This window comes from Hesperophylax consimilis, chromosome 1 (genome assembly GCF_061612785.1).
Source record: "Hesperophylax consimilis isolate HC1 chromosome 1, BYU_Hcon_1.0, whole genome shotgun sequence".
Taxonomy (NCBI): Eukaryota; Metazoa; Arthropoda; class Insecta; order Trichoptera; family Limnephilidae; genus Hesperophylax; species Hesperophylax consimilis.
Window position 1 is genome coordinate 33637216 of NC_142836.1, and position 230288 is coordinate 33867503.

At 34.6% G+C, this 230288-nt stretch overlaps 5 protein-coding genes, 1 long non-coding RNA gene and 1 other non-coding gene across 10 annotated transcripts; 3 read left to right on the forward strand and 4 right to left on the reverse strand.

The window, feature by feature from the left end:
* Positions 1-5063: 5063 nt before the first annotated feature.
* SmydA-1 (SET and MYND domain containing, arthropod-specific, member 1) lies at positions 5064-9855 on the reverse strand. The gene is made up of 11 exons (XM_089632932.1): positions 9699-9855; positions 9086-9232; positions 8773-8877; positions 8219-8374; positions 7729-7983; positions 7428-7547; positions 7142-7332; positions 6546-7037; positions 6273-6460; positions 5758-5876; positions 5064-5448 (listed from the first exon to the last, which is right to left on the reverse strand). Exons 2-11 carry the CDS (start codon positions 9218-9220, stop codon positions 5296-5298), a joined length of 1914 nt encoding a protein of 637 aa, XP_089489058.1. The 5' UTR covers positions 9221-9232; positions 9699-9855; the 3' UTR covers positions 5064-5295.
* Positions 9856-12863: 3008 nt separating this feature from the next.
* Positions 12864-13159, forward strand: LOC149426701 (signal recognition particle RNA). Its single transcript, XR_016303261.1, has one exon.
* Positions 13160-17035: 3876 nt separating this feature from the next.
* Positions 17036-65606, reverse strand: SmydA-4 (SET and MYND domain containing, arthropod-specific, member 4). 2 transcript variants are annotated; one of them, XM_089632951.1, is made up of 12 exons: positions 65523-65606; positions 63747-63895; positions 50740-50972; positions 47959-48096; positions 39641-39796; positions 37163-37358; positions 32039-32230; positions 28542-28855; positions 24056-24197; positions 21915-22032; positions 20810-20913; positions 17036-17292 (listed from the first exon to the last, which is right to left on the reverse strand). In XM_089632951.1, exons 2-12 carry the CDS (start codon positions 63768-63770, stop codon positions 17152-17154), a joined length of 1758 nt encoding a protein of 585 aa, XP_089489077.1. In that variant the 5' UTR covers positions 63771-63895; positions 65523-65606; the 3' UTR covers positions 17036-17151. The 2 variants fall into 2 exon arrangements, with proteins under 2 accessions (XP_089489077.1, XP_089489069.1); XM_089632943.1 differs by lacking the exons at positions 63747-63895; positions 65523-65606 and having other exon boundaries at positions 50740-51253.
* Positions 65607-90769: 25163 nt separating this feature from the next.
* Mkp3 (Mitogen-activated protein kinase phosphatase 3) lies at positions 90770-161433 on the forward strand. 2 transcript variants are annotated; one of them, XM_089633003.1, is made up of 6 exons: positions 90770-91316; positions 140724-140817; positions 154813-155035; positions 155911-156049; positions 156500-156735; positions 159302-161433. In XM_089633003.1, the coding sequence occupies exons 1-6, from the start codon at positions 90944-90946 to the stop codon at positions 159536-159538; spliced, it is 1302 nt and encodes a 433-aa protein (XP_089489129.1). In that variant the 5' UTR covers positions 90770-90943; the 3' UTR covers positions 159539-161433. The 2 variants fall into 2 exon arrangements, with proteins under 2 accessions (XP_089489129.1, XP_089489132.1); XM_089633006.1 differs by having other exon boundaries at positions 156500-156739; positions 159302-159416.
* LOC149426704 (uncharacterized) lies at positions 94860-97328 on the forward strand. Its single transcript, XM_089635117.1, has 5 exons — positions 94860-94997; positions 95123-95303; positions 95471-95629; positions 95826-95890; positions 96426-97328. The coding sequence occupies exons 1-5, from the start codon at positions 94860-94862 to the stop codon at positions 96684-96686; spliced, it is 804 nt and encodes a 267-aa protein (XP_089491243.1). The 3' UTR covers positions 96687-97328.
* On the reverse strand, positions 97838-99602 carry LOC149426705 (uncharacterized). The gene is made up of 3 exons (XR_016302315.1): positions 99414-99602; positions 98660-99223; positions 97838-98453 (listed from the first exon to the last, which is right to left on the reverse strand). It is a non-coding gene; the product is annotated as an uncharacterized LOC149426705 (long non-coding RNA).
* Positions 161434-167411: 5978 nt separating the features above from the next.
* Positions 167412-227904, reverse strand: Keap1 (kelch like ECH associated protein 1). 2 transcript variants are annotated; one of them, XM_089632976.1, is made up of 13 exons: positions 227774-227904; positions 195343-195505; positions 193269-193382; positions 191843-192007; positions 189468-189617; positions 188101-188217; positions 187488-187649; positions 187024-187215; positions 182195-182326; positions 182019-182098; positions 177153-177358; positions 176003-176179; positions 167412-173862 (listed from the first exon to the last, which is right to left on the reverse strand). In XM_089632976.1, exons 2-13 carry the CDS (start codon positions 195481-195483, stop codon positions 173405-173407), a joined length of 2094 nt encoding a protein of 697 aa, XP_089489102.1. In that variant the 5' UTR covers positions 195484-195505; positions 227774-227904; the 3' UTR covers positions 167412-173404. The 2 variants fall into 2 exon arrangements, with proteins under 2 accessions (XP_089489102.1, XP_089489112.1); XM_089632986.1 differs by lacking the exon at positions 227774-227904 and having other exon boundaries at positions 195343-195515.
* Between the last annotated feature and the right edge of the window lie 2384 nt (positions 227905-230288).

Sequence of the window (230288 nt, forward strand, 5' to 3'; positions counted from 1 at the left end):
TGAAGAAAAATAATAATAAAAATATGAAAAATCAACTTTGCTTTTAGCTATGTGTCATGTTATTTTAAAGCCCTTTAGTAATACGCATCAATATTATATATTTTTTGTTTATTTTTTAAAAACTGGAAAATAAGATCGACTTATCTGCATTTTCAAATACAATATCTTATTATCTTGTTGATGTTGTTGAAATAATTGCAAAAAGTACTTTCTATTTATGTTGTCCATTTTTTTTTTTTTTTACTTTTCCGCTGAGGAATACGATAATTGTGTGGAATTGCGAAAAACACACAGCATTATTTTAAACTTTCTCCCTAGCTCTTTGGAAAATTTTTTAGGGTATAGGGTAATATCACAAAATGTGGGAAAATTGTGAAATTTTGAAAGATTTTATAGTCGAAATTCTCTAGCCAATTGGGATTTTTCTTTTTCTTTTTTGAGTGGTGGGATGGGTACCGTCGCCCCGAGAATAATTCATTGGATAACCAACACCTCTGGCATAAATCAACCCAAGAGGTCCGTTACGTTTGGTGTCATGACTGGTGAGCAGGGGTACCAATGTTCAAGGAGTGAGGTTTGTCAAGGTTTGGCGACGAGTGCGACCGCTCACTAATTGCGTGGCGGATTGAATCGGGAAACACTTTGACCTTTCCTGCCGGACTCTCTCGACCCATCGCCTTGCACCACAGTGGGAGGTAATCCTGGACACACTGACCCCCCAGATTCCTACCTACCTCTAAAGATGAAATAGTCCCCGAGGGAAATTATATTCCTCCAGGCCTTCTGTATGAAGTTAATGTAAAAAAGAGTAATAAATAAAGTTGACTTAATTTAAAACATCTGTCATTAGAATCAAAATTAATTCAGTTTTAATCTAGATTAGAACTGAATGCATCGATCGGTTAGTCTCGTCCCCTGGCCATCAAATTTCTCCTGACAATCAATTTTTACGATCGGTGATTACAGCTTTAATCCGAAATTAGCCCGCGGTTTCCCGTTCTGCTCCGTGCTAATCAGATCAGTGTCAAATGGTATTTAGATACCTGATAATAACAATACTATAATAATAAGAAGTACGTTATTATACAGTTTTTATAACTTGTGTCGTATATTATTTTCAATATTACGACGAAACTAAGCACCCAGTTAGACACAGATATTTCGCGCTCATGCTGTGAAATTCAGATGGGTTAACTTAACTACTACTTAACTTAATTACTAAATTGTAAACGTTTAAGAAAATTAAAACTAAGGAAAACAAAGTATTTATTCACACTATTTTATCAAATCTGAGATTATTTGGACGATATATTGTATAAATCGCAAAAAATTCGAAAAGTCAGCTGTGCTAACCTAATACGAGGTGACACAAAAGTGCTTACTCGATTTCCAAACCCAGTAATTTTGTTTGCAATTGAAGAGAATTAGTTATGTTTCCTTATTTCGCATTCTTGAGGAGTATAACAGCGACCCATGGTTTGTCAAAGTGTATTCTGCTTCTGTTCACTTCGATGACATAATACGCTCTTTGGAAAAATGAGTACTTTTGTGCCTCCTTTTATAAATATGTTTTTCCATCGATTTGAACAATCTTTTCATTTTCCCAACCAGGAAGCCTCCCGATGATCAGTCATGTTCAGCTCTTGGCTATTATTGCTTCCCATACTCCAAAGGAAAATAGGAAAACAAACCGTCACATGTTGAAAGAATATAATAAAATTCACCACAAGGGCGCTCTGAATAACAAACGTTGCCCTCTGACAAAAATCTAAGGGCCTAGGGTGAAAGAAAGTTGCGGAGATGTGTGCCAGCGGTCGCGGTCTCTTTGTCCGGCCATCGGCAGTGGGAGTGGCAGTGGCAGTAGCAGTGACAGTGGCAATGGCAGTGGCAGTGCCAGTGACAGTGGCAGTAAAAAGTAATTAGTATTTATTACCAAGCAGTGTAGGTACCGGCAGTAGCGATAGAGGCAGCGTTTAACGCAACTATTTACATAACGCGCGGCGCAGGTGGAGTGTGGAGAGGCTCTCCAGCCCGATGATTACTTTCACTGCGGCCCACTTCGCCTGACCCAACAACATAGACATCGTGTACCCATATATTATAATATTATGTATATGTTTACCTACCGTGCAGACACTCTACACTACACTCTGTCATCTGTGACCCTTTCGCAGTTGAAGATAAAAAATAAAATATATCTTTTGTTTTGCATAGTAATTGTGACATTTGTAAACAGGGCCAGGAAAATTTCTTCCTATTTCTGTTTTAACTGTGGGCATCGATGCATAAATGAGGTGACTACCCATTGCCTGTCGCCAATGAAAAACTTTTAAAAATATTTAATAAAATAAAATAAAATACTTTTTGTTTTAAAACCACGAGTTTTTAATATTTTTTATTACCGACCGGTTTCGCTTTACTCAAGCATCTTCAGGGTACAAATTATTACTAGTAATTTGTAATTATTACTAGTAATTGGTACCCTGAAGATGCTTGAGTAAAGCGAAACCAGTCGGTTTTAAAAATTATTAAAAACTCGTGGTTTTAAAACAAAAAGTATTTTATTTTATTTTATTAAATATGTCAAACCACAAAGTGATTGCTTTCTACAATAATATTTAAAAAATATATTTATGTACAAAGCTTGACTGTGATTCTTGTGTATTTATTTATTTTGCATAATTATTTGCTTTGCAGCATTATTTTATTTCATCCCGCCCTCCAGGGTAAGGGAGGATAAAACATGCCGGCGAATCCAACGTGGATTTACTGGTAACTCACCACATTTGCCTTGATTTTATCGTAGTTTGAACCTTAAAAAATACTCCAAGCACACTAAAATATACTTTAATTCGCTTTATAAGGAAACAATGTTTATTAATATAATAATTGCTTTACGTTTCGTCACTTGCAGATATATTTATTTTATCTGTGAAAAAACGCGTCGCCAAATTTTGTGTCAAATATTGACAATTTATTTATTTATTTATTAAACGCCATAAAAGGCTTTTACAATAATGTGATACATGAGATTATAAGTACACAGTGGTACATAGGCGAATATTAGTATTACATTTAAGAACACAACAATATGTATACAAAACGACATTGAATGTGATACAGCTGAAATTTTCTTAAGGCATAGAATGCTACAATAATAGAAAGCACTTCATTTAAACAGGATAAAATATAGAGAAAAGGTGACTTGCCAACATATATAATCTAGCAAAATATTATAATAGCGCAAATAGTAGTGAGTTTATTGTTACAATCAAATTTATCTCCACTTGGCCACTATGGCCGGCGGGTATGGCAAAGTAGCTTCAACAATTCAGGGCTGTCAGAGACTTGACAATTAAAAATAACATTTTTCATTAAAATAATACATCCGTTAGCCAACACTATAAGACATCTGAAGCAAGCAGTTTATATAGATGCTATACATATACATTTCACATATAATATGTGGAATGTATATGTATAAACACCATACATATGCAAACACAATGTTATAATTCCAATTTTCAAAAGTCTACTATATTCATTTACGGGAAAGCCTCAGATGACTTTAATACGTTAAGAGCCTGCAGTCCCGTTTTTAACCGGTTTACGAATAATTTGAAGAGATTCTTAATAAATTAAAAATATTTTATATCAGTAAGTTTTTTCCGTGTAGGTACCTAAATCGTGTAAGTGCTTCTTTTCGTCGCTTGCAACGTCTGTTAGTTACTATTTTGGCTACTTGGCTGTTGCTTGATCGAAAGATCTCGCTTCCAAAGGGTTAAGAGAATGGTTCTCAATATCCAGGAGTGACAATGCGAACATTGAACAGAAGTGAATGCGCCGTAATGAGAGGCGCTGGCTTCAGCATTTATTACAAGCCTTCGCAATAGATATGATAATGATTATAATGAATAACAATGATCACTGACTGCAAATGTCTACATATTTGTGAAAACTTTCGGCAGGTACATCACCACTCACTAGTTTGCCTTCAAAGTCTTTTTCGAAGGGGAATTTCTTTTTAAATATTCATTAGTGAAATTACTTATTTTCAGTTGTGGATTCAGATTGATGTAGGCATTTGGCATCGTTGGTTGTATTCTTGTAAACACGAGGAGAAATGAAGAGGACCGGTTTGATTATATTTAAATGGGCAATATTTGATTTTAATTCCTTATATGATGTTTATTTTAATTTTGTCCATAGTCATTATATTATATTATATAACTATTTATATATAAAGACCATGAAATAAAGAATAACACCCTTTTTCTATGGTAGACAGACATTAATATAATATGTTATTATTAAAATATTAATAGCAAATATGTATTACCTGGGTAACTTGGGGTAGTTATTATTTGTTTTTTTTAAATCTGAAAACCGCCCAAGAGTCCCAATTACTCACAACTGCCTGGAGCCTGTGAGACTATAACATAATCGGCTAATGTTGTGAGGCTGAAGGTAGTGGGGAGGGGAAGAAGATGGGGAAAATTAAAAACAAATATAAGTCTGAGAAATGAGAGATTTCTTACAATCAAATTGATTGCTCAGTTTTGTAAGATTTGTGTGAAATAAAATATGTACATTTAAAAAAAACTAAATAAACGTACTTAAAAATGAGAAGGTGGGGGAGTGCCTGGCTATTCGGATCTGGTCACCAAACACGACTTAAGCCATTTCAAGCAACGTTTCAATTCTTAGTGAGATCATTATTAATTCATACTGAGATCATTCTGGAACGTGACGCAAGTATATTTTATATTATTTTAAATGAATAAATTGTGAAATAACACAAATTGATCAAAGAAAATTTACTTGTTCACGCCAGGATTTGAACCCGCAACCTTCGGATTGCTAGTCGGAAGCCTTACCCCTCGACTTAGTACATACTTATTGCAGAACGTAACCAATTGACCACCCGCCTAGCTACAGAACATACAACATTATTATTTGAAGTAAAGTTTCTGAAAATACAAGAAAACAAATAAATCACTTTCGTTTAGGGAATCCACGGGAGAAAATAAAAATTTGCACTTTAAAAGTAAAAATTACAGTGTAATTATGTATTAGTCTCCATATTGTATTAATATTTTAAAAAGTAAAACTAGAGACAAACACGAATCAGACCAATTGATGTAAATGCAATCTTTTTAGAACCTGAATAAATAAATAAAAACACATTATTTATTTACTTACAATATTTAATTGATATTGTCTTTTCTAAACACCTTTAGACGCTAAATGATATAGTTTTGATTTATAAAAGGTGGGTAAAAGGAGTGTTGTGAATTACATAGGACTATCGAGTGCGAAAAGGTTTTGTATCATTGAATCCATGTCTACAAGGTTGATCTTGGCTTGTTTGCAGATTTTCCCTTCAGGTAGGTCTTCCGGCTCGTGTTCCAGAAATTTGATAGACTTTTCCAACATGTCCTTCGATTCCTGAAAAAAACAACAATCAATTCTAAAAAAACAAAAAGATACATGCATTAAAAGAGATCTTCTGATTAAACATAAATATAGCATTAAATAATGATGAGATATAAAAGTATCAAAAACCGGAAGATAAAACTAAAAGATACAAAAAAAGAAAGTTGTTAGCGGTGGTCTACCCAGAATCAATCATAGTAATTTTAGGTTAATTTGAATTCTAGATCGAATCCCTAGCTGACGGTTAAGTAGAAAGCGCCTATGCTAGAATCTTTTCCAGCAGTCCTTTAAGAACACAATAATAATCATGATAATATGTACCAGCAAGTATTTAATCATTGCTGGAGGACCCGCTCCAGTGCGAGCTGCCTCTCTCCTTCCGAATTCAGCTACTGCTGCGTGCAATTCAAACATGACTGCTCCTCGGGCTCTCAGCTCCGCTATAACAGAAACATAATAAAATTGAAAATATATACCTTAATCTTTACTCCGGTCTTGGTATTTTAACTTGAAGAAAAACTTTCATTTTAGAAACTATTCGTCTTTCGGACAGCAGGATTCCGTTTTATATAATATTTTACGAAACTTTAATTAGATGGACAGGTATGTGTGATATCAAAATATCGACATCGTCTAACTGGCTAACAATTTTGTCACTATATTTTTGTTCAGCAATATGTACTTTCCTAATCCCTGATACCAAGAAATACCATTGATAACTCCGCTGTAATCTCTCTACCTCGTAGCCAAAACATTTATGAGAAGACGTTACAGTGGAACTCTAAATGATAAGAATAAAAATCAGTTTTCAATTTTAAATACAGCTCTGTTTTTACCTGGGACAAGCTTTTCCAGCAATTCTGACATCTCTCTGCAGGTTTTGATTTTGAGTTGCAGTCTCTCGTCTGTCACAGTCTGCAAGGAGGTCCCCAGCTGTTGTCCAATCAACTGGGCGAGCGCCAGAGTTACGTCAACCATGTAGTAGTGATTTGGGTGTAAATACTTCCCGTAATGCTCCAAGAATCTGGACAGAAAATTTTAGGGATAATACCTTCCGTAATCAAGAGCAGTGCTGTTTACATACGCAAGTTGTCATCGAAAATATATACCTGAAACACGAATCAACGTTTCCCTTCTCCATTGCTTCAAGATCATTGCCAATGTGATCCATTAGTTTATAAACATGAACTTCATTAACAGTCCCTCCGCATTTGTCACAATGCCAATCAACTCGTTCTCTTTCCTTTAGTTCTTTTCCAGCATCGATTCCATTGGAATCACCATTGGAACTACCAGCATTTCCATTGGTCAACGAATTTCCACCTTCATCCACACTCGAGGGCTTATCGGCATTTACTATTAAGTTATTGTCTTTATTTTTGGCATCTTCGTTGTCATCAACCTTGTTTTTATCATTTTTGGCATTCTTTCCCTTCTTACCGGATTTAATAGTGCTATCTATGGTTTCCTCCTTTTTATTGGAATCTTCAATATCAACATTCTTTAATTGCATCTGAATATCTTCTAATGCTGCACTTTTTTGGTTTTCCGTTTCAATACGAGTAATAAATGTTTTGGGTAACACATATCCACTGCAGTTACTATAAAAAAATATATGACAAGTATTAGACATTTGAAAAATATTATTGAAGATGATGGGTGGATGGGATATTATCGTGGATGGGTAAAAACATTTGCCACAAACCTTTTTTGACAACGTACTGCACTGAGCATTGTTCCAAGATCAGTGACGTCGCAGCACCTAGTGCAAGAGCATTCGAAGAACTTGGTTTCGAGGAGATGATGTCGTCTATTAGCTGTGCCCCATAGGGGATCTGTATAGCAAATGGTTATGTTCTCTCCAGCTGCAATGTCTGTCGCCGCTACGACTAAAACCTGGAGGACCGAAAAATATTCGTAAAAGTTATGAAATACTTTAATGTATATGAATATTTTAAAAAAAAAACAAGAAAGTTCATACGGAATCTTACCTCACCACGACTGCTGAAGCTTTTGTTGCAATTGGCCCTGCAGTTGTGTTCTGCCATTGAAGTAACATCATAAACTGCAACAAATGGTGGCTCAGTCAGAGGAACTTCATGTCCATTTACCTGAAAGACAAAACATATTAAAAATATTATATTTATGTCAAATCCAATACAGGCCCTGAGTAAAACCTCATGGCCCATGTCATCTTTGGGTATGTTGCATCGACCTTCATAATCTTTCGATCGGGTTGTATGGTTTGTAAGGCGTTTAGGCTAAACATGTAAATTAAAAGACTAGGTATACCTGAACTATGCCGCACACTTTCATGATCTCTTCTTCCGTAAATTCTGTATCCAGCTTGAAAAATCTGGTGATGAATTGAGCTATCTGAATTTTGTCCGTCTTCCACTTGTTAGTTCCTTTCCTGTGGTCATCGTGGGACTCTAGGGCCATGAGCTTGTCCCATATAATCGGGTTAGCATTTTTCTGGTAAAGACACCTCAGCACTGTTATGGATTGGTAATTGGGATGAGGAATCCCAAAGGTCTGAATGTTAACCTGAACAAAAGATAAGGTATCATAATTATTAATGAAAACGGTGGTTACAATATTAAGTATCTGCCGGGATTTTTGTTTTTCCCCGAGGAAAGGTATTCACTTCCTTTGAATATTCAATTGGTATGGTTCCATAATTGTTTCTACGTGCTTTTTCTCGTGTTGACATTTGAATTATTTCATCACCTCAAGAGGAGAAACCCCTGAGATCAGTACGACATTTCTTGACTTTTCTCACCTTGCTCCCCCTCCCCGCGGTGAGGTCACACTCCGGCCTGTGATGAGGCGACTTCTGGCAGAAGTCGCTGCAGACGGGCCAACCGCACCGGTCACAAGGTTTAGAGGTGGTCTCAGTTAGCACCTTGCAGCACCCCATGCACACGGGAACTGTTATCTAAAACATCAATTTAAACAATGCTGTACCTACAGGTGACCACATCGGACAATTCCTAATATATGTCATGTGATACTCGCCGAACCTCAAACAATTATTAAAATTAAGTTTTATTGTGCTGTCTGGTGTTGGAAATAACACGCAGAAGTTCCTTTGAATGGATTCTCACACGGAATGGCGATTAATTCGTGTTATTGAAACAATTGGTATTATCATCTTTAATAATTCAAAAATAATATTTTATCTAGGGCACTCGCTAGATTTGTCTCATTGGGGTGTCGAGTGTCGCGATAGGCGTATATATATTTATATACAATATTTAACGAAAACAATAGACATAATACGTTAATAGGAATGGGTTATAAATTAAAATGGAAAACAAGCTTCAGTTTATTTACCTGTGACGGGCCAACAACGAGTGGCTTCTCTTTGAACACAATTTGACCTTCTTTTAAACTCCTCGAGGCGATCAAATGGCGGCCCAGCAACTTGTCTTCTTTCACCTAAATCAAAAGAAATCTCTAATTTCATTATATATTAAGCAATGCGGACAATTTACTATACTCGCTATAGAAACATTCAAACATATATATCCAAACTAAATGAATAATATCGCAGAGAGTTATTTCTGCATCGAATGTAATGATTGAAATAATGGTCGTGTTGATATCATATGTACTAAAAGCAAGAGAATATAAGCAGATAACTTACAATGACGGGCATACAGGTATGCTTGTGAATCTTCCAATGATCTTTCTGGTGGTCCTTGGAACAGTAATACGCCAAGTGGCATTTGGAGCATTTGTTGGTGGCTGTTTTGTTACACACAGAACATTTGCCTTCCATGGTGTATCTTATCTACAAAATATTAACAAATTCATTTTATGAACAATTTCCGTACATTAAGAACAACAACAATTTAATTTAATCTCGTAACAACAATTATTGTTTTTATTTATTATTTTCCCGTTTGCTGAAGACGATTCTAGACGCAAAAATATGCCAGATAAATGGCCATACCTACTTATATTTTTACCCTGGCCAATGTTCAAACAAAAAAGCGATCTGCATTGGAACGCCCTTCTTCGTTGTAGATATAAACACTTAGAGGAAAGGTCTAGACTAGTCTAGAGAATGATAATGCCATGTATAAAAAATGTACCACAAAAAGACATCGATAAAAAGACGGGGTTTGAATGAAAGATAATACCTCTGTGTACAATAATAGTCCCGGCTTTAGACATCTGCGGAACGCATGCGAAGTTCATCCGGCTAAATAAAGTCTTAAAGGTCAAGAAAATATCATACAAAATAATAAACTCACTTTTTTCTGCCTTCAGTAGAGTACACTTCGATATATTTATCCAATCCACCGAGAATGCAGTACTGAGTGATGATTAGTTATTAAGAAATCCGTGCAATGTGGATTGCGACTGATCAATCTTTCGTAGTAAGTCCCATGCGGGAGCTGAATTAGTACTGGACTAAAATAGACCAGTGCTTTCCGAGTTTCCCGCTCTGGTGCTGTTCTGTTCGGTCATCCACAGCTGATGCGGGGATATGCAATACTTCACACAGTAGTTTGACACAAAGGCCAGACATTCCTCAATCTATGATTATGATAATCTTTACCTCGGAACCTTTCTTGTATTTCACTATTTGTCTGAACAATCTCTCAATGCAGGAGTCCCGCAAGGCTCTCTTTTAGCTCCGGTATTCTTCAATACAAGTTATGTGAAGGATTTTTTTAATGAAGGGAAAGTTTGAACCTGGGTTTTGAAGACACCCGTGTTGTAGGAGGGAGCTCCTAACCATTATACATGTCACGAGTTGAACAAATTCCTATGCAAAACCAATTAACATGTTAGGTAGCTTGAAAATAGCGAAATATATAATATAACTAGTGGGCCCGGGCAGACGTTCTCCTGCCACAGACCGCCTTCTATGTAGACCGCATTTTATATAGACCGATTTTATATAGTCCGATTTGGTGAACAATATTTAATAAACATAAAGCTTACATAACTTAAAAATGAAATACAAACCTTTTTCCCATAAAAACTCCTTAATATAGCATTTAAAAATATTGAGTGGGAGGGGGGGGGGTGTTGAGAAGCTAAAATATGTGGTTGTGTGTATTTTTGAAATTCGTCAAAAAATAAAATAAAATAATTTAGATCTTTAAAATAATCTAAATTTCATAAAATTCGGTTGGGCGGTTTCGGAGATTAGCGTGTACGAACGCAGAGACACCTGATTTTTATATATTAAGATATTCATCACTTTTCATAACTTTATAGCACTTTTTAAAGGTGTGTTAAATTGTCATTTTGAGGAGTTATTTGCAACCGTTGTAAACGCAGATCTTCGGAAAATTGCTTAGATTAGAGCATAATTCTTGTTTTTCAATATTTAAATGGAAAAAAAAGTGTGGGTACCGCACGGCAATGTCTTTTGTTTTATAAAACGTCAGAATAGCTTAAAATAAACTGCTATTGATACACAAAATATTACTGTTGTCCCATAATGTTCCTAAGACAGATAGCGCTATTTTAAAAAAGCATGCGTTTTACCTGTCACAGGTGACATCTATGCAGAGATGTGCTTTATTTCAAATAAATCCATTTCAAATGGAAATGCAAAATGGGTATTTTCCATTTTGCATTTTAAATGCTTTTCTCAATGCATTTTCCATTTTAAATGCTTTTTTGCAACATTCTTCCTACCATCTCCACTCATCTTTTTTTATAAGCCCCAAATATCAGTCGGTCCTCAACCTCGCTATGAGAGATAATTTACATTTGTCAAGTTGCTCCCTGGTAGGAGCCCTGGCAATTGAGTGATACCATTACAAAAAATACTGATTCAAATACTGAACATAGGGCCCCGGCCATGACGCTATAATATTAAATGTTAGATAGCAGTTTCTATGTTTTTACGTTGGCAACATTAGTCCCGCGCAAATTTTTGTGGTTTCATAATCTGTAGTCGTGGTGTTTTTGGATTTACCATCATGTAATATGTTTGTTCTACATTAATGTCCATTATTAAATGACAACATTGTTTAAAAATTCTATAATTATTTTGATTGTTTAACCTGAGAAACCATTTTGCATTTTCAATGCATTTAAAATAGGTATTTTGCATTTGAAATGCTTTTCTAATAACCATTTTGCATTTTCAAATGGAAAAGTTTTGACCCATTTCCATTTTGCATTTCAAATGGTTTTGGGTACCCATTTTGCACATCTCTGCATCTATGTAATATAGGTATACAACAACACACGTGTATTCGAATGCAACTCTCGAGTTGTGTCAACATTTCAAAGCAACGATGAAGAACTCTCGAAGATTTTGAACAAACGAACATTTACATTTTTATTTAGATAGAAGATAGATATTTCGCTTTCTAACTAAATACATATTTCGAAGCTATATAATAAATTAATGATTTTGTGAATACGTGTAATAAATACCTTATAATATTGTTATTAGTTTAGTGCAGTTGTGTAGTTTCTGTATCGGTCTGTGTTTGGTTGGTAGTGTTAGTAAAAAAAAATCTGATATTTTGTATCCAGTATTTTATCCGGTATTTTTAGTACCATATCACAAGAATCTTTTTTGATCAATTATTGTGTTCGTATTGCTTGTGCATATTATGTTTTTGATCCCGTATTTCTAATACGCGCGTTTGTTGTTATTTGTTGCGTTATTATCAAAGCTCTTTGAAAAAACTTTAGTCAATGAACTAATTGAACTAAAATTAATTATTGGTCGACAGTAATAATTTTGTTTGACACGTGGCTAGTTACCTGGAATGAGGTAATAATGTGATCTTCATCAAGTCATTCCGGTATCTGGATGTAGTTTCACTGGTTTAGCGCGCTACTCAAACTTTTTACTTTTGACAAAAATCTGACTAAAAATCTTACCAAATATCTATGTTTTTTAGTAAACAGCACCTACTTATTTATTTAAATTAATACAATATTTTACAAATTAAATATCCAAACGTGACGCAAAATGAGTGATGCCTAAATTTAATGAATATTTGTTTCTCCGGAAGTATTCTGAAATTCCCTCACTACCTATAACAAATTATTGATAAGATAGTTCTATTTAGAACAACTATTCTGAGGTGCACTGGTCTGGGGTCTAGGTCCACTGAATGATCAATAAAAATTGTTTTTCTCTTGCCCCTTTTGCAAAGCTTACATAAACAATCCCCAGGTGGGTTTAAAGTCAATGTTTATTTCGGGTACAACGCATAGATGGCGGTAGTTTGGGTGAAATATTTTCATCATTAAAAATCAATAAATAATCAAACCAAAGAACTAGAAGGGATTTTAAATAATCTATTTGATTAGATAACAATTTTAATATGTTATTCTTAATTGAAAAAAATACTCCGATAAAATAAAAAGCATGGCCGCTCTGGGATTCGATGGTTGTTCTCGCTACATATACGCGCTATCTTTCAATGTTTCTAATTGGGAGCGTGGCGTCTCTTGTAATCCGGCTTCTCGGAGGTTGGGATCGGCGGATGGTTTGAGGCCGGGGCTCCTGCTAGCGAGTGGCCCATGTTGACCGGACGTCCGCACTAAGCCTGCCATCAATATGGCTGCCCGGGAGGAGTCCTGGGCAGCCAGGTTGGCTAAGGAGGGGCGAACCGGGCCAGGGGGGAAACCCAGCAGCCAAAAGTCCCCGTGGGGGGCAGTAGTGGGACAGCGTCCGGGAGTGTGCGCTCTCTAGCAGCCCGACCAACAGAATCAGACCCGATCCTTTTGCCATTTTTTACCAGAATACTTTATAAAACCAGATAATATTACATTGATTGAATACTAATGTAATAACAGAGGGGTAAAAGTTGGTGGAAGTGTTTAATCAGTTTTATTTTTATTTTAGTAAATTATGTTACCTCGTATTTTGTTCGATAAACCACGGTAGGTGGCTGTCTCTTCCGTTAATTTATTATTTTAGGTAAAACAATTCAATCATCAAAGTGAAAACTTTGACAATTCAACACACAGTCCTAACCTAAACTAAACCTAACCTTTGTAAACTATTTAACCTAGCTTTGTTTCATTACTTTATATCACTTTAAAGGCGTTTTAAATTATCATTTTGATAAGTTATTTGATCACCAAATATTGCATTTATATTTTTATGATAGATTTGAATAATTTAGTCTACGGTTTTCTGGAAGAAACCTTTCCTTTTTTAACTCCTTTTTCAGTAGTATTCAGGGGGGTAGAAGTATTTTTTTTTAAATAGGTACCCAATTCATATTCGATTATTAATGTTACATCATTAATTTAAAGTGGATGTTGTTAATGATTAAGTTATTTTTTTCCAGTAGGCGGTAGAATAAAGTTGTTTCCGTGCTTAGATGAATTGAATAGGTGAAGATTTCAACTTTTTCCGAGTTCACACGAGGACAATATAGAAGACAATGGGTCTAGACGTCTAGAGTACTCTAGAGCAGTGTTCCGCAAACTTTTTATGTTCACGGTACACCTAACTAATCAATAAATTTTAACGGTACACCAAAGAAAAAAAAAACAAGGTAAATTTTGGATAGGATTGGCTAGGCTTATTACGAATAACGGCGAACATAGAGGTTAAACTACGAAAGCTGCATGTCATCATAATTTAAAAAAACATCCCAGGTTTTGAATGGTTTGTTTGGCAAAGCAGGGTTTGTCTAGCCGGGTTTGTGTAATTATGATTGATATTTATCACATAACAGTGACAGAATGACCGCGAACTGTCACCGAATCGGTTCGAGAAGTGAATTTTAATTTTACGCAATTGATAATTAAAATGCTTCTTTTTCCGCCGCCACCAAGCCAAAAAGTTTCCTTTTATAGTAATTACGGCATATCTAAAGTTTTTTTCTAAAAATTATTCGTAATAAGCGTGGCCACTCCGAACCAAAATTTACCAAAAACAATATTTTATTAATATTTATTATTAAAATCAATATAACATGAAAAGATGTTTAATGCGAAATGTGGGCCTGTTTAACTGAACACAGACGATCAAAATTTGGAACAATCGTTGATAACGCTGCTCGCATCTCTTCGTCGATCGTCCTCAGGCGTTCTCTTTTTTTGACTTTATCGTTGTGAGAGTTGAAAACCCCAATTCGCATAAATAGGTCGTAGCAAATGGTAATAGAATTGCAATAGCTCGCTTTGGCAGGAGTGGATACTCATTTTTTACGTGGAGCCAAAAATATGCTAACTCTGTTTCAGAAAATTTGAATTTTAGTGTCCGATCAGTTTTAAGCTCCATGAATCTGATTTATTCCTGCTCGTTTATTGGTAAATGTCCAAGGGAAATGCTTTCCGAAAATGGATTTCTTACCCAGTCCATAGGTTGCAGGTCACACTTAGGAAAATATGAGTTCATTTTTTCTGCTAACAGCTCCAAGTGTTTCACTATCAAAGCCACCTCCGGCCGCCGCGCCGCACAGAAAAGTAAAGACCGATTTACAGAGCACTTAGTGAGAAGTGACGCGGGACTCGCGGCACACTTACAAATGGCCACGGCACACCAGTGTGCCGCGGAGCACACTTTGCGGAACACTGCTCTAGAGGCATAACTAACCATCACCCTTTTTAATATTTATTTATTGATCAACCCTCGGAATGTCAAAACATTCACATTTTCAATTTTTAAATAAATTTAGTCAATTATAAATGGTCCAAAAATACAGACTACATAAGTGGGGAATCAAATGAGATCCTGAGCAACCTCAGCTAGTGGCGCATCCAGGGAGATGCGAGGGGATTTCCAAGAAGAAGTGTGACATTTTATGCGGGTGTAATTCTTGCGGTGGTTTTTAATTACTTCAAATTGTGGGAGTTATTGTGTAATTTATTAATTCACCAACAATCTTTTCAAAGAATTATTACGAACTGCACCTCGCCACACGGAAATTTCTGAAATGGACTGCACCTTGCGCAAGTATCAAATTTTTTTATCAATGCTTATACACATCACCGAGCATTCTAGCTATTAATTGATTTATTAAAAATCTGGTTCGCTATCGTTTTCCTTTTAAAAACGGGACTGCAGGCTTTTTACAAATTAATTGGAGATAATCTGGCGTGTAAATAGCACAGACCATCAGGGAATATTTTAAATCCCTATGAAAAAAAGGATTGATCAATGAATTCACTCTGCAGGAGAACACAACTTATAACCCAGCCACCAAAATACATATGAACAGAAAGACTCACCAGAGAATCCCACTTGCAATGAGTTTTGCTCCTTGATCTTCAATCAGCACAAAATATATTTGAGTTCTCACTAGGAGATTATAATGTGTCACCAGTTCTCAAGAGAGTAGAATTATTAATGAAGAATCAGCACATTGCAATAATACGCACTGCCATGATTTGTGACAAAAAAATATATTTCAATCATTTCTGTCTTAAATAGACATCTTTTGACAAATGACACAATCCGGATGAATCCAACTGATCAATGCAAAAGGTGACTGTAGTCGGTTATAATTCACCTGCAGAGCAAAATCCATCCAAAAATGACCAGAGATGTCTCTTTTGTCCATTATATATATTAAAAATTAATTAATTCATATATTATGTTTGTATTTTAAAAATTAATTCACATTAATTTTAAATTTTAAATCGACTGCTTCTCCATTAATTGACAGAGTTCCTAACAAAGTATCAGTCAAAAGCGAATGTTTTATGAAGACGGCGGAACACGTGTTCATTCAAATGTTGATATTGATATTGATATACTCATATTGTCGCATTCTGTCATGATATTTGGCCGACATTCGGCTATCTTGTTCACACTGGAGTACCCGGAAGACTCCATGTGTTCACCAGTGCTGAACAAATCCACGAGTTCGGTGACACTCACTGACCACCGCCTTGACCACTCCATCGCAGTCATCGCCGCCTACACCTGGTGTCATCGTCATCGGTCCGGACTCATCTCCCAACTGCGCAATTCTACTGAATCAAAATAACCCTATTACACAACACAACAACTATCATCTTTCACTGTCTCCTTACCAGATTCCCAAACCTACATTAATTTTATACTCGTTTCGGACGCGTAACACTCATAATCGAAATCTTTCAATAAATGGGGCGTCTCCTGCGGCAAAATGTTTTCAAAATATCCGAAAACAAAACATTGGGATAGGGCCATATTGTTTTTGTTTTCCATCGGCCACGGAAAACAATGTGGCCCCGACCCAATGTTTTTGTCGGATGTTCTGAAAACATTTTGTCGCTGGACACCTGACTTTATATTTAGACTTATATATAAGATTTTATGTATTCACTCATATGACATTAAACCAAAGATATTAGAAGAACGAGATGTGCTATGAGAAGTCCATACTGTGTGGAATTGTTTTGCCCAGTGTCGCCGATTTTGTTCACCAATACTACTGCACACCTTCGCTTACGCTAAGGTATCCGCACTAATACAGAGAACAGATTTCTGTGCGTACACGTCCCGATAGTATTCAAAGTACCCTAATTAGGTAGTACTCCGCCTACGGTCCAGCGGCCAACATAGCATATCTCGTTCTTCTAATATCTTTGCATTAAACATACAGACCGCCGATACGTTTTCAGAAGAGGGGTTCTATAAGCTACCAATAAAAAAATATTTAATTTATGAAGTCTTATATATTCTTATTAAAAACGGTTAATAATATTATATAGTTTTAAAGTTAATTATTAATCAACACAAACGTAACACTAGAAGTAATTATAGTAATTGGTTTACAATATTTTTCCAATTATCTTCTCCCAGTCTTTTATTTGCTTTAGGGCGTCCCTTGCAGCGGTGGCCATTATACCCTCCGAGGAGTCGGGAGGTTCCACATTTAGGATCTTGGCCGATTCGTCCAAGCATTTCGCCACCTGAACAAACAACACAAACACAATGGTCAGTAAACCATTAAAATACATATCTGTTTCCTAACGAAATTATTTACTGATTCTGGGTCATTGTATAATTTTATGAATAATGTCATAGTATGCAATATGTGCACTGAACAAAAAATCCCTATTGGGAAAGTGCAATCAATATCTATTTATTTATTTATTCAAACGCCATAAAATGGATCTCACATTACAGCGAAAATCGAATTACAAGTGTACAGCGAAAAACAGGATAATAATAGCAATAAATTAAAGAACAATTAATGTGTACACAAAAACACTATTGCAAGTGATGCATTTATTAATATAAGTGCAGTAAGACAATGCATAATTCAAAATAAATATATACCAGTGTAACAACGGTTGAACCACAGACATAGGAATTAATCTGACAGTAAATAGGCATCTCGCATTATAATATCACCATTTACTTCTTAAAAGTAAAATCTGCTTTTGAATGAATACACATTTTTACATGGGAGCGCAAATTACTCGCCACGTTATGAAGAAATTTGCGAAGTCCAAATTCGGCAAAAAAATTCGGTTCTATTTTCAGAGTCGAATATTTCGTTTAAGTATTTAGTTAAGACACTTTTATAAATGTTCATAATTTACTTCCCAGCAACCAACCAGCTTTGTGTTTCGCGTCCAGACGTTTCTCGATGTGATAGTAACAACTGATTCATATTATACGATGTGAATATGCTTAAAATAAAGTAAAATAATGCTTATATATGGAATGTAATACGACAATTGGGTTTATTCTCTTTTTCACATCTATTTTTACAAGTTTTCATAGTACAAGTCAACATTTTGCCGTGTTATTTCGTAAAATGAACCGATGATGCCTCGACCATAGTTCGCACAAGAATGATGACGTCACGTTTTCAAATTTCACTTGAGGCCATACGCGAGCAGAGCCGGCTCCAATGGAACCGGAATGTGGAGTGGGGATAATACGCTTTTAATCACTTAGGGCAGGTCTACTAATATTCATATGTCTATGGGTTGAACTAATTTATCTTAGGCTTATATAAGACCTGTCATAAGTCGAAGTATGAGGTGTCTATGATAATAGTCAGTAGTGAGTTTATTGTTACCCACTAAATTAATTGTACTTGGAATAGCTGAGTAGGCATCACAACTTGGCATTAAGGCGATGCACTACGTCGTGTAATATTTTAAATTGAGCCGCTATCAATAACAACCCTTACGTAGATGGCGATAAGGTTTAAATTCCCGTTTAACACCATCCGCCTGTTTTGATTTATGCAAGAAAAAAACATGTCCAAAAAGTGCCTTTTATTTTATTTTGTGTATGTTCAGGCATAAATATTTAATTTTTTTTCGATCATTTTATAAATAACTTAATTTGCCACATTATACAATAAAATCATTACCGAAAATGGGTTCGTAAGTAGGAGATTTTTTACTTTAAAGCAGTTTTCATATGCCTATACATTATTTTTCTGGGTTTATAAAAAGACTTATATAAAAAATATTCGATTATTTCAACGGCCAAGATGTATTCTACTCGCAGTATTTAATTAAAGCATCTGAAACATTTCTAGGCGATCAAATTTTCAAACAAAAAACACGTGATTTTGCATTACTACGTCTGGCATCGCCTTAAAAATTCAGGGCTGTCAGCGATTCAATGATACTTATGGACAAGAAATAATATTTTTTATTTAAATAATACATATTATGTTAGCTAAATAAAATAAAATAAGATATCTGAAGTAAATAGTTTAGATGTAGTAAAATATGATATAGGAGCCATGCAGAAGAATATTATCATTCCTGACTTTGATTATTGTGTTTGAGGTATGTTATAATATCCTCCTTATGACTATATTCCGTGCAGTTAAACACATCTAATACTTCTGAGAAAACATTGCCAACTGTATGCAATCTAGGTATAAGCGGTTATCTAAAGTCCTGATATTTTTGTTGCAATTAAAAAGAATTTTGGATTTGATATAAAATTGATTTTCACCTCCTGGGCCTCAGATAGGTCAATGGGCGCTTTTATAATTCCCAACATACGGAGACACGGCAGACAGGCCTAACGACACGAAGACGGCAACGGTACACGGCGTTTCATTTCGAGATGATGTGTGATAAAGTTTACATTTCTCCTTTCTTTGAGGAAAGTAGACACACGTACGTCGTTTGTCTCATGTTCAACAGCTGCAGTCACGCCCAAAATACACTTCTGTCAGTTTATCCGTGCAGTGTGTTTTTTTATTTTATTTTTTTATTTATTTTTTATTTAACAAAATAGGTAGACCAACAAAGCTGTCACAAGCCAGCTTGTCTGCAGGATCCACCGAATCAAAATATCTTAAGTCTATATCTATAACATTGTATGATTATGTGTACATGAGTAAGTCTTATTTCTAAGTAGGTACATTTCACAGATTTTATTTTATTGCAGACATTCGCAAAATATATTTCTAACGAGTAATTGTAAATACATAATATATCTAATGCACCTCACTAAAAACAAAGAGTTTGGGAATTTACATAAAGGTGTTCAAAGGTACATGGATTGGTCATTTATTAACCACAGCTTTATGATTTTAGGGCAGGGTCTCTCATTATTCACAATTTGTAAGTTTTTATTTAGTTTGTTGAAGATCACAGGTACCAAGTATTCAAGAGTACGGCCTCCATACTTATCTAAAATTCGAGGAGTTTTTATCCCGTTTCCTTCTGTAAATCTTGTGTTGTGCCCGTGTACCAGTGGTTTTTTGTACAAGCTTTCTCCCGCATTGTCCATAATAGTATAATTCAAATTCAAACAAATAACATAACTTATTAAGCATTAATATCTCCTTATCAATAAAAACTAAATTACATATTAATTTCCTTAATGTGCAGTAATTTTAAAAAGGACACGTTTGAATGTAAGTATTTGTGCTAACCAATATACGAAAAGTATCAAAAAAAGTTTTTGACGTAGTTTAGAACACCTGCCTGCAGTCCCCTCTTACTCCAAAAATGCCCAAAGAAACTGGCTGCGTACCGACGTTTATTAATCCCGTTTAAATTTAGACTCGCGATTCAATTTGATAATGTTATTTTATGCTTAATTTGTTTCATTCTTCAGCTTCCTAACAAAAACATAATTTTTATGTAATTATTTATTATTAGGTATGTATTAATTATTTTGTATTCATCCAGTACACCACTACACAAGCAATGATCTCTATACAATGATTTACCTGCTATACTTATAGATAACCAAGCGAAACACCTAATTACCTATCGTTTATATCTAAATAGATAACAATTTATAAGAATTACTAACTTGTGTATCTTTGAGTGAGACCTCCATAATTAATTGTGTAATTTTTGAAAACAATCATTTGTTTTCGGAACATAATTATTGAACTTGAACACCCTATGAATAATAAAAAATACTTACCTCACGACATAATGAGAATAGGTTTTAAATTATTGTAATTATGTAGTTAATTATAATGTTTACCTCGATCAGCCGCGTTCGAAGTTCTGCTTTCGTAATTTCTCTCTTTTCAAACTCTCGCGTTGTCAGCACCATTAATGGGGCATGCAGCTCGTAAAGAGTTGTCCCTGGAAATAAATGTATCGAGTAATTTATTCAATTATTTGTAAACGCTTGTGGAAGATGTTTTTTTTGTTAAAAGTGCTGATAAACGATCGAGATAAATCGCCTATTATGCTCCTTGCCAAACAATTTGTTTAAACAACAAGCCATTAAATTAATTGACTAATCGGCGTTTTACGAAAAAATATTTATATAATTATCTAATTTCCCGATTCTTGGAACAACTACATTAGGTACTTAATTAAATTAAACATTCGGACGATTAAATTGCGTATTGCCAAACAATATTGTCTTGGCTGTCAATAGTTTTGCTGGGCATATCGTGTCCCGCCAAGATTGACGTAATGTTTAACAAATTCACAACAACAAAAAATAATTTCTTTATTTTATACAAATTTTGTGAAGTCATTTCAGGACATCGTTTTGTTGTGTTGTGAATTTGACTTATATATTACAACAATCTAGACGGGACATGACAATATTGCCGGCCAATACCCTGCCCTGCAAGACCTAACTACCAGTAACTAAGATTTAACTACAATGGATCAACATTTAAAAAAATAATAATTTCCATTTTTGACAGTAATATTAGTATCGATACCCGTAGGTACAACAATGCAATACAATATATTATTTTGATTTTAAGATTTAACTTTAAATTATTATTATAGATCAACATTTATTTTTCTTCAAATACTATCTATTTTCGACAGTAATATTGGTATCGATGCCCGTGGGTACGTTACTAGCTAAACATCCTATACTCCATCATGGCAGTGCTCGCCATTTTTTCCGTTCCCAACATTTATAATCCGTGCAATAAATAAAAAAAAACGAGTACCATCAACCCTTCGGATGGTGAAAAATTGTGCGCTATGGTGTACTTTGTTTTTCATGTCATCGATGTCTTCCGTAGAATCTCTCCCGTAGAATATTTGATGGAAACGCACAACGCCTTAAAAAAACTCTAGCGAGAAGCAATACAACTAACATCCGGGTAACAAACCTCTTAGCCTGGAGAAGCCCGGTTCGAGGACATTAAACACTTTGAGAATATCCCGGCAGATGTCTCTCTTTCTCCTCAGCTGCGGAGGAGTCATCTGATGGATTAAGTGGGAATCCACCTGGAAACGTTAAGTTTATTAATAACAAGTTTAATATGTAGAACTCCATTTAAATTTGTTTTATAATATTATTATTTAATTTACTAAAAACAGTTTATTTATAAACAATATTCGTAGAAATTAGCATATGGATATAGAATAAAAAAGAAAACTGTGACAGGTTTGACAAATTGAACAGGGATCCAGCTTTAAATTGTATAGAGCTTTCACTTTCAGGGGAGGAACAATGAAGTAGTCAGATTTAAATAGAAATAGAATATCCATATTTCTAGTACATACACGTATAAAGCATACAGACATACTTTTTTTTTTAAATTGTGTTAGCTGTGAAAAGCTGGTGAAAGGGTAGATTAGACACCAAAGCACATAATAATTCCCCCACATTTATCAAAATATCGTTTTTTCGCAAATAATCACCAATAAAATACAAATCAGAGAAATTATGGAAAAAAAAACATAAGTAATATTTAATAAATAATTTAGCGCGTTACTCTGTCAATGGGTAAGAAAGTCAAAAAAGGTTGGAAACCGGTGATTTAATCACCCCATGGGCTGTGATGGCATTATATGTTCTGATATTGTAATAACGCCTCAATTTAGAAAAAAATGTTTCTCAACAAAGTGTATTCGAGTTCAACAAAGTCGAAAGTCAATATTTATTGTAGACTCGTGTTTACCTAAATAAACACTAAGAAAAGCAAAGATATTAGAATACAAGTAATACTATCTTTGAAGGAAAGCCAGTCGTGTTACAAATAAAAAAAATCTAGTGCGGACTAACACCTTGACACATCATGTTTACATATCAATTGCGGAGTAACACCCTGACACATCATGTTTACATATCAAGTGCGGATTAACACCCTCACACATCATGTTTACATATCAAGTGCGGACTAACACCCTGACACATCATGTTTACATATCAAGTGCGGATTAACACCCTCACACATCATGTTTACATATCAAGTGCGGACTAACACCCTGACACATCATGTTTACATATCAAGTGCGGATTAAAACCCTCACACATCATGTTTACATATCAAGTGCGGACTAACACCCTGACACATCATGTTTACAGATCAGAGATTTTTCAGCATTCTGAACACTTTTCATAGATAAATTACTTTCCATCGCCCAAAAAGAGTTCTCTCTGTAGTCAGTAATCGGTTGATCAGCAAAGAAGCCACACTTTAGATCAGGGCTTTTTATAAATTCACATTTTATTGATACTCATTAATCGTATATTCCGGCAGTCCAGCACTCTTACTTCCTTACAAAATAGCAGATTGGTAATTTTGGCGCCAGTTATAAAAAGTTTTTCTTTTATTTTTTCCCTCCCCCTGGATAGAGGTGTTAATACACCTACCGAGTGCTCGGCTAATGTGATCAGTGCAGTGAGAAATCGGCCTAGTAGCGAGGGATTCAGATGGGACAGTGGAAAGAAGCAAGGCTCAATGACTAGGTCGAGTAAATACACCCTCCGCCCACCCTCCACAAGTATACGAAACTCGGTGCTTCACTCGCTTTCAACATAATCAGTGCGATCAACCAACTCAGTCAGTGAAAGAAAAAATAATTCAAAATTTAGGAATGTGTGTCGTTTGTTGTTGTAATTCTACATGTGATCACCTCTACTCTCTAATAAGTTGCCTGGCTGAGTAATAAAGCTAGTGCCTCGGCTGAGGCTCAGCAGGTGTAATTCGGTTTTCGTTCTAATTTAGACATTCTATTATCTTTGAATTTAGAAAATAAATAATGAGGAAAATTGGTAAAAGTTCTGAAAATTTATCATAGTAATAATTGAGAAATCTTGATATGAATGTAATAGACAATTAAAGGGTTATTATAATGATTGAGTTTTGAAAACCTACCTTGTAGTAGTAGTAGGTACCTAGTCAAACTAATCTGTGAGAAATAGTTAGTGCAGGCGAATTCTCCAATTTATGTTTTTTTACTGTCTTGTTTTACTGGCTTAATTAAAGCAGTTCCATATTAAAGCGTTGAATTATGTATTTACCTTCCCGTAGAGCTGGCTGAGCGATAGCTTGGCAGACAGACACAGGCAGTGGTTGGGGTGCAGCACGTTGCGGTAGCGGCGTAGGAATGTCTCGAAACGATCCAGATCGTTGCAATCTATTAAATCATACTCGTCACTTATTCTGAAATCAACAGAGAACAAAACATTACAAACGAAAAATTGTCACATTTGCTCTTATTTTTTTTTTCATCGTTTCCAATGACTTTATATCACTTTTTAAACGTGTGTTGAATTGTAACTGTGTTGAGTTATCATGGAACCGTTTCAAACATATCAAAATTAATAATAATAAACAAAAGATATGCAGCTTCGGTTGGTGGAAAAATAAAGTGAACAGAGTGTTTATCATTCAGTCATTTATATTATTTCAGTGTATAGTACTGCGATTTTGAAAGAATGGAAAAATGCTGTTTGTCAGTAATGTTTCGCAAGGACTTCCCTGTCAGAAGTGAACACAAACACACCAATTCACGCAAGTGTATTGTTTGGTTCTTTACTTCTTTGATTCTGGTCTTACTAATTTGTACCTACATTACATAACGAACATTTTGATTTTTGTATACCTTAAGCCTTAAATGACCGGTTTTTCGCAAACAAAAAAAAATTGTTGGTAACTAACTAACCATCACGCCATTTCCCCTACCCCCCAGGCAGAGCCGGCCCCAAGAGGGCCCAATTGAAGTAGTCTTTCCAAGGCATCAAGGCTCTGATAATACCTAACACTTAGAGGTCCTAACACATCGCCCTTGAGATTTTTTTCATCAAAAAGGAGCTACACAAAAATACAAATCATCCGAATATTATTGATTACAGAAATCACCTTCCTAGGAGTCTATTGGTTTTGACAAGGGGCGCCAAAATTTTACTCGCGCCGTTTGGCTCAGGGCCGGCCCTTTTCACAGGGGTAGGCAGAGAAGACAGACCGCCAACAACAATAACACGGTCTTGGAACACAATCCTTGCCTCACTGATACTCATGTACAGTCTCATACATACTCTTCTAACTTGAGCGTGGCATGTTCACATTCGCGTCATAGATTCTCCTTACACTCCTCTCTTCGTTCATTCGCTCTACATGCCCAAACAATTTAAGCATATTCTTATACAAAATCTTGTTAATTCATCGACTTATTTAGAACACACTAGAAATCCAAATATGCGCTAAAATCTTTAATAGGACTGTATCTGTGTATCTGTAAAACTCACAATGCCTCTAAAGATGTACACATTTTCAACTGTTACTTGAAAACATATTAAATGCAGCTTACTAAACTGATAACTTAATTTTTTATTTTGTGAAATAATACAATCATCGTAGTTTATTTTATTGTTTTTAGTATAATAATGCGAAAACTGTATTACTACTAACTGTCTTTACTTGTTTTATAACATTTTGTAATTCCTTATAATGTTTTTTTTATTTTTAGATTTCTTTGTCATTCATAAAAATATTGTGTAGGTACAAATACTAAATCAATAACTAAACTTAATGGAACTTTATTGGTCCAGAACATATGAATAATTACTGTTTATGCTTAAATGTACGACTGTTTGTTTCCTAGTGCACTACGTCGTGTAATATTTTAAATTGAGCCGCTATCAATAACAACCCTTACGTAGATGGCGATAAGGTTTAAATTCCCGCTTAACACCATCCGACTGTTTTGATTTATGCAAGAAAAAAACATGGCCAAAAAGTGCCTTTTATTTTATTTTGTGGATGTTCAGGCATAAATATTTAATTTTTTTCGATCATTTTATAGATGACTTAATTTGCCACATTATACAATAAAATTATAACCGAAAATGGGTTCTTAAGTAGGAGATTTTGAACTTTAAAGCAGTTTTCATAGGCCTTATACATTATTTTTTTCTGGGCTTATAAAAAGATTTATTTAAAAAATACTCGATTATTTTAAAGGCCAAGATGCATTCTACTCGCAGTATTTAATTAAAGCATCTGAAACATTTTTAGGCGACCAAATTTTCAAACTAAAAACACATGATTTTTCATTACTACGTATGGCATCGCCTTAATCTTTCTTACTAGGCTTACATCAGACTGGCAAGTCCCAAATCAATAGTAGAAAATGTATTTGAAAAGAAAATGGAAGACAGGTAATTATTTAAATTTCCGCAAGTTTCTCCAGGCAAGAAAACCGATGACACAACGCATTAATATGTCTGCATTGTTTATTATCATGGTCGTCATGTTCGCTCTAAGACTGTAACGAATGTAATAAACACATAGTTAACGAAAATCAATAGGCACTTAAAACCACGAGAAATTCCACATAAAATATTCTTTTAGCGGTGGTTAACTAGCAATAACAATTCAAATAAACAGATAATATATTAAGGAAAGTGAACACAAATTAAGACCGGATTAACTGTTGCCATCTGGTCTTATAATTCAGATCAAAATTGTCTGTTTCCATCCTCAGCACGTGTCATAAATGATCACTATCCAATTCAATCAACATTTTCCAATTTTCATTTTTTTTTAATAATTCAACATTGTTATAACTTGAATACATTATGCCCGGGTAAAGTATAGTGCCCAACTTCGGGAGGTGATTCTACAGCATAGTAGGTAGGTACAAGTAAAAAAGATAATTAACTTTTATAGAATGTCTATTTTCCCTTCCCTACTAAAAATATATATAGTGAAGGTCTACTGTAAAAAGCTACTTGATAAAAAAAAAACACGCCAGGAGTGAATGAAGCAATGTCGCACATAATGGGCCTTAGTTTATACATTTGTTTTAAATTTCAGTATTTCACACTACTGATAAAACCATTTGTGGATGGAAAACGGTTATTTATCGGTTATATGAAATTTTAAACACGTTTATTAGTAAGGCCCAATATCTCTATTTGATTTGAATCCATAGAAACAGCAAACAAACAATAACAAAAAACGACATTTTTACCTAAAAATTACATGACGATCACCTCGTACCATGAATGAAATAAAAAAATGTACCATGTTTATTAATAATGGGAATGCGTAAACATTGTAATTTCGAACGAAGTTATTATACTTGTATGCCTGATTACCTTTATAATTTGTTACAATTACCTCCCAAAAGTTACTGGACTTCACCACGTAACACTTTTATACTAGTAGTTCTGCAAACGGTAGACTTGGCGTAATTTATTTATTTATTTAGAATGTCTTTCACGCACATGATGACAGTCATGGGACGGTATAGAAAGAAGAGAGAAAACAAAATATAAGATTATATTAAGTCAACAAAACAAAAGAAAATAATATACATTAGTACAAAGTTAATGAGGGCAATGAAGAAGAAATATTATGTAGTGACCTCTTCAAAATATGCATTGTTAAAGTGTTACATATACAGTATGTTAATAAGTACAGATCCGCAACATTAGCATAAGCGCAATGGTGTGTAATTTATTTGTAACAAAATTGTATAGCATGAATCCGTAGTATAATTATTGTCACCATTATGCTACGTACCGAACTGAACCTCAACTTATGGGAAAGGAACGAAACCGCAAATGGCGCGAAACGCCGCTTGCAGTTGCTTCGCTCCTTTCCCCTATTTCGTGGCTCGGTTAGCGTTTTAGTTCGCAAATGTATACGTAACATAATATACATGAAAGTGAATCAACATTAATATATGTCAGGACTGTCCCACTGATAATTTACAATTTTACATAAAAATTAATAACAAAAAAAAATCTTCTGTCACTTAATTTCAATGAATGTGATAAAAAAATAAAAAAATTGATTCTTAACCCTTAAATGCATGATTTATTTATTTTTCTGGAAAAAATATATTTGGTAGATATTTACATGCATATGCAAGTAAAAATAAAGAAAAAAATTGTTATTTTTTAATGATATTTGATTAAAAAAAAACAATTGAACAAGATTTACAACACCATGTATTTAACAGAAACTAATATGAGTAATTTACTTGAAAAAAAAAACTAAAACAAATTCTCAAAACTAATAAGTGTACCGGAAAAAATACGAGTTATTACATATAAGTATTATATTATTGTATCTACTTTCCTAAGAAAATCAAAATAATAAAAACAAAACTGTAATTCTAACCTCCAAGCAATTTTCGAGAATCTTCACTTTGTTAAAGAAAAAGTTACATTTGACATTCGCGAAAGAAAAAAAAGGTGATGCCACTCGATAAAATATATTACCGTGAACTTGATAATTCTAAAACGGCATGCATTAAGTATACACCAAAGAGTTAAAGGTGGTTTGAACGGTATGTTGCAGTTTTGCAACAATATGCATTTAAGGGCTAAGTTAATACACTATTAATAATTAGAAGAATAAAAAGGTACCACCAAATACTGCTACCATCTTTACAGGATTGAACGGATACGGAACACACAAACATATTTACAGACAGACGAACTGCAAAGTTTAGTGATCGAGCCAAACAAACTACGCTCAGTCGAAAAGGCTTACCTTTGAATTAAAGCGTTGACTAAGTTGGCGCTCAAGGTGTAGTTAGAGCAGGAATTACATTTCCACGAAGCATTTTGGTCCAGGGGTTTCAAAGGAAGAACAATACCGACTATTTCACGGTCGCTACTGTCCTCATCGCTGGTGGTGTCGTTGCTCTTGGTCGTGACTCCAACGTGTTTGGTGTTGCCGTTAGTGCAGCGCGGGCACAGTAGGGCCCCGGCGTAGGTCCCCAGCTCGAGGGGGTCGGTGCAGCGCTCACAAGTGCAGTCGAAGAACTTGCTCTCGAGTAGGTGCTGTCTCCGTTTGTGGGTGCTCTGGAAAGTGAAAAAAATTACAAATGACAATGAATATAAAGTTTACCAAGTGAAAACCCAAGGGGATATTATATAAAAACGTAATATAGGTGAAGATGGAAAAGACGCCGTTAGATTCTGGGGGCTAGCACGGTCAACCGATAAAGCACGGAGAGAAATCGATATTTGTTTTCATGGTAAATTAAAAGGCCTTATTAATAAAAAAATAAATTTTAGAATGTGTTACCGATTTGCTTTGATAATATATTATGATGATTTATAGGAACACGTGCTCCGACATCATGATAATATATTCGTAATTTATTATAAGATCAACATTAAACCTGTTAATTCATTTTTAGGCCTGCAATCTCGTTTTTAACTGGAAATACCAATAATGTGAAGGATTTCCATTAAATTAGCAAAGAGGTTTTATCGATAACTTGTTATCGTTCGTAACGAACAAACAACACTTCACAACAACTAAGTGTTCTTAATTTATTCGACGTGAATTACTGTTTGTACGTTAGCGATCTGCAGTCGTACTCAGGAACTATTTATTACAAGGTACCAACATTATTCATAAAACTTTTATCGATCGATCGTGCTAGCCCCTCTGGAACTACTGCACGCCTTTTTCGTACACAACTTAATTTCGGATTTGAGGACAAAATATAATATGCATCTATATTAAAATGTACATATTTGTAAAATATACGAAATAAATACATTATATTTTTTTATTTTAAAATCAAAAGATATAGCAAATATCTAGTGCGGATGTAAGCCATTTAATCGATTTGTGTTTTAAATTATAAAAATATATAATAAAAATTATAAAGAATTCGATTTTCCTGATTTTATAACTTTGGCAATAATTTGTAAGTTAATTATTAAAAAAATTATGTTGCCCTACTTACTAAGAAAATAAATTGAATTAAAATAAAGGTTAAAACTCATTTAAATTTAAAATTAAATTACAGATGACTGCAATGCAAAATTCTATTTTGGCATAAACACTAAGCAATATGTTATTATGCGAGTAGTGTGTGATAGTATAGTGCGCGACTTATTTTTTTCCCTAAACATGTACACATATATAATATACGCAACATAATCTTATTATGTGTAGTTTTGTAGTTCGTTTTTCGCTGCAATACAACATACTGTTTTTTAGCGTAAACACTAACCAAACTGTTATTATTACGAGTGTGCGAATTACTCTTTTCCCTATAAACATAGAAACAAGCAAGTATTTTACCTAGAAACTGGTATACAGAACGGTTCACAGGGATGAAGAATGACCCTTGTCCCTCCTCCCCTTGCTGGGAAATATGCTTTCATTTTACAAATAATTAACTAAAAGTCGTATCGTATTTCATCGAACACCGTTTAGATAATATGATATATAAGAAGAGATCCCGTCATCATCCATCCTAAATTTATTTCAGAGCATTGTAGGATTCCAGAGTAGGTACCGGAAACGTGTAGAAATATTTAATCAATCTCGAAGTGTGGGTTGATACTACGTCCATTTCACTTATTCATAAAAAAACTTTGCAAGACGAAAGATGTCGGGACGTCGCGTCGCGGCGTGTCGCGCGCAATGCTCGTCATAGCTCACAGGCCATGCGGTGGGTGACGGGTTGTGGGTAGTGAATGTCGTAGTTTCATTACACATCGCTTTAAACTTTTGGAATTAGATGGAATGGAAAAAGAGTAGTGGGTGTTGATCTCTATTCCTCTGAACTTCTGGATTTCAGAAATAATACATTGTTAAGAGCAGTTGCGGCTGGCATTTTATGTTTATGGGTTTCAGGAATCTGCGACGTTCCAAATGTCTGAAAACATCTTTTCTACATACCAAAAATAGACTTTTTGTTGGTTGTCACCTCCAGTTTAAAAAAATGAACCCCTTTTTTCAATCTCAGCTCTCTAGCACAAATCACCGGTCTTCGCAAGTTAGGTTAGGTCAGGTAGGTATCGTATTGAAAAGACTAGGAATTTAGTTTAATTGGCTTTGTATGAAAATATTTAATACTGAATACCCCAATTAGCCCAGATACCCAAAAAGCTATAGAGCGACCTCTGTGGCCGAGCGGTTAAGATCCTTGATTCCGGATCCAGAGGAAACGGGTTCGAAATCCTTTGTGTGTATATAACACAATTTAACTTATTTTTATTTAATTATTTCACGTAAAATTAAATAAATCATATATTTAGTGCATTTGCGGCACGTTACATAGTGCTTTCTCTTTTCAACCTCAAAACATACCCACATTTGGGATGCCATAGTCCCCAAATCCCAATGCCTCCGGGCAGTTGGCACTCTTCTGTACAATTCAATGTCGATGGCTTAGAGTTAAAATATTTTATCTACAATTTCGGGCAAAAATTATTTCAGTATCTACTGAAATGTATTAAAATTAGTTCAGTATCTACTGAAATGTATCAAGGATATCCTACATATTATTATTTTTGGGTTTAAATATTGGATCTCCCAAACCTGAATCCTCGAGGCAGCGGCTAATAAGTATTCTCGTGGGAGAGATTCCATGGACTTCTGTCTATCAGAAGGCGCCAATCAACGCATTGACCATCGATATTTTTAACGTCACTTACCGACAGTTCAGCGACTATATTTTGACGTATGTCACAAAATAGTAAAACTGCCCTATGACCTTTTATACTTACATTTACCTCAAAATTGTAATCTTCTACGTAATATATTGGTACATACACATTTTATGGAGAACATGTTTGAATAAAAAATTACATAAATTATCTGGTACACCAGAAAAGCATTTTTTTCTAGATTCTTATTTTCCATGAAGTGGTGAATCATTTAAAGTTACTGTTCTTTATACAAATAGAACGGCGTCATTGAGCTTCACAATGTTTACCTCATATGGGTGTTTTAAATGTTACCTGGCTATTATAGACTTAGAGGCCTTGTTTTTACCTAAAAACCCTATTAAATTGCAGGTTTTGGAGCATCTTGTTCAGCTTCAGCATCACCAGCAGCCAACTCCGGCTATATACTTCATACATGTCTGTTTTAGAGGAATTCCTCCGCATTCGCATGTTGAAATATGGGAAATCGCAGAAAACCTTATTCAGGTGGAAACGGCCGTCTGTCCACTTGAAACAGAGGCGGCCTTCATCGGTATATGATTTCCTGCATTCACCTGAAATGCAACCAACCTGCAGGGTGTAAGCGTAGCTCAGCGTGATGGCCTGTCCGCGCAGGATGGGGCGCGCCGCGCGCACGGTGAGTCGGCGCCGCGCGTCATCCGTGTGTGTCGTGTTGGGCGTGCAGTCGTGCGCGAGCAGGTAGGCGCGCGGGTACAGCGCGCGCAGACTGGCGCCCAGCGGCCCCACTTCGAATGCGTTCACCTGATGGACAAATAATTCGAGTATTAATCACACTAAGATTAAGTATTAATTCATTCGGAGAGTGTGTTACTCAAAAGTGAATGGTAGAGAAAATTGGGAACGTCAGAGAAAGCCAATTTAATTATTTATTTTGTAAAAACAGTATGATAAATAGATACAGAAAAGTGGGACACAGTTAATAGGCACAATGCACTTTTAAAACATTTATCAGTTAGATAACAAAGAGAAAGAATTATTTCAGTAGTCGAAATGGAAAATAATGTATTTTACGTAGTAACTATTCCGTTAAAAAGGGGATAGCTTGTTTTACTAGTTTTGACATGATGATATTAACAAAGCATTTAGCTATGTTTTTTAAATAAACCCACACCAAAAACCTATTTTAGTGTCTTGGGTTCCTAGATTAGGTTAAATAAGAGAAAAAACATACCATAAAACTTTTACATCAATAACAATGGCCGCTAAGTGAACAATCAATTTTAATTTACCGAAATAACTATTAAAATGGTGTTGTGCAGCTGTCGTATTGCAATCTGTGTAAATTTATATTCCCGGATGTTCTAGACCTTACACTTCGCGTCCAAGACAGTTCTTCTTCTTCAAAAAAGTCTTACAACCGGTAGGACCTTAAATATATCAAAAAGTTCACTGGTTGGAAAATCACTTGCTTTTTAAAGAATAACTCGTAAGTCACATAAATGATCGAATACCTAGTTTATAAATGCTTTCCCAAGCAATTACATCAACTACTTGAACTACTCGAACTACCTACTTGAACTTCAGATGCTGATATTCAGTTTCTTAATGCCTGCTTCATAGCATTAAGACTATAAACTCTTGGTGAAACGTCTGTGTCTCAACGGAAAACGATCTTGACTTTTTCTGATGCCAGGAGACCAAATGCTACCTCTTTTCGCTCGCATTGCGCAGTAGATCCTTAGATTATTATTGGTTGAGTCAGAGGCGGATTTGCCCTTAGGCCTATGTAGGCCCGGGCCTAGGGCGGCCAGATATTAGGGGCGGCCAATCGTGACAAAAAAGTCACAGATGATAACAAGAAATTACTTCCTAAGTACCTAAATATTCTACGTACGAAATAGCGATATGCAAGAGCGTGTTCACACACAGCACACAGCGCGCCCCCACGCCCCGCAGCCGCCCTCGCCACACCTATCATGCTCCGTCGCGCGCCCGCTCGCGTATTTCCAATCCATTCAGTTGCGCTAGTGACTGAACCGCGTTAGGTATTGTTATGCATTATAGCGTGTTCACACACAGAGCTATAATATGCGTGGGATGGCGTATTTCAGCATATCGCTCGCCATACTTTCCAATTTGGAATGTACGGCGAGCGATATGCCGAAATTTGCCATCCCACGCATATTATAGCCCTGTGTGAACACGCTCTTAATCACCTTACAAAAGCTATAATAAATAAATAAATCAGAGATTATAAAATAATACAATAATAAGATGTTATTTATGCCAATTATGAACTTTCCACTGATGATAGTGAATAATAAAGTGTGACATTATAAAGGCCATTTATCCAAACGTGGATATTGCTCTTCGAATGTGTGTGTGTACTCCTGCCAGTAACTGTTCTGGAGAACGATTTTCTTGTTTACGACGTGTAAAAAATTATTTACGCATGACAATGGCGGAGCAAAGGCTGAACAATCTTGCTTTGCTTAACATAGAAGCAGATTTTTTAAGGAAATTGGATTGCGAAGATCTAATTAATGATTTTGCTGCACTTAAGTGCAGACGAGAATTGTAACTGCCAGATTTTTGTTTTGTGTTCAGTTTTTTTTATGTTAGATAATGCTTTACGTAAATTTTTTTACCAACGTTTTAATTTGTATTTTAAGTTTAGTTATTATATTCGAATATGTACCTTAAGTTGATTTTTATTTAAAAGAGGTGCTGATTTCTTTTATTTGATTGGAGACTTAATAATAACTTTTTATCCAGCCCGTATCTGGCAACCCTAATTGTAACTGTGAAACACTTATATATTATTGTATGAGAATAAACCTGAAACTAGTTAAATAAATTAAACCTAAAACTGTTTTAAATGTTTTATTCAAATCCTTGAAACCTTAGAAAGTATTACAAACTAGCAGTTATTATAGTTAACTAAATTTCTGAATCGATTTCGATAAAAGTTGTCAATAAAGTAAATTCATTATGTAGTCTATAGTCTATATCAGGGGTCTCCAAACAACGGCCCGCCAATGTCATCAATCCGGCCTGCGACAATCGACAATTATACAGTAATTGAACTAGCGAATTTAGCAAGCGTATTAATTACATTAATTCCACACAGGAGGCTTTGAGGAAAATATTTTCCCTCACGACCTATGTCATCTTAGGTGATGCTGTGTGGAGGGTCTTTTTAAGGAAGGGAAGGATAGGAAGTTCTGAAAAGGAAAATGTATGAGGGGTGGGTAGGAATCTGGGGATTAGTGTGTCCAGGAGTGACATACGTATGAATACATCCCTTCAACTGCGGTGCAAGGCGATGGGTCGAGATAGTCCGGCTGGAAAGGTCATAAGGCCTCCCTCGCCCAGTCTCTCTCGATCCGGCCCGCCACGCAGCAGGTGGGCAGACGTATCCGCCGCCAAGACCTGGACAAGTCTCACCCCATGAACCATGAATGATAATGGCAGGAAAATTAAAACGGTTTTGACCCTAGGAACTTACTGAAAAGTTTGGATACTCCAGGTCAGTATGATGGGTACTGAGAAAGGGGCGGCTACATGGTCTGGGGCCTAGGGCGGCCAAGACTGCAAATCCGCCTCTGGGTTGAGTAGTGACTGAGTTAACCCGTTACCAGCACTTACTTTCTTTCAACCTACCTGTATAAAATCGACTGGACTCGCGCTTTCGCACTAGACGCACGGACATTATTACGTCTTCAGTTGCATTGAATATTGTGGCATTAAACATAAAAAACTCATATATTCTTGAAACAAGAAAATAATTACATCTTTCAACCTAAAACATGAAATCTTTTTTAACTTTAATCAAAGTAAATGAACGTCGGAAAATAAACAGAAAATAGCCCAAAATTGTTGACGACATTTACATTCGCAAACAACTGAACAATTATAGTGTACCAGCAATGTATTGTTTCAGAAGTAGAAATAAATAATTTCTTTATAAAATATGTATAAACGATTTGTGTGTAGATACTAATTACGTAAACTTCCTACCCTCGATTAGGGTGCGTGTTATTTTAATATACCAGGCCAAAACCCACCAAAAGTGTTAAGATGTTTTCAAAATAATTAAGTTTACACACTCAATATACTAAGAAATTATACAATGATATACTTAAATTACATAAATAAATCAATAAATACGCAACCTAAGAACCTTTGTATTCCATATAACCCGTTGAGTTTTTCATCACTTTAGCTAGATTTTATTCAATCACTTTAGCTGTAACATATGAATACATGAGGCAAAGAAGTTTATTTCAAAATTAACATTTCAAATCTGTAACCTTCTTAGAAAGATTTTTAGTCCGCAATGGTACCTACTGGTGTAGTATACAGGGTGTATCGGCACCAGAGATGTGCAAAATGGGTAGGTACCCAAAACCATTTGAAATGCAAAATGGAAATGGGTCAAAACTTTTCCATTTGAAAATGCAAAATGCAAAATGGTTTTTAGAAAAGCATTTCAAATGCAAAATGCAAAATACCTATTTTCAAAATGCATTGAAAATGCAAAATGGTTTCTCAGGTCAAACAATTAAAATAATTATAGATTTTTTAAACAATTTTGTTATTAATATTGGACATCAATGTAGAACAAACATATTACATGATGGTAAATCCAATCACGACTACAGATTATGAAACCACAAAAAATTGCGCAGGACTAATGTTGCCAACGTAAAAACATAGAAACTGCTATCTTAAATTTAATATTACAGGGTCATGGCCCCATGTTCAGTATTTGAATCAGTGTTTTTTGTAATGGTATCACTCAATTGTCAGGGCTCCTACCAGGGAGCAACTTGACAAATGTAAATTATCTCTCATAGCGAGGTTGAGGACCGACTGATATGTGGGGCTTATGAAAAAAAGATGAGTGGAGATAGTAGGAAGAATGTTGCAGAAAAGCTTTTAAAATGGAAAATGCATTGAGAAAAGCATTTAAAATGCAAAATGCAAAATGGTTTTTAGAAAAGCATTTAAAATGCAAAATGGAAAATACTTCAAAATACCCATTTTGCATTTTGCATTTCCATTTGAAATGGATTTATTTGAAATAAAGCACATCTCTGATCGGCACGTACCCGACAAACTTTAACCAGCTATTCCTTAGCACATTTGGAGTAAAAAATGTTATGGGCACTTTGCTGTCCGGTAACATTTTTTTTAATAAAAAAATTACTATTCATATTTTCACCACATGTCACCAATGTTTTATCCTTTGTCAAAGTTTGAAAACCCGTCTGGCAATATTTTGTTCGAGTTTCGTTGAATAATGTACGTACGTACCTACGTTGGCGCGCTTTTACAATCACAATGAAATGGCACGGCACCATTCGTCTCATTTTTAACTATTATTATTTAGTGTGTACGAAAGAGCGAGGACACTTTTTGACACATTTGCTAATAACAGCTGTTGAACACGAGAAACAATGCAAATGACAGTGACGGAGTGTGGATTTTTATTTATTTTTTGTTTTTAATGGAAAAAAATGTTACCGGACAGCAAAGCGCCCATAGCATTTTTTAATCCAAATGTGCTGAGGAATAGCTGGTTAAAGTTTGTCGGGTACTTGCCGATACACCCTGTATTTTAGAGATAACCTCTAGGCGTACGTTCTAACAAAACATACACGATTGCTTTATAATAACACAGTTCACTTTCCAACATCGCGATAAATCTTTATGTATCTTTTTACATACCTCTAATATTCCACAGATTGTGTGGATTTCATCTTCCGAGTATTGTGGCATTTCCCAACACTTCCGGATCCTATCCACCACCATCAGCTGATTGAACTTCCATAGATCTTGTTTTTTCTTCCTTACGTCATTGTGAGCGACCATTGTGTTGATTGCCGCCCATTTTGCAGGGTCTGAAGCTTTATAGATAAGGCACCTGAAATACACACAATCCTAAACTTACGTACATATATAATCTACGTAATAAAAAATGAATATTTTTTTTAAATTTTTCAAAACGCATATTTTCTTATCAGCGTAAATTAAAAAAATATATATTTCCACCTTTTCCAGGGAAACAAAATGTACAACTCAATGATTCAGGTTTAACACATCGTATGACTAGTTATAAATACTAATAGGTACAGAAGATGTATAGGTACAAAATGGTACTTTTACTAGTATCTTTGAAATTCATAATGTAAATTACGAGAGCCAATTATTTAACCACCATAATACGGGCATGTGCTCAGTTTCGCCGTCGTAAAATCCTCAGATAATCTGTGCTAGATTGTACATTTAAAGTTATTAAAAAAATATATACCTATTCGGGGCCGGACTGAACCAACTTGAAACTTCCCAGTGGACAATTAATTAGATGAACTTAGACCAAATTGAAAAAAAATTAAATTCAGGTGAACTTAATCGATTTTCCAAGCAAACTCTTCATACATGACAACAAAAAGTTAATATGGTTAAAAATTTAGAACCTCGAAATATGTAGGGTAAGATTTCCTATTTCATTAATTTCCCGTTCGATTGCCTACATAGGTTCAACTTGTACCCAGTTATAAAAAAGTAAGTATTAAATAAATCAAATTCAAATTGGGATGCTGGATGATATGGATGCAAACCTAAGTTATAAGAAACTGGAGGGAAACATCAAGATAAACCTGAAGGACGACTGATAGTCCGGAGGTCTAACATTTGAGTGGCTGGATTATATGGATGCAAACCTAAGTTATAAGAAACTGGAGGGAAACATCAAAATAAACCTGAAGGACGACTGATAGTCCGGAGGTCTAACATTTGAGTGGCTGGATGATATGGATGCAATCCTAAGTTATAAGAAACTGGAGGGAAACATCAAGATAAACCTGAAGGACGACTGATAGTCCGGAGGTCTAACATTTGAGTGGCTGGATGATATGGATGCAAACCTAAGTTATAAGAAACTGGAGGGAAACATCAAGATAAACCTGAAGGACGACTGATAGTCCGGAGGTCTAACATTTGAGTGGCTGGATTATATGGATGCAAACCTAAGTTATAAGAAACTGGAGGGAAACATCAAGATAAACCTGAAGGACGACTGATATTCCGGAGGTCTAACATTTGAGTGGCTGGATTATATGGATGCAAACCTAAGTTATAAGAAACTGGAGGGAAACATCAAGATAAACCTGAAGGACGACTGATAGTCCGGAGGTCTAACATTTGAGTGGCTGGATTATATGGATGCAAACCTAAGTTATAAGAAACTGGAGGGAAACATCAAGATAGACCTGAAGGACGACTGATAGTCCGGAGGTCTAACATTTGAGTGGCTGGATGATATGGATGCAATCCTAAGTTATAAGAAACTGGAGGGAAACATCAAGATAAACCTGAAGGACGACTGATAGTCCGGAGGTCTAACATTTGAGTGGCTGGATGATATGGATGCAATCCTAAGTTATAAGAAACTGGAGGGAAACATCAAGATAAACCTCAAGGACGACTGATAGTCCGGAGGTCTAACATTTGAGTGGCTGGATGATATGGATGCAAACCTAAGTTATAAGAAACTAGAGGAAAACATCAAGATAAACCTCAAGGACGACTGATAGTCCGGAGGTCTAACATTTGAGTGGCTGGATTATATGGATGCAAACCTAAGTTATAAGTAACTGGGAGGAATCAATAAGTTTTTTTTTTTTTTTTAGTGAATACCTCACAAGAGTCCCAACTGCTCCCGTCTGGAGCCAGTGAGACTATGGCATCCCCAATTGGGGGATGTTGTGAGGCTGAAGGTAAGTGGGTAAGGGAAAGAGGAAGGTGGGGAAGTACCTGGCTATTCAGATCTAGTCACTAAACCCGGCTAAAGCCATTTGGAGCAACGTTTCAATTCTGAATTGTGGTCTTACACCAGGGCGATACTGGTAGTATCTTCCACTTTGGAACGTGCCGCAAATATACTATATATTATTTTAATTAATTAATTGTGAAATAACACAAATTAATCAAATAAAATTTATTTGCGCACGCCGGGTTCGAACCCGCGACCTTCGGAATGGCAGTCCAATGCGTTACCACTGGACTATGCCGGCCGTCAAAGTTACATTCATAGAGACGAAAAAAGACGATTCCTAAAGACGGCCAGAACTATCCAAGGTTTTTAGGGCCGATCCGTTGATGCACGTACAATGTACATAAATTTGTGTTGTTTAATTGGCATACCTAAGAGGCACTATGGCGTGGTACATATCCTTGATGTCCCCCTGGTCGGGGCAGCTGTGCTCTTCCAGGATGGTGCACTCCTGGACAGAGTGTCCCAAAGACTGGTGCAGGCCAGAACAGGCTGGTCCGCAGAGGGGCCATTTACACCGAGTACACCTGAAAAACGCTCTTCTGTAATTTTTTGTTTTTTGTTTTTATTTTTATTCTCGGGTTACTATCCAATAAAATGCGAATAACACGAAATGATAATAAATGAAAATTACAGAAATAACATAATATTTAAGAATGAAGCAAAGTCAAAAGTAGGAAGTAAAAGTATTCAAATCAAAGGCTGGACAAAGTTTTGGTATAGTCCATGATTTAGATATTTTTGAACAGTTAGTAAACCTTGCGTCCAAAAAAGCATATTCCCAATTTTGTCTTATTAAATAATAATAAATAGTATAAAATAAAGTCGCTATCCGCGTCGGTCTGTTTCTGCGCTTAGTTCTTCTAAACTACGCAACGGATATTGATGAGTTATTCACTATCACTTAGAGAATTTCTTCCGAAAGGCTTACATATATAATACATGCACATTGTATTTATAGAAAGTAGAGAAAAGTTGATGTATAATCAAGTCGTAAAAACATTTTTTCGAGCACTACATTGCTAACGCTGGCTAAACCTAATGATATACATAAAAATAATGTACTACGGAATTGTATATCTTAAAAGGGCCTGCAAAAAATTAAGCGGTGGTTTATGTCTTTCTCGTAAGTATAACCCACAGCAACTCCGGGTACACGCCAGCTAGTATTAAATAAATCTAAATTTCCTCTCGAATCATAAGATTTGTAAGTACTTATTTTGTAAGTAGGTAGGTACCTACTTAATTATAAAGCATTTATATAACATTTGTTTTAATTTTCAAATAGGGAATTCTCGTGCATTTTGTAAATAATTTATTTCAATAAAGATAATTATTTTATTTTGATTCCTCTTTTTTTTCTTTTTTTTTTTTAAATGCATTTTCAATTTTTAGTAGCTGTTTCAAAAATTGCGTGCTATTTCGGCTCTGAAAACGGTCATGCGCCATTTTGACCGCTACGTCACAAGTGCTACGTCACACCTTTGCCGCTGCCGCCGCCATCGGTTTGCAGGATCTACTCGGGCCGGTCAACAGTGACGTCATCGTTCGCGCTTGAACGCTTGATCAATCACCGGGCGTTTTTAGCTGCATTGAAATATTTCGTTCGCGCCTGTTTTTAAAGTCATTATAACTTTAATAAATGATTTTTGAAAATTATAAAAACTATGTATTTTTTCTGTCTGAAGTGTTTCTACGTGTGAATAATTAATAATAAGTGATTTTTTGGTGTGAAGAGAATTCCCTATTAAAGGAATTTTATAATGGTTCGAGGAAACGTAACGATCTCAATTCCAATTCTTTTTTCAAACTTTCTTCAGGTACAAAAAAAAGAAAAATTGCGAATTAGAAATTTCGAATAAACACGATAATTTTACATTATAATCAATATCATTCTACTTGCAGATCTCCTAAAGCTTTTAAAGATTATAAAATGTTTAAATAATGCACTTTTTCATCACCAAAATATAGATAGCTGGTGTGAAATAAATAAATAATCTATAATCTAAACATATAAAAATTGTCTATGGGTGTGTTTTTATCGTTAACGGAAACGAACATCTGCCTATATCTTATTTTTAAAAATAACTAAATTGTATTAGTATCAACAAATCATCAATGTTTGGCTCACTGTGTCGGGTGTATTTTCAGTTTTGAAATTGCAATAATTATTATGAATGCACGTGGGATAGAAAATACAGTGTAAGTGCAATACAAAATATATACAAAGAAAATTGCAGTGTATGTGTTATACAAAATATACACAAAGGAAATACAGTGTCTGTGTAATACAAAATATATACAAAGATGGACATTTGAAATGATTTAACTGAAATTTACGTAAAAGTGAACAAATTATTAATTAAATTACTCAAATTTATTTAGTGTGTTTTAAACCACGGAAATATTATTCTGTTATTGTAATTAATTAATTTAATTACATAAATTTAATTTTACAAAAATGTCAACCCCTCCAGCGTTTTAGGGTCATATAAGACCGGGCGTCATTATTTTATTCAAGTATTTTTAATTTTTTTTCTACCATGGGGAAAAATTTTGACGTTAGAAAGAGAAATAATATATTGGAATCCATTAATAAAATCCTAAAAATCCATTATCCAAAATTAATAATTCACATTTCGCGCCGTAATCGTAACAATCGGTTTAACTTTAAAAATTGTGTCTTATTTTTTATTATATGAGCGAGATAAACGTGAAGGAACACTTTTCTTACAAATTCCCTAAACAAAACGAATGTGTTTTCGAAATATTGGGTTCTCTCAATATTTCTACAGTTGGAGTAAAAAAATAAGTAAAAATGTGGTTAAAGTTTTTTATAACATTTTTCACGTTTGATACTAAAATTTTATTATTTAGAAGTAGTAATGTTTATTTTAAATACAAACACCCGAAAATTTTATCTTGTTTCTAAAACAGTACCTATTTGTTTTTACTAAAAAAATATGATGTAGGTATATTATGGCGCATTTGAAATACACAGAAAACATTGCAAACTGAACAAACGTGATGAAAGTACGAATGGTAAAATATATTCATATAATTTAGGTGCTTACGTACCTTTATAACGAACTAACTTTGATCCATTGATGATTGTATACTTCTATAACAGCCGTTTGATTTTGACATTTTAAGCACATCACAAACAGAATACCTAAAAATACTTTTAATGTGTGTAGAGTGACGTTAATCCTGAAACAGAAGAACGTCTTCGAAAATGATGAGCTTTTAGTAAAGCTGCTTGGGCTTAACTATCTATTAGTTTATCAACCACTTTAGATCTTTATTCGTACAACGTTGTATGATTTTTAGCCGAAGCTCATACGATAAAATAATATATTCTGGTCTTTAACTATCTTACAGTATCCATCGCGGTGCATGTAAATTTAATACTAGTGTTGGAAAGTTCGGAAAAGAGGAAAGTATGAATTAAAATATTTCTCATGGATAATTATTCCCAACAGAGGTCGTTAAGATTCTATGAATATACGCCAGTGTTCAATAAAAAAAATATATCCCACAATTTGGTATAATTATTTGTAATAATTGAAATGTTATAAATATTTACATTAACCCCGACATCATTTGTACATAAATATAAAACATATGTTTCGTCATCGGGTTTCATAGTATACAGATGGTATTTGGAAATCTGTAATGGTTTCTATGAACAGATTTCTTATGCCGAGAAGTGCGAACGTTAGGGTGGGCCGTCAAAGATTTTCGAATTTGGTAAAGTCAGGTGCCGCACAAGTTAAGGATTCGAACACGGAAAACATTAAAAAATTTCAAACGATTTAGGCCCCAAAATAAAAAGAAGTAAACATAATAATTTTGTTTTCTTTGCCTACCCCAATTTCAACAGTCGAGTACGGACAAAATAACATTCTTTATTCAAATATATAACATCTTACACAACCAGCTCGATATTTGAATTTTTGTCTTTTGAGTAGGTACCTACATTTCAATAGTCGAGTATGGACAAAACTACATTCTTCTTTCAGATAAATAACATCCTTCAGTTCATAACCAGCTCAATATTTGAATTATTTTTCTTTTTGAGTAGGTACCTAAATTTCAACAGTCGTGTACGGACAAAACTACATTCTTTCTTCAAATATATAACATCCTTCATAACCAGTTCAATATTTGAATTTTTTGTCTTTTTGAGTAAGTATCTAAATTGGAATGCATTTAGTGGGACTTTTGAAAGCAGAAAACATTTGGGAAACCTATTGATGGAAACCCCTAAGTCATGAAACCGCTGAAGCTTAAGTTTATTTATAAAAAAATACATGTGTAATTTTTATTTCGTATAAATTTATGGGTACATATTTTTTTAAAGAACAGCGTGGAGTTTTTTGGTTTGTCGATGTACCTCATCAAAAAGGACTGGCTTTTGTGCTTGGTGTGGTACTTATTTACACTTCGCTCATACTGTTTTGGTTATTATGTATTCGTTTCATGGTGCTAATTAATAAAAGTAATTAGTAAATGACGTTAAATAATATCACAATCTGATAATTTATGGTCTAATATCTGTACCTCAGAAGTCAAAGGTCGGTTGTCCAGTTTTTTGTGAAAATGAAGTATCTACACAGAGGTATAAAGATGGTTGTCCTACGACAATGTGAAACTAAGTTAGATCAACATAAAATGTCTGCATGGTATCCCTACAATGTTCAAAGGAAAAAAATTACGATTTCCTCTCTCCTGAACAATTTAAAAAATGTGACAATTTTTATTTCTTTGATTTCTGATGTACAGATATATATACAGGGTGTATCGGCACGTACCCGACAAACTTTAACCAGCTATTCCTTAGCACATTTTGAGTAAAAAATGTTATGGGCACTTTGCTGTCCGGTAACGTTTTTTTTTTAATAAAAAATTTACTATTCATATTTTCACCACATGTCACCACTGTTTTATCCTTTGTCAAAGTTTGAAAACCCATCTGGCAATATTTTATTCGAATTCCGTTGAATAATGTACGTGTGTACCTATATTGGCGCACTTTTACAATCACAACGAAATGGCACGGCACCATTCGTCTCATTTTTAACTATTATTATTTAGTGTGTGCGAAAGAGCGAAGACGCTTTTCGACATACTTGCTTATAACAGCTGTTGAACACGAAAATCAATGCCAATGACAGTGATGTAGTGTGGAAAATTTTATTTTTTTTGTTTTTAATTGAAAAAAAAAATGCTACCGGACAGCAAAGTGCCCATAACATTTTTTACTCCAAATGTGCTAAGGAATAGCTGGTTAAAGTTTGTCGGGTTAGTGCAGATACACCCTGTATATTTTTATTCATATATTTTTTGTAAAATGATTAGTTATATATGCCATGTTTTTGTAGAGGACCAACATATAATATAACTGTTGAATCGGAAAAAAATTACAATGTTATAATCTCAATAGTTGAACCTACGCAACTTTTGAGACTACTGAGGTTCTGAGAGAACGATATTTAAAAATATTTTAACATACAAATACAAATCATCAAATTACAGCTCTACCTATTCTGTTCAAGAATTACAGCATTTTATTTTTTTGATTCCTATTTGCAAGTCTGTCTATTCTATATATTAAATAATTAACAATGTGTAACAACACCTGAAGATATTTCAGTATTAAAATGTTCAATATAATTTATAAGATAACTATTCAACCAGTAAATTAAATTTTAGAAATCGACAGGAACATATATTTATGTAGGGGCAACTGCTGTACCTGTGGACAAAATCCCGATTTTTCAATAAAACAATATTTTTAATTTTTTGGGTATAACATTTTAGTTAGATTATTTTTTTATTTGGAAAAGAAAGAGTTAAGACACAATAATTACTATTAATAATTTATTTTAACCACTTCAGTGTCGAGTTATTAACATTTATAAAAAAAAGGTATATTTGTCCATAGGTACAACTAACCAATGTACCTATGGACACACATCATTGTACCTGTGGACGCGTTTGTACTTGTGGACAGTAATAATATAAATAAACAAAAAATAAAGAAATAAAAGAAAGAAACCGTCTTAACTTAACAAGTAATAATAATAACATTTGAATGGTGTGCATTCCGTTAAATAGTCTTATTTATTAGCATCACACGCAGCTCTGTATAACTCTTCCGAATCAATACTATCCTGATCTCCATCAGTATCTTCAGATAGTATATAGAATCTCTGGCATATGAAAGAATTCTCGTCAGCTGAATCTGAATAATTCTCTTTGTGTGCACTTAGAGTGAAACACACTTAGAGTGATAATAACCTTGCCATAAGTTACATGTCAGGATGTTAATTTTGTTTTCATATTGTCTACAAACTGTGCATATAACAAGCGTAACATCGCTTATTATTTTAATCTTGCTGGTGCTGGGCTTTTCTAAATCAATTAATGTTTTATCTTTGATGCTGGGACCTTTTGAACCCTTTAAGCTTTATTTTTTCCTACCCTTACATTAGCCTTTATTTTGTTGTGATTTCTTTTTAAAGATGCGTTAATTATCTCACTTTTTTTCGGGAGTGTCTGTCAGTATTCTAGTCCTACCAGGTTTTTTTCCTCGTTTTTCTGTCTTCCTGGATGGTGCTTTAGGGAATGTACATACACGCACTATATAACTATATATGCACTTGAAATAGAAACAAAATAAATTCTTAAACTTTAAAAGATATATTGATTGTAACTGTTGACAGTCCACAGGTACAATCATCGTGTTGTCCACAGGTACAATTTTGACATTATAAGCTAAAATTGTTATAATGGCTAAAATAATCTACTAAGAAGGTTTAAATATCGTCAATGGGTATATGATATGTTATTTCTCAAGTAAAACTAAATACATAACGAAATTTGTGATTCGGGTATTAGGAAAAACCGTTTCAATATGGTAATTAACTAACTTTTTATTAAAAAAATATTGTATTTTGCTGCGCTTTCCAAGTTGGGACAGAAGAGAAATGGCCGTTAGTCAGTGTTGCCATATAACAAAATTACTATATGTTAATATTTTTTTTGTAATTTAAGGTTGTACAGTTTGTGATATATGCATAGTGTCCATAGGTAAAACCGTCCACAGGTACAGCAGTTGCCCCTACGTCAGGGTAGCAAAGATTGAATCTTATTTATCGTTTTAGCTTCATACTAATTTGGTAGCTAGTGCATGGGGCCGTTAATCACTGCACTACTACGAGTATGTTAAAAAATAATCCTTATACATAAATCAATCCATCATCATTTAATACTAGCAATGGACTCGAGAGTAAACAGTAAGCAAGCGAAAAAGTAAACTAGATGATGTATGATGCTTAATCAGTTACTCTTCGGCAATTAACAGGGATACTGAAATGTATACAATGGTAGAGGAATTTCCTAAGAGCTAAGAAGAAAAGTCTGGGGGGTTATCAGCTTTTACATTCTGGGAATTGTTAAAAGATGCCTGCTGGTCCGTTCCGACCGATTAGTACTAAATTTATACATGTATTTGTGTCAAGTGACTCATAAACTGTTAACTGTTACGGTAGTGGTGTTATTTGAAATAAAATAATGAAAACACATAATAAGTTGTTACGTATTTTGAAATGGCAGTTAAAGTAAATTAAGTAATTGTTATATATTTCGAAATGGCAGTTAAAGTAAATTAAGTAATTGTCATATATTGTGAAATGGCAGTTAAAGTAAATGTTAAAACAAAGTATTTGGTTAATTTGACCTTGGAACGGGGTACCCCAGTAAGGACACATTATCTTATATAAAAAAATTGTTAAATAAAAAAAAATAATAATAAAAAAATAAAAATAATTTCAACACACTTTTATATGTTACTTACTTACCTGCTAATAAAAAACAAATACATGGATAATTTTATACTTTTCTACGTTTTCAACCACCAACGACCGGTCGGTGGCTGAGTTGACATCGCGTTTGGCTAGTGTGTTCAATTCTTCGGCTGGCTAAGTCCTCCATCACAACACAAGCATTATTTTCTGCTTACTATGGTGGTAGTAGGAGATTTTAAAATATTGTCAGGTTATTCGTAACCCGGGAATGTGTGTCTTTCTTTAAAAAAAATGACGGATGGGTAAATTAGTAACTTTGGATTAGAGCTATTGCCATACACGGAGAAAAATGAGTATGGCTGATTTATTGTAATCCAGTTAAAAACGTGATGGCAATCCATTTCTTGGTAAAATATGAATTCATTCAGAATATATTGTAGGACATGTTCATACAGATAAAATATTATGACGAAAAGCGACAATATTAGTGTGTTTTATGAACACGTGTTCCGGCGTCCTCATAAAACATTCATATTTTTGTTTTGTTTTAAGAAATAAGGTAAGTATATATAAAATAGTATTTACATTGTGTTTGTACATATTGTGAGATTTGAATACTACTCTTCCATGGAAGCGTTAGCTTGTGGTTTACTGGGAATCTGTCAATTCATTCGGAGGACTGCGGTCACGTTTTTAACAGGAATACGAATATTTTTTAACAAATTTGTAATATTTTATATTAGCAAGTTTTCAAAATAACTCTTACGCAAAGTAACCAGTTTTGAAAATCCGACATTGTTCTGCCGGCGAGAGCTCTGTTGTAAACGCTCAGCAATACGTCGTTCATGAGAAAGATGGACAGATTATACGGTATTTACCTATAGATGTCCTCGGTGATGATGGGATGATAGCAGCCAAGGCAGATGATGTCACAGCCCGCGCAGGGACCTACCACCAGAGGGTCTGCTTGGATGATGAGGTCCCCAGGGAGCAGATCACGAGATGCAACTAGGTATCTGGGAACATAAACCACCTCATTACTGCATCGGGCCCAACAACTAATCACCAAACTACGATCTGTAGTTTCAGTATCATCAAACCATATACCTAGAATTTCTAGAAACTACAAAGTACATATACGAGTACCTACTACCATAAACAGCAAAGTGCATTAAGGTATATTCATAGACTTTAATAATCACGACACACCATAACTAGACTTCTATTAACACCAAATTACGTACCTACTAAGATTTTCCTTACCACCAAGCTATATCCCCAATTATTAAACCTCCATAATTTGTTTTTTCCCTTCTCGTTATTCTGAATTATAATTAATAGAGCTGCTTTGGTAAATTTATTTATACCTATATGTGTCTGTGTTCACTTACGAATTTTCATTTTATTTTTTGCTACTTCTATTAGTTCTGCTACTTTTTGAAACTCATATACCAGCTTCTTTTGCTATTTGTTTTATGCCATATGCATTGAAGTACCTATTCTTATTTTTCTTAAATTCCTATTTTGGGTTTGTGCGTGCATATTATATATTGTCTCGGTTGTAGGAATTGTTCTTGTTGTTATTTATTCCTACGTGCGTTTGTCTTTTTTCTCTATATTAATTACTCTATATGTCTCTTTTCTACCTTTGTACTGCATTCTGCATGAGAATTTTATACATTTGATTTCTCTTAAAATATATTGAGTAACATTGTCTCACTTATATTCTGTAGATTCTTCCCAAATTGGTGACTTGCCCATTTCATATTTGAAATCTGGGTATCATTTCGACATAGGGGCTAGGGGCGAACCACGTGATCATGTTTTTGGCACCGCTAGGGTTCAATAATGCTTTGAATAAACGATGACACCACCGAAGAGTGCCCTTTGAAAAAACCAGATCGTGTGCAGGGTTAGCTAAAGTAAGGCAAAGGTTTGCAGCGCTGTACATTGTGGGACTTTTATGCGCAGGACCTGAATGTTCGTTCACGAATCGAGTAGATTGGTAAATTATAACACATTTTTAAAAGTGTCTAATTAAATAGTTTAACAAAATATTACATTTTGGAAACAAGCCCGAACTTTTGTTTGTACCCGATTTGGGATATGTGGTCAAGTTTTTTTACTAAGACAGCAAAATTTGCGTCCCATTGTAATAAGGACTAGTACTTCGTAAGCAGATTTTATTTTCGAGGAGAGTGGGGATATTACAATTCAAGTTGTATGTATACTGTCAGATTCATTTACTGACAAATCACTGAAAGGTGGACCATTTTACCAACGCTCCGCGCAATTTGGTTTCTTACCCTTTCCCTTATCGGCTCGTCTATTAATTTGAATGTCGATTTGCGACGGATATGTACCAAGAACAAAAATAATAAATAAAAAAACTACATGTATACCTACACCTAGATCGTCACTAAATATTCTTTATTTTAGAACGGAGGAAGCATTATGAAAATGTTTTTACCATTGCTTTTACATCACTTTTTAATAATAAGGTTGCACAAAACTGATCATGTTTATTTTTATAATTATGTTTCAAACTTACTCTAACTACATCATTATATTACTATAATTCAATCAAACTTTAGCTAAGTTCTGAAAAATACCCAATCTGGCTTAATAAAGGTTTGCTAAATGCACACAGACGTTACAACAAAGTTTTTATGTTTATTTTGACTAATATCAACAAGGTTACTACATATTGCTCTGTAACTACTTTAAAAGTAACTCAAGGACTTATCTTGTGCTTTACATATTATATATATTTTTTGAACTCTATATGATAACTTGCATTGTACCTGCTTATATTGTTCATACTCAGCGGTAGTATGTTATTTAATAAACACTTATTATTGTACTCCTGAACAACTTACTTATAAAAATGTATAATGTATACATGTAGAAGCCTTCATGGCGTGAATAAATAAATAAAAATAACATTAAATTACCGTTACACTTTGAGAAAAGAAAAATGCACTACATGGTTGAATGAATTGTTGTGTAGGCTTTATGGTTTCTTAAATAACAGGGTCTTGAAAATGGTGTTTAAAAATAATCACACCGATGTAAAAAAAATTAAAAATACCATATTATTTGCTTAAAATCCGCGAGGCCTTACATCATGAAAATATTTAACGATTATTACTTTTCTGAATAAACAAGACACAACTGGTTGGTTTGGCAATAGGATGAAACATTTATTAAAGTTACAAAAATAAACATATTTTATCTAACGGGAAAATATTTCTCCGGGTAACAATTGAGCAAACTTACATAAATATCTCGGCAAGTTTTTTAAGAAAACGATAAAAGTTCCTTTCACATTTTAAACACTTCGACTGTGTTTTCATTTCCAAGAAACAATAAAAAATTACGACGTGAGAAGATATATTGTGTCTCCTTAACTCAAATAATTAAAATAATCGCGGAAATGAGAATGCTCTAGCAAAAGTGAAATGCGATAATCCTGAAAAGCACATAAAATATGTTTCTTGAAAATTGATGAGTAATAAAGTTTATTATTTTACCTTAACTAAAATATTTTTCGTTTCATCGATAAATCTAGACAAACAGCAATATTTTTAAGAGATCTATTGCACGCACAAACGATGAAACTTAATTTCAAAAATACAGTTAGTAAAAAACATTCTTACCTTCCCATAATCTCCGAATTTTTGATATCATACGCCAAGTCTGTTGATAATTCATTATCATCGTCTCGGCGTGTTGTAGGATGTTCCTTGTTTCCCAAACCCGCGCCGTTACTGTCTTTGAAACGAGTTCCATCAAGTTGTCGCTTGGTGATGTTGTCCTGACCACGTGGTTCCGCGTTTTCCTTCCCGCCGGAAGCACTCTGTTGACAGCCGCCACTTTTCCCGCGTTTCCTCTGCAAGTAGGTTATGAACTTTAAAACTGTCCGCTGAATCATTATTACGGCGACACTCGATTAAATCTCTATTTTAACTCGGCAACCGAACTGCCGTTTAAATGGCGCGATAACATAAACTGTTTGAAAGAAAAACAGCGCGAACTGGGAACCGATAATTATTACTGCACGCGGCGTTTTTTTCTGGGGATAACGGTGACGTTACGGCTATCTACGACAGCCAAACGTGCCTGGTTGGCATTGGTGTCTAATTTAAATCATCACAAGGTAAAGGTTGGTCGGTCAGAGTAGCTGTGTACAGTGTAGCGTGTGGAGTGCGGAGTCTGGAGCTACGGTCCGTCACACGGCGTGGGTGCTGTCTCCACGTAAGCCCCAAGAACGCTACACATCGCGACTAACGTGTACCTAGACTACATACTACCTAGGTCAGCAACTGGGGAGCATGTGCGTTTTTTTACAACACCACGTCATCTTTGAAATGGAACATAATGTCTGAAAATTACAGTTGAAACAGCATTTCAAAACACTGAGAATATATTATTATGAAAAGTTTGGAAAGAGCTTTTCATCTTCCTACTCGAAAAAGTTGTTTGCAATGTCTTCATTGCGTACATGAATACCAAAACACAGAGCGTAAAGTAAGACATATTGCTCTGTTATCGAAGAATATTGTCTGCCCTAATAAATAGGCCCTAGTATAAATACTGGATACTAGGTAACAATCGATTACTTGGTATTTTTGCATGTTTTTACCAGCTACAATAAGTCAGATTATTTTCGTTGTGCCGCAGGTGTTTAATCTCTGAATTAAGTATTACATTAATCACTACCTTATTACAAAACAGCCGAAATCCACCCACAAGAGCTTTCGTATCAGTATTGCAGTATGAGATTTGAGTGAAGAGGATAATAAATACTTAGTTTCAATAAGTCGATCTTCTAGGGATACAGCCGCACTCAGGAGCTCGCAGCCAGCGCTCTAGCGTGAAATTTTTATTTATTTTTATATATATATAAATTACAAAACAAAATGAACCTTTGTCTGTCCAACTGGGAAGGAATTATAAATTGGTTTTCTTTAATTACTCCCACAGGATAAAAAAAACAAGTTTACAACCAAATAGCTACAATTAGAGGCGCTATTGCATACTAAAAAATATCTTGTCTTGAAAGTTGTTCCACTATAAGAACGCGGTAAGCGGTGCGTGTAGACCGGATTCGATAGTTTTAGTTGAGAGTTGGATGCAAAAAACCGGAACCTATTTTTTCGCTTCATGTCTCATCTAAATATAACACATCAATGTTTACAACGCAATACGGCGACAATATCAATACAAAGCAAAGAAGAATGAAATTGAGGCGAAAATGGCTTACACTTGAAAATGGTACAAAACAAAACTATACAAAAATCCAACACGTTTAAAAGTTGGATCCAATTAAAATGATTCCGTAAACACTGTAGGAAAGTTTATAGCCTTTGTTACTAAAAAAGCGGCCTAATGATGTTATAGACATTAGTTAGTGTCGACAATCGATTTTTACCGATCCATGTTCTTATAGATGGGATCTATTAATATGTATTTAACAGCTTAGTAAATAAAGCCCCCTAATTGCATTGTGTCAGAATAATGTCTTGTCTTTGCTGTGACCACGATTTACGAACAATCAGTGACGACATAATATATGCGGTGGAGATAGGTACTGTTGGCAGGTCGAAAGGACCAACAATATATAGATGGAGGAGTAATGAGAACACGAGGAAGTAATTCGAGAGTTATAATATGTTGGGGAATGAAAACAAATTTTACCTCAATAATTCAAAAATCTCGAAATAGTAGTAAGTAATTGTATTAGTAAAATTATGTAGGTTTAAGTGGAATTTTTTTTTCATAAAACATTTTGTTTAGAGTGTTTACAATGCGAGTTGTTGATCTTTTTATGGTTTCCGCGTATGTATCTCAAATTGGCTGCTTACACATAACTGTTATTTGTTTCTTGAAGTAAGAAGAGAAAACATCTGTCGAAGTTATTTCTGATAAACTGAATTTATCTGCTTTTTTTATTTAAGAAAATCATTTTTAAGATAAATGTATTTAGGGAGCTTTTGTAAGGAAACATGTGTTTTTATGCATCGTGATAAATTTCACAAGTATTGTATTAATATTTATAGGTCCTCGCGGATAGTAAATTATTTCAATTTATTGAAAAAGTAGAGATGAATTTGAAAACTGAAAACCTCTTGTAGATATACATTTTTAGTCATTATTATTATTATTAAATAGTGCAGATCCGTGACAAGTCATGGGATAATCTGAATTCTTGAGCTATTGTCATTTACAATTTTTGAAAATGACAATGAAAATACATATCAGAAAATCTATGCGCTGAAGCATCAAAAACTCTCGAATGGTGAGCTGTGTCGTTTTTAAATTTGCACAACATTTTCTGTATGAAATTTCAGGTCCACTCTACTCTTCTCGCAATGCCTTTTTCCTCGAGAGTAGTGGATAAAAATTCATTTTATTGGTAAAAAAAACAGTGGGCATCTACGCCAAATTGTTCGTTCATTCTATATTTCTCAATAGTGTAATGAGAAAAATTGTGTTTTTCTGGCGAAACCGGTTGGTAAGTATTTATTTTGATGATTGAAAAATCAGTGATGCTTGTTGGTCATCCTACGACCAGCATGTCCTAGGGTTGGCAATGTTGGCACCGTCCCAAGTGCCCTGACTGCCCGCCTGATATTGGTACCGACCGTAATAAATACAACGTACCTACCTAGCATTATTATTTTTCGTGCCAACATAATATTATATTGCGTGTTGTATTTAGGTTTTACGTACTAAGACTAAACAACGCTTGACCGTCTGAAACGCGTATTTATTTTCGTATTAACGACTAGTTAACTACTCAGTTACGTCCATTCCCATGTAAATGTTCAAATCAACAATTTAATTAATGGAATAATGATAATTGTTCAACCACAATAATATGGAAATCTAATTGAATTTAGTGGTAGTTAGATCCTAATGCATTTATTAAACAATGAAATGAATAAATTTAATTGAATGAAATGAATTTAAATATAAGAGTAGGATCCAGCGAATATTCCGCCACTATTCGGTATTCGGCCATATTTTAATAAAAGAAAAATGCATTTCAATCAAAAAGTGTGTATTTAATAAGAGAGTGTTAAGTTATTTAATATTTAAAATCAATGAGAGGCAAAGTGTGGTGAATATAAACCATTTTTTTTCGTTTGCTGGTAGCAGACGATGGCGTTTTTATTCGTTGACTATACCAGCTTCCGAAAATAGTCTCTTACTATAGACGCTAGTTTAACAAACTTCATTAGGTATGGATATTGTTTCGGAGACCACCAGTTTTTGCCTTACGAACGAGACGAGCACTTTTCAAATAAAAATCTACCTCATTTGTCCACCCCCTCAGTTTGCATATTGGCAGTAGCAACTATATAGAAACAGTTCAAGAAACTTTTGTGTATTTCTTTGAAGAAATACACAAAACGACACAACGTTTGAACGTTGTATCATTCTCTTTTGGTTGTCATTCTCGTTGGTGTTTCTATCTTTACATTCTAGAGACATCCATTTAAATAGTCTTCAAGATTTCTAGGAGAAAACAACTTTATAAAAATTTCGACGGTATGATCAATACGATTAACATTTAAATAGACACAGAAAGGCCATTGAAATAAGTAATTCCAGTAAATGTATTTTATTGTGAATTTTAACTTTCTAACGTAACACCGATATTTTTGTCATTTCTTTTAAAAATGTCGATTGATAAGTTTACATTTTTCAAAGCCAGTGACTACATACGTACCTCGGTTTTATAGGTGTCAGTGAGGTCAATCCCACTCGGCTCGGTATAAAAACAAAAAAACCAATTTAAATATTTTACAAGATTTACAAGAAAACATTAATATTTTTAAATACTTAATTTATTTCGTGACCCGTGTGCGAGTATACGCAGCGCAACTTGGCACAAAATTGTCCCCATGCGGCCGGCCGACCGGTTTGAAAGCCGTCAGAATACGCCAACCAATCACAGGGCGTTTGAGTGTCTCACGGTTTTAATCATGTTTAAATGACGATTTATTAATATAACTTGTACATTCAGAATCAGCGTTTGTCGATAGATATAAATATGAATTTTAAATAATATATAGCATACTTGCGGCACGTTCAAGAGTTAAGATACTCTAGTGTAAGACCACTATTTTGAATTGAAACCTTGCTTAAAATGGCTTTAACCATGTTTGGTGACCAGATCTGAATAGTCGGTATTTGCCTGCAATCCCGTTTTTAACCGGATTACTATTCCCGAATATTCCATCTGTGTTTAATCTGTGCGTGGTTTAAAAAACCTTTTCTTATTTCAACTTCATGTATAAAGCTTCTATTACGTAGGTCAATCAATGTAGGACAGAAAATTCATTTAATATAATTAATAAAATGAATATCTACCATGTCCCCTGGTGTTAGCCGTAGGTACTGGCGATGAAAAGATTCTGTCAAAATCTGTTAAAAGTTTTCTTAATTTATCTATAAAGTCTTACGATAATATTTAGAAGGTCCATGATTATATCCAGTACCTGTCCCATTTGATGTTTTCACACGCGGGCAATGTTATACGCGGAACCGGCGTTATAGGGCGTCGATGATTTTTTTACTCGTTAGTACCTAAATACTTGTTGTGTGTCCGTCATATTCGCACAGCTCAATCAAGTCTGCTTGCTGGTCTGTCATCGGCTGCCATGTTACGTAATTCAGCGGTGATGCGGATGGGAGCTAATGCAACATGAGATAATTTTTCGTGCCAACCACCGACAGTTCTGATCGATTGATTAGATTAGTGTTTTGTTAACCAGAATACGATTGTGTAAATCCTCCGCCCGCTAGCCAAACGCTCGCCCCGTGCCGAACAATCGCTGGCATTAAAATTAGACATTGTAGTCGGAATTCGCCACAATTTGTCAACCCGTTTGTCTAGTGTTTTCGTTCTCGTTTCGAAAACAATTTGGGATTTAAATCGAGCTTTAAATCTCCCACTTCACACTTCTAGGCGTGCTGCTTCGGAAAACCAAGAGAAAACTTTCACATTCTAGTTGCCAAAGTCTAATACTTGTCAGATGGTTTAAATCAAAATACGTATTGCAAAATATGAATCTGCTGTTTTCGCAGAAATCTCGTCTAACTGATGTGTAGATGGTTTCGTGAGAACTCAGGACACTGGCAAATCAACACACTTTTAAAAAATGGTATAAAGTCATTGAACCTTACCTAACGTAACCAATTAAACCTAGTTTTTTTCATAACTTTTCATGACTTTTACCCCTGAGTTGCCCGGTTACCGTGTATCCGGAGAAAAATTAGTAATGCTAATTTATCAAGAATCTCTTCAAATTATTGACAATTCCGGTTAAAAACGAGATTGCAGGCCTTACGAATGAATTAATAGGTTTCCTGATAAACTTTTAGTAAATTTAGAATATATTATCGTGATGTCGGAACAGGCTTTTTGAACAGGGGGACAGATAAAAGACAATGGTATGTGATGAAACTTACTACTACTGAATATATTATCAACTGAAAACGACAAACAAAACAAAAACGTTTTCTAGAAAGATCTATAGAAAAAAAACATCCTAATATAAGATATGAATATTCAATTTGGCAATGAATTCTCTCCCGAGTGTGAAGAGAAGCGTGAAGGTATGGTTGGATATTATTTATTATGATCCAACAACAAATCCTTGCACCAGCTCCAAGAAAACTGATAGAAACTTGAGCTACTTTATAATGATCACGTGCCAAAACGTGTGTTTAGCAAGAACACATTAAAATGTCCGTTCATAGAGCACCGAGCTCTTGTATGAAGTGTTAAAGGAACCCAAATAATAAATGTACCCGCCACTCAACAGTGGCGTATTCAACACTTAATTAAATACAAACAAGACATATTAAATAGTTTTAATCAATTGTGTTGGAGTCAAACTACTAAAAGATGCAGATATAACCTAAAAATAAACAAATATTGAAGACAATATTAGTGATTTCTTAGCGAAAATCTGAAACAGAAAAATCAGAAAAGGAAACGGTCACATCTGGGACTCGAACCCAGGACCCTTGTCTTTCCGGGACAGTGCTCTACCGACTGAGCTAATGGGACCCTATTCCCCTCGGTCACTTTTAACTGTATCATACTTCGAATAAGAACCACTAACATTGTCTTCATTTTTTCACCGCACATTTTTATTGGCAACTATCTTTATGTATGATCGCAAGATTCAACCCGAACTAAATGCAATCCAGACAGCGTCTTTTTAGATAAACCTATCTTATTTTTTTTTTTTTTTTTTTTATTTTTTTTTTTTTTTTTTTTAATGTGCGACATCTGTTGACTTTTCTGCAAGTCTAGAATGAATATTTATTTTTCGGAATAACTTTATTGAGTAAAACCTCAAATTGTAATATTTAAATATTGAAGACAATATTAGTGATTTCTTAGCGAAAATCTGAAGACAATGTTAGTGGTTCTTATTCGAAGTATGATACAGTTAAAAGTGACCGAGGGGAATAGGGTCCCATTAGCTCAGTCGGTAGAGCACTGTCCCGGAAAGACAAGGGTCCTGGGTTCGAGTCCCAGATGTGACCGTTTCCTTTTCTGATTTTTCTGTTTCAGATTTTCGCTAAGAAATCACTAATATTGTCTTCAATATTTAAATATTACAATTTGAGGTTTTACTCAATAAAGTTATTCCGAAAAATAAATAAAAATAAAAATAAACAAATCGGATTACGATCATTAAAAAACACATTTTTTAACATTACTTCAGTTTTATAGTTCTAAATGTATCGCAGATTAACGAATGAAAATCTAACTCGAAAATATTAATTATTTATAGTGGGGATCTTTATAAAATGAATATACTTTATAAAGTCTCCCTTGGGTAGATGCCAGTTAGTCTCCAATTAACTTCGACAAATCATTATATTACTAAAAATGTGAGAGAAATAAAGACGTTAAATTCATTCTCACATTTGAGCCGCCCGCATTTTGGCACCAGTTTTTTTTAATATTGTTATACGAAAAGAATTGTGTAACAAATATGAAATATTGAATTTGAAAAAAAAAATGTCTGGCCCGGTATTGTGAGGGCGTTATTGTATTAATGAAAACTGGCGAAATTTTCTTACGTCGACATTCAAAGTGGTCGCTATGTAAACTAGAAGAACATCTTGTTAATGACGATTGGTTAAATTTTCACTTGCAACATTTTATTTTTTTATTGAACACCCGTTGTGATTTTACAGACATGACACAAGACGAAAATTTACATACAATATACAGGGTTTTCCAATAAGAGGTGTTATTTTGATATTCAATCGTAAAAGATCAATGGTTTCGTTGCTTGTGTGGCACGTAGCGCCGTCTTGTTGAAAGAGAAACGTTGTCCAGATCAATACTATCCAATTCCGGCCATAAAAAAATATTAATCATCTCTCGATAGCCTAATCCATTCACCGTAACTGTTGCTCCAGCCTCATTTTCGAAAAAGTAAGGTCCAATGACTCCGCCGGACCATAAACCGCACCAAACAGTCAAACGTTGAGTATAGAGAGGCTTTTCAACAATAACTCTTGGGTTTTCCGAGCCCCAGATGCGACAATTTTGCTTGTTGACGAAGCCACCGAGGTGGAAATGGGCCTCATCACTCAAGATGATTTGCATTTGATTCACTCAAGTGAATTTTAATAATTTTAATGCATTGTTGAAGCGTGTATCGTTCCATTTTTATTAATGGCGTAGTTTTTACTTGTAAAATGTCAAAAAATAACAGCTTCAAAATTAACATCTACCGAAATAGCGGGATATTCAAAATAACACCTCTTATTGGAAAATCCTGTATAAGTACATACATACAATAAATATCATTAGATGCAATAAATACTTCATGTTACTTTGTAGTTACACTATTGTAGAATTTGCATAAAGGAGTACAACTAGTTAACAAGTATCTTTTTTTTCAATTTACTCCTGTTAAATACTTTACGTGTATGTTTGTATATTTTATACAATATATTCACGAACGTAGAGGGAAAAAAAGAAAGAATTTCTTTAAATTTTATCAGACGTCAACCAACTTCATTTTGCACACCAATTTGCAAATCAGAAAAAAAACTTATTTTTGCCACAAAAAAGTTCTCTCCGGGGTTATTTGGCAGACTGTTAGTTAATTTCGTTCAACAATATTATTTCCATTGACACTTCAAGAAAGTAAAATTATCCCCATCATATTCGTGAATATTTTTTCTTATGATGCATTTTCCATTAATCAATGGAAGAGATATAACGGAAGCAGAAGCGGAAGCCGATATTACTATTTTTAATTTGTGAAGGCGGATGCGGATTCAGATGCACATGTGGATGCGGAAGCGTTAGCGGATGCGGTTGTGTAAATTAGTATTAGAAATTCAAGGAGAACATAAAGTCTTCAATTTCGTTGGATGAAGTGTGTTATATGTATTTTAATTTCAATTTTAAAAATTTATCAATAGTTAAGTTATGCTTGACCAAAAAGTAATGTAGCCGCATTTTCACCCCGTAATTGGTATACACTTAGAACGGGTTGTTTCAAGAATTTGAACAATTCATCAAATTTCAACGTGAATTTTCAAGCTCTGTAAAAGTTTTATTCAAGTTTTGTTATTGTATCATTATTGCACAGTTGTTTCACATAACTGAAATGAAAACAGAACTTGAATAGAACCTTCACAGAACTTGAGTTTTAACTTTGAAATTTTATGAATTGTTCAAATTCTGTGAAAAACCGGTTCTTAGGGACGATACTTAGGATGGGTTGTTTCACGGAATTTGAACAATTTTCAAAGTTGATTGTCAAGTTCTGTAAAGGTTCAATTATGATATCGTTATTGGTCAGGGGCCTCACAAAACTGAAATAATAACAAAACTTGAATAGAACCTTCACAGACCTTGTTAATCGACTGAATTTGATGAATTGTTCAAATTCTGCGAAACAACCCGTCCTAAGTATCGTCTCTAAGGACGGGTTTTTCACAGAATTTGAACAATTCATAAAATTTCAAAGCTAAAACTCAAGTTCTGTGAAGGTTCTATTCAAGTTTTGTTTTCATTTCAGTTATGTGAAACAATTGTGCAATAATGATAAATTCCTTCCTTCCTTCCCCGTCCTTAATTATAAATCCGGAAAACAAACAAAAAGACATGCAAGGTGCTGGTGCGTGTCGGATGTCACGCGACCCTCTTCCGCCCACACTCTCACGGCGCACTGTTGCTAAGAAACTCATCCAGGAAAATTCCGCTTAACTTCTGTTATAATTTTGCAGAAGCCGAAGCGGCGAAAAAAATTGAAAGTGAAAATATACAGAAGTACGTTACATCACTAGACTAAATACGACATTATTTCATTGCAATAACCAGTTTCTAGTAATGCTCAATAATTACACGTGCATATTACATCTACGATATATTCCATTCAAATTAATATAAATACAAGTTACTAGCAGCACTGAATGTGTAAAATTTAGACCACACCTCCATTAAACCTGCATTCTGGTGGTAAAAGGTAGGCGACCAAAAATATTGAACTCTTCTTATTGTTTTTATTCCACTTACTTACTTATAAATTGAACATATTTTTGTATTTCTAAAAGGTACATTATTTCGACTAGATTTTGGCACTTCATTGGAGCAGAATTTAAAAAGAAAAAACATAACTCAGAGCCGTACTAGCTAACGCAAAGATATTAGAAGAACAAAACATAACTCAGAGCCGTACTAGCTAACGCAAAGATATTAGAAGAACAAAACATAACTCAGAGCCGTACTAGCTAACGCAAAGATATTAGAAGAACAAAACATAACTCAGAGCCGTACTAGCTAACGCAAAGATATTAGAAGAACAAAACATAACTCAGAGCCGTACTAGCTAACGCAAAGATATTAGAAGAACAAAACATAACTCAGAGCCGTACTAGCTAACGCAAAGATATTGGAAGAACAAAACATAACTCAGAGCCGTACTAGCTAACGCAAAGATATTAGAAGAACAAAACATAACTCAGAGCCGTACTAGCTAACGCAAAGATATTAGAAGAACAAAACATAACTCAGAGCCGTACTAGCTAACGCAAAGATATTAGAAGAACAAAACATAACTCAGAGCCGTACTAGCTAACGCAAAGATATTGTTCTTCTAATATCTTTGAGCTAACGTGTACCCGGCGTTGCTACAGATTATCCTTAGAAGATAGACATACACCACAATGGACTTTTTTGTAGGCCTTTTTGAGATATAAAATTTCGTAGTATTGTAGGATTTTGATGTATGTCATAAGATTTAGTCAGCTTTAGCAATGTAGTGCTCGAAATATTTAAAAAATATTTTTATGACTTGACTGCGACTTTTCTCTACTTTTAGAAAATACAATATGCATGTATTATACATCCGGAAAAAATTCTCTAAACGATAGTGAAAACCTTATCAATATCGGTCGCGTAGTTTAGAAGAACTAAGCGCACAAATAGACAGACGCGGATAGCGACATTGTTTTATAATATTTAGAGAATTACTATATTGACAATTATCTTTTCAAATAATCTTGCATATCTAATTCACAATGCTTAAGTTTTGTAGTCAGTTTCGATTATTTCTCAACGTTTGCTTTCAATAGTTCTCATCTCAATCCATCACTGCATCAAGTGGTTATGTTACCCATGCCAGAATATGCAGCAGCACGACAGTACGAGTATGTGCGTGTATGTAGGGGCACCCGCTTAAGATGGATGCATATTTGGCAAAGAAAAACGGGCTTAAGCACTTCGGAGGCAATAAAGTTATGTAATTTGAAAGCACTTTCGATCGCGGGAATTTATTATATGAAACGCATAAACGTGCCGATCGAACGTCTGAAAGGAAAATGATTTATGTAGAGGAAATAATCTATTATCGAAAAGCATTCGTGGCAAAGTGCCAATGATTTTTTTTTAATTCAAACTACACATGCATATCTTTACAAATTGAACAAACAAATCCAATACAGCTAATATCAGTTTATTATGACGATGGTTTATTTTTTTCAATTTGCTCTTCGCATCTAAAGAAGAAGTTTCTCACTTCTGACCACCTGTCTACGTTTACTACATTCATGAAATGTGGTCTAATTTTGTTGAATCTGTCATTGAATAATTTCTTGATCAGGGGAATTTATTTGCGATTAAACAATGATTGCATCGAATGATTTTCTTCAAATAGATATGAAATTGAATATGAGTTCATATTGTACAATGTGTAGTTATTACTCGGCTCAGAAAGAGTTTTGATTTTATGTTTATTGTAATATAGAAATGGAAAAAAACAATAATATAGTGCAGATCCGTGAAAGGAATCACAGGATATTTTAATTTTTGGCTTTGTGAAGCTGTAAGTATTTATTAAAAAATATATTTACCTAATATGTCATACTAATCGAACAAAAACATAACATCCGAGAATTGGGTATATATTATGAAAGGGTCCCAAAAGTATGTCCATTGGACAAAGTTCAGTGTAACCACTCGCATTATTTCAGTAACGTTTCTCTATTAATTTACCTAAGCATTTGAACAAAAGAAATACGCATTTTGAATATAGAACTATTATTTCATAAAATAATTTTGGTGCCTACTTTGTCGCTTGTCTGATATGATAAGTAGTTCCAATAAGTAGTCCCAATGTTGAATTAAAAGTGAATTGAAATGTTTCACATTACGAAGCAATATTTCACATCAATTATCAACTTACCTATGCACGAACAACCAAAATTAGTGTGTTTAATTTGAAGATTGGATTATGTTAATTTGTATGTTGAATTAAGTTTGTAGTTACTGAATATTACTTTGAATATTGTTTACACATCTCCTTTTAAGCATTATTTTCTTTTTGCATATACGAGTACTTACTCCTTCCATAAACCTCTCCTTGTGGAGTAGTAGAATAATTAGGAAAATAAATATATTTATATTTTATTTTGTTATAATTTGATATCTTGTATTATTTTGTAAAAAAATATAAATATATTTTTATTTAAATGTTGTTTTACTGTTGAGAGTAAATGAAATCGCAAAGCTAGTAAAGTAAAATAAGTAAAAGTAATTACAAAGAGGAAAAGTTTTGTTAATTTTATGGCGACAGAGTTTGTGTCCATCGATATTTTACTGTTTCAGATATCGATGTAATTTATATAGCAAAGTAGTGATTTTTCCTTTGTTGGTTGAATTTCCTAATTAAAATTATCAACTTTTTTATTACATTGTAAAGTTATAATATTAAATCAATCTAAAGTTATAATAGTAAATAATGAGAAATCTGTATAAAATCTTTTGTGTTAATTCGGTTACCAATATAATTAAATGGCTTTAAAAATTAAGTTGCAAATCAGAAGAAGAAGTAGCTGAAAAATATATAAAACGAATCAGTCATCGATTTTTTCCAATAAATCAACTATTTACAGAAGTACTTAAGACGTCTTACCTCAGTAACAACATATTTTAATAAGTAGTACTAAAAAATATATTTTAAATAAAATATTAAAAAGCTCGTTTTTTCTCAATTGAGTTATGTGAAAATTGTTTGTGGTCAATCACTTTAGACTTTGTAAAATATTACGAAATATTTTCATTAAAAACATGTGTTCATTATTAATGAAAGATAAATAATTAACTCACCCTTTTTCGGTGAGCTTTATGCATTTTTAATACACCTTAACTTTTTAATCACAATGTCTTCGCACTTTATTTCACTTCACTGGAGTATAGATTATTTTTTTAATGTGTGCCTGACAATAATAATATGATATTTTCACGCTGATCAAAGGCTACAAATAAAACATTTTTAATATTTACATAAAACACACATTTGATTGATTTAATAGTTTTTGATTTTAGGTTGTAGATTACGTATTCAGGAACAAAGATGCGGCATATTTGATGTCAGTGTTCAATAATTTATTTACAAATTTTGTTTCTAATTCCAAACGTGATTCAAAATGCCCTTCAGCTTGAGTCCGACCAGCGCAGCGAGTAAGATATGATATTTCGCCTATTAAAATTTAATGAATAACGTATAATTTAGTTAGGTCTTGCCAAATCATCTAAGTACTGCGTAATGTGCAGAGTGCACATATTGCATTCCGCCGCGGCTCGAATATAATTTCCTTCACAAATGTTATTTCAGTCGATGAATAAATGTATTACATGGTAATCTTCATATTTATCTTCGTGGTGAAATATTTAATTGGGCAAAGGCAAAGTGGAACATTTTGTATATTATTATAGTAAAGTAATATCATAACATTTATATTACAAAATTTGCAATGAATTTACTCACAATAAGTAAACTACCACACTCTCAATCCTAAAGTATTGAGGTCGATAGAACGAGGGCTTTACAAAATGATAATCGTTTTTATTTTTACTGACCTACAAATTAAAAGTTTGTCACTTAGCGCCCAGAAAACCGCGCAGCGCAACGGAATGCATGAGATAATCGTAATGGGACGCGCATCATTCAGAAATTGATTTACATGTCTAATATAACGTTAGAAATACATTTATAATTATCCCATATACTATACTATAAGTATATTTGTTTTTCGCATAGTTGTGTCCTGTTTATTAAATCGCAAACTGTAATATTTCACTTATAATTCAAAGTAACAGTTTTCCGGTTCTAGGTGTGTTTTAAGTGTAAGTAAATTTAGCAAACATAAATTTCAATTTAAAAAACAATGTTTGAAAAACAACGTGAAACGCTAGAAGAATGTCCCAAAAGAGTTAATCGTCTAGCTGAAATGTTCACCTCGTGTAAACATCGCTAGGAAATATCCCCAACATCAGTTCACTCCGTCCATTACCAAGGTATTTACGAATTCAAAAACTGATAGGAACATAAAATAATAAAGTCTTAACAGACTATGACAAAAGTCGCAAAAACGATTTAACTTCAGCCCAGAAATGATTGCTTGGAACGTTTGCAGCGGGTTACCGCGCGTTTTCCTATTTTCAGGAACTTTCAGGATTAAATCAATGTGTCAAACATGAAATAAAGCTTTTAGTACACCGGTACACCACAGCTTGACGACACGTTTGACGACTTACAAAAACATTGAATTACTAGATTTCTGTTAACGTTTGCCAATTTTATCAAATACCACAGCTTAACAACATGTGCTAAAGGGGTAACCACTAAATAATATTTGCAATAATTTATGAATCTAATGAGTTTAAATGACTAAAGACGCGATGTATCAATACACAATTTCACATTAAACCAATAATGTTTTGGCATAAATGATCCACGTTATTGATCAATGAAACGAAATAGTATATTTGATGGGAAATACGAGTGGTGTTTGGTTTTCGGTAGAAAACAATAAACAAATACGTCGGCGTATTTTTTTATTGCTTGTAATTTTTTTCACGTGATATTTGTTAGTTTCTTACACTTTTTCACTAGTTTTACGTAAGGTTTAGCTCGGTGACTATCAGGAGCACAGATCAGTTAGGAGGTTGAGAGACGGAGGGTTGATATGATCTGGGAAGAGCCGGTGGCTATCAACTCGCCGGACTCAATTATTTAGTTGCGTGGTCACGTTTATTAATGGAATTCACAACTCCCACTCGCGTTATGGCCCGACCACAATACACGTACACGTAACATATATTATTATTATTATTATCAATACGAAATAATATGCAATTTCCATGGTGACTTGTCACTTCGACTGAATACTGAAATATTACCGAAATACTAAATATTTTATTAATTTTCAATGTTATATACGGTGTTTGGAAACTCTTAGTGCGAACGGGAAACTACCTACATCACATAGATCATTAAAAAAAAGTAATTTTTGTTTTTTGACAACCAAAGTAATAATCATAACATTTGGAGTCTGCCCGGGTCTACCTACGCTAAGAAGTATTTTAAAAGACATTAAATGTTTGCGTTTTTGCATTACTTACAGGGTCTCATTATCTCCATTGTTATTTATAGATGTACTTAACTTCTATGTTCTATCCTTTTCTGTTTTACATACTTATAAGGGCTCTTTATCACTTACGCAATTCTTATTTAGGCATTTTGTCAACTTGAAATATATTTTACTTATTATATACCTACCATTAAGCATTTACTATGCAGGTACCTCATCTTTATTTAAAGTATATTTTTAAAGTTACTCGTACATATATTCGTACAAATATAATTTTATTTATCATTCCAATATCGGAATACTTAATCAGGATCTCATTAATAATTTTGGACTGTGTAAAAAGTCGAATGTCCTCCTTTTATTAATATTGTTTTCATTAATAATTTTGTTTCAATAATTAATATTATAATGGAGCGATAACATTTAAAGAAGCATAAAATTGATATGTTATCGCTGTGCCAATGAGTTCTGCGGGTTACACTCCGCACAGCCATAACTCGTCTGCTGTGAAACATTAAGAACACAATAAAAACATTGGCTTAGCACGAGACAGGAAAACCTCCCGCGATAATACGCATTTCTTTGGAAATTCTCTTCGAGAACTTTTGTAGGGAACGGCCTTGCCGACTGCTGCCAGAAATATCGCGCCTTTTAACTGCTAATGCCGCTCTTTATTGCTACTAATCCAGCCATACTCAAACTCTTTTCTTCTCGGGTCGCATTCCCGTGATTGCAATGTTTCGCGGCCCGCAACATAATATACCATATATTTTTCAATAAATAATGTATTATTACATTTATTTTTTTTTATTTTTTTTATTACGTGCGTCTATATAAAAAGGTTTACATATATATTTTTGGCTTTGCCTGTCTCACTCGGAAATCCTGTGCCGAGACAGACTAGTTAACAAATATTTTTAATATTAAAATAAAGTACATTTTTCAATACAACAAAAATATTTGACAAAAATTATCAGGTTAGTAGGTAGTGGTAACAATAATGAGATAGACGATTATATTTGGGTAAGATGACTAATTATTGCACGACCTTTTTCGATGATCCATTGTTTGATCAGGATTTTGTAATTGTTAATATTATTCGATTTTCTTGTATTTTCAGGTAGGTTATTGTATATTTTAGACGCAATGTATTTGAAATTTCTTTGACCAAATGTTGTGTTTATAATATTTGGGTATTTTCATAAAATGTATATGTTTTATTTTTAAACAGATGAGTTAAGATTGTTTTTGTGTAAATTTCTCGAATATCATAATAATGTACATATATGTATCTAAATAAGGTAATATACATATATTATATGTAAATATACGAGGGTATATAAATAAGTGTTATAACTAAAACTATATATGATTGTAAAACTGCACAATTGTCCCAACTGCTCCCAACCGTCTGGAGCCTGTGAGACTATGGCATCCCCAATGTATGGTATGTCGTTTGCTGAAGGTAGTGGGGATGAATTTGGGAAGATAAATTCTAATCAATTCCTTGTACTGTTGTACCACCCAACCAACATAAGAGTTGCTTTTCCTCTCCTAAACAGGCTCATTAATGAACAGAAATATACATCAATAAAATAAATACCAGAATTACTTACCATTCTGCGTGCGAACTGTATATAAATTTCTCTAATGACAATGAACAATGATAATCTCAAGTATGGTCCAGTATCTATATTATCTGCCTGAACAGAATGCAAATAAATTGTAATATGTGTCCTTTAGCAGCATCATGTTCTTTGATCAAATGCACTGTACATATAGTGTTGTATTAATGATCGACGAACCGGTGGATGCAATCTGTTAGCCATAAGTTGATGATAATTTGTCTAGTCTATTAATGTATAGTAATAGGATAGATCATTGTTGAAATATAGTATATATTTTTATTTTATTTTTATTATTTTATTTTATTTAAGGTGATTTCTTCACAAAAACGGCGCTATACAAATCATCTAAATATTATTATTATTATGGGAAGGAGATGGAGAAAAGGATGATCAGATATAGTCACCAAACCTATTTCAAGCAAAGTTTTAATTCCGAATGCTGGTCCTACACCAGGACAATAGTGAGAGTATCTTTCACTCTGGAATGTTCCGCAAATACACTATATATTATTTTTAAAGACTTAATTGTGATATAACACAAATCTACGTAAATAAAAATGTAAGGACCGGTTGTTTCAGAGAATTTGAACAATTCTTCAAATTTCAAAGTTATTTTTCAAGTTCTGTGAAAAATTTTTTCAAGTTCTGTTAGTATTTCAGTTCTGTCAAGCAACTAGCCTATAATGATATGATAACAGAAATTGAATAGGTCTTTCGCAGAACCTGAAAATGAACGTTGAAATTTGATGAATTGTTCAAATTCTATGAAACAACCCATCCTAAATGTTCGTTTGTTCAAAATCTTTAATCTCCGAAAGTTCTTCACAGATTGCTTTGAAATTTTAACACAACGCGCAACGTTGCATTCGAATACGCGTGTGTTTTAACACAACGTTGCATTCGAATACGCGTGTGTTTTAACACAACGTTGCATTCGAATACGCGTGTGTTTTAACACAACGTTGCATTCGAATACGCGTGTGTTTTAACACAACGTTGCATTCGAATACGCGTGTGTTTTAACACAACGTTGCATTCGAATACGCGTGTGTTTTAACACAACGTTGCATTCGAATACGCGTGTGTTTTAACACAATGTTGCATTCGAATACGCGTGTGTTTTTATATATCATTGAATATTATGTAGAAGTCACCTGTGGCAGGTAAAAACATGCATTTTAAAGGAGTGCCGATACATGCCATCTGTCGGACAATAATTCTTTTTTTGAAAAAAACAGCGCCATCTGTTGGACGTAAGAAAACGCATGCCCTATTGTTTCTCTATCTGCACAAACAGACATAGACATGCATGACACAGACATGGACCTCCGACATGCTAGTCGAGAGCCTTACCAGTGAGGCCGTCAAATTGTGGCGTTTATTTGAAAATTAGGGTGATTTTAGATTTTGAGATGTAATACAGGGTGTTAAAACACGTACCTGAAATACATTATGCAGTGATTCCTGAAGTAATTGGGAGCAAAAATGTAGATTACATTTAGATCTTATCGATTACAGGGGGGGTAGGGCAGTTACTCAACAGACTGGCCATTGACGACATGTGACAGATTTTTTGTTTGTGTTTGAAAAAAATAATTAAAAAAAGACAACCACAAGTTTCACCGGAGACCAACATTTCATTTATACTCCAAAATATGTCAAAAAACATTGGTTACAGTGAGTCAGGTACGTCTCTTATCACAATGTACGTTAATTACGAGATGATTAAAAATAAAATTAAAATTGGGCGGCCGCAGATTGAGTACGGCTGTTCGCAGTTCTAATTCAATATTCTTTCAATCTGTAATTTGAGATGGTATCGAGAGAAAGTCTCGCGCTAAACTAAATTAAGTGATTACTTTTTTCTGAACAGATAAACTTTTAGAAGGGTGTTTTTTAATTTAAAAAAATATATAGGCATATTATTAATCCATTACTAGTGCATGATTTCTTATTTTAACATTATTAACATAATATGGGGAAATTGGTATGATAGTTTATAAGTAATCAAATATTTAGTATATAGTACACTATGCTGTGATAGAACGGCTTAACCTTAAAAATATATGTTATTTTTGAAGATAATATTTCTACATTTGTAAAGATAAAAAGGTTATTATATGAAATTCCCTCGATGGAAAAACATCGCTTTGAAGTAAGCTTGGAAAATTATTAAAAAACTCGTTTTGTTCCGTTTTTTTAATATATTAAGCAGGGTTTTCCAATAAGAGGTGTTATTGTGAATAGCCGCTATTTCGGTAGATTTTACTTTTGAAGCTGTCATTTTTTGACATTTGACAAGTAAAAACTACGCCATTAATAAAAATGGAACGATACACGCTTCAACAACGCATTGAAATTATTAAAATTCACTTGAGTGAATCAAATGCAAATCATCTTGAGTGATGAGGCCCATTTCCACCTCGGTGGCTTCGTCAACAAGCAAAATTGTCGCATCTAGGGCTCGGAAAACACAAGATTTATTGTTGAAAAGCCTCTCTATCCTCAACGTGTAACTGTTTGGTGCGGTTTATGGTCCGGCGGAGTCATTGGACCTTACTTTTTCGAAAATGAGGCTGGAGCAACAGTTACGGTGAATAGATTGCGCTATCGAGAGATGATTAATGATTTTTTATGGCCGAAATTGGATGGTATCGATCTGGACAGCGTTTACTTTCGACAAGACGGCGCTACGTGCCACACAAGCAACGAAACCATTGATCTTTTACAATTGAATATCAAACTAACACCTCTTATTGCAAAACCTTGTAAGTATGAAAAATTTTACAGTGTATCTTTAAATGCAACTTAAGCATTTATCTAGAGATATTGCTCCATTTCAAACGAGTGGTGTTTAAGGATGGGTTGTTTCACAGAATTTGTACAAATCTTATAATTTAAAAGTTGATTCAAGTTCTGTGAAGATTCTATTCTATTTCCGCTATTATATCATTATTGATCAGTTCTATCCCTAAACTAAAATAATGACAGAACTTGAATAAAACCTTCACAGAACTTGAAAATCGACTTTGAAATTGTATGAATTGTTCAAATTCATCAGTAAACATTTGCATCATTTCGGTTAATTATTATCGTTTTTTTATTAGCGCGCTCCCTATAACATTCGTATTTACATATCTCCCTTTCAAATCATCTTTCAACGCTTACTACGGAGTCTTAAGTAAATTGACTAGTTTTCTTTCGAATCGGTAGGAATAGATTTGTTCTAAGGATCTTCTGTTAAGCGGTAGTGAGATGAGATTATATATTCCGTTTGACAAGAGAAAAGGTTATGGGTTTACTTCATAGCTCATATTTAGTAGAGTAGTGAAAATTACGATTTTGCCGTTATTTGACTATTTTCACTTTTCTCCACATTAACCGTTGACGTTTTTAACGAATTCAGCACTATTTCTAACAGTGTTTTTCATTTTGGTGATATTTGTCTAATCTCACCGTTTTTGACAGTTGTCCTTACCGTTTTTGATGTTTGTAGACGATTTTGGCGGTATTTCTCCATTTTAGTCGCTGACCCTTGACAATGTTTCCATCTGGTTGGGAAGAGTTGTGGAGCGGGTTGGGATAGGGGCTGTAGGAAGTCATTTATTAAGACCAAAAAACAGAAGCCGGTAGCTCGTTTCAAATACGAGTCTACTTGTACAAAAACGTGTCGATGAAACGACCCGTTCTCTCACGGAGAAACTTAATGATATAAAATATTGGTAATTTAATAATAATCTCTTCAAAATATTCATAATCCGGTTAAAAACGGGATTGCAGGCCCTTAAGGAATGAATTGGTAGGTTTCCTGGTAAACTTTTAGTAAAATACGAACGTATTATCACCATGTGGAACACGTGTTCATAAAAATCATAATATTTCCACATTTCGTCATGTATATAAGGAAAGTACAGGTGCATGAACACGTGTTTCGATATGTTAGGAATTTACTAATAGTTTATCAAGAAAAGACCTGCAATCCCGTTTTTAATCCGACTACCAATAATTTGATTTTTTTGGCAATCCTCATTTTTCTCCGTCCATGAAGCCAACTTCAACTGTGAATGGATTTTCTGCTCGTGTCAATGCTGCTGGCTCCATTAAAATACCTGTAGAACAGACTCAGCATTACGTCTGAGCATTAGAGATGGTAATCGGTCTGTTAACAAAGGATTGTAAATCAGATGGACCACCCTCCCTTGCACAGAATCAAGTATGTTTATCAAGAATTTTGAGGATCTAGCCGAGAAGTTGCACCTTAATTCCAACTGTTGGTCACAATTGAGATTTGTGCAGAGATCGCAGCTGGCCAATATTTAAGAATCTAGCCCTACACAAGACGCCCAGTTTCTTGGAAACCAGATTTACTCGGGCTTCTATAGTCCTGAGTCCTGATACTTGAGCCGGTGTAATATACTTACTCCAAGCTTTTCAATTGTGCCTTTATCGGGGAGGGTACACCCATCAAATTGCACCAGATAGTGTATCTCTATTTCCCGAATATATATTTTTTCCAAGTGGCGAATAATTTAAATGTACTGAATTTAAAGTTAATGTTCTTTATACAAATAGAACGGCTTCATTGCGCCTCACTATTTTTACCTCATTTGGGTGTTTTAAATGTTTCCTTGCTATTATAATTGCATGTTTCGGAGCATCATATTCTTCAGCTTCAGCATCACCAGCAGCCAATCGTGGCCATATACTACTTACGTATTTGCGCGTGTTATGCTGGGCGAGGGAAGGAAATTCAGTTGCGCCTTATTATAGGGAATTCTTCCGCATTCACCTGTGCAGATATAGAAATCGCAGAAAACCATGTTCAGTAGGAATACTGACCAAGTTGGCCATTGGCAGTTCTGTTTCAAATTTTCGTTTCAAAATCGGTAATATTATCCTCAATAATTAAGTACTTATTACAATTTGAGGTTTTACTCATTTAGTTATTCCAAAAATAAGAAAGCTTTTATCTCAATTTATAATTCTATTGCAATGCTATGCCCGAATCCGTTATCCAATTTTGCCAATATTTGATGGTTTTAAACCATTATTAACGGGGTTTTTAAATTTTAAATTTAAATTTAAAAAAAAGAAAGACAAACATTCCCGGGTTACGAATAACCTGACAATATTTGAAAATCTCCTACTACCACCACAGAAAGCTGAAAATGTTGCTTGTGTTGTGATGGAGGACTTAGCCGGCCGAGGAATTGAACACGCTACGCCTGAGTGGGACCCAAGCGCGATGTCAACTCGGCCACCGACCGGTTTTTTTAGCGATTTTTGCGCCATTTCACCATTTTCAGTATTTAACTCTTTTAACCGTATTTCACGTTTTTTTAACTATCTGACCGAATCTTGTTTGACGATATTTGAAGGGTTTCGACTGTATTTAACTGTTTTTGTTCGTTTTTTGCCATTTTAGCTGTCTGTTGTTTTAAAGTGTATTTTGGCGTTATTTGAAGATTTTAACGATTTTGATTTTATTTGATGGTTTTTCCCGTTTTTAGACAACATTAGTTTTTACCTGTTTTACCTTTTTTGTTCGTTGTTGACGATTTAGACACATGCTTTTTAACGAATCTTAAATTGACGATTTGAAGTTACTCTTTCGTCTATTCTCTGTGGTCACAATACGAATTTAATGTTTTATTTTATCAGTGTGTACGAACGTGAAAGTGACAACTGCCCTTCGGATATGCGTATTTTTACACTCGTAAAAATTGGCTTAAAAATAACATTGAACTTATTTTAATTGTAAGTATTATGCCAAAATATCCTATATTAGTGAGTTATCTTAAAATATAACATTAACCACAGTTACACCACAGTTATACTACAGTGGAGATGCTAAACAGTGCCCATATCTAACATCCTAAACATACTCGAAACGGTGCGGAAGCATCGAATTCAATACCCGTAAAACATACTTGTTGCCCAGATTGCCCGCCAACAGGCGTCAGTATTAAAATAAAAGGAAACACCTCCTAAGGTGTTGCTGAAATTCCCAATCAATAGAATAAACAACAAAACTGAAATATTCCTTAAATGCATAATGGTTGTAAGCCAAACTCCCATAATAATGATGTAATGACTTCAGCAAAAAATTAAAATATTACCAGACATCTTGGAAGTGCCCAACTTGCAAAGTAATAAAACAGATTAATCCTGGGAATAATGCCAATGCACCCATTTGTCAATGTGTAGCTGTTGACCCCGCAACAGACACGGACAAGTTGCAGCTGGTGCCAAACAGACATTTAAAGGTGCTTCTTTTATCCCTCCCCACGTCCAAGCTCTTGTGGCGAATCACAATAAACAGTCATGGCTCATCTTATTTATTTATTTATTTATTTATTATTTTATTTACGCCCTAATGGGCTTTTACATGAAAATATACATTTACATTGATTACAATAATTGAACATAAGAAGATAAATGGAGTTAATTGTAAGAAAGCAACACATATAATAAAATTTTGTGCAAATTAGCAAAACACTAATAAGATGGATTCAATATAAAATATACCCAAGCATGAAATAGTAAGTAAAAGAAAGTTCAACATAAAAAGTAAGTAAGTGGGTGTGTTTAAACCCAGTATTAATTGTGAGTTTAACAAAACGATAAACCAATATAAATTAGAGTGTAACTTACTCGTGAGGTACAGAACATTATAACAGAGATTTAAAAAAAAAAAAAAAATAACAAAATAAGAGTTGCACCTGTAAAAAGCAAAAACTAATAGAATTTAGCAATATCGACATGAATAAGAAATAATAAGATCTGAGATGGAACATAGTGTTATGTATAAAAAGTAGTTAGTAGGTATATGCATACAATTATAAGTGTATAGTAGAGCAAATAAAAAACAAACAAATATGGATATAATTTACTTGAAAGGTTTCGAATGGGAGAAGATGTAATAAAATTATTAAAGCTATAAAAGTTAATTATTAGCCGATAGAATCGAAATAAGTTGCCTTTTAAAGCTCACAAAATTGTCAAAACCAAACATATCTATAAGTTCACAGTATTTATTCGCAAGGTTGTGAATTCTAGGAATTGGTGAAAAAATAGAATAATTAGTGTTGAGGTTCTTGTTAAATTTAAAAGTATCTTTACTGCGAGTTTGCCTAGCAGGAACATTAATGCAAATAAGTTCCAACAAATTAGGGCTGTCAATTAAAGATTTAATAATTTTGAATAAAAATAGCAAATCAATTAACACTCTTCTATCAGATAATTTAAGAAGTTTAGTTTCAGCAAGCAAGTTATTGTAATTTATAAATTCGATTGGAATTTTCATTTTAAAATTAATGTACCGAAGGAATTTATTTTGTACTTTTTCTAATGATTGAGAATGGACCTTGTAGTACGGTGACCATACGGTGGAATTGTATTCTAATTTGCTTCGTACTAACGAGCAATACAGATGTTTTAATGTTGACATACTTTTAAAATTTGCTCCCATTCTCAAAATAAAACCTAGTATTCTCATCGCATCGCTTGTTATTTCATCGATGTGTTCGTTAAACTGTAGACTCTCGTGGAATATAACACCAAGATCACGAATCTGTGATACACGAAGAAGATTAGCACCATTCATAAAATAGGAAAAATTAAGTGGATTTTTGCCTTTGTAAAAACTGATAATCTGGCATTTACCTAAATTTAGTTGCAAATCATTGACAGAACACCACGCACATAGTTTATTAAGGTTCAACTGCAAAATTGCGCGATCGTCATCGTCTTTGATTATTCTGTATATCTTCAGATCGTCGGCAAATAACAGGACTTTAACATTAGTAAAAATATTAACAATATCATTGATAAACAAACAAAATAATATTGGGCCCAAGTGAGATCCCTGTGGTACTCCGCTCGAGGCAGCAAATGTATAAGAAGTAAACGAATCTATCTTGACTGCTAAGTACCTTCCTAATAGATAACTCTTAAACCATTCCAACATGCTCTCTCTTATTCCCAACAATTTTAGTTTACGTAATAATATTTTGTGGTTTACTTTATCAAATGCCTTACTGAAGTCAGTATATATGGAATCAGTTTGATGTGATGCATTAAGGGCATTAACAATATCATTCGTGTACAATATCAAATTGGTAAGAGTAGATCTACCTTTAATGAATCCATGTTGAAGGGGAGAGATGGTTCGATTGATTCGGGATATCAACTTATCTAGTACTAGGCTTTCAAAAAGTTTGGGTAAAGTAGACATTATACATATTGGCCTATAATTTGTTACTTCGCTCTTATTACCTTTTTTGAAAATGGGCGTTAAAAGACTAAACTTCCAAAGGTCCGGGAATACACCTGATGAGAGTGACTTTGTAAATAACTTATGAATAGGATATGACAATGTATGCATACAATTTACTAAAAACCTGGGCGGAACATTATCAGGTCCTGCGGATTTTCGGGAATCAAGACTCTTCAGCTTAGATATAATATCGTCTATGGTTACATTACAGTCAGATATATCAAGAGTTTCAACCAAATCAAAGCACGAAATATTGCTGTCTTCACTTGCATTAATGTAAACGCCGCTAAAAAAATCAGCAAAAAGATTAACAGTTTCCTGAAGATTTTGGGATAATTTAGAATCGAATGACACACTACTAGGTATGTAAGTACCATTTTCTTTTTGGGATTTAACATATTTCCAAAAGAAATTTGAGTCGTCCATGATAGAGCCTTCGACATCACTAATGTAATTTTTGTAACATTTTGCGGAGAGCTTATTGCACTCTGCCCTCAATTTTTGAAACGCAGTATAATCGATGGCCAGGCGACTTTGTTTGAATCTCTTATGAGATAATTTTTTGAGGTAAATTAAGTCTATCAGGTCTTTTGAGAACCATTTTGGGTATAGAGTTTCTCTGTAAGTCGTTAAAGGAACAAATTGTTCAATTGCAGAATTAACGATGAAGTAAAATTTTTTAAGGTGTACATTAATATCATCGTCGCTATCAAAGAATGACCAGTCAGTCTGTTTAAGGAAATTTGAAATTTTAACATAGTCAGCTTTTTTGAAATTTCGAGTTTCTACTACCTTTTTTACGATAGGAATTGGTTTAAGATTGGACATGCATATTTCTAGTGGTGGATGGTAAACATCGACAGGTAATAGAATTTCGGTACTTCTCACAACACAGATGTCAGACACATTTGACAGTGCCAAATCCAACGTACGACCTCCTATATTAAGAACATTATTACACTGTGTTAGACCTAAGAACAGTGCCATATCTCTAATAACACGAATATTAACATTAGAACAAGAATTGACAGAATTCATATTACACCAATCATAATGTGGCAGATTGTAATCACCAACTAGAAGTAGTTTAGTATTAGGATATTTAGCACAAATTGATTCAACCTCGTCGCAGTGATTGCTGTAGCTTTGGACATCAGAATTCGGAGGTAAGTATGCACATCCCACTATTATTTTACCTCTAGAAGTGTTCACATTGACAAATAGTTGCTCGATGGATGTGTTTTTTGTGGACCACTCTTGACCACCAATTACACTCTTGACCACCAACACACGAGGTTCTAGAACACTCTTGACCACCAATTACACGAGGTTCTAGAAACGCTAAAATTTCTCGATGAATGAATGAATGGCATCATAAAAAATAAGCTTTCTCGTGTGGAAGAATTTAACATGCCTCGAAGTTTTCGCATCAGAATATGATATACTAAATATCAAATGTAAGGCAAATGAGGCTAAAATTACTAAACAAAGTACTGAAAATAAACTTTTGAAACAGAATTATGAGGTTCATAAAATGAATGACATCGACCGAACGTACCCCAACTGCAATCTGGAGCTGCAGATGGTCCTGGATATCGATTTTTTTTAATTATCTAAGGTGATTTAGATTCACTAGTTTCCCGTTTGTGTTACGAGTTTCCGGACACCGTGTATAGCTATATTATATAGAAGATAAAACGAATATTACAACAACCTGAGTATAGTTTTAGCATTATCTATTAGCCTTATCTTAATTGTTAGGATTATGTTTACTTAATATTTAGTTCTTCAACCACCAGAAGATCTTGCAATTATTTTTTATTAATTTAATTTAAACTATATGTACGATCAGAAATTCATCATTATTGATCCCGAAATGAGTTTTGTAAACTCACTGGGAATAATACATTATTTTTAAATTGATAAAGCTTATAGAATAGGTTCTAGGCTTTTTTAATTGAAAATAAGTTTTGTTTTGGGATATTATGAAAAGAGTATTATAAACTAAACTTGTCAACTAATTGTTATTGTTAGTTGTGTTCAGGGTACATTAAAGTTTTTAAAATATTAAAATATATCTTTATATTATTACATTGCCATTTATATGCCTTTTGGCGGTATGTAAAAAATGATAACAACATGTCTAGTCAAGTCTCAAACCATTTTATTTTTTAGTAAAGATAATTAAATATTTTTAAATTACGATAGAGGTCAGTACCGTATGCATATATCAATACTCTCGTTTCTTTCTTGCAAAAATGATATTTCACAATCGAAACATAATAAACCTATTGAGGAATTAAATTATTACAAACCATGAATTTTGTAGTCATGGTTTGTAGAGTCTTGTATTAAGGCGATGTTATACGTAGTAATGCAAAGTCATGTGTTTTTGGTTTGAAAATTTGGTCGCCTAGAAATGTTTCAGATGCTTTGATTAAATACTGCGAGTAGAATACATCTTGGCCTTTAATAATCGAGTATTTTTTAGATAAGTCTTTTTATAAGCCCAGAAAAAAATAATGTATAAGGCCTTTGAAAACTGCTTTAAAGTTCAAAATCTCCTACTTACGAACCCATTTTCGGTAATGATTTTATTGTATAGTGTGGCAAATTAAGTAATTTATAAAATGATCGAAAAAAATAAATATTTGTGCCTGAACATCCACAAAATAAAATAAAAGGCAATTTTTGGCCATGTTTTTTTCTTGCATAAATCAAAACAGGCGGATGGTGTTAAGCGGTAATTTGAACCTTATCGCCATCTACGTAAGGGTTGTTATTGATAGCGGCTCAATTTAAAATATTACACAACGTAGTGCATCGCCTTAATCATTTTGTCCGCATGAGCGGAAAAGTTTTGGAGAAGTCTCAGAATTTCTGCACTGAAATAAATCTTGACATCCAGTATTACGTACTTAATGGAATGCAATCAATGTAAGCAATTCTGGACTAGCAAATGCTTCATTTAGAATTTTATTTAGTATACCAAGGAGTAAAATTCGGTTTAGGGGAGTCACTCGAATAACCGAAATTGAACTTGATTTAGACTAATTTAGGGCTGGGGAATCCGAATCTGTTCAATCAGGTGACCAGAGCCGAATTAGTTATAAATTGAATTTGTGTAATATCATATAATGACTTTTTAAAAAGTAAATTAACTTTCTTTCACCTATCTTTAAAAAACTAGTTAAATCGCCTTGCACGTTTAATCGTGATTTAATTTGTTTAATTTGAACCTATCTAAGATACAACATTGTTGCCAAAACAAAATAAAATAATTATATCGAGTACAGATTTAAAAACTTTTGTGAGAAGGGATATTTTTCAATTTCCAAAAGAACACATAAAATTGGAACAATTTGAACAATTTCCAACAAACAATCACTTACTTCAAATAATAAAAGCAATTATTGAAAAACACACGGGAATTCATTATACAGGATTTTCCAATAAGAGGTGTTATTTTGAAATTCAAGCAGTGCCCATAACATTTTTTACTCTAAATGTGCTAAGGAATAGCTGGTTAAAGTTTGTCGGGTACGTTCCGATACACCCTGTATAGTAGGTATTCTAGATTACTAGATATCACACAATGTTTAAAAATACATAATACAATATTTTTATTTTATTTAATCATTATTAATATTTATTAAGTATATTTTTTGTATATTTTTATTAATATAGTGTAAATTGATTTTATTTTACTTTTTTTATAATTTTTAAGTCATTAATTATTATTTTCATTATAACATACCACATATTGCGTAATTGCTTCTCTCATAATCACGAGCTATTAAAGCAAACTATAACGTGTAAAATCATATTTTACAAAAGAACTTACATATTCCTAACCAGGCGGAGCTTTACTCCAAAAATATACCTTACTCTCTAGTATGGAATATGGACTGTATTGCCTTTCCATATCTTCTTATTTCCATGGTATTTTTTCTTTCTTTGAAAGCATTGGTTATAAATAAAGAACAGAAAAAATCGCATTCAAATGGAAAAAAACTTTAAAAAAACATAAGAGTCTCAACTCTCAACTGCTCCCAACCGTCTGGAGCCATTGAGACTACGGCATCCCTAATTGTGATGCTGACGCTGATGCTGATGCTGACGCTGATGCTGACGCTGATGCTGACGCTGATGCTGATGCTGATGCTGACGCTGATGCTGATGCTGACGCTGATGCTGACGCTGACGCTGACGCTGATGCTGACGCTGACGCTGATGCTGATGCTGATGCTGACGCTGATGCTGATGATCGACTGACTTCCATGTCATATCTTCCTTCGTTTCTATAATCTATGTTTAGAACCATATCAATTGTCAATCATAATTAGTATAGTGACTATAGTGACGAGTGCCCTTGAGGTGATTTTGCACAAAAACGTTCTATATAAATCATCCAAATATTATTATTATTACTATTATAGGATCAGTAGACCAAGGTTGTGAGTGGTTTATTTATGCCTTAGTTCAACCGTGGGAATACCTTTTTTTGTAAGATCGCGTCAATAGCTGAAATATGTGTTGAGTTGATAATATTCGATACTCGTTAAAAAAGGACACCTCTGAATTTTAATATGGAGACATATAAACTGATTATAGCCAATGAATTCACCTATATTTTGCCGTTTATTCCAATTGTTTAGGATTTATAAAAACAATATGAAAATATCATAAACTTTATAAACACGCGAATTCTGCGTACAAGTTCTTTTAAAATTACCGTAGGTACTCAAAAGTTATTTGGGTCAACATTTAATATTTTCTATTTCTGTATATTGTTTATAGCCTACCTATGGGCCTACCTGATAATCACAGATACAAATATATGTTACAAGACTTAATTTTTAAATGTAAACAGCTATTCTAAAAGTTTGGTATGAAAAAAATATTTTATAGAATATGTGTCAACTTGGGTTGGCGAACTGTCAATTTTGAATTCACTAAATTAGGATATTAAATACTTTCGCCACAAAAAACTGGTATTGCTTTAGAAACATGAGTTCAATGTATACAATTTTCAGTAAGAATAATTCACACTTGATCCGATAAATATTGAATAAAAACCACTTCACATGTGTTAAAAACGCGTTAGATAGAGGGGTAATTCAATCAAGAATACACTGGTGTGTAAATATGTGGTAACCTTTGAATAAAACAAAACATTTACATCATTTTGACAGCCCGCGTCCCAAAAAACTCAGTTTAGACAGAATCATAAATGAACCACTCACTAGATCAATATCTTCGGGTTTTTAGTACTGAGCCCATGGGTCCTAATGTTTGCCATAGATAAAAGTCTGTAACTGCAAAATATACGTCACTACTACACATACTCACCATCGACTAGGATAGAAACTATAAAAAAGGCGTAACCATAGACAATATAATTCTCATTCGGAGCCATCCCATTGGCTAGCCTAAAATCGGCCAATGACAGCGGCCTATAAACATGCATGAAGTTCGCGACAGCGTCCTATAAACATGCATGAAGTTCGTACTGGAATGAGGAAAATTTACGTCACAAGTTACCCATAGAGATTACCGTGTCTTTTTTTCTGACCCACTCTTTTCTCGGAGTTATACCCCCCTGCAGAATTAAAAATCTATGAATTCTAGAATGGAGGAGACTTTACGGCGGAATTTAGACATCTATTGATAAAATAGAAAAGCATTTTATCAGTTTTCTATTGGTTTTCTACCAATGATAACTGTATGCGCGGAATGTTTGAAAAAATTCTAATAAATGTTTTACAAAACATAAACAAAAATGGCGTCAGTGCGATCACTCAATAAGTTTTGCAAAACTTGGCATAACATGTCGAAAATCACTTTATTCAAAATATGCTTGAGATTTTTGGGATACAGTTTTGGTCATAAAGTTTTTGGCGTCGGTTATATTTATGGATAATAATAATAATATTTGGCTAATTTATATACCGCCGTTTTTTTTGTGAAAATCACCTCAAGGGCGCTGAATACAGTATTGTCTTGTGACATCACTATACTGGGATTGTTCAGGCCAGTGGCGTAGCTAGGTAACCAAGGGCCCTGGGGCAAATTAAAAAATGGGGCCCCACTGATATGTAAACTGATTAGGTTTTATCAAATAAAACTATGAAATATACAAACACTTTAAAAATGCTAAGCTACATAAGCTCTTTTTTGTGCACTGCAGACTGCAGGGCAGGTAATAAAAATATTAAACAGTAACAACATAAATTACAATTAATACTTGGTGTAGGTTTTGCTAATAAAACGACATAGAGAAGATTCAAGGGTTTATTATATGAAGGTCGGGCCTACCAACTGACTAAATAACAATTATATTTACAATTTTTTCCCAGCTTTAGTTTTCGCAAAAGTATCAATGACTTCGTTTAAATCCAGGCTTGATGCGGTTTTGTTTTCATTTGCTATTAGCGATAAATGTCGGAGTCGAGTTTGGCCCATCTTATTTCTTAAATAATTTTTCATTATTTTTAATTTGCTAAATGACCTTTCAGCTGCTGCAGAAGTGACAGGAATTGTAAAGAATAATAACATTGCTGTAAATACTTCCGTTAGGTCGCATTCTAGCACACCATATTTGCTCATTATTTCCTTACATAATTGGTGAAAAGTCCATGCTTGAGTTAGTTAAGGTAAAACTAGATGGTAAATATTAATAAATTGAAGTGAAAAACTAGGGCCTATTATATCTGAATATTTTCTTTGGAATTCGTCACACTTTTGTAATAAAGTTGCTTCATCAACATGTAATAAAAATGTTGGTATTAGAAAATCGAATATATGACAGACTGCACTCATACCAATAAAACGTGTATCTAATTGAGATATTACAGTGTCTAGTACGTTACTGAAAATCTCAATTTTAAATATTTTTTCTCGGTTTGGAAATCGGTGATCGGCAGCTAATTCATCAAAATGTTTTTTTAACTTTTCTTTGCCTTTTTTCTTGAAAATGGGTATCAATACCGTATTTTCTTGCAGTTTCACTGGCTTTGCACTTGAATAATTCGAAATCATTTCTATAAATTTGCAACTTTGCTTTGGTCTCTGCTAAAACTTTACTCGCCTCGCCCAAATTGATGTCGCATTTTTGTAAAGTTTTGGATGCATAATTGATGTCGTTCAATACACTGTGCATGAATTCGCAAAGCAACACAAACTCGAAATTTAGCATTTTTGTTTTAATACTCTCTGCTTCACTACGCTCATCTTTATTAGGACTCTTTAGAACTATTTCTGATAATGCTTTGATAATATCAAAATAACGAAATTTTATTGCAGATATCGTATTGACCCTACTGGACCATCTAGTCGGATTTAGTTTTTTTAGAGTGGTGTCCGATTCGCCAGTGAATTTTGACAGTAGATCCCAACGTTTGTTGCTGTTTCCGAAAAAGTTATACAAATCTTGCAAAGTTGCGAAAAAAATCTGTATTTCCACACAACTGCTAACGGCATCATTTATCACCAAATTTAAATAATGAGTGGCACAATGTAAGTACTCTGCGTTAGGCTGGATATCCTTAATATGTTTTTGTACACCATTATACACACCACTCATCACACTGGCTCCATCATAGCCTTGCCCCACACTTTTTTTTAAATCAATATTTTTGTCGATAAATAATGTTGTCACTTGGTTGACTAAATCTACTGCGCCATGTTTGATGGCTGCATAAAAGCCTAGAAACACTTATTTTACTTCTATATCAATTGGCTGTCCATTTTCCGATCTGGTTATTACTGCATACCTCACAACAATGCTTAGCTGATCTACCTTCGATATGTCCTGTGTCGTATCCATTATGATGGCAAAAAACGGTGACGCTCTAATTTGTTCTAGTAGATGGGTTTCGAGTTTGGTCCCCAAGCTCTCAATCATTTCATTTTGAATTGTTGCACTCAGATATCTTGTAGATCCTAAAAACATAAAAAAACACAATTTCAAAAAAGTCAAGTCAAGTTAAACAGTTAATAATTATAAACAAAATAAAACGATAAAAAACTTAGAAATAATTATTATTACCTTTGGTCATATCCAAAACTTGCCGCAAAATGTGATCATATCGGGCGACAAGCTCTACAAAGGACAGAAAATTTCCGTGGTATCCTTCCTGACTTTAGTCTTCTTGATGTCCTCTCAAAGCCAAAGAACTCTTTGCTAGGGTAAGTATGATATCGCATAACCTTTGAAGAACCATTTTCCAAAATGATGCTTCTTTGCGAATTTCATTTTCAAACTCCTGGAGCTCAACTTATGGAGTAGTAGAATAATAACGAAAATATATATATATATATATATATATATATATATATATATATATATATATATATATATATATATATATTTAAGTCTACATATTGTTATCATTTATAATGTTAAATATTTTACAAGTAATAAAAAAAAGTTCCTTGTCGTTATTATTAGTATCGTTTTTTTCCAAAATTCACATACAGCACATGCTTCCGAATGGCCACTCGAACAACTGTGTTGTTTAATTCTTTCTGATAAATGCTTCCAATCTCGAATTCCCATACACCAAACATTATTCCTTTGTGAAGCAAATAACCAGCAGGGTTGACAATAGGCAGCGTCTAGTATTTTAGAATAACACAACTAAAAACGATTAACTGGCCCATATTTAGAACACAAAAAGTAGTACGATTTTGAAAAACACCTATTGTTCTGGTCTGTTGGAAAAGGTCCTAAAGGCTGTAAAGGCCCCATATCAAGAATGTGACGTTTTTCGTTATCACTTAATATTTTGTTCGTGAAGTTTCCCATTCCCAAGTCATAAGAAGATTTGTCGTACACATTTTCGAAAAATGTAGAGGTCTGTGGTTCCTCCAAACCCTCCGCTCTTATGTGTGTCATGTAAACATCATTCACGTTCACATGATCGGCGGCGGAGGTATCTCCAACTGCAATAATTGTCGAATCTTCTTCGGTAGGCTTCTCAACCAACACTGCAGTTACCACATTATTTGAGTGACTATCAATAGAAATATTTTGGCCAGATGTACTTGCAGAAGGCTGACTAAAACACTTGTCAATTTTGGGCAATTTTTGTTTACTATCTTCTCTTTCTTGGCGTTGTTTGCGTTTAAATGCACCACTGGGTTTCTTCTTTTTATCCATATTTAATACGCTACAAGTGTCGTTGGGGAATGACGCACATATCATTATCCGTCAAATTGACAACACTGCCTACAGAAAGAATTTAGGGGAATTCCCTAGGCATAACTTTTGAATTTCTCTCAACTGAGTTGTCATGATTAAAGTGGGGTTGCAAGTTGCAACCTGTCATATTTATTTTGAAAATGGGAGAAATTTCCAAAAGTTCAGTTCGATCGAGATTTCTGGTAAGGATTCGAGGGCCCCCTGAGCTTGAGGGCCCCGGGGCACTGCCCCGCGTAGCCCCTAGGTAGCTACGCCGCTGGTTCAGGCAGACGAGTTTTCACTTCTAGCTAGCAGAAGTTGCGGCGCAACCCTTCTGTCAGCTGATACAACTATTTCTTTCACGAGTTTTTTTCCCAATTATTGATTTCTGTTCTTTTGCTAATACTAATTAATCTACGTATAACATTCTTTTATTTTTCAAGAAACTCCTATTTTTTATTAAATATTTAAACGCAGTGGGATCCCGGGTTTTGAAAAATGCCTGCACTGTAATCGCGGTTATTTAAAACATTGCCGGGATTGAAAGCTCTCGTACCTACCCTACTATAGGTACTGATAAAAGAAGATTTAACTTATTAGAAACGTATAATTTTACGTTTGACGCTTCGACTCAACCGCGGTCGTGTAGTTAAAATCCTCTAAAGGTCGCGGGTTTAAATCCCTATGAGAGAGAATAAATTGTATTAAGTACCTTTAAATAAATATATATATAGTATAATATTTAGGAGACGTTCCAGAATGGAAGATACTTGCAGTACCGCTTTAGTGAAAGACCACCATTAAGAATGGATGCGTTGCCTGAAATGGTTTTAATCTTCCCTTCCTACTGCCTTCAGTGACAGAACATACCCCAATAATTGTGAATGCAGTAACCCCACTGGCTCCAGATGGTTGGTTTCGGAGCAGTAGTTGAAACTTATTAAAATAAATAAAAGTTCGTAGTAGCAGGTCGCAGGGGTAATCGATGCGTTGCCTCTGTTGTGTGTCGCTGTCGCGTGTCGGGGGGCGGGCGTGGGCTGGGCAGCGTGGGCAGGCCAAGGGTTTATCTCCCCTTCTCCCTTACCCAGCGCCCACGCACAAATCTTTCCCACAATAAATACCCACCTACTATACAGGGTGTCCGGAAACTCGTAGTACAAGCGGGAAACTGGTGAATCTACATCACATTTGGAGTCGATTTTGTAGTAGGTATATATTTTTTTGATTTGAGCTTTCGTTATCGAGTAAATCGAGTTAGAAGTTGATTTTTTTTTTTTTAATCAAATTCTTATAAATTATTACTGAAGATCAAAGTACCCAACTAATTAAAACTATTTGAAAGTAAAACAAATGAAGAAACTCGGATTTGAAGCATTATTTTGAAATCACCCTTCATTTAACCCGGTGTAATCATAAAATATTTCTGCTCTGCAGGGTTAAAACATCTGTTGTTCAACCCTAAACACCAGAAAAAACTTTAACCCTAAAATAGCCGAAAAATATTTTTTTTGGTTTTTTTTTTTTTTTGTGAAAATGCTCAAAACAAAAAACTTTATGTTTTTTTGGGTTCCCAATGTGGTGTAGATTCTCCAGTTTCCCGCTTGTACTACGAGTTTCCGGACACCGTGTATATCATATGTATCCACGATAAGCACTTTGGCCAAATAATAATTTTGCCAATTTGCGTATCAACTTACAAACATTATGAAGACAATGTAAAGACAATTCAAAACTAAATACAAAAATTTAAGAAAAACTACAGGCCGCCTCAGAACAGGAAACCCTAGTGAGGAGGACTGTGAAAAAAATACAAAAAATATACTTATATTATACTTTAAACCTACTTAATGTACAAATTTTGCTATTGATATTAATTAAAAAAAAAAAAAAATGCGAAAGATTTTTAAGGAAAACAAAAGTAACCATTTGAATGTTTTTTTTGGTGCGCCTAGATAGTCCAGTCAGTGGGGGATAAAAAAGGGCTCCACCTTGCAAAAGGTTAGGTAGTAGCGATTTTCACATATGTTGTTAAGATTGGGACTCTAAAGAAAAAAAAAAGTTTTCGACCTTCGGAGGGTCGAGCTCGATCCGCCATCTTGGATTGAAGGTGCCAAAATTTGTTTTTTTTTAAATAATTGTGAAGTGGTCGTTTTTACAACCAAATTGTTGAGGGCAAACTTAAAGACAACTAAATTACCTACATTTTTTGTAAAAAATTTTTTATATCAAAATCGCTACTACCTAACCTTTTGCAAGGTAAAACTCCCCACTGACTGGACTAAGAGGGGTAAAATCGACTATCGTGGCAAGATGGGAAACCGTGGCAAGATGGGACTAAGCTCCTGCACGGAACGACACTTTGTTCGGCCAGCAAGCCACGACAACTTGTTATGCAACTCATTAAGGCGATGCCATACGTAGTAATGCAAAATCATGTGTTTTTGGTTTGAAAATTTGGTCGCCTAGAAATGTTTCAGATGCTTTAGTTAAATACTGCGAGTAAAATACATCTTGGCCTTTGAAATAATCGAGTATTTTTTAGATAAGTCTTTTTATAAGCCCAGAAAAAAATAATGTAAAGGCCTATGACAACTGCTTTAAAGTTCAAAATCTCCTACTTACGAACCCATTTTCGGTTATGATTTTATTGCATAATGTGGAAAATTAAGTTATTTATAAAATGATCGAAAAAAAAAATTAATGCCTGAACAATATAAAATAAAAAGGCAATTTTTGGCCATGTTTTTTTCTTGCATAAATCAAAACAGACGGATGGTGTTAAGCGGGAATTTAAACCTTATCGCCATCTACGTAAGGGGTGTTATTGATAGCGGCTCGATTTAAAATATTACACGACGTAGTGCATCGCCTTAACTTGTAATGTATTTCTTTAATTATTTTTTCATAATAATAAAATAACTGTTTTATTATCAAAAGTATAAGGACTTGTTTACATTCATTTTCGCTTCCCTCAATAAAAATAAATTTTGATAATTCAAATCATCCCGTTTTTGACCGGATTACCAATAATTTGAAGAGATTCCTAATAAATTAGCAATCTTCATTTTCCTCCGTGTGGAGGACTTAGCTAGCAGTGATTTGAACTTGCAACGCCTGGGTTTGAATCCAACGCAATATCAACTCGGCTACGAGCCGGAAGCTAATATAAGTAAGATAAGTATATTATATAATAATATATATTTTAGTATATTTTATAATAATATACTAAATAAGCACATATTTAATACTGTTACAAAGAATACTACATTTTAAAATTGACTGTCCCGAATTACTACAATGTATCAATATCCATGTTCCCAAAAAATCATGCCGACATTTCTTACCTTTTTACTTCAATAACACCAGGACACTAGCTTACCAAAATTCTCCGTTTCCGAGACTTCACAATCTCGGAAACAAATATTCTGATCTGGGTGATATATTTCATTTGAAAACTAATCAGTATAAATGTTGTATATTCTATCACTTTTATTCTTCTAGACACAAATAGACCTATGTACCCATATAACTTCTCCGCTTCTACTATTTTGTTTTGTTGAATCTTTTAAATTAAATTATATGCGTGAGGATTCATTTTTGCCATTATGTTTACATTCTTCTTTATGGTATTAATTTTTAAGTGTTTACGCTGATACAAAATGCTTTTTTTTTTAAAAGAAAAGCCCACTAGGGCGTGTAATAAGTAAATAAATATGTTTTAAACGTTTCCGTTTTAAACAACACTAAAATATTTCTGTAAGGAAATAAATACTTCGTCAGAAAATGTGCGATATTACCAATTCTTTTCGAAGTCTTTTTTATATCTGTATTGGTAATTCACACATTCAAAAAACGTAACTTTCATTCGACCTCTCCTAATTCAACATAATATTTTTATTGGTAAAATGTTTATTACACAATTCAAAATTATAATGGCGATATTTAGAATTTTTTTAACTTTTTAATGCTCATAATCTCCGAACCTTGATTAGCTGAAATTATATTTTTAAAATTATAGTTTGTTGTTTTAAACATAAATTCAACTGGTTCAAGATGCCCGAAATTGGTTTAATTTTTTTTTAAATAATAAATTTAAATCTGCTTGTCTTTTAAACATTTACCGATAAAAAATATACCTAACACAAACATAACTACTCTTGTAAAATCTTAAATTATTTTAATCTGCTTTTTAATGCATATACCGATAAACTGTATACCCAACACAAACCTAGCAAAACAAGCACTCTTGTAAAATCGTAAATTATTTCCATCTCAACACAACTAGTGAGATAGGCAGTGCATGCCCTATGCGGGCGCAATTAGAATTGGCAAGGCGCTGATAACATCTAATACCTAACAGTCCTAACATATCGCCCTTGTGATTATTTTTTCATAAAAACGGCACTACACAAAAATACAAAGCATCCGAATATTATTGATTAATGTAATACTAATAACCTACTTAGACGTTTACTGGTTTGGGGGCTAGACAAGCTACCTTAGCTTGACAAGCGGTGCCAAAATTATACTCGCGCCATGCGCCGTTTGGGTCAGAGCGGGCCCTGCAGGTGGGCATTGTAGGCAATACGTCAGCACCGATATCAAATGTTTACATATATAATATACGTGGGTAGGTAATCACCTTTAACTTTTAGGTCAAATTTATTTTGCATGATTTTTTTAAACACAAGTAATTATTACTATCGATGGGTAGGTACATACTAACTAACTGGCATAGGTTAATACTTGGTGAGTATTTTGGGAGTGCTTTAAATCAAAATGATTATTATCAAGAATCAAGTTCAAGGATCATCCTTTTAGTAGGTACCTACCTATAAATGTACAACTGAAAATTGGTAAGTTGACTTAATTAAGGTGTATGTGTGAGGTACCTATACCACCAGACGTATAAATACCTACCTATCCTTATTCTTCGTTATTCGTGAAGGCTTTTTAGTCAAATAAATAAGTACCTACTCAATAATATCACTATCTATATTCTATAATATCAATATCACTAGACTGCTTTCTGTCAGGAAAATAACCAAAGCGAAATAAATTAATTTATCAGATAAAAATAAACATCCGTAGTTTTCGAAGACGGTATGTGTTGTAATTATTTTCAAAAACATTTTATTTTAATACAAATTGATTTAGGTGGGCGTAGGTAACAATGTTCGTAATGTTATTGGGCGTAACAAACAAACAATATATTTTTTAAAATAAGCATATCTATAAAATATGGCATTATGTGGTTAGTGACGGAATGGGAAGAAAATGATTATGTGCGTACTTATTATGACGTTTGTTTGAAACCAGTGGAAGGGATTTCCTTTTCGTAAATTTATATCGGAATAGTGACGTCACCCAACATCTCCTCACGTCACTTCAACACCCACACAAAATAGTACGCTTAAATACCGAAAGTAATACACGAACTGGCATTTAATGTGGGCCCTTGTTCGCATTAGAAAGAAAGAGACAAACATAAACACGGCGAATTAGTCACTCGCTGGACTTCTTTCATCAATGAAATGACGTTCTGAATTTGTATTGGTCGGTCTGGTCACGTGGGATCCGCGCGGGCCAATCAGAGCGACCCCTAGAAAATCTGTAGCTTCCTGCGCCATCTGTGAACGAAAAGTTAAAAGCTGTGTTGAGACTGATTCCCTCGCTGCGAGGTGTGTCTCGCGCTGGCTCGGAGCTCTGGGGTGAAAAAATGTTTTTGTGTTCAGTGAAAGATTGTTAGCGGCATTTCGGATTGAATTAAATTGTGTTAACGTATTTTTCGGTGAGTCGTCGAGAGTTTTCGGTTTTCGACAATTTGACAATCATCAACAATGCCCGCGGACGCTGAATGTGAGTGCGAGTTTGTGTCGAAGGAATGGCTCCTGTCGAAGTTACGGTCCAACGACAGCACCTCCATAGTGATCGACTGTCGAGGATCTAACGAGTATGCGGTCTCGCACGTCCGATCCGCCGTTAATTTCTCCATTCCCAGCATCATGCTGCGGCGCTTGGCTGCCGGGAAGATCGATCTGCTGTCAACTGTCCAGTGCAAGGAGCTGAAGGCTCGCATCACGGCCTGCCACGATGGAGGTATCTTCGTTCTGTACAGCGACACAGCTTCCAACCCCGGGGATGGGGACAGCGTCCACAGCATCCTGCTGAAAAGGCTCAAACAAGATGGCGTGGGAGTAGTCTGTTTAGAAGGTAAACAACTATTAATTTATTTGTCAATATTCCCAAAACTGTCGCTCGCATGTCTGTATGCCGTGGTTCCTTCTTTCATAGGGATTTCATTGATGATATTGGACGCGTTATAATAAATGTATCCATTCATGTCCCATGAATGCAGCCAGCAACAAGTTAGAGCGCCTTGTCTGGCAACCTACTCGCAATGCTACTGCTGTGTGCTAGACCCAGTACCCACCAACACTAACCTAGCTCCTAGCTGTCACTCTCCCATTATGTTTATAATTTGGCCGTGTATTGCATCGTTATTTCCTTTCAAGGGAATATCCACTGATAGCCCTGGTCTTGTACCCTGGCCAAGCGATTCCTTGCGTCCACCTTCAACATAGCTGCCGGTACTCGCAATATTATTTATATGAATAATAATTCAGTACTGTCCAGGCCTAGCGAATCGATGAACCAACTATCCGTGTGTATCTTATTTTGCTACTATACTATAGTTAAAAATCAAAATAATTTTGGCATGGCCCAGGATTACGAACTGACGACTTTCATTATCATTTATTAGAATATTATGTACTTTTTTCATCGCTATAAGCCAAAACTCGGTAGGTACGGATCACATTTTTATGAATATAAATAATGTAAAACACAGCTCAATGTATGACGCTCCGGTAGACAAATTTGAAAACTTACTGAGAAAAAAAACAGAACGTTCGAGTGTTCCTCCAATCTCCTGATCATTTTTTTACATTTAGGGACCTGTGACCTGTTTTAAAATATTTATTCATTAAATTGTAAATTTATTATGTTATAATGCTGGGTTATAAATTTCACATTACAGATATTTTTTTACTGTTTGGGTGCTAGTAAACGAGCATGATAAATATCCTATTATTGCCGATCTTTCCCGTCAATAGTCTTGCCGGGCAAGGTGTTGGCCATTTTTATTTTGCCGTATCTTATAAAAATTGACATTCATGTTATAATAAGACAATATTCACAATACGGAAAACGATCTCCTGCAATAACTCCACTACACTTGTAAAATTATTTGTTAATATTAATCACTTTCGAAATTATGACAGTTTTCGTAGTTGGAGAAAGAAATTGATTTTGTCCGGCAATATTGTTGTAATATTAGTAACCGACCAAACTCACCGGAAAGATGGGACAATACGTCGACAATAATTGACAATACGACAATTTTGTCAGAAAATTCTGAAATCTTGACGGCAATACCTTGCTGGCAAGAAGTTGCCGTAAAGACTTGTTGTTTACCAGAGCCGTAATAAGTAATAAGGAATATTGTTAATTCGATCGCCCAGCGTAGGTACCCGTAACCCGTCTTCAATGCCGTTCATGCTCATTGATTGAATGTACGTCTCATGAAATGCATACTGAGATAAGTAGGTACCTACCCTAAATAATTATTTGTTGTAGTAAAATTACTCGCATGACTTTTTTAGTATTATTTTATTCGTTGTAGGTATTTAACTACCTACCTACGTACGCATAATCATAGCAAATAGCATTATTCAAAAGTTGAATTGTTTTTACGTTATGGAACACTTGATCACGGGATATTATAATTATAGAATTTGGGAAAATTTAATGTTTTTATGCCATCATTGTCATTGTAGTAGTATATACGCAGCATAAGATAGCAAACAAACTTTTTAAAATGCTTTAAATTTCTTAGGCCCGATAGATATGTTGATTTTAAGCTCGGCTTGGTTAGAATGTCGAGCTTAGCGTGGCTTGGAACTGGAACATAATCCTTATATTTATAGGTCGTAAGCCTAGATATAAACAATATTACCATGAACCTAAAAAGCACTGGACGGAGCTATTGGAGAACAATTTGAAGCCGCGGGATGAGGGGGAAGATGTATGAAAAATGCCAAAACCCACATACATTTTTGAAAGACTATTCTCATTCCTTGTCTCATCAAATACCACAAAAATTAAAATTACAATAGTTCAATATGCACCACTTTGCATACAAATCATTTCAAAATTTTGTCATACAAGATGGATTCCAGGCAATTTGCCCTCACCCTAGATTTCACATCAATGCCATTCATACAACAACGCCCGAATGCTCTGTCCAGGGCTTTTTAGACCCATGAATATTACACATATTGCCTATGATTTTAATAGAGGAACGTGTTTATTTTTTCTTTGTATAACCACACTTCTGTATATACGTAAGTGTTATACATATTTGCTGTCTAATTCCATCGCGAGAACGACGGATCTTTCAATATATTAACGCCAGCCATTGATTCAGTTTATTTTTAGGCGGGTTTAATTTGATTTTAATAGATAAAGTTCCCCAATTCAGTCAGCAATGGGAGGTAGTATTTTTTAAATAGTATTTGTTTTGGTGGAGTCGTGTACTATTCATTAAATTATGACAAACTAACTGTCCAGGAGGGCGATTCACGTTCTTTTGGACTTTGCCTATGGCTAGCGTTCGCTAACGATAGCCGTCGGCTGTAAGGAAAGGATTTTTTTAGCCTGTAAGGTCAACCTTAAACACATGTGCGACCGTTAAGCGATTCACGATCCTTACAGGCTTGGTTTCGGGGAGACCTAGTAAAAAAATCCTGAGCAAGAGTGGTTAAGAGATGTCAAGAGATTGCTTGAAAACAAAGATATATCGAATATAATCTATTGACGCAAGGTTTATAAACAAAACTTCTTAAAACATTCACTTTATATTATAATGCATTTTAACCACATCTTATTTTATTTTTAAACATCATAATAAAGCCGTTTATCTAAGATTTACGTTTTGTATATAGGTACCCTACCTAGCTATATAGTTAGAACTTTGTTATCAATTCACTCCGCGCCAGATTACCGCCATCTTAGCCGCCATTGCATATTTACGTCAAGTCTCAACAGTCAACAACAAGCAAATAAGTCAGTTTGAGCATTCAGTAATAGCGGCACAGTTAGTCTTGTTGATATTTTTCACAAAAAATTGGAATGAGGTAAGTTAATATTCTATATAATGTAATTAAAAGCATATAAATGACTCAAAACGGAATTGACAACGATTTTATCGGTCTACAAAAGATAAATTGAGGTTAGAAATTTTTAAAACTCAAGTATAAGGCTAGACAGTTATTGTATTATTATTTTTTAGCTTTTGTGTTCAGAACCTAAGAAAAGTGTGTACTTAATTAAATAATATGTCGTTGCATTATCTTTCAGTTTATCCGTAAATAAAATTATACGGTCCGCGCGTACTTCGGCGGCGCAGTATATGATGATGGCAGATGCCATGATTTTAGAGCCAGCATTTGCAGCCAACAAATTTGTAGGTAAAAATGGGAAGGACGCTCTAGCTGCATTTTGGTTAAACCTTACCATAACATTAAATAATGCTGGTCCACACAAAACAACAACACAATGGCAAAAAGTAAGATTCTATCAATGCAGAATAGTACTTGTCAATTTTGTAGTGTATTTGATTTGTGTACTGTAATGTAATATTCGTTTCAGGTGTGGACCGCATTAAAGTCCAATGTGAGGTCAAAGGTATCCAAAATGCGGAGAGAGAACCTGCAGACTGGGAATGTATCGGCCGGATGTTCACTGACTGCGTTAGAGGAGAAGGTACTAAGTCTGATGGGCAATTTGATTGTCGACGGACTCAGTGTGCCCGACAACCTTCCGACTGACGACGTAAGTATTTTATTCATTTGTAAAGGCCCTTAGCCCCACTTGTTTTGCTAGTTTACATAATGTGTGTAATCAAACATAAAGAAATTTCATACGATACTTTGTTGACATGTTCATTTCTTTAACAGAGATCTCTTCTCGCACTGATGGAGGATGACGCTGATGGTACTGGTGGTGTGCGGGGAGAGTTTTTGAACCCCGTGGCCTCCCCTCCTACCTCGCCGACCTCTGCTCGCGCAGTGGACAACTCCATGCATTTCCCAGACTGTAATCCCCATGCATCAACCCAGAGTCCTCGATTGGTAGCAGGTAATTCTTTATACAATGTCAAGTAAAATCACGCCCATAACATGAATTAGATATACATATGAATAGTTTAATTCATTTATATACACATAAATTCTATTTTACAAAATTCAAATGATCAAATATTAAAATTATTACAGACATCAACTACATTGAGTTAAATGTTTCAGAAATTGTGGTAGAGATACCCAACATTAGTGGTGATGCGCAGGAAGAGTTGGTGGCTAGCCCTTTACCTCCGACCACTCCTCGCACAGTGGACCGACCTCCCCTTCCCTCTCCACATGCATCAACGCAGCGACCGAGGAGGAGAACTCGAAATGTAGCAGGTAATTAATACCTATAATAACAACAAATATGTTCACATCCATCGAATGTAAGTACACAGCATATGATTGTGTACATGGAGTAGATAAAAATATCAAAAGTTTTATTCATTTATGTACATATAAATTCTGTTTTATAGAAATTGAAAGATCAAGTGTTAAAATTACGTCAATTATATTGAGTTATTCAATTTTTCAGATCAAAATGAGACCAGAGCAGCTGCTTTTCAGAAACTGATGGATCAGCAGAATTGTGTCATATCGGTGAGGAAAACTGACTTAACTTTTTTTTTTAAAGTATATTTTTATTTAGTTATAAAATGTGTGTACATCAATCTAGTATATTAATTAACCTTATTCTAAAACTACTATTTTTTTTTTCACTTAATACTTACTAAAATTTGGACTTCACAACATTTAGACATAACCCACGAAAAACTGCAAGACTTCTAGCTTCCTTAACATTTACCGGGAGTTCATTGAACATTTTAAAATCTTTATAATAAATATTGTTTAATGTTCCCGATAAATTAGTCTTAGGAAGCCTAAAGTCTTTACAGCTTCGATACGACCTACGATAGCTATGGACTGTACTATTTATCTTACACTATTCGTCATATAGTCTGGCAACATTTTATTTTTTTAACTTAGAATTATATACTAAACATTGCCAAACACTAAGGATGTTGAGTTGGCGTTATTATGTTGACTTGGCATTACTATTGCATATTATGTGTGGCCTTCTTATTCCTATATAGTAAATTGATTACATTTCAAGTTTGAATAATTTTTTTTACAGAAACTCGCAGATGCACAAACGAGGTCAACCACGACGGTGGAGAATTTTTTAATGGGGATTGAGGCGAGAATAATGGAAGAGAAGATCAGAGAAAGGGAATGGCAAGAGATGATGAGAGAAAGAGATAGGGAATGGCAAGAGAGGATGAGAGAAAGAGACAGGGAATGGCAAGAGAGGATGAGAGAAAGAGACAGGGAAGAGAGAGCACAACAGTTCATGCAGCTTACATTATTATTAAAGAGACTAGTAGAGAAGAAGTAAGTAGAAAGACACAAACATTTTTAGCTGTTTTTGTAAAGGTCGTTTTTCAGTCTCACTCTTAACTCTTTATTTATTATTTTAAATAATTGATAACATATCATAAAGTGTTAATTTTGTTATGATAACAAATGTTTTATTATCTTCCTTTTTACGTAATAAGTAGATATAATGATATCCTTACTGGAATCTCCCATGCTGAGGATTTCTGTGTATATATTATTATGTAATATTTTTGTAGTGCAATTGAGTTGTTTTTATTTTCTACTTCTGATCTCTATGTTTTCTTTTCATTCGAGTTGTGTATATTATGTATTTGTGTAATTTTTTGTAAAGGTGGGTTTTCAGTCTTACTCTTAACTGTATAATTGTTTTAAATAATTGATAACATATCATAAAATGTTAATGTTATAATAACAAATGTTTTATTATCTTCCTTTTTAAGAGATAATGATATCCTTACTGAAATCTCCCGTACTGAGGATATTATGTAACGTTTTTTTAGTGCAATTGAGTTGTTTTTGTTTTCTACTTCTGATCTCTCTATGTTTTCTTTTTATTTGAGATTATGTATTTGTATAATGTTGTGTAAATACATATAAAATAAAAACAATATAAAAATAAAAAGTGGTGTTTAATTTATGTAAGGTATTTATTTTTTTTAAATTTGTGGGCATCTAGCCACTATTATATTTACAATTCTTCTGTAACTACTCATGGTGCTCTACTGAAGAGGACACATGGGTGACTCTTCGCATCCCGGTACAATTGGATTACATCTTTGTGGTGACAAACGTTAACGGCATACAAGTGCTTCGAGGTGAACGGAGCGGACCGAGTACATAATGCATACAATGGTTGATAATAGATACAATAGTTTTTTTGATATAATGCTTTTGTATTAGGGCAATTCACCCCAAATAGAGTGCTTTGTGGATGCAATTGATGGTAATATTGATTTTAAATAGTTTATACTTTTTTTAAAACTAAAGTTACATTGAAGAAACAAACTTGTTTACAAATAATACAGAAAATGAGAGTAAACAAACAAAGACAATTCTAGAAGAGTGTCTAACCTAAACAGCACATAGCTGGTATTTAATTTTGAATAATATATCTCAAATTTATGAAATAATAACATGTATAACAATTTATGAAATAATAATTGTAAACGTTCTTAGTCATTTAAAAAAAAATAATATTATGAAAGATAGTTTTTTCTTTTTAAACAAAATTGTGGTTACGTGAAATAAGCAAACTTACATTAACAATGCAGCAAAAGAGGGAAGGCACATACACATGATTAAAAAGAGTTCTAACGTAAATGACACTTGTATGAAAAGAATGTATTTTGTCATGATTTAAATTTGAGAAATCAGCGCTGTTAATGTGTAAAGTGAGAAGTGATTATCTGATTTCTGACACGTCTTCCTTCAGCAAGACGTGTCCTCGGAAGTTCGTGGTCTTCTGCAATGGGTAATGGGTTATCTATTTCAGGCATTACCTGATCAATCTCAAGGTCCATTCTACTCATCCTCCGCAGATTGTGCAATACGACACACGAGTTGATGATGTGGCACGCTCGTACAGGTTCGTACATTAAAATACGCTGGGCCGATAGACATCTCCAAGTCCCTTTTAAAACACCAAAACACCTTTCCACAGCTGACCGAGCTTTGCAGTGTGCGTCCGTATATCGCTTTTCACTTTCAATGGCTGAATTGGGAATAGGTGTCATCAACCATGGTTCTAAAGGGTAGCCCGAATCTCCTGATAAGTACAAATTTATTGAAATGAATAATATAAGTTATGTTGTTTTAATCAATATCTATGAATAGAATATAATGTTTTCTATTATATGTCGAGAGAATACAATATAAATTGTTATGTACTTGCTTCTATTAAAAAATCATCAATAAAAACACAAAATGTGGGTTTTGTAATTTAAGTATTGTCAATAAAACAATTATTTTTACCTAAGAGCCATGTTTTTCTTTCTCCTCTTTCATGCCAGAGCTCCATGATTCGTCGAGCTGGACAATTGGCCCAAATCTGGCTATCGTGCCGCGTACCAGGATATCGTGCATTTACATCTAAAATGACCAAGTTTGGATCACAAATCTGAAATATTAATTTTTTATTATAATATCATATAGGACTTTCTTGTGCATATTAAATTACACAAAGAATGATCCAAATGACGAGCTCACCATTTGCACATTTAAGGAGTGATATCCATGATGATTAAAATAGAGGTTTTCCTGTTCTGCAGGAGCAATGATGGAAATGTGAGTGCAGTCAATGGCTCCTATACATCCAGGGAAAGGATTGTCTGCCTGATGAAACATTTGCCTGACTTTTTGCCTATCTGCGGCAGTCGTGGGAAATTTAACCCATTGCTTTTGTAATGTTTGGCTGATAACCGATGAAACATTTGATATGCATCGGCTAACAGACGACTGACTGACTGCCAAGCCATACTCGTGGCCTATACCTCGCTGATAAGACCCCACTGCGTAGAACCTTACGGCAGTAAGTACCTGTGGAAGATTCAACCATTAATACCGTACCTTCTTTTTCATACATTATAACATAGGTACATATTCATGTTAATTAAATGTAGCACCCACCTTTTTTGTGTATTACAGACTGTGTGTCCATTTACAATACACATTTAACATAAACTACAAAATATTATATACCTAACATAGATTAATTAAATTAAATTACCTGTGATTGAACAGACAATCCATGCATTCTTTTCGGTTGTAGGGTGGGGGATAAAGATTCTATGAGGAAATAGCCAATTTCCTTTGAAATTCTGAATAAATTTATAAATTCTGTGTTCCCTATTTCCATCGGATTTTGCGCATCTCGCAGAATTCTAAATGGAATTCGTGCCCAATTTTCTTCATCCAAATGTACGATTTCCATGGCTAAAAATCCTGCAGCCATTTTATCTGCAAATTATTATGATTATTATTTATCTGAAAATCCTCAATGGTAAATTATTATAGGTATATCGCACATAAAAAGTTAAGTTTATTGTATTTATCATATTTCTGACATATCGGTATTTTGGCAGGTTGCATACCTACTTTGAAACATCACAATTACGTTAATTCGAATCATTTAATAGCGTTTATAAGCGACAATTAACTCAAAAATCATGTTTACAGTCAATACTTACGATAATATTAAGTTTTCTCGTGTTAAAACCACTTAAATATGGAAAACTAAATAAAAAAACGTATCACAGTAAAACAAATCCTTTGTCAAATGACAGCCGCGGTCAGCCATTGACATCTCAAAGACATGTCCCGAGCTCTCCTTACGGTGCGTTGGCCAACGCTAGCGTTATGTTTCAAAATGTAAGGAATACGCCGGTTATCGACTGTCACTGGGAGAACGAGAATCGCATTTCACGAAATATTCGAAGGTAAGGATAAATTTGAAGGCGAGGTTACTTTTGGTGTCCTTAAAAAGAACGTGAATCGCCCTCCTGGCTTTGAAAAATCCCTCTTATAATACTTTACCAGCCCATTTTAGATGAATTACATAATGAATTACATCAACATTCTTCGTCGCTCGATTAATATAATAGTCCATGCTGATGAAATTACACAATTTCGGTGAGATGGAAACATAAAATTTATAGAACACAAAACGTCAGATTTGACATGTGTGTTATTGCTAGCGCCTCGGCGTTTAAAAAGATAACTATTCCGATCAAGGCTTGATCTGCCGATTTAGCCCGCTTAAATTTGAGCGAGGAGTATCATAGCGAGGACACGCACTGACTGATATTTTACCTACTTCCTTCAAATCAATTCATTTTCTAACCGTCCGTTCATAATAAAATACCGTAAACAAATATATGTTTATTAAACACATAATTTATCAACCTTGACTGACTGCCGGACACGATATCCATTTGAAAATATACAATGATTCTGAGTTCCAATATTATGCAATCTTATCTTGAAATTGACCCCCTGGAATTCGCAATGGCCGCCTGACATCCGAGACTTTCTGAAACCTTCTAATGAGTCAATTGTTTGCTATTTGTTAATTAGTTGATGAAAATTTAATGACACCAAGACTAAAAATGCGACAATGTCTCAATGCAAGTACCGAAAAATAGATTCTACAAAAATAGTTAATTGACCGAGCTCCAAATGAGTGAGATAAGTCTCATTGGAATGTTCTAATAGCAACGAGGGATAACCTAACCTAACCTAAACATTTCAATATATAAAAGTGTGTGTGCATATTTTTTTTGTTTAGTGCTCGTATTAAAGGCCTTACTAATAAACGTGTTTTTAATTTATCACAACTGTAAAATTTCAAACACAATAATAATAATAATAATAATAATTGGATAATTTGTAGAGCGCCGTTTTTGTGAAAAATCACCTCACAATTATTAATAAGTAAGTATTAATGAGTAAGCATTTTTAATGTATTTTTCAAATTATTATGAAGGTGTATATTTTTAATGTATTTTCATATTATTATGAAGGTATCTATTTTTAATGTATTTTTCATATTATTATTATGAAGTTATCTATTTTTAATGTATATTTCATATTATTATGAAGGTATCTATCTTTAATTTTATTTTTATAGTCCCCGAAGATGACGTCCCGCTGTTAATTTGTTGGGAATGTTTTTAAAATAAAAAAAAACGAATTAAAGCAAGTTTTTTTAACAAAAAAATGTAAATTTATTTATTTTAAATCTCGCATTTAGGTGTTTTTTATAATTTTTGTAAATTTGTCGAATTCCGCTGCATGCAAAAAAGGCTCTTTAGAAAAACAACACAGGTGACCGAGTACCGGTAAAATTATCATCAGCAATTATATTATTATAAATTAGTATTATTAATCACCAGAAATACCCGATTTTTCTTTTAAACTGTTCCTCATAAATTAATACTTGTCAAATTTGTCCGGGTGATTAATTTACCAAATCTGCATATTGATATTTGTTTATTATTGCACAAAGTGCACCCACCTACCAATAATGATTGCAATGGCATTTTTATCACTCCGGATGTATGCACATATATTTTAAAAAGTTGCTTCATAATACGGGAATCGGTAACATAATAAAAAAAAATGACGCCGTGTAGGTGTAGGTTTGCGAGTGTTTTCGATGGGCAGTATAAATGTCGAAAAACACTTTGTAACGCAAACTGATATTCAAATACTTTTCGTTCATTTAGATCGGAGGTTCCCAAACTTTTTTGCCCCGTAGACCACTTGCCAAATATTTTTTCCGTAGATCCCCTGCCTGCCGAATATTGAATTTTTCTAAAACTATTAATGTCCCGTGTGATAATCATTTATTTTTTCATGTGAAGATTTCCTTCTCTTGCCTGCCCAACAACCGGGTGGCGGTATAGTTCCTTTGTCTTTGTGTAGACAGGGGCGCCCTTGTGAGGTATTACACCAAACGAAAATGAAGCTGGAATTTCTTTCTGTAGCTAGAACTGCCCCTAAGGTTCTTTGTTAGTTTTTCTTGTCATATGATGTCCGATTCTTCAACTTTGCATTTCCATAATCAAAATGTCCTCAAACATAGTTTTGAAGTCTGTGTGAAGTACATTTAAATGTTGAACGTAGACTAAAACGGAATTACCCTGACTTTTTTCAAAAACAAGTTGGGGAACTATGAAAATTCGCGGCTTCCAATGTTCAATGTTTTACTTCAATATATTAATTCGGACAAGAAAAGGAACGTAGACTCTATTTATATACCCTAATAAACAATTTTACCAAATATAAAATTTCAAATATCATATAAGTAATTTATCAGTCTATTATTAGTATTACGTAAACTGTGTTATTTGTGTTAGGTGTATTGTGTCATTTATGAAACTCCTAAATATTAATGACTTGATGTAAATGTGGGTCCGCTCGTACGCCAGCAAGCCGATATCGACCCCTGGTGTCCATATAGACCACTTTGGGAACCGCTGATTTAGATAAATAGAAGTACATGTTTGTATCTCCGAAAATAAAGGTCAAGATGGAAATGTTTGAAATTTACCCCTGACCTTCGCCTTGAATCTTATCAGACTGCGACGTGTATTTATTATAGCGTAATAAAAATTCGTTACTAATTTTTATGGCGTGGAATATTATCATCCCGAGGACGCTTTGCAAAACAAGGAGATGAATGTCAAAATTACTTGTCCTCAATTCCTTGATTGTTTCATCCGTGGTAATATATAGGCTAAGCGAGCCAAGCCAAGCTAAGCTAAATAGTTAATTCATATTGTTCAACTACATTCTAACATTTAAAACTAGGCACAGATGGGTTAAACCTGTTAATCATACATATTTTTATTTAAATATGTGTTTTGGTTAACCCTCTCAGACCTGAATTAAAACTGGCAGTGGTAGAACATATGTATTATTATAGGTTTCAAACATGAAAGGAAAAATGGTACACTGTGCACGAAAATATAACATTTTATTCAATTTATACATAATAATAGAAAAAATGCCTTTACTACATTTTTTTAACAATTTGCTCAAGATTGAACACAAAAATCACATTTCCAGCTATAATTCAATAAAAAACAGAGCACTAAACCATTTATATCAGCAATTGATAATAGAAAACCGCCAATTTATTTTCGCTCTAGATAGGGAGGAAAAATTCTTAAATCTATTTATTTTCAAATATACCCACGGTTCGATTTTTTTATTTGGCTTAACTGCAGCTTTAGACGAAACAACACGGCCTTACAAACAATAGTAAGAATTTTTTTATTTTTTTATCAGATATAATAACTTTACATATTTTAAAACATTATTTGATAATTTGCTTGACCCGTGCTGAGGCCCCTGTGATTAAACCAATTTGTAATTGGTTATTTTAGTTTTTACGCAATGTCACGGTCTGTGAAAAGGTTAGGACTATTGGGACAAACTGTAAATGAAAATTTTAAAAAGCATTTTTTAAATTTGGGTGCTACTCTGAGAGTGTCGACGTCGACACAAGGATGAGAGGATGTCGATGTTGGCTTTTCGGCCCTGAGCCGACTAACAGATAATCGCAAATAATATGCGAATCTGCCATCCGTGCAACGCTGCCTGCTGTCCAGATTGGCGACGGCGAGATGGCGAGTGCCCGCCGCGGCCGGTGCCCGGACTGGCCGGTCGCTTGCCGGCGCGCCGCCCAGGAAATGGCAAGTTTTCGCAGAAGCCCTAATGTGATTCATATTCCGCTTCGAACCGTTCTTGGAACGATTCATGTGCTTACTGCTTGTGCTGTACGGCCAATGGAGACAGAGTCGGCGGTGGCCGTGCCGTGCCGTGCCTCGCCCCGCGAACCGCGGCGGCCGTGTGAGGTTTGCATAAACAGAGCCTCCGCACCGGAAGAGGGCCATTAAAGTCTGATAAATTTATCTTTTCGTGCTTTTCTGGAGTGCCAGCACAATAACACACAACGCACACACACAAATACCTAATACCCACATTCTGTTTGATGTTTTTCGAAAAATACTTAGATATTGCCAAATCGGTTGATGCAAATTAACACTGTGGTTTCTTGTCTCATGGCTTTTAGCGCCCACGTTCGTATAAATACGTTGGCGATAAATAGTTAATCTTAGTAAATGTCTTTGGTCAAAATATGATTAGTTCATTTATGAGACTTCTGAATAGTTGCAATGTCTTTTTAAAACAAAACTTAATTAATTTACGACACCTACGTACTCACCTAAAAACATATCATATAGTATATATGTTAAGGATAATGTTAGTACACAATTTCTTTAATTGAAATATGAGACCGATAAAAATGAATGAATTTAATTTGATCTCTGTAGCTCAATAATAATTAGTGGTGTTGATTCCAGTAAGACTTTTCAGCGTATGTTTTGACTGATACCCAATTTCTATCTATTTATAACAAGTTTCTCATTAACTCTTTAAGTTCCAAAAAATATATGTTATTTTTGAAGATATGTTATGCCGAAACGTTAATTATATGAAATTCCCTCAATAGAAAAAAAACTTCGAAAATTATTTTAAACACATTTTGTTCTGTTATTTAATATGTAATAGGCATGAAAAAATTCACAGTGTATCTTTAAATGAAACTAAAGCATTTGTCGAGAGATTTTTTGCTCTATTTCAAACGAGTCGTGTTTTATTAAATATTTTCACCGTTTTCGCTTAATTACTATCGTTTTTTAATGTTAGCGCGCTCCCTCTAACATTAGTATTTATATTTGTCCCTTTCAAACCATCTGTGAACGCTTTCTACAGGGTCTTAAGCGTTAATTCGGGTTCAGAAGTTTGCTTTTCGACGTTGCTTGTAATGATGCATGTCTAACTAATGACTAATGAATGACCTTTCTTAATAGATTTTTGCTTGTCATCCCAATGTCATCGTATGTATAGAATGCTAGACTGAGTACTGACTTTTCTGATAGATGCGGTGTATAAGTTATCCAATAATTTTAACCTTTACGCAACAACTGTCACAAATGTGATATTATTTGATGTGCACAATTGAGTGCGAATGTGCACAGTGGGAATTGACTGGGACGTATCCTCGTTACAAAGTGTGGTTTCCGGAGGTCGAAGTCGTAATGGTGAATTTAGATATCTCTGTTCACGCAGGATGTGAATCGTTAAGAATGGCGGATGGGAGATATTTAGATTACAAATTAAACATATTTCAAAACCCGGCGCCGTTAATAGTATCGCGAACTAGGATTATGTTCAGCGTTCTGTTCTGCCAGTTGCATACTAATATCACGCCAACTTAACTTGGCCAAATATAATAATACATTTGAATAATAGTACGATTGCACGCACGTGTTTATGTTCATTCATTTACTTATCATTAATTGACACTCCAAAATGTTCAGTCATCAAATACTCACGATTATGGTCACCGTGTTGTGAGTCACTACTTTTAATTGATTTCAAATTATTATCTTTCCTTAGGACGAGTTGTTTCACAGAATTTGAACAATTCATCAAATTTAGAAGTTAATAATATTCAAGTACTGTGAAGCAACCGGCAAATGATGAAATAATAACGGAACTTGAATAGAACTTTCACAGAACTTGAATTTTAACTTCTATTTTTTATTATTTATAAATTGTTAAACTTCTGTGAAACAACCCTTAAGGCGATGCCATACGTAGTAATGCTAAATCATGGTTTTTGGTTTGAAAATTTGGTCGCCCAGAAATGTTTCAGATGCTTTAATTAAATACTGCGAGTAGAATACATCTTGGCCTTTGAAATAATCGAGTATTTTTTAGATAAATCTTTTTATAAGCCCAGAAAAAAATAATGTATAAAGCCTTTGAAAAGTGCATTAAAGTTCAAAATCTCCTACTTACGAACCCATTTTAGGTTATGATTTTATTGCATAATGTGGCAAATTAAGTTATTTATAAAATGATCGAAAATTTTTTTTAATATTTATGCCTGAACATCCACAAAATAAAATAAAAGGCACTTTTTGGTCATGTTTTTTTCTTGCATAAATCAAAACAGGCGAATGGTGTTAAGCGGGAATTTAAACCTTATCGCCATCTACGTAAGGGTTGTTATTGATAGCGGCTCAATTAAAAATATTACACGACATAGTGCATCGCCTTAATTGAAATCACAAACTGAAAATAGTAGCGTTGACTGGAATGTTCAGACATACAAAGCAGTGATGAAAACAGATCTCACCATTTGGTAGTTTGTTTCCGTTTATTTATATACAGGGTGTATCGGCACGTACCCGACAAACTTTAACCAGCTCTTCCTTAGCACATTTGGAGTAAAAAATATTATTGGCACTTTGCTGTCCGGTAACATTTTTTTTTAATAAAAAATTTACTATTCATATTTTCACCACATGTCACCACTGTTTTATCCTTTGTCAAAGTTTGAAAACCCACCTGGCAATATTTTATTCGAGTTTCGTTGAATAATATACGTACGTACCTACATTAGCGCGCTTTTACGATCACAACGAAATGGCATGGCACCATTCGTCTCAATTTTTAGCTATTATTATTTAGTGTGTATGAAAGAGCGAACACGCTTTTTGACACACTTGCTAATAACAGCTGTTGAACACGAGAAACAATGACAGTGACGGAGTGTGGATTTTTTTAATCATTTTTTGTTTTTATTTGAAAAAAAATGTTACCGGACAGCAAAGTGCCTATAACATTTTTTACTCCAAATGTGCTAAGGAAAAGCTGGTTAAAGTTTGTCGGGTACGTGCCGATACATCCTGTATAGAAATATAAGGTAATTACTTTTCAGAACTGATATTGTTAATCATTGGAAAATAATTATATTGTATCTAATTTTATTTTATACTGATTATATAGCGGATGTGCAAATAATTGTGGAAGATAATATTGAAAAGCTATTCAGCTGCTGGAATTATCTTGATTGATACGTTAATCTAGTTACTATACCCTAATGTAGTTAGTTATTCAATATTGTTTTGTCATCGTATTATCTGTAGGTTATAGAACGAATAAAATTACACAGAATCCGCGACCTCTAGCTGTAAAATACCATTTGATAATGGTTCCCCTCATCTGCCAATCTCCGTGACCTTTCTCCGTCCTGTCAGGTATCCGTTGATCTAGAAAGCATCACACTCCGGCGTCGCCATAACCACATATTATCTTTAATTGATAAGAAATGAATGAACAAATCATTGATAGGTATGTTTGATTGATTAATGATAAATAGGTACGTACCAATATATTTTTACCTTTCAGTCGATGTACGAATGAAAAAGTTACTAATACGTCGCATCAAATTCCTTGCTACTGCATCATCCTTGACCCGCCTCACTTTGTTGTTCAGCCGTGTTTGTTTTTTTTTCAACCTTAACATGTTGTTTATTTATTCACATGTATGTTGCCCTCCACGCTAGGACTTCACCTGTTTTGTGGAGGACATTAGAACAAGAATGGAATGTGAAGTCGTAAGTCGCGTCTGTATAATATATAATAATACCCGTACAATAGACAATAGATTTATAGCAAGTTTCTCATTATTTTATTTAAGTTTTTAAGTTCCTAAAAAATTTATGGTATTTTTGAAAATAATATCTATACATTTGTTATGCTGAAACATTAATTATATGAATATTGCAAAGTAAGTTCCGAAAATTATTTAAAATACAATTTGTTCTGTTATTTAATATGATATAGGCATGAAAAAAAAACACAGTGTATCTTTAAATGAAAATAAAACATTTGTCGAGAGATTTTTGCTCTATTTCAAACGAGTTGTGTTTTATTAAATATTTTCACCGTTTTCGCTTAATTATTATTGTTTTTAATATTAGCGCGCTCCCTCTAACATTAGTATTTACATATCTCCCTTACAAGCCATCTTTGAACGCTTACTACGGGGTCTTAAGCGTTACTTAGAGTATGTTCAGTTTTCAAAAATCCACAAACATTTAAGATTCTCTACATATCTTACGTCCGAAGCCACCTAGAGTATGCATCTAGTGGAACCCTCATAGTTCTACATATAAATCAAACATAGAAAGAGTTCAGAAAAAGTTTTTGAAATATGTCTCCTATGGCATGCGAAATGATGAAAACAATGTGTCCATGAACCTTAAAACTCTTGATCAACGCCGAGATATCAGAGACCTAGTAATGCTATATAAGATAATCCACTATTTTATTGATAGCCCATACCTTTTACAAAATATTCATTTCAGATGTCCATTAAGAGTAACTCGATCTCCGGACACATTTTATATTCCTAAGAGCAATACTAATTATCTTGAAAATGTATTTGTAAGAAGAAGCTGTAGGCACAAATATCGATGTGTTCAATACGAGCCTCGCAGGATTCATAGCATTCCTAAGAGAGTAGCGTTCGATCGTTGCGGGAAACTTAGTAGTGTTAGTGTGTGTATTGTTTTTGTATGAGTTGAATCTGTAGTCTTTTTATTTTTATTTTTTTGGAGATTTTCCTTTTCTACTAGTTAGTATTTATATTGTATTGTATTATTTATATTCATATGTTTTTCTACCTATATATAAAATGAATCTTCTGTGGAAACTTTACTGGTTTATGCAACTTGATAAAAATGATTTGTATTAAAAAAATAAGGCGAAGCTTAATGCCAAATCACTATTTTGATTAATCTTTATAACGAATTGGTGTACATTATGATATTAAAAAATATGCTTTAGATAAATTGAAGGTTTTTCTGTCATTTCGCTTGAGTTATACAAAAAAAAACTCAATAAAAAATATAAATGTAAACTACTAAAAAAAATATGATTTAAGATTTTCACGGCCAAAAGTATTTTTGTTATTTGTTTTTGGGGTATTATGCCGTGTTGCGCTAACTCCTTCTTTAGCCAACGTTTCGGACAGCATTGCAGTGTCCATCATCAGGACGACGATGTCTTCGCCATTTGGCCTCATGGAACGAAGAAACTAAATGAATTCCTGGACCATCTTAATTCTCTCCACAGCAAAATTAAATTCACAATGGAACTGGAAAACGAAGATAAAATCCTGCCCTTTCTAGATGTGGAGGTGATGCGGAAACACGATGGTAGCCTAGGGCATACTGTATATAGGAAACCAACCCATACGAATCGGTACTTACACGCTGATTCGCACCACCACCCAGCGCAGAAGAGAGGACTTATCCATACATTGGTGACCCGAGCGACCAGAATATGCGAAGAACATAAAATCGGAGCGGAACTTACGAAGCTGACCGATGCACTGGAGCGTAACGGCTACCCAGCAAGTCAGACAAGGCAAATCATAAGAGCCAAATCTGCACCAAACGAAGACAGAGTTGAACAAGAGTCAAAAGGCTGTGCCTTCCTACCTTATGTGCACAATGTGACAGACAAAATTGCCAAGCTTTTGAGAAAGGAAAATATCAAGACTGTCTTCGGAACAACAACAAAGATACAGGACTTACTGAGGTCTGCAAAGACTAAGTTTCCTCTGGAAACAGATGGAGTGTATAAACTCAGCTGTTCCGGATGTGACAAGGTCTATGTAGGCCAGACAGAGCGGACTATCTCCAAAAGAATTTCGGAACACTTCAGAGCTTGTAAACTCGGCCACCCTGACAAATCGGCAATTGCCGAGCATTTGATTGACACCGGGCATTACTTTGGATTTGTTCCTGAAATCCTGGGGAGACCGAAAACTTATAGAGCACGGCTGATTACGGAGGCCATTGAAATTCATAAAAATCCCGTAAACATCAATAGAGACGATGGAGCTAAGCTTAATAGTTCTTGGTATCCGGTAATTGACGGATACACCAAAGCTAAACGAAGAAAACCACTTTAAATAAAAAAAAATGATGATACGTTAATGTTAGCTCAGAGGGTTGGAGCTGGCAACACGGTATCACAACCTCATACTTAAGCTCACATTTTAACACAACCTCAAATAAGACATCTGCCCTGATGATGGACACTGCAATGCTGTCCGAAACGTTGGCTAAAGAAGGAGTTAGCGCAACACGGCATAATACCCCAAAAACAAATAACAAAAATACTTTTGGCCGTGAAAATCTTAAATCATATTTGACGAACCTCTATGGGGAGGAAGTTCACACACTGGTACGACGATTGGAGAATCTGAGAAAGAAAAGAAACCATTTTTTGGGCAGCCTTGCTTTTCTCAAGAGGTGTAAAGAAGAATCGATTGTACCAGTACACATCCAAATAAAAAGACACATCACATCCCGGAAAGCAGATAGAGTATTCCAAAGAGCGGAGGCTGCACTATTAAGGGAGAGGATCCACAATGTGCGAGGCGAGCTGGATGGAGTATCTCGGGACCTTTTCGCTCTACATCTGCACCTAAGTGCAACCCTTACCGAAGAAGACTGGAGAAAAGTTGACAACATGACTTACCAACAAGCAGTAAGATCTAAGCAGTCAACAGATGCGAGACAGAAACAAAAGTTTGAAAGGCTCAACCGAGACAAAAAAGGTGAGCGAAAACAACTCGATCAAAATAAAGTTGTCATCAACATTTCGACCCTTGCGTTGAGCCCAGACGCAACTTCTGTACTGGCAAAGGGGATGAATTTTGCAGTGGCCCCCAAAAAGATACCTGTAGAATCCATCGTATGTGGTGTAGAGACTGCACTACATACAATGATGAAAGTACACAAAATGTCAGAGGTGCGAGCAGAGGACATCCGGCAAGAGACTTGCCATATTTTGAAAAGGGCTGAAATACCCCGCCCCAATATCACGAAAGGAGAGTTTATGGCCCTAAAAGAATTACGCGCCAATGAGGAAATCTTGGTTCTGCCAGCCGATAAAGGAAATGCCACTGTCGTGATTAATACGGCAGACTACACAAAGAAGATGGAAGACCTCTTGTGCGATTCAGGCACCTATAAGAAGATTAAAAACAACCCCACCAACAAGATTGACATAAAGACAAGGGAACTAGTGAAAGCTTCTAGCATCAGGAAAGAGGATTGGTCTAAGCTTTTTGTAAAAGCCTCTAGAACTCCTGCCCTGTATGGTCTCCCAAAAATACATAAAAAGGAAATCCCAATGAGACCGATTGTCAGCGCTATTGGCGCTCCTACATACAAACTTTCCCAATACCTCTCAAGATTACTGCAGATGCAAACTGGTAAAACTGAATCGTGGATTAAGGATTCAACAGATCTGATAAGTAAGCTCAAGAAAGTTAAGACTGAGGAAGGAGATATTCTGGTCAGCTTTGACGTCGTGTCACTTTTCACAAATGTGCCTCTAGAAGACTCCATGACAATGCTCAGGGAGATATATGAGGAAGACATTTGCAAACTTTTTGAACACTGCCTCAAAACGGGATACTTTGCATTTCAGGGTGAACTATTTGAGCAATTGGAGGGAGTTGCGATGGGCAGTCCGTTATCGCCAGTACTAGCCAACTTTTTTATGGAGAAGTTTGAAGAAGTGGCACTCGACACAGCTTCGGCTGTCCCTAAAGTATGGTGGCGCTACGTCGACGATGTCTTCGCCATTTGGCCTCATGGAACGAAGAAACTAAATGAATTCCTGGACCATCTTAATTCTCTCCACAGCAAAATTAAATTCACAATGGAACTGGAAAACGAAGATAAAATCCTGCCCTTTCTAGATGTGGAGGTGATGCGGAAACACGATGGTAGCCTAGGGCATACTGTATATAGGAAACCAACCCATACGAATCGGTACTTACACGCTGATTCGCACCACCACCCAGCGCAGAAGAGAGGACTTATCCATACATTGGTGACCCGAGCGACCAGAATATGCGAAGAACATAAAATCGGAGCGGAACTTACGAAGCTGACCGATGCACTGGAGCGTAACGGCTACCCAGCAAGTCAGACAAGGCAAATCATAAGAGCCAAATCTGCACCAAACGAAGACAGAGTTGAACAAGAGTCAAAAGGCTGTGCCTTCCTACCTTATGTGCACAATGTGACAGACAAAATTGCCAAGCTTTTGAGAAAGGAAAATATCAAGACTGTCTTCGGAACAACAACAAAGATACAGGACTTACTGAGGTCTGCAAAGACTAAGTTTCCTCTGGAAACAGATGGAGTGTATAAACTCAGCTGTTCCGGATGTGACAAGGTCTATGTAGGCCAGACAGAGCGGACTATCTCCAAAAGAATTTCGGAACACTTCAGAGCTTGTAAACTCGGCCACCCTGACAAATCGGCAATTGCCGAGCATTTGATTGACACCGGGCATTACTTTGGATTTGTTCCTGAAATCCTGGGGAGACCGAAAACTTATAGAGCACGGCTGATTACGGAGGCCATTGAAATTCATAAAAATCCCGTAAACATCAATAGAGACGATGGAGCTAAGCTTAATAGTTCTTGGTATCCGGTAATTGACGGATACACCAAAGCTAAACGAAGAAAACCACTTTAAATAAAAAAAAAATGATGATACGTTAATGTTAGCTCAGAGGGTTGGAGCTGGCAACACGGTATCACAACCTCATACTTAAGCTCACATTTTAACACAACCTCAAATAAGACATCTGCCCTGATGATGGACACTGCAATGCTGTCCGAAACGTTGGCTAAAGAAGGAGTTAGCGCAACACGGCATAATACCCCAAAAACAAATAACAAAAATACTAAAAAAAATATTTTTTCAATAGAAATGTACGAACGCATAAAGAAAACAACTTTTTAAAAATACAGTATTATAGCTAAGATTATCTGTGACAGTTTCACTTGATAAAATTTTTGCTTATAAAATTATTTACAAAATAAATAAAAACCAGTTTTGTGCTTGAAATCGAACGTTTCTCGACTCCAATTGTCAAGCGATTTTCATGCTTATTGCTTACAATATAAGGTATACCAAGAATATATATTTTTTTGGCCTGTAGCTTCCTCTTAATTTGGGTTGAGAAGTTCGTTTTTCGACGTTGCTTTAATGATGCATGACTAACCATTAACTAATGACTAATGACCTTTCTTAATAGATTTTTGCTTTTCATCCCAATGTCATCATATTATGTATAGAATGCTAGACTGACTACTGACTTGCCTGATAGATGCGCTGTATAAGTTATCCAATAATTTTAACCTTTACGCAACAACTGTCACAAATGTGATATTATTTGATGTGCACAATTGAGTGCGAAGTTACAAAGTGTGGATTCCGGAGGACGAAGTCGTAATGGTTAATTTAGATAGGTATTGTCCTCCACGCTAGGAGTTCACCTGTTTTGTGGAGGACATTAGAACAAGAATGGAATGTGAAGTTGTATGTCGCGTCCATATAATAATACCCGTACAATAGACACTGTTCGCAGCAGACATGATGATCGCTTGACGGATATGGATATGTATACAGTGGGTGACCTTTGAGCTCCCTGGGACTGCGCATGCGTGGGGCCGGCCAGTGCAATCTGCACGCGCACACTCGGCAGCTTGTGGTGATGGGATGGGTACATCTGCTAGCCTTGTCCTTCTATGAACGGTTCTTGCGCAAATGTTCTTCAGATGTTGGGGAGGATCTTATAAAAACAACCTAAACTCAGTAAAAGTTTCGCAAAAAATTATTATAAAGGTAATACTTAAAAAAAACTCTACTTTCCCAACAAAATTGCTTTTTAAATTGTTTCCAGTACCAAATATTGATGATATATTTAAGCAAAATTCCATTATAAAAATGTGTAAAGAAAAAAATAACACAGAATATCAAGAATTTTACAAACTGATGAGAAATGGAAATCAATTTATTACGCCAATCTTTAAAACAACTCAAATGCAAAACCATTATATTTACCAAGCCATAAAAAACTACAATAATCTCCCTTCCGAATCGCGCTGTATTACGAACCAACAAGAACAAATAAATAAAATCAAACTTTTTTTTCCAAAAAAACTTATATTAAAAAAATATATATATATATATTTTTATATATTTTACACATAACATAATATTATAACATTGGATCTAAGTAAGAATCGTGGCTCCCTTATCAGGCACAAGAGCTCCTCTTTTCTGATAAGGTATACATGACCAATTATGAACCTTAATATTATATTTTGCAAAATATGTATGTATTAATGTAACCCATATGATCTATATTAAAATAATAATAATAAAAAAAAATGTATTACCACTAAATAATATGTGTTCCTGCCGCCGAGAGCTCCGTTGTAACCCCTCTGTGTTATTTTACAGGTATTGTTTATAAGGGGGAAGAGGAATACATTTTATTGGTTCTATCAATGATTATTCCTTTATAGGAAGTAATATTGATGACTGATACTATTAAAAAGAATATACTAGGTACCTACCCTGTTTTTTCTACTAAAGGAAATAGCGGAATAATTATCAGACCTTGAGAAGGTCTCGCCTGGTGTAAGGCCAACCTGGTCAGTTTCAACGTCTCAAAAACCCAAGCGTATCTGATTTCGAGAAAGAGGGAGGATATCAATGACTGTCTGGTGCAATTTGATGGAAGCACCCTCCCCGGTACCTTGTTGCCTGAAAGAGGAGGTTAACTTACGTCAGATCCGCTAGTTCTGATTTTTTTCCGAGTTGTTTTTGATGTTGGCCCAATAAATAATCCAAGTTTTCGACGAATGCACGGAATGCAACATTGTCAAAAATCAAAAAAAAACTTTCTACCTGTCTTCACTTTTTGGCGATTTTAACACTGAATGACTAGTTTTCGTCTGTGACTATGTCGTACCTTTTTAAAGTAGATTACATTTTAAACGTCTCTGTAAACCCAATAATTTCCAAAACACAGCCTTTCAAAATTAATAATTTTTTTCGTTATCGAATTTTTTTGCAATATTTTGTTTTACTTTATGGGAATTTCGACCCCGTAGGCCTATTTTCTTAAGGAAATGTCCCCTCTCATATTCCAATGTATGCTGAAAAGGTTTGAGGGGACCCACAGATAACCATCCCCTAAATTTTTAAAATTTCTCATATGTAGCCCTTTTTTAGTGGAGGTCGGAAACTTGGATTATTTATGGGTCAACATTATAAACAACTCACCGAAAAATCAAAACTACTGGATCTGTCTACCGGGAATGTCTGATGTGTATGGTCACTTATGCATTGAAATGCTTGGAGTAAGTATATCAGACCGGCTCAACTATCGGGGCTCTAGAGAAGCCCGACTAAATCAGATGGGCGTCTTGTATAGGGAGGTTGGGAGCACCTCTGGGCTGGAGCCCCACGATACTTGATAAACCTACTTGCTTCTGTGCAGAGGGCGGTCCGTCTGATCCATTTTTAACAGACCCATTGCCATGTCTAATGCACGGACGCAATGTGTGAGTCTGTTCTACGGATATTTTAATGGAGCCTGCTCTAAGGATCTAGCAGCATTGATCCCCGGTGCACCGGTGCACGTGCGTGAATCTCGTACAGTAGAATGAGTTACCGGCATCTGTCTTTCCTCCTTCATATAATCCGGGCCTCTTCAGGACTCGCATTAATAAATGCCTTCCTACAGCCACTACTTTAACCAGCCTCACAACGCTGTCCAACCGGGTGGCGACATAGTTTCCCTTCCTTTACACTGTGCAGACAGGGGCGCTCTTGTGAGGTATCACATTCAAATGAAAAAAAAAGCTTTCTCGTCCCCATTTAATTGGATCGTAACAAATTACCAAAGAAGAGAATGTACAAACCTTTAAAATCATGAATTTATATCCAGTGTTCGTCCTATTGAATTAATGGGTCTCGTTAAAGTAATAAACTATCATGGGCATGATTAATTGACGAATAACGCTGCAGAAAAAACATAATTGTATTTTAACTGACTCGTAAAACACACCTAGAAGCTTAGCATAATATTACAACGCTGTATAATCTGTAAAAGAGCATACTTTTTTAAATCCCCGTATCCTGTGCAACCGAGTTCCGTCTGTCTATGGAGATGGGTACTAAAATGGCTTCAAGATACTGGCTGTCTGCTATAACAAAATATTGGGATAAACTTATGTAGATACATCTTTATTAATTTTATATTTTTAAGATCGGACAAAAAGGAACACCCAATTTAAAATAACTAGCCTAAAAATCTAATCTGACTTCATTAACCTAGTTTTTTCTGTCACTTTCCATGACACACTCCTGTCACATTACAAACGTAATATTTAACATTTTTTTACGCCATTTTGGTAAAATAACATTCTAGCAAGATCAAAATAAGTTATATGAAATATATGATAGTTGACATTTACAGAAAAAAATGCAAAGATAAAGTAAACCATATTTACAGACCATAATTCAGTTGCACGTTTGTACAAAAATTAAATATTACATCATATTATTGATTTTCGATTCTACGGGCTGGGATGGGACTAAAAATAAACTTTTACATATTATATGCATTCCTATGTATTTATGAATAATATCTGCAGAGATAATTTTTTAGTTTCGTTATGAATTACTTTGAAAAGACGTTCAATTTCATTCACGTGGTTATTGTAGTCTATTCCAAGTTTTAGGGCCTGTTTTATGTTCTGTAACTAATATTTGTTCTTTATAAAACTTTATTCTGCGAATTAGACTCCGCCTATCGGGAATATTAGCCAACATTAACAGACTTTCGTGAAAATAAATAAATCTCATGGAAACTCGTAGTTCCGAGAACCTGTAATGCATACATCGAATACAGGCCCACTCTTTGCCAAACCTCTTCCGTGAATCGTGCATAGGAAGCATTCAATCCCACTAAATGTGTAGACGGAGACTGTACAAATATCACTTTTTCATGGAAATTAAAATACAATACAGGCTTGTTTTGTTACGTTTATAGTGATGACTTCATTGATATAGCAGTCTTTACTTTAACCAAGGCAGGATGATTTATATGTATACATTACTATCAATTGCTACGAAATAATTAATTTATGTTGATTCTCTCATTAATTTTGAAATAAGTGCCCAGCATCTGCATATTATGCATATATGCGATCTTGTTCAAACTGATTTGTGGTCGTATTTAATAATAATAAAAATGCTAGTAGGTAGCACATTTACAGTGAACTCAATATTATTTGTGACATGATATGCGGATATCTTTTAATAATTGAAATTGATTTTTGTTTGTTACCATGGTCTCATATAGTATTTCATTCAGTAGTGAAGTTTTAAAATGTCAATTTAGTGAAAATAGTCCGACAATGTAAAACTGTTTTAAATTAAATTGAAGATATCGGGATAGCCAGTGCCAATTATATGAGGTTTTCATTCTTGAAAGTCAAAATTTTCAGCTCCTGTCAAAGCAAATGTAAAGGCAAAATGTATGTGGTATCTGATGCAATTAACCGCCATCGTATGAACGTAAAGTCACCTACCTATTTGAAAGAAACAAGTAGATATCCATATTCTTAGGTTACACCTGCTAACAACTTATAGCTAGAATAACGATATGTGTTGTATAATGTGACATCCTGTACAGACTGTACGCTGTACATAGTGCGGGGCGGACCGGAAGGAAGTGCCACACTCCGCTGTACCGAGAAACGGTTAAATAATTTCGGTTACAGGATGTGATTTCTAACTGAATTTCTTTATACATGACGCTTCACGCTCCGAGTTCCTGGACAATGTAACCCCTATCCTGTAGGTGTCACCTTCGCATTGCTTTCTCAGTTCACTGATTTATATTCCTCAAGCAAAATCCCCTTTTTTTCAATTTTTTTTAGCATTTCAATAATCGTATGTTTGTGTATTAAATTTCTCGCTCATATACGGTTATTCCCACAGCTAGTTCGATAATTATTATTTCTAAACGAATATCGCTAGTAGCCTGAACGTATAATATTTAAGGCTTTTCTCTATGTATTATTTAATATTGTTGTCCAATAATTATCAGTGAAGCCAGGTTTTTTTCTCCCTAGTGTGTAGTAATAATATAAAGATCGTGCATAGGTATACGTTGCCTTTTGTCACATGGAAAGTTTGCGTGCCCTATAACAGTTATGTTCGTGGTCACCAATAATCTAATAAAATTGTTTTCTTTTGTCGGAATCCGACCACCAAAACGCGAATTTGCAATAATTTGTACTTAGCTGCCAGCAAAAAATAAACTTTCGTAACCGTGTCTGGGCTCATCTCGGCCTCAAGGGCACTCTCTCATGCATTCTTTACCCCCAAAGTGAGATGCGCGAGATTTTGGGAGTAAACTTACCTTGTACGGCACATCTGAAGGGCAATCTTTTGTCTTTCTTTTCATAATATGTTCCTTTGAGATTAATTCAAGTGAGTGTTCATTCGTCAGGGCCCGAAAGCGCGATCTTCGAACTCGGTGTCTGTACGGTGTCGACCTGCAAATAGCTGATGAAAAATGAGTCTAGTAACCTAGCTGATCTAAGAATTGATAATAATGTTATTTTCTGAAATGCACAATTCGGAAGAGTAAGTTCACAATTCTCGCTAAATATTATCCACACAGCAAAGCTTAAGCCCAGCCGTTTCGCAGAAATTCAAATGGCCATTCACCGCCATTTTGTTTTTTGGCATTTGAAAGGTCCCGTTAAATGTCGATTCTAGGTGCGTTTCAGCTATCTATCAATTTGTAATAAGCTGACAACCTCTTCTGCAGATCACAATTTGTTCAAAAGCTGAAACGGACTTAGAATCGGCGGCATTTAACGGGAACCCTTCGACTGTCGAAAAAATAAAATCGTGCTGAATGGCCATTTGAGGAATTTGTCACATTTGAATTTTTGCGAAACAACTTCGCCTTAAACTGTAACTTTCAGAACAATACATATTTGGATAACCGAAATGATTCGCTAGCAGACCTGCGGCATTGAAGATTGATTGATTTATTTATTTTCAGTTTGGTACTAGAAGGCTTTCTTACAACGACTTAGGTATAAATTATGTATTTCGATTGCTTATATAGCTTTTAACGGTTGCCAGGATTTTCCTGTATGTATTATAGCCTGTATTCACCCACGTATCGAAATTATTCAAACGAAAACGCTTTTAGTACTGGGAACGTATAATAATAATATAACGTTTCGCGTTATTCAATATAATATGGATCACTATTTGGAGTTTGTACGCCCACAAGTCGTATCTTAATATAGAATGGCGTGGGCTCGTCTCTCGGAGTAATGAGGTATGTACACGTAGACAACCCTTGCTTTTTGTATAAAATAACTTAATTAGTCCCTTTTATCTAAGATCACAAACTGCCCACTTATATCTTCCAATGGACATTTAAAAATAACTGTACGTAGGTGTTAATTTCTATTTTTGAGCATCAGTTAATAATTACTATCTACTTGAAATTAATCTAATTATACTTGATTAACTTAGTCGCTGAGTGGGTTTTCTGGGTCCTCAAACATATTTAGTAGGTGTACTAAATTTGTAACACAATTACGGCGTAGTTAAGTCATGAATACTGGTTACCGGTCGCTTGGTTAAAAGCTTCGACGTTCGACCGCAACCGTGTGAACTGAACTTTGTAACCCGACGCGTCGGGTTCCCAATTCCCACCCAGACGTCGCGTATTCAATCCTTTGCTATCTAAGTCCTATATCATTTCAGCTTATAATGATTTTAGTACAAGTAAATCAAATATTGTCGAATTTGCCGAGTCCTGGGAATGTTTGCGTTTCTTTTTATAAAAAAACTAGCGCAAACCCGTGAATAATCGCTGATATTATAATTTTAGTATTTGTTAAGCTGAAAGTGTTTTTTTTATTAAAAAAGAAATATTTGCGTCAGAATCACATTGCCTTTCAAAAGAAGAAATTTAAAATGCATGTCTATCCAATGACATTATAATAAATACAAAAGACCTTATATTCATACTAATACTACATATTGTGTACGAATGAAATAGCCATATGAAAGAACCGCTAAATTATGTCCACTGGACCTAGTTCGCTGAAACCATGCGCGTTGACTCAGTAACGTATCTTCACTCTATTAGATCTGTCAAGCATTTTAACAAAAGAAATACACGTTTAGAATGAAGATTTATATTACTTACTCGTTCCAATTTTGAAAATTAAAAGTTAATTGTATTTGAATAAGCATCACGGAGGAATAAGGAGGAATATTTTATTTTAACCACGCACCTACAACTGAAATTAGTATGTTTATCCTTGGTAATTGAATGAATTAATGTAAGTATCCAAACACGATGCATAATATAGGCCAATTGTCTAAATTGGTTAGGTAATCAATCGATTTATGATATCCTCTCATAAAATAATACATTATTTGGTCAAAGCTTTACATCTGGCCTAGATCTGGTAGAGAGCAGAGAGTAGAGAGTAGAGAGCCTGCTGTGGCCTGCATTCTGTCCCCGTGGTGGAGGGAGGGTTGCGTGGCGGCGTGGTGGGTGGAGTGGGGTGGAGTAGGGTGGTTCCCCCACCACCGGGCAAGCCGGGCCTGTGGGTGTATTGATCACGCGGGCTCCGGGCCGGGGCCGGGCCGCCTTTATGAATCATCGCATCGCCCTGAAGAATGAACCACCCCACTCAATGGTTCGGCATGAACCCACGGCCACCTCAATGAATTGCTAATACCTTTCAGTGACATTCCATCCCCTGGAGGGAGAACGTTGTTTGTGGCTAAGTAATTCAATACTATGATTTCATTTCTTTTTTTCTTACATTTTAATTTTCTTCTTGTTCTTGTCATGATTGGTGTATGTTAGGGATTTACATGTTTTACTACGTACGAGGTTGAATGGATGTTACATATGATCAATGATACAAATTATTGGTGTGTTAATGTTATAATCTAGCCCCAGTGAGAGATCGTACCTGACGTAGTCATTTTAGTATCTTCTGTCTTTTTCGTTTTCAATAAATACGTGTGAGAAGGAAGAGGAACATCGATAAACGTCTATACGAGCTTTTGCTGGGTCTAGTTTATCAATAAATTAAGAAGAAAAATAAAAGTAATACACAGGTACAGAAAAGGATACGAATGACAATATGTTAAACAGTATTATATTATAACGGGGGTTCGAAGAATATATTTATATCACTGATGTAACACGATACACACTTAGTGCTTAATATTATACATATATACCGGTGGGCAGACGCATACGCCGCCTAGGGTAGGAAAACTACTTACTCACCCCGTGAACCCCGGCACCCCCTCTAAGTCATAAAACGTAGCGAACCACTTGGGGCGAACTATGGCAGAGGTGTTGGCTATCCGATAAATGTATCCGGTACTGCAATACCCAAACCGCCTTCAAAATTGAAAATGTGTAGAGTTGAATAGTTATAAGTTATAACTATAGTTTATAACGCTACATATGTTATAGTAATGGAAGATATGTGTCACACAGGAATAATTACGGATGAGATATTTATTTATGTAGGTACTTTTATCTTTTTGAGTATCTCTTCTTATCTGTGTAACTGCATTCTCTACCTGCATCGTTCATTTAAAAATCTCGACATCGAAATAACCGTTCAAAGCGCATGCGGCTATCTACTATTCTGATGCAATAAAGATATTCTTGGATGTGTTAATTCGTGACACATTTTCTAATTTCCTAGTTAAAAAGTTACATAAAAGCCCTGATGTGATAGCCTCTAGTATGTACACCTGATTCTTTTTCATTGAACGAGCCCATTGCCTACATTGATTGTGAACAACTGTGTTAGCAATCTATGTACGAGGGTTGTCTGTCACGGGGCCGTGCCCCGAGGGATTTAGGGTCGATCTATTTCTGTCTAAATACGTCGGCCACGAATGTCCGAACACAAAATAGCGTGATTGATTGGTTAACTACAATTGAATTCAGTTATATTTCTTTGGTGACTCCAGAGGGAAGGTGTCTAGTTGGCGAAAACAAATAATGTAAGTGAGAGATGGGAAAATGTAGGACCAAGGCCACTGAAGTTGTGCACGGTAGGGAGTCCATTGAGGCGCCTTGTCGAAGTAGTGATAACCCGAATTGGCCAGAAAAAAGGGATTCTGAAAATGTTGTTGGGTCAATAAATTATATTATTTCGCACGAGTGACCTTGGTTTCATACGGGTGGCCAGTGAGATATTTTACTGCCTCTTAATGAGGTTGGTTACCTTCAAGGTCATCTGCTGGGTGCTTCTCATCATACAATTGTTAGCAGAACGCATTTTTTAATAACTAATTAGCCGTCAACTTTTGCCATTAGGTAATAATTAGTTAAAGTAAAAAATGACACCGGAAGTCGTCCCTTTCCAGGATTTCTCCCGAACAGAAATCTGGCAGAACGCGTTTTTTTTACTCTTATTTGGGGTTAATGCCCAGCACTCATTTGGTTGAAGTGGCCTATCGGATGTGATCGCTTGGACTAATAGCAGAGGGCACCCAATATAAGTTATAACGCATACCTACAATCTTATATCTATTTGCTGTGTCACATTACAACGACCTCACAATTCTGTTATGTGCGTTGATTAAGAGAAGGAAGCTACAATCGTGGTACGCCTTTATCTGTAATCATTCGGAATATAATATAATTGGTAATCGATGTGAAATAAAGGATGCGATATTTCGATGTGATATTATTCAATCGTATTGCGCAATTTCCGCCCGTTGATTGATTTTACGTAGGCAGGCATTACGGCAAGTGACGTCTCCGGCGACTTCCCACGGTATGGTCACCGGTCCCCAGCCGCCACAAGGCCCGAGCCACCGGCCCACAGTCGCCACTGTCGCCAGCCCGGTATAGCTCCATATTAGATGAAGCCACCTTTCGCAAGCAAGAAGCCAGCGAGCTGCGCATTCCGTCCCGGCAAGACAGGTCTACTGTCTACAGACTCTTCATCCGATTCTGGTAGACAATGTCGCTTTAAAAGTAGTAGATGACCCTCACCGCTTTTCCTTGGCTTTGGCTACCCTTCATTTATTAGTAAATACGCTGGACAGATTCATAGCTAAGAAGTTCTTAATAGAATGACCAAACATTGGAAAATTGTTGATATATATTTAACATAACACACAGATATCGTGGTCACATTATGAGGAGTAAGTACTATGGATAATAATGAATGAGGAGTAAATACAGGATTACTCAACTAACACTGGTCAACACATTTTTTGTCCCTTTAACGAAAGTAGCCAAATCTGACAGGAAATTTCACGCTGATTTCAGATATGTGATTAGTTTTTTTCTATCACGTCAGGTTTTTATGGGTTTTAAGTTTTACTAAAATGTGTATTAATTCATTTTTATTCGTGAGTTATCATTGATTTTTTGATTTTTGACCATCCATTCCATTTGGTCATGCTGCAAACATGAAAGAGAACTATGACAACATGAAGCTGCTGTTAACAAAAAATAAATTCGTAAAATACGAATGGAAAATATGTGGTGATCTAAAAATAATAGGGCTCCTACTAGGACTGCAAGCGGGATACACAAAGTATTGTTGTTTTCTGTGAGTGGGACAGCAGAAACAGGAAAAACCATTATGCCAAGAAGGACTGGTCTACTAGAAAGCCCCTTAAACCTGGCACGAAGAATTTTCAACATGCTCCCTTACTAAAATCTAAAGATATCTTACTTACACCCTTACACGTTAAATTGGGATTGATGAAATTTTTTCAAAAGGCTTCTCTAAGGATGGAAATGGCATGATTTACTTAAAGCAAAAGTTTCCTAAGGTCAGCGACGCAAAAATTAAAGAATGAATATTTGTGGGACCACAAATAAGGGAGGTCTTGACTGATCCGAATTTTATAACAGTGTTGAGACCAGTCGAGCTAGCCGCTTGGTCAGCCTTCAAGAATGTTGTCGAGAACTTTCTTGGAAGTCATAAAAGTGAAGACTATATTAGCATTGTGTCTGAAATGCTCATAGTCTATAAAAATATGGGATGTAACATGTCACTAAAAATACACTTCCTTCACTCTCATTTGATTTTTTTCCCCGAAAATATGGGAGATGTCAGTGACGAGCACGGCGAACGATTTCACCAGGACATTGCGGATATGGAAAAGTGATACCAAGGAAAGTGGAGTCCATCTATGCTAGCAGACTATTGCTGGACCCTGCAGAGAGACTCTCAAAATACTCACAAGCGCAAATCAGGAGCAAAAAAAATTAAATTGAATTAGTTTTGAAATTTTGTTAAGTAAGTACCCGTCATACTATGGAAGAATTATGTAAAAAAACTTTGTTGAATAATAAAAAAACCTGACCTATTAAAAAAAAAATTGTTTCATTTCGTGTTTATGGATACTAAATACACATAAAAAAATTAGCTATGCTTAAGGGACAGCACTTAAAAAAATAAATGTCGACCAGTGTAATTATTCAGAGAAATAAAGCTGGAAGGCGTAGTAGAGAAAAACGCTGCACCTCATGGCTACGATACTATAATATTACTGGTTGACTGGTATGTAGGGTAAAAACACTCCGAACAGGCCGCAGAAGCTGAAGTCGATAATATTAATTTAATCATCATGTGTGTGGATCGTGACAGTGTATGTATTATTGTTGTACGAGCAAAATGACCAACTGCTTCGTTCACCAAACACACGAGCAATACAATATATAAATAGTATTATAGCATTCCGGTGTTTCAATGGAGGGTGTACCCACGCCCGGACAGATTTTTTTTTTATATTTGAGTTAGCTTGCTTGACACTAGGTGAGTGGTGTTTCTACTTGCTAATGAGCTTCAAAAATACCCTATTGTTGGTCAAAATGTCTTCAAATTTTACTTCAAATTTGGCATCTTTTGTATAGGTATTTACAAATATTTTTCACATGGCAATCTCGGATTGCCAACATGTGATCAGAATGTGTGCACCTACTTGAATTCTTAATGCCTGCTCCCCATTGAGAAATATTCAGCGAGACTTTTCCAGTAACGAGTGAGCCCGAGTGCTACCTTTGCACTCTCATATCAAATCCTTGTATTGTATATTTGTTTAATGTTACGTGGAAGGTTGTTGTACATTAATATCCACGTAGTAAGGTCCTTTTTGAAATATTGTTTTGTTTGCTTTGCTTTTTTGTGGTATTATTGAGTGTTCTGTTTTGGGTGTTTTACTAGGAACTTCTCTGGAGAAGATAGTTTTAATAGACATTACTCTGTTATATATATATATATATGTATATATATATATATATATACTCGTATATACAAATTTTCAGTTTTTTATAAAACTGGGTCTACATGAATATCTACAGATAACCGGATTTTTTTGGTTTTCTTGAGCATGTCTTTTGGATAGTAAAAACATCTTTGGCGCATCTGATCGCGCAGTGTTGCTTGGATTTTGATTGGTTGTTTAGTGGCTGTGTTCGCACATTAACGGTAGGTACTCCTCGTCATAATTTCCCCTAGTAATGGTTCGCATCGCATCTTTTGATGTAAAACAAGAAGAGCGCTGATGCGATACTATGGTATAATGGCCGCTGAGAGCTTCTTTGTAACCACCTTTTACTGTTCATGTATCGTTATTCGTTATACACTATCGCTATTCCTCGGGTAGCTCGCTGAGGGCGTAAACTGTCCATAATGTTATATAATAAATAATAATATCTGTGTCTACATTATTATTATGAGTACGCCTTTGCTTTGCCGTGGGCAGAAAGCTCGCGGCTCCATTCATGGCTCCAGCCCGACCAGTGCTGTAGGCTTCAGTATGCCGTCTATACGTCTGTAGGAGAGTGTGGAGCTGTTGATGTGGTGTTGGTGTTGGTGTAGGTGTAGTGGGCACCGGGCACCGGGCCCGGTACGGCGCGATGTCGGCGAGTGCCCACAGCTTACGTGAGCCGCGGGCTGCATGGTGCCCGTGCCCAGGTGTCCATAATGTGTCCATTGTGCCCAGGGTAGCCCCCGAACGCACAAACCAAAACGCTCATTCATAAAACTGTCTCAATGCATTGTATGATGTTGAATAATTAATTAATAACGATCCATTCACCATTGTACAGGTAAACCAATCGAATAAAGCTCGAAACCAATCGAATTGTTGAATGATGTTTGTTCCACTAAAATCTATCGAACGGTGAACTCTGGCGTTATTAAATTTATACAGCTTTTTCCATGCAGAATGTCTAAGCCAATACAACTATTTTCAGCTCGCAACGTAATTTCCGTCATGAGATAAGGACATCAATTTAAGTGCCAAAAAATAAGACAAAACGCCACATTGATTTTATAGTGTTTTTCAATAATTCTCAATTGAAATAAAGATTAGTAAAAATACATTAAGTTTACCTACCGTAGATAATATATATTTTTTTTTATTTATTTATGTCAAACAACGTTATCTACAAGAGCATACACATAATTCTAGATCTTACAGTCAAATAAAGTTATCTACAAAAAACTATACCTACCAATAATTCGATGGCTTAAAGTCAAGTCTTCAAAATCATATCATACATGTGTTTTTAAATAACGTTGTTTGACTAAGCTCTCAAATCATTGGTATATTGTATGAGTTTTTTAATTTGTTTAACTTCAGGCCTAGAATTATTTGTCTGTTTTTTGTAGATATCCTTAGTTGGTTTTAGGCCCTCGAATTGTGTTAATATGACCATCTTAGTTTAAAAATGTGTGTTCTATAAAGCGCAAAGTCTTGTTTAATTGAATGAGGCATTTTTAATTACATAGACTGGTAGCCCTGTTACTGCTATCCGGCCGCGGCCACGATCGTCCATTGAAAGGAAATTATTAAACAGACATTCCTGCGTGGGCCCGATTCAATGAGCTCACTCTCAAATCCCTTGAACGGTACGTGTATACCTTCTGTTTCCTCGACCGAGGTTTTATATTCACCGCACACTAACAGACGACACACAACACATCGCGGCGCATTCTTGTTCCCGACATCCGCCCGCAACATAACATACAAAGCCGTACTTTGTGGAAACGCTGGAAACCCATCTGGGTCTGAGATGGATTCAAAGTCGTGATTGTGTCTGGAGTCTGGGTTGTATTAGCTAGTCTGCCCTGTCGCTGAACACATTGTACGTGTTCATCCCTCAAAAATATCAGTCTAACTGATCTAACTTATCAGTCAGTGGGTGGTTTGGTTGAATGTTGCTAAATTTATATCAAAGAAGTAAGATTTCATGTCATAATTGTGATTGGGTTGTATTAGGAAGTTTGCTCTGTCGCTGAACAGTTTATACGTATTCATCTTTGGCTCCGGAGCAATTGCGATATTAACGAAATAGTGATTCTCCAAAGTCTTTGATCATATCCGCTTATACCGTTTATAGATTCATTGTAACTTCTCCCTCTTATAAACTAAGAATGAGTACTTGTGACTCTTCCGTTGAGAGCTCCGTCGTAACCCCTCATTCTGCCGCATAGTCGTTTATTCCAAAGGGGGAGAGGTTACGACAGACCTCAGACATCAGAGATGTCCTATAACAGAAAGATACATTATCGCGCAGCTCTTAGTGGCAGGACCATAATACATAATATGTATTATATTTAAGATAGTAGAAAGGTAGTTGAGATGATTGCGACCGGGCTGTTTGTATGTTCCTGCTGCTGAGAGCTCCTTTGTAACCTCTCGCTTTGTGTTACATGTACCATTTTTATGAAAAACACGACGATCTTTCAACGGATCTGTCAGCGGTATGCATTCACGTGAAGCGATTGAACAATATCTTCTCGAGTCTGGACAACATAAAGGGAACTTCAGATAGTGCAAGTGTCATGTATTGTGTGCGGATGTAATAAAGAAGTGTCACTTGTATTGCTTTGTTCGCAGACAACCGGGAAATTATGTTATGACTTTCAGACCTGACGTAATTAATGCATAATAACGTGTTTAATTTCATTTAAATTCTGTGGTGTTCTTTCCCGAAGGAGACCAGTTATTTCCAAGAATTTCGGTATAAGTTATTTTTTCGTGTCGGTAATAATAAGCGTAAGCACTTCCTACCACTCACCCACAGGTGGATAATATTATATTATAAACCCTAGATATGATAACTGACTACACCCAATACTTGGATTAGCGTGACGTCAATTCACATTCATTGAGTAACTATTTTAAGAATGAATATGAAACTAAATTGCGATTAATTTCCACAAATCGTTGTTTCTCATTTTGAACTCACATTTCATTGTTCCGTTAAGATACTGTTGTCAACTTTTTTTTATTATTTAATGTATGCATTTTTTTACAGTAAATATACAAATTATTACGTGTTCCACTATGATAATTAGAAAATAATAAATCTTTTCCTCACCCTAAAGAAACAAGGCTCTTGAGTTTGGTGAGGGGATTCAAAGGAAAATTGAAAATAAGTTATTCCTAGATAGAGGTAGATATTCTGAATATGCTTGGTGTTCAATTTTGGAATTTAAAAAAAATATTTTTTTTTTAAAGAAAGACAAACATTCCCGGGTTACGAGTAACCTGACAATATTTGAAAATCTCCTACTACCACCACAGTAAGCTGAAAATTTTGCTTGTGTTGTGATGGAGGACTTAGCCAGCCGAGCTCAAACGCGATGTCAACTCGGCCACCAACCGGTAATGTTTGTGAAATGTTGATATCTTGCTGATATATTAAATTGTGAGTTATATGAGTATTTCTCAAAATAAATGTACGTAACGAAAATGTAGTTACGAAATAGTGTTACGAAATAGTCATAAGACGTAACTAAATAGTAAACATAAGGCTTGTTTACACAATGGCAAATTTTATTTTACTTTTTTTATTATTTATTCAATTTAATTAGTTGTCGTCTTTTTTAAATGTAAGTAATTATCCTTTACTTTTTTTTATTTATTGTACATACTACAAACATACATAAACTCACGACCCAAATATTTGTATTTTGTTATACCAAAGGGGTTTAAAAAAAAACAAGGGAGTATAAATAAATGTTTTTTAATCAAATTATCAGCTCCCAAATTGAAGTACCTAACACAATATTCAACAAATCTTAAGAAATTAAAGAACAGGCACTGTTTAAACTATTAAAAAATTAATAACATACAATTATTTAGTTTGAATCACTATCCATTAGCGTTTTATAAATTTCTTCCTCATCTTTATAATAATTGAAATCTTTCCGAGACACATTTGGTCAGTTTTTCAGTCTTTGGTTTATCACTCCGCTTTGGCGCATGAATATAGTCATTTAGTGATAGAGATTTAGAGATAAGGCCCTTACAAACCACTTTCTTTTTTGTATGAATATTTTCCAGTTTTTCGTTTTTAAGATAGTCACTCCACATGGTTTATCTTTGATTTTGTTAGAATCTTCATTTTCACTATATTTTCACATATTTTCAGTATCAGTGTTATTTTCTATGGCATTATTATTTCCTATTATAACATCTCCGATTTATTATATAATCCAGTTTCGATGGGAATAGCATCATTATTAGTCTTAGTTTGTTTATGCAATAATATTTTCAGAATATTCACTTGCCTTTTCATCCGATTACAGCACTGTCTTAAATTCTTATTTCGACTTTTTAATCGAGTATTTTCTTCAGTCAGCTTTTGTAGTCTTTCCTTTAGGATTTTTTTATTATTTTTTCTACGTTCAAATGTATTATTGTCTTGTGTCGTAGGATTAGCCTTTTTCTTTCTTTCAGCTCTTTTATCATTGGCTTGTCTCCACTTTGCCCGTAGCTCTTCTTTTTCTTCTTCTGTAAGAATTTATTTTTTTATTTTTGATATTTTCTATAACTTTTGTTAAATGCTTAATTCGGATTTCCTCATATTTATTTGTATTTTCCTTTTTCAGTCTTTCTCTGTAAGCGTTTTGCTTTTTGGCATTGGTTTTTGGGGGCATTCCTTAAAAAAAATTATGCTGTAGTTATGGTTTTATCAGAGTAAATAAAAATAAATTTATATTTAAATAAGCTTTTATAAAAAACTTAAGGCACTTATAAATATTGTATAGAGCGCCTGTAGAACGGATAGTGTGTATGAGTGCCTCACGCTTATTTAAAATAAAACCAGTATTGGACGGCTCAGCTTGATCTTCAAGTACTTGTCATTATGTATAATGCCATATAATCGCGATGATAAAACATACAAGTCCGACGACACCTGCTCTGCCATTGACCATCAGGAATTTCCAGCGCATCCTATGTATTACAACCTACCTACTTTCCAGCGCCATCAACAGATCTGCTCTATGGTATAATAATATTTATTTTTTTCCTATTATATCTAAATACATATGTATATTTGTGCATTGTGCATAATATATTACATTATTACTAAACTTACATAAGACTTTCATAAAAATGCTAGACACACTTACAATATACTTACTTTTCTTAATCACGTTGTAACTGTGTACACTCAGCTTTACATTGAACTTTTTCGTTACGTTACGAAATTCATAACAAACGTTACGAAATTGTAATAAGAATTTATGTTATAAAAAGTCAATGGTTTGATAAAATTTAAAAGTGTTAATATGTAAGCTTAGCAATGTTCGTACCGCACATGTTACAAAAAGATGAGTAGAAAAAGACTTACCGTTTTGTGAAAAAAGGCTAAAATATTTTCTGTTACGAAATAGTGGTCCCACTAAAGAAACACGTTATTACTGATTTTAACAATTAATGTTATGGCGGAGAAGTCAGACCAACAATTAATCAGAAAGAGGCTAGTGTTGCCCATGTTAAATTTTACAAATGGGTTAAAAAATTACGGTGGAAGTACTAATAAAACGTAACTAAAGAGTAGTTACTAAAAAGTAAATGGTGATGTCTCATTTTGTTTTTTGTGCATAAATTATTAATTTATTATGAAACCCCATAGAAAATTACCTTTTTACAGAAACTACATTTAATTAAGACCCTAAAACTTACAAAAAATCACATATTATAACGTTATTATCGCATTTTATGAAGTATAAACAAATGAAGTGGGTAGGGTGGCAATTTTATTTTGTATGGAAGGTAAAAATCGATATTTAAAAAAAAATTAAAATGTTTGCGAATTGATACGATTGTAATGTTTATTTTTCGATATTTTAAAGCCTAATATTTATTCTACAAAATGGTGCATATTTTTTTTGTATGATTAATTAAAAACATGTGAAATTTTTGAACTGTTTGTAGGCACACTTTATTTTTCCAAAATGTACACTTTTTTTGAGAAATACTCATATGTATTATTTTTTCTAGTCTTCATCTTGCATACTTTGATCACGTAGTTGTATTAATAAATATGTATCAAATGAACCCGGTTCCATATCTCAATAATCTAATCATTCTAGTGCAGATTGGTTGAAAATAAAGTCGGGCAGATAATGTTTCGAGATATTATGGTCTTACCGATGACACCTCTCTTTCTGATACATGCGTCATTCATAAGAAAGAGGAAGATACCACAACGGAGCTGTCGGCGGTACGCCTTACGAAGATGCTGTTTGCAAGTTTGCAGCATCCCGAACAGAAATAGCGCCGCCCTAGCTGTGCCGCCTCACATGTTTACACTTTCCAAACAACGAAACACTCCCATTTCCTGATCAGATCAGGAAATACTCCCATTTCCCGATCAGATCAGGGCTCATTACTCCTGATATTAATGATTTTTATTATTCAAATTATTTTCTTCCCAATTTAAAAATAAAATGTTTCCCGGGCTACAGTGCATTCACTAACGTCGGGAGGTGATTCTACATGATACTTTTTTCGGAATGCCAACGTTTTAATGTAATTTTCGGGTAAAAAAATTTTTTAATTGTTTCTTCGGAAAAATATTTTTGTATAGGAAAAAAACAATGGAATTACGAAAAGTTATTTAGCTTTTTTACTTCTACCATTATATAGAATCTCCTTCCAAGTTAGTAGTCTTTACCCCCGGACATTCTGTTTGTATATTAATTATTTTGTGACTTTATAAGGTCACGGTCGATATACCCCTGTCATAGGTCACCTCGAGTGGTTCGCTACGTTTGGTGACTTCTAGGTAAATCGCCGCGCACCGCAGTGGGAAGGATGGATTCGTACGTCCTTCACTCCTGGACACATTGACTCTCAGATTCCCATCCACCCCCTATACCTTTTTCCTTTCCAGAAATTCCTCTCCTTCCTTTCCCAAAAGACTGTCCACACAGCATCCCCAAAGATGAGAGTACCTGTGTAGAGCTGATGTAAAAAATAAATATTACTGAACATGTGTATAAAACCCTTGAATTTGATTTAATATCCATATTTGGTTGTTTGGTTCTGCCTTGGAAAAATGATGACGGCTTCCCTCACATGCCCAGCGCTCGGAAATACACTGAAATATAATATGTATTACTCGTAGCACGGAAATAGTTTTCCTTGCCACGTGTTTTACACTGCCTGGATATTGTTTTGAGCTGACTCGAGTAAACTTTAATTTGATAAATGAAATCACCCACCATTGTGTACGGTTTATCAAAGAAACCTACGTTGCTCTGTAAACTTGAAAGGGGCTAACAATTTATTTGTTATTCAAGCTTTCAAAGCACGCCAACGTCACAATAATTAAAATCCTACATATTTATACCAAGCTCATATTATAATAATAAATGTAGTTTCTTAAATATACATGTTTGTGTTTATATGGATTTAATGTCATTATTCTGTCTCGCGGTTTGTGTAACTCGTGTTATCTTGTATGTAGGAGGCGAAAGAATACCGACTGTATTTGGTTTTCGGTGTTATCAAAGCCGCCCTATAGTAAGTAGTAAGAACCCGTATTCTGAATTTCAACCGACATATTATGTACATAATACTTCCCTTTTTAAATATATCTATTTAAATTATTATTTTTTTGTTTCGGGAATGATATTATCATTAATTATCCCACTTCCCGGCATCTGATCGAGCTGAAACTCGGCGGAAAGATTCGTTGTCGATTACAATGCATTCTATCTTTGGTGACAAACACGCATAGACACGTGTACATATACGCATTTCTTTGAAATTGGATTAAATTCGCTGTTAATATACGAAATAAATGTCGGTCCTTCCCGATCGACATTTGACGAGGTTGTTAGCGCGATTGACTCCAGTCCCTGGAAAGGAAGGTACAATCCGCAGTAGGGTGGTTACAAGATATAAGGTGAAAAAATATTTTCGTCCTAATGCCAACCTGACCCCCCTAATATTTGCCATTTGTCTAGAAAATAAGATTTGGAAAGTTTTAGCTCAATTGGATAATGTTAACCCGTGCCTCATCGAGATTAAATATGAAAAAACGATTTTTTGCAAAAAAAAAAAAACTTAATTTAATCACTTTTGATCAAATTTTGTTTCCCTTGAACATTATACATTATTAAACAATATAATAAACAACATCATATTTAATAAAATAATATAGTATATAATTTATAATAAAACAAACATTTTTTTTCAACTTGCAATGTGTTTTGATACCACTGCGGTAAATACTGGTCGCTTCAACGGAACCTGCGTTTTGTTGGAGCAATTATTAGAGAAAAATCTTCTGTATTTAGCATGTCGCCACCATATTTTAGAAATTATTCTCAAATCAGATTTTGATTTAAAAATGGACACAACTACTGGACCCCACTCAAATATTTTTAAAAACTTTCAGACTGGGTGGTCGAAGCTAGACAAGACATAATACAAAACTGCTATTGAAGATAAAAATATTAGACATAAAATAGAGAATTCAGATGAAATATCAATTTTTCTTACAGAACAATTAAAAAACCAACAGCCAAGAGATGAATACAAAGAATTAATTCAACTTTCGTTAGTTGTGTTAGGACGTACTCCCCCAAAAGATACTTTTTTCAAAGTTCCTGGTGCCATTCATCACGCTAGATGGATGGCAAAGGCCATTTATTGTATCAAAATATATCTTTTCAGGGATCAATTTACATTAACAAATTTAGAAAAAAAGCTATCACTGACATTTGTTTATTTTTAATAAACATTTATGTAAAAGCGTGGTTTAACGCCCCCAAACCCACTTTGGCCCCCAACCAAGACCTACAATTTTTAAAATCTCTTTTAAAATATAGAAAAATCGATATAGAACTTGCAGACAAGGAACTTTCTAAAATGATAAATCATCTGTGGTACTTCAATTCTGAGCAAGTCGCATTTTCTTTCTTCGATGAAAATTTAGAAAAAAGTGTCAAAACAAGCATGGCTGTAAAAAGTCTACAATTAATTCCAATTGAAGAACAAACATGTGATAGGGATGTGAAAGCAAAACTCAGTCTCCATCAAGTGGATAATTTATTGGACAAAGATATCGATTTTTTTGTTTCTCATCAAACTCTAAATTTTTTCAAAAGATTTGAAATTGATACAGAATTTTTAAATACGGATCCTGATATATGGTGTGAAAATGCACATTATTTAAAAGCAAAAAATATAGTGAACGGTTTCAAGGTTGTCAATGACACAACTGAAAAAGGGATAAAATTAATACAAGACTTCAATTCCTGTTTGACATAAGACGAAGAACAAAGACAGTTTCTGTTACAAGTTGTATCGGAATGTCGAAAATTTTTTCCTGACTCTTCAAAAGCCACGTTATCTAAGCCATTACCACCTTAATCTGATAATTAATTGTAAATGTAAATAATAATAATAATAACTTCTTTCTTTCATAATGCTTTCTTTTGTATATTTTAAATAATAAAACTTTGAACATTATTTCTTCTTGTTTTTTATACCTCTTTGCATTTCTTTTCTCGTAAATCCATCATTTTCAATTTGGATTGTGCTGTATTTACTTTGAAAACAGTTTTAACTACACCCTTTTTTATGTACCAATTGAGAAAATAAATAAATCAAAATCTGGTCAGCACATGTAATTAAATCTTGCAATATTGATAGGTATTTTATAAAAAAAAAAATTATAGAAAGTTAAACTTCAACCTTGATGAGGCACGGGTTAACCTTATCCAATTGAGCTGAAACTTCACCAATCTCATTTTTTAGCCAATTGGCAGCTTTTAGGGGGGTCAGAACAAAAAAATTCCACAATTGATTTTTTGTAACCACCCTAATCCGCAGTCAAACCAAAACCAAAAAACTTTTTCATTTTTTTTATTTTTTTTTAAATATACATATACATATTATAAAAGTTCACAGCAGTTTAAGAGCCTATCACTGGGGAGGAAGGTTTAAACCAAAAAAATATATCTTTGAAATAGGCTACTATCCGGCCCAAAAGACTGAAACAAAAAATTGAAAATAAATGTACAATATAAAAATAAAAAAAATTTAATTCTTAAAAATAGGTGTTACTTAACTTATATTCAGACGCCGAGTTGAATAAGTAATTCGTAATTACTTATATGAAATTCCGTCGATATAAAAAAACCAAATTTTCTCCGAAAATTTTAAAATATCACTTTTGGTTCTGTTATTTAACATGTTATAGGTGTGAACATATTCACATTATTTCTGTAGCTATTTAACCCGGATCATGATCTAACAGATTTTTGATTTATTTTAAATACGTCTTTATTAAATATTTTCACGCCATTAGTCGCTTACTAATAATTATAATCGGGTTTTAATATTAGCGCGCTCCCTCTATTATTCGTATTTAATCCCATTCAAACCATCTTCTTTTTGTACGGGTATAAAGGGGTGACAAAATAATTAGACGTTATGAATCACCACTAACCCACCTGTCTTTGCATTTGGTTTCATAGAAATATTTAAATAATGATTTGTTTAAATTTATTTAATTCAAGTGGGAGTTTTATACTCAAGCCACAGCTTTTGTCGATTGTTGTCAAGTGATCAATCAGCTTTAGTATTTGTATCAATATCCGAAATCTGGAATAGAATATGAAATCATAGTGATCATCCTTCTCCATTCACATGCAAATAGCTCTTTTATCCTGACATGTTTGTGGGAATGCTTATACATGTATGTATTGGCGCTAGTACGTCACGGTCACACTGTGTGTTGGCTGTTGGCTGCTGGCTGGTCGGGAAGGCGGGCGGGTAAGGTTTTTGCCGAGGCGCGAGGTATCTGTGAGCGCTCTGCGGGGGCGGAACGTGTGGGCGGCAGGTTGAGAGCATTATTATCAACTATCGGTACATATTCATTTCTTCTCCCACGCTCACATTCTGCCATTCCACTCGTCAAGTCGACTGTATTCTGTGTGTACCTACCAAATGTTTAGGCAGTCCCTTCGATGGAATATCCCACCCGTTGCCTGGTTACATGACGAAATTACACAGGCGTGAATTTCACGTACTAATATCACTTTTAATATTTATGTTCAAAATTGTAAATGGAAGTGTAGACAGTCCTAATTTAATTAACCTCATTGAATTTCATATTCCTACGAAAGCTACTCGTTCCAAAAACATTTCCAGGACTGAGCTTTTCAAAGACTCGCTTGTACCTAGATTACATGAAGTTAGTAATAAATACGCAGATGTGGGGGATCTGTTTAACTGCATGGAAGGTAGTTACAAAAAGGCTTTTCATTCAATATTAATTAAACGTAAGTCTACTAATACTTGTTCCGTATCTCCTTCTAGGAGCTTGTATTCATTTCATACTTTCTGTCGTCTTTTTACGATCAATTGTAACAGTCAATTGTTTTTGTTTAAATTATTTCTAGTATTTTACAATGCTTGTATACTGTGACATGCTATTATTATGTATGGTATATTTATACTGTGGATATGAAATAAATAAATCACTGTCATAATGACACACGGACGGATTTACACCTTAAACCGTTTTTAACTTTCTTTTTATAGGGGAAAGTTATTATTATTTAATTTATTAGCACACTCTTATGGGCTTATTTTAAATTTCACACGACAACTGATATACGGCCATTAATGTAGAGTAAATGCCAAGTGGTTGTTTATCAGTAGTATACAATTTAAAACACGTTTATTAATGAGGAAGTAAGTTTTTTAATAGATATCAAGTTTAGAATGTTTAAATGTGTGATAAATTAATTTCATATTTGAGAAAATAAAACTAAAGTTAGGTTAGGTTTTTGGCGTGTGTAATTCCAGTAAATGTAATTCCCTCCGTGTGTAATTTCGTTGCCTAGGCTGATTAGGCGAGCGATGCGTTGGCTTCACCGAATAGAAAACACGGTAGAAACTAGAAATGTCTTCCATGTAGATTTTAACAGAAACCAATGTCGCCACTGATTTAATAATACCCTTTGGTTCTAGCCCATTTAGCAAACGCTCTAATATTAATTAAATTAGTATTGATATTGGTTTCCCCTCGAATGAGAAAGCCTAAATCAATTTAGGTAAATGCGAGTCCGGTGTGACCTTTAACCGTTGTTTCGTCATTCATCAAATGTACGCACCGCTGTTGCCGGATCGGGGGGGCGGGTGGGTGGGCGGGTGGGGCTGCCTTGAACTCGGTGAGGGCGGGGGAGTTCTGGCTGTGAATGAAGTGCCAGCCCCCGGCTCAATGGGCCAGCCCGGGTCGATAGCAGCGCGCCTGCGCTCCGGGGCGGCCCACGCACAACAACCCTCCGCCTCCGCCCCCGCTCCCGCCCACACAGCCACTCTTCTACTATGCTTTTGCGTCTAGTTGCCACCGTCGATTGAGGCGAGATAAAAACGACGACTGCGCATAAAGAGCGTCATATTTACATCTCCTCGATTCTAACGTAACACACCGCGCTTGCTTTCTTACAAAACGCCTCTGTAAATCACTTATACCGTTGTGCTTGGATATCCCCCCATTACCTACCGACTACTTATACACGCGTACACCAAACATACATCCGTAGCGAACTTGTACTGAATGTGTGCGTAAAAGGTTGGCTGGGTGTATAAATGCGCGTGGGAGGGAAGATTCAAGGATCGGGAAATTTTTATTTTTCTCTCGGGTATCGCATGATATTTAACGGATTCTTTTTCTCAACGGTGTGCGGTATTGATAAACTACTATTGCGAGGGGAGGAAAATTCCAAGTACATACTTATTTCCTAACACAAACGATTCGTTCATATAAAATATATTCGTTTGGTAATAAATAATTACATAATAATTTCAATTGAATCTCAAATTTGCACAAGCTTCGCCAAACAATATTCTCGACAAAAATATATTAGGTAATAAATGACATTTCGATACAAACTTCCAGTACTTTGGCTGTCAAGATCAGCACGAAGAAGCCGAAAATAGGATTTGCTTACGTAAAATAATTTGTATTAAAATGCGCAATACATTTATTATCTGTAAAGGGCATATTGATTACCTCAATGAATGGACTATATTTTTCGACAATCTTCTTGTTATTGATTCTTTTGTTGTTTATCCGAATGAGTTAATTGCTGGGGAAAGCATTAATTTATTCTTCTTCATTCCTTCATCGTCATAACCACATTTAACCCAAAATTCTCTGTAAGAATTTAAGCGCTGACGAAATTTTCAAAAAAATTAACATCCTGTCACTCAAACAATTCAATTCTAAAACTTCTGCAACTCATAAACTTACGAATACCTACAATAATAACACGACAAAGTACACTATTCCACTGCAACACCCCAATACAACGGTTTCACACTATGGGAAACCAATACTTAGGTGATATCGATATATTTAATATTAACTTTGCGAATTTTGTGGATCACGTAAAATACTTATTTCAACACTATTCCTAAATGGAAGTTATTTTTTTGTAAACCAGTCAAATCGCTGTGTTTTTTAATTTATGAAATTGTTATTTTTAATTTTGTTTCTTGCATAAGTTATTTTTAATGTAATTTTATTTTTATTATTTCTTTCTCATATTTCAAAACTGCCTGTCATTAAAATTGTACCACCTACATGTAAAAGCCCTCTGGGCGTTAAATAAATAAATAAAACAATACAGCAATACTCCTTTACAACCAACAAGCAACTACAAATACAATATTTGGGCAAAAAAGCTTCTTATTCCGTGGTACTAAACTGTACAGCAAAATCCCACTCTCATTCAAAACTCACAACAATTTTTTAACATTTAAATCTCAAATAAAAAACTGGATACAAAACATACGGAGATCAGAAATAGATAATAGTATACTAACACCAAATACAGACCGAAACTACTCAACTGAACAAAAAACACCGGGTGATATATTTATAATTATTTCAGAAAAAACTCTTTTTAATATATTTATAATTACTTTATACTACAAAATTTTAATATTATGTAAATGAAATTCTCAACACGTTAGATCCCAGTGAGGATATCATTACATCGATTTGTTATTGAAAAAAAAGAAGAAAATAATAAAACACTTTAAAATTATCTTCCTTCAAGACCTGTTTTCTTTATATTAGACCAGGGTATATCGTATTAGCCCCTGGGTTAATTTAATTATTTGTTTTAATCATTTTGTTTTGCTGCTCTTACCGTATATTAACCACATTATCACGAATTCAGCGTTTTTAATTACATCAATTTGAATTTCACTTATGTTTTAAGTGCAAATTTTAAAAATAGAAATTAATTTACTTCCTGACATCTGATCTTGCTGAAATTCAGCAGATACACTCGTTAAATAATGGTAATATTAATAATATTTCGATGACTTTTATAGCGCCGTTTTGTGAAAAAATCACCTAAAATATAGCTCAATGACTGATATCCATCAGAGACTAATTGACGGGAAACCTTCGCAGATTGAGATTAAAGATTATTGATAAAATATAGCTATTCGCGACTAAAAGTATTTTTAATATTCTGAGCGACAGATTCATTTCCTTTACATTAAAAAAATCAATAATAATTGTATAGTTATAGTAATAATATTATTTTTGTATGCATGTAATTGATCATTAACATCCTGTTGACAAACTGCTTTATTGAAGTTTAACGGGATTGTAGCTTGAAAACCAATAAAAAAAAAAAAAAATCTGTAAAAAACAAAGTTTTTTTTTAAACTGTAAAAAATCTATTTTAGGAGAAATGCATGTAAGTCTGCGTGTGTGCACGTGATTGCCACCAAAAGTTTATATAATGCATTGTCATCGTCGTGATCAAATGCATTGTACATATAGTTTAGTATTGACTGTCGACGGACCGGTGGATGCAATCTGTTCATCAGTCATAGTAAGATTAAGCCGTTCCTTATCCAGAATATTCGTTATCCCCTGTCAGGTCGCATCATCGCGTGCGTACACGTTGCCTGGCTGTTGGCGGCAGTGGTTATTTTCTCGGAGGGACGAAATCGTGCGGCAAATGGCGCCAAATTTGAATACTGAAAAAGAAGAGAAGCCCAAATCGGATATAAACAGAGAAGCTATCTCACCAAGGATTTCACCAACGATTTTATGCAAATGAAGTAGGAACTCATTTTAAATTTACGTAAAAGCAATGGCAATTGCACCCTCGGTTTGGTCGTGTTGGCGGGTTTAAAAATATTCAAACTTGGAGAATTAATTTAACTATGAAAATGAACTTATGGGCATTTAAGTTTGAATGTGAACATTGATTAAAAAATTAAGAAAATTGACTCAAATTCTTCATTGCCTACTCGTAACGCGGAATGTGCCATGTGATATTCAAATGAAATAGTTGTGGTGGTAATAATATTATGTAGGTATTGTAGCCACAACTAATAGGGTATTATTTGATGTGTGTTTCAGGTGATTTTGAGGAGTTCCGCCAGCGTTACCCAGAATGGTGCAGCGAGGCCCCCGCGGACAGGCCCCCGGCGCACCTGCCCCTCATGGGCCTCCGGTAAGTTCTTCTTCTATGACATGTCATCATATGTGCTATTTGTATATCTCTTCGATCTGCAGTAATCCGGTTATATATTATTATCTCACCTCTCAGCCTGATTCGTGTTCCCGTCGCGCCGTCTGGTTCCCGCGGTTAATTCAGCTTCCCTTCCATTATGTATCATTTAAAAAATGGCCATTCATTCATCCTACAGCAAAGGTAAAGTAGCCTCAATATAATTTGTCCATAACGTACGATGATGTCACGGCGGAGTCTTGTATGGAGTTGTATGTCCCAACACCGGATCTCGACTTCCGGTCTTTACATCGTCTTCCTCCTCCTCTTTGACCGTCTTTCCGTTATTGCGTCTGCCTATTCGATGTTGATTCCTTTCAACTATTTACCTTTGACATTATATTTTTGCGAATCATTTAACACGAAGACGAAGTGCCGCTTCTCGGTTCTCAGCCAACCCAGTATTCTCCCATAGTCTATAAATCACTAATCACAATCACTAAGCAGTGACTGATGTTTTGCCTTCAGAATACTTAATTTGGTTTCCAGTTTTAGAACGAAAGCACTATCCACGCACCCCTCTATCACAGTTTACGTACTAATCACTTATCGATGCGCCATCCGGTAAGATATTTCTATTAATTTGAAGGAAAATCCTCATTTATATTTTTTATCAAGTTCGTCTGTGTTCCATATTTCCTGTAGAATATAGTAGATCATTTTTCAATGCACATATTCAATATCCTTCCCGAGATCCTGAAAACAGAAAATAGAATAAACATATTTAAGAAAAAAATTAGATTAGTGAGTAAAATTAAAAATAATAATATGTTACTTAGATAGTAAACAATAATATGTTAAATATTGAAGACAATATTAGAGATTTTTGTGATTTTTTTGAAATGTGCGGTGAAAAAATGAAGACAATGTTGGTAGTTCTTATTCGAAGTATGATACAGTTAAAAGTGACCGAGGGGAATAGGGTCCCATTAGCGCAGTTGGTAGAGCATTGTCCCGGAAAGACAAGGGTCCTGGGTTCGAGTCCCAGATGTGACCGTTTCCTTTTCTGATTTTTCTGTTTCAGATTTTCGTTTAAAAATCTCTAATATTGTCTTCAATATTTAAATATTACAATTTGAGGTTTTACTCAATAAAGTTATTCCGAAAAATAAATAATATGTTACTTAGGTAGTAAACAATAATATTATGTTACTTAGGTTGTAAACAATACTATTAAGATATTTTAATAGGTACATATGTATGAAAGTGCAACAAGTATATATATTTTAACTTTATTTTAAAAATTGCCAGTGGGTTTTTACGTAAATTCAAAAAAATATATATAATATATAAGTAGGTATACAATAATTATAATACATTATGTCAATATAGTAAAGCCCACCAGAATCGTCGATGATTAATAAATAAAGAATAACAATACAGTTAAGGATAATTGCATATTTGCTTTTAAAGGAAGCAATGTTATTAACCCCTCCGGCTAATTTGTTCGCTTTTGGGAACAGCTCATATATGTCTCATTGAAATTGCTGTCCCCCCCTTATTGTTATGGTGAGAAAACTTGATTTAAACGATGTTAGAAAGAAAAAACACCACGCTTTATATTAAAATCTGGAAGTTAACCTAATAAAATGTGCACTTCTATGAAACCAAAGCTTCCGACCGCAATTTAAGAAAACCTATGAAACATGAATTTTTTTATGAATTCATTTTACATATAAGTACAAAAATATGAGGTGACAGTGACGTTTATAGTAAATTTGTGTAATAAAATATGCGTGTTTTCCTTTTTTTTCGTTATCAGTAAATTTAGTTAGAAAAAACGTAAGGTGAGATTTTTTTTTTGCATTCATAATTTTAATATTCATAAAATGTGTTTCATCGCCTTTAAAAACCGCCTTTCATTTTTATTTTGGTTTCATAACATTTAATTTATTTTTATTTTATTGTAAAGCGGAAATATTCTGACCTTCTTATAGAATATGCCAGAGGCCTAAGGTGTTAAAATTAAATATGTCGACAGAACATGTTTCATTCCCCAACGGTGCAATCTCTGAGAACAAGAATTGCAATAAACTTAATATGTAGATATAGTGATGCAAATATTATATATTGTGATAACTGCAGGTATTTACTTATGTTTTTTTGTTTAAATGTAATATTATCTGTTGTAATTAGGGAATGCAATCCCGGTATACCGGGATCCCGAAATACCGAGATCCCGCAGACATTTTGCGGGACTAATCTCGGTCGAAAATTTTGCGGGATCCCGCTGGACTGGCGGGATTACAGAGAAGCGCAGCTTATACATTTAAAAATTCGCCCACAAAGAACGATCTGCTGCAGACTTACATGACAAAAGACATGGGAAAAAATATTGCTTTATTATTGGACTGTAAAACAAGGTGGTCAAGCCTGTGCGAAATGATATCAATATTTAACAAAGTAAGATTGGGCGTATCGAAAAGTCTGGTTGACTTAGGGCTCGGTGCAAATCTTGACTACCTTTTCACTGAAGAGGAATATGGTGTGCTGAACGATCTGGAAGGAATATTACAGCCGGTGAAATTAGCAGTCGAAGTTTTATGTAGGCGAGAGTCAAACTTGATTACTGCGGAAACCACTTTAAAATTTGTTATTAGCAAACTGAAAAATATTAATAAACCATTAGCCCAAAAATTTGTTGATTCTTTGAGGAAACGGATTTCAGAGCGGCGAACTAACTTGACAGCGGTTTTATTATACTTACATGATCCATATCAAGACAAGTACGAAGAAGACAGAAATCAATTTATTAATGTTGATGACACACTTAGTCTACCTTCAAAAAGTATAATACGCAAGGCAATCAAAACTGTAGTCGAAAGGCTAGAGTACACGGACACGGGTAACAACGCAGTAGCCACTGCTCCTGCTGACGCTGATGATCCTTACGATGACGATGACGACACTTCTCTCGCTAATCTGGAGACAAACGCAGCAGCAGCAGGAGCACCAATGTCACTTCAAGACGAACTCGAACTTACTTTGATTAGTATGAAGAGTTCGAGATCAACAGCCCATCAACAACCTAGATCTGGCAATATGAGCAACCTTGAGGTTTTGATAAAGAAGGAAATGAATTACTTCGAGTCCGGTGGATTAAAAGGCACGTGCCTTCAATTCACTTACAATGCGCTTATGACTATTGTGCCAACCAGCGTGGAAGCTGAATGAGCTTTTTCAGCCGCTGGCTACCTTGTGTCCAATATCAGAAGCCGTTTATCAGATGACACAATTAATACTTTAACTTTTTTACGAAGCTATTTCCAAAATAATGTTTATTTAAACTTATGATACTCATTGTAAAAGAATATTGTTTATCGTGTGAACGTTATTATTTAAATTTAAGTTTCAGTTCAGTTTCAGTTTAAGGGTCGGCAAACCGGGCGTTTATTTTATTTTCATTTGTGTACCTACATAGATTTCTTTTACCCACCTCACTAGACAAATTCTGTTCCGAGGCGGGTATGTTATGTAAATTTATGTCTTATCTTATTTTTGCCAATTTATGAGTTAAACTTTACCTATGTCTAACTAGAGGTATACCTATTAATAAATCATTTAAAATGTCCCACAGAACTTGTTTTATTATAGGTATAAATTTAAAACTCTAAAAACAAGGTTGGTAGATCGAGGTATGTCTTTATTATACTATTGATTAGATATCTAAGTACACTCTGCTGGATCCCGCAAATACCTGGATCCAGCGGGACTAAGATTGTTCAGTCCCGCAAATACCTGGATTGACATTTTCTTGCGGGATTGCATTCCCTAGTTGTAATACGTTCACTGAAAAATAAACAATGAGAAACGTTGTATCACCAATAAACTCTGACTTCACCCCTTTTGTATCCGGAATCTGGATAGTGCTAAATAAATAGTGTAATTTCCTATTTTGTGTATTTACTAGCATGAGTAATGTCTGGTTTGATATTCGACCGTTTGCTACTAGTACCTATCTATATCTAACAGTCCGATTGGGTTGCCTATGCAGGCCTGTAGGTGTAGGTATATCATAAAGTCTGACGAATAAAGCACTAATGCACTGCTCGGCGTCTGTGTTATTATTTGCTGGATTTCAATTATAATATGTATATTATATTCGGTTTGTTTATCTTTATCTTGTCTTAACTTTATCTTGTCTTAACTTTATCTTGTCTTATTCGTATCAAACGACAGTTGCGAGTATAAATAGATATCGGATTATGTTAAAAACAAGTGTTTGTAGAGGAAATGACGTCTCAGCCAAATATTGCGAACTTCTAAATAAATAATCTATTCTTTTGTTAAAATGAGCGATTCTATTGACGTGAGATTTTCACGGCCAAAAGTGTTATAGTGATTTGTTTTTGGGGTATTATGCCGTGTTTCGCTACCTTATTCTTCAGCCAACTTTTCGGACAGCATTGCAGTGTACATCATCAGGGCAGATGTGTAATCTGATGAGATGAGATTACACATACAATTACATTATTCGAATTGATTGTATAACATTGTTGACCAGTGAAATTATTGCCACTTTTCACTGTGAATTTAGAACTTTCCGACCTTACATGCGATGCGTAAAAGAAAAATTAAATTAATTACACATTATTGTCATCAAACTAAGATACTGAGTTCGGTTGTCTGTACGTCCCCGGTTCAATTTTAAATTTGTCATTTTAAAAATTGGAACTGAAGGATTCGGACAATCCATAATGTAGGTAATTATTGTAATGGTGTTTTTCAAAATTGTGTTTTTTATAACCCGTGATTTTACCCGGTTATGCGCTAGGGTAAATTATATAAAAGTAACAGACAGATAGTCTGAATTCTTGATTCTTCACAAATCATTTCCAATTGTTGACAAAATAAAATATTATACGTAGATAATTTATCACTTTTCTGAAAAAAAACGTTGCACAAATGATTCCAAGTTTGAAAATGACGCTTAAATTCAAAGCAAATTTGAGTTCATTGAGTCAGATTTCACAAGGACAAACAACCATTTATAGGCAACGATTAGAGCAACCTATTATTCGAAATTTGAGTACAATTGACGACTAAAATACTTAAAAGTACGTTCATCTTAAATCTTGAATTTTTAGTAATTATTTCGTAGTATTAGTATTAATAGCGTTTATCTATGAAAGTTTACCAAAAAAGTCCATAGAGTATCAATCTGTCTATTGGAAATTGGTATTCCACTAAACGTTAATGCAAACAAAACCATGCATTAGCTAATTTTGCTTATTATAACAGAGAAACCGCGAAATTTCGGAAAAGTTAGTAACGTCATCTTCGGATATTATATCTGGTCCGCCTAGAAGCCAGAAGCCAGAAACCAGAAGCTGTGGTAATATAGAATATGGTATTGAGAGAGGAGAGCGGTGATGATGTTTCACTGAATATGAATAGTCATGACGCGTCCAACAATTAAGTTACACGCGCTTCTTTATGCAATCAAATGACTGACGTAAGTAATTATCCACTCGTTCGCTAACAAAGGCCCCTTCCCGCTGTCGGTTCTGGTGATCCCAATGCGATGACACACGAGGTACATAGTAGCACATACCCACTGATTTGACTACTGAATGTGGCCAACAAAGGGCCACTGGAGATGATAGTCATAGTGTTGCCAGTCTTTTGTGCCAGTTGATATATGTCCAGGGTTTTGATAAATAGATCATATTTGTTTGAATTTGTTCCGATTATTATTCTTCGAAGTACCCATGTTCGCCATGTTGATATAATACTATTATCAGAATAGTTACATCACTACTATCACGCCTGTTCTACACTCATGGGAATCTTCTTCGTCGTTTGTTCTTTGTGCTTGTTTTACCAATATTTATATTTACATAGCGTTGATGTTTTAAGCAAATTTCCTGGAATCGGTGAGGCCATAATAATTGATGCTTAAGTTGCATGCAGGGTTGTCGAAAAAGGTATTCTATATAAAAGGTATTCTATGTAAAAGGTATTCTTGATTTTAAAGTGAAAGAACTAATCTGGGATCTGCAACATTTAAGAGTGAATCCATGCGGCATTTGCGACTGTGACTCCTGATATGATTCAGCGTAGGTTCATCGCTTAGATGTCTGACGTGCAACTCATATCGACAGTAATGAGATCGGTCGGTGGCTGAGTTGACATCGCGTTTGGGTCCCACCCACGGACACCTCTTTCGATGATCCTGTATTACGTATGTGTATTTATCGCTACTTCCCTTGTCAGACGTGTGAGCAAAGATTTGCGTTTATTTCTTTTCTCGTGCTTACTCCAACCGCTTAGAAAAGCGTGGCAGATGTATATCGTCTCGCGATCTTTTCATTTTCGCCGCCTCTCATTTTGCGTAAGCTCCGTGGTTGAGTGGTTACGAGGATCGCATCGGCTACAAATCCAGAGGTCGCGGGTTCAAATCCCGACGTGCGTAAATAAAGTTTTTATCTGATTAATTTGAGTTATTTAATTCGTGTTATTAATTAAAAATAATATATTATATTTATTTGTAATAATATATTATATTATATTTATTCGCGTTCGAAAGTGGTAGATACTTTCAGTATCGCTCTGGTGAAAGACCACCATCCAGAATCTAAACGTTGCTTGACATTAGCTGTTTTTAGTGACCAGATCAGAATAGCCAGGCACTTCCCCCCTTTTCTCATCCCCAGCTCCTTCCACTCCCCGCTACCTTCAGCGGTAAAAAGCTGTTCTATTATCTGTGTTAGGTTTTTTTGTTTGACTGTTGTGATATCTGAAATGTGGAAGGTCACTATTTATTTATTATTATAATGAATGATTTGCGTTTGATGTTCGGTAAATGTCCCGCCTGTTCAAACAATTGGTCGGCGTTTTTCGTCAGTAGTTGCTACTAGGAATAAAATACTATCCAATTCGTATACTGGTTCATAACTAACTAACTAACTAACCATCACGCCGTTTCTCCGCAGGGGTAGGCAGAGAGGACGGACCGCCAAACAACTCGGTCTTGGCACACACTCCTTGCTTCTATCACATTCATACATCGTCTCATGCATACTCTTCTGTTATTCTGACTCTTGACAAGGCCCGATTCAAGTATCTGATTCACTTGGTCGTGCCATGTCTTCCTCGGGAGTCCCCAACTTTTGCTACCATTCTACGCATCCTTTTCTTGATCTTACTCATTACGCTTACATCAGCCTTGCACTCTTTGCGGATCTGCACATATCTCACACGACCATACATGGTTTTATCAGGGATATCATTTCTACAGCATTAATTCTACTTTAATCCTTTCTCTGCCAGTTCCATGTCTCACTTCCATACATCAGGGTAGGTCCCAGCACTCCATTGTGGACTGCTAGCTTCGCTTCCTTGAACATTCTGGTTCATCAAAACCACAAATCGTCAACTTTGTTGTTTTGACAGTTTATGTTAGACTTTTTAATGATATTTGTTTTTATAACTTCTATACGTACGAGTACCTACCCATAATCCATAAAATGATGCATACTAGAATAATTACTTCTGCTGATTTTTTTTGGCTGTATATCATTATTAATTATAAATTGATTTTTATTTAATTAATTAAATCTGTAACAAAATGTTTATTATCTACCAATATCAAATTCTCTGTCACTCACACGGCGCGATAATGATATTTTTATCCCTTTTTGTATATTATAAATTGTAATAATATGACGTGTACTCTCTTTAACTTATTTTTATGAGGATGTCACACGGAGAAAATGATTCTGTTAGCTTGACAATTTCCTGATAATAATCTTAGTCATTCAGAATATATCATGACGGAATGCGACAATATCAGTATGTCAATATCAATACTTGTATGAACACGTGTTCTCATAAAACACTCGTTTTTAATTGATACTTTGTTAGAAATTTATTCGTTAAAGGCCTGCAGTCCCGTTTTTAACATGAAAACGAATAATTTGACCAGATGTTTAATATATCAACAGTATTTTATCTCAGTAAGTTTTCTCCTTGCATAACCAAATGTTGAAAAATATAATAACGAAATTCTCACTACCGAAAAATGTTTGAAAATGTGTTTTAGGTAGTTTAGAATATTTGACTTTGAATATTCTGTCGATTCGTATTTATTGAGTGCTTCTTTATTTTTGTGAAACCGCCCAGTTCCAACATCTCCCAACCGTCTGGAGCCAGTGAGATTATGGCATCCCCAATTGGGGTATGTTGTGAGGCTGAAGGTAGAGGGGAGGAGAAGGAGATGGGGTAGAGGAAGGTGGGGAAGTACCTGGCTATCCAGATCTGATCACCAAACACAGCCAAAGCCATTTCAAGCAACGTTTCAATTCTGAATGGTGGTCTTACACCAGGGCGATACTGAGAGTGTCTTCCACTCTGGAACGTGCCGCATAAATACTATATTATGTTATTTTTAAATTGTAATTTGTGAAATAACACAAATTAATCAAATAAAATTTACTTGCATGCGCCGGGATTTGAACCTGTGACCTCCAGCTTGCTAGTCGAATGCCTTATCCATCGACCACGGATGCCTTAAAAAAAGGTCATCTTATTTATAATTTCCCTGTTATGTAACATGCTAACATCATAGAGAGTACTCTACTAATATTGAAAAACGTTTTAATGCTGTTGATAAACTGTGCATCTTTGTATTTGCAGTGAAAGTCTTTATTCTGTTATATTATTTCCCACGATTCTCGTCTTGGAAGTTCAAGACAATGGAAGTTCCTAGTTACATGACGGTTTTATTTATTCATTAATTAATTAGCGCTTGGCTAGAATTGGTTGGGTTTTAAATATATTCGGCTAAAAATATAACTTTGGCTTATCTTGACAAGAAATCTCGAGGGCTCTGGGCTGTGGAATACGTACCTTGATCTTTCCGAGTCGGGGAGAGAAATGTTAGGGGTCACGCGGATTCCTTTGTGGGGAACCAACCTCCCACAACCCGCCACATTCATCCGCGATTACTTAGGTCCGGTATATCGGTTGATTTAAAGCTAGGTTTGATTGGAATGTCGAGCTTAGCGCGGCTCGGAACATAATCCGCAAATAGGTCGAAAGCCTAGATATTAGTAATATTACAAATGTTGTCTTTGTTTTTAATAGAGGAATGTTCTTAATTTTATTTAAAATCAAATTACTGTCTACGTGAATACGTACGTGCATTTGTGCTGTATACTGAGAGCTTTCGAAATGTCAAATGTTTTAGGCGGGCTAATCTACGCGTTGATTTTTCGATAAAGGTCTCCACTTCTGTCAGCATGGTGCAATATGTGAGGGTACTCATTTTAAATAGTATTCGTTTGGCTGAAGTTAATGCACTATTCATGAAATTATGACAAAAACCCCCGAAGACACTGTTCTGGCGTTCAAAGAGTCCTCTTATAATAGAGTGTATATCAAAGAGTGTTTTTCAATTAATAACGTCAATATCCCTCATCGCTCGATCAATATAATAGTCCATATTGATAAAATTATGCAATTTACGTATATTTCGACATTCGGTGTCTAAAAAGGGAAATATTCTGCGGCTTACCAAGGCTTAAGCGGCCGATTTAGCCCGCTTAAATTTTATCAAGGATGTCGCACATAGCGAGGATACGGACTGACTGATAAACCGAGCCTTAGACAATTCCTCCCCTCCCACGAATCAGTTTGGATGGTATTAAAGTCGATTTGTCTCCGATCAAAATATTGTATCGTCTTTAATAACTCATTTCTCCAAAATAAGCAGTGGAACTCGGTTTACACAAAACTGTATCGTGTAGTGCAGTATTTCCCAAACGGTGGTTCAAGAAATATTCAATCGAGTTAATGGGGGACTTTGTTGCTCTGCGTTGAAATTGATTATTTAACTGGAGAGTCATTAAAATATTCCTTTTGTAGTTTTTACACGAAGAAAAACGAGTATTGCTATTATCGAATATATTATCACATGTTCCGACTTCGTGATAATGTAAACCTGTTAATTCATTCGTTAAAATCTTGCAATCCCGTTTTTATCCAGATTACCAATAATTTGAAGTGATTCTTAATAAATTATCAATACTCATTTTTCTACGTGTAAAATCAGATTCAAAACAAACCCGGCAGTTTCTGCTACAAAAAAACTGCCTTTTCAAAACAGCCAAACGAACCAAACATTGTTTATTTTATAATACAGCTAATTTTATTCAGAGTTAAATGAATGTTTCTAAAGCAGTTCGAGCGTGATTGGGAATCGCTGGCTTAGTATGTACGGGCGACCTATAGCCAGCCCATGGCGTAGGTAAGTGAGGTTATATTTCGGAATGTGATATTCTGTGACCTATATTAAGTCGGGAAGTTTTGAATATTTGACGTTCGCAGGCGCAACAAAGACCTTTTTTGTTGGGAACATCAATGTTCGCAGAAACGGCGAAAGGTCACGCCACCCCCCGCACAGTCACTACACGGCAAAGTACCTACCTACTACCTGCTACCTGCACGGCACAGAATCCCGTCTACGAAACTCAGATTCCATTACCAACATATCATATACACAGACGTTCTGGCATAAAATCTTTACTCAAAAATACCTGTTAGTCAACGATATCGATCTTTTTGTCATTGTATTTAGCTCTTCAATCTGTCATATTATTACTTGATTTTTAGAAGTTTTGACTCTAACCGTTTTGAGCGAAAATCTAAATATTCGTATTGGTTAATTAATTCGTTTTTCAAATTCATGTCTTACTAATCCAGTGAGAATCAGACCACCCTATAAGCGCGATATATTTGCGTGGCTTGGCCTATTTCAGCATATCGTTCGCCATACATTTCCATTGGAAGTGTACGGCGAGCGATACGATGAAATAGGCCAAGCCATGATGCGTATAGGTATAGCGCATAGACTAAACATCAATGGTATAGCGTTATCTGTCGCCTACCTAAAGCTGAACACGATTAATATGTTGTGCCTGATAAAAATATTATACATTACGAGAAATACCATGATTTGATTTAAGCTTTTCTATTTTTGAAAAATGGATTGAGCAATTTGAGCTAATCATTATTATGCGAAACATTTTTGAAGCAATTCTTCGATTTGTTTGCGTCTATTTATTCCCACGAACACGTTTTGCCTACAGAAAGGAGGCACATGCCAATTTTTCACTTTTTTAATTACAGTAATCTTTTTTTTAAATTTAGCAATATTATTTCGCAATAATTGATGAGCGTTTTTATGCATAGCATGACTTTTATGGTATGTATACCTACATCAATCTATATATGTATATAAATATATATTTTTTAAATAATACCGATGTTTCTCCTTGATATGTAGATACAAAAATGTATTTAAGTAATACTTAAAACATAGACAAAAAATTGATAGGGAATTTTACCAAATAAAGTTTATTTGGTAAAATATAACTGAGGGCCTTCTCAGATACATTGAAATGAGATAATAATGGCTCCTTTACATTATATACCTACCTAGATATTTCACTTTTAGATGGATATAAAGCAGGTTAATATATTACTTTGTGAAAATCTGAATTATCCGTGTAGATACACCTACATCTACATACTGAATAAGAACAAATAAAAAAATAACCAAATATTGAAGACAATATTAGTGATTTCTAAACGAAAATCTGAAACAGAAAAATCAGAAAAGGAAACGGGACCGTTTCCTTTTCTGATTTTTCTGTTTCAGATTTTCGTTTAGTAATCAGTAGTAATCACTAATATTGTCTTCAATATTTAAATATTACAATTTGAGGTTTTACTCAATAAAGTTATTACGAAAAAAAAAAAATAAAAATAACCATTTGGGGTAGAAATATCGCTTTGTGAAAACGCTCCTCAAATAGTCTTATCTGGATATTGCTGTTTACGACCGACAGTGCTCAATGCTCAGTGGTGTGTCTGATTATATGATGTGGTTTCATTTTAAAATGCACAATCAATATCAAAATGTGCCCTAACAATGCCTAAATTAAATGATAAAAATGGTAACGTCTTTTGAAACCCAGTACTTTGATAGGCCATTTTTTTAATGTAGTGCATTGTCTTGTAGTAACATTTTAAAAATTATTAATTTCCTTTTGAATATATATTTTTTTTAATATTTGTGCATAACAGACTTTTTGTCCATTTACAATGCACATGTAACATAAACTATATATTTAAAAAATAAGTAATATAAAATACATATATGGGTAATTAATGAATGGCATTTAGATGTTCCTTGAATCCTTCAAAGCTACTGTTAAAAATGTCAACAGTGTTAGACATATTATTTAATATTGCCATACCTCATGCCAGTGTCTACGCCGAGCCAGTACTTCCGTTCTGCTATGTCGAATACATAGCAGATCATGGTGCCGTCCCTGGCTGTAGTTGTTTGGTACGAATAACGTATAGCATTCCAGGAGGTATAAACTATCAGTTAAATTATTCATAATTTTTTATGCCGTTACTGCTAGGGCCCCACTCCTCCGCGACTGGAGACTTTGGTAGCGCGTTTTATCGAGCAAATCTTTGTGATGCATGAATCGCGGGTACTCTCATACTTTTTTACATTACTTACTTACATTTCTCTATGCGAAACTTTTTTTGAATCTGTTCTGATTTCTCCATGTATTTTTGCTGGTATGGGGCCCATATCTTATAATGCAATTATAAATAGACATCATTGCTTCGGGATTAGAAAACTGTTTGCAAAATCTTATTAAAAACCCTAGAAGCTTGTAGCATGATGATATCAACTGCAATAAGACTACCCCACTAGGTCCTTGATGAATTTTACTTGTGACAATATATCTTTTTTAATACAATAATCAAACTTAATGGGGTTTCTCGAACACGTATATGACATTGTGACACATTTCTTTGTATTAAAAAATATATATATTTTCATCAATCAGCCCATGATGAAATTGAATCCAAATCCATTTGTAATTTAAAACCTACCTCACACCCAGCATAAAACACCATATTAACAACAGTTCTAAATTTATGTATTATATACAAATGTAAATATTTGGTAGACACTGTAATGTATGTATAGAAATAAATAAAATAAAAAAATAAAATAAATTTGACACAATCTTGCCCATCAAAAATCTTCATAAGTAATTTGAGGTCATCAGCAAATGTAACCTTTGATATTGATATTGTAACCTTTTAGTTCTGATGTTATCTTAGAACGAACTAGCCCCTCAAAATTATATTGTTTTTATTTGTTTGTTTTTTTATTTTTTTAAGTATATTTATATGAGTAGGGTGATTACATATTTTTTACTATGCCTGTCTCACTAGGGATATCCCGTGTCGAGACAGCCTACTTAAAAAAAAAAATATATATATATATATATATATATATGTATATAATTTATATTTTTAAATGAATTTACCCAAGCCATTCTCTTTTAAACGAGGTGGGTATACCAAAACTTTCTCCATTGTATCGTTTTAACACTACTATACTGCCGTCATAAGCAAAAAGGCAGCTAGGAATTTGCAAATGTTACATTCTGATGTAACTTTTTTTATAATAGGTGAAAGATCTGATATATCGCCCCTGAAGTGATATCTCACAAAAGCGGCGCTATACAAATTGTCCTATAAATAAATCAGAATGTGACTTGCAAATTCCTAGCTGCCTTTTTGCTTTTGACGGCAGTCATCTTCTTTAACAAAATAAGAAATTACATATTAAAATACTCGCAGAAGGATTCTGGTGCAACCAGGATTTAAACTCGGAGCTTGTCGGGCATTACCAATTTGAACATGGAAACATTTTTCAAACCCATTATATTTTTCCACCATGGTGTTATATTTCTTGAAATCATCAATACTGTTTCAACTATATTCTGTGAAAGCCGATCTTTATTTTGTTTGCGAAGGTTGTAACAAAAACTCAATTGCCATCAGATGGTGTCGTGGAAAATAGCCATTATTTTTATATTATTTTTCCATTCATTCCAGATCACTCAGGATATCGAGTGGACTCTACTCGGAGGAGCGAGCCTCTTCCGGCTCGTCCTCGGAGTGCGAGGAAGGGGGCGGCGGGGGCCGGGGGGGGCACCACCTGCACCACCATCACCATCACCACCACCAGGACTTCCCCGTGGAGATCCTGCCCAACCTCTTCCTGGGCAACTCGGCCAACAGCGAAGACTGCGAGGGACTGGCCAAGCACAATATCAAAGTACCAATTATTTATTGTCTTTATTCTGCTCTAGCAATCTTTCATATTCAATGCAAAATATGTGTTAATTGTTGAATTTATTCTTAAATAAGCACTTATCTTTTTTTCAAATCACAAATTGTAATAATAAGCCCTTTACTATTTCCAAAATATTACCCTCAGCCATATAACCTCAAAATTGTTTACCCATTGTTCTCTTGGGTTACAGGATCTCTCAGTCTGGCGTATGACGGTGGCAATCTTTGAATAAACCCACCTGTCTTCCCTATCGGGATTTATTATTATTTTTATATTGAGTTGATGAGCAGGCAGCATTCTGCTGACATGATCATACATAATTTCTCAATAAGTTTAGTAGTAATTGAGTTAATTTAAATAAAAATAATTAAGTTAGTCATTTCTTGAGAGATGAGAATTCAATTGTAAATTGATTTATATTTGTTGCATCAATGGCATGCTGTGGAAGATAGTCCCATGCTTCCACTACTCTGTTTGCAAGGAAGTGTTTCCTAGGATTGTTTGCAAAGGTGTTTTGTTAACTTTTTTGTGTCCACGAAGATTTACACCTGTGTTGGTGGTGAAGATTTCTTGAATACCTAGGTATCTAACACTGTCGATCAATAAAGGGTTTATCGATAATGTCGGTAACTTGTCATCATTTCTGAGTACTGCGTCTGCAGATGGCTAATGTACAAACAGTTCACGTTGAATAAATTAAGAACATTTAGTCGTTGTGAACTGTTTGTTTTGTTCTTTGGCCATCTGCAGTCATGCTCGGGAACGCTGACCGTTACCGTTATTTCTAAACCTGGATGTATGTGATTTTATCTTATGATATTTGATTACAGGTTTTTATTAATTTTATTTCTTTTCAGTATGTATTGAATGTTACGCCGGATCTACCAAACGTGTTTGAGACGGCCGAGAGAGACATCAACTATTTAAAGATTCCCATAGCAGATCACTGGAGTCAAAACCTAGCAACACATTTCCCTCAAGCAATCCGTTTTATTGGTAAGTCACCAAATTAATACTAATGGGACCGAGTTATAATCTCTGCTATTAGAGAATCTCTCATCGTTGTTTCACCGCTATTATTTATAAAAAAAATCCGAGATGAGGTGACTTGAGCATCTTAGATGACAACGGAATGACTGCCGAGAACAGAAAACAATTGACAATTCCAGAAGGAATAGTTTAAATTTGTTCTCTGTTGGAACTATGGAAAACAGATGCAGAGATCAGAAGCCACCAAAGATAATGTCAGTAACTTGTTATCATTTCCGAGCATGACTGCAGATCGCCAACGAACAAATGACAGTTCACATTAACTAAATATATATTTATTCCCATATATATATAGGTTCCCCATCCACTTACAAACCGCCACATGTATACATTATATATTAAGTCCCAGTATATTTGGCCATAAGTCTTGTTGACATTATAACATTACTTTTACAGAGGAGGGTGTATCATCAAATCGGGGCGTCCTTGTGCACTGCGTGGCGGGCATCAGTCGCTCCGTGACGGTGACGGTGGCGTACCTAATGCAACGTCACCGCCTCAGCCTGAACGATGCCTTTGCGTTGGTGAGGTCGCGCAAGTCCGACGTCGCCCCCAACTTCCACTTCATGCGCCAACTGCACTGCTTCGAGAGGGAGCTCGGCCTGGACACGGAATCCCGGAGCCTGAGCAAGGTTGGTGCGTGTTGTTCTTGCCTCTTCTGCACATTATTATTTTATACTCACAAGGCAGGTGATGCACATAACACTAATTCAATGACAATTTATAAACAGAACTGTAATTTATCGCTGTCGATTTATGGGGTATTATGCCATTTTTCTTTTCCTCCTTTAGTTAACATTTCAAATAGCCTTGCAGTATCCATCATCAGGGCAAATGTGCAAACAGTAAAGGTTTCACCTATCTATTCAATGATGGTGATTCCATTGCATTAGAGTGGGACATGGGACAATATTGATTAATTTGGCTAGTTATACAAACCGTCTAAATTATCACATAATTTTCACCAGTATTCATTTTTAAAGTAACATTTTGGGATCTTACAACCACCTTTGTCTGTTTTATGTTCTTGTAAAGCAGGGTACTCACCAAGAGTGTAGCATGTAACGTGACTGATACTGTATCAATCTGCAAGTGGGTACGGCTCGTCCACGGTAACCGCGTATCCAGCTACGAGCTCCCGGATCCGCCTTTAGTGCTCGCAGTGAAACCGCCGTCGGCGGGTTGCTGCGAGCACACTGCGCTCCACCCGCGAGCGGCTCGCAGTAGGCTCGCGCCTACGTACTCACTTGATACAGTATCAGATACGTTACATGTTACACGGTTAGGTGAGTACCCTGCTTATGATTGCTATATGTATTGTGTAGCAAGTTAATGTTATGATTTAATAGGTGAAGCGCTTAGCATTGCCCTAAATTTATCCTGTTTTAAGGGGAGGGATAGGGGTGGTTTTCGAAATCGCGTATAGAACCTTTCTCTTGTTTTGAAGGTCAAGTCTGCAAAATTTTATCAATCTCGTGATAAAACTAGATTTGTATAAAAAACAAAGCCTCACCGGGACACTCTTCTGTGTATATATGAAGGATATAAAAGCAAAAACGCCACTCTCCATAGTGATTGACAAGCAAAATACATATATAGATTTATATCCTTCATATATACAAAGAAGAGTGTGTTTGAGTTGCGTGTGTATATATGAAGGATATAAAAGCAAAAATGCCACTCTCCATAGTGATTGACAAGCAAAATACATATACATATAGATTTAACACACGCAACTCAAACACACTCATAGGCCTAAAAGTGTGGTAGAGTATGTTGCCTGTATTAAATCTATCTTTGTTTATATTTTGCTTGTCAATCGGTATGGAATGTGACGTTTTTGCTTTTATACCCCACATATGTATGTATGTACTGTAGATCAATGATGGCATACTTTTGTAATGTTTATTCTATCATTCAGCATTGTGTAATATGAGATTATCAACGTGCAATGTATTTATAAATTGCAACAAAACATACTCCACCACAATTCTTTTAAAGCGCAATAACTCTATACATATAAAAAAGGTTTATAAATAAAGTTCTGAGAGGTTCTTAGCTATGCGATTAAAACTCTTCATTCAAGACGACCACTCGTGAATAATTATTTCTGTAATAACATAACAAGAAGACCTTACAAAATCAGAATTTAACTTAAAATTAATGGTTCATACATTTTCAATTAAGTATAAAACCTAGTATATACGTAATAGTCAGAAAAAAGCAGAGATTTGTGCTAGAAATTGTCAAATTAGACACAAAAAATTGTACGCCGATAATACATGACAAACAAATTTAACTAAAAATATGGTATAGAGCATCACCTGCATTGCTGTTATTTATATTATTTATTTAAGATTTTCAAAGCACTGCTGATACTATTTATGGTTTTTTAATCAAAATTAACCAGAATTAATGAGATATAGAGAAAATTATGTTAATAAATCATTACAATCTAAATTTAACATTGATTTTTATCATGTGAGTTCTGGTTAGTTCCGATTTAACCCGTAGGAGCCGGTAAGTATATTCAATAAATAAAAATACATTTTTTGTCAAGGTCAACATCAAGACAATACCGTACTTGATAAAGTGACATTTTAATTTTTGTGTTTAACAAACCCAGTAGAAGTACATAATATCCAAAGGCAAAATGAATGTAAAAGGTCGACACTGCCATTGCAGTGCTTCGTGACCTACCTGGGCACAATTCTTCAATACTGCAATTGCAGGGCTGCTGCTCCTAAGGATTAACCAATTTTCCACGTTCAAAAAATATAAATGATTTTTTTTACCTTAAAGTTTGTTTGTTATATGCATAGACATCCAATTTAATACACTTGCCCTAACATGAAATCTGGGTATCATTTCGACGACTAGGGGCAAACCACGTGACCATATTTTTGACACCAGGAGGGTTTGAGAATGCTTTGAATAAACTATGACAAAAGTCATACATTGATCACCGAAGAGCACACATTGGCTCGTTAATTTGAATGTATATGGTTATATGTAATTTAAAAATTTATTCTATTTTTGTTGATTCTTTATCGTCATTATAACTATGTACATTAGATACAATCACTATTTTAATTTCTTCTCCAATTAAACAAGCCATGTTTCTGTATGAGCATGATCAGTAATAGCAATTGATCCATGATTTAAATATAATATAATGTAATGATTTGAATATGTTAGGTTCTTGAGGAGATCGGCGTGGGCAGTACTGGCGGCATGATGTCCCGACGCCAGGACTCGGGAGAAGGGCGCGGGCCGCCGGACTCGGGGTTCGACCGCCGCACCCCGGGGGCGCTGGGTTCCGCAGGGGCGCGCGGGGGCCCCGGACAGGCGCCCAACCCGCCCAGCGTGGGGCTCAGCCCCGACTCCGGCATCGAGTTCGACCGGTGGGGCGGGCCTCACGACACGCCGCAATGACAGTTCTTTGACCGGCTCGAGGAAGCCGACTAGGAGAGCTCCCCGGAAGAAGAGGGGCAGCCGGGCCACATCACATCATCACACACCTACGGAACCACTTTGTTCCTACTAATATTACCAACAATATTCTTTGTTTGAACTCTGTAGATGAGAGGAAATGCTATTTTATAAATAGCTGAGTGTTAATAACAGTTTTCTGTGGATGATACAAATATTACAGTTCCTCTGAACATTGACGCTGCTATGACTTTTGTAAATTTTGATATTATACGGTGTCAATTTTTCAGTAGAATTCAAATCAGCTGTCCAGATTATTGTTTTACTGAAAACGAAGTTTCGCCTTCAATTTACAAACGTATAAATTTTTCTGCAAGTGAGTAGTGAATACTAGTGCGTAAAGGATCATGAATATTATAGTAGTGAACACTAGTGCGTAAAGGATCATGTAAATTATAAGTCAAAACCACGGCATTTCTTACATTCATATAAAAGTTATTGAAGTTTAGTCGGCCATTGTCCAATGGCCATTGCTTTAGTCAAACTTTCATTCTAAAATGAAGAGTTCAAGTACTATGTAATTATAATATAATACATAAGGTGTTATTGTACTGGCTGCCGCTGCCAGCTGTCAGTTAGTTGGTTGGCTGTCAGTTCAGTTCTCTGTTAATAATAGGCTAAATGCACTCACTCTACCTAATGCAGACCATTATTAAGTAACTCGCCATTAACAAGTGTAATTGCCAACAATAAGTACCGCGATTGATATCTGTATACCCTGGTTATACTTTTTATGTATTATTATGTGGTCAATCCTGACTCTTTTATTGTTGATAAAATGCTATTTTAATTTGTGAAAAACAATACATAATAATACCTTTCCTCTGAGAAGAAATTACACCCATTTCCATAAATATGATGTAGTTAATGTATTTACAGCAAAAAGTTATATTTATCTATCCACGGGTTTTATATAAATATCATTATATGCAGGTAAATAATTTCTGTTACTTCTGCCTGGAACTTTATTCTACGATCCATTTCCTACAGCAGTTTGTTTAAAATTCTTTAGAAAATGCATATTCCTAATCCATCGTAATATAACATTCATTCCGATAAGCTAAATCTTCAAACATTCCTATTTTCCTTAAAACATTAGATTATGGACTTTTGTTACTGTCTCTTCATCAATATTATAAAAAACCATTTTAAATTCCCATAACTTTACTAAAATAATATTCTCCACACAAAGGAATAATTATTTTTTCAAGTAGTGTTTTCCCATTGACTTAATATATATTTTTAATCACGTGGAAATGAAACGAAAATAAACTATTTATAAATATAGCAGTTTCCATGTCTAGATGTCTTTCATTTTTTTTTTGCTGAACTCCGTCATAGCCATTTACACACAGACATATTGGCACATGACCTGGGGTTGCCATATTAACATTTTTTTTTTTTTTTTTTTAATTACACTTATATATCTCTCACTTCAGGTTGCCACTCGGTAGTGAAATTTTTTTATGAAGGCTATGAAGCTTATCGGTTGGCAGCCAACAAAACACTTCTATGCTTGACACATTTTAAACATTTAAACTTTATACATAAATAATAATTATGTTTATGAATGTTTGCCCCTGAAAATTATAATTTTGTGACTATAGAGGCGATGGCAGCGTCGGCTGCAATTTTGGGCCCACGTTTTTGACAGAGCATCTCATCGGGAGGCCGAGTTCACTCTCAATTTAGTCATTGGTCGACACTAATATTTGTATAATATGTAATGTGGGAATTACTGGCCATTTGATCAGTTTGCATGAAAACTGCTGACTTTTTTAAAAAGAAATCCTTGCTATCAAAATGTTTTATACGCCTGCCTCAAGTCGGAAGGTTGCATATTGTAATATTATTTGTGGTGGGAGTTCTTTTTACCTCCACAGCCTTTATCAACTGACTTGCACCAGCCTAATATTATTCTGCATACCTTTATATGAAATTTTTTAGTGCAGTGGTTTCCATGTAATATGTGTGGGTGGTCGGTAGTTCTGTTGGCATTGTAATCAAATAAATGTTAAGGAGATGCGTACAAGGAGAAGTGTGCTTAGCAAAACTAAGTAAAATAAAAATAAAGTTTATGTATTCCTAAACTTTATTATTATCACCTAAAATATTTTCATATTTAGTGTCATTAAAACGTACATAAATTATATGTGATTACTCATATAGTATGTATGAAGTATTTAAAAACAACATTAATATAATATATTGAGATTCTTCTTATTTTCTAAACCCCCTAATGTGTGATAGACAACATTCTGTGAACCAAAAGGAAAATTATGCATCTTTTAGTTTACAACTTTAACACACTATGTCATAAATTATAAATAATAAACTAACCTAAATAAAACAAAAATACAAACCCACTTAATATTATGTATTACAACGATAGTTAGGAAAAATAGTTATCCACCACTGTTGGATTTCCTTTTAACCCACAAATGAGCCAGCCAGAATAAAATCATTGGCGCTTTAAAAATATCATTCTTAGATGGCATTCATTGTTACGTATCTTTGAGGTATTTTCATTTTGTTGACTACATAATGAAGTGATATGTTTACTATGCCTTTATAAATGGACATGGTTTTTTTATGTAGGTAGAAAACAATTGCATTACTAAATAAAGTGCATATTTATTTGGGCATTATTTGGCATAAAATGTTAGCTGAAAGAAAATATGTGTTTTTGTAAAGTCCCGAACTTCCAGTAACATTTTTTACAAGGACTTGAGATAAACCCTTTGGTATCTCATTCATTCTGACCGGCCCAAATTTCCACAAGATATTTAGTTAAGCTAATGTATGAATATGTATTACATTGGTAGCTTAGTTTGTTAGGATTAGAAAGATCAAGCTGATTATTATTGCGGCAGTGTTACGGCCCCCACTCTTTTCTTCCTACTGAGCTTTAAAAAGGAAGTTGACTCATGCGTTTGCCTCTACTTGTTACTCACTTTATATGAATTTATTTCTTCAAATATAGTCTCATTTTATTTGCACACAACATAATAATGAAGTCATCTTTTAAAAATTATAACTATATTATTAGGTATAATGATTGTTTGAAATTTTAAAATATATATTTTGTGAATGATTTTATTTTATATTTGTATAATTTTTATTACTTTTATATTTGACCATTTTCCATATCTGAAGTACTGTAATTTCACATAATTATGATCCTACGCCGATTTTTGAAACATGAGTGACATCTATTGAACAGTTTACACACTAAATAACGGAGCATAGATTTGATGATATTAGGTTCTGCCATACGTACACCGCTGCGTAGAAAAGTCTCACAATGGACTGAGCTGTAAACCGTTACCTTACTTTCGGACTTTACTTTCTGTGCGGCGGCCTGGAGTGGCGTGTGGTACCGCCGCTCCGCTGTGTACGTGTGGCAGAGCCTACCATTCTGGTTTGGGAACACCCTTTGTCCGCTATATTTGTTCACTTGTTAACGGTCAGTAGTCAGTGTGGGTGACTTCTCATCTGCTGCTAACTTTAACATACTTTCAATTATGATCCTTTATTGATTTATTGAAAGAAACGTGTACTTCATAACACAACTATTACAGTCCAAGTTAAAAAAATATTCATTTCAAATAGGTATGTAGAAAAACAAAAGTTTTTAATGTCAATAACAGCAAATCCTTAGCGGAACTGCTAGGTACTCACCGCATTTGCCTCAATACTAAAATAAATTTTATTCACTTTGCAAGACAATAATGCATTATTCTTGTCATTTCGTCACTTGCAAACATTGATTTTTTATCTGTGAAAAGGTGCGTTGCAAATTCCGTATTAAATGTCATAATTTTTAATTTTCAAAAGACATGGTACTGTATTTATTTACAGGAAAGCTTCGATATGATTTGTTTTTATTTTGTAGAACGCTTATTTAGTTAGAAAATATAGTAAAACTCAATAATATATTTTTATTTCTTCAATATTATAATTTTTTAAAACATTACAGGAAAAAAAACATTTCTCTGAATATAAGTAGCTATCCTGGGAAAACTACATAGTATAGATATAATATGCAATTTTTATAAATAAACTGATTATCTGGTAAACAAGTTAGATATTACGAAAATAGTGTCACCTGTTGCATGGCGGGCCGCTTGGAATTTTAGCTGACTCAAAAGGGTTAAGGATATAATTTTAGAAGCTATAATGAAAAATCAAAAAAGTATTGATTTTGGACATTATGTGAAATTACGGTACTTTTATTTTTGTACAAAGGTTTTACATGCATACTTGTTATGAGTAGATTATATTTTAATGTCCTTGCATTTTGGAATTCCTGGATTGCATTTTATTAAGAAAACTTGCAAATAACTCTGTTGGATTTAGTTTATTTTACAAAGACCTTTGAAAGCACAAAGATAATGTTAATATGTGTGTTCATGTAATTATTATTAGCTGCAAGCAGCATTGGAAATATAAATGTTTAGTTTATTTAAAATATATATTTAGTGAATACGCATTGTTGCTTAGTTTTGTTCAATTCCAAAGTTACTTTTAAGTTGGAATTAAAATGTCAGCTATATGTACTCGCTATTAACAATGTTATTGTTTTAGCTGAAACTAAATCATTAATTTTTTTAATCAATTTAATTTAATGTAATTTTTCTATTTCAGACTGATATTGTTTAAATGGTTTGCATTAAAAACTAATATTGAATGTTAAAGTTTTAAGGTTATGCAGATATCTAAAACAGATTGGTATATTTTAGGAACTGAATGGTGCATATGTTCATGTTCAAATATAAAATGATTATGTATTGATATGTTTATTATTGCTACAGAAATGTCTACAAGATGGGAGAAAGCGTATCAAGTGGTGATGGTAGCGTTACCACTTTTCCAACTATTTCTATTCTAACTTTGTACTCCATCTGTTTCTTTCCTCGCAAAAGGCTTCCATATACAACAAAATAATTAAGCTAACTATATTTCATCAGACTGATTGCCATCGTCACTGTAATACTCGAAGCACTTGAACTATGTATTATATTATTTACTTACTTAATCTTTCCCATCAATCTGACAACTGTTCATAACTTCTCCCGCTCGCATATGGTTGGTTACTTGTGTTTTACGCCCAGTAGCGGCAAACTTCAATTCTAGACACGAGTGCCGAAAGTTTTTGCAGTTACAAAATCAATATTTTTCTTTCATATTAATTTTAAGTAAGTTTTTATCTACAGATTTGATTTGTGAATTGTTTTCAAATGGAATTACACTACTGTCAAATCCTAATTACCTGGGACAAATGTCTGTTTGTCAGGCGTAAATCATAAGAACCAATGTTTTATACCAGTCATTTTAATTCTCTCGTTTATGGTGTTAAAAATCCTGCTTATCCCAAATATCTTACCATCAACTTTAATGAACATACAAATATTTCGCAAATTATATATTTTTCATATTGTGAATGGAATAAATCCAGTATATCTGCCTTTTAATTCAGACAGCCTGTTTTTCCTTGGAGATTTTACTGTAGATAACAATTCTTGTTAAAGTGCCAAAACTTAGAACAATAAGTACAGATGCGATGTAAAGGCACTTGTGGTGGTTCTTGAGTAAGGAATGAATGTTATCTAGATTGTAACAAACACTTCACTTACCGAGTGCACACGAAAATTCTCTAATCATTCTTCAACTGTCAAATAAATAATTTAACCTATGTATTGAATAAGTTATGGTTGCACTTGTGTTGTAACATTAGAAACCGAAACTAAAAAATATGTATTAATAAAAATTGAAAGAGAACTGCTTTTTTTACTTTCTCGATTACACTCCTAAATCCAAATGGACATCCCACTTCCTAAATAATACACTTAACCCGTAGGAGCTGGCAAGAATATTCAATAAATAACAATACATTTTTGTTGACATTTTTTTTTTTTTTTTGTGTATTACAGACTGTGTGTCCATTTACAATACACATGTAACATTAACTACATATAGATGATACGAAACAATGAAAGAAAAAAGAATAGAAATAACAAGTTATAAATAGTGATTTTTGGCATTGACATGCCTCTTGAATTCTTCAAGGCTACTATTAAAAATATCGATAGTCTTGGAGGTGTTGTTTAACGGCGCCATACCTCGTGTCATGCTATGCCGAGCCAGTACGTCCATTCTGCCATGTGGGATACATAGCAGATCATGGTGCCGTCCCTGGCTGTAGTTGTTCAGTACGAACAACTTATAGTATTCCAGAAGGTATGGGCTATCTATTAAATTATTAAGAATTTTGTACGCCGTTACTGCAAGGGCCCCACTCCTCCTCGAGTGGAGACTTTGGTAGCGCGTTTCGGCAAGCAAATCTTACTTTGACATACTTGATAAAGTAATATTCTGATTTTTGTGTTTAACAAACCCAGTAGAAGTAATAATATCCAAAGGCAAAATGAAGGTATAAAGTCGACACCGCAATTGCAGTGCTTTGTGATGTGTGTGGGCACTATTCTTCAACACTGCAAATGCAGGGCTCCTCCTTCTAGGGGTTAACCCCTATAGGACGAGTGAAATTTATTAAAAATCTCAAAGCCAAATTAAATATTGAAAATTATATTTGAAATAATAAACACTTCTACAGTATCAACTTTACTTTGTAATTTTCATGGACAGTAACTAAATAAGTTTAAAACTTGTAAAACCTAGTTCTACATACTGCACACTGTAGTGCACCTGAAAATAGTCATTATTTTACTGGACTGGAAATGTAGCCATCCGCACAATAGGGGTTAATGAGTCATCACTCACAGATTTATCGTAATATTAGCAAGCCTGTGTTATAAATACCACCCGAAGAATTAGGGGCCGATTCAGCAGTAATAGAGCCGTAGAGTCTAGTTATTAAATCTAGTCACTTAAAATAGCTTAGGACTCCGGCTCCTAGGGTTTAACGAGTCATCGCTCACAGGTTTATTAATAAATTATTTTTGCAAGCCCATGTTATAAATACCACTCGAAGAGTTAGGTGCTGATTCATCAGTTATAGAGCCGTAGAGAGTAGGTGAGTCTAGTTATTAAATCTAGTCACTTAAAATAACTTAACACAAGCTAGAAAGGGATTAACAAAATAAAAATGCAATATTTATTATAATTTTAAGAACAAAAATTTATTATTAATACAAGAAATTCAATGTATTATGCTTATTATTTTACTATTTACAAACAGACAAAATCGTAAAAACATTTCATTGAAACAGTAAGGTAGGCGACACATTACGCTATACGCATCATGGCTTAGCCTATTTCAGCATACACTACCAATGGGAATGTATGGCGAGCGATATGCTGAAATAGGCCAAGCCACGAAAATATAGTGCGCTTATAGCGTTGTCTGTCACAGGTTTAAACATAATGAGAAGAATGCGTCGATTGGTAATAATTTACCTTAGACGGATAAAATAATTATTATTATTAGAAATAAAATTTTGTATGACACAAATCTATACCTATTTTAGGAAGTACATTAATATATTTGTAGTTACATAATATTAATCAAATTATCATTTATCTCTGTTCATTTCAATATTCAGGTTATTTGTGACTCAGAGATGTAAAAAAAAGAAGTTAGGTGATGATTGCTACCGGTCGATGGGCTTCTAATTGATATACATATATAATTTTAAATGAAATGATGGACAAGGAATGTAACACGGGAATGGTTACAACAAATAAAGGGATCTTTACTTCTATCACACATTTTAATAATAATTTCGTGACAGATTGTCATTTGCAATAAAGTTATTTGAATTACGTGTATTCATAAAATCACGAATCAATTAACACATTGTTTGCGGGAGACGCTTAAAAGCGTCTTTTGCGTACTGTTGGTAGAGAGCGGGAGACGCTTAAAAGCGTTTTTCGTATTTGTACACTATTGGTAAAGCGCGGGAGACGCCAAAATGCGTTGTAGGTACACTTAGAGTAACAATATATTACGAGTAACGTATGATGTTGGTTACTCTGTGAAGTAAAAATTATGCGTCAGCTCTCGTGACACGTGTACTAGGTACCTGGAAATTCGTGTATTTGGGTCGGGTGGCCGGCCGACTGTGGTCATAAAACATGCACTTGAAATAAAATAACTGTAAGATAAATGTTTCGTTTTTTTTTTAAATCTTTATATTTCTTCAGTGTTAAAGCGATATTGTTTCGTTCAAGACGTTCTCTATTTTCTTTTCTGTCTACATTCCGCTTTAAAAATTTCGTACAAAGTATTTGTGTGCTGTGCTCGAAAATTTATTTGTTACATATTTGTTACATAATAAAGGGATATTTTTTCATAAAAAATACCCTATAAAATGGACTACGGTAATGATAATCGATTACAATAAATATATGAAAGGCATTGACCTAGCAGACCAATATCTTTCGTATTATTCTATTTTACGAAAAACCACCAAATGGACAAAAAGGCTAGCGATGTATATAATAAATTGTGCACTATTCAACTCATTTGTTGTGTACAACTCCGTAAAAGAAAGGAAAATAAAATATAAACAATTTTTTAAGGAAATCGCAGAGCACTGGGTGGCTGATCAGATTTCGCCAGATAATAGTCAAGACCCGGAACCAACACCATCAACATCTGGAATCCGAAAAAATCTTCAAAATCTGATCCTCCAGGAAGACTATCGATGGATATGCGAAAACATATATTGGAAAAGATTGAAGGCCCTGGTAAAAATAAGAATCTGCGAAAGCGATGTCGTGTGTGCGCGGTACACAAAATACTTAGCGAAACCCAGTACGTGTGTAAATTCTATGATGTACCTTTACATGAAGGGAATTGTTTCCAACGATTTCATACTTTCAAACAATATTAGTGTTTAGTGGTGTGTATTTAAAAAAATATATATACTATGCTGAATGTGCATAAAATGACTAAATAGACAATACGACAAAAGTGCAGTTTTTTCAATTTTTTTTTAATTTAAACTTATATATCGTAATTGTTTCTTCAAAAATATAAAAATTTGTGACCAGATCATAATAAAAAAATTCAAATAAGGTAAAATACTGAAAATTTTATTTAAATTTGATCAATAGTTCAGAAGTTATAGCTATTTTACATGAAACGGAATTTTGCGCGCGAACATGATAAAAATTGCCCGCTTTACGGCGTAGATTGATTAAAAAACCCCCCGCAAACATTGTGTTAATATTATTTCTCCTACCCAAGTTTGCACCAGTAAGGTCCACTGCTAATCAGTTAGTTTAACTTGTGTACATGGTTGCCATCTCAAAATATCTTGAGATATAGGAACAGTAACAATATTTAAATATAATATAACTCCAATGTGAGAAGTCAACATGAAATAGAACTTTTAATGTTTTTGAAAGCTTTGTATTATTATTGGAGTATGGTATCATGAAAAAACCACAAGTTCGTGTAATATTTTTATTATATTACTTATTACATTATTGTTAACCCTTCAGGCTAATTTGTTCAGTTTTGGGAATAAACCGCTATTACCCTAAAGGCCCTTCGACAGAGATACTTTCAAGCTACGTGACTGCGATGCAACCATAAGTCACCTACTGATATGCTACTTTTTAAAGCTGGTTTTCGTACAGTGCTACCCGAATTATAATGAACTTTATGGTGATTTATTTTAGGGGTATATACCATGTAGCGCTACCTCCTTTAGCCAACATTTTGGACAGCGTTACAGTGTCCATCTTCAGGGCAGATCTGTAATTGAAGATTGTGGCCAAGTGTGTGCTTATGTATGTAGATGTGATACCGTGTTGCCAGCTCCAATCCTCTAAAAACTGGTATTACAATATAATTTAAAATGGTTTTCTGCGTTTAGTTTTGGTGTAGCTGTCATTTACCGGATACCAAGAACTATTGAGCTTAGCTTTAACTTGATCATTTTTTCACATGCAGCCGTGGAGTTAATACAATGTCAAGGGACTCTAGCGATGAAGAAAATATTGTTCTTCTTTATCTTTATTATAAGCATAAAAACGATCTAAAAGAGGATTTTGGGTTTACCCATAGAATAAAATAAATATCAATTGTAGGGAATTCGTCACCGCCAAGGAACTAGTTGAGAATGATCCTTTCTTGTATTTGGGTAAATTATAGTTATAAGAGCATAGATATTTTTCCACCTCCAGAACAAATTTAACATTCAAATCATGCTTGGACACCATTTCTGTCAAACAAGTAGTAGATGCGTGCAACTAATATAGCATCTGGTAGTATTGTCAATAGTGTGCAACTGACGTCAAACCCATTGTCGAGGCGTGTCACCTTGTGTGCGAATGCTAGGCAAATTGTATGGCAGATAGTCAAAAATGACGCATACAAAACTCAAGTCGCTTGTAAGTATCTCCAAGTATGAATGGCCACTCAATTTGTTCGCTTTTGGGAATAGCATATGGTCTCATAGATATCGTTGTCTCCCTTACTGTCATAGTGGGAAAACTCATCTAAACGGTAAGTTTTTCATCTAAACGGTGTTAGAAAGAGAAAACACCACCCTTTATATTCAAATGTAGAAGTTAACTACAGAAAAATTAAAATGTACACCTCTATGAAAGCAAAGGTTCCGACTGCAATTTGGGAAAATTTTTTGAAACTTTGTTTTTATGTATTATTTTTACATAAGAGCGGGAGCACACAGAGAGCGGTCAGGAGTTCCGAGTTCCGCGTTCGGCGTTCATTAGAATGTACTGATACTATAACAACAACGCACACAGCGGGCAGTCAGACCGCAGCGGTCAAAACGGAACGTCGCATTCTAAGAGTTCTCTTCCCGCCGAGGCAGAGAACCCCAGAACGCCGCGATGTCTGAGGTTACAAACACGGAAAAGTTAATTGAATTGGTTAGGGAAAGGAGTTTATTATACGATTTAAGTGATGTAAATTATTTATTCGTATATTTTGTTATTATGTATTTATAAATATTCTAATGTCTTTTCTTATCCTTAATAAATAAATACATACCTTAAAAATACAGCCAGCCTTTCTTTTGATGAAACACAGTTCCTCCAGTTAGTATTTTGTTTTTAGATATCGGGTTGTATGATGTTATACAATTCATTAAAACTATTAATCGACATTCGAAAATAAATATAGAATCGTTGTTCATCTTTAAGTAAATGCTGAAAAATACTAGTAAATTCGCCTTGTTCTTCTTCGCGTTGTGTTGATTGGGTGCACCCAATACTTCCTTTTCTTTTTAGAAGCTGCTAAGTTCCACAAGAGCAATAATTCTTCATCGGATGATGAACTTTCTAGTGACATGTTGCATATGCAAAGACCCAAACGAAACTAGAACGCGAGAATTTGAACGTCGCTTGTGTGCTTTGGAACTCTTGAGCGGTCAACGGTCACTAGAACGCAGAACTCTGACCGCTCTCTGTGTGCTCCCGCTCTAAAACAACAAAAAATGAGGTGACAACAATATTTCCAATACATATTTTGACTAATAAAGTTTATTTTCATTATTAGTAATTCTAGTTGTGTTTAGATGAAAAAGGGAGTCATTTTTAAAACTTTATATGTTTGCATTCATAATTTTAATATTTCAAAAATTATATGCATATTTCTAATAAGTACTAAAAATTTAAAGGGTTTTTCATCACCTTTCAAAAGCAGTTTTTAGTTTTTGAATATGTTCAAAAATATTTCATTTATTTAAATTTTATTACATAGCGGAAATACAAATTCTTCGACCTTCTGACAGAGTCTTTAAGAAATATACGGTCAATATCCCAGAGGCCTGAGGGGTTAATGTACAATGTAGATATGTTTCAATAAATTTGTATAAAGGTGTCTATTAAAATCTTGGATGTCATTAGAACATCTTACATCTGTTTATTTCAAGAAACATTCATTAGGTACATGGAGCCTCAACCGGTCTATATAATAATAATATTTGGATGATTTATATAGCGCCGTTTTTGTACAAAATCACCTCAAATATATTGCATATTTCCAAATTTCATTTAATTCGTAAGGTTCATCGGGTTAAAGTGGGTATTCTCATAACATGTAGTTCATAGGGTGCTTTGGAAGTTGAATAACCTCTCTATTGAAACTACAAACGTGAGTGTCGAAAACACACACATGTTACAAATAAACAGTGATAAAGAATTGGCAGTCAGTAAAAACACATTTGCAACAATAGCACATTATTAAATGATTTTTTTCAAATATTTCATAAATTCTTAGGTAAACAGTATGAAAATATCCCTCACTGCCATAGTTGAATAAAATATTCAAATATTACAATAATATAAAGCTTCAAACCAGAAGTTTCATATCTAAAATGTCTAATTCGTAAAATACTCGCACAATAATAATAATATGTAAGTTGAGGCATACACGCAATTTTAGTTGTGGCGAGAGATGGCAATTATTTAAAAAACTATACAAATTCAACAAAAAAATCTCCTTAGTATAATATAATATACCGCGATGGATTTTGATGCAGCGACGCAACTGTTGCTCGCAATTAAAGTTGCTTGTGTGCGCCTGGACTATGTTTCTTTTAACTTTAATCACACAGATTTATCCTAAATATCACAACTATATACTACACTGAAAACCACGAACGACCGCCAACCTTGATTGATGGAAAACTCCTGCTTGGCGAAGTACTATGTACGAAATAATGCAAAATCATGTGTTTTTAGTTTGAAACTTCGATCGTTTAGAAATATTTTGGATGCATTAATTAAATACTGCGAGTAGAACACATCTTGGCCTTTGAAACAAACAACAGCAAGTCCAGAAAAAATTAAGTGTCAGGCACATAAAAACTGCTTTTAAGTTAAAAATCACCTACCTGCCTGAACTTCGCAAAATAAAATAAAACACACTTTATGGTGATGTTTTTGTCTTGCATAAATCAAAACGGGTGACTGGTGTTAAGCAGGAATTTAAACCTTATCGCCATCTACATAAGGAGTGTTATTTTTAGCATCCCGAATCCAAATGCTACACAACATGGTGCATCGCCTTAATACAAAACATGAATTTATGGCTGGGTGGTCGAAAACATTGGGTTTCCATATTGATGATGCTCGTTTTATAAGAGTGGCGTTTAGTGGGCACTTCAGTGAACACATTTTTTCTGGCACATTCACACTTATTATAATGTTTAAATATATTTTTACATTGTGCCCTAGAAATCAAACATGCCCCTGAAAACCAACCAACGAATTAGTATAAAATTGTAAATACATCCATCCCAAGCTGGAAATTATCAGTTTCCTTTTGCTTTTACAAAAATTATTTTACATGTCATTTAATGTCAAAAATAAGATCTCATAGACTAAGTGGTACATCAATAGGTACAGATCATTCTCAATTAGATACATTTAAACTATTAACTACATTTACTTGACACATATTATTAAATAGTTTTAAAGATTTAGATTATGAGGTCCCACAAGCAGCAAATGTTGCTGGTAAATATATTTTTAAACACAGTGTAAGGTCCTTCTATAAAATGACCTTAACTGACATTTCGCAAGACTTGTCGTGGCATGTCTTATTTTCTTCGTCTGAATCTTTAGATTTAAAAAAAAACAAGTAAAGCCAACTTCAATATGTATACATAATATGTTCACTACATATACATATATAGAAGGGATAGCACAATCACTTAGAATAAATAATAATATTACGACAAACACATCAATTTAGATTTTTGCTAGGGTTCACACAAAAATATACATTCACTGTCATCAATCCCGAACGCCGTTAAGAGGATTTATAATACATAAATATACTTTATATTGAACTCTCACTTAGTCTCATAAATTAATGGAACCACATCGATTACTAAATAATGAACCCATTATATTCCCGACGGATGGCATGTTGACGCCGTAAGTCCGATTAACAGAATTCGAGCCGTTCACACTGCCGGTTTCTCTAGAGCGTGTTTCCGTACAGCCTCCGTTGCTTCTATTGGATCCGCCACCCTGATCCACGTTGTTCTCCGGCCCAGGGCCACTGGGGGCAGCTTGGAGTTGAGATTGTGGGCCGGTGTGGTTGAGTTGGGGGTGGGAGTGGGAGATGGTGGGGCGGGCCACAAGGTCACCGCCCTCTAGGTCATGGTCCACGCTGTGTACTGGACATGTCCGCTGGTAGGCAACAGCGGAAGCATGCCCGGAGCGCCCAGAGGAGAGCGGCGTCCCATCCTCCCAGGTGTCGGAGCTCGGATCGTACACCTCAACGATCGCTAGGAAGTTTTGCCCATCGTAGCCACCTTCAGAGAAAATAAATGTTTAATAATTATATTATATTATATTTAATATTTTTTAGATATATTTTTTTTAATATTATTTTTTAGTTATATATATATATATATATATTTTTTTAGTTATGTATATATTATATTACTTTTCTTTTTTTTCCTCTTTTGTTTTTGTTCTTACAAAATATGTATGCGTGCATGAATAACTCAATTTTGACTGTCCTAAAACGGGAATTCCTCCTAGTTGGGCAGTCAAAGTATTTTTTATCTACATGTGTCATTGTATCATCACCTGTACTAAATAAATAAATAAATAAATAAAAAAATAAAAATAATCGTAAGGAAAGAATTTATGTACCATTGGCTACAGAAATATACCATTGGCTAGAGAGCACCAAAAGCTTTGTTAGCTGAAGACAATGGTCAGCTTTGGATGGTTATTCCAAAATCGACCACCAAAAACCACATTCAATAGGATTAACGATTTCATCCCAATCTACACACCTGGCCAAGGTCAGCCATGAGCCAAACGACGCCTGGTGCTAGTAAAAACCTCAAGGGTGCTGTGTTAGGTATTATCAGCGCCATGGTTCCTTTGTACCTTGGCAGGTCGGCGCCCAGAGCAGACTGCTTCAATTGCACCTGCACCGGGCTGGCCCCGCCTCCGACCTGATGATGGGCACTCTTAGGCTGTCTGAAAAGTTGCTTAAAAGAGGGGCAAGTATATTTCATGCATAACTCCCAAAAATCAATCATTATGGTACATAGATATGATTTGAGATTTTCACGGCCAAAACTATTATAGTGATTTATTTTTGGGGTATTATGCCGTATTGCACTACTTCCATCTTTAGCCAACGTTTCGATAGCATTACAGTATCCATCATCAGGGCAGATGTGTAAATGAAGATTCTGGTGAAGTGTATGCTTATGTATGTTGACACAATACCATGTTGCCAGGTCCAATCCTCTAAAAGCTGGTATTACAGTATAATTAAAATGGTTTTCTGCATTTATTTTTGGTGTAGCTGTCAATTACCGGACACTATTTTAACCCCGTCGTCTATATTAATGGGATTTTTATGAATTAGGAGTGCTCTACGCGTTTTGGCCCTTCCCAGGACTTCAGGAACAAATCCAAAGTGTGAGGTAGGTTTGAGTAGGTGACACTGTGGTGGGTAATGTTATATGTTTCGTGAACACCTCACTGGGAGAACCTGTGCTGAGGTGTTTACGTGGTTATGATTAAATGGTACATGTATTTGTGTGTAATGGCCGGTTTCATTTAAATACTTGGCAATTGCCGATTTGTCAGGATAGCCAAGTTTACATGCTTGTAAGTGTTCCGATATCCTTTAGGAGATCATCCATTCTGTCTGGTCTAAATAAACCTTGTCACATCCAGAACAACCGAGTTTATAAACTCCACCTGTCTCTAGACTCTAGAGGGAACTTGGTGTTTGCGGGCCTCAGTCAACTCAGGACTTCAAGTCTTGTATTTTGTCTTCGTTCTGAAGACAGTCTTCATGCTTTCTTTTTGCAATATCCTGGCAATTCTGTCCGTCACATTGTGAACATAAGGCAAAAGTGTGCATCCTTTTGGCTCTTGTTCAATTCTGTCTTCGTTTGGAGTAGATTTGCCTCATCTGTTTTGGGTCCGATCCGATTTTTGGTTTTTCACATATTCTGGATGCTCAGACCTTGTATGGATCCTCTGAAGTCCTCTTTTCTGCGCTGGGTGGTGATGCGATTCAGCGAGTAGATACTATGGTCGGGATTTTATCTCGGTTTTCAAGTTCCGTTGTGAACTTATTTTTGCTAATTCAATATTAAAATGGTCCAGGAATTCGTTCAGTTTCTCTGTTCCAAGAACCCAAATGGCCAAACATCATCGATGCAGGGCCACCATGTTGCATACTTTTCAATACTTCTACTAAAATAGTTAATTTAATTTGAAACCATTATGAATAGTATTAATATGTAATTATATTATATTGGATTGCATGTCTCAACTTGTTAATAAATCAACTTTTTTTAAATAAATTAACTAATAATATCACTAAATATTTAAAAAAAAAACCTAAAATAAAAATGGAGTTCGACAAATTAAACTTCATAATAATAATAAAATCATTAAAAAAGGGAAACCAACCCATAGCATATAGTTTTCCATCCAGAGTGGAGAGCGAGAGGGCACTACGGGGCACCTTGATGGGGCTGGTGGTCTCCCAGACACGATGCTCCGTGTCATAGCGCTCCACCGAGCCCAGCTGCCGCGTACCGTCGTAGCCACCCACCACATAGATCCATTGGTTCAGAGCCGCCACACCTACAAACCATTAAATAAACAACAATTAATATAACATGCTCATATATTATTTTGAATGGTGACATGACCTGACTCCAATATTTGGTTGTGTCATAATTATCTTCTTGGGATCTATTCTTCCATCGACTTGGCCGATAGTATCGTTTGACATTCTAAATTATCTGCATCTAGAAATCTCTCTTTCGGCGAGAAACCCTTCAGCGAGTATGGCCGTACTATAACGTCCTTGATTATTTAATGATTGAATAAATAATAATTTTTAAATTGCTAGATTTTGAGAAAACTATGGTTTTGCGTTTAATTTTTTTTATTCGTCTACTTCAAAAATGCTCACTCCTGGGACATAGTTTTGTTTGAAAAAGCTCACTCTCCGAGAAGTTGACCTCATTAATTCGACTTACACTTGCCATTAGGGTGCTTCAAAAATGTTAGAATTTTTTTTCTAATTTCTATGGGACACCCTTTCATATGCTTCCGTACGTCTAAAAACTTACATAATTTTTAATTATACATTACAGAATTTAACTACTACGCTTCTCGTTTAACTCTTGGCGTGCCGATCCAAAATTGTAACGCTGCGCCATCTGATTTTATTTTCATGCTAACTTATTTATGATAAATTATGTTTTTGTGTTTATATATTTATGAAAATAGCACATAATCCACCATATGTGGTTTTCCCAGAATAGCTAGTTATATTCAGAGAAATGATTTTATAAATGTGTCTAAGGATACATCGGCGTTCAAGAGGTTAAGCAGTGCTTGTGTATTGAAGCGGAATAGGAAAAATATGAACTAAGCTAAGGGAATTCCTCCTAGTTCCAACTAACGACTGTCCACGGTCAAAGTTATATCTGCAAATAAATATTAAAAAAAGGTATGGTGACATTGGCATTGACAGAAGTGCAAAGCGGCATTTGAAAACATCAGTTTGTCTTCAGATCAATATAGTATGTATGCAAGTATAACCAACCTGCCCCGCTCCTAGCCATAGTCATGGGCGGCATGAGCGTCCACTCATCATTTTCGGGGTGGTAGCACTCCATGCTGGCGAGGCGGTGCTGGCCGTCGAAGCCCCCCACGGCGTATAGGAGCCGGTTCACCACCGCCACCCCGACTCCCAGCCGCGCGTACTGCATCGGAGCCACCGTCGTCCAGCAGTCTTCCTCCGGGTCGAAACTAAAGTAAAGACGATATAATCAGATCCCTAAATATTTACATAACCTGGCACACATTGAATGAGAATATGCAGGTTTCATGTTCATCCAACAGTCTTCCTATGGGTCGGAGCCCAAGTAAAGACGATATCATTAGGTTTGCAAATATTTTCTTTAATTTGATTTGTAAAAATATCACTGACCTAACTAACATACACTGAAGAATTGTAAAAAACATCATGCATGTATCGTTACTTCGTCACTGGGAAGGGGTCTGTGGCAGCCCTGCTGCAGACTCGCAGCTTTGCGGCAACCCTGCAACTGCATGGTGAATCATCGACCGACTCCTAAAAGATACGTTAGCATCGGACTACGCCGACTGGAATGCTGAATGGAGATAACACGCCGCCCTTCGTGAGCTCGGACTCTTCGGGAAAGTTCTCCAAGACACCGCATTGCGGGAGCGCCTATATAAATGCTGTGTGTGTGCTAGCCAATCAGTCTAGTCATATATACTCTAATATATACTATATACTCTAAGTGAATACTCATTCACTCTCAGCTGCACTAACTGAGCTACAATCGTTACTAGCGACACGCGCGTCGTAATACCCAAACTAACCTAACACACACTAAAGAATTTGTAAAAGTATCACTAACCTATCGCACATTACAAAATTTGTAAAATTATTACATAATAACCTGAGCTACCACGTTTTAAACAATTTGTAAAAGTATTACATACCTAACCTACCGCGCATTAAACAATTTGTAAAAGTATTACTAATCTAACCTAACACCTAAATTTTTAAAAGTATTACTAACCTAACATAACACACATTAAAGAATTTGTAAAAGTTTTACTAACATAACCAATTTTATACTAATTAGTATTACTAATCTCGAAATGGAGAATGGAAAAAAAAAAACTGTTCAATATTAAAATTATGTTATTCTTAACAATTAACAATTATTCTTGTTTTACATATTAATCACAATTTAGGAGGCGGGTATGGGTCCCTGGGAACCATTTATTGGGTAACCAACATCTCTGCCAAAGTTCACCCCAAGTGGTTCGCTACGTTTGGTGACTTAGCAGGAGTGCCCGGGTTCATGGAGTGAGGTTCGTCCGGGTCAGATGCGTCTGCTCACCTACTGCGTGCCAAGCCGGATCGGGGGAGGGATGAATTCATAGGTCTGTAACTCCTGGACACACTGACCCCAAATTACTACCAACCCTTCATACCTTTGTCTTACCCAGTACTTCTTCCCCTTCCTTTCCTAAAAAGACCCTCCACATAGCATCTCCTAAGATGACATAAGCCCCGAGGGGAATTATTTTCCTCAAGGCCTCCTGTGTGGAGCTAACGTAAACCAAAAATTATATTACATGGCTTTTATTTATGTTAGAAAGCAAAATATTTATTCATTATAACATAATAGAGATAGCCTTAGTGCATTTTGGAAACTACGTATCTGGTGCCTTGTGAAAAATTCCTAAAAGCGTTTATTTATAGATAGATAAGAAATATCAATAAACATCAGTCATTGTCATAAACAAAAAGGAATTTTCTTAATAAGAGATAACCTCATTTTTAAATTTCAATCACTACTATTGTCACACGCCTGCTATAATTAAAGGGGAAATACAATTGAATTACACAAACATTTTGCTAATAATTTATAGAGGTCTGCTTTAAGGCGAAATAGGTAGACTTGGCCTGAAATTTGGCATTTTTGAGGCCAGTTTTAGACGTATGGACACTTTTCTAGAGAAAAACACAAATTGATTTCGAAAGATCGTTATTTTATCTATTAAAGTAAGATGTTAAATTTTGAAAAATAATATTATTTTCATACCATAATAAAGTGTTACCGTTGGACGATGCGCAGATTGGTTGCATTTTCAAAGGCGAAGTTGTATTATACAACAAATATTTCAAATCATATAATAATACAGTATAAACAATCAATAAATTATCTATCATATGTATGTATAAGAATTTTGTTTTTATTTCAAATAAAATTACTAATAAATAAATCCGAGGACGCGTTTTGTGACGAAAATCCCTCAATTTGACTATTTATTTATGACCTTACAAATTGGTATAGTTGAGATTTTTTTACAAAAATAATTTACTATGATATTATTGAAACATTAAAAATAATTTATGACCAAGAAATATATTCTTAAAGTATATAATAGTAATTAATTTCGATTCGCGTTTGTTGTTTGTTCGTTGTCTCTGATTACCACGGCGCAAGCCGAAATTTTATCATTCCCGCTGCGACAGGGCGGCGAGCGGACGTCTATTCCACGCCAGTCTACTTGATAACATTTTAACGAAATTCCTCGTTTAAAAATGGCGAGAAAAATACTATCGGACAAAAGTTTTATAAGAAAACAAAAATTTCGTCATCAAAAACGTACATGGGAGAAATATTTGCAGAAAAAAAAGGGTTAGTCATATTTAATTATCCTTGTACATTGTACGTTCTCTATATGCTACAGGGTCGTTCAAACGAATCAGTCAGAATACGCATATATTTTTTATAACATTTAGCGATAATTTTGTGTTGTTTAATTTTCAGGGAAAATAATCAACTACCGACGAATGATTGTGATTCTGAAGCAAATATTATTATTATAATCTCTAAAATTCCGTCGGTATGTGTAATTTACATTAATATTATTATTATTTTATTATGTAAATAGGTAATACCTACAATATATTGTGAATCATAGATATTATGGTGACCGAAACCGTCAATATCGGGGTATTTATAAACTAGCAATTATTCCCGGCGTTACGCGAGTTACACGCACAAAACCATACCCTTGTATACATGGTGTCGGGAAACGCGTAGTATATTACTGGGACCGATTCAACTCTAATTACCGCGGTAATATAAACAAGCATTTACTACCCGGTGTTGCGCGATTTACGCGCATGCAACATTACCACGTGTACACGGTGTCGGGAAACTCGTGGTGAAATTACGGTGACTGAAACCGTGAATATCGCGGTAATTATAAAATATCAATAATTCCCGGCATTACGCGAGTTACACACACAAAACCATACCCTTGTATACATGGTGTCGGGAAATGCATGGTATATTACGGTGACCGATTCAACTGTAATTACCGCGATAATCATAAACCATAATTTACTACCCGGCGTTGCGCGAGCAACACGTATGCAACAGTACCTTGTACACACGGTGTCGGGTAACTGTGTTTCCAGTCATGGATTCAACGTTGGGATAAGTATATCTCTAGTCAAGCACAGTACTTCGAAGGAGATTAATTCCATTTCCATGTAAACTTATTTGTAATAAAATTTTCTTAGTTACACATTAAGCTGTACAATTTCTGTTTCGAAATCTTCCTCATATAAATGTATTTAGCTGGCTACAAAAGAGCAGGCAATGCCGCATTTTAGTCTATGCGTATATGATTCCCGTCAAAATAACGGTTTTGATTCGTGATGTGCGATTCAAATCATGTTTTTGTTAATAATTTCTATTCTATTGTCCAATTCCCTATTACATTGGTATAATTCAACATATTTAGTATTTTTAGTGTTACTTTTTGTCAGTTTCATAATGTCATATTGTGAATTGAGCTTCTTGTTTTAGGAGAAAAAAAACGAGGTTATTTTGACATACTTACTTTAAGTATTAGAAATAAAACTTACTGGTAATACCTATCGTACAAACAGATAAATATGTAAGACGAGAGATTTTTTACAATCAAACTTAACGTTAATCACTTTTGTAAAACCTATGTAAAATAAAATTAAAAAAAAAAAACAAGTGAATAAAAATATTTGAAAAATTAAAAAAAAATGTTTATTCAAATACCTACCTATTTTGTACCTACTATGTCAACGCACTGCATTTGTATTTATTTATGTTTACGCACTCCGATGTATAATTTACAAATATGTATGTAACTACTTATTAGGAAGAAAGCTACAACCGAAAATTCAAACACAATAATTGTTATTTCATCGGAACCATGCTGTAGGTTTCGACCGCCGCGCGGAGTGTACGGCTGGCAGTGGAATGAATATGGTATTTCTGTCTCGTTCTAAAAAAACGTCCGATCGCGAGACCGTCTTTTGACCAAATTCGAATTCTCGGTCGCTGGTTAATACGCCTTAAAACATATTGTCAAAAAAAAGATTTCAGGTTGTTTGATTTCAAAATGTGAACATGTTTGGTTTCTACCGGTATGTAATTTTTCCGCAGCACCTACCTTTCCTAGCCATCACTACACAGATTGAAACTATGTATTTGAAAAATGGAACAGAAGAAAGTGAAAAATCAAGTTCTTTTGTTTTGAGCGGGAAGAAAGAAAAGAATTATCGTAATTACCTCGAGGTAAAGAACTCTTACTGCTGTCGGGTAACAGTGTTACCGATAAAAGTGTATTGTGATATGGTTATCCTTTTCTTCACATTCGTTGTTTGAATCCTACATTTACTTGTTTACAGTTCATCTGAAGCTGTATATGTAATTCATATGCAGTTTTGGATATAATGCGGGTGATTCTGCCGTTTCAGAAGATATTTAGATAAATTAATTCTAAATTCTGAATAATTTGACTTTGTTTCATTTGCGTTGCATCCAAAGTAAAATATTTGGATCATAAAAAACAGCGTTAATAAACTTACTATTCAACACTTTTGTGATATTCCGTGGCAGCCGATCCTCCCACAGCGTACAAAAGACCATCCATTACAGCTATGCCCACCTATTAAACAAAAAGGTTTAAATTAAAATTAAAATTGATCAGTGATGCAACAATTCTTACTCTTTATATTGAAAAACAATTTTTAAAAATATGTACCCTATTCCTCGGCGTAGACATGGGGCTGCAAGGTCTCCACTGTTCCGTGCTGGGGTTGAACATATCCACCCAGTCACTGTCGTAGGATGAGCCCGGAGAGTTGTTTCTGCCACCAACAGCATAAAACAGACCCTACGTAATAATAACATAGGTATAGTTTAATCCGACAGCAAATAGAATATCTCTCTTAGCCTGTCGTTCCACGGGTCGGTGAGCAATCGTCACGCCAAGACTCTATGTAGAAAAATTCTACACTGAACTGCGCTGTAGATCTACGCTGTAGGTTTTACAGCACTCGGTTAATGTTGATTGCTTACCGACCCGTGGGACGACGGGCTTACTTAACCAGAACATGATAACGAAAGTAAATCTCAAGTAAGAATAAGTAACAATTTCACTAAAGCAATGTTTTTTACCGCACTGGTCTCAGCCTGTTACGGCCATTTTTCAGACTGATGGCATATCTTACGTCAATTAGGGTATATTTCTGGGGCTTAATGCTAAAAAGGCCTATTTCAAATTTGTAAATTGCTCTAAAATGAAATTGTTTATCGATTTCTTGGCATAAAAAATGCTTTCTGGTACCTAAATCGAATTACAAAAAAATGACAGGCACTTCTAGCACCAACCCCCCCTCAGACTTATATCTTCTTCAAACACAGCAAACTTATTTTGTGGCACTATTTTAATTAAACATAATAATCACTTAGTTTTAACCACTTTTACTGTACATTAACCCATCAGGCCACTGGCATATTGACCATTATATTTCTTAAAGACGCTGTCAGAAGGTCGGATAATTTGTGTGTATTTCTGAATGAATCTGAAAACTAAAAATTGTATTTGAAAGGTGATGAAATAAGCTATGAGCTCCTATTCGACCATATGAGCTGTTCCCAAAAGCAAAAAATTGACTTTATTGGTTATTACACGCAACCAGTGGGCCGTCTACCTCGGGTAATTCTACGGAAGGATCAATCCCGATCAAGTCTTCATCTAGCGGGCCATCGGCCTTGGACGAATCGGCAGAAGGTACAAACTCATCAGCATCTCCGACAAATGAGGAATATCTCGGGAAATCTAACCCGGACGAAAAAATAAAGAAAAGGAAACCAAGAAAAAATAAAGCTAAGCCACTGAATGAACCAATCAATTCTAAACACGTTGATGATCAGAGTGAGTGGCAGGTGCAAGCACGAAAGCCGCGACATCGTACATCCCTCATAATAACGGGCACTAAAAAAGAAACGGCGTTGCGAGCAATAGAGCGAAAGCATTATATCCACGCTTGGCGCTTTAGCCTAGATACCGATAGCACACACGTGCACGCATTTCTCAAAACCATTGAACCGGACTCCGAATTTGATATTGTCTCATTGAAGGCAAAAGGGAACTACACCTCCTTCAAAATAGGTGTCCCGGAAGAAAAGAAAGATACATTCCTAGATGCCGCCAACTGGCCGGCAGGTATCGCTGTGTCTAAATTTAAATTCTTATCACCATCAAATAAAGAAGGTGGCACACAATCAAGTAAATCTTTACCTACCTAAAAATGGCAAAACTAGCGTTGAAATACCAAAATGTGCGTGGTCTAAATACGAAAATAGGTGAATTTTCGAACAACGTTATTTCACAAAATTCTGAAGTTATTGCTCTAACTGAAACATGGTTGCAAACCTCTGTATTCGACGCAGAACTGTTGTCCACCAGCCAGTACACAGTACATCGCCGGGACCGAGAGGGGCAACGAGGGGGAGGGGTACTGCTCGCAGTACGTAAACCGTTAAATTCAATAAGAGTAAGGGAGCTAGAAACAGATGGCGAACACCTCTGGGTAAAAGTGTGTAAAGATAACTTTACTGTGTTTATATGTGTAGTGTACTTCTACTGCACAGATGACAGCGAAAATAGACGTATTTTCTATGAACATTTAGACAATAAAGCCAATATATTATTAAATAAGAACATAATAATTTTGGGTGATTTTAACTTAAATAATAAACCCGAAGACGTCTTAACTGATTTTTCGTATTTCACAAACTCGAATGGACTGACGCAGTACAATAAAGTGAAGAACAGTAGCGATAACATTCTCGATCTTATCCTTAGCAATATAAATGTGTGTGACGTGATGAGAAGCGAGGAACCACTGGTGAATGAAGACCAGCATCACCCGACGCTGGACATTTCCGCGCGCCTATCAAGAGCGGTTCGGTGCAGACGAAGACCCCGCCAAAACGATCGCCGCGCCCCCCGCGGGCCCCCGCCTTCGCTCCACAATTTCCACCAATTTAATTATAAGCGAGCAAACATAGAACTGTGCAATAATATTCTTTCGCATTTTGATTGGACATTTTTGTACACCATAAAATCTGTAGACGAAGCAGTGAAATATTTAAACAATGTACTGTTTAGTATTTTTGAATTATGTATACCAAATAACAAACCCAACATCACAAACGATGTATATCCGATATGGTTCAATAAGAGCATTATAGATAAACTGAAAAGAAAGGAATCGCTCAGAAAAAGATATCTATTGCACAAAAAGCAATCCGATTATCTGATATTTTCAGCGAGTAGATCCGAGCTAAAATCTGAAATAAAATTTGCTAAAAAACAATACATGGAAAATGTTCAGAATGGGATCAAAGACGACATAAAGTTTTTCTGGAACTATATTAGGTCACAAAAAGTTAACCCAACCTCACCAACATGCTTGATTGAGGAAGGCGTAACTTTTACTAACCCTAACACAATTGTAAATAAGTTTGCTGACTATTTTCATTCCGTCTATAGTCAAGTAACCCCTAAACTTGAAACCAATTTCCCAACAGCATCACCCTGGAACGTTGGAGATATCTCACTCGGATTGACCAACATCCAGGAAATAGAAACTTGTATCCGGAATCTCCGACCTGATAAGGCTACTGGTCCGGACGGTATTCCTCCTTCAATAATTATAAAAATCTCTCCAAATATCTGTGTTCCCCTTGCGTACATATTTAATCTCTGCATCATGTCTTCCACATTTCCACAGTGTTGGAAACTAACGAGGGTCAGCCCCATTCACAAAGCTGATGAAAAGACTGACGTCAGAAATTATAGACCAGTTGCAGTACTGTCAACAATTCCAAAAATTTTTGAAATGATTATCTGTGATAAAATCAGTCCACAAATCACGCCTTTCTTAAGAGGTAATCAACATGGCTTCTTACCGAAGAAATCAACGGTAACCAACTTACTCTCTTTCTCTCGACGGGTAGCACAAGGCCTAGACTGTAGGCATCAGACGGACGTAATTTACACGGACTTCGCAAAGGCATTTGACCGAGTAGATCACGATATTCTAATAAAAAAGATGCATAAAATAGGTTTTAATCAACCCTTACTGACATTTTTTGCGTCATATTTAAAAGATAGAAGTCAGTATGTAAATATAAATGGATACGACTCCCATAAGTTCGCAGCTCTGTCAGGAATTCCTCAAGGATCGAATCTCGGTCCCATGTTATTCCTCATTCTGATTGATGACATTCAGGATTGTATACGTCACAGCTCATGTCTACTATTCGCAGATGACATGAAACTGATGAAGGAAATCGAATCAGATTATGATTATTCGAAACTGCAGGCCGACCTCGATTCAATCATGATATGGTCGGTAGAAAATAAACTTAACTTCAATATTAAAAAATGCGTTGTTATGACTTATAGTCGTTCACAAAATCCGGTATTCTGCCAGTATAGAATGAATGGTGAAGTACTTACACGCGTAAACATCATCAAGGACCTTGGGATGATCTTTGATCCCAAGCTGACATTTTCAAACCACATAGTCCAGCTTACCTCGGCTTGCTCCAAAACTCTTGGTTTTGTAATTAGAACTTGCAAACAATTCAATAACAAAGAAGCAATGACCTCCATGTTCAACGGAGTGGTAAGAAGCAAGCTGGAGTACGCCAGTACTGTCTGGATACCTTATCAACTTAAATACATAAATATGATTGAACAAATTCAAAAAAAATTCCTAAGGTATGTTTACATGCGATCATACGGAATATATCCGAAATTCATGCATCACGTGGAACTGCTAAAGGAGACAAATTACCAAAGCCTGGAGACTAGGCGTAATGCCGGACTCATGGTATTTGAATTAAAGTTACTAAAAAACCTTATCGATTGCCCATATCTCCTGTCATGCTGTGGATTATTCGTTCCTGATAAATACTGTCGAAATCGTAGCCACGACCTATTCTGTATACCGCAGGGTCGGACAGATGTCATTGCCCGACATAGCATGACAAGAGGTATGACCTTACTAAATGCCCTACCAGCGGATATAGATGTGTTTAATATCACTATACCATGTTTTAAAAAATATATGTACATGTATTGTTAGTTTTAATAAAATTGTACCATAATTGGACTTACCTGTCTGTCGTACAATAATTAAAAAAAAAAAAAAAAAAAAAAAAAATTACCAAAAGTTATTAGACCAAACAAATTAGCCTCTGGGATTAAAGATGTTTAAACAGTTTCTCAGAGTTTGCTAATCATTTAAAGCCTTATATCTAGCCTTATATTAAGTCTATTTTTGTAATGTAGTTTTAAGTAAAGTGATCATCATTTTAATATATTTATATAACTTACAAGGTTTTTAAAAGGACCAAAAAAAACCTCTTGTATGGAAACACCTTATATCAATGTGAGTTCCAAATTAGGCGAATTTTATTTTTTAAGTGAGCAACCTCTGTGAATGTGGGAACCTTAAAAAATACAGATTTTACTGAATAGAACAATGTGAGAGGGTCCAAGCTATGAGCTACCTTGAGGAAGGCCCCGCCCAGCCCCGACCTGGGCACAGACAGCGGGGGCAGGGCGGTCCAGGAAGAGTCGTCGAGGTTGAAGGCTTCCATGGTGTTGAGGGAGTGGCGCAGGTAACCCCCGGCCAGGTAAATGACCCGTGGTGTGTTGGGTCGCCTCTCCTTGACCACCGGCTTCTTGTGCAACGTTAGATCCTGAAATTACAACAAATATATTTTTATTCAAACATTATATTTATTTAACCGGCTTATCTCATTCATGTCAAAATTAATTATTAAGATTGTACTAACAACTCTTTCAATCAGATACATTATCAGATTTTTTAAAAGCACTTAGAGATATACTTTTGATGAAGGTTGAAGACCTTTATCCCTTGTGTTTTATTCTGATTTATTGTTGTGTGTGAATATCTATACCTCACTCTATAGACGTTTTATAAAACACAAAAAAAACAATCATCAATTACCTTAAATATTCTAGACAAGTATTCTCTGCAAGCGGGCACTTTCTTCAGTAATGTACAATTTTTCACTTGGTCTTTCAAAAAGTTGGGCGTCAGGTACTGGCATCTCACCGCATAGAGAATTTGCTCCATTTTGGGATACCTATTGTCTTCATCGTATTTTACCTGAAATAAATAACAAATAAGTTGTTATGTAGCGGTTTGAATCGTAGGAAATAATAATAACAATCAAAGCTGCCACACGCTAGTTCTAGCGATCACCGCCAAAGAGCAGCACCCGTCGGCCATTAATTCTCGCCAGCAGCATTCCGCGCAGCCACACACGGAACTTACAGCCCACGCCGTCGGTTCACGCTCGAAGGTAGCCCATTTGCACGCCCTCTCGAGATTCTGCCCTCAGCACGACAACATGTTGCTCCGAGTCGCGTCTTGTGCAACTCGGGAGCTGAATCCGAATTCAAAAGAATATCCAGACTAACGTCAATTTATCCAAAGAAACCATTCCAATATTCCTTGGATTTATAAACACTTCTATCAATTTCCATAAAAAAATAAGAATGGCAATCATATCAACTATCAATAATCTCATTTTGTACAATTGGAATTCAGAACTTACCCAGTTAACAACCGCATTGTAGACTTCTTGTTCCTCTTGGACATTGAGTTCATCCTTCCTAATTAAAAAGACTAGTTGAATGGCTGAGAGCTGGAGGTATTCTTCTTCTTGGCAAACCTTGGAAAAAACAATGCGTGATAAGTACATATTTTTACAGACACAAATTATAACCTGATGTACAGTAAACTAAGCCAAGTCAATGATTTATTTACAAACTTTGTAATATGTATGCTTTCTATCTATGGAAAGTGGGGAGGTTATATGTATACTTATGTCTACCCAGAATTATTACCTACGTCAAACTATAATATCTAATAATAATAATGTGCAAACGCATCAAGTTAATTACTAGACACACAAACACAAGATACATCAAATTCGCCGTACTAAATTAATCCAAATAACCGAACTCCGTAGGAGCCTACTGCCATATACTATCACAATTAATCACAAAACCAAATAAAACTTGGTCACTACAATGCTAAAGCTAATCGTAAATGATCGGTTCTACTTCGGAAAAGTTCATTTTTTGAGGCCCGCTTCAAACTAAAGAATGCACGACCGACAGCTACCATTCATTTCGATTCCATGTGACTACTCCACCACCCTCCGCCTACATGAAATCAGCAGCTTTCGAAGGTCGATCCGATCTCTGCCTCACAAGTGTATTATTGTACTGCGTTGTGAAGTAGCACGGTGCAGCAAGAGGAATGTGTGGCTGACCGCGTTACAATGGTGTGATAAGTTATATAATATAAAGACAAGCGGTCCTAGTGAAATACGAAAATATTCTTGGGTAATATTTAAATTGAAGTAACTTTAAGACTTATACAATTTATAAATTGGTAAAATTTATACATATTAAAGTTTTTCTATATTTTGGATGTATGATTACATCTTTTACCCCTTTTTTCTCCATTTTTTTAGGGGAGGCAAAGAAAAAGAAAACACTGGTGTATGCAGATTTACCTTTGTCATTACATAATTTGTTGTTTGAAGTCCGTCAGATGAAAGCCAGAACAAACCAGTTTCTTATTTGAATCGCTAAATGGTGCTTCTCAAATCACTTATTTGAAATTGTTTGTCAGAATACATCAATATCGCACACATCGGTTTAATGCTAATGTTGTATTAATTTATTCACAAATACCTATTTGATAGCATTCAGAATGGCAGTGAAATTCTTAAATAATTCTTAGTATCGCAGAATTAGCTCAGTTTACCCTTTTGAATGATGCGGTAGCCGGATAAAACAGAAGATGTTAAAAGAATAGGTTAGATTAGTTTAGGCAATGTTAAGATTGTTCGTTCTTTTTCATCACTTTTCTTCAATGTTCTGTTTTGTCATGAAATCGAATGATGCTCACCTCTGTGAAATGCCTTTCAATAAACTGGGTGGCCTTTTGCTTGAGTTCGTTGCAGCCGTGTTGCTCGGCAAAGTTAGCGATGCCGATCGCATTGGACGGGTCCAGCTGACGCTCCAGGAAAACGCAGCAAGCCTCAATCACATTTGTTATCTGGAAAAAACATAATCATTCATTTGTCTATGTGACACGACAAATGCCAGTCAGAGGGACTATGGCATCTCCAACAAGGGGAACTTATTGCGAAGCCCAAGGAAGTGGAATTACCATTCCAGGAGATGAGCAAAATTAAGGTAGGGAAGTACCTGGTGTTTCGTTATGACGTTTGTCATTTTTCCAGCTACGCCACATTATCAGCTTTGTGCTGCTCCCGCCAACCATAGAGCGGGAATTTCAACTCCACGGTTGATTTTTGTATGTGCAACCGCACGCACCTAGCGAAAAGTGCGGTGAGTAAGGATTCAACCGTCATCGACACAAGATCAAAGAGTTATTTGATTAATTCATTTATGGAACATTCTTCCCAAGTGCAGGCCCCGCAGGACATCAATATACAAAAGAATCACCAAACCTGGTTAGTGCAGAAATCTTGCGATTACTTTGTGTGTTGGTTGGGGCAGCGCAATTTCCTATTAAATTAAGTCTCCCTAGAACAGAGAGAGTATGGCTCTGTCCCAATTACGGTGACGTAACCTACAGCGTCATCGCCAGAGATGTGCAAAATGGGTACCCAAAACCATTTGAAATGCAAAATGGAAATGGGTCAAAACTTTTCCATTTGAAAATGCAAAATGCAAAATGGTTTCTCAGGTCAAACAATTAAAATAATTATAGAATTTTTAAACAATTTTGTCATTTAATAATGGACATCAATGTAGAACAAACATATTACATGATGGTAAATCCAAAAACACCACGACTACAGATTATGAAACCACAAAAAAATTGCGCGGGACTAATGTTGCCAACGTAAAAACATAGAAACTGCTATCTAACATTTAATATTACAGCATCATGGCCCCATGTTTAGTATTTTTTGTAATGGTGTCACTCAATTGCCAGGGCTCCTACCAGGGAGCAACTTGACAAATGTAAATTATCTCTCGTAGCGAGGTTCAGGACCGACTGATATTTGGGGCTTATGAAAAAAAGATGAGTGGAGATAGTAGGAAGTATGTTGCAAAAAAGCATTTAAAATGGAAAATGCATTGAGAAAAGCATTTAAAATGCAAAATGGAAAATACCCATTTTGCATTTTGCATTTCCAATTGAAATGGATTTATTTGAAATAAAGCACATCTCTGGTCATCGCACACCTTGCTTTTCAGATTTTATCACTAAGAATAGCTAAATTCATTTCAAGGCGATATTGAGAGTATCTTCCACTGATAAATTAATGGAATGACATCGAAAATACATAAGTGTCATGACAGAACATAATTCCAATAGGAAAATTTGGTGATGCATGTCATGTGATTTTGCATTAAAAAAACATTGTTGATCAGATTAGCTCTTTATCTAGAATTAAGATGACGGTTTGAAAAAAAAGCATGAGCACTCCAGTTTTAATTCAATATAATAATGGGAGAGCATTAATATTTACATGGGTTGAAATAAAAATAAATATGTAATCAAGTTTTTTCCAATCAAGCTAATTCACAATGAGGACAATGATAAAATACAACACACTTTAATTTCTAGTTTAATCAAGAAATCTAATCCAAGGCCGGTTGTGAAAATAAAAACAAAGTTAAAAAAATCACTTTGATAAATCTTAGCTGACTCATGCTTGTATTGTGGATTTGAGAGAAAACACAAAGAATAAAAGATTTCAAATCGATATGTGAAATAAAATCCTAACATGTTGAGTTTCGAACTAGCAAACTCTTGAGTCCAAAGGTCACCATCAAAGTTATAATGGAATTAAGGAGGACTAAATCGGAATACGATGATAAGGGAATCAGGGAGGACTGGCCTGGAATATAGTGATAAGGGAATCATGGAGGACTGGTCTGGAACATAGTGATGAAGGAATTATGACAGACTGACTTAAGAGCATGGAGATTATATAGAGGGAATTAGGGAGGACTAACCTGGAATATGATGATAAGGCAATTGGGGTGGACTGACCTCGAACATTGAGCTAAGAATGGTGATAAGGGAATCAGGGAGGACTGGCCTGGAACATGGTGATGAAGAAATTATGGTAGTCTAATCTGGAACATGTTAATAAGGGAGGACTAACCTGGAACATGGTAAGGGAATTATGGAGGATTAACCTGTGTATTGTGTTGTATATTTAGGTGATATACAATTAGATAATAGGGGAATTAGGAAGGGCTGACCTGAAAATGTTAAGGTAATTAGGATGGACTGACCTGGAACATGGTGGCGGCGGGCAACAGCTGGCACACGGTGACCTCGGTGACCCGGATGTGACCCGAGTACATGAAGTAGAGCAGGCGTGCCATGGTGGAGGGACACACGCCCTGCAGCTTCACACGGGACATGTCGCACTCCTTCAGTCCGCCCGTGAACATGGCCTGCCGATAGTTCCATCATGCACAAGGTTAATGTACGCTATGACATCTACACTGAATTTTAGTGATTTGTGGCAATGACTGATCGAAACTTATATGTTTTTGTGAAAGTACGCTCATATGTGGAACGAGCTACTGTCATCTGTTTTTTCCTCCTAAATATTATCCGGACCTCTTCAAGACCCACATTAATAATTCCTTCCTACAGCCCCTACCTTAATCCGCCTCACAAGGCTGCCCAACCGGGTGGTGACATAGTTTCCAAACCTTTACAGTATTCAGACGGGGACGCTCTTGTGAGGTATAAAAAAAATATATATATACATGCAGTAACACTCTGTATAAATGACGTGCCCTCTATTTTGAGTACGAAATCTTAGATGTTCCTTGAGCTGATTCTTTGTCAGTTCTTAGGTGAATTCTGTGAACTGGGTGTCATCTGTTATTATAATAATGTTAATCAATAAAATTATTGCTTCAGAAAATTGATAGTTTTAGAATAATGATTGTTTGAAAAGAATATTGTTTCAGAAGAACGATTGTATGAGATGAATAATGTTTCAAAAGAGCTATTGTTTCAGAAGAATGATTTTTTTGAAAAGATAATTGTCTCAGAAAATTAATAGTTTTAGAATAATGATTGTTTGAAAAGAATATTGTTTCAGAAGAATGATTGTTTGAGATGAATAATGTTTCAAAAGAAAAATTGTTTCAGAAGAATGATTGTTTTAAAAGATTATTGTTTCAGAAAAATTATTGATTGAAAAGGATATTTTTTCAGAAGAATGATTGTTTGAAAAGGATGTTGTTTCAGAAAAATGTTTGTTTGAGAAGAATAATGTTTCAGAAGAATGATTGTATGATATGAATAATGTTTCAAAAGAGCTATTGTTTCAGAAGAATGATTTTTTGAAAAGATTATTGTCTCAGAAAATTAATAGTTTTAGAATAATGACTGTTTGAAAACAATATTGTTTCAGAAGAATGATTGTTTGAGATGAATAATGTTTCAAAGAACAATTGTTTCAAAAGAATGATTGTTTTAAAAGATTATTGTTTCAGAAAAATTATTGTTTGAAAAGGATATTGTTTCAGAAGAATGATTGTTTGATAAGAATAATGTCTCAGAAGAACGATTGTTTCAGAAGAACGATTGTTTCAGAAGAATGATTGTTTGAAAAGGATGTTGTTTCAGAAAAATGTTTGTTTGAGAAGAATAATGTTTCAGAAGAACGATTGTTTCAGAAGAATGCATAATAGGTACCTTAAAGTAGGGACTAGCGGCGGCCAGGACTACTTTGTGTGCGTGAAAGAGTTCCGATCCAACGTCCAAAATGACATCTGTCAGCATGTGGTGTGAGCGCATCATGAACATCATCTGTAAAAATATTTAAAAAAAAAAGAATTACACAAAGGAATAAACTCTTTAACACATCTTTCTTATCACTCCTATTCTGAAGGGGGGTAATACAGTGACCCCAAACGAGAGTTTTGTGCGATATCTAAGTCAGTTGTTTTTTACATATAGTTTAGAATTTAGGTAATCCTAGAAAAAAAATTCGGTAAAGCACAGGTGTCAGGTGGGAATGCTGTCCTTATTCTACCGGTATTTCAATGGAAGATGCTCTGAGGAACTAGCGTCATTGATCCATTCAGCACCGGTGCACAGTCGGGAAACGCGCGCCCAACATTTGCACACGGTTGAAATTTTTCGCTTGAGAATGGGTCGTTTTTACCACTCGTTTTTGAGTTTAACAGCTCGGCTGTGGAATGATTTGCCGGCCTCTGTGTTTTTCAAATTTCCTCCCATCTACAACATATTCACTCTTTACTCTCCTCAAAATTACCCTCCACACAGCATCCCCAAAGAAGACACAGGCCCGGAGGAAAATTATTGTTTATAAACTATTGACTGCTGTTTGGATTTATTTTTTATTTAAATTGATTCACATTAAAAAAAATATATCAAATTCGTTTGAAATTACTCTTCTCTCCCACCCGGATCCACACTTCAAACAAGTCCAGAGTGCGGTTGTAAAAGGTGCATTTTAGTGGAATGGACTACAATAATATTATGTTTGAGTGATGCTTGCTTTCATACTATCTGTTTTAACGATTTGCATTACTTAGCCATTGTGTTTATGTTTAATATTCTATATAATTATGTTTAATATTCTTCCAAATCATATTAAGTCTACCAATTCCTTAGTTAAATTTAAAAAGTTTTGTATTGACAGACGATTGTCTTAATATTTTTTCATCCTTGTCCTTTCTTAAATAATAAGATTTTATATAAGTCCCATTTACTAAAAACTGAATGTCACCCTATCTGCCTTTATTATCTACTTTGCTTCTTCTTTTGAATAATGATTAATGATGAGTTATGGTTCAAATATTGTTACAATATACTGTCAAATCACCCATCTGGTAACACATCTAATACTTATTTTTTCTTTAATTTTGAAATATTTTGTGTTTGTATGTAAAATTACTTTATGTTTGTGATTACTCTTATGTTTGCTTCACTCAAATGTAAATTTTTAACCTCGATACAGGCTCAGTCCTAGTGAGGTTGATTTTTATGTGAAAAAAAAGTGTTTTATGTATAGTGAGATGCAATAAATAAATAAATTGACTGTGGGCGTAGATGGGCGATGTCCGATTAAAACGGTAGGTAGTAACTAAAATTTGAGTGTTACTGGAAATGCTAAAGGGAGTAAGAAGCGATACGGTCGCATCGTGATTTTAAGGGGTACCTTAGTGACCACCTTACTGATGGTATGTAATTTTTACCTTCAGGTATGTAAAGGTTAAATACATATTAGGTTCCATTGTGAATTTGCATAACTTTTTGAATGTTTGCCTTTTCAAAGCAACTATCGCACCACATGGTATGTTTTGACGCAGCGTATGTGTTTTAGTAAAGCGTAATGTACCACAAAATGTGACAGCCGCATAGATAAGGATAAACACAAAACAAAACTTTTACAACATTATACATGAAAATCAAATCAAAAAAGCATGTAAATGTTTTTTGTTGCAGTTACAAAAATTATAGTTAGGTAAACATATTATACTATCGTTAGGTTTATTCGAATTCTCCAAACAAATACCGACAAATTTGAAAAAATTCAAAGCAAAAGTCCTAGGGTTCATTGAACCGGAGTTACAGACACATAGTCACATTCGAAATTAGTATTTTTATTGAAGTAAACAATTGCATATGACAATAAAAACCACAAATAATAACATACACCATAGACACCTCGTCGTCCATTGACGGACGCAGATTTCAATACTTTTGCTTTAGTGATAAAGTTAGGTTAGTTTAGGTTTACCTTCATGGCCTCCTTGACATAGTTGGCCATGCAGTAGGTGACGTCTCCGATGTCCCCCTGCGGCAGCTTGTCCTGCCCCGTGCCCCCCTGGGAGGGCGCGCCCCCGAGCACCTCGCGCACCCCGCACACCTCGTCCTCCATCGACCAGCGCTGCTCTTCGAGACTGCAACCAACACAACATCATCATTAGACACAACTCACTATCACACATTATACCCCATACTTATAAACGTTGCATACATATTACGCGGCGCGTAAGATAGGAATAGTGAAAACACGCCATAGGCATGCCTTAAGGCTGGCTTAACTACACCAACGCTATACCGGCGCGTATAAACAGGATAAAGTAACCGCAAGCCGCGTTTCACGCCGTTTCGTTTCTTTCCCATAAATTGTGGCTTGGCTCGCGGAAATTTTGTCCTGTTTATACGCAGCACAAGAACCTGATAAGATAGTTTGAATTTGACGAATTAAAAAAATAAAAGATATTTATTCGAGCCGGTGACCGGAAAAATCATCAAAATGATATTTCATCACGTCTTTAAAAAGTTATATAAAGTCATGGAAAGTGATGAAACAAAAACTTTATTACCTGGGTTAAGTAGGTTAGGTTAGGCTAGGTTAGGTTAGGTTTAAATATTTTTTCTTTCATCGTTTATAATGACTTTATATCACTTTTTAAAAGTGTGTTGAATTGTCACTGTGTTGAGTTATCATGGAACCATTTGAGCCATAGCTAAAGCCCAGGATTAGTGAAAACTTCATACTTATAATTTTTTTTTCCTCTAATGAGATAAACCCAAAGCAAGCTCAATTTTTCCTTATTTCCGCCGAAATTGATCAAAGATTTTAAAATAAAGATTTTTTTTCTCAAACAGAAAAAGAAGTCCAGGAGTCGAAGGATCTTATGTAAACTGGCGACATTGGTTTTCTTTCCAATCGGTAGAGAGTATAGACAACATTTCTTGTTCAGTGGTTCTTTTTCATTACAACTATGAATAGGCAAAAAAAATCATGGCCCCGTAACCATAGAGAATAAAATAAACTACGAAATCACTCATTCTCATCCTGCATCCCTATTCAAAATAGACACAATTGAGAAACTTTTTTTTCAAAACTCAAGATAAAATAATGTTGGAGGTAACGTTTTATGGGACCATTCATTTTTTTGTTTGCTTTTTATCTAATAATAATAATATTTGGATAATTTGCATAGCGAATATAAATACAAGAAGGGTAACGGTAACATATTTTCTTATACAGTTTCCGCGAAAAAAGTTTTTGCAAAAATGGAATACGTGAAACTGGGTAGACCACTTGTTGAGTTCTAGAAAAAACGCTGCTCAATTATTGATAAAAATACAGGGTTTTCCAATAAGAGGTGTTATTTTGAATAGCCCGCTATTTCGGTAGATGTTCCTTTTGAAGCTGTTAATTTTTGACATTTGACAAGTATAAAGTACTGCATTAATAAAAATGGAACAATACACGCTTCAACAACGCTTTGAAATTATTAAAATTCACTTGAGTGAATCGAATGCAAATCATCTTGAGTGATGAGGCCCATTTCCACCTCGGTGGCTTCGTCAACAAGCAAAATTGTCGCATCTGGGGCTCGGAAAACCCAAGAGTTATTGTTGAAAAAGCCTCTCTATCCTCAACGTGTGACTGTTTCGTGTGGTTTATGGTCCAGCGGAGTCATTGGACCTTACTTTTTCGAAAATGAGGCTGGAGCAACAGTTACGGTGAATGGATTGCGCTATCGAGAGATGATTAATGATTTTTTATGGCCGGAATTGGATGGTATTGATCTGGACAACGTTTACTTTCAACAAGACGGCGCTACGTGCCACACAAGCAACGAAACCATTGATCTTTTACGATTGAATATCAAAATAACACCTCTTATTGGAAAACCCTGTAAATCACAAGGAAAAACCGCATGTAAATAAATACACAATTATTCATTGTTCAATATTAGGGATACATGGTAATTATACAAAATATATAGTTTTCTCAGTCTCAGGTTTTCACCAGTCAAACTGTGACCACAAAGTGTTTTACAACAAATTCATGTGAAAAGTTAATAGAATTTCGAAACGGATAGTAAACGAATAGTAATTAAATTGTAAATGTGAATCTCAGTTTCGCGAGAAAATTTAATCTTAGATAATATTATTTTTATACGTACATAACGTGCCGCACCAACATAGGTGAAAATGTTTTTACGAAATATCCCAAGTATGCTAACGACCATAAAAACAACATTAATTCCACACAGTGACTCGGCATAAAAAATGTCGAATAACGCACGAATACCGCCGAATCAATTACAGATTCATGAAAACTAAATGCAAGACGTAAAATTATATGTCAAATGTATCTACGTGATCTGTGCACGTATTATTGCGTTTGGTCGCCCTGCAGACTCGAAGGAAAACTGGAAACTCGCGATAAAAAGCATTCGCGCCATTTCCAGGTATTTGGTAATATCAACAACACTGCCAGAGATAAAAAAGGTTGGAATTACAAATTTGTGTCTTCCGTCAACAAATAATGACTCTTTATTTACGTGCCTATATCCTTTTCTAGACTGTGAAAAAAAGTTTTTTTATCAATTTCTTGGAATTAAATAATAAAAATGCAACGTTTTCAGCAATCTCGTCAGACAAATCTAACTGAATCCAACACAACAAAAACTAATCATCTCTCGATAGCGCAATCCATTCACCGTAACTGTTGCTCCAGCCTCATTTTCGAAAAAGTAGATCAGTTAGTAGGTAGGTAGCACTGAACATTATAATCTCAAGAAGTGTATATACACGGTGTCCGGAAACTCGTAGTACAAGCGGGGAACTGGAGAATCTACACCACATGGGGAACCCAAAAAAACATAAAGTTTTTTTTTTTGAGCATTTTCAAAAAAAAAAAAAAAAAAACCAAAAAAAAAAAAAATTTTCGGCTATTTTAGGGTTTAAGTTTTTTCTGGTGTTTAGGGTTGAATAACAGATGTTTTAACCCTGCAGAGCAGAAATATTTTATGATTACACCGGGTTAAATGAAGGGTGATTTCAAAATAATGCTTCAAATCCGAGTTTCTTCATTTGTTTTACTTTCAAATAGTTTTAATTAGTTGGGTACTTTGATCTTCAGTAATAATTTATAAGAATTTGATTAAAAAAAAAAAAAAAAAAAAAAAAAAAAAAAATCAACTTCAAACTCGATTTACTCGATAACGAAAGCTCAAATAAAAAAAAATTATACTACAAAATCGACTCCAAATGTGATGTAGATTCACCAGTTTCCCGCTTGTACTACGAGTTTCCGGACACCCTGTATATTCTATGATGATTTGGAAAAAAAAATGTCGTCAGTTTTGACAGGCCAATGAAATTAATTATCTGTTCAGGAAAGAAATTGGATACTTGAATTTTTCAGGAAAAGGGGAATTGAGTGTACTTAGGGCACACGGACACGCCCACAACACACTTTTATCGGTTTAACTCTTCTGTGGTAGGTGGTTATAAGACTGCATATGTTTTTAAGTTGTTGATTAATGAATTAATGAATAAATGAAAGCAATTATATACTGATCGCAGATCTAAAAAAAACGTAAAAACATAATTATTTTACTATAATACTTCTATTTTTTTAATAATAGATGTATTTAAAATGTACTATTTTTACTGGGGATTGAACCTTCCTCCCTAGGAACCGGAGTCAACCGCGCTAACAACGGAGCCAAATCTCGATTGGGTAGGCCCTTCATTTCGTACTATAATATTGTCCGATTTCAGAGAAATGCATATATGTAGGCGTGTGTATGCGTGATTAATAATAATAATGATTGGATTATTTATATAGCGCCGTTTTCGTGAGAAAATCACCTCAAGGGCGCTTAACAACTTAATTTATGCATTGATCACTTAGACTTAATTACTTTTGGTTTATAACTAAGTTTCATAGATAGAGAGAGACTTATAACTAAGTTTCATAGATAGAGAGAGACTTATAACTAAGACTAATGTCGAGTGATTTACAACTAAGACTTTTAACTAATGACTTAAGCTATACATATTTTAATGAACAAGTTGGCATTTACACAATACCGCTATAATACGACTTACAACTACGGCTTAAACTAGAGATTTACGACTAACATACATATTTAATTTATATTTACAAATAACGATTGTTATGATTTCTGCCCGTGGTGTCAGTTAAAAAATATTTTTAAAAAATTGTTTACGCGTAATAAACGGTTAATAACGTTGAAAAAAAGTCAAGTAGAAAAATCCCCTGGACTGAGCAATGAAATAATACTGATGAATAAAAAATAAAAAGGTCATCATTCTGGATACGACAAGTTGAAAAGGTGAGTCTTTAGTTTTGCTCTGAACTCAGCCACCAAAAGTTGATAGAATGCATTGTCATCGACAACGATTCCATCTGCCGAGAATCGGATGTGGGAAAGTGGGTTAATTTCCAGTTCCAAGATTTGCATTCATTCAATCACGAAAACGAAATCGAGATTCAAATAGATTCAACGGATTTACTAATCAACTTCAAGACATATATTTTTTAGCATTAAACTGGATAGAGAATACGGGAGTAAATAAAATAAACGTTATCATCACACGACTTATTTCATAAAGCGAAATTAATTATTATATCTCGTCAATGAACTCAACAATGGATGATACAGAATAAGCGGATTTAAAGTGAAGCACTCGGTTATGATGAAGCGGGCGATATTATCCTGACAAAATAAGATTCACATGTTCAATAAAATCAACTTCTACAATACACCTGCATAACCTGCTTACGAAATAATAATAGTAAAGTTGCAGTAGATATATTTAATTTGGCATCTAATTAACATTTAGGCATCGAGAACAAAGAAACGAGGAATTCGACGAAAATTATTCCACAATGCAAACACTGGCAGTTTGAAATAATTTCACAATAATTATTGTAATCACTCCGATGAAAACCGAAGAGTTGTTGTTCAGTAGTCCGTCACCTTGTGGTGGCGAGCCGAATTTCACCGCTAAAAATAAATCAAATTTTTTAAGATTGTTGAATATCAGAGTACAACCTCATAGTAAAAGCTTTCTGGACCCCTAGTACAGGGGCATGGGTGCAACAAAATGTTTGCTATAATCCAGTACACGACCGTTGTACACCATCGCGACATGTACACTAAATTTGAATGATAAGATTCATCAGATTTGTCCCAAAATCAGTAGAACCTGGTGGTATTATGACGATAGGTCGATGTTTGATAGATTTGATTATCTTCAGTCTTTGGACTGTCAGCTATTTCGAGCACCGTTTTAGATATCTCTTTATTCACACATTAATTACTCGAAACGCAAACTAATTATTATTAGAAACCTATACAAAAGCACGGTATACAATAAGAATCATTGCATTTTTGTGTGTCTAACTAGAGGAATAGAAAGTTTCGGCAATGCTCCATTGCACGTCATAATGCACCAAATATTTAAACTTGTGATTAGACGATACGGATACGAACCACGCGGGCTACCTACGTCTTGAAGGTTTATTATGTTCAAATGGCAAACATTCAAACTTTTAAATTACATAAAAATCGTACATAGCTAATAATATATGAATGTGTGACGCATAACAGCGGGATCAAAGGTGTAAATACTAAGTACACAGTACAGTAGAGATCCACGAGCAACACACCAAGTATTAAACTAGGTTCGATACCGCGTACAGCTGATTTCTTATCTCTTATCACAATGTCAGAGGTGTAGCACTGTAATTGTTTTGGCAATAAAAACCGTAAATAACTTAGATATAGACAGATACAAAAATAGGCCAAATGTGGAGACGCGATGATGAAGTTCAACCTGCATTTTAAATGTGATTATGTTTCATTATTATTTGTTATCAGTCGTATTTGTATATCTGTAATCCAGACACCAAGCAGCTCAATTAATATAATTCATAATTACGTAGAATCCAGTATTACGCGGTTGGCTCGTTGTTATCACATCGCATCAAAAAATGTTACGTTCCCCATAGGGATTAACCGATTCGAGGAATAAATTATAAGATGAATTTGATAAGATATTATAAGACGTAGGGGAGTAGAATTCGACAGCTGAAGTGCCGAAATTACAAAACACCAAATAACAAAATGAAGATTTAATGTTGACTATGGCTGGTATAAGCTTCAAACGAGTTATAACATAAATACGTCGGTACACAATAAAACTCTTGCCAGTCATCGTGACTCGGCGTTCTTTCTTATCATCCTCGGGGCGTCGGACCGCGGTGAAGCCAGAGCGTACAACAATATCTACGAACAATACCATCAAAGCAAGCAACTTTGACTGTGTGCAACCAATACCACGCCAGTTTAGTATTCAATAATTCAGCCGAGGTCTCGGTCTCGTGGCCCAATGATTCGTAATCCAATTCAATAAAAGAGGACTTGATGAACCAGTCTCAGAGGAAAGGAGTTCGCATTTTCTCCGGCCCAACCACGGAAAGAAAACACACAAAGAATCTGACAATATTTCTGCTTTTATACATCATATTCAGATTCTGTTGACGAGATGATAAAATATCCATACTGATTTAGTATGGAATTGATAGTTGTATTCACATTGTGCTGGGAGCAAAAGAACCTCGGATTATAGTCAGATTATTTTTCTAACCAAGCATAACTTTGAAAAGTAAAATTACTGAGAGAAGAGAAGTAAAACAAGAAGCAATAGATGATTACAAAATAAGTCCAACAAACACTGTTTTAACTTAACAGGTTTACGACACCTCAAAGCATTAAAAAAATAGAAACATACATACAATATGTAACTGTTCAAGATAAGGAGTCCAAAAATGTCCAGTGAAAGGCCCCCTGCACCGCAAATACTCCCCCTTGATTATATAACACGGAAAGAGTTATTTGCAATAATAATAACGTATGAATAGCGATTTATCACTGAGAAAATTCGTAATCTAATATTATTATTATGTGTCGATTAAAACTCCAGAATTATTCGGTTATCAATGTATTATTCGATTGCCTGGCGACCAAACACGTGACAACAATATTGTTTACTTGATAAAAAAAATAAAGACTTACCCCCTTACGAATAAACTTGTTTTATTAGTAAGGCCCTAAGTTGTTTAGTTAGTTTAGAAGGCAATAACTGTTCTATGAAATTGATGATGAAGTCATTGTGCGCCTCGCGTTTAGCGTCATTCATAATAATCCTGGTGTACTCTGATGAACATCACACCGCTCTTCACGGAACAGTTCTGGGTCAAGTGACGCAATGCTCTGTCCAGGAGTGAGGTCTCCAGGGCATCGAGGGTCTGGCATCGAGGGTTCTGCCCCTTGAGGGTCTAGCCCCGTGGGATGGGAAAGGAGGGCGGAAAACTTCAAACAAAACGCTCCTGAATTTAAATTCGCGCAACCGCGAATCGATAAGTTGACTAAAACGCATCGGAAAATATATCGTACCAATTTTAATGACCGGCATTTTCAAACAGGTTTTCGTTAAGGAAAACAGAAAAATAGCGCGATTATAATCTAGGCGTGTAATGAAGAGGCACTTTGATACGTATATCTAATTTTCCTACGCGCGTCCACATCAAATTAGAAGTATCACGATATTTATTATGAACTCTAAGATAATGTTACTCCGCGGTGTAGCGGCGAACTCCCAACCAACGTCCCAAGCCTCCACAACGAAAGTTGGTTGCTAGAAATTGCCGCAAGGCAATTAGCCCGGCCATAGTATGTAGTATTATTAAGTATAATAATGTTTTTTAAAGAATTAAATAACATATATTTGTTACACGGCGCAGTTTATAACACGAGGTTAAACATAGGCAATCAGTCAATTACAGGCGTCAATTTTAGGTATCGCCGCACAGTGGCGGAAGTTTGAGCGCTGGCGCGACGTCGCCCCCTGCCAGGATGTCCCCGAAATGATATTTTATTGATGATTTCTCAATTAATCACTGACATTAAAAATGTCACCATAAATTATATCCGGAATCTAATTACTCTGTAAGAGGTCGTAGAACGCGGTGTTATAATCCCAGCCCTTTGCCATAAATCAAACGCCGTTAGCGTCGACCGTTTGCGAATTCATGCATTTCGAAATAAACACCTTGTTTAACTTGTAAACAAATAACTAATTTCTTTCGTAACCCTTTTTTGAGTCTCGTACTTCAAACTATGAAACTTCCCATGATTCTAAGATACTAAAAAAGTGTTTAAACAGGAACAAGTTGTTCTTCCATTTTCACTCTTACTTTTAACGAAGTACAGTATACACGCTGTTCTTCCGTTCATTATCGAAATTGTCATTCCTATCTTTAATTTAATATTATATTATTTCTTTCAAATAAAGTTATTAAAATTTGATAAAAAAGTTATCATTTCCTCCATTACCTCAAGACAAAAGACCTCTATCTACATCTGCAGATTTATTTTATTTATTTATTCTTTTAGATTTACACGCAGTACAATATATTATGATACAAGATATAATTAAAATATTTTTAGTGATTATAGATTATTGTAGGTTATCAGGTCGAATTTATTGGTTCCTAACTAGGCAAATTGCCCGTTCCAAGGATACAACTCTTATCTCCTTCACCCTACAATTCTCCTGCTAAGGAAAGAACTTTGCACGCAGTGCGGGAGTTAATGGTTTACTGGTGTTGTCTTGGTTCAAAGTGAACTATTTTTCCGAACTTTTATCCATTTTTTTCGTCTTTAATGGAGGAGGAATACAAATCTTTACGAGACTTTACAAAAATTATAAAAATATTGACTTGTTTTATCTGTTTTGTTTCTATATGGAAAAAATGTCATATCCATTTATTCGCGAAATAACATTTTTAAGGCATGATATTTTTTTTTCAAATTATGTTTTAAAATATTCTAATTATAAAGTTATAATGATAATAATAATTGGATGACTTGTATAGTGCCGTTTGGTGAAAAATCGCCTCAAGGGCGCTGTTATATATTAAAAAAATTCAATATATCATAACACGATTAAATAAATAATTCATTATTTAAATGCTAAAAATGTATCAAACCACTAACTTTTTAACTATTTCAAAGCATTGACAGCATCTCAATTAATAAAAATGATCAAAACAAAGTAGCATTCTATATTAAGGCGAAATAGGTAGACTTGACCTGAAATTTGGCATTTTTGAGGCCACTTTTAGACGTATGGACACTTTTCTAGAAAAAAACACAAATTGATTTCGAAAGATCGTTATTTTATCTTGTAAAGTAAGATGTAAAATTTTGAAAAATAATATTATTTTCATATCATAATAAAGTGTTACCGTTGGACGATGCGCAGATTTGTTGCATTTTCAAAGGTGAAGTTGTATTATACAACAAATATTTCAAATCATTGAATAATAATGTATAAACAATCAATAAATTATCTATCATATGTATGTATAAGAATTTTGTTTTTATTTCAAATAAAATTACTAATAAATAAATCCGAGCACGCGTTTTGTGACGAAAATCCTTCAATTGGACTATTTATTTATGGTCTTACAAATTGGTATAGTTCAGATTTTTTTAGAAAAATAATTTACCAAGACATAATTGAAACATTAGAAATAATTTATGACCAAAAAATATATTCGTAAAGTATATAATAGTAATTAATTTCGATTCGCGTTTGTTGTTTGTGTCTTGCCTCGGCGCAAGCCGAAATTCAATCATTCCCCGCTGCGACAGGGCGGCGAGCGGACGTCTATTCCACGCCAGTCTACTTCATAACATTTTAAAGAAATTCCTCGCTTAAAAATGAGGAGGAAAATACCCTCGAAAAAAAGTTTTATTAGATAGCACAAATTACGACATCAAAAACGTACGTGGGAGATATATTTTCAGAAAAAACAAAGGTTAGTGATATTTAATTATCCGTGTACATTGTTCGTACTTATATGCTACAGGGTCGTTCGAAAGAATCAGTCAGAATAAGCACATATTTTTTATAACATTTGGCGATAATTTTGTGTTGTTTAATTTCCAGGGAAAAGAATCAACTATGGACAGGAGTTTATGTCTGTTATCGTTTTTTCATGTATAAATGTTAAAACTTATGCCAAAGTACGTGAAACTGTTTGTGATTGGTAGTCAAAAAGTGACACGAACCAAATGAATTTCGATTCGTGATGTGCGATTCAAATCATTTTTTTGTTCATAATTTCTATTTTATTGTCCAATTCACTATTACATTGGTATAATCACAGACATAGGAATTAATAGACGAGAAGATAATGGCGAGGGGTAAAATCAACTGTTGAAGAACGAAGGGGGTTAAGCTGACTGTGATTCGTCAATAAATCAATCTGACAGTAAATAGGCATCTCGCATTATAATATCACCATTTAGTTCTTAAAAGTAAAATCTGCTTTTGAATGAATAGACATTTTTACATGGGAGCGCAAATTACTCGCCACGTTATGAACTAATTTGCGAAGTCCAAATTCGGCAAAGTAAATTTCTTCTGTTTGCAGAGTCGTAGTTAGTTTCAGAGTATTTAGTTAAGACACTTTTACAAATGTTTCATAATTTACTTACCCCAGTAAACAACGATGAGCACACTTGAGAATCGCTACATTGTGATGTGATAGTATATGTTTCTAAAACTGATCCATATAATACGGTGGGAATAAGCTTAAAATAAAGTAAAATAATGCTTACTTATGGAATGTAATACGACAATGGGGTTTATTCTCTTTTTCACATCTATTTTTACAAGTTTTCATATCACAAGTCAACATTTTGCCGTGTTATTTCGTAAAATGAACCGATGATGCCTCGACCATAGTTCGCACAAGAATGATGACGTCACGTTTTCAAATTTCACTTCAGGCCATACGCGAGCCCAGCCGGCTCCAATGGAACCGGTATGGGGAGTGGGGATAATACGCTTTTAATCACTTAGGGCAGGTCTACTAATATTCATATGTCTATGGGTATAATTCAACATATTTAATGTTTTTTGTGTTACTTTTTGTCAGTTTCATAATGTCATATTGTGAATTGAGCTTCTTGTTTTAGGAAAAAAAAACAAGGTTATTTTTGACATACAAACCTATGATTTTTACTCGTGAATTTAATAACACTTCGAAAATAGACGAGTCAGGTCGCTCCGTTAATCATGAAAACAAATACATGAAAGCGATACAATATTATGCAATCGCATAACTACATATGTAGGTAGGTACCGTAGAAAATAGTTGGAAATAAAACCTAGTTTTAATATATAAACTACTTCAGTTGTAAGGAATAAACCCTCTTTTCAATGTCATACATATCAAATCAAGTAATACTTTGAAGATAAGTATTAGAAATAAAACTTACCGGTAATACCTTTCGGACAAACGAATAAATAAGTAAAACAAAAGATTTTTACTCACCTTTGGAAAACTCGTGTAAAATATTTGAAAAAAACAAATTAAACAAATATTTGAAATTTTTTTTAAATGTATATTTATATACCTACTTACATATTTTATATCTACCATGTCAACAAACTGCATTTGTATTTATTTATGTTTACGCACTCCGACGTATAATTTACAAATATGTATGTAACTACTTATAAGGAAGAAAGCTACAACCAAGAATTAAACAACAATAATTGTTATTTCATCGGAACCATGCTGTAGTTTTCACTGCCGCGCGAGTGTACGGCTCGCAGCGGAATGAATTCGGTATTTCTGTCTCGGTCTAAAAAAACGTCCGATCGCGAGATCGTCTTTTGACGAAATTTGAATTCTCGTCCGCTGGTTAAATCGCCTTAATACTTAAGGTTAAACGCAACGCTCGTTGTATTCTACGTGTTCACAGATGGCGTTAATTAATTAATTTTGTTTAAATACGCTTTTGCAAGGTATTGCTTTACAATATTAAGACAAATTATTTGTTTGCGCCCTCATATACGCAATATGAATATGAATAAATAGTTTTGTCCATATAAAAACTCAATTCTATCGAGAAAGGCATACAAATACAATATTGGATTGAATCATCGGTAAAATATTGTATTTGAATTGACAAACGGAGTCAAGAAACGTTCGATTTCAAGCACAAAAATGTTTTTTATTTATTTTGTAAGAAAGCAAAAAAGTTAATCAAGTGAAACTGTCACAGATAATCTTAGCTATAATTCTGTATTTTTTTAAAGTTGTTTCCTTTACGCGTTTATACATTTCTATTGAAAAAATGTTTTTTTTAGTAGTTTTCATTTATATTTTTTATTGAGTAATTTATTTTTTTATGTGTATTTTACTCAAGCGAAACGATGGGAAAACCTTCAATTTATCTAAAGCATATTTTTTGGTATTCATAATGTACACCAATTCGTTATAAAGATTGATCAAGATAGTGATTTAGCATTAAGGCGATGCACTACGTCGTGTAATATTTTAAATTGAGCCGCTTTCAATAACAACCCTTACGTAGATGGCGATATGGTTTAAATTCCCGCTTAACACCATCCGCCTGTTTTGATTTATGCAAGAAAAAAACATGGCCAAAATGTGCCTTTTATTTTATTTTGTGGATGTTCAGGCATACATATTTTTTTTTCGATCATTTTATAAATAACTTAATTTGCCACATTATACAATACAATCATAACCGAAAATGGGTTCGTAAGTAGGAGATTTTGAACTTTTAAGCAGTTTTCATAGGCCTTTACATTATTTTTTTCTGGGCTTATAAAAAACTTATCTAAAAAATACTCGATTATTTTAAAGGCCAAGATGTATTCTACTCACAGTATTTAATTAAAGCATCTGAGTCATTTCTAGGCGACCAAATTTTCAAACCAAAAACACATGATTTTGCATTACTACGTATGGCATCGCCTTAAGCTTCGCCTTAAAGGGGCGCGAATTTAGAAATAAACAATGTGAAATAATGGTCGGCAATAATCTATCCTTAACCTCGAACAACTTACTTCATGACATTGAGACAAAACGGACAAAAACCTTCCAACAATAAATTCGAAAATTATTATTCATACTCTTGTAAAAATTATTCAACTGCGACTCATCAAAATGTTAAAAACTGATAAAAGAATCTTGTTAAATATTAGCTGATGTGTACCCGGCGTTGTTGCGGGTTATCTTTATGAGATAGGCATATACCATATTGGAATTTTCTGTAGTTTTAATGTATCTCATAAGGTTTACCAAGTGTTAGCAATGTAAGCGCCTGAAAATATTTTTTTACTACTTGATTACAATATATCGATTTTTTTCTACTTTCTATAAATATAATATGCATGTAACTTATATATAAACCTTCCTGAAGAAATTCTCTAAATGATAGTGAAAACCCTATTAAAATTCGTTGCGTAGTTTATAAGAACTAAGTGCACATACAGACGCGGATAGTGACTTCCGCAGCCTGATTTGAACTCCTGAACATTCCGATAACCAGGTGACTGCTCTAAGCCACTAATCTACGGAGCAATCTTTAGACCCGCAGTGAATACCAAGCAAATACCTAATTATACCACATATTTTCAACAATAATATTCATTAATTAACATTATTTTTCCTTCGTCTATTTTATACAGGGTGTATCGGCACTAACCCGACAAACTTTAACCAGCTATTCCTTAGCACATTTGGAGTAAAAAATGTTATGGGCACTTTGCTGTCCGGTAGCATTTTTTTTTCAATTAAAAACAAAAAAACTTCAAAATTTCCACACTACATCACTGTCATTGGCTTTGCGTTTCGTGTTCAACAGCTGTTATAAGCAAGTATGTCAAAAAGCGTCTTCGCTCTTTCGCACACATTAAATAATAATAGTTAAAAATGAGACGAATGGTGCCGTGCCATTTCGTTGTGATGCTAAAAGTGCGCCAATATAGGTACACACGTGCATTATTCAACGGAATTCGAATAAAATATTTGCCAGATGGGTTTTCAAACTTTGACAAAGGATAAAACAGTGGTGACATGTGGTGAAAAAATGAATAATAATTTTTTTATTAAAAAAAAACGTTACCGGACAGCAAAGTGCACATAAGATTTTTTACTCCAAATATGCTAAGGAATAGCTGGTTAAAGTTTGTCGGGTACGTGCCGATACACCCTGTATATTGAAGATATTATAATAAATTGTTTAGAATAAACTTAAAATACACTTAAACTAAACCAAAATTAATTTGGTTGTGTGGTATAATATAATATGCATTTGAAAAACTAAGTACGTAAAATATACGCGTATGTACATAATATATGTGTTTTTAAATAAATTTTCTGTTTATTTTTTTGCAATAATTAGTGTATACTCGTAGTTATCTGTTTTTCTGTGCATGGTAGTATTCCCGTAATTATTTAATGTTACAGTAAAAACCCGTTTATAGTTAGAACGCGTTCTTACTAGTTCAAACTAGTTTATACTATACTTAAAACTAGTTTAACTAGAGAAAACGTGTTCTAATTAAAAACGGGTATGACTGCAACATATATACTACTAAAGATAATACCCCCTTCCTAGAGAGCTATTAAGAAACATATATTATACACTGGCTATACCCCGCCACGAGTTGCTGCGGCTCAGTCTGTCTGTGCAGATAGAGAAACAATATCGCGTGTTGCTTTTACGTCCTAAAGATAGCGCTGTTTAAAAAAAATTACCTGTCACAGGTGACATCTATATTTATTTATTTATTTATTTTTCATGTTCTCCGTAAAACGGTTATTCACCAATACATTATGGAGAAGATTACAAATTAGACAAAAAGTATAGCAAAACACATAAAAAGGTCAGCTTCACTACTTTGTGACATACGTCAAAAGATAATTGTTAAACTGCCTGTAGGTTACGTTAAAAATGTCGATGGTCAATGCAGACTCGTTGAGCAGTTCAGTCGCTCTGTTGACTGGGGCGTTCTGATAGGCAGAAGTCCTCGCTTTTGGAGCATAAAAAAGGGTATGGGACCTTCCACGAGTATACTTGTCTGCGACATATAAGTTAATCTCTTTCAAAATAGGTGGATTATGTATAGTTCCAGAGATTATCTTAAAAAATGTTTTCCTAAAAATATTTTTCGGCGGGCTTCTAATGTATTAAGATCGAGCATTCCTGCTAAGAATAAGGATGGATACAGGAAAGGGTAGTACATATATTCACTCATATATAGGTAACGCATGAATCTCTTTTGTACTTTTTCTATTTCGAGAATATGGTTTTGCTCAGAAGGGGCCCAAATAATGGAGCTATATTCCAAGATACTGCGAACAAGTGCTTCATACGTTCTTCGGATTGCGATTCCGTTGGTAAATGATCTTGAATTACGAAGAACAAATCCAAGCATTTTGTTGGCACGGGAGACAATATCAGATATATGGGATTTGAAAGAGAGATTTGCTTAAAAAATTACGCCAAGGTCTCGAACCTCATTTTTATGTGTTAATTCATGTTTATTAATGTGGTAGGGGAACAGGAATGTATCTTTGGACCTTGATAATATAATATCTTAATATATAAAAATCACCACCGTCACTGTGCTCATACACGCTAATCTCCGAAACCGCCTTACCTATTTCAATGAAATTTTGTGAATGTGTATGGTTGGTTTCAGATTGAAATATAGAATAGTTTTGGACCCGATAGGGGGCGCTGTGGTCGAGTTCTAAAAAAATCTATATTTTTCAACGAATATTTTTTATTTTTTTCACATTTCTCATCCTAAAATTCATACAACTACAAATTTTAACTTCCCTACACCGAACTACATAGAAGGCGATCTGTGGCAGGACAACGTCTTATAATTATAAAATGCATTCCAAATGGTTGAGTTAAATACCAACTAGTTTCTAATCTTAATATACAGGATGTATCGGCACGTACCCGACAAACTTTAACCAGCTATTCCTTAGCATATTTGGAGTAAAAAATCTTATGTGCACTTTGCTGTCCGGTAACGTTTTTTTTTAATAAAAAATTTATTATTCATATTTTCACCACATGTCACCACTGTTTTATCCTTTGTCAAAGTTTGAAAACCCATCTGGCAAATATTTTATTCGAATTCCGTTGAATAATGCACGTGTGTACCTATATTGGCGCTCTTTTACAATCACAACGAAATGGCACGGCACCATTCGTCTCATTTTTAACTATTATTATTTAGGACAGGTTGTTTCGGAGAATTTGAACAATTCATCAAATTTCAACGTTCATTTTCGGGTTCTGTGAAAGTCCTATTCAAGTTCTGTTATTATATCATTGTTGGCTAGTTGCTTGACAAAACTGAAATAAAAACAGAACTTGAAAAAATCTTTCACAGAACTTGAAAATGAACGTTGAAATTTGATGAATTGTTCAGATTCTCCGAAACAACCCGTCCTTAGTATGTGCGAAAGAGCGAAGACGCCTTTTGACATACTTGCTTATAACAGCTGTTGAACACGAAACGCAATGCCAATGACAGTGATGTAGTGTGGAAATTTTAAATTTTTTTGTTTTTAATTGAAAAAAAAAATGCTACCGGACAGCAAAGTGCCCATAACATTTTTTACTCCAAATGTGCTAAGGAATAGCTGGTTAAAGTTTGTCGGGTTAGTGCCGATACACCCTGTATTTGGATAATAAAGATTTACTCTTTGTTAAGTTTTTTTGTGTAAAAATTTGTTAACAATATTTTATTATGTACATTTTTTTTAAATTAATAAAAATATCCGCATGACATAACGTTCCCTCTAATTTTTTCATCGTGTGTGCGGCACATCAACTTATCTATGCAAGATCTTCAAGGGAACGTATACATTTGAGAACCGAAACGCGAACCATACCACGAATTACGGGAAAGGAACGAATCAACTGCAAGCTGCGTTTCGCGACATTTGTGTTTGCTTTGTTTCTTTCCCATAAGTTGTGGTTCAGTTCAGCAGTTCGAATGAGGCGAATGCGCAAATACGGACAATAGTGCGTAGATAAAATTAAGTAATCAAGAATGTACCACAAAATAATAAAGTACATTTTTTTTAAAATATGTAGGTTATGAATATTTAAAAAAAAAAATCAGGCGACACGTTCCTTTCTTCGAGATGTGTGCGGAAGATGTAAACATGTGTGCGGACAATTTGTAACAAACGTGTGGCGGTATACGCGCACACCTTACAGGGAAGGTTGTTCACAAGTGTCCCCGTTACCTGTTCATTCTAATAATAATAATAATAAATTTATTTCACATAAAAATCATACAATAAAACATGCGGAAACTTTGACTAGCCAACTAGGAAAGGATCCTGTTTTAGGCCAGTCAAATTGACAAGTTTAGTTCATATCATAATTTAGCACTTAATATAAAACAAAACCGGTAAAGTAAATACAGCCAGATAGTAGTAATAAAAAGACAGATCACCGCAGGAGTTGTAAGGTAGAAAAAAAATCTAAATTGAAAATTTGGCAATTACTTTTTTTGATGTTTCAAATAAAAAACGAACAATAAATCTATCATGCTAAACATAAAGATTATAAGTAAAAAAAAACAACTTTTAGGGGAACGATTTAAAATTTATAAACTGTGATTACTTTTTCGTTTTTATTTTGATACCACGTGAAGATATTGTCCCAGAAATTTTAATAAAAAATTAAATAACCAAATAAAGAGTTAAAGTGATATACATCACATATTATGTGTTAAATTTGTAATCTCTGTAATATTATATCGGTGTATAACGGTTTTATGGAGACTTATGTATTTAGACTATATACATAGATATGCGTAAGGGACTTCCCAGGCGGTATTAGTGGGAAACCCGAAAAACCCATATTATCAAGTAGATAGTAGATTAACGTAGGTATTATTGATCTACTTTTTTTTACTCAGTAGTTGAGGTGTTTGTATGTTAAAGTCGAAGTTCCCTACCGATAAACAATATTCTTATGTACAGGGTTTTTCCAATAAGAGGTGTTATTTTGATATTTTTCCCGTAAAAGATCAATGGTTTCGTTGCTTGTGTGGCACGTAGCGCCGTCTTGTTCAAAGTAAACGTTGTCCAGATCAATACCATCCAATTCCGGCCATAAAAAATCATTAATCATCTCTCGATAGCGCAATCATTCACCGTAACTGTTGCTCCAGCCTCATTTTCGAAAAAGTAAGGTCCAATGACTCCGCCGGACCATAAACCGCACCAAACAGTCACATGTTCAGGATAAGGATAGAGAGGCTTTTCAACAATAACTCTTGGGTTTTCCGAGCCCCAGATGCGAGAATTTTGCTTGTTGACGAAGCCACCGAGGTGGAAATGGGCCTCATCACTCAAGATGATTTTTCGATAAAATTCCGGATCATTTTCACGCATTTCAAGGACCCAATCGAAGTGTGTATCATTCCATTTTTATTAATGGTGTAGTTTCTACTTGTCAAATGTCAAAAAATGACAGCTTAAAAGTAACATCTACCGAAATAGCGGGCTATTCAAAATAACACCTCTTATTGGAAAACGCTGTATAACTTAACAATAATAATAACAAAAACCAACCATGACCAATGATGACCATATCGAAAATTTATTTTAGCCAGACCAAAATATGAACAATAACGAATATAAAATGAAAACAGACTCGGGTTTATACCCCGTTCGCACAGAAAGATTTTAGTTGATTATGTCGGAGTTGAATGACACTTGAAAGCTAATCGACAAGTGTGAATAGCCTTTCAACAGAGTTGATAAGTTTTTAGTTGAACGACGAAAGTTGAAAGCCCGTCTACTTTTGTTGTTCAAGTATGAGTCATCGTTCGATTTTCTCGCCGAATCGAAACGTGTGAATATAAGGCTGGCCGCATACATACGTTTTTCGTATTCGATTTCCGAATTCGTTTTCCGTATTCGGACATCCGAATGCACGGAATCAGTAGAAAATACATTAACTGCCGCACACGTTCGTTTTAGTTCCGAACGGAACAAATTCCTTACGCACGTTCCGAATGCGAGCCGGCGCGTTCGGAGAAACCGAATGGAAAAAAACCTAATGACGTCATGTGGAACGCAGCTATTGCATACAGTTTGTTTGTGCCGACGCAAACGTACGGAAATTTCCGTTCGTAATTCAGTGTTGCCAACGGATCTTGACCTAATATCGCCGTTTCTCATACATAAGGTAGCGTAAAGTAGCCGAATTTGCTGTTAGGTGGGACATGTTTAAAATTGATGTTTTTACGTGAAAATAAAAATTTCGTGGGGGGGGGTGGCTAGAGAATTTCAAAAAAATAAAATTTGTCCCCAGAAAATAAAAAAAATTCTAGAGAAGGCTAGAGAATTTCGGGACATGTTTAAAATTGATGTTTTTGAAGTAGCTTAATTGGCGACCAGTCGCCTTTTAGATTTTTTCGGCGCCGATTCTCGCTCTGAGTAGCCTAAATGGCGATATATCGCCCTTGTTGGCAACACTGGTACTGACGTTTATACATTCCGAATGAAGAAAAACGAACGTTTGCGCTAGTCTCACGGAATTCCGAATACGGAAAACGAATTCGGAAATCGAATACGGAAATCGAATACGGAAAACGTATGTATGCGGCCAGCCTAATATGTTTCAAGTCGCTTACGATTTTTAGTTCCTTGCGGTCGAAGGTAGACATTAGACGTCCCTACTGAGTGATTTATTTGTGCGTACCTAGTTCCTACCATCATGGCATATACTTCAATGAAAATATGTATTAAGTGGTCGGATGATATGATGTTTAGATTTATGGATCTATACCAAAACCATCCTTATCTTTGGGATCAGAAGCAAGAACTTTACAAAAATAAGAATGCCCGTGACACTGCAATTAATAATATTATTTTTGAAATGTTACTATAACTTAGTAGTTATTATTATTAAATAACACGTCTCCGAACGTTTACACGTCTACGAAGTTTTTGAGGCTTTTTCATATTCTAAATTTCGTTCCGTAAAAGGTCCGAAATCATAGGGACGCACGCAGCGATAACTTCACTTGACGCCATCTTGATTAACAAAATCGGTTCGAGTTAAATTGAAACGTCTGAACGACATCTTGTTCAATTTTTGTCGTTCAATAAAAGTCGTTCAACTAAAATCGCTCTGTCAGAACGGGGCATTAGATTCTTTTGCAAGTGACACCTAATCAGCGTTGCCAGATACAGCTGATATTTTACAAAATTGGATTACAGGATTTTTACGATGTGAAATTTAAAATAAGCGGGACAACCTAAAAATACACAGTTCAATATTATTTAAACATATTTATTTTGATGATATCAATCATAAATGACATAAATCAAACTAGGTACTAAACTCTTCCGGTCCTGCACACGCCAAATAGGTACACGGCGCACCTATCGTGCGCATACATCTGTTAAAAATAAGGCGAATTTAGCTGTCCCGCAAAAATTGGCAAGTCTGGAAGGAATTTGGGGAGACAAGGGTTAGTTAAGTACTAGGTCTGGTTACTAAGCAATCCAGAGTCATGTACAAACATTTTGTAGGTGTGTGAAAAATCAAACAAATTGTTGTTAGCGTTTCGAAGGGTATTGAACCCGTGAACTCGGGCCAGTCGCTCTACCACGAAACTCCATTCAGTGGCCAGCGTGCGTTATCCAGCTAACTTCTAATCTAGATTTGTTTTTAAAGAAGAAGTAGGTTTATTATAAGCCATGTTTACTGGGGATATCTATATGCGTATCTTTTGAAGATGTTCGGGGGTAAAGTGGACAAACTTCGGGAGGTGATTCTACGTGATAGTGTTTTCGCACTTGAAGTGAAATGACACTAAACTGCGCTATATAGATGCCATGTTATTATTATTGCAGTAGTTTTTTTTTCGAAATCCAACGTTTTAAGGTAGTTTCTGGTAAATAAGTATAATTGTTTGTATGAAAAATTTCTTCTGTGGAAAAAGATTGTCGTATAGGAAAAAACAATGGAATTTCGAAAAAAGTTATTTTTCCATTTTTACTTCTACCAGCATGTAGAATCACTTCCTTTATGAGCACTTTACCCCCGGACACCCTGTATATTAACATAAAAAATGTGGGCGGTGTGGATTTGATTTGTATACAAATCTACAGTTGTACATTTGACCTTCAAAACGAGAGGAAGGTCACTAACTATATGAGATTTCTAAAAACCGCTCCATCCCCTTATCCCACATCTTAAAGCAATATTTTTAAAGTACTCGATATTTTTTTTAAAATTGAATGACGTGGAAGTTAATGGTAGAAGAAATAGGGGAAGCCCGAGGAAGATAAGACACAACGAATAGAATCAAATACCTAATAAATAAATAAACTTTTTCAATTATCGACAAATTATTATTTACACTTTAAAACTACACAACCTCAAAACATTACTACAAACCATTCATAAACCCGAGCAACGCCGGGTTCACTTTAGCTACCTATTTATATAAAGAAGAGTCTGTAGCGGGCGGGCGACCTTGATTTGATTTATTAAAATCTACAATTTTATTCCGAGACTCGTTAAATATGGCACACTCGACTTTTTTCGACTATTTCGAAAAACTCTGTGCAAAGCTCGGGCAACGCCGGAGACTTCAGCGAGTGATATACAGGGTGTATTGGCACTAACCCGACAAACTTTATCCAGCTATTCCTTAGCACATTTGGAGTAAAAAATGTTATGGGCACTTTGCTGTCCGGTAGCATTTTTTTCAATTAAGAACAAAAAAATTAAAAATTTCCACACTACATCACTGTCATTGGCATTGCTTTTCGTGTTCAACAGCTGTTATAAGCAAGTATGTCGAAAAGATTCTTCGCTCTTTCGCACACACTAAATAATAATAGTTAAAAATGAGACGAATGGTGCCGTGCCATTTTGTTGTGATTGTAAAAGTGCGCCAATATAGGTACGCACGTGCATTATTCAACGGAATTAGAATAAAATATTGCCATATGGGTTTTCAAACTTTGACAAAGGATAAAACAGTGGTGACATGTGGTGAAAATATGAATACTAAATTTTTTATTAAAAAAAAACGTTACCCGACAGCAAAGTGCACATAAGATTTTTTACTACAAATATGCTAAGGAATAGCTGGTTAAAGTTTGTCGGGTACGTGCCGATACACCCTGTATATATTACGGCTTAGCTACTGTTAAAACTGATAGACTAGACATGTCCAATTTTAAAACCTGGTAAGGATTTTTTTTTCTTTCCATGTTTTTGCTATTTCGTAGTTATTGGGTTATAATTATAAGTCATAATGCATTGAAATTCTGTTGAAAATTTGTATGAAATCAATCCGTAAAATGGTTTAAATATGGTGAGGTTAAATAACTTGCTGAACATGTTCTGTTAAAAGATTTAGTAGGTTTTGAAATTGGACAGTTTGTATGTTTATACTTCATGCCAGGTAGCATCTGCCTCAAAGAAAATAAACGATAACACAAAGTAGGCTATTACTGATAAGGCCAATCTCTACCAAATTCCATTTCCATGGTAGGGTGTAAAAATGTTATTACCTATAATTCTATAATGCTAAGCATAAAAAGTACAAGTCAAAATCAACTTTTCAGGAGAAAAATAAGATAACGGTCGCAACTGGAACTCCCCAGATTTTCTAGTCTTACCGGGATCAACAAGATAAGACTAAAGCTAGTCGCACACGAGAGATATAACCTCATAATGTATGTTGGCGTGCCCTTTATCACCATATCGCTCGCCATACAATCCCACACAGTCGTCACAGAGTAGTAAGATATTAATAAGTGCGGGAGTGGCCTATACGATATTCCTAGATGTACTGGCTGAGTATATTTGAAATTTATCTTACCCACCTTAGAGGGGTCATATATTATATGACTACCGTCCGAGGCTCCGTACGCTGAAATATGGCCAAGCCACGAAAATATAGCGCGCTTATAGCATGATCTTTCAGAGACTTTATAATCTATAATGTATACGTCCACAAATGTTATGAGGTTATATTTATCTCCCGAGTAGCTCAAATGATAACACTAGAGAATCTGGGTTCGGGTACCATGTGACCGTCAACTCATAATATGATGGTGAAATAGGCCAAGTCAACATAACATATTATGAGAGTATGACGCTCGTGTGTGCCTAGCATTAGTCTGTTTTCATATTTTCGTTGAGGGTGTTAAAATTATTTCGATGATGAAATAAGATAAATCAAACTAAGTGAAAAACAATCATCCAATTTAATATATTTTGTCTATCACAGTAAATAATATTCACATATATTCGAGGTCATTAGAATGATTTATTACATTTTACAATAAAACTTGAAGCAGGAAAGCGAAACGTACACAGCCGAAGAAATATAATTTTACCACTCGATTAAATTAATTTGAAATACTAAAAGCAAAACATAATGCTACGTATACACACGCGAGCCGAACTGCCGAACTGAACCTCAACTTATGGGAAAGAAACGAAGCAACCGCAAAGGGCGCGAAACGCCGCTTGCAGTTGCTGCGTTCGATTCCCGTAATTCGTGGCTCGGTTCGCAAATGTATACGTACCATAACATGGCTTGTACATTAAAATATTCAGATAAATTAAGTAATGTGTGTAATATTTTATTTAATTAAAAATTATTTCTTTTAATAAAATTATTTTACAATGATCGGTGTAGAATCTAACTATAAAAAATCAACCAACAAAGTTTTTTTTTACTATAAATTTATTTTAAAACAAAAATAAAAATTGTTTTGACTGAGTATTGAGCCTTCCTACCCAGGAACTGGAGTCAACAACTCTACCAACATCGTCAAATGCCGATAGGGTAGGAACTACATTTTTTTTTTATATTAACTGCTCTAATGTCACCCAATTTCATACACATGCGTATACATCCGCGTGTATATGCGGAATTGCCACTTCAAAGCAGAGATTTATTTTGTATATTAACCGCTATACATTATGATACTAACATAATATCATCATAAAAAAATCGTAAAATGCATTGTCACCGACAACGATTCTATCGAGTTTCAGATGTCGGGAAGAAAATTTCCGCTTCCAAGATTTGAATTCGTTCATTGCCGAAAACGAAAATGAAATTAAAATAGATTTATTTAAAAATATATAGAACGTGTGGCTTGTACAATGAAAATAGAAGGTTTGCCAATGTTCGGTACCAGAATTGAGCACCGTCATAAAAAATCAACCCCCCCCCCCCCATGGATTGGAAAAAATATTGTGGGGAATCAGGTAACCGAGCCAATGAGCAAATGAGCAAATGGAGAATATCCACAGACATGAATATATAGACTAGAAATTAAAGGTGAGGGGTAAAATCAACTGTTGAAGAACGAAGGGGGTAAAGCTGACTGTGATTCGTCAATAAATCAATCTGACAGTATATAGGCATCTCGCATTATAATATCACCATTTAGTTCTTAAAAGTAAAATCGGCTTTTGAATGAATAGACATTTTTACATGGGAGCGCAAATTACTCGCCACGTTATGAACAAATTTGCGAAGTCCAAATTCGGCAAAAAAAAATTCTTCTATTTTCAGAGTCCAATATTTTGTTTACGTATTTAGTTAAGACACTTTTATAAGTGTTCATAATTTACTTCCCAGTAACAACGATGCGCACACTTGAGAATCGCTACATTCGACCAATGTTGGCTCGATGTGATAGTATATGTTTCTACAACTGATTCATATTATACGACATGAATAAGCTTAAAATGATGCTTACATAATATGGAATGTAATACGACAAGTGGGTTTATTCTCTTTTTCACATCTATTTTTACAAGTTTTCATATCACAAGCCACTATTTTGCGTGTTATTTCATAAAATGCCTCGACCATAGCTCGACGCTAGTTCGAACAAGAATGATGACGTCACATTCTCAAATTCACGGGAAGCCATACGCGAGCCCAGCCGGCTCCAATGGAACCGGTATGGGGAGTGGGGAATAATACGCTTTTAATCACTTAGGGCAGGTCTATTAATATTCATATGTCTATGAGAATATCCAATAAAATTCATTCTGGAAACTAGGGAAAACTAGGGAAACTATTCTAGGGAAATTTCGGTCTGATATTTAGGGAAATAAAAATTTCGGGCGTACCACCACTGCGCAACAGGCATATGGCCGAAGTGCTAACAAGATCTTTACAGGCCGTCTTCACATCAATAATAAATACATACTTGAAGGTTTCGATTTACCATATTAATTTTTCTGACGGAAAAATAACTAATCCCTTCCACACACTTTTCCACAAATGATCATCTAGTCAATCCAAATTATGCAAGTGCATTATATAAGCATAATAAATACAAAAACAACACGTCAAATCACCAGAGATCAAATGGGAAAATAATTTACCGACTCCAGATATTTTCAAATCAGAGGGTTCGGCTCGGTAGAACTTCTAATTGGACTTATAAATCCTATTGATCCCTCAATATAAATATTTAAAAATTCTTTCTTAATCCTACATGCATTTAAAATGACTGATTTTTGCATTTTTTTATGTATAAATTCTTTGACAGATCTAATACGCCTAAATTTTTAATGAGAGAGTTAGGTATAATGCCAGTAGCCGAAATAACAAATGGTAATATTTTTATAGTCTGAGAATGCCAAATTATTTTAATTTCATTTCCTAAATCTGTGTATTTATTAATATATTATTTTATATATTTTCTAATCATAATAATAATAATTATTATTATGATTGGATTATTTTGTATAGAGCCGTTTTCGTGAGAAAATCACCTGAAGGGCGTTTAACAACTTAATTTATGCATTTAATTTATTTCTGTCACCTAGACATATAACTTATTACTTTTGGCTTACTAAGTTTCATAGCTAATGACTTATAACGAGTGGCTTATAACTAAGATTAACATCGAGTGATTTACAATTAAGACTTTATTAATTAATTACTTAAAACTATATTTTTATATATACATATTTTTATGACCGAGTGGGTATTTACACAATACCTCTATATAATAATTTACAACTACGACTTAAACTAGAGATTTACGACTAACATACATATTTACGCTTACAAATTTAATGTAGATTGTTATGATTTCTGCCCGTGGTAAGGTATAAAATATTACAAAAATTGTTTATTTTTTTAATGATAATCTAATGTTTATAAGACAAGGTTTTTTATGCATAGCACAAAGGATAACAAATTATTATAAGCAATAATTTCTTTACAGGTGAAAAAAAATAATACGCAGTACTTAATTGTTTTTGAAGTACTAGTACATACTAGTGGCTACCATAATACGGGCATGTGCCTAGCATGGTGGCTGTAGAAACAAAAAACTGTAACCATTTAATTTTTTATGAATAAAGAAACACAATTTTTTATTATTATTTGGCGTATTGGGAATAAGCCGACGTAGCTCAGTGGTCCAGAGCATCTGACCGGACATCAGAAGGTGCAGGTTCAATTCCCGTTTGTATGGATATTTCAGGCGACTAATTATTGTTTATAATAATTTGTTAAAAATAGTTTATGCATAATAAATGGCTATTACATTAAAGTGGGTAGTCAAGGAGAAAAATCCCCTAGAGAAATAAAAAGAAAGGTCATTATTCTGGATACGACAAGGTGAGTCTTTAGTTTAGAGCTGTCGATCTTTCGCAAATGTGAAGGGAGTTTGTTCCAAGCTGTTGGGCCTGCTACTGCAAAAGCCCGGTCTCCAAAATTGGTATTGGGATTGAGGGTAGGTACAAATAGTCTACCTAAGGCTGTTGAAGATACTGATCGAAGGGTTGCTTGCCTAACATTAACATCGTTTGGAAGGCACAGTTTCGACCAGTAGGCGGCGCCATATCATGTACGGCTTTGAAAACCATCCAGCAGAGTTTGAATTTGATTCTCTCAGGGCACTTAAACCAATGTTGTAAGATGTGGGAATATTTGGAAACACCGGTTATCAGCCTTGCTGCAGCATTGAAAACTGACTGAAGTTTGTCAGTGTATATTTATGGAGGAGTTTCACATCAATAATTAATTCATTCGGATAAAATTTCCCGTGCAGACCTCCTCTTCACGCTTCCACTGGTAACACGTCGAAGAATTTAAAATTTAAAAGTAGTTTTCATTGAATACCTGTGTAGCACGCCGAATTGTGGATAATTTCTGAAAACCGGATCATGATTTGAATTTAACCTTTTTTGTTCCGGACGCCGAAATGCAAGTCATTATTATGTATGTATACAAGCTTATAATGCCAAATCATCGTGATATCTGCAACATGCTCGTGACTCGAGGTGGAGTGAAAATACATACAGTCCAATAAACCTTTCTTAATAATAACACAATGGATGCACTTTGTAAATGACATGGCAATATACTAAGTAATTAATTAAGTAATATAATTAAGTGCACAAAAGTGATATAAGTAAGTATTTCTAATTTGCATTTTTATAATTACACATTAATAAAAGTTACTTTTGTGTGATCAAAATAAAACGTCTGCTTTAAGGCGATGCACTACGTCGTGTAATATTTTAAATTGAACCGCTATCAATAACAACCCTTACGTAGATGGCTATAAGGTTTAGATTCCCGCTTAACACCATCCGCCTGTTTTGATTTATGCAAGAAAAAAAACATTGCCAAAAAGTGCCTTTTATTTTATTTTGTGGATGTTCAGGCATAAATATTAAAAAAATTTTCGATCATTTTAAAAATAACTTAATTTGCCACATTATACAATAAAATTATAACCGAAAATGTGTTCGTAAGTAGGAGATTTTGAACTTTAAAGCAGTTTTCATAGGCCTTTACACTATTTTTTTCTGGGCTTATAAAAAGACTTATCTAAAAAATACTCGATTGTTTCAAAGGCGAAGATGTATTCTACTCGCAGTATTTAATTAAAGCATCTGAAACATTTCTAGGCGACCAAATTTTCAAACCAAAAACACATGATTTTGCATTACTACGCATGGCATCGCCTTAAGTTTGTAAAGTTAACAATTCGGACGCTTTTACGATTATGACTTATTTAATAACTTTAACGTATTTTTTTCTAAAAAAATCTTTCACTATTTCCATGACTGTGAGATGAGCACCGGCAGACCAACTTTTTGGCTTACTAAATGTCGATTGTCACTACAAAGTAGTTTCATATGTGTACTCGATGACGTAGTTTCATATGTGTACTCGATGACGTAGTTTCATATGTGTACTCGATGACGTAATTGCTGTAGCGGGATCCTAGACTATAGGTTAACTCTGAAATAGCTTTTCAATAGATGGTACCACCTATAGAGCTGAAGAATTTTTGAAAAAAACATTTCTATGGACCAATTGAAATTTCTTATTTGATTTTTTTAATGTTACATGTTACAATTTATAATAATGTATATTTTGGTTTGTAATCAAGTAGGTAGGTATTTAAGTAGATACTAGTAGAGTCCTTGAGGTTATTTTGCATAAAAATGGCGCTATAAAAATCATCAAAATATTATTATTATTATTATTATACCTATGGCATGATTTCAGAGGAAATTTTGGTTTAGAATTATTAGATAGGAGCATATTAGTAACAAGAAATGAGTTTAAGGAGAATATATAACGCATATGTGAATGGTAGCAGAAGTCGGGGACGCCCGAGGGAGACATGGCACGATCAAGTGAATAAGATACTTGAGTCGGGCCATGTCAAGAGTCAGAATAATATAGGAGTATGAATTAGACGATGTATGAATGTGAATGAGGCAAGGAGTGTGTGCCAAGACCGAGTTGTTTGGCGGTCTGTCCTCTCTACCCACCCCTTCGGGGAGACGGCGTGATGGTTAGTTAGGTTAGAGACATCAAGATATTTCACAGAAGTGGAGAAAGATTTGAAGGATGGACAAAGGGTGAAAAGGAATCCGGTGCGGCATTTCTAATGTCTACTTCTAATGTTTACTTTTTAGTTTTAAAATTACGATTTGTCTTTTTTCATATTGAATTGAATGAAAATATAAATTTAAAAAATAATAATAATAAAAAATTAGAAAATATTAAGTATGTGCCAAGACCGAGTTGTTTGGCGCTCCGTCCTCTCTGCCCACCCCTGCGGAGAAACGGTGTGATGGTTAGTTAGTTACTTTTCGGATGTGAGGTTTACTGTTCACAGAACTACTAGTTTAATCATCAAAAAATTTTCTAGGGAAAAAAAAAGTACCCACAATTTTATTTGGAAATTAATTCAGTGATGCGTAGTGTTACGCTAATATGATTATAAATAGAAAAAGAGTTAGTGTTTTTATACCAACACGTTGGCGTAATGGAGATAATCGATTTTATATGGTTTGAAGGTTTCCCGAGACGCTAGAGAGGCATCTGTATTAATTTACATCAGTGAAGAATCTCAAATAAAATTTTCGATTTTATAAGGAAATAAGCACTTTCAAACAGGTTCCTTTAGCATTAAATATTGTAGGATGTTGTTATGTTAAAAAAACGAACTGTAATTTGCAAGTGGTTCTTTTAGTATTAATAATAGGTAATTTGGGAAATCATTTGTGACTAAATGGAAAATAAAAAAATTAAAATTTTGCTCCAGGTACTTGTAAATATGAAATCCATTTATAATTGTGTCACAAAAATTAAATCAAGGGAAAAAAAAGTTTTTTTGGGAATGAAATAAGCTTTTATTTATTACAATACATTTAAATGTGTTAATGATCGACGATTAATTTAATTCATCCATTTAAGATATATTTCCAGCTAAAAATAAAAACTAATTTTATAAACACCCTAATATAATAGAACTTCCTCCTTCTTCTGGCGCTTGTAAAATTAGATTGTTGATGTTAATTTAGTTATAAGTTTCTAAAATACATATATGTAAATATATATTTTATTAAGATAATAGTTATAGGCCTTAGTCATAAGTCTCCAGATATAAGTGTCAGACGTGAGTCACTTGTTTTAAGTCAGTAGTTCTAGTGTTAACTATTTAAGAAATATATTTGTACAGCGTCCTTGAGGCGATTTCTCACGAAAACGGCGCTATATAAATTAGCCAAATATTATTATTATTATAATAATATCGATTTTTCCAGTTGACGAAACTTTCAATACAATTATTTGTGACCAAATGAAATTTTGCTCTAGCTATTTTTAAACGGATATGTATTTCACATAACAAAAAATCGTTTTTTATAAAGTGGTTTGTTACGCTAAGAAAATATAGTTTTTTTAAAGAAAAGCAAAAACATGATAGTTTCTCTTTTGCAGAATAATGGATATTTTCACATGAATCCATCCAAAAATAAAATTAAAATATTTAAATTCGGCACTTGGTTCCCGTAAGCTTAACACACAGTTTAGCTGACACATTTTAAAGTGACATAAAGCATTTTATATTGCGGCCTTTGTATTTCAATCAAATTTGTAAGTGTTATTTGGCTAAACGGATTATAAATATGCTAGTCAGTTTTTTTACACTATACTAGAGTTCCATTTGCGGAGCAGGCGCGACTATGGAACCCCGATTGGGAACTAGATACTAGAACTATTAATAGAGGCGTCTCAGTAGGGTATATCTACCAATAAAGTCGAGCTGACAATTTGGCAATAATTCAATAAAATGCGAAAAATTGTTGACTTAAAGACAAAATTCAAAAGATTCATCAATCTTCACATTACTACTTATCTTAGGACGGGTTGTTTCAGAGAATTTGAACAATTCTTCAAACTACTAAGTTAATTTTCAAGATCTTTTCAGGTTGTTATTATTTCAGTTCTCTCAAGTAACTGGCCTATAGTGATATAATATCAGAACTTGATTAGGACTTTCGCGGAATCCAAAAATGAACGTTAAAAATTGATGGATTGTTCAAATTCTATGAAACAACCCATCCTTAGAAAGGGCTGTTTCACAGAATTTGAACAATTCACCAAATTTCAATGTTGATTTCAAAGTTCTGTGAACATTCTGTTAATACATCATTAGTGATCGGTTGTTTCACAAAACTGAAATAATAAAATAACTTGAATAGAACCTTCACAGAACTTAAAAATCAAAATTGACATTTGATGAATTGTTCAAATTCTGTGAAACAACCCGGCCTTAGTTTTATATATCGCAAGGAAATCATCGGAAGCGTGTGCGGATATTGCGAATGTTTCAGAACAGGGGTTTCAAACTTTGCTCTAGTTTCCCGCAACATGTATATGTATTATGTATCATAAAAAAGATTGTTTCACGCAATTAATTTATTTGCTTTTATTACTATTTATTACTCGCCATACTGTTATGCTACGAATACATACGCGAGCCGAACTGCCGAACTGAGCCTCAACTTATGGGAAAGGAACAAAGCAACCGCAAAGGGCGCGAAACGCCGCTTGCAGTTGCTTCGTTCCTTTCCCGTAATTCGTGTCTTGGTTCGAATTAAGGTTCGCAAATGTATACGTACCATTAGAGAAAATAAGTTTGAACATTGCGGTTTTCAGAAGAATTAGACTATTTTTTATGATTTATGTAATGAAATCAAAAATTATTAATTAGCAAACCAGAACACTAATTTGTGCATTATAATTGCAAGAACCTATAAAAAATATTAAATTTGAGATATCAATTTTTTTTTATGATTAAAGTTTTTTCCAATAATTTAAATTATTTTAAAAAATACAAGTAATTAAATCATATAACTTAGGTATCGTAAAAAGATACTATAATATTTGAAGGATTGCAGTGGTTATTAATATTTTGATTGAATATGTCTATGACTATTACTATGATTAGATAGTAATATTATAAGCAAAATAATAAGTGATAAAAAACAGCGTAAACATTTGTAAAAATCGTTTGTGGTATCTGGAAAATTTACAAAATATGTTTACGTTTTCATGATTCATGCATTTTTGGTTGTTTCAATTATAAATGGTAAATATTTTATAAATTAATTTTAAAGCGGAATGAGATTAGTATCATCAAATACTTTCCGTAAGATCGTGTGTTCTGTTGTTATTATTATCTGTAATTATAGTAGCGTAATAATAAATATATGGTACGTCCGACGTAAACAACAAAAATCAAAGTAATCTTTCGACGATAATTTTCAGCGATAAAATTATAAAAATAAATGCAAATTTTAGACAGGTCAACACGCGTCACGGCGATGATGGCTTGTTTCAATACAAAAACTTATTCATAATAATATATCATGTTTCTACAATTTTATAACAGATTTTGGTTACAGTACAGGCAGAGAAGTTAATGTCTAACCCCATGGTTTATCTAAATAAATACATTTCTTATGTAGGCAGTATTAATAATACAATTATGAGTTTGTTTTGGTTGATTAGAACACAATAATAAGGAAAAGGTATAAAGAAATCGAGTGGTAGGAGAAAACGATAATAAATAGGTAATGATAGTTTTCATAAAAGGTTCATTGGCTACTTACGGAAAATAATGTATAACACTTGAAATTTCAGTGGGCGATAGTTATAAAACTGTTATTGCTCATTTTAAATTAAAATACACAAGAAATACAATAAATTTTAGAATAAAACTAAAAACACGAAAACACCAGACTTATCCATGGATATATAAATGTCACATATTGCATAGATTGGTTTTTGAACAATTTATTTCCATAGATAATGTAGTTTTCATTTAAAACAAGTAGGAGTCAAATTATAATGTAGCAAATTTTCAATAAAAATAATTATTTAGTAAAATAACAATTTAATAATTAAAATAATAACAATATTATTTATAATTATTCAAAGAAAGTTTAAAAAAGTCATTTCGGGAAAGACATAAATAAAATAAATATGTTAAATAACAGTGTACATAAATTTTAAAACAAACTAGACAGACTTAACACAATTAAATGGAAAATATTTCATAAATATATTAAAAGAAATAAACACAGAAGTTCTTTTGGAGTTCCAAGGAAAGAATGTGTCACCCGTTAATAAAACTATTCAGGAAATAACTTTTAAGAGCTTGTTTTTTTGTTCGTTGCTGATTGATTTTTTTACTAGCATATAAACGTTGTATTGCTTATATGCTATGTATACTAATACTTTGCCGGTAACTCAGTCGTTTATTGTAATGAAAAAAAATTGGCAATGTAGGTAGGTAAGTTATCCGTCTTACTAGACAACGTCAGTTCGGAGAGAAGTAATAAATAAACAATATAGAAGAGATAACCTGATTTGAAGGAGAAGTATTACATAAAATTTATACACAACAATTTTGATATAAAATAGTGATCAAAATAATATAATATGTCTCATTTGAGGTTAAAGTAATACATCATAACACTATCTCCTTTGAGGATGGTTGAATAATATATGATATCATAAATAGTATAAAAACATGAAAATGATTATTATCAATTGTTTTAATTTTAAACGAATAGAGTATAAAAATAAAAATAAATTTAATGTTAAGTCAATAATTTCGTATAGATCATTAAGTACAAACATATCATATAACGTCAATGAAATGCATAAAATTATGTCATAATCTTAAAAATATAAAAAAAATTAAAGTAAAAATTTCAAAATAATTAATAAATAAAATACGTAAGGGTCAAAAGTCATTGATGGTCGTATTTAGTCTATGTCAGAAGTATATAAAAATAATGAGTGTAGGGTAAAAATATCATAGCATAAATGATATTATAAACAACATTAAAGTGATCATTAAAAATGGTTTTAAGTTAAAAAGTATTTAATATTAAAAGAGAAAATAAAATCAATGTGAAGTCAAAATTTCGTGGAAATCAATGAGTACAAATATATAATATAAAAATATACATATGATCATTTAAAACATTTATTTCAACAATACTCCTAAACACATCATGTAAACCTACAAATAGCTGTAATTTTCTGTTTTTGTTTCTTGTGTTTGTATGACTTGTTGCATAGCTTTTATCAAATGTAATTTTTTTCTTATTTTTTATGTTTCAAAGTATCTGTCAAATTAAAATTATACTACCAACCGTGTAAAAGCCCTCTGGGCGTTAAATAAATAAATAAATAGCGTCACAATTGTTGAAATAAAATATATGTTAAGTCAAAATATATAAAGATAATTCAGTAAGAATCTAAAAAATAACGTAGAACTAAACAAATATACCCGTATTTAAAAAAGTAAATGAAACCATTTAGAGTAGGGTAAAGAAAGTTATTTTTTGTGAGAGTTATCAATTACGATGAGATTGCTAGTAACTTATTGATGAAAGTCCGTTTTTTGTTTAGTAACCAAGTGTTGTATTATTTTTTTTATAAAACCATATGAGGTTTATGTATATGAGAAGTTATGTAGTAATTGGTTTCTTTAAGGAAGGTGTTGAAAATGAGAGGTGCAAGGTATGATTCGTATTTTTTGGTAAGGTTTGATTTAATTTTTGGCACTTGAAGTTGGTTACGCGTTTTTGCTCTCGTCTTTTGTAAGAGTTAATTGCAATTTTATTATTTACTTTTATATATATTTATTTATCATCATTTTTTTATATGTGAAACCGCAAAAGAGTCCCAACTGCTCCCAACCAACTGAAGCCAGTTAAACTATGGCATCCCCAATTGGGGTAAGTTGTAAGGCTGAAGGAGGAGAAGGAGATGGGATAGAGAAAGAGGAAGGTGGGGAAATACCAGGCTACTTAGATCTGGTCACCAAACACGGCGAAAGCTATTTCAGGCAAGTTTCAATTCTTAGTGGTCTTATACCAGGGTGATACTAAGAGTATCTTCCACTCTATGTATATTTGAAAAAATACACATGTGTAAAAAATAGTAATTATTTCTTCTCCCAGATACGAGGTCAGTTGCTTACAACGATAATAGCGTAAGTATCAATAATCATCAACTAGCAGTTTTTTTGTTTTTAAATTTTCAATTGTGAAGCCTTTGTTAAAAAACCAATTTATGACAATGTTAAGGTAAAAAAATAGAAAGTCACCT

Bases quoted from the DNA above. Each gene is read 5' to 3' on its own strand.
- SmydA-1 (XM_089632932.1), bottom strand. From the start codon at position 9,220: ATGGAAGGCAAATGTTCTGTGTGTAACAAAACAGCCACCAACAAATGC. The intron at 7,038-7,141 runs GTTTGTGGCAAA...ATTTTTTTATAG, and splicing joins GCAGTACGTTGTCAAAAAAG to TAACTGCAGTGGATATGTGT. The intron at 5,877-6,272 runs GTAAAAACAGAG...TTTCTGTTATAG, and splicing joins GCTGGAAAAGCTTGTCCCAG to CGGAGCTGAGAGCCCGAGGA.
- SmydA-4 (XM_089632943.1), bottom strand. From the start codon at position 51,014: ATGATTCAGCGGACAGTTTTAAAGTTCATAACCTACTTGCAGAGGAAA. The intron at 48,097-50,739 runs GTAAGAATGTTT...TTATGTTCCCAG, and splicing joins AATTCGGAGATTATGGGAAG to ATACCTAGTTGCATCTCGTG. The intron at 39,797-47,958 runs GTAAATACCGTA...AGCGTTTTTCAG, and splicing joins ATCACCGAGGACATCTATAG to GTGTACTCGGTGTAAATGGC.
- Mkp3 (XM_089633003.1), top strand. From the start codon at position 90,944: ATGCCCGCGGACGCTGAATGTGAGTGCGAGTTTGTGTCGAAGGAATGG. The intron at 91,317-140,723 runs GTAAACAACTAT...TGTGTGTTTCAG, and splicing joins GGGAGTAGTCTGTTTAGAAG to GTGATTTTGAGGAGTTCCGC. The intron at 140,818-154,812 runs GTAAGTTCTTCT...CATTCATTCCAG, and splicing joins CTGCCCCTCATGGGCCTCCG to ATCACTCAGGATATCGAGTG.
- LOC149426704 (XM_089635117.1), top strand. From the start codon at position 94,860: ATGCGGAGAGAGAACCTGCAGACTGGGAATGTATCGGCCGGATGTTCA. The intron at 94,998-95,122 runs GTAAGTATTTTA...TTTCTTTAACAG, and splicing joins ACAACCTTCCGACTGACGAC to AGATCTCTTCTCGCACTGAT. The intron at 95,304-95,470 runs GTAATTCTTTAT...TAAATGTTTCAG, and splicing joins GAGTCCTCGATTGGTAGCAG to AAATTGTGGTAGAGATACCC.
- Keap1 (XM_089632976.1), bottom strand. From the start codon at position 195,483: ATGGAGGACGAGGTGTGCGGGGTGCGCGAGGTGCTCGGGGGCGCGCCC. The intron at 182,327-187,023 runs GTAGCTCATAGC...ATTATTACGTAG, and splicing joins TGGGCGGGGCCTTCCTCAAG to GGTCTGTTTTATGCTGTTGG. The intron at 176,180-177,152 runs GTTGGTTATACT...AATGGTTTGTAG, and splicing joins TATGGCTAGGAGCGGGGCAG to GTGTGGCGGCTCTGAACCAA.